This window comes from Macaca mulatta, chromosome 1 (genome assembly GCF_049350105.2).
Source record: "Macaca mulatta isolate MMU2019108-1 chromosome 1, T2T-MMU8v2.0, whole genome shotgun sequence".
In the NCBI taxonomy this organism is placed as follows: Eukaryota; Metazoa; Chordata; class Mammalia; order Primates; family Cercopithecidae; genus Macaca; species Macaca mulatta.
The window spans coordinates 127,805,384-128,093,741 of NC_133406.1; the positions used below are offsets into that span (position 1 = coordinate 127,805,384).

General features: G+C 42.4%; 1 protein-coding gene, 1 long non-coding RNA gene, 2 other non-coding genes and 1 pseudogene across 7 annotated transcripts; 1 reads left to right on the forward strand and 4 right to left on the reverse strand.

Annotated features, from left to right (window-relative positions):
* Positions 1-3,272: 3,272 nt before the first annotated feature.
* Positions 3,273-120,537, reverse strand: CTTNBP2NL (CTTNBP2 N-terminal like). 3 transcript variants are annotated; one of them, XM_077968925.1, is made up of 7 exons: positions 120,527-120,537; positions 69,018-69,054; positions 53,335-53,460; positions 49,438-49,545; positions 15,309-15,539; positions 9,860-9,967; positions 3,273-8,494 (listed from the first exon to the last, which is right to left on the reverse strand). In XM_077968925.1, the coding sequence occupies exons 4-7, from the start codon at positions 49,534-49,536 to the stop codon at positions 7,013-7,015; spliced, it is 1,920 nt and encodes a 639-aa protein (XP_077825051.1). In that variant the 5' UTR covers positions 49,537-49,545; positions 53,335-53,460; positions 69,018-69,054; positions 120,527-120,537; the 3' UTR covers positions 3,273-7,012.
* LOC114675320 (small nucleolar RNA U13) lies at positions 95,284-95,387 on the reverse strand. The gene has a single exon (XR_003726376.1). It is a non-coding gene; the product is annotated as a small nucleolar RNA U13 (small nucleolar RNA).
* Positions 96,625-126,587, forward strand: LOC114671274 (uncharacterized). 2 transcript variants are annotated; one of them, XR_013399756.1, is made up of 4 exons: positions 96,627-96,775; positions 101,700-101,722; positions 106,190-106,482; positions 126,359-126,587. It is a non-coding gene; the product is annotated as an uncharacterized LOC114671274 (long non-coding RNA). The 2 variants fall into 2 exon arrangements; XR_003721144.2 differs by lacking the exon at positions 101,700-101,722 and having other exon boundaries at positions 96,625-96,775.
* On the reverse strand, positions 102,795-103,561 carry LOC107000188 (thioredoxin pseudogene; annotated as a pseudogene).
* A 117,657-nt stretch (positions 126,588-244,244) lies between the features above and the next one.
* Positions 244,245-244,349, reverse strand: LOC114675446 (small nucleolar RNA U13). The gene has a single exon (XR_003726457.2). It is a non-coding gene; the product is annotated as a small nucleolar RNA U13 (small nucleolar RNA).
* Positions 244,350-288,358: the final 44,009 nt, after the last annotated feature.

The window sequence follows — 288,358 nt, forward strand, 5'->3', positions numbered from 1 at the left end:
ATTGGGCCTGTCCCCTGGCCTTTCTAGGGCTCATTTTCCTCATCTAGATTATGAGGGAGCTAGAATTAAGGGTCTCTAAGATTACCTCTAGCTCTAACATCTCATGACTCCATGTGTGTAGGGAAATCATCCTTTTCCTTTCTCTGCACCAAAACCCAGTTCCTTCAGTATCTTGTTTCTAGCTGAAGGTCTCAAAGAAAGCTAGCTGATCAGTGTGCTTATACTTGGGTATTTGACTGACAAAAAGCTAATATTCAAAACTCCCCAAATGTATCATTACTGTTTTGATACTATAGTGTGGCCAGCAGAAAGAGAGTGGACTTGAAAGCCAAATAGGGTTTCAACGATTGGAATCCCAGCTAACACTGAATCTCAGCTCTGCTTTGCTGTAGGACCTTGGGCAATTTACTGTGTCTCAGTAGGGGTTAATGATCACACCTGTGAAATAGGGATTATCTGCCTCTTTTAGTAGTTGTTGATTAAATGAAGTAACGTGTAAAATATCTGATTGAGAGCTTGGCACTATATAAATACTCAGAAAATGTGTCCTCCCTTCTTTAGAGGACTTCATCATGACCAAAGGAACAGAGTAGACTGAGATGGAGATTATGATGGAGGCGGCTTACTTGGGAATGCCCTCGGGATCCACACCTAGGGAATGGAAGCAGCATTGGGCAGAGGGAGAAGATAATCTGCAATATAGTCTCAATAAAGGTCTTACGCAACTCTTCAGGTGGTTTTGAAGCTGAGATGAACCTTCAGAGTTCTCCTAATTTGGGACAAGAGGGTCAGTATAAACTTTACATCAATTAGTCTTTGAATTTGTTTTTTGGTTCGTTTTTTGAGACAGAGTTTTGCTGTCGCCCAGGCTGAAGTGCAGTGGCACAATCTTGGCTCACTGCAACCTCTACCTCCTGGGTTCAGGCGATTCCCCTGCTTCAGCCTCCCAAGTAGCTGGGATTGTAAGTGTGTGCCATGACACCTGGCTTTTTTTTTTTTTTTTTGTATTTTTAATAGAAATAGAGATGGGGTTTCACCATGTTGACCAGGCTGGTCTCGAACTCTTGACCTCAAGCAATCCGCCTGCCTGAGTCTCCCAAAGTGCTGGGATTACAGGTGTGAGCCACCATGCCCAGTCTTTGTATTAATATATGAGCTGTCCAAGCTGATTTTCTTTCAGTGAAGGCAATTCCTATAAGGGGTTATATCTGAGGGCCACTTACTGTCAGCATTCCCTGCACCTAGGGAATTAAATTTCACTCCTGAAGGGGAACCCATGTGGCACATCCTAGCGTCTCACACATTGAGTTAATGAGTAGGATTCTTGTCAGGTTAAACAGGTGACTCCCCAGAAATAAGGCCAATCTTGTTTTAACACTTCCCCCAGTAATTTCTCAGAACCAACAATCTCACAGTGGTGTGGACAGAGCCACATGTTGCATGCTCCTTGTGCTCCAGTCTAACAGTGAAACAAACATTACCACTATTGGGAGAAGCTGCTGCCACATCCTTCGGAAGAAATAAGTCCTCTGCAAGTGTCCCAGAAGGACTCATCTGATTCTGTTCAAAGCTTAGTTTGCATTCCCCTCATTTGCTTATAGAGATTTAGAGGGTGTGAAGAAGGGAAATGGGTAGGAGAGGACATTGATGGGTAATATGCTATTTTGGCAACCAGGTCCTTTTTCAAACTGCCTTTTGCGTGTTCCTAGATCTTCCCTACACGTTACTGGACAATGTATTGCAGAATGCTGTGACCTGGGAGCTCTTTCTTAGGTCAGCCCCAACCCTTGCAGAAAGCACTCACTGGTGTCTGTCAGTCTCCCTGAAACAGAACTCAGCTCTTGGGGACGTCCTGTGCCTCTGACCTTATCCTAGAATCAAGACAAGCCAATGAAAACAAAAAACAAACACAGGGACATGTTACAGAACTCCAGGTAAATAATGCCCTGGAGAGAGGAGAAAAGACATTCATTCCCTTTCTAGTTAACGTTTTCCTGCCCATAAAGAGCTGTGTTACCTCTGAGCTACCAGAGTGCTTTCACCAGAACCACCTTCAATAACTCTGTATGGTTTTATTTTTTTAGATGGAGCCTTGCTCAACCATCGCCCAGGCTGGAGTGCAGTGGTGTGATCTTGGCTCACTGCAAGCTCCGTCTCCCGGGTTCACGCCATTCTCCTGCCTCAGCCTCCTGAGTAGCTGGGACTACAGGCGCCCGCCACCATGCCCGGCTAATGTTTTGTATTTTTTAGTAGAGATGCGGTTTCACCGTGTTAGCAAAGACGGTCTCGTTCTCCTGACCTCGTGATCCGCCTGCCTCGGCCTCCCAAAGTGCTGGGATTACAGGCGTGAGCCACCTTGCCTGGCCTTCCCTATGGTTTTTAAAAGCTCGCCTGCATTATTCTATCAAACTGTTGCCTCTGGACTCATTATGTATCATTTTGTTAATGTTTTGCTTCCCCAACTAGATTGTGAGTACCCTAAGGGCAGGGAACAGGATTAAACTTGTATCTTTCTTAGTAACTACCTTGCTTTCTGGTTCATCTTAGATACTTAAAAAACATGTTGTTTGAGGGGAATTAATGATGTTTTGTTTTTGTTCCATTTATCTGACCTGATGCAGGTCTTCTGGCATTGGGTAGGTCCGATGATCCATTTCTGGGGGGGCTGTGGAGCAGTATGGTGTCCTGCAGGATATTCTAAACTTGCTCTATCTGAAGAATCACCAAGGTATTTATCTAGAGCTCCACCTTCGCCTGCTGAAATCAGAATCGCCAGGGGAGGAGCCTGGGAATCTGAATGTTTAACAAGAGCTCCAGGAGACTCTCATTTGGGAAATACCGGTAGTGAAAGAACAAAGCACTAGGATTTAAATCCTGGCTGTCATATGCTGAGGGTGCTTGTACAAATCTCTACCCTCAACTACCTCTCATCACTACACTAGAGATAATAACACCACACAGCACCCGTGTGAGGATTAATAAGGTAATATGTATGTGAAATCATTAGCATGGTGCTTGGTACTCATATGTAGGCACCCTTGACTCTGAATATCACTGACATTCTGCCAAACCAGTTTCAGGAGCTTAAGACATTTCCTTGGGTCAGAGGCAAATAGCAAGTTGTTGTGAAAGAACAGGTAAGGGCTACGAAGGACTGTTGCTCAAAACAGACTAGCTGCATCAGCTAGTCAGAGGATCCAATCTCCAGAAATCTTTATTTTACCTGGCTTCCCAGGTTATAGTAACACACAGTAAAGTTTGAGAACCACTACTCCAGTCTCCTTTCTCCTCCTTTATTTTTACTAATGAATTGGCCATTGATATACAAATAGTGGGTAGACAGGCTCTCATTTCTCAACTAGTTTGATAGAAATTAAATTAAAAATTATTCCTGTGGAACAATGCTCACTGCCTACTTCTGATTCATTAGGAAAACACATCCTATTTTGAAGCCAGCGTTTCGAAAGACATTTGAAGTTCCATTTCAAGGACTACGCATCAGAAGCACTCCTTATGAATTCACACATACAGACACACACACACGCACACAAACTGACAAGGCAGCACTGCTGACAGGCTATTAAGGGAAACTGGCTATAGCTAGTATTTGTTGAAATGATCATTAATTGGCTTAAATGCTGGCAACATCAGATATGTAAACATCCACACTGTTTGAACATTTTTTGTACATCAAAGGATTTTCAAGTGCTTCTGTCTGGCTTGCATTTGCTAACATTGCAGCAGCAACAGCACTGGAGTAGTTGAAAAGGGTTGCATTAATCATTTGTAAAATGAGAGGGCAGAACAAGACTATGCTTTCTTAAGCAGGAATACATGAGCCATGGATGGCTTCAGGGTCTCTGGATCCTATGAAGCCATCAAACAAATTTTGCATATAGGCATATTCATTTTTCTAGGGATAAACTTTACATCTTTTCTAAGATTCTCAAAAAGGTCCAGAACCACCAAATGGTTTAAAAAATCACAGACTGGATTATTGTAAAGGCTTTTTCCAGCTCTAAGACTCTAAAGAAAATCAATGTTTTAGTTCCTTAGGGAGTCTAACCTGGATGGGTCATTGACTTCATTTGGTTTGTCAAAGCCACAGTCAAGTGCTCCCTCTATACCACCCCCTCTTCCCAACAAAATATGCCCAAATTGTGCCATTTTTCACTTTGTACAAACAAGACTATTTTCCCCCCAAACAGCATGATTTAACTTGTTTTAATGTAGTCTGTTATAAAAATGAAGACTTCTGCATGGTGTATTTGGCTTTACAAACGTTAATGCCTAGTTAATGCTTGTGTTATATGGTACACATCATTACAATCTGTTGGCCAGTAACAGCTTTTGCAACATGGGTTAATACTAAAATTGTGAATCATGGAACTTTTACTTAGCACACACACACAATCTACAGCAAACTTAAATACTAATCTATAATACCTAACTGGGTTATTGGATCCATTGCAAGATTGTGCTTATTTATCTCAGAAGATAGGCAACTAGCAAAAATACACATTTCTTTTGCATATCCCCACCCCCATATTACACTGTAAAAGAAATGCATTATTCAGTGCACTTCCTAAGAAATAAACTTCCTTATAGTATCTCTCTCTATATATATCTATCCCCAAACAAAGGAAGAGCACAATGCAACTTTTAAGATTACCATTTAAAGCAAAAGAGACAATAACTCTCTGGCACTGTAGCCTCCTCTCCAGTTTAGAAAGTTTAACTATTTTATCAACACTATTGGCTCTGCATAGGAATAAAGTTCAATGCATGATTGTTTTGGACAGTTTAAGATACCCCCTACATCATTTTGATAGACACCTTGGGGCATTAGTAGCATTTTCATTTTTCACGTATTTGCCTTTATCAAACTATAAGCTGTGGAGTCGCCAATATACTCCATTGTGATTTATACACTGATTTCCATCACCTGCCTTTTTACTATCAACTCTTATTAGACTAAAAGGAAATAGACTTAAATTATAGCAGGAGGTCAGGGCTGCTGGATAGATGTTGGCTAGGAGAATATATGTGAGGACACCAAGGCCTCCCCTGTATGGACACAAAATCCATATAACCACTGTGTCTGAGCTGGGTTGTGGATAGTCTTATTTGGCAGAGGGGGATAGTCATTATATTCTATGAACCTTGCCAGCTGTACTGGCCTACACAGTTGGAAAGTTTGGAGGCTTTTGTCCACATAGATTTGCTATGATGAAAATGACAGAAGTTTCTAGAATGAAAGAGGTTGCAACTTGGCAGCTTGCAATCTAAATCCAGCTGCAGAAGTGTTTGTTTAACCAGCACTATTTAAACATTTTAAAATCAGTTCTTGATATTTAAAAATGAGAATGTTTCTCATGAAAATCTGGATTTCAAAAAATGTGAAGAACTGGTTATCCTGGTTTAGCATTCTTGCATGGCAGCAAGCAGATGGAGCTGAACAGATGCCTTTTTTAAATGGGGCTTGGGCACTTCAGTTTGCCACAGCTCCCACTACTCCCAGCTGTTTTACACCGCTTGAGAGGCCTGTTTCACTCATTTATATGACCAGTTGAGTTTTGTGACACTGGGGCTAGTTTAGTTCTGCCTATTTATTTTTTTTAATAGAGATGGGGTCTCGCTATGTTGATGAGGCTGGTCTTGAACACCTGGTCTCAAGCGATCCTCCCATCTCAGCCTCCCAAAGTGATAGGATTACAGGCATGAGCCACTGTGCCTGGCCAGCTCTGCCTTTTTATGATACTGAAGATCTGGGCTTCATTTGGAATTTCCCCACCATCCTGTGGACAAAACTCCTCCTTTGATTGCGTCCCAGCCACATCTAGTTGCTTTGGTAGGTAATCTTAACGTGCAGTTCTACTTGTCCTTTATGCTATATTGCAAACTCCAAAGATATAATCACACTAATATTTATGTGTTTAAGTGTGTGTATGTTAAACATGTAAAGGGGTAATGTTTCTGTACAGATCTATGTATACTTCCCATTTAAGCAAAAGTTAATTTGGTTTTAGAGATACAGATACCAGGTTGTGGCAGCTTGGAGAATAAGTGTAACAATTTGGTAAAACTTGTATAATTCTGACTTATAATATTACAAAGAGTGAATTTCAAGTTATTGCTTTTTGATTACAGAATAAAAATTTCATTCTGTTGCAAAACTTTTATACAGAATGAGTAACCATTTCCTATTCAAGTAACAGCAATCAGAATCAGAAGTTCCTTACACAACAGTAGATGTCTGAGACATTTTTTGAATGGAGATGTGATTTCATTCTGTTCAAGAACTTATGCAGGAAACTGGGGGTGACTCAATTTTTCAAAAGTACAAGAAAATCAGCACCCCAACTGATTTTCTCAGGAGGGTTTCTCAAGGGCTCTATAAAGCTCAGCTTGTGGTGAGTTCACACCCACCTTTAGAAGGATTCCCATTCTACGTATGCAGCCTTGTTTCAGAACACAAAGCTTGTATTAAAACATTAAAAGAGAATCAAAAGCAGTGTTGGTTTTTAACATTCAAAATTCGCAGAGGATGTCATTTTCTGCAATTAAATGATCCATTTTGTGTTTTTTGCTGCAGAATCACATTCATATGGCAGTCATATTTCAGGCACTTTTAAAACATGTTCATCTGGAATAAAAATCTGCATGAACCACTTCTGCATAATTCAAAATGAGTGTTGAGTGATTTTAGTTCCCAAATAGATACCAAATCACCACCTGGTGATTTGCTTTCTTCATCACAACATGACGGTGACTGCTGAGCTTGAGACATCTTTGAGGTGCCTTTCTGGCTTCAGTAAAAAGATGTGAGCCATAAAAATCCAAACTACTCAGTTTCTACTTAAAAAATACAAAATGGTGAAATACACTAAATGTATTATACAGATGGTTTCAGTTACTATCAAAATAAATAACGTAATCTGACTCAAAAGTCTGACTGAGCTCTTGGACGAAATCTGATGGAATGTCAAACGTGGAGACTCCCTCTTAGGGACTAGCTGCTGGTAGGCAAAAGTAACTCAACATCCTTACCATTTGCTACAACAGTATTGGAAGAGCAGCTGCTGGCAAGGTCTTCTGTGGTGGTCAAAGAGGCTGCCTGGGAATGAGTTTTGGTCAGTGGAGTGGTAGCAGATGGAGAAGGGGTGAGGCCAGGTTTTTTGGGTGGGATGGGTGGAGGGTTTCCTCTCTCAGCTCTGGGGATGGTTGGGGACTTGATTCCTGGAGACAGGGGGCTCAGGGGACTGGACACTTTCCCTGGAGTAGGTGAATGGCTTGTGTCACCTCTTGCATTGGCAGTATTGGCCAGATTTCGATAGTCTGTGCCAAAGGGAGAGCTGTTGGGAGAGACTGGCTTGATTGGCCCTTGTTGGCTAGTGAATCTGGAGAGCACCTGAGTGACTGTGTTTCGGGCCAGCTGCTTGGCGGCAGAGTTGTCTATGAGGGTGGGGGATAAATCCCTGGACGGAGGGCTTTGTAGGCCACTGGCTTGTTGCTCCTGATCTGCTTGGGACTGAAATTTGTGCCGAGCTGCATGGAACCGTTGGTTGATCCCTACTTGGTAGGATGATTGGTAGCCAGGGCTGCTAGCTGATGACCCCAATAAACGCTTAGTGAGTACCGGCGAAGAGCAAGGAGAGGATGTTAGAGAGGAGGAGGCAGTGCTGCTGGGAGACAGTGAGCTCCCACTGGAAGGGAGTGGACTGGGTATTGGGACTGGAGTCTCAATCCCCACAGGACACCCACCATTCTCCACTGGTTTCTCTTGGGCCAGTGCCACAGATTTTTCCCGTGGAGGCACTTGGTTTTCTACATTGTTGCCTGTAGTCAGCTCCCTGGTAGTTTGTATCTCTGGGTCACAATGGCCATTGGTTTTTGCATATGAGTAAGCAGGAGTGGCAGGACCAGGCAGCCCAGTGTTTGTCATCTTGGCTATGTTGCTCCCATGGGTTCTTTCTGCTGGAAAACTCTCTGTTTGGCAAAACACAGACATTAGCATGAGAGGCTCAGTTGCTGTGCCTTTGGACACGGTTACTGGTTTCTTCAATTGCTCATTAGGGCTACTGTGCTGGTGGGAAGCCTCTAGGTCCTTCACTATCTTCTTTAAGCTTTCCATTTCTTCTTTCAGAGTTTTGGTCCGGTTCTCTTCTCGGTTCAGTTTTGCTCTCAGTTGTTCCCTTTCGATGTCAAACTCTGACAACTGCTTCTCTACCTGGGCCTCAGTCTGTAAGCCTCTCTTTCTCTCAGCTGCCAACTCTTCTTCCAGCTTACTCACCCGGCTCTTCTCCTTCTCCAATTTCAGGCTCAGCTCTCCTGCCTTCTGTCCTTCCTCGGCTGCCTTGTTGGTGGCTTTCTTGCACTCAAGCACAAGCATGGATGAGAGCTGCTTGTGGCGGGAGCGCTCCTCTTCCAGCTGACTAGAGAGCTTCTTCTGTTCTTTTTCAAACTTTTTCACTTGGGATTTTTCAAATTCCAACTAGAAAAAAAGAAAAGAGAGATATACTGAAAAACTATGATCAAGGAGAGTGTCTTTGTTAGCTGTTCTCTGGTATACAGGATTAACATGCATATCACAGTGCTTAGATCAAGTATTTCTGAAGTTTTAGAACACCTAACAAAAAATGCACACACTATGATTTAATCTTTCTTTGATGATTTGGGAGGCACTTCTAGTTCCTGTACTGTCTTGGAGTGATTAGTGGGAATATGATGTATCTTTGCGTTTCATGTATGTGCAGAGCATCAGAACCAATCAAAACAAGATAACAGAAAGCTGTATCAACCACATTTTGTGATGAATGTTGCTGAAAACAAACCTTTTAAAGTTTCAGCAATAATTTTCTTGGGTCTTAGAAACAAACAAACACAAACAGTTGCATTTGAATCATACTTTTTTTTTGAGACTGAGTTTTGCTCTTGTCTCCCAGGCTGGAGTGCAATGGCGCAATATTGGCTCACTGCAACCTCCGCCCGTGGGTTCAAGCGATTCTCCTGCCTCAGCCTCCCAAGTAGCTGGGATCAGTCACGCGCCACCACACCCGGCTAATTTGGTATCTTTAGTAGAGATGGGGTTTTTCCATGTTGGTCAGGCTGGTCTCAAACTCCTGACCTCAGGTGATCCGCCCTCCTCGGCCTCCAAAAGTGCTGGGATTACAGGCGTGAACCACTGTGCCCAGCCTGAATCATATTTTTTACACAAATATAGTCTGTTTTAATTGTCTTCCCAACCCTATTTGAGGCAGAGATTCTCTGTGAGAAGGTAAGGGTTGAAGAAACTCAGTGTTTTTCAAACTCTGAGATCCATTAACAGATGGGGAAACAAATTGAGCCATGACTAGAATTTTAAAAAAATATATAAATAGAAAACATCAATGTGTACTGAAGCAGTAGGGGTTATATATCATTTCATGAGATTTTTGTTTCACGCATAACTGTGTGTGTCTATATATACTGGGTTGTGAATAAAATATCATTTCTTACTGGGGGTTTTAAGTCAAAAGATTGAGAGCTACAAGCCGTAAGTTACCATTCCCCAAAGAGTGTTCTATGGAACAATAGTCCCACAGTGAGGGATCTATGCCAATAAAAGATTTTCTAAAACCATGGATTTTCTAAACACAGAATACCCTATCTTGTTCTTCAAGACTCACAATGTGCTTCTGCATACTAAAGATCCTAACTAAGTTAGAAACCTGTTTAACTTTGGTTAATCCAGTAGTTCCTAAACTTATTTGACCACAAAGCCCCTTTTTTGAACAATACCAATTGGCATCCTGCAAAATAATCTTTGGGAAATGCGATTCCAGGCAAATGCTACTGTGAATCCCTCTACCTTAATTACCTGTTGAGTCAGCCTCTCTCTTTCCTTCTCTAGCATGTAGGTGACATCATCTCCTTCAGCTGTATCCTGTGCATGCCGCTGCCTTTCTTCCTCAAGGTCTAGGATCACCTTTAAAGAATTTTAAAAATTTCATTTCCAAATATCAAGGAGTCACATTTATTAATACAACCAATACTAAGTGCCAAATCAGGCACCTAAGATAGTTCCAGAGATCAAACAAATGAATAAATGAAACCCAGCAAGGGCTATCAAGGAGCACACTGACTTACAGTGAAAGACATGAAAGCTCTGCGTTTAACAGTAAGATATTTACTTTACTTGAAGTATGCAGAGAATGATATGCAAACAGAGAGAAGAGAGCAACTAATTAGCTAGAGGGGTTGAGGAGGTTTCGAGAAATAACGGCAATTCCAAGAAACTGCAGGCAGTTTGGTGTTACTGGGGGCCAGGTGCAGGTGATGGAGCAAGACAGGATCACAGAAACCTGAAAGCTGAGATTTTCCTCTCAATGCTCAAATCACCGGAGGCACCAAAGAAGGAGCCTGAAATTCAACATTTCAAATAGGTGACATTCTAAGTGTGCCTTGTTTAACTAATAATATACCTTTTTATATAGTTAGGTAAGAGGTGAAAAGACTCTCTTGACTTCCTACTGCATGAAAAAAGGCTCAATTATACAGATCTTAAATGGAGATTTTTCATAAGGCCTTTTATTTAACCTGCCTACCCCTATTCCACTTATCCTGGTGCCAAAGGATTAAGCCCAATTTTAAGGAGAAGACAAATATATTTATTTTTCGAGACAGGGTTTTTGCTCTGTCACCCAGGCTGGACTGCAGTCGTGCAATCACGGCTCACTGCTGCCTCAGCCTCCTAAGCTCAAGCAATTCTCTCACCTCTCAGCCTCCCGAGTAGCTGGGACTACAGGTGTGCACCACCACGCCCAGCTAATTTTAGTATTTTTTGTAGAGATGGGGTTTTCCCATCTTGCCCAGGCTGGTCTTGAACTCCCGGGCTCAAGTGATCCACCCGCCTCAGCCTCCCAAAATGCTGGGATTACAGGTGTGAGCCATCACACATGGCCGAGAATATCAATTTAAGGCGACATTTTTCACATAATCCCATCTACAACTGCAAATACTCTGATTGCTTAGTAGCTTCTGCTCATGCTTCAGAAGTGCCTTGGCCCAGACCTCCAGGGTAGAGCACTCTTGTCCCAAAGGCCATTTCTTAGTCTTCTCACTAAAAATTTTTATGAGTGAAGAGAGAAAATTTTCTGGGACATGAAACCGCCCTATAAAAATACAAATGAGCTCATGCCTGTAATCCCAGTACTTTTGGGAGGCAGAGGTAGGAGGATCGCTTGAGCCCAGGAGTTGAAGACCAGCCATTTCTTTCTCCCCTTTCCCCTTTCTCTCTCCTTCCTTCTCTTCTCTTCTCTTTTCTTTTTGGGGAGACAGGGTCTTACTCTCACCGAAGCTGGAATGCATTGGCGTCATGTCGGCTCACTGCAATCTTTGCCTCCTAGGCTCAAGTGATCCTCCCACCTCAGCCTCCCGAGCAGCTGGGACTACAGGCATACACCACTATGGCCTGCTGATTTTTTGTAGATAGGGTGTCGCCATGTTGCCCAGGCTGGTCTCAAACACCTGGACTCAAGTGCTTCTTCTGCCTCAGCTTCCCAAAGTGATGGGATTACAGATGTGACCCACTGTGCCCAACCCAAAACCCTATTTCTACAAAAAAATAAAAAATTAGTTAGGCATGGTGAGGTGTGCATGTAGTCCCAGTTACTCAGGAGGCTGAGGTGGGAGGATCACCTCAGCCCAGGGAGGTCGAGGTTAGTAAGTTATGATTATGCCGTTGCACTCCAGCCCAGGCAACAGGGCAACAGAGTGAGACTTTGTCTCAAAAAAAAAAAAAAAAAAAAAAAAAAAAAAGGCTGGGCACAGTGGCTCATGCCTGTAATCCCAGCACTTTGGGAGGCCAAAGCGGGTGGATCACCTGAGGTTGGGAGTTTGGGACCAGCCTGACTAACATGGATAAACCCCATCTCTACTAAAAATATAAAATTAGCCAGGCGTGGTGGCACATGCCTGTAATCCCAGCTACTCAGGAGGCTGAGGCAGGAGAATCGCTTGAACCCAGTAGGCCGAGGTTGCGGTGAGCCAAGATTGTGCCATTGCACTCTAGCCTGGATAACAAGAGTGAAACTCTATCTCAAAAAAAAAAAAAAAAGAGTGACTGGTGCTGTGGTATGTGCTTGTAGTCCCAGATACTTGGGACCTGAGGTGGATCACTTGAGCCCAAGAGTTCCAGGATATAGGGTGCTATGATTGCACCTGTTAATAGCCACTGTACTCCAGCCCAAGCAAGATAGCAAGACCCTGTCTCTCAAAATAAAAGAAAGAAAAAAAATTTGGCACATTTCCTTTTTTAATCTAATTTTTCAATTTAATAGAAAGACATGCTTTTGGCCAAAAGGGGTAAGTCATATCTTCTCCCGTTTGAGAGTCCTCTAAAATTACAGAAATGGAATAAAAACACTAAAACCCCACAAAGACAAAGGAGAGAGCCTCTAGCAGAGAAGGAATTTTAATAATATTTTGAAGAAGAAAAGAGGCTGGAGGAGTGGTAACTACTTTAATTTGAAGGAGGGAAGCTGTTTTGCCTTGCAGAGCCCCAACGAGATGGAACCTGGAGGTGGCAGGTACTACAGAGGAGAAGTGAAATGTAGAACAGAAAACAGGAGAACTGGCTCAAAGCCTGTTTTTGTTTTGTTTTGTTTTTTGTTTTTGTTTTTGAGACAGAGTCTCGCTCTGTCACCCAAGCTGGATTACAGTGGTGTGATCTCAGCTCATTACAACCTCCACCTCCCGGGCTCAAGCTAATCTCCTGCCTCAGCCTCCCGAGTAGCTGGGATTACAGGCCCGCCACCATGCCTGGCTAATTTTTGTATTTTTAGCAGAGATAGGGTTTCACATGTTGGCTGGCCTGGCCTTGAACTCCTGACCTCAAGTGATCTGCCTGTCTTGGCCTCCCAAAGTGCTGGGATTACAGGCATGAGTCACCATGTCTGGCCTTTAAAGCCTGTATTTTCAGAATTATTTGTCCCTTCACACTGATTCCTGCACACAGACCATCAGCATCTGGCATCTGTCACATTTAGTATTCCCAAATCCTGAGCCTGTCACACTCAAGAAATAGTGTGACAGAGAATGGTGGTGGGAAAAGAGGATTAAATTTGTTCTGGGCAAGGGTTAAGGAAAGGGAGGTAGGGTGTTAAGATAACTAAATATGCACCTATACAAAAGAAAGTAATATAAAAGTCTAAAATTGATAAAGCAAGAGAGAACAGTGCAGTATTTAGAAATATGGAGGTTAGCTACCAAAGTGAATGGCTAAAAGAAAAAAGTGGTTGCCTGTGAATACTAGGGAGGATGGGGAATAAGAGGTGGAATAGGAAACACTGTTTTTCATTGTAAGCACAATGACCATGTAATTTATTATTCAAATCAGAACATTTCTGACAGTCAAAGGGAATATGGTTAATAACTAAGCCAAGGTGACAGGCATAAGCTGAGACTATGAGCACTCTAATTATAAGCCTCTAGGTACTCTTTGATTTCTAACAAAGTCAGCATTCTACTTTGATAAACCACTTAAACTTGAACTGGGAGGCAGAGGTTGCAGGGAGCCGAGACTGCACCACTGCATTCCAGCCTAGGTGACAGAGTAAGACTTCATCTCAAAAAAAGAAAAAAAAAACGTTGGTACTTCGTTTCAAAAATTTAGTACTTAAAACATTTAGCACTGCAATATAGTATTAAGAAATTTTGAATTATTTTTAACTTCTTCCTCTCTCCAATCACCTAGAGCCACAAACTGTCCATAGTACACCTTCCATGGGCATGAAAGCTAGCCCAACTAGCTTCAACACAACTCAGTCACCTCATGGATGAAGTGGAAATAAAGCCTGCCTATTAAACAAGAATGTTGTGAAGATTTTTTAGAGGATTATGTAAAAGCCGCCCCCCGCCCCAAATTTAGGCAACTAACTCCCACCCATTGATAACCTTTTAAATTGGAGTGTAAATGTTTTCAGATTACTTCATTCTAATCAGAGGTTAAAACTTTTTTGGGTCTTGGGTAACTGGTAACTTGGAGAATCTAATTAAAGCTATGGAAAAAATACATTTCCTACAAAAATACATAAACTCTGAACATTCTATTTTCTGGGGGATTGTGGAACATCTGAGGCCTATCCACATGGTTAAGAAGTTCCACTCTGGCCTTTCATTTGGCGTCTGTGAAGGGAAAGAAAAGATCACGTGCGAGACCCAGAGCCTAGAAAATTTATCAGATGCAATTTAAGCAGATGGCTCTAATACTGGTAACCAGAAAAGTAAGGTCCACCAAATTTTGCAGCTGCTAACCCAGTTTTTCAGATGAAAATGTTTCCTACCAAATGCACTGATAACTGCCTTGTTGGCATAAATCTAAACTGATAGTGTTTTAAAAATGAAGATTGTAGCCAAGCATCTTTTACAGGCCAAATTTGAGCAGTAAATGACAAGATGACAAGTTGGTGAATAAATTCACAAGCACTAGAATTCCAGTAAGATGAAGCAGAGGAAAGCACTGGTTTGCCTTCTTAGGGCTTGTTAGAAATGGAAACACACACACACACTCTTTACTGATAGGGTAGAACAGCTTTAAGGTAAGTAATGTAAATAACTGTAAGGTTTGTCTTCCTAATGTAGGGCTTGTTAAATATGGAAACACACACACTCTTTTCTAATAGGGTAGAACAGCTTTAAGGTAAATAAGGTAAATAACTGTAAGGTTTGTCTTCCTAATTTAGGGCTCGTTAAATATGGAAACACACACACAACACTTCACTAATAGAGTAGAACACCTTTAAGGTAAATAAACCTAGGGACTATTTATGGTTTCATGAGCAACAAAATGCAATGAAACTCAAAACTAGGAATAACAGGAATAAATGAAAATAATCTATTGGCTTCTGTGTTTATCCTCAGGTAAATTCTTTCTCTCCCTTGGATATAGCATGCCTCAAATACCTGTTAATCTTTTTATTTATCTCTTAAGTAAGCAAATAGAGAACACTCCCTTCAGCTACAAGCTTGGCCAAACCCCAAAGTTTGAATGATCAAGAACTGAAAAAACATACAAAGTGTTTTGGAGTGATATATCAAGAAGGAATGCCGTCTTAAATAATGTGTCTGGCACATTCTCTAAACTTAACACTTGGAATAAGCTGTGTTTTCTTTTCTATCTCCTGACTCTTACATAAACTAAGCGGTTTTTTGATACCCGCGAGATGCCCAATTGAATTACTGTGAAAAACTGGCAGCTGACAAGAAAGTATCAGGCATAATTTATCAAGACTTCACAAAGATTTACACATCAACTGAGGGGAACCTACCTTTCGGTGCCTGCTCTCAGCGGCAGCCAGCTGGGACAGCATGCGCTCCTGCATGTTCTTGCACTGCTTCATCACCACCTTAAGAATAGAGAGTGGGTTTGTGCAGACTGGCTGCTTTTCGCCATCATTTTTCTCCTTCAGTGTTTCAAAATCTCTCTGTAGAGCCATTAAAGGATCACTGATGTTATATTTTCCATAGCGTTCTTCAATGAAAGTATCTCTGTGTTGGGCCTGGGAAAGAGGAAAAAAAAATAAGCATCTTGTTTTTTAAAACTACTGAGAAGGGGGTATTTGCTATCCAGTGGTTATACATTAAAGGTTGTGGTATTAGTATAAATGTAACCTGCTAATTACAAGTCAGATTGAGCCATCTAAAGAAACAGCATTAGAAAGGTGGCATGGTATATTAACAAGAACAAATACTTATAAAGCACTGGGTATTAGATATTGTTCTAAATATTTATAGTCATATTAACTCATTTAAAATGTACAACCCTGTAAGGTAGTGCTATCATCTCGATTTTGCTGATGAGAAAACTATTCCTGGTTACTCATCTAGCAAGTTGTCTGAATTGGCATTTAAACCCAGGCAGCCCGGCTCCAAAATCTGTGTCCTTAACCTCTGTGCTTACTGCCTCTGCTTGTATCTGCTTATGAATGCTTATATTACCAGCAGATACATGTTATTTTTTTCCCATGTTATGGCACTAGCATTCCTAAAATATGTTAAGCACGACAATTTTATGAGTTTATATATTTAGAGACCTAACAAAATGCCAGCAGATATATAAAGTGTGCAAAATATAAGTAGGATCACATGACAATCTAGGATGACTTGTGATCTGTACATATGAACCATTACTCAGTTGTTGATGGGTCAAGGAGGATGGAGGCACCTCACAACCAGAAATGCACACAAAATCTCTTCCACCTGCTGCCAAATTCCACCCCCTCTTCTTGTCTCTGTTTGGTTGTTACTTTCCATTCTCTTTTCTGTCTCTTTCAAGGCTTGATGAGCCTTGGGGATGTGCATGTAAGAAGGGGATGCAAGGTGGTGCTTGGAGTCTGGTCAAGGGCTTTAGCCCTGGGTACCCAGTTGGAAGTATAAGGATCAGGAGGTGGGTGGAAAGATATTCCTAGGCTTCCTTCCCTCTTTCCTTATCTCTGTAGCAAGACCTTGAAGAACTTCATATGAGCATCACATATTACACGCACATTACTTTTTACTTATTACACAGATATTTAAAAGTTTCTTGAGATATTTTGCAATGAAAAATGAAGTGTTAACAGGGTTGAAGAAACTAAAAAATTACAGCAAAGTACTATGTAATTTAAGCTTTCAAATTAAATCTATTCATGAAAACTACTATTATTTATCCATTTTTAAAAACTGTTTAATCAGTAGTTATGTTAGCACCGCCATCCACAAATAGGAGCCTGTTTAAAAAGAAACGGAAGGTTGCAATTCAATGGCTATGCTTTAATTTAAAAGAATCTTTAAGAAAATAATGCAAACATGGGGTTTCTTTAACACAGAAGTATTTCAGTGCTGAAAATCTGAAGACTTCTTCATTGACTGTTCAATTTAGGCCCCAGGAATCACTTAGCCTTATGGTAAAATTTTATGTTGTTATTAGCTGGCAAATATTCAAAGCAGTTAGAAGTTCGGGGTTTTACTTCTGGCTCGACTACAGCCATCTTACTTTATGACATTACTGGAGTATTTGGATGGTATTTGTATACTGGAAACATGAATAGAGAAATCCATTTCTTTAAGTTACTAATAACCATCTTTCTAGCCTTATTGTGTGTATATGTGTGTGTGTGTGAATTAAAGTGGGGGAGGTATAAAAAACAGAGTCTAAGACGAAACCTGACTTTTTTCAGCTCCAAGTTAAAAAGGAAATTCACAGTAAAATTTCAAAATAACCTCTAGTCCATTTAGGATGCAGAAAGAAAAGATCAACTCCTGAACCAGTCATTCTTTTTCTTATTTTAAAACATGGCGAATGGCCAGGTGCAGTGGCTCACATCTGTAATCCCAGCACTTTGGGAGGCAGAGGCAGGAGAATCACTTGAGCCCAGGAGTTTAAGACCAAACTTGGAATAGGGAGACCTTGTCTCTACAAAAAACAAAAAATTAGCTGGGCATGATGGTATGTGCCTATAGCCCCAGCTACTTGGGAGGCTGAGGCAGGAGGATTGGTTGAGCCCAGGATCTAGGCTGCTATGAGCTCTGATTATACCACTGCATTCCAGCCTGGTTAACAGAAGGAGAACCTGTTTCAATCAATCAATCAATAAAACATAGTGAAAATAAAACGAAAAAGCTAGTTATATTTTAAAAGCAACAGTGCCAAACAACATGGGACTCATCAATGTTTCCCTTTTACCATGTTTCTTTTAATGTCTTTAAATTCAGATAAAAAACCTGAAATTGATTACCTATAACTCACTGAAAGCAAATTTTTTTTTTTTTTTTTTTTTTTTTTTTTTAAGACAGGGTCTGGCTCTGTCAACCAGGCTGCAGTGTAGTGGTGCAAGCTCACTGCAGCCTTGACCTCCTGGGCTCAAGTGATCCTCCCAACTCAGCCTCTTGAGTAGCTGGGACTAAAGGCACATACCACCTCACCCAGCTATGTTTTTTTTTTTTCCCCCCCACTTTTTTATGCCATGTTTAGAAAAATAGAAAAGTTTAGAAAAAGAAGCAAAAGAAAAAATAATCTCTTTATGCAGCTGAAATACTACTTTTCTGTCACATTTCTTACTCATGATAGCCATTTCAGTATGGTTAGTGATGGTAAAGGAATAATTATTGGCATTGTTGGTTTAGTAGGGCAAAAAGGAAATAGAAAAAGCACACCCAAATATTTTTAATAACCTTTTCCTTTTCAGAGCACCATGAAGAAAGTGGGATGGAAGAGTAGGAGCTAGACTACAATTCATGACCTTGACATCAGATCTGCTGAGAAGCTGTCTCTCTGGTCTGAGTAGTATATAGTTAACTAATCCCCAAAATACGACTTTTAAAACCCACACTGTGATTACCCTGTATAATTAATAAGCACCACAGAGTTATGAGTAATAGACAAAGAGCTTCTTTGGTGAGGTCTCAGCCTGAGAACAGTTGTTTGGCTGTCTGCTTTCTCTTGCAGTACTTCATAGTAATTCCATAATCACTTACATAGTAATTACAAGTTGTATAATACAGACAGCTTTGCCTGTAAAGGAAAAGGATCTGTGGAATAACCTAAAAAAGACTCCTTGTCAGAGAGCGATTCTCTTAAGTACATTCTAATATGGGATCAAATATAGGAAAGGTGAATTCAAAGTCTATATTTATTATATCAAAACATGGAAGACAGAACATGGTATTTTTCAATCAACTTAATGATTCAATCAGGTGAACTATATGGATTACAGGTTTAATAGTATAAATAATAATAAAACCTCAAAACAGACATTAAGATTTGAAGAATGAAGAAATTTAATGGGGGTGTGTAATGATCTATTCCTGCATACCAATCACCCCCAAAGTAGGCAGCCTAAATAATAAACATAAAAAAAAAATCTCACAGTTTTGGAGGGTCAGGAATTTGGGAGGGGCTTAGCTGGGTGGTTCTGGTTCAGGATCTCATGAGGTTGCAATCAAACTGTTGGTCAGGGCTGTAGTCATCTGAAACCATGACTGTGACTGGTGGACCCACTTCCATGCTTACTTACTCACATGACTGTTGGCATAGGCCTTGGCTCCTTACAAGTGCCAGCTTCCCACAGAGCAAGTGACCCCCAGACCCCTAAAAGAGACAGAGACCAAGATGCAAGTCCCAATGTCTTTTATAATCTAATCTTGGAAGTGACACACCATCATTTCTGATGTATTCTATCAGTCACACAGACCAACTCTGGTAAATTTGGGGGCAGACTACCCAAGGGTGTGAATATCAGGAGGTAGAGATCATTGGGAGCCATCTTGGAGGCTGGCTACAAGGTCAATGACTAGATGTGCTACTACTGTCATTTATATCTCATGTCAAAATTTGAAGACCAAACACCTATATTCAAAACTATCAAAGCTGGGTTTTAATATATTAATGATATTTCAGTTATTTTATAAGAAATTTTAAATGATCTTAGATTTATGTTTTGGGGGGGTTTAGTAATAAAGTAAATTCAATTTTATTATTTTTAATCCAGTAACAACATACACTTTAACTGAACAGAAATTCCTACATTGTCAGAAAACATGATGGTCTTTAATTGCAGACAACAGAAAAATAAATGGCTGGTTAGACAGATTCAATAACAGAGGGTATTATCACAGCAGCCAGAGCACACTAGTCATCTATTACTCATTCATTTTTACTGTCACAGGCTGAATGAAACACACCACTACTGAAAGCTTAAAATCAAATCACATAATATTCTTAGAGTCGGCCATACTTGCTCTCCAGAAGTTTCAGTTGTGTTATTACTAACTTCAAAACGAAATATGAAGTAGTCATCTCCACCCCACTTCCCAGGATAGTGTGTGTGTATATTCCAATCTTAAAGTAGGAAATCAATTTCTTTTTATTCTTTGGCACCAACATGAAAAATGGTTCAAAATTCAATAGTGAAGAATTAAGGCCCATTTAATTGGAAGTTTATATTCGACTATAAGGTTTTATTTTCAAGACTAAGGCTGGTACCATAACTGGATTAGGATGCATTTTTGCCACTAATGAGACAATTCTGAAGTGATATTTTAAAAAGTAATCAGCAATATGAACATCATAGGTCTTCAAAGAAATCTGAATACTTCATGTCAGGGACCAAAACAAAAATATGATTCCAAGCATTTGGTTAATGCTACCAAAAGCACGTTAAAAGGAATCATTTTCACATGCACATTGAACCTATTTATTGTCAAGTAATTCACACTATAGATAAGCTATAAATAGTTTATAGCAACCTGAGCAACTGGAAATAAAGCAAACATTCTGGATAAAGATGATAACAATATTGTAAGAAAATCTGGTTCTGGAAATTCCTTTACAATTGCTGAACAAGAACTAGATTTTAATGTTTGATACCTATAAGAGAGCTGATTTAGCCTCATTTAAATTAAACTTTAATTTTTGGAAAATAGTATAAAAATTTAACATGACAGTAAAGGGAGAAAATTTTCATGATTTAAAAATATTTCAGGTCAGGTTCAGTGGCTCACACCTATAATACCAGCACTTTGGGAGGCCAAGGCAGGCAGATCACTTGAGGTCAGGAGTTCAAGAACAGCCTGGCCAATGTGGGGAAACCCCGTTGCTACTGAAAATACAAAAAATAGCCAGGTGTAGTGATTCACACCTGTAATCCCAGCACTTTGGGAGGCCAAGGTGGGCAGATCACTTGAGGTGAGGAGTTCAAGACCAGTCTGGCCAACATGGTGAAACCCCGTTTCTACTAAAAATACAAAAATTAGCTGGGCATGGTGGCGCATGCCTGTAATCCCAGCTACTTAGGAGGCTGAGGCATGAGAATCGCTTGAACCTGGGAGGGGAAGGTTGCAGTGAGCCAAGATCGCACCACTGCACTCCAGCCTGGGTGACAGAGTGAGACTCTGTCTCAAAAATATTTTAACTAACTGTGAAATAGAATGAACTTCAAATATTCCCTTTGGAGTCAACCTGCAACCATAAATATTTATAAGAGCAATTATTTACATAAGGACTGATGACCATTTATTATTATTTGACTGAAGTGTACTAAATTCAAGACTAAAAATAGTTTTGTATAAATAGGTACAAGTGTGGCACTTCTAGCCCCTAGGCTGCTTGTTGACAGCATGAGAATATGAGTAAACAGGCTGGGCACGATGGCTCACGCCTGTCTGTAATCCTAGCACTTTGGGAGGCCGAGGCAGGTGATCACCTGAGGTAAGAAGTTCGAGAGCAGCCTGGCCAACATGGCGAAACCCCGTCTCTACTAAAAATACAAAAATTAGCTGGGCGTCATGGCGGGTGCCTGTAATCCCAGCTACTTAGGAGGCTGAGGCAGGAGAATTGCTTGAACCTGGGAGGCGGAGGTTGCAGTGAGCTGAGACTGCTCCACTGCACTCCGACCTGGGTGACAGAGCGAGACTCTGTCTCTTAAAAAAAAAAGAAAAAAAAAAAAAAAAGGAATATGAGTAAACAGCATAATGTAGCTGCTTCAACATTCAATTTCCAGAGTCCTGTGAAATGTTCTAATGAAACTGAAATCAAACGTGTTGAGATTTTTTTTTTCTTTTTTGTCTTACTTGTTCAGTGTAGGTAGGTGGTTGAAAGAAATTATATGTACATTCTGAACTGAGTCCATAATAATAAACTTTTGAGGTGGGGAAGAAAATGAGTTTAGGAATTCAACAAGTACCGAACAGATTAATGAACTAATAAAGGGAGAATGCTCTGAATATAAATTAAGAATTTTGAAGTATAATTTAAAAATAATGTATTTTTCGCCGAGGTGGGCAGATCACCGGAAGTTAAGAGTTTGAGATCAGTCTGGCCAACATGGTGAAACTCTGTCTCTACTAAAAATATAAAAATTAGTATGGCAGCACATGCCTGTAGTCCCCACTCAGGAGGCTGAGGCAGGAGAACTGCTTGAACCTGGGAGGCAGAGGCTGCAGTGAGCTAAGATCACACCACTATACTCCAGCCTGGGCTACAGAGTGAGACACTATCTCAAAACAAAACAAAACAAAACAAAACAAAAACCAAACAACTTTATTTTTTAGAGCACTTTTGGGTTCACCGCACAATGCAGTAGAAGATACAGAGATCTCCCATATATCCCCTGCCCCACACAGGCACAGCCGCCCCCATTATCAGTATCATCACCAAAGTGGTACATTTGTTCCAACTGAAAAAAGTATTATTTCAAATGATACATTAGATCCTAATGTCTTTTTTCAGGAGACTGTACATTTCTGAAAATACAATGAGAAGATGCATACCTTACACCGTATACAAAAATAGAAATGCATCACATACCTAAAGAGAAAATTGCAATAGGCAAAAGCATATGAAAAAGTGCCCAAGTCATTAGGGATCAGGGAGGTATAAGTTAAAAAATAAGAAGATACCACTATGCAGCCACTAGAATGGCTAATATTACAGACTGACAACATCAAATGTTGGAAAGAATATAGAGTAACTAGAACACTCACACATTGCTAGTGAGAGTATAAAATAGTACAGTTACTTTGGAAACTGATCTGGAAATGTCTCATAAAGTTAGACAAATCCTACCTGTAATTCTACTTCTAAGTATTAAATATTAATCCAAAAGATATAAAAAGACATATCTACAAAAGAGTTTTATACAATTACCTATAGCAGCTCTATTCATAACAGCCCCAAACTAGAAATAATCAGATATCAATCAACAGGAGAATAAACAGAATGTGGTGCATTCATAAAATGGAATACTAGACAGCAATAAAAAGGAACAAAGTGCCAGGCGCAGTGGCTCAAGCCTGTAATCCCAGCACTTTGGGAGGCTGAGACGGGCGGATCACGAGGTCAGGAGATTTAGACCATCCTGGCTAACACGGTAAAAACCCCGTCTCTACTAAAAAATACAAAAAACTAGCCAGGCGTGGTGGCAGGTGCCTGTAGTCCCAGCTACTTGGGAGGCTGAGGCAGGAGAATGGCGTAAACCCGGGAGGCAGAGCTTGCAGTGAGCTGAGATCCGACCACTGAACTCCAGCCTGGGTGACAGAGCGAGACTCCATTTCAAAAAAAAAAAAAGGGAACAAAGTGCTGATACATACAGTGACACTGATGAACCTGAACATCATACTGAACAAAAAAAAAGAGGCCAGGCATAAAAGAGTATGTTCCACGTGACTCCGTTTAGATGAAGTTGTGGAATAAACAAAACTGAACTATGGTGAACAAAAAATCAGAACACTGGTTTCCTCTGGGGACAGGGGGATGACTGACTGGGAACGGGCACAAGCTCCTGGTGTGATAAGAATGTTCTGAGTGTTGATAGGAGTGTGGGTTATGTGGATGTGTGCATCTGTAAAAACACACTGAATTGAAATGTTTAAGATCTGTGCATTTCACTATATCCAAATTATACGTCCACCTAAACAATGTAAAATGTAAATATATGTAATAAAAGTTAAAAGGAAACAAGTTATATGTAGTATATGTTTTACATACAGTATTTCCAAAACAGATAGGAAGGTCAAATCAAAGTAATTTTAACAATAATGACACCAAAAACAACAGAGACGTTAACACTTGAGCGTTTATTGTGAGTGCTGAGTATTTTACATATCTAATCTATTCCTAACAACATTCCTTATGAAGTTAACATCACTATTATCTTCATTTTGTAGAAAAACTGAACATTAAACATGTGACTTTCCCAAGGTCACAAAACTAATTAAGTAGTGAAGAACAATAAGTGGTATATATAGTTAAGTGCTGACTATGTTAGCTGATTGAGTAATACAGAAACACATCCCCAGGACTTTGAAGGAATGAATTTCAACTTAGTAGGTCTTGATCAGTCACTTAAAAATGAAACAAAACAGAATAAAAAACACTGCAGAGCACTGAATGTTACAAGATGCATTTTGAGGAACTTTTCTTCTAGCATAAGAATACAGATGTGTGCCCTGTATTCTTATGCTAGAAGTACCCTGCAAAGTCTACTTTTTAATGTGTTACTGTCCAAAAACTTTGAGAAACACTAGAATGGAATGAAGAATGCAAGAAATCTGAATCCTGAATCTATCATTTTAAACAATTTAAGCTATGATAAACGTGGAAATTCTAACAGAAATGATAAGTAATCAGTATTATTGTTTTATTTTAAACTAACAAATGTTATAAAGTCTATAAACCAGGAGAGGTTTGGTCTAACATCAAATATACACAATGTAACAAAAAACAAACAACACAACACATTTCTGTGTTATCAGGGTTAAACAACCAAAATATTATTGGAGAAATCTGGGAAAGTTTTCTGGACTTGTGTGTGATTTGCAGAGCCTAGGCTTTGAATGGTTTGATTGAATACTTAATGTTTGCTGAGTACTGTGTATTATAAGTGACATGAGTAATGACATGGGAATAGAGAGGTGACTATGTAAGATGTAGTCCACTGCCCTCAAGGAGCTTAAAATTTGCTAGACAAGTATAAGGCCTAACATCAGCAATGAACAAATAGCCTCTCTGTTTAAATGTTTTCTAAACGGTATCATTAATGTTTAGAAGAACACCAAGTACAATTTATTTGAGATCGGAATTTTCTAAGACTTCGACTTTACATTCACAAGGAATAGGAAGGAAAAGGCCAACCCTGGAAGTGGGTGGGTTCTGGCAGATAAATGGAGCAATCGGCAATTTAATGAATTACAGGAAACACCATGAGGTTGGCGGGGTTCGGGTAGGGGGCCCACACAACCCAAAACTCTCTCTGAAGTATTACACAATGAGGCCCAGCCTACAGACTATAGCTGTGTGTGACACTTTAAATTAACCCTATGAACTTGAAAAACCTTTGTTGGAGATGTGCTGGGCTCTTTCATTCACTATTAACAGAGAGTGAAGAAAACTTCAAGGTTAATATATTTTAAAAGAGCTCAGTAAACAAGATGTTAAAGGATATCTTCATTTCCTCTCGTTACAAGTACTCTATGGGAGAGAGATCTGAAGCTGCATAACTGTGAGATGGGTCTTAACTCTAAAAATTTATTTGAAGCAAGTTTCTTAAATTATGAACAGACTGATATCACACAGAAACATGCCAAGAAACAAGCTGCTCAAAAATAAGGTCTGGGAAGAGGGCCTTATCGTGGTTAAGAAGTAGAAACTATTCATATTTAGAAGTAATCAAGTAACAGGAATAAGAAATTTGTGGGGGAAGTGGAGGTGGAGGTGTGAAAAGAGACAGGGCAGAATGAAAAAGGGGAGAGTAATACTTTAAGATCCCCAGCATGGTGAGAGCAGGATGCCAGGGCAGGCAAACAGAAGCAAGGACAGTGTATTCATACATCCTAATGACAGAAGACGGAATAGAGTATCTAAGTAACATATTAAGAGAAAGAACAAGCCCTATGTCACAAGTCAGCAGATGGAAAGGGAGCAATTTCGGCTGTCACTGTAGCCTTACATAGAGAGAAGTAGCTAGCTAGCTATTTGGTTTCAACCAGCAGTCAAATAGATAGATTGGGACTCAAATTAAGGAAGGATCATTCTTCTTTAGAGAACAAAATGGGGAAAGAGTAAAAAGGTCAAAACTAAAAAGTAAAAGGTGGGCTATCATTGCATTGCAGGGTGTTTAGTGATAATTTTGAATATGACCTGGCAATGGTCATCACTGCAATAAGGCACAAACATATGGTGAAATCGTGCATGCTAAAGTTGACCACTGCAACTATTAAGTTCAAGTAATCCCAACCTAAGACTGCCTTTATCTTCTGTTCATAACAGAAGTATACAACAAACCCACAACCAACATCATACTGAATATGCAAAAGTGGGAAGCATTCCCCTTGAAAGCTGGCAAAAGACAAGGATGCCCTCTCTCACCACTCCTATTGGAAGTCCTGGCCAGGGCAATCAGGCATGATAAATAAATAAAGGGCATCCAAATAAGAAGAGAGGAAGTCAAACTATTCCTGTTTGCAGATGACATGATTCTATATCTAGAATAGACACAGAAATATAGACTACAGAAAATCCCATAGTCTCAGTCCAAAAACTCCTTCAGCTGATAAACAACTTTAGCAAAGTCTAGGATACAAAATCAACATACAAAAATCACCAGCATTCCTACACACCAACAACAGCCAGGCTGAGAGCCAAATCAGGAACGTAATCCCATTCACAGTTGCCACACTCAGAATAAAATAGCTAGGAATACAACTAATCAGGGAGGTGAAAGAGCTCTACGATGAGAATTACAAAACAATGCTCAAAAAAATCAGAGATGACACAAACAAATGGAAAAACACTCCATGCTCATGAACTATAGAATCAATATCATTAAAATGGCCATAATGACCAAAGCAATTTACAGGTAAAATGTATTCCCATCAAACCACCAATGACATTCTTCACAGAACTAGAATAAACTATTTAAAAATTCATACAGAACCAAAAAAGAGCCTGAACAGCCAAGGCAATCCTAAGCAAAAGAACAAAGCTGGAGGTATCATGCTACCCAACTTTGGACTATACTACAGGGCTACAGTAACCAAAACAGCATGGTACTGGTACAAAACCAAACACATAGACCAATGCAACAGAATAGAGAGCCCAGAAATAAGGCAACACACCTACAACCAATTGCTCTTCAACAAAGCTGACAAAAACAATGGGGGAAAGGACTCCTTATTCAATAAGTGTTGCTGGGATAACTGGCTAACCATATGCAGAAAATTAAAACTGGACCCTTTCCTTACACCATATACAAAAATTAACTCAAGATGGATTACAGACTTAAATGTAAACCCAAAACTACAAAAACCCTGGAAGACAACCTAGACAATACCATTCTGGACATGGGAACTGGCAAAGATTTCACGACAAAGACAACAAATCCAATTGCAACGGAAGCAAAAATTGATAAATGGGATCTAATTACTTAAGTGCTTCTGCACAGCCAAAGAAACTATCAACAGAGTAAACAGACAACCTACAGAATGGGAGAAAATGTTTGCAAACTATGCATCTGACAAACGTCTAATATCCAGCATCTATAAGGAAGGAACTTGGCCAGGTGCGGTGGCTCACGCCTGTAATCCCAGTACTTTGGGAGGCTGAGGCAGGTGGATCACGAGCTCAGGAGATCGAGACCATCCTGGCTAACACGGTGAAACCCCGTCTCTACTAAAAATACAAAAAATTAGCTGTGTGTGGTGGCGCATGCCTGTAGTCCCAGCTACTTGGGAGGCTGGGGCAGGAGAATCGCTTGAACCCAGGCGGTGGAGGTTGCAGTGAGCCAAGATCACGCCACTGCACTCCAGCCTGGGCAACAGAGTGAGACTCGGTCTCACAACAAAAACAAACAAAGAAACCCTGAAGGAACTCAAACAACTTTACAAGAAAAAAAACCAAGCAATTCTATTAAAAAGTGGGCAAAGGACATGAATAGACACTGTTCAAAAGAAAACATACATGTGGCCAACAAGCATGTTTTAAAATGCTCAATATCACCGATCATTAGAGAAATGCAAATCAAAACCACAATGAGATACCATCTCATACCAGTCAGAATGGCTATTATTAAAAAGTCAAAAAATAACAAATGGTGAGGTTGCTATTAGTGGGAGTGTAAACTGGTTCAACCATTGTGGAAAGTAGTATGGCAATTCCTCAAAGACCTAAAAACAGAACTACCAGCACTCCCATTACTCAATATACACCCAAAGGAATATAAGTCATTCTACCACAAAGACATGCACATGAATGTTCACTGCAGACTATTCACAATAGCAAAGACACAGAATCAACCTAAGTGCCTATAGTGGTAGAATGAATAAAGAAAATGTGGTACATATACACCACGGAATACCACACAGCCATAAAAAAAAATGAGATCATGTCCTTTGCAGAAACATGGATGGAGCTAGAAGCCATCATCCTTACCAAACGCAGGAACCAAATACCACATGTTCTCACTTATAAGTGGGAGCTAAACGATGAGAACACATGGACATAAAGAGAGGAACAACAGACACTGGGGCCTACTTGACAGTGGAGGGTAGGATGAGGGAGAAGACCAGAAAAAATAACTACTGGGTACTAGGGGTGATAAAATAATCTGTACAACAACCTCCCATGACATTAGTTTACCTATATAATAAACCTGCATATGTACCCCTGAACTTAAAATAAAAGTTAAAAAAAAAAGTATACTAAAGGGAGCTAGGCACAGTGGCTCATGCCTATAATTCCAGCTACTTGGCAGGTTGAAGGAGGAAGATCACTTGAGGCCAGACATGTAAGACCAGCCTGGGCAACATAGTGAGATCTATCTCTAAGAAAAAAAAGAAGTGTGCTAAAGAGGATTGGGATACAGATGGATAAGAAGAACAGGAGTGACCTTTGGTGGCATGAGCTCTTCTTTTCATTCTGAAGGGTGGCAACACCATATGGAAACTTCAAATGTCACCAGATAAGAATAGAATAACCAAGACCCCCTTTTCCATTTTAATCCTATAATAGGAAAACTGGCTCTAGTCTAGGCCTCTTAGACTCCGTTTTGGCACCTTCTTCCTTTAATAATTTCTAGGTCTGTTGTGAAGATGTCAGTCATTTGTCCTATGACAGATATTCATAGAAAAGGATGGACAAGAGCCTGAAAAAGACATTTTAAAGGTTAAAGAACTAAAAGTTATCAATTTGGAAAGCAAACAGACAAAGGGGGATGATAAAGATTTTGTGAAAGCCAAAGAAACAAACAAACAACAACAGTAAAACGGGACAAAAAATAAATAAAAAAGCAAATCTCAAAAAAAAAAAAAAAATCACAGCGAAATGGAGGATCAGTCGATACATTCTGAAAGATAGAGAACCTGCATAATTTAGACAGATGACCACAAAGGCCCTTAGCTAAAAAGTCTGGGAAATAATATTTTTGTATGTATCCAGATGAAGAAAGACAAGCAACACCGTACTCTTTTTTTTCATACTGAACTATTTTATCTGATAAAATAACCAGTCAGGGAATGCAGATGATCACATCGCAGTTTGATAGGAAAGGATACCAAGATTAAATGTCAGTTGAAAATTAACAAATAATAGGAAATAATTTCCAAACGATTTCTTCTTTAGATGAATACAGAATAGTGAGCAAAAGTACATATTCCAATTATGTGGTATCCTTCACTACCAATAAAGAAACAAACACAACGCAATGATTTCCTGTCTGAAGAACAAATTGTTCCTTCTTAGTACAGGGTAAGATGTAAATAATGTCACTAAATGGAAATTATCAACAACAGTAAAAGTTATAAAACTGTATTACTAAAGTAAGCTTCTTTTCTGAGAAATATGAATTAATAATTAGCAATCTATTTTGAGCCTTGAATACATTCAAAGTAGACTTACAGGGCCTGAACTCATTCTCTTGTATGACAAATACTTATGAAGTACTTACTTGGGTCGAGATACCTGGGATATAGTGGCAAATAAGATTAAGGACCTGCCCCCCCTCCCCGAGGAGCTTACATTTAGTGAAAAAAAAAAAAGTAAACATAAAGTAGACAAATCCCTATAATCTGTGATGCTTATCAGCACAAATATATAAATTTTCCTAATATCACTAATTCAGTGTAGACAACAGAAAAAGAGAAACCATGTTACGTATGATTCAATTTTATGAACATTTATTGGGTACACTTTTTTTTTTTTTTGAGACAGAGTCTTCCTCTGTTGCCCAGGCTGGAGTGCAATGGCATGCATCTCGGTTCACTGCAACCTCTGCCTCCCGGGTTCAAGTGATTCTCGTGCCTCAGCCTCCCGAGTAGCTGGGATTACAGGTGTGTGCCACCACGCGCGGCTAATTTTTATATTTTTAGTAGAGATGGGGTTTCACCATGTTGGCCAGGCTAGTCTTGAACTCCTGACCTCAGATGATCCACCTGCCTTAGCCTCCCAAAGTGCTGGGATTACCAGCGTGAGCCACCACACCCAGCTGGATACACTTTTTATATGAAAAGTTCTAGGTGTGAAGAAGAAGGAAAGGAAAATGGTATTCCAAGCAAGGGAACAGTTCAAGCAAGGTTATGGAAGAATGAAAATGCATAATTTGGCTACAGAGGTCAGATTTATAGCTAGTAGACTGGCAGGAAATGAGACTAGGTTCCAGCCAGTCTGTAAATATCTTGAATGTAATGTCTTTAAAGCTTAATTTTCTAGGCAGCAAGGAGTCACGAGAAGTTTTCAAAGAGAAAAATGACAAGATCAACTTGATACTAACGATGGTTAGGCTACAAATCTAGGATATAAGATGAGTAGCCAAGTGTCACATAGGAGGCTGGATCCAGACACCATTTGGATCTAAAGTCAAAATATAAGAGGGAAAGAGATACCACATTTAAGGGGTATTCTGGAGGAAGAGCCTACAGGTTTTGGCACCTGGTTATACATGAAAAGGGAAGACACACAGATACTTTGAAGTATTTAGGTTGGGTGAGTGGATGGTTGGTGATACCCTTAACCAAAACAGAGAACAAAGGCAGAACACACAGGCTTTTAGGGAAGGATGCAGAGACTGTGATATGGGATATTTAGGTTCATATGTCAAAAAGGCACTTGGATATATAGGTCTAGGTATAAGAAAATAACAAATCTGGGTGTTAACAACCCATAGAAACCAATAAAACAGATGAAATCATCCACTGAGGAAAGGAGTAAATAGGTTACGATGTGACAGGGCTAAGAACAAAGTATCAGGAAATATCTGTTTATGTATTATTCATTCAGCTAACATATTCTACATACCACTGTGCTATGCTAGGTGTAGACCTGAAGTCACACAGGAGGCCAGGTATGGTGGCTCATGCCTGCAACACCAGCATTTTGGGGGGCCAAGACGGAAGGATTGCCTGAGCTCAGGAGTTCAGGACTAGCCTGGGCAACATGACAAGACCCTGTCTCTTTAAAAAAAAAAAAAAAAGCCACATAGGAGACTCAGTAAAATAAGTGTATACTATGGAGTATGACACAGCAGATAGAAGCAACAGATCGTGTGAAGACATGGCAACATGATGGACTGCAAAGGCACAGTAATTATAAAAAGTAAGAAACAGAATGAGCTAGATAACACAATACCATTTATGCAAATTGATACACACAAGGCAATACATTTCACAAGAATATATACAAATAAAAAATGTATAAGAATAGTTGCTTATGGAGACCAAGAAGGGCATGGGAATAGAAACTGAGGATACAGGGAATTTTATTATTATTATGTTTTTCTTTTTTGAGATGGAGTCTTGCTCTGTTGCCCGGGCTGCAGTGCAGGGGCACAAATCTTGCCTCACTGCAACCTCTGCCTCCCGGGTTTAAGCCATTCTCCCGCCTCAGCCTCCTGAGTAGTGGGATTACAGGCATGCACCACTGTGCCTGGCTAATTTTTGTATTTTAGTAGAGACAGGGTTTTGCCATTTTGGCCAGGCTGGTTTCGAACTCCTGACCTCAAGTGATCCACCCGCCTTGGCCTCCCCAAGTGCTGGGATTACAGGTGTGAGCCACTGCACCCAGCCATGGGGAATTTTAAAACAAAACAAACACACACTCAACCACAGAAAAATGAGTAACATTTCGGCTTCTACCCTTTAGGATCTTAAAAGTCTATAGGGCAAGAGACAATGCTATTTCAATATAGTTATGAAAAGTGCTATAGTAGATTTTGAACAGTATGCGATGAGAACTACAGGAAAGGACATTTTATCTAGTCACAGAAGATATCAAATTTAAGAGGAATATGGAAGAAAAAAACACAAAGGAGTCTGAGAAGGACCAAGACAAGAATATCACAGAAGCCAAGGAAAGAAGTTTAACAAGGAGAATGGTCAATGCCGTTGAATGCTGAGTTAGGTAACTGTAATCTAATTAAAAGAGGCCATCAGAGGTTACTTTTAACTTCAAAATGTAAAATTCATTAGAGTAGTAGAAACAAAAGGCAAATGAGTAATGAGGAATGAGAAACTAGAAGCAGGAGTACAAATTACATTTAAATATTTCAGTGTAAAGAGAGAAAGAGAAATAGGGTGATAACTCAGAAGGACGGCAAGATTGAGAAGGTGTCTTCTTTTTTTTTTTTTTTTAATATAGAATGGAAAGTTTCAAACAGGCTTTAGCCAAAGATAAGTAGTAGTATTAAAAGAAGAAACTGGGTCACTAAGCGAGAAGGCAAGGTGTAACTGATGGAGTAAGGTCATGAAGAAACAGGGTAAAGATAAGATCAAGAGGACAGGTGGCATTACTCTTAGAATAGGGTGGTGTAAGAAAAGAAGAATGTATTATTAAATGGATGAAAAAAATCTCTAGACATTTCCAATCAGTAAGAACAGAGACTTAAAAATAATACAATCATATACTCATTTCTACCAATGAATCCAGTCTCCTTGACATCCCATTGTGCATACTGTATTTCTTAAAAATTTTTATTTTAGGCCGGGCGCGGTGGCTCAAGCCTGTAATCCCAGCACTTTGGGAGGCTGAGGCGGGCGGATCACGAGGTCAGGAGATCGAGACCATCCTGGCTAACACGGTGAAACCCCATCTCTACAAAAAAATACAAAAAACCTAGCCGGGCGAGGTGGACGGCGCCTGTAGTCCCAGCTACTCAGGAGGCTGAGGCAGGAGAATGGCGTGAACCCGGGAGGCGGAGCTTGCAGTGAGCCGAGATCCGGCCACTGCACTCCAGCCTGGGTGACAGAGCCAGACTCTGTCTCACAAAAAAAAAAAAAAAATTTTATTGTAATTCCATCATCAGTAAATATTTTCTCATAAAAATTCAAACTATAGGCCAGGTGCGGTGGCTCACACCTGTAATCCCAGCACTTTGGGAGGCCAAGGTGGGCGGATCACGAGGTCAGGAGATCGAGACCATCCTGGCTAACATGGTGAAACCCCGTCTCTACTAAAAATACAAAACATTAGCCGGGCGTGGTGGCGGGCGCCTGTAGTCCCAGCTACTCGGGAGGCTGAGGCAGGAGAATGGTGTGAACCCGGGAGGCGGAGCTTGCAGTGAGCTGAGATTGTACCACTGCACTCCAGCCTGGGTGACAGAGCGAGACTCTGTCTCAAAAAAAAAAAAAAAAAATCAAACTATATAGATAAAGCTGAAGCTGTTCCTGACCATAACCCCCTTTCACTTTCCTCCCTAAAAGTTCTTAGTATGTTAGGTATCCTCCCAGACCATTTCTTTTTCTAATTTAAGTTTTTTAATTTAATTATTTGTAGAGACAGGGTCTTGCTTTGTTTCCCAGGCTGGTCTCAAACTTCTGGCTTCAAGTGATCCTCTGTGCCCAGCCTCCATTTCCAAGAATATATATACATTCACATGTGTGTGGTGTCTGTGTGTATAAAACCTAATTACATAGATATTATTGTGTAAAACCGTTCTGCAATTTGTTTTCACTGTCTGAAAGAGATCTTTTTAAGTCAGTACGTAGCTTTTTTCTCATTAAAAAAGTTATATAATATTCCATACTAAGGATGCACCAGTTTTTGCAGCCATTGATGGAACTTAGTGATGAACATTTATGTTGTTTACAGTTTCCAATACTGTATTAAACAATGCTGCAATAAGCAAACTTGTGCATATGTGAGAGGACTGTTTTGTAGAAGAGTTATATTACTATGCTTTTCTAACAAAACAATTTTACATAATAAAACTCCCAGTTCATTCTATAAATGCCTCCTTTCCATAAAGATTTTCAGCAAACATACAAGATGGTTTTCTCCTATCTTCCAAATTATTCTTACAACTGGCTAACTGGAATACTAAATGATACACCATGGGTTTTAGTTTTAGAAGCAACCTCTTTGTCTTCCTTTGCTTCTCTTCTCTTTATGGGGACAACTAGAAATAACCCCTGATTAATCTCAAATCACAAGGCTAACACATGCAAGGAAGATACAATAAGAGGAAGTCAAAATAGGAATAAGCTATTTCCCTTTTTTATTTGTTTTAGTTACAGGCTGAATAAATGCAATGAAATTCCTCATTGCTGTAATCTTTCCTGAGCTCCTCCATAACTGCTGGAAAACTATATGTTCTCTAAATAGGTACTGTTTTATGAACTGAATTTCCCCTTTCTTCAAAAACATTAAAACAGCAACAACAACAACAAAACGAAACACAGAACCCACAGGAAGACATCAGTTAAACGAGAAATATGTTTACTCTTCTGGCATCTTCATTCTTGAACCCCTAAATGCCACAATTTGTAATATGAATGATGACATGATAAAAAGTTATACAGCGAACAGCTGATGCCAGACAATAATTTTTAAGAGCTAGATGGTCAGGCACACTGGCTCATGCCTGTAATCCCAGCACTTTGGGAGGCAGAGGCAGGCAGATCATAAGGTCAAGTTATGGAGACCATCCTGGCCAACATGGTGAAACATGTATTTTAGTCTCTACAAACATGTATTCTAGTCTCTACTAACATGTATTTCAGTCTCTACTAAAAATACAAAAAAATTAGTTGGACGTGGTGGCGTGCACCTGTAGTTCCTGCTATTTGGAAGGCTGAGGCAGGAGAACCACTTGAACCTGGGAAGCAGGGGTTGCAGTGAGCTGAGATCATGCCACTGCACTCCAGCCTGGGCAACAGAGTGAGACTCTGTCTCAAAAAAAAAAAAAAAAAGAGCTAGCTATGGCCTGGTGTGTTGGCTCCCGCCTGTAATCCCAGCACTCTGGAAGGCCGAGGTGGGTGGATCACTTGAGGTCAGGAGTTGGAGATCAGCCTGGGCAAAATGGAGAAACCCCATCTCTACAAAAAAGTACAACAACAACAACAAATTAGCCAGGTGGGTGTGGTGGTGCATGCCTATAGTCCCAGCTACTTAAGAGGCTGAGGTGGGAGGATCACTTGAGCCCAGAAGGCGGAGGTTGTAGTGAGCTGAGATCACGCCACTGCACTCCAGCATGGGTGACAGAGTGAGACCCTGTCTCAAAAAAGGAAGAAAAGAAAAGAAAAGAGAAGAGAAGAGAAGAGAGGAGAAAAGAGAGAGAGAGAGAGAAAGAAAGAAGGAAAGAAAGAAAGAAGGAAAGAAAGAAAGAGAAAGAAAGAAAGAAAGAAAGAAAGAGAGAAAGAAAGAAAGAAAAGAGCTAGCTGTTATACATGGGGTTTGATGTTTTTCTGAATGGAGCAAAGACATTTACTCGCTTAAGAATGCAGTCCTTTTTTTAATAAATAGCCAATTTATGAACAACCAACACATATGAATAGCCTGTCCTGTACCTTTTGGCTCTTTTCTGCTAGAGTACTCTACCATTGAATCTGGCACTTCCCTCTTACTAATTTCATGCTCTTCCTAGAACAGATCATTAGAGGAGTTCTTACCATTCTCAAGAGAACCAAGCTAAAAGGAAGGAAGGAAGGAAGAGGCTTTGTGAGATGTATTTCTGGCTTTACCAGTGGCAACTTAATACTGTCTTTTTTTAAGAATTTAGTACACAGCTCTGTGACTTTCTTTATTATATATAAAGATCTTTCATTTTAACAGTTTCACAGTATTTTATTCTACAATCATACCATAATTTACTGACCAGAACCCTAATAAGAGACACTAAATTGTTTCTAGCATTTTGTTTCTACGAATTATGCTGCAATGAGTATCTTTACACATATACTTTATTGTGTAAAGATGAGGTCTAAGAACATCTGTACTGTAAAGGCTTAAGAACATCTGTAGCAGAAATTCCTAGAAATGAAATTTCTTCTAGAGACATGCATTTTTTTAAGAAAGAGGTAGGGTCTTGCTATGTTGCCCAGGCTGAAGTACAACAGCTATTCACAGGCAAAATCATTTTACACTATAGCCTGGAACTTCTGGCCTCAAATGATCCTCCCACCTCAGCCTCCCAAGTAGCTGGGACTATAGGCGAGTACCACCATGCCTGGCTCTGCATTTTTAAATTTGATAGATATTTCCAAACTCTCCTCAACCAGTTGAGGACAACAATATAGGAGAGTGCCAGTTGCTCCTCACCTTTACAGGTACAGTTTGTAATGAAATATATTTTATCTCTTATGGTCAGATTCTATAGTTCATTTAGCTAAGCACAGTTAATCTGAAAATAATATGTTAAATTACAAGAGATGAGCTCCAGGATCTGCATCTAGAATATCAACTTCACATGGGCATAGAGATGTCAGCAACATATCACACATAGAAACACTATGAAAACTATAGAGGACTATATACAATGCTAGTTCTTGTTAAAGGAATTAACTTTGGGAATAGCTTATGATTCCATAGCTTAGCAAAATTCTTTTAGAATTTTATAAGAAACATACCTAAATAAATCTTATTTCCAGTCTCAGGACCTGGCAAGATGAAACAAAGTACAATTTTGCCACTATAAAACAAATTAAGACATTACAAGAAGTGCTTTAGACTAATGTTTTTCAAACTTTGGATCACAGCTCATTAGTGGATCATAAAACTAGTCTAGTGGGGTCATAATCAGCATTTAAAGAAAAATGAAGTATAACAGAAAATATTACAGTACAGTATGGTATAGTGCAAATATTATAGTATAGTAAAACACAAAGTAAATTCTAGTGAAATTTTGGTTTTAGTTAATATAAGTATATGGGTGTGTATATATGTCCTGGATTATGGTGAAATGTGAAATGTATTTCAAAAATGTTTAAAAGACAACTCTTTAGACTGTGGTACAATAAAAGGTATCTTTATTCCAGTCTTCTTTTTTCTTCCCCCAAACTCTGCAATCTTTTTACTGGATAGTTTGGAAATTTAGGTTGGTTTTTTAGGCAGAGACAGGCGAGTTATTTCAGGTGGGTTGGAAAGAAATAACATTAACTTAATATCAGGAACAACAAAAAAAGAAAAATTTAACGGTAGGTCTGATTAGCTCTAACGTATTTTCCTACAAAGTGAATAATAGAAGGCTAAAGTATCTTCTTTGGGCAAGAATGTTAATAAACTGAGAGTTGAGAAAAAAAATGTGTTGTACAAGACTATTGTTACTTAACAAAATCAACATTTCTGAAATAAAAGTAATTAAGATATAAAGCAGAAGTTCTGAAGAAAAAATTGAAATATGCATGTGATTCTACTACCTAGGGCCAACCACTATTAACACTCAAACTACAAATTCCAATGTATTTGCTTGAGTCTTTTATGTGTGTGTATATGTGTGTTTGTGTGTGTGTATATATATGTTATATATATATAAAATACTTATAAGTGAGATTAAAGGATATATTTAATTTTGTCCTAGGAACACTACTATGTCATTAAAAATTCTTCATATGCATCTTATCATAAAATGGCTTCATAATGTTCTATCATGTGGATATACCACCCAATTCATGTAGCTATTAATAAAGGATTTACTTTTTTTTTTTTTTTTTGAGACAGAGTCTTGCTGTGTTGCCCAGGCTGGGGTGCAGTGGTGTGATCTTGGCTCACTGCAACTTCCGCCTCCTGGGTTCAAGTGATTCTCCTGCCTCAGCCTCCCAACTAGCTGGGACTACAGGCGTGTGCCACCACGTCCAGCGAATTTTTTGGTAGTTTTAGTAGAGATGGGGTTTCACCATGTCAGCCAGGATGGTCTCGATCTCCTGACCTCGTGATCCGCCTGCCTCGGCCTCCCAAAGTGCTGGGATTACAGGCGTGAGCCACTGCACCCAGCAGGATTTACTTTTTCTGAAGACTTAATTGCCAGATCAATATAACTATGTTATCATGGGTTGTTTGAGGGGTAATTGGAAGTAACTTATACAAAATGTTGTTTCGTAAATGGATTTTTAAGTAAAATCATGTAGACTACAGCAACTCTCCTCAATAGGTGTCTTAAGATTAGTAAATTCAGTAAAAGAAACCAACCCTGAATTTTTTTACCCAAAAGTAAAACAGAGAAGCAATACTATGTTTACTTATTCTGCAACTACTGACTTTGGAGCAGCATTCGGATATAGAGGATGTCATCTATGAACACAATCCCCTTTAAAATGCATGTTCTTGTCCTCCCAGATTAACGATGACAAAAAATGCCTTCGGAAAAATACTAAAGGAATGGTACATTTTGATGTCTATTTCCTGACTGACCCACTAAAAATCAATTTAAATGGTTTACCATAAAAGGAGCCTTTAAGATTGTTTCAAATAGATTATTTCTGTTATTCTTGGGAAAGGGGTAATAATATTCTATCAGGTATAAAAATTCACACTTTGTATTTTTGTCTTTGGAAAAATGATCATAAACAGCCAATAAAATATTAAAACTAATAAAAGACAAAGGAAAGTTGCTTTAAAGGAGAGGAGTTCACAAAAGCAGTAGAGTTATTCTTTGTTTCTTCTGTTGAAATGTTTATGATTTTTAAATTATTAAGTTTTGCCATTGGGATGCCAGGTGTGGTGGCTCACTCTTGTAATCCCAGAACGCTGGGAGGTTGAGGTGGGCAGATCACTTGAGGTCAGGAGATTGAGACCAGTCTGGCCAATATGGTGAAACCTCGTCTCTCCTAAAAATACAAAATTAGCTGGATGTGGTGGTGGGCAACTGTAATCCCAGTTACTCAGGAGGCTGAGGCAGGAGAATTGTTTGAATCCAGGAGGCAGAGGCAGCAGTGAGCCAAGATCATGCCACTGCACTCCAACCTCAGTGAAGGGCAAGACTCTGTCTCAAAAACAAAACAAAACAAAAAAGTTTTGTGATAGGGAAAATGATTTAATTACTGGACTCTACTCAGCAAAATTTTACTTTCTTTTCTTTTTTCTTTTCTTTAGAGATGGGGTCTTGCTATATTGCCCAGGCTAGTCTTCAAGTCCTGGCTTCAAGTGATCCTCCTGCCTTGACCTCCTAAAGTTCTGGGATTACAGGTGTGAGCCAGTGTGCCCAGCACAGTAACATTTTAAAAATTAAATTACAGAATTTAGTTTCTAAAAAGCAGCAGAATAAATCTGAAAAAGCTACCCCACATCACTCTACTTGATCTCAGAGAAGGTCAATAAAAAAGGGGATGAAGCTCTCCTTCACACAATACTTCAGACACACAACAAGGACATAAAAATTTTTATGCTTTTAATAGGTACAGAAAAAGCAGGACAAAAATCCAGCATCCATTCCTGATAAAAATTCCCTGCAAATTAAAAATAGAAATTTCCTCCATCTGATAAAGAGCATTTGCGAAAAACCTACAGCTAACAACTTGACAGACTGAATGCTTTCTGGGAAGAAGACACAGATATCCCCATCATTTCTACCTGACATTGTACTAGAGGTTCTAGTCAATGTAGTAAGACAGACACACACACACACACACACACACACACACACACACACACACACACACACAGAGCATCCAGATTAGAAAGAAATAAGTAAAACTGTCCTTATTTGCAGACATAATTGTCTGTAGAAAATCCAGTGAAAATGACTGACTGATTATTGATTCAGCCCGGGTCTTATGCTATCTCCCAAGCTGGAGTGCAGTGGTGCAATTATATATAACTCATTGCAGTCTCAATCTCACTGATTCAATCAAGTCTCCTACCTCAGCCTCCCTAGTAGCTGGGGCTACAGATGCAGGCTACCACCCCTAGCTGATTTTTTTTTTTTTTTTTTTTTTTTTTTGACAAGGGGTTTCACCATGTTGCCCATTCTGGTCTTGAACTCCTGGACTCGAATGATCCACTTACCTAGGCCCCAAAATACTGGGATTATAGGCATGAGCTACTGTGGCAGGCCCCCATGGAATTTATTTTAAAAGCTACTAGAATTAATAAGTGAGTTTATTGGCATGGTTGCAGGATATAAAATCAATGTATACAAAAATCAATTTTGTTTCTTTTTTGGAGGGGATGGAGTCTTGCTCTTCCATCCAGGCTGGAGTGTGGTGGCATGATCTCAGCTCACTGCAAGCTTTGCCTCCCAGGTTCAAATGATTCTCCTATCTCAGCCTCCTGAGTGGCTGGGACTACAGGCATGTGCCACCTCGCCCGGCTAGTTTTTGTGCTTTTAGTAGAGATGGGGTTTCATCATGTTAACCAGGCTAGTCTTGAACTCCTGACCTCAGGTGATCTGCCTGCCTCAGCCTCCCAAAGTGCCGGGATTACAGGTGTAAGCCACCCCACCTGGCAAATTTTATTTCTGTAAAACAGCAATAAACAATCAGAAATGAACATTTAACAAACAATAGTGGCTGGGTGCAGTGGCTCATGCTTGTAATCCCAGCACTTTGGGAGGCTGAGATGGGAAGATCACTTGGGTCCAGGAGTTCGAGACCAACTTGGGCAACATAGTGGGATCCTATCTCTCTAAAAAAAAAAAAATTTACCTGGGCATGGTGGTGTGTGTCTGTAGTCCCAGCTACTTGGGAGGCTAAGGCAGGAGGATCACTTGAGCCTGGGGACTTGAGGCTGCAGTGAGCCATGATCATGCCACTGCACTCAGCCTGGGTGACAGTGAGACCCTGTCTCAAGAAAACAAACCAGGCCGGGTGCGGTGGCTCAAGCCTGTAATCCCAGCACTTTGGGAGGCCGAGACAGGTGGATCACGAGGTCAGGAGATCAAGACCATCCTGGTGAACACAGTGAAACCCCGTCTCTACTAAAACTACAAAAAACTAGCCGGGCGAGGTGGCGGGCGCCTGTAGTCCCAGCTACTCGGGAGGCTGAGGCAGGAGAATGGTGTGAACCCGGGAGGCGGAGCTTGCAGTGAGCTGAGATCCGGCCACTGCACTCCAGCCTGGGCGACAGAGCGAGACTCTGTCTCAAAAAAAAAAAAAAAAAAAAAAAAAAAGAAACCAAACCAAACCAAAACAACAAAAACAAAACCCAATACCATTTACAGTATCATCAAAAGCATGAAACACTTAAGGGTAAATCCGACAAAAAAATGTGAAAAAGTTATACACTAAAAGCTACAAAGCACTGCTGAGAGAAATTAAAGACAACCTAAATAAATGATGAGATATAGCATATTCATGGATCGAAAAACACAATGTTGTTGATATGAATTCTCTCCAAATTGATCTCTAGATTAAATACAATCCCAATCAAAATCCCAACAAGATTTTTAGAGAAATTGGCAAGCTGATTCTATTCATATGGAAATGCAAAGGACCATAAATAAGAAAAACAAGTTTCAAAAAGAATGTAAGTTGGAGGACTAACACTAACTGATTTTAAGTTACCACAAGGCCATGATAATCAAAACAGTGTGATACTGGCATCAAGGCAGACAAATAGATCAAAAGAACAGAACAGAGGGTCTAGAAATAAACACATGAATATAGGGATAACTGACTGACGAAGATGCAAAGACCATTCTAAAGAGGAAGGATAATCTCAGCAATTGGTGCTAGAATAACTGGAGAGCTATATGCAAAAAAACCCAAAAACCAAAAAACAAAAAACAACAAAAGGGTCCACGCATTGTACTACATAACATTAACTGAAGATATATCATAGACCTAAGTGTAAAACTTAAAACTATGAGACTTATAAGAAAAACAACAAAAACCAAAAAAAAACAGGAGAAAACAGGAGACAAACAGGCAAAGATTTCCTAGATATAATATTAAAAACAAAATCCATAAAAGAAAAATTGATAGGCCGGGCGCAGGGGCTCACGCCTGTAATCCCAGCACTTTGGGAGGCTGAGGTGGGTGGATGACCTGAGGTCAGGAGTCCAAGACCAGCCTGACCAACATGGTGAAACCCTGTCTCTACTAGACACAAAAAATTAGCCGGGTATGATGGCATGTGCCTGTAATCCCAGCTAGTTGGGAGGCTGAGGCAGGAGAATCACTTGAACCCAGGAGCCAAAGGTTGCAGTGAGCCAAGATTGCGTCATTGCACTACAGCCTTGGCGATACAGCGAGACTCCATCTCAAAAAACAAAACAAAACAAAAAACTGATAAATTGGACTTCATGGAAATGAAAAACTTTTGCTCTTCAAAAGATATAGTTGAGAATGAAATGAGACAAGGTTAAGTATCTTTTCTTAAGATACAGTTAAGAGAATGAAATGAGACACAGTTAGGTATCTTTTCTTTTTTCCTGTCTACAAAAGATGCACTTTTTTTTTCCTGGTCTAGATTATGGTTGGGTTTTTATTTATTTAAAATTTATTTTTTAATTGATAAAAAATTGTAAATATTTATAGTGCATCACATGATGTTTTGAAATATGTATACACTGTGGAACAGCAAAATGGAGCTAATTAACATGTATTATCTTACATACTTATCATTTTTGTGTAGTGAGAACATTTAAATATACTCAGTGATTTTTCAAGTATACAATACATTGTTATTGACTATAACAGTTAAGTATCTTAACTGTAAAAAAAACAGAGTTAAGAGAATGAAATAAGTCACAGACTGGGAGAAAATATTTGCAAGACATATATTTGATAAAGGACTTGCATCCAGATATATAAGAAACTCTCAAAACTAAATAACGAGAAAATAAATAACTTAAAAAAAATGGGCAAAAGATTTTAACAGACACTGTGCCAAAGAAAACAACACAGGCTGGGCTGGTGACTATCCCTACAAGCCCAACACTTTGGGAAGCCAAGGTGGGAAGATCACTTAGGGTGAGGAGTTTGAGACCAGCCTGAGCAACATAGGGAGACCTCATTTCTACTAAAAATTTTAAAACTTAGCCAGGCATGGTGGTGTGTGCCTGTAGTTCCAGCTACTGGGGAGGCTGAGGTTGGAGGATTGCTGGAGTCCAGGAGGTTGAGGCTGCAGTGAGCCATGACTGCACCACTGCACTCCAGCTTGGGCAACAAAGTGACATCCCATCTCTAAAACAAACAAACAAACAAACAAATAAAAAAAAAAAAACAAAAAAACCCCCCCACAATACAGAGAACAAATTAGTAGGTACATGAAACGATACTCAACAACAGCCAACAATATGGAAATTATAACTATAATGAGATATCACACACCTATAAGCATGGCTAAAATGAAAAAGACTGGCTATACCAAGTTTTGGTGAGGATATGCAGCAACTGGATATATCTGTGGAATGTAAAATGGTACAATCGCTTTGAAAAACACTTGGGCAGATTCTTAAAATTAAATATACGTCTATCATATGATATAGCCATTCAATTTCTAGCTATTTATTCAAAAGAAATGAAAGCATATATCCACACAAAGTCTTGTACATGAATGTTCACAGCAACTTTAAAGTCCCAAATTAGAAACAATACAAATATTTATCGACAGATAAGTGGATAAAACCAACTGTGGTATATATATATAATGCCAACACTATTAAGTAACAAAGAAGAAATGAGCTATCAGTATACACAACAACATGAATAAATCTCAAAGTAATTATGCTGAGTGAAAGAAGCCAGGCAAAAATGGGGTATGTTCTGTATGATTCCACTTATATAAAATTTCCGAAAAAGTAAACTAATTTCTAATAACAGAAAGCAGATCAGTGGTTTGGGGTAAGGGGCAGGGAGTAGTGGGGAAAGTTGGGCAGGAGAGGTCACAAAGGGGCATAAAAATTTGGGGGAGCAATTTTGGATATGTTTGTTATCTTGATTGTGATAATGGTTTCATGGGGAAATACATATCAAAACATCAATTTGCACATATCAAAAAATACAGTTTATCATATGTCAATTATACTTCAATAAAGCTGTTTCAAAAAAACAAAATAAGCTGAATCAAACAATGGAAGAATAAACAAATCAACGAAAAAAAAGATCTGCTACAAAGCCTTCTGCATTATCCCTGTATTTCCTGTTTTCATCATAAAGAGAAGGAACTATAACATCTGCTCCATGCCCCAGAGTACGCCCTTAACCTTTGCTGTCTCAAAATACACGCTTTTCAGTGTGTGGATGGGAATGCGTCAACTCAAAACTGTCAAATACAATAAGAAAAACAAGATAATGGCCAAGCACCACTAATAACAACAAAGATTTAATTGAGAAGAACTGTCATTCTCCTTACGAAGGACAGCATATTATCAGTATTTCTTTCTTCTTCTTCTTCTCTCTCTCTCTGTTTGTTTGTTTTGTAGAAAAGGGGGTCTCGGCCGGGCGCGGTGGCTCAAGCCTGTAATCCCAGCACTTTGGGAGGCCGAGGCGGGCGGATCATGAGGTCAGGAGATCGAGACCATCCTGGCTAACACGGTGAAACCCCGTCTCTACTAAAAATACAAAAAGAAATTAGCCGGGCGTGGTGGCGGGCGCCTGTAGTCCCAGCTACTCCGGAGGCTGAGGCAGGAGAATGGCGTGAACCCAGGAGGCGGAGCTTGCAGTGAGCCGAGATCGCGCCACTGCACTCCAGTCTGGGCGACAGAGCGAGACTCCGTCTCAAAAAAAAAAAAAAAAAAAAGAAAAGGGGGTCTCATTATGTTGCCAAGGCTAGACTCAGACTCTCAGCACTTCAGGCTAGGAGTCTGAGTCTAGCCTTGCCAACATAATGCCTCCTGCCTCGGCCTCCTAAAGTGCTGGGATTATAGGCATAAGCAACAGTGCCTGGCCTTATTAGTATTTCTTGCTTTATGGAATGTATCTTTGTCCCTAAATGGATGGCTGGACTTTGAACCTATGTTCTAATAATAATAACTAACAGTAAATGAGCACTGAGCACTTCAATTAGCATTTGCTATCTCATCTGGTCCTCATAATAACCATAACATTTTACAGATAAAACTTACAAGGTAAAATAATTTGTCTAAGATCACACTACAATTGAGTGGCAGAGCTCAAACCCTAAGTCCATCTCACTTGAAAGCTCACGTTCCTAACAGCTAAACTTAATTGAATATTCTGGTTGATAGTTTTGAAGAGTGCCTAGTAATTATCTTTATGTTTCTTTTTTGAAAAGCCAGGAATCCATGTATAACCTTTACTCAGACAGAGCAGGAACTGGCTGGCACGGTGGCTCATGCCTGTAATCCTAGCACTTTGGGAGGCTGGGACAGTAGAATTGCTTGAGGAGGAGTTTGAGACCAGCCTGGGTAACATGGCAAAACCCTATCTCTACAAAAAATACAAAACTTAGCCAGGTTTAGTGGCAAGCCCCTGTAGTCCCAGTTACTCAGGAGGCTGAGGTGGGAGGATTACTGAAGCCCAGCAGGTTGAGGCTGCACTGAGCTGTGCACTCCAGCCACTGTACTCTAGCCTAGATGACAGAGTAAGACTCTGTCTCCAGAAGAAGAGAGAGAGAGAGCATAGGAATAAAAATAGCCACTCCAGGCCGGGTGTGGTGGCTCACGCATGTAATCCCAGCACTTTGGGAGGCTGAGGCGGGTGGATCAGGAGTCAGGAGTTCAAGACCAGCCGGGCCAACACGGTGAAACCCCATCTCTACAAAAATATTTAAAAATTAGCTGGGCATGGTGGCGCATGCCTGTAATCCCAGCTACTCGGAGGCTGAGATAGGAGAATTGCTTGAACTCAGGAAGCGGAGACTGCAGTGAACTGAAATCATGCCATTGTACTCCAGCCTGGGCAACAGAGCGAGACTTCATCTCAAAAAAAAAAAAAGAAGCCACTCCAACTCTAAAAAACACATTAAAACACGGCCACAAATGGTCACTGATTAATTCATTAACATGTTTTATAATAAAGGTCATGAATGTAAATATAAAAACCTTATAACTCAGTAACCTAAATAAAGTTCTGTTTTCACCCTATATCCCAGTTGGGAACTAGACAGAAATTGGACTTCTGTCAGTTATAGCCTATGTTCATGTGTTCAGGTGATCTTTCTCAATGATTGAAACCACCCATCCCAATCTTAAAAGCTCTTCCTAAAAACCATCTATTAAAATGGGATTATTTTTGGCCAAAGTATTGTTAGGTCCAGGCTTATGGGTGCCAAAGAATGTTTCAACTTGAGTCCATTTAAGACTTTCAAAGATCTGTTATCAAGCAAGCTAATATCTGATTTTTTAAAAAAATGCAAACTACCTTCATAGGCTTATTAGTATAGGACAATGTATGGTGATTGCTAAGTTCAATTTTACCTTTTTCCATTTCAGACCAGTCTTTATAATAATCTGCTTCCATAATAAGTACAAGGCCATGACCAAAAGCAGATGTTAGACTATGGACTTACAGTGAACTTGAGATGTTATCTTTTTTTAATTTTTGGTGCCACAATTTGGATCCAAACTGAGGTTGCTGCAGGCACAACACAGAGTACTAACCACTATATGATCATAGCTGTGATGTTCTTAAGCCACAGCACCTTCCATGGTAACTTTTATTTTGTTTTCTGTATCTGGCACTGTCATTAGATCCTTATGATTATTTTTTCAAGAATATTTTCAGTGAAAGTAAATTATTTCTTTCAACACAGACATAAAATTTAGATTTTTTCATTTTAACCTTTGTGGCTGAAAAAACTCACAGTTAAACCTATAGAATGATGTATTACATAATCTCGTACTCTAAATATACTTCTAACTTTGTCATGTCTGCAACATTTTTGCCTGTAAATCTTCTTGCTTTGGGAATTTTGCAACAGCCTTTGGCCAAACACAACAAAGTTCTATCCTCAGTTTTAAAAGAGTTATACCTGTTTTATGATTGAGGCATCAGTGAAAAGGAATTCAAGACTCCTTAATTCCACATGAAAGCTGTAATATTTCACCATTTATCAATTGTATAGATGATTTAAAGAATGCTTTAAAATAAAGTGATACCAATAAATGCAAGGTGGATTCTATTTAGTCACAGAAGCCATTTAGTGCAGCTTTGCATCAGATCTAAGATGTGCAGATGTAATATACCTGATGTGGAATATTCAGAAATAAACTATTTAATCTAAATTTTATTAGCAGTCAAATCTATTTTTCAGGTTTTTAAAAATGATCACTGATTAACCTTCCTTTATTCTCCTCTGGAGCAATCACAGACTATGGTAGGAAGCCATTTACTAGATTTGCTTGGAATTAATGAACTGAGGCTTTCCTGCTGAACTGTGTGGTTCCACTCTCTGCTTCCCCCAGACAGTTCATGAGCAATGTAATTTTCTTTCTTTGTAGAGGGTATTCCTTTAGTGTTCTTATTCATGAAATTAAAGTAATAAAAGGGAAAGATGTTCATAAAGAAGGTTTTTTTTTTTCTGACATGATTCCTTTTAAATCAGAAAACCACTTTAAATAAAATTTAATTAGGACGAAATATAGTATAGGTCCCCTCTGTAACAATTAGATTTGAAATACACAAGACACTGAATAATTTGTTAAATTATTTTCTATTGGCTTTCCCTGGTTCTATGCCAAACATGTCTTGGCTGCAACAGAGAGTGAGTGAGGAGGCTTCTGGGAAGAAAAAGAACATAATTATGGGGGCTCTAGAAGAGCATAGCTGCAATCTGGCACTTTGCAGAAATTTTGGAATAGGAATATAGCTCTTTTACAATTCTAACTCTACAGGTAAGGTCAACTTATAGCCTATGGGAGCTTTACAACATATCCCGAAAGAAACTCAAGCCTTGCCAGAGAAGTGACAGTAAGCCATATGGTTTTGTTTAGAGATATAAGGTTAAAGAATAGATTTTATGTACAGACAAAAATCTATTTTGAAGCTAGGGAGAAAATAAAAAGATTTTTTTTTTTTTTTTTTTTTACTGGAAGCAAAACAAAAGAAAAACAAATCATAGCTATTTAGAACAAAGACCAAAACCTTTTCAACCCACTAAGCATCATTTAGGAACCAATATTAAAAGGAAGAAAATTAGTAAGTTGCCATATTAGTTCATAAAGTCCAACAAGTGTTTATTGTTAAGCAAAAGCTATACAAATAATGCAGTAAAATCATGATATATTGGAGAACCAAAACAAATAACAATAAAAAAATCCCCAAAACTCCATAGATAAAATGACATTCAGTTTAAAGAATGCTATGGCAGTTACTTTTCTCAAAGGATTGAAACAATTTTAATCCCAGCTGCCCCCTATTTTATCTAACAATAGATTGTTTAAATATGTGTCACTTCTGGTGAAGCTATTCATTTCACCTAAACTGCACAGAGTTAAGCCTCAGAATAATTTTATCACCTACAGACCATACACAGACTAAATACAACACTTGTGCCTGATTCTGAATGGTATCTTATATCAAAATGCTCCCTTAATTTTAGCTCTTGCTTCTCAGGCTTCTCTTTCAACTTATCAGAACTGCCTATAGTAACCAAAATTGGATTCATGCAGAAAAAAATATATTTTAGGAAAACATGTGCAAAAAGCATCTAAGCATCTGTTAACATTAAAACCAGAAGGCAGTGTATGCTGCAGAGCACATAAGAAGAGGCTTTAAAATTTAGTAATTCACAACATCCACTTAGAAGTATTATGGTAGTCTTTTAAAGTAACACACCACAATGGTGCAATCATTTCATTTGTTCAACAAACATTTACTGAGCATCTACATGCCTGGCACTAAGCTGGGTACTGAGGATACAGTGATTAGTAAACAGAGATATAAACCACTACAGGTTTGTACAGTTTCTAAGGCTGAAAAGCAGAGACATTATCTTGGTAAAACTATAAAAGAGAAAACAAGGTCATCCTCTGATTTTTCCATTAGAGGCAGCTGTCACCCCCACTCCTATCCTAATTATGAAGGGATTGAGACAGACGATAAATGGGGGAAAGAAGTGAGAATAACAATAGGCAATTAGTGGTGAGAATTAGAAATGGGCTAAAACTACCAAAAGTAAGAATTCTTAATCTGGGGTCCAAGGAATCCGTGGATGTTTTCATGGGATCCCTGATCTCTCAGATAACTATATTTCAAATTCTGATATATGGATGTATATACATTTATTAGGAAGTTGGTCTTACCAAATCTAAAAGGGGTAGCATTCAAAAACAGCTAAGGGCCACTAAACTAAAAGAATGAAGTTCTACCGGGCGCGGTGGCTCACGCCTGTAATCTCAGCACTTTGGGAGGCCGAGGGTGGGGGTGGATCACCAGGTCAAGATATCGAGACCATCCTAGCCAACATGGTGAAACCCTGTCTCTACTAAAAATACAAAAATTAGCTGGGCGTGGTGGTGTGTGCCGGTAGTCCCAGCCACTCGGGAGGCTGGCGCAGGCACTTGAACGCAGGAGGCAGAAGTTGCAGTAAGCCAAGACAGCACCACTGTACCTCAGCCTGGTGACAGAGTGACATTCGGTCTCAAAAAGAATGAAGTTCAAGGTCTAGACATTGGATCGAGAAACTAAGGCAACTATTTTGAAAACACAAAGGTTTCACCAGTGTCCCTAATATCACACCATGTAGGTGGCTACCTATCCAAGTATCTGTCCTCCATTCAACTTCAATGGAAACTACAGAAATACCTTATAAATAAATTACAACCAATGAATGACTTTCAAAATGTATGATGACCTCTCTTTTTTTTTTTTTTTTTAACATACCTTTAAGGCTTCTATAACAAGGTCCCTTGCTTCAAGCTCTCCTTCAAGAATACTAAATAGTGTCAGGAGTTCAGGCTTGCTGAGTTTTTCCAGATTCATCTTGAAAGCCTAAAACAAAGGTAACAATCAGACAATCTCCAAAGACATCGTTAATTTGATACAATTAAAGAAAAAATAAAGTGAGAGATAAGGGCAATTATAGTATCAAATGCCTTAATAAAGGAAATAGTTGCAATTAAATAGAAATATAAGTTTTCTGATGTTAATCACAAACTGAGCAGCAACAGAAAATAAAATTCACTTTAATTATTGATTTCACTACCACTCACAAAGATCAATTTTTCGTATTTCCTCCAGACATGTTTACAAACAAACATCCTAGAAAAATCTCAGAAAGAATTAGCCACTAGGGCTGGTCGCGGTGGCGCACGCCTGTAATCCTAGCACTTTGGGAGGCTGAGGTGGGCGGATCACAAAGTCAGGAGATGGAGACCATCCTGGCCAACATGGTGAAACCCTGTCTCTACTGAAATACAAAACATTAGCTGGGCATGGTGGTGAGCGCCTGTAGCCCCAGTTACTCAGGAGGCTGAGGCAGGGGAATCACTTGAACCCAGGAGGCGAAGATTGGAGTGAGCCAAGACCACGCCACTGTACTCCAGCCTGGGCAACAGAGTGAGACTCTGTCTCAAAAAAAAAAAAAAAAAATTAGCCACTAATTTTTCAGGTAAAATTGTGTTATAATGAATACCATTTCTCTGAAAAATGGTTAGACCATCAAAAGATTTCCCAGTTTTAGATAATCAATTTCCAAAACTGTATATAAAACATTCTGATATCCCTATTCAATTGGTTAAAATAAAATTTGGGCAAAGAGATAATGTTGCTGGGAGTACGGGAGAAATTTTTCTTTTAAATTGTCTACCTTCACAGACAATAGCTATCACAATATTTATATTTTATATAGTAAAATAGACTTAATTCAACTATATGCAAACTTACTTTCAAATGAATTCTCAAAGTATAATGTTTAAACATTTTTTTTTTTTAAGACAGGGTCTTGCTCTGTCACCCAGGCTGGAGTGTAGTGGTGCAAACATGGCTCACTGTAGCCTCAACCTCCTGGGCTCAAGCGATTCTCCTGCCTCAGCTTCCCAAGCAGCTAGGATCACTGATACATGCCACCATGCCTGGTTAATTTATTTTTTATTGTTTGTAGAAATGGGGTCTTCCTGTGTTGCCCAGACTGGACTCAAACTCCTGGGCTCAAGCGGTCCTCCCACCTTATCCTCCCAAAGTGCAGGAATGACAGGCATAAGCCACTGTGTCAGGCCTATTTAAACATCTTAATTGGCTAGGCTACTACAAACTGAATTTATCTGACTTAATAAGTTCACATTTCTCTGAGAATCTGCATGTTCCAAAGTATGTTAAATGGCAAATTGCATGGCACAAGCTCAATCCTTTCTACAAGACTAATTCTCATAAAACACATAAAGATAGAAGTTAGACTGCTGTACAATCTTGGAAGGGCCTTCTGACCAGTGTGTACGGTTAAGATATACTTTATAATTTCCAAAGTAGAACAAATATTTCTCTCTCCACTTTTTATTTCCAAATTGCCACTCTTAAGGAAAATGAATCACAATATGACCAGTTCACACATCCTCCAGTAATTTATCACTCTTACTAAATTTTAGGGGCCACACAAAAAAAGAAGTGATTCCTTCCAGAGCTACTGCTTTTAAGTGAACATGTATAAAATGCATACTTCACTTTGTTGTTAGATTGTGTTCCAAGACACGCTGCACAAGCCTTTTAAAGCGCAGTAAAACATCTTCAATGTAACCTCAGCTCTAATTGCTAATTTTCTTTTTTTGAAATGGAGTCTTAGTTGCCCAGGCTGGAATGCAGTGGGGTGATTTCGGCTCACTGCAACCACCGTCTCCCACGTTAAAGTAATTCTCCAGTCTCAGCCTCTGAGTAGCTGGGATTACAGGTACCTGCCATCATACATGGCTAATTTTTGTATTTTAGTAGAGACGGGGTTTCACCATGTTGGCAAGGCTCGTCTTGAACTCCTGATCTCAGGTGACCCATCCACCTCAGTCTCCCAAAGTGCTAGGATTACAGGCGTGAGCCACTACACCTGGGCTATTTATTTATTTATTTATTTATTTTGAGACAGAGTTTCGCTTTTGTTGCCCAGGCTGGAGAGCAATGGTGCAGTTTCGGCTCACTGCAACCTCTGCCTCCCGGGTTCAAGCGATTCTCCTGCCTCAGCCTCCGAAGTAGCTGGGATTACAGGCACATGCCACCATGCCCAGCTAATTTTTGTATTTTTAGTAGAGATGGGGTTTCACCATGTTGGCCAAGCTGGTCTCCAACTCCTGACCGCAGATGATCTGCCCACCTTGGCCTCCCAAAGCACTGAGATTAAAGGTGTGAGCCACCGTGCCGACCTCTATTTTCTAACAAGTGAATTTTAGCAACTAGTAAATGATGTTCATTTTAGTATCAGGGATATATCTCATAACATTTATTTTAAAACTAAAAACTAAAAACTAAACAAAAAAATTCTAACAAACCTAATAAAGCTACACTTTATAAGAGGTTATATTGGAAAGAACATGTAGCTTGGTAGTCAGATGCCACATCTGCATCTTCCTAGTTGTGTGACTGGGCAAGTTATCTGACTCTGTTTTCTAATCTGTGAAAGGGGGATGATAATATTAACTCACAGGGCTGCTATGAAGATTGAGTTAATAAATGTAGAACATCTTACCACATTGCTGATACCTGGTTTCATTATTAATGGTTTCATTATTAGTAACTATTACCCTGTCTCATTTTTCAAAAGAATTTAAGAAAGGCACTATCAAAAATTGCAGACAGCCAAGATCGATGACCTCAGAAATAACTTCAGCTCTCCTTTTGCAATTGGGAAGTCCTTCTTGGTTCCATTTTAAGCTTCTAAGTAAAAATCAAGTATTATTTGTTAGAGTCTAATTAAATAAAAATAAGAGGTACATATACAAAGAACTAAATTACATTGTACCTAAAGTCTTTGACATGTAAAATGAAAAAAGTCTTTAATCTGTTATGATAAATATACATCCTTGTAAAAGAGTAAAATTAAAACAATCTTCAGAGTCACTTTAATTACAAAACAGTTCAGCCCAGGCAAGAAAAAGTTCTATTCCTCGTCAATGACAAAGAATTCTTTTATTATCTCTGTGTTTACAAATCACTTCTGCACACAAATGTTAATAACTGGAACATTTCACTAATATGTCCCAACTCAGGTGGGCATGGTTACTCGTGCCTGTAATCCCATCCCAGCACTTTGGGAGGTGGAGGCAGGCAGATTACTTGAGGTCAGGAGTTTAAGATCAGCCTGGCCAACATGGTGAAACCCTGTCTCTACTTAAAATACAAAAAATTAGCTGGATGTGGTGGTGTACACCTGTAGTCCCAGCTACTCGAGAGGCTGAGGCAGGAGAATAGCTTGAACCTGGGAGGTGGAGATGGCAGTGAGCCGAAATCACGCTACTGCATTCTAGCCTGGTCAACAGAGTGAGACTCTGTCTCAAAAAAAAAAAAAAATACCAACTCAGCTTAGTGTCTACATGAATACAATACAAATATTACACAGAAGGAAAGAAAGGCCACTGCTGTGTAATGTAAGAACCAACAGATCTGTTTTTGCATATTCCAATAACCATTATTTATAAGTATTAAAATTTAACAATTCCTTCTGTTCTATGCATTTGAATGTAATCTCAATATATAGGACAATGCAATAAATTTTTGCCTGAAATATAAAAGAATGGATAGTAAAACTGCATTAGATTTTAGGAGAGCAGTGATATTCTTGGAGGTGGGGGTGATACTGACCTGACAATCAGCAGAATCACACTTCAGTCCTCAAGTATAAACTCTTCAAGTTTTCTTCAGTAAAAAATTGGGAAAATTGCCAAATACATTTAAAATGCCATTAGCATGGTGGAAATGTGTCCAATGCTGCAAAATAAGGAGAAATCTATTGTTCATGTGATTATACTATAAACAATTTGGTAAATCCCATTAATGTCAACTGTTATCACTGATGAGGTCTGACAGCTGTAGGTTGATAATGACAAGAAAGAAGAAAATAGCCAGTTCTTCAAGTTGAAGTTGAATAATATATGAAAAATACCAGGAATCTGACTTCCCTGTGGTAACTAAAATAAGGAAAGGTAGAGGCTTTTGAGATCTTTCCTACTTTAAGATGTCCACTGCCATTTTAACTTCTGACTTTTCTCTTTCTGAAATGACAAAAACCTATTTGCTTGAATCACCATGACTTAAGCACAATGCACTTAGATTTAGCCGGGCGTAATGGCGGGTGCCTGTGGTCCCAGCTACTCCTGAGGCTAAGGCAGGAGAATGGCGTGAACCTGGAAGGCAGAGCTTGCAGTGAGCTGAGATCATGCCACTGCACTCCAGCCTGGGCGACAGAGTGAGACTCCGTCTCAAAAAAAAAAAAAAAAAAAAAGAAAAGAAAAAAAAAAAGAAAAAAATAATAATTACAACGGAAATTTTTAAACTGCCAAATTCATATAAGGAAAATTCTCATCTCCTCACCTCCCAACAATCCATAAACAAACAAATCAGCCTCTTAGCATCTCGACTTTGTCTATAAGGTTGATTACGCATCCTCAGCTTCTACTCTTTCACATTTATGATCAGATGTTAAATGTTAAATTATACGTAATTTTTTTGTTTATGATTTCCTAACAGTGTATTAGGCCCAAAAAATTTTATTAAAAATGATAGGCCTTCACTTTTATTTGATAAAATGTAATCTTTGTTTTGTATTTTAAGGCACTAAGTCTGAAAGCCCATTTGAGTTGCTGAAACCTAACAGTCAAATGGGGACAGTGTCAAAGGAAGAAATAATGCTGCAATAAGTCCTTGGTTGCTTCATTAAAACAAGAATCAGTAATTAAACTAATTACAAATCTCTCAAGTTAGGACAGGAAGTATGAGTTTGTTAAACAGTCAAGAATATAGATAGACCCAACAACATATACACAAACCACTGAATAAGCTATTCCAGCAATTTCTGCCCAATATATGGGCAGAATTATGTGGCCAAGGATATTCAGAAAAAGCGTATTTCTAGCCCTATATTCATTATCAGAAATATGATTGACGGATATTTGGTATGCCACATTGTGTCTATAGACTCATTCCCTACTCGTGTTCTAAGTAAGCTGTCACTTGTCATTTTCATCATCAGTGACTGAGGGATAAGATCAGTTCAACTAGATGCTCAGCTCATTCCTTCCAAGACCCAAATTACCTTAGAGTTTAGACACAGATATTTCTATGAGTCTATGGACTCATTTCCTACTTATTTTCTAAGTAAGCTGTCACTTGTCATTTTCATCATCAGTGACTCTGAAGGACAAGATCATTTCAACTAAATGCTCAGCTCATTCCTTCCAAGACCCAACTTTCCTCAGAGTTTAGACAGATATTTCTAAGGAATGCTACAGTCTATAAATCTGAAATAAAAACCACCTGTAGACAAATTGTCTGGATACATTACCATACACTGTGGTATAGCCAGCTATAGCTATATTAAGCTTTATAGTTTTCTCAATAAAAAATACACATATAAATATATACAATAAAAAAGATAAAGATATTTATCTTTAAAAAAGATACTTTAATAGTCTGGAAAAATAAACCCATTTAAGGGCTAAGTATAACACTTTTTTTTTTTGAGATGGAGTTTCGCTCTCGTTGCCCAGGCTGGAGTGCAATGGCACGATCTTGATCACCACAACCTCCGCCTCCCAGGTTCAAGTGATTCTCCTACCTCAGCCTTCTGAGTTGCTGAGATTATAGGCATGCGCCACCACGCCCAGCTAACTTTGCATTTTTAGTAGAGATGGGGTTTCTCCATGTTGGTCAGGCTGGTCTCAAACTCCTGACCTCAGGTGATCCACCTGCCTCGGCCGCCCAAAGTGCTCGGATTACAGGTGTGAGCCACTGTGCCCGGCCTACACTTATTTTTATGTTATCAATAAGTGATTTCAAATGAGCCTGCCCAGCATACCATTTGGTCTATTCACAGGTTTCATCCCACGATGAAACCTTAGGCCAATAGCCAGGAGAGCATGAGTCTTTTCTAGATGAACTTTATTGTGCCAATAGTCAGAAGTTATGGGTATTAAAAACTGCATCCCCCCGACTACCCCACTGTGCCTCCTTAATTGTAGTACTGATTTTGCCTAGAAGTATGTTGATAGGGCTTGGGCTCTGTTCATTTTATTCTGATATTTTCCCCTTTCTGGATATTATCCAAGCTCCACTCATTCTGGTTTCGGTTATGCTTTTTTTTTTTTTCCTTGAAGAAGTCCCAGTTTCTGCTCTGGAATTCTGACTTAATTCCATAAGATAACAAGCATTGCTGCCATTTTATCATATAGAGACTGAGTGGCAGAAAAAGAAACACCCCAAACAGCTTCTATAGCTATGTAAACAGTAGGACAGGGCAGGACAGGGCAGGGCAGGGTGGAGTACAAGCAAGATGTTTGTCTCTCTATTATCTGGGTGTGAGCATATCTACATAGAACTGAGGCTTTCTTTCTTTCCAGGTGGTAGGTTTTTCCACGTAAGGTAGGAAAACAACATTTTTAGATGAGGCTTTAGATAGTTCCTGACATAGAAATGCCTCAAAAAAATCTATATAGATCTATTTAAATAAATCAACTGGACTAATTTTTTTAATCAGTAATTTAACCTAGGAGATCATTCTTGCCACACTGGATAAAAATCACTTTTTAATTATATACTCAGATATCAAACTTAAGAAATTTATACTCAGCTATCAAATTTAAGAAATTTATATTTGGACTACAAATAACTCAGATTAAGGTAATTCAGTGAGTTTTTAGTATTGGTGAGCAAAGTGATTAGTGATCAGTGAGCAAAGATATAAAGGAGATTGACTCCAATTATGTAAAGATTCTTTTCTTTTCTTTTCTTTTGAGATACAGCCTCACTCGGTTGCCCAGGCTGGAGTGCAGTGGCGCAATCTTGGCTCACTGCAACCTCTGCCTCTGCAGTTTAAGTGATTCTCCTGCCTCAGCCTCCTAAGTAGCTGGGACTACAGGGCAATGCTATCATGCCTGGCTAACTTTTGTATTTTTAGTAGAGACGGTGTCTCAACATGTGGCCAGGCTGGTCTTGAACTCCTGACCTCAAGTGATTCGCCCGCCTCAGCCTCCCAAAGTGCTGGGATTATAGGTGTGACCACCACGCCCAGCCCGTAAAGACTCTTTCAATACATATAAGCCAAGCCAAAATACAGGGGGCCAGTAAATTCTTAAAACTCAAAGAGCCAAGATGGACAGGTGAAATGGGTGTTTTTGATAGTTTCCCACTAGATCATGCACTTTCTTAAAACCCAGTATACATGAAAGAATAATAAAAAAGAAACTTGCCACATTTACAAACACTAAATCTGACTATGAACAGAAATGCACTGCTATTTTAAAAAATGCATTCAAAGCTTCAGTTAATCGGGTTGCTCCTTAACAAAAAATTAAAATGTATTCAAAACAACCTCATATCGGGGGTAGAAGGTGTTGACACACTACCTTGACTATCTCAAAATATTTAAGATTCTAATTTTTCAGAAGGATTATTTATTCATTTGGAATAAAAGAGTGACAACATTCTAAATGGTCCCTTTCATTCCTCTTTGGCATTTAAAGGTTAGGCTAGGAAGCAAAACATATCAACGTGCTACTAGAAAATAATTTTCTGGCTGGGTGTGGTGGCTTATGCCTATAATCTCAGCATTTTGGGAGGCCAAAGCAGGAGGATCAATTGAGGCCAGGAGTTCAAGGCCAGCCTGGGCAATAGCAAGGCCTTGTCTCTACAAAAAATAATAAAAAAATAAATAAATAAAAAAAGAATTTTCTGGTTAAGAAAAGCAGATCTTTTGTACATTTGTTAAAGAAAGCTGTTTTTGAAGGCCGTGGCTCACGCCTGTAATCCCAGCACTTTGGGAGGCTGAGGCTGGCAGATAACCTGAGCTCAGAAGTTTGAGACCAGCCTGGACAACATGGCAAAATCCCGTCCCTACAAAAAATACAAAAATTAGCCAGGCATGGTGGCGTGTTCCTGTAGTCCCAGCTACTTGGTAGGCTGAGGCAGGAGAATTGCGGCGAGCCCAGGTGGTGGAGGTTGCAGTGAAGCAAGATTACGCCACTGCACTCCAGCCTGGGCAGTACAACGAGACCCTGTCTCAAAAAAAAAAAAAAAAAAAAAAAGAAAAAAGAAAAAAGAAAAGAAAGCCGTTTTGTTACTATTTACAAAAGTTCTAAAATTAAGGTATGATAACTAATCTCATTTTATTCAATTCCAATATTAAACAGTATAAGATTTATTATATCTCAAATCAAGCTTCTCTCAGTTGAAGGTGAAAGATATTACTGGAATATTTGGATTACTACAATACATGTGTTAAATATACATAACACAGGCTGAATTGTACCTCCCAAAATTCGTATGTTGAAGTTCTAAGCCCAAGTACCTCAAAATGTGACTGAATTTGGAAACAGGATCTCTAAAGAGATAATTAAGTTAAAATGAGGTCATTAGGGTGGGCTCTAATCCAATATGACTGGTGTCTTATAAGAAGAGGAAACAGAGATATATGGGTCAGAGTGAAGACAATGTGAACACAGACATCTTTATAAGCCAAGAAGAGATGCCTCAGAAGAAACCAATCTTGCCCACACATTGATCTCAGACTTCTAGGCTCCAGAATTGTGAAAAAATAAATTTCTATTTTTTAAGCCACCCCATCTGTGGTACTTTGTTATGGCAGCCCTAGCAAACTCACGCAACATGTTAACCACTAACTACTTTGACAGACTGTTAGAACAACTAGATCTGATCTAATCTAATTGTAAGTAAGGGGGATCTAAGCCTTCCTCTTATCATGACAGCACTACAACATAGTATTTCTCAGAATGCCTTATTTTGCCTTATCAGTCTGTTTTTTCCCAGCCACACTATAGATAGCATTATATAAAACAGAACGGTTTGGGAACATTTTTAGAGAAAATCAATTTCGGGATCCCACGAGGAAGGATGTTTTGAGCTATCCTGAAATATAATATGAATAGTGCACTTACAAAGAAATTACAATGGTGCCAAGGGATCAAGATGCTTATTTATACAATACTGCCAACATAGACTTTGAAGTAGGCCTCAAGAGATCAGCTCTATAATTAAGCTAGTAATTTTTAGGGTCAACATTTATAACACTGTAGTACTCTATTCAAATACATAGTGCTCTATTTATATTAAAGCAAATTCCAGGTTACCAGATTATCTGGATCTATGCTTAATAGAGAAATTAATTATGATACACCATCAGCAATAATCATCACCACTTCAGAGTTCTATAGCATAGTTTTCTAAGAAGAATTTAAACAATAATAGTAATAATGAAAAAAAGATAAACATTTATTGAGCTAAACATTAATGTATGCCAGACAGTGTTCTAAGTACTTGACATGTACAGGTATTAACTAATTCAGTCTTCACAACAACCTTAGGTGATATGCTACAACCATCCCCAACAAATTCATCATTATCATCATCCTCCTCATTTAACAGATGAGAAACCTGAGGCACAGAGGCTAAAAAACTTGCTCAAAGCCTCACAGCTAGTATGTGGTAGAAATGGGATGTGAACCCAGGTAAACTGACTCCAGAGACTCCCTTGGTAACCACTGCTTACATCTGATCCTCTCATTTTATCAGCCTTAGGAATTGTATGGTGGAAAAACCTCAGCTAAAGAATGATCCACAAAGCTGGAAGGAGCCTCAGCAATAATCTAATTCAGCACTCTCATTTTACAGAGGCCAGAGTTGCTAATGTGAATACAGTTAAATAAAACTAGGTCTAACACACATGTCTTTTTAAGATCCAGTCTAATTTGCTTTCTGCGACAACATAATAGGTATCAGGTTTTTATTTTGCTTAGTTCTAAGACTCATGCAACTGTGCTGTATCTCTCTGTGAGTGTGAATGTGTAAGTGTGTGTGTGTACACATCTGTCTCTTTCTCTGTCTCTCATATATGGTATCAGCAAGATTTATATGTATACTGAAGAAAAGAAGGAAGTAGCCTTATGCCCATAAACAAACATTCAAATATCTTTTCCCTCAAATGAGAACATTAGCGCAAAGTTATTAAAAACAGGTCTGGGCTGGGTGCAGTGGCTCACGCATGTAATCCCAGCACTTTGGAAGGCCGAGGCAGGCAGATCACCTGAGGTCAAGAGTTCAAGACCAGCCTGGCCAACATGGTGAAACCCCATCTCTACTAAAAATACAAAAATTAGCTGGGCGTGGTGGCACACACCTGTGATCCCAGATTCTCAGGTGGCTGAGGAAAGAGAATTGTTTGAACCCAGGAGGTGGAGATTGCAGTGAGCTGAGATTGCACCACTGCACCCCAGCCTGGGAGACACAGCAAGCCTCCATCTTAAAACAAAAACAAAAACAAAAGGTCTGTCTACTTGGGTATCTGTTTACACCACCTCAAGTATTCTCATCTGAGACAAGGCCAAACTAGAACTACATTAGTTAAGCTACTGGAATGGATGTTAATGAAAACGAATAACAAGTTTTATATTAATAAATATTTTATTATTGAACATTTTAAAAAAGAATGTCTTTTAACATCAGAATATTATTACCAGGAGACTGGTAATAATAATAAAATTTTTGTTTTTTTTGAGATGGAGTTTTGCTCTTGTTGCCCAGCCTGGAGTGCAATGGCACAATCTTGTCTCACCTCAACCTCCGCCTCCAGGGTTCAAGAGATTCTCCTGCCTCAGCCTCCCAAGTAGCTGGGATTACAGGCATGTGCCACCATGCCTGGCTAATTTTGTATTTTTAGTAGAGATGGGGTTTCTCCATTTTGGTCAGGCTGGTCTGGAACTCCTGACCTCAGGCGATCCGCCTGCCTCGGCCTCCCAAAGTGCTGGGATTACAGGCATGAGCCACTGCACCCGGCCGAATCATTTCTACATAATTTGTTAGATGGCTTTATTTCGTTTAAATGAAATTGTAACATGATTTCAATCAAATATGTATCTGACCGTCTCTACTGTCTGTCCATCAGTCCCCCAAATTTTTGCTTTTCTGAAATAATGTCACCATAACTTGTAAAATACCACAACAAGGGAACAATTACACGTAGATTGATTATTTTCAGTAAGATGATTCATGGGCCACAATTCTAGAGGCAGCCTGGATCGCAAACCCTTCAAATGCTAATGTAGGATGATGACGTCACTGATTCCACTAAGATTCCACACTGGGAAGAAACTCCACAGAGTATGGTATGAAGGATTAACCACCAAATAGTTAAGGAATCTGTGTTTTAGCTATGCCCAGAACCTGACTTTATCTGAATTGCAAAAAAAAAAACTACAAATAATCCTCTAACAGAAATATAACTGGTAATGTTGTTTTGTCTTCTAATCTTCTAAGTCAGATAACTGACTTAAAAAACTTTAACAATTTAGTATCAGTTGAATACTACCAACAACAAGCCTGTCAATTTTTGTTCTATGGTTCTTCAGGGACAGTAATTCTGCCGGGAGACAATGTGTTATAGTGGAAAGCACATGGATTTTGGAATCTGACAGAGCTGAGTTTGCATCCTGGCTCTGCCACTTGCTCTTTGATCAATTTAACCTTTGAACTTCAGTTCTTTATCTATAAAATGGACATAACAATACATACTGTAACAGGAGGCTGCATGGCTTAAATGAGTTAGTGACTGGTCAGTTTCTCATTTCTCATCCTTAAAGAGCATACTTTTGGTTTCATCTGCAAGGATAATGACCCTTTTCCAATGGGTCATCATTGTCTATCATTCATATGTCTAATTTACAAACCAAAACAAGTTTACTTCTGACTTCTGGCAGGTTGATCTGCTCCAAAAAGAAAGAGATGGCCTGGCCAGTTCCTGGCAAAGTCAGTTTAGGGACATGTTCAAACCAACTTTATCTGCACAATACTTGGGCAAAGAAAAGGCCATTCTTCTTAGTTTTTTGTGCCTTTAGCATACAGGTAAATGCATGCCTTTGTTTCTACTGAATTTTAACAGGTTTTAATCAAGTCACAACTTTAACTTGTGATGACTGAGAAATGGGTTTCCTAAAAATATCACAGCTCTTTTTTACATTTAATTAAATGCATAATGGACATGTATCTACATTCGTAATTCAAGAGCAGTTACCACATTCTATTACATCAATTCATCTGTTTACATATCTGTCTTCTGTCTCACAAGACTCTGAACTCATCTGAACAACTACTCTGTCTGTTCAACTTGATCACACTTAGCACTAGGAGTCTCTGGTTCAAAGAGATACTAAAAAAATGCTGGTTGGAAAGAAATGTACAGCACTTTCAATCTCAGCCAACACAACTGGACTTTACCTTTTAGAAAATGAGAAGCCACTCAACATTTTTAACCTGGTGAAAATCATAACAAAAGCATAGTTTCAGGAAGGTTAATGCTTACAGTATAGAGCTGACTTGACTGAAAGAAAAGGGAAACAGAAAGAGTAGTCGGGAGAAAAATTTAACAGCATAGGTATGAGGCAAAAATGTATGAACTAGGATGGTAGCAATAAGAATGGAAGAGACTGACAAAAGAGACATTAAAAAGAATTTACTTCGTTATTTAAGAATTTACTTACTGTAAATGACTGATTTTCATTTAGGGAGGTAAGAGGGGAAATAATCCCAGATCAGTTGAAGTTTTGAGACTGGGTGACTAGAACGATGATACCAATAGCAAAAACAGGGATGTCAGAAACGGAACTGCGTTTACTGGGGAAATGATGACTGTGATATGAGACAGGCCGAATGAGAAGTAATTCAACCCCTAAGAGGAACGTGTTAAGAGTCTGTTAGTGTGGTGACAGCTAAGGGTTTAGAAGTGAAGAAGTCTTTGGGGATAGAGCCTTTTAAGGAAATTTATTCTGTGGCCTCAATTTAAGGACAAGAGGCAACAAGATGAAACTGATATATAAGGCTAGACCAGATCATTGTTATACCCTCAAACATTAAGTCAGTTAAGAACCAGATTGGTTCTGTTGTTAATTCTGTAGCACCTGCTACAACAGAAAGGACTATTTAGCAGAAACTAAGTAATGAGGGCCTCCCCCAAGCCCCCATTCTCCAACAAAAAAACCAGTTTGTGCTTCTTTCTTTTTCCTATAACCTACCTGTCAGTTATCCTTCATCCTTCTCTCCATTATCACTTACAATTCTTATCTCGTGTTAAAACAATTTATCCCCGCTTCTCCTTTCTGTTCTCCTTCCCTGGCTCTCACCTTTCTTTTTTTTTGAGACGGAGTTTCCCTCTTGTTGCCTAGCCTGGAGTGCAATGGCGCAATCTCAGCTCACTGCAACCTCCGCCTTCTGGATTCAAACGATTCTCCTGTCTCAGCCTCCTGAGTAGCTGGGATTACAGGCATGTGCTACCATGCCTCGCTAATTTTGTATTTTTAGTAGAGATGGGGTTTCTCCATATTGGTCAGGCTGGTATTGAACTCCCAGCCTCAGGTGATCCACCTGTCTCAGCCTCCCAGTGCTGGGATTACAGGCGTGAGCCACCACGCCTGGCCTGGCTCTCACCTTTCTATGGTGGGTAGACCCAGAGTACACTTCAGCTTCAGCCTAGTCTTTCCCAGCAGTTTTGCACATAGAATCTATGCAGATGCTCCCAAAGCTCAGGGTCAGGAATCTTTGTCTGTAGACACCATCATCCTGTGCTTTCCTATTGTCCTTTCTTGTTTCTATTAAACTCAGTAACAATTAAGGGTTGCATTCTTTAAATTCAGTAACAATTGAGAACTATATTCTTCGTGGCTCCAGAAGTTGGAAAGGATTCATTAAACAGCAAATGACACATTTAGATTGGAAGTTCTGGCTCTGTACCTGAAATGTAGAGTTTGGAAATAATTGGCAAAGATGAGCCATATTACAGCATATTGCATTATGTAGTTCGATGCCTCCTTGTAGTCTTGTTTTCTCTAACCCACAAACTCCCACCCTTCACGTTCCCCCACCTCTTCTCAACTCCCCTATCCATGTTTTCTTCTCACTCCAGTTTTGGTTGTTCCTATCGTCGCTCCTTACTTTGGGGACAGTCGGGGAGGTTGTCTTCAAAAGTAAGGTAAAAACCACTTTTAATCAAAATTACCATTAAAAGTTCCTTAAATTTCACAGAAGGTATAACTCTGCACAGTAATCACAGTATCCACGAAACCATTTATATGACATTCAGGATGGTGCTACTTAAAGAGTAGAGCTTGGAGTGGAGCAACTGACAATTCAGAGAGAAGACATCAGCTAGCTGAATCCCTTGCTTTTCTTTTTTCCTTGGACCAAAAAACTCAAGAAAGATAATTTGCATAACAAAATTATTAAATACACACACTCCAAGACAGATATACACTCTCCTAAAACTCCTTGGCTCAGATGCTTGAGATCATGACATATGCAAGCAAGCTTTCTTTCCCTCTCTTTAGGACTGTCATATGTTGAAAAATTTAAAACAAAACCAATCAATAACTAAAATCCAACATTAAGTCTTCACCTTTGCTAAAATGCTGAAGGAGTAAAATAATGTTTAATATTAAATTCCTTAACTCACATGCCAAGTGCTAATAATAATACCTGTCAATTACTAAGTGCTTCTTATATCCTGGGTACCTTGCTTTGTGATATGTGTGCGTGTGTATGTATATTCATGTAATCCTTTTTTTTTTTTTCTCTTGGAGAGAGTATTGCTGTCACTCAGGCCGTAGTGCAGCGACGCAATCTCAGCTCACTACAACCTCCGCCTCCTGGGTTCAAGCAATTCTCATGCCTCAGCTTCCTGAGTAGCTAGGACTACAGGCATGTGCCACCATACCTGCTTAATTTTTGTATTTTTTTTTTTTCTTTGAGACGGAGTTTGGCTCTTGTTGCCCAGGCTGGAGTGCAATGGCGCGATCTTGGCTCACTGCAACCTCCGTCTCGGGGTTCAAGCCATTCTCCTGCCTCAGCCTCCGGAGTAGCTGGGATTACAGGCATGCGCCGGTTAATTTTGTATGTTAGTAGAGACAGGGTTTCTCCATGGTGGTCAGGCTGTCTCGAATGCCTGACCTCAGGTGATCTGCCCACCTTGGCCTCCCAAAGTGCTGGGATTACAGGCGTGAGTCACCGCGCCTGGCAATTCTTGTATTTTTAGTAGAGATGGGGTTTTGCCATGTTGGCCAGGCTGGTCTTGAGTTCCTGGCCTCAAGTGATCCACCTGCTTTGGCCTCCAAAACTGCTGCGATTACAGGTGTGATCCTCTGCACCTGGCCTATTTGTGTAATCCTTAAAGACACCTCTCCAAGTTATTTCTATCTCACAGCTGAGGAAACTGAGACTGAGCTATGGTGAAGACAGAAAATTTTTCTCTTGCCCTGGATCACACAGTGAACAGTAGCAGAGTTGGGATTTGAACCTAGGTTTGCCTTTAAAGTCTGTGTTGTAAATAACTACATTCTTGAGGCTCATAATAAATAAGCCATTTTCTCACTAAAATGCTTTAAATTGAACTTTGGAAGATTTAATTTTTAGTTAATAGCAGCAAATATTCAGAAATTTTAATTTTGTTAATTTTTTATTTTTTGAGATGAAGGTTCTCTCTTGTCGCCCAGGTTGGCGTGCAATGTTGTGATCTCGGCTCACTGCAACCTCCGCCTCCCAGATTTAAGCCATTCTCCTGCTTCAGCCTCCCTAGTAGCTGGGATTACAAGTGCCCACCATCACACCTGGCTAATTTTTGTATTTTTAGTACAGAAAGGGTTTCACCATGTTGGCCAGGCTGGTCTCGAACTCCTGACCTCAGGTGATCTGCCTGCCTGGACATCCCCACGTGCTGGAATTATACGTGTGAACCACCATGCTCAGCCAAATATTCAAAAATTTTAAAATGGCCTTTAGAAAACAGGCTAACAAGCCACTCCTGGGGCCAACCACCACAGACTGAACAAATTTCCTCTAGAAGCATATCTCTGCTTCCTGCTTCATGACGCCAAACACCAATTACATGGAAACCCCCAAGAAACACCATTCTACTCCACTCAGAAAAACCAAGAATTCAAATTCTGTTCTGCAAACTAACTGGTAGCACTGCAAATGTGATTTTGCCAAGATACAAATCCAGAGAAGACCGATTGTATTATGCCCACCATAATCAATAATCAGCCTGTATAATTACACTTAGGGACCCAACGCTGTTCTGTGCCCCGTTCCTATTTTTAATGTTACTTTAAAAACACAAAATCAACTAAAAATCCATTTTAAAAGTCCCAAAGTAGATCAGTAACTTGTTAAAACCAGACACTCAGGAACTATTCTCTTTTTTTTTGAGACAGAGTCTCACTTTGTTTCCCAGGCTGGAGTGCAGTGATGCAATCTTAGCTCACTGCAAACTCTGTCTCCCGGGTTCAAGCAATTCTCCTGCCTCAGCCTCCCGAGTAGCTAGGATTGCAGGTACATGTCACCACACCCAGCTAATTTTTTACATTTTTGGTAGAGATGTGGTTTCATCATGTTGGCCAGGCTGGTCTCGAACTCCTGACCTCGTGATCCACCCGCCTCGGCTTCCCAAAGTGCTGGGATTACAGGTGTGAGCCACGGAGCCTGGCCTCAGAAACTATTCTTGAGCAAAAATCAGTAAACAATCAGTCCCTAGTGAGCTCTTCTAAATTCACTTCATTCCTATCGGGTCAGATATTTAAAACAATAAAATCCTGAAATGATTAGCACTCATTATGTTCTTAAGTCTGGTGCAAATTTCATGACAGTAAAAATAGTATTTTCTAACCAGTAGATTTTATATATATATATATATATATATATATATATATATATATATATATATATTTTTTTTTTTTTTTTAACTGTTTTTTTTTTTTAAGAGACAGGGTCTCTTTCTGCTGCCCAGGCTGGAGAGTGCAGTGGCATGATCATAGCTCACTGTAACCTCAAACACCCGGGCTCAAGCAATCCTCCTGCCTCAGCCTCCCAAGTAGCTAGGATTACAGGGATGAGCCACCACATCCTGCCTCACAGATATTTCTTTATAAGAAATTCAAAATTTTAGTCACTTAAGACACTGGAATTTCATAAGACAGCAGATGGGGAAAATCAAGTTAAATGAAGACAACAAGTAGACGGTTTATACTAACAAGTTGTGCCACATCTAATCAGTGCATTGCCTTTCAGTCTACCCTAAGGTGACAGCTTCAAACTAAGTTAAACAAACACTCATTAAGTCATACTATATACCAGGAACTGTGAAAGAGACAAAGACGAAAAACAAAAAATACTACTATCTGCCCTCAAAGAATTTATAATTCAAGGAGAGAGATCAGACATATATCCCCTGCATAGTACGCTTTTCTTCATCTGGCATGACCAAACAGGTGTTGAAAAGGTTAAAGGAAAGATTTTCAAGACCCAAAAGTGTAACAAACAGATCTTGCTTACTGTGCTAAATAATAAAAGAACATTATTTGCTTTTTCCTATTAAAGCTCAGCAATCACCACAACTTTGGTTTGCTTAGTCTCTTACCTTAGTTTATTTTCTGTTCTCTGCTGATGTAATACAACTTATCTTTTTGGGATTTTCTGTTCTACTTTTAGCTTTTTCTGCTGTTATTGCAGGGAGCCCATGTTTTACCCTTCTATTGCAGCACACATTGTGTTTGCTAGAGACACCCTCCAGTTTCTTCTTTGTGCTTTCTTATTGGAGATTTGGAAACGCTCACTAAGAAGATCTGTGAGCACTCTGAAACCTTCAATTCTAACTATTCAAAAATAATTACCCTCAGGAAGTCTAATCAAGAAGGTAAAAGACAACAGTCATTACAATCACCCTCTGTGATTCCAACTCCTTGAACTTCATTGCCATCAGCTTTGGCTATAGTTGACAGCGGGGAGGTGGACTTGAGATTGAAAGCAAAAAAAAAACTATGCTAAAAATATGGTAAATTTTAATATATAAAAGTGCTAGCGATAGATGATTACTGGGGATTCAACGACATTAACTTGAGGTCAAAATCAACACTTTGCACCTGCTGAAATGAAGGCCACTTGACAAAACCTTTAGGAGCACACTAGAGGCACTTTTTGGTAAACATGAATAGCTAGAACACCTTGCCTTTATTTACTTTGATCTCTGAGATTAAAAAATTACTTTTCATCGTCTAAATTTTGATAGATGATCGTAAAACCAATCAAAATATACATGAATGTTTCCTGGGGGCGGGGGAGACACTATAAAAAAGGGGTTAGAGAGTAACCAAAGGACACAGGACTAGATTAATCATAAGCCTAGATGACTGACCCTGAATTTTCTTCAAACACTTCCTGCCTTTTGTTTCAAACTGCAGTATACCTTCAAGGTTAACTGCAGTCTCCCTGAGCAATGGACCAGCCCATCCTAGACTGGGATATACTCATTCCTAATCCACTGCTATTTATTTACTTATGTATACTGTTTCATTTGAAAACATGGTGTTATTCATTGACTGTCAAGCAACATACACTGCATTCCTGCCCACACAAAGCCAACTCTGCAGATATCCAACACACCCACCTCACTGTGAAATATAACATGGCTTTTCATCAAGTTCTCAGAGAAGAAATAGGGTGGAAAAGGAAAAATGAAACGCAATTCAAACCTAAGAAACCCTTAGAGGCTGGGTTCTCCCAGAAGGAACAGAAAGTAGAAGAAAGGTACAAAGGGCGAGGGAGAGGAGGTCCTAGTTCTCCCTCTTTCAGAGTCCAAAGAAGTCCCAAAACAGGAGAGCTCTCGACTCCTCACAAGAGGCCAGAGGATGTGAGGGGCGGCGGGAGGAAGACTGAGCATCAGAGAATGGGGGATGGGAAGAACTTAAGTGGGAGAAGCCGTTTCCTCGGTAAAGCTGGCTGTCTAGGTCGGTCTTTGATTTTTGCTTCGCCCCATCCCTCTTTTTTGGGAAACACTAATTTTATCTTACGGAGGAAAGCAGCTCCAGTCCCACCCTGGAGAGCAGAGACAGGTGTAGGGAGGGATGTCTGGCCTTCCGGGGGTGCAAAACGGGGTTGGGGGCGGCAGCCTAGAGAATCGGTACGGTACCTGTGAGTCCTCTCCTCCAAGGCTGAGGTGCGGGGTGGGAAGAGCCTTTGAATGAGGGGTATCAGAGGGAAGCCCCTTCTGAGGAGCTGGGAATCGACGAGGGACAAAAAGTAGCTGTGAGGACCCTCAAAGGATGAGGAGCCGCCTCCTCGGGGAATACCGGGAGGTGGAGGAGATGGCCCCGCCCCCTCAGGGGATGGGCCCAGAGGCCGTTAGGACAGCGGCGGGAAGCTACCGGTGCCCCTATACTTGCTTTGCTCTTGAGAACCCGGCCTCTCAGCCATCATCAAGCCCCAGGGAGTGTGGTTCCTACCTTTCCACGACGCACCGGGCTCCGCTCCCCTCCGCCTCTACTCCCCATCCACAGCGGCAGAGGCCCCGCCCCCTCAGCCGCCCGGCGGGGGCATTGGCATTCACCAGCGCCAATCGCCTCCTTGCTTCTCCAGCATTGTCCCCAATCCGCGCCGGCTGGAGGCGGAGCTTCTCCAATGTCATTCAGGCTCCTCCCGGGGCCCCAAGATCCCTTTTGTTTGGGAAGAGCAAGGCTGGGATTGAGCTCGCGTCACTTCCGGGAGGAAGCGCCGTCCTCGGTCCCGGGCTTCAGGATGGGCTCGTGCCCCTCCCGGCCCTTGGTCTGCAACTTTCCACCTCTGCGTGGTTTCTGGGCAGGACCGTGGCTAGTGCTTAGTGCTTTTCCCTGACTGTACGGGGAGTTTAGGAAAGGAGGGCTCTGGTGGCCTGATCGATTGGGATTTTTTCCAGAATGTTAATAAATGAAGTGGGCTTTGATGTCTGCATTAGAATGAATTAGTTGTTGAAAACCTGGCTTCCTTGCTCCCCCCTTTTTTTCTTTTTTCTGGACGCGACTGTGGGCGTGGTGCTGCAAGCAAGGGTGCAAAGATGAAACACCTGGAGATCACCCTTCTCTCAACCACAGTTTGTACAGAAGAGAATACTAATTTTGGGGGACATAAATCCAGCCGACCTGCTTTCCAGGCAGAAGTCGAATAATTGCAAATTTGTGTGGCAGGTTTTTCCACACTATGCTTGCCAGCTGAGGCGACTTTTTTCTGTCCTTGGCCTCATTATATTGCGGGGAATGGTGTTTGCCGTGAAGTTAAACAATGGAGAGTACAGAGGATGCAAGGAATGTCTGCCTTGTGAACACAGGAATGCAGATCTTGGTGGCAGCAAGTCTTAGGCAGGACCGAGTAACTCAGAAAGGGGAGTGGATGTATAACTAGTTGTATCCCTACCTGAAGTCAAAGTTTCTGAATTCCATTTCCACAGAATGGCTGTCAGCTCACAGATTGATTCAGCTGGTTACATTTACGATAACCACATTATTTTAAATACAATATAGTAAATATTTGAGACGAATATTTATAATGCACAAATAATGTAGTACACTTAATACATTATCCCTAAACTTAGCAATTATAATTCGCAAGACAGCATTAGGGACCTAGTACTTGCCTAGGCAAACAGTCCTCAAGGCAGATGCCGCCTGCCCCATGCAGTTTACAGTCTGACCGAGGGATGTGATCAGTCTGTGCGATTATAGTCTGAAAGAAGTAAACGAGTATTTATCATGTTATCACTGTGCCATGTACTTTCATTTAAATGGTATTTGATGTCATCTTCAGTACTGTATGAGAAATCTGTCCTACAGTGTAGGATAGACACCATTGTGTCCAATTTACAGATGAGAAGATAGAGATTCAGAGAAGTCAAATAAAGTCATAGAGCTAGTAAATAGTAAATAATTTCCAGTAAGGATGTATGACTCCAAACTTATGCCATATTCTGCTCACTTCACACTGGCTCTCACATGGTGGACTAAAAATGGGTGTGGATGATTGTAAAGCAAACATTAGAGCCAGAAGGAAAGCTCCATGCCTCCCCCTGTTGATTTTAGGCTTGGGAGGGTCATCTCTATACATGAAGGACAGCAAGACTATGTGTGGAGGTGCTCAATAGCAGCATAAGTGAATCTGGTGTAATGATGTAGGATATACCGAACTTCAGAAAGGCATCATGCCTTGTGTTCTGAACACTGACAATCTGAAAGGTAAGATGAAGGGCCCGGCACAGAGTAGGTACTCAATAAATACTGACTGGAAATAAAATGTCTGAAATGATTACAAATATGGAGTGTTAGGTGCTGGAACAGGCAAAGGAACTTGAAAAATCCCATTTCCTCCTCCTCCCCTTTGCTCTGCCTATGGGTATGCAATGAGGAAGTGCCTCATCGCCTGACAATGAAGCAGATGTGGGAGAACAGGCTATTTTCTGCTAGCTTCTGAGTCACTCTAAGAGTTGTTCTAGTGAATCAGCTCCTCCCTTGTTTTTTGTTTTTTGTTTTTTTTTCGAGACAGAGTCTCGCTTCTTTTCGCAGACTGGAGTGCAATGGCGCAATCTCTCACTACAACCTCCGCCTCCTGCCTCCCGAGAAGCTGGGATTACAGGCACCTGTCACTGTGCCCCGCTAATTTTTGTATTTTTAGTAGAGATGGGGTTTTGCCATGTTGGCCAGGCTGATCTCGAACTCCTGACCTCAGGTGATCCACCCGCTTTGGCCTCCCAAAATGGCTGGGATTACAGGCATGAGCCACCATGCCCGGCAGGTCCTCCCTAGTTTCCCTCATTCCCTTTGTAACTGTTAACCCACCACCACCCATTCTTTTCCCTGGCTGAGTGGGTGGGAGCAGTGCCCTGTGACCTACTTCCTTTAGAGCAATGGGCAGCTCCCCTGATTTCCTAGCTTCCCTTCTGCGTGTTCCTAAATGAGTGTAGATGGACTCAGCAAAAATGAAAACAACCCTTGTAGGATTCAGAGTCCTAAGGCTGTTCAGATTGCTTTCCTTTTAATTGTTCACCCCTAGAAGTAGGGAACAGGCAGGACTTGTGAACCTCGTGTATCTTTGAGACGGTAGCAGTGAGAGAGTTATGGAGCCTTGGGATTCTTCAATATACAAACCTTGTAAATAAATTTAGAGTCTGGTGCATAGGTGTATGCAGAGGTAAAAAATGGTTCATAACAATATCTTAGATTTGTATAACAAAATATAACATTTTAATGTCTATCATTTTATCAACTGGACAGTAAAATATTTATTAAATACCTATTGTGTGTCAGGCAACAACTTAAAGTGCTTAAAAATTACAGATTGTGTCGATTTTTTCCAAATAAGTAAACTTTCTAAGAAGGTATTCCATAAATGTTTGTTGCTGGCTTGGGGAGGCAGCAATGAAGTAAAAGAGGCCTAGACTAGAGGTTAAAAAATCTGGAGTCTAGTTCTCATTCTGTCATCAACTATAGTAGTTTTCAACTGGGTGGCTTAAAACAACAGAAATGTGTTCTGTCTCAGTTCTTGAGGCTAGAAGTACAAAATCAGGGTGTTGGCCAGGTGCAGTGGCTCAGCCCTGTAGTGCCAGCACTTTGGGAGGCTGCGGTGGGCGGATCACCTGAGGTCAGGAGTTCCAGACCAGCCTGGCCAACATAGTGAAACCCCGTCTCTACTAAAAATACAAAAATTAGCTGGGCGTGGTGGCAGGAGCCTGTAATCCCAGTTACTTGGAAGGCTGAGGCAGGAAAATTGCTTGAACCCAGGAGGTGGAGGTTGCAGTGAGCCAAGATCGTACCACTGCACTCCAGCCTGGGCAACAAAGAGCGAAGCTCCGTCTCAAAAAAAAAAAAAAAAAAAAAAAATAACAGGGTGTTGACAAGGTTGGTTCCTTCTGGGGGCTCTGAGAGATGCTCCATCCCATGTCTCTCTCACCTGGCTTCTGGTGGTTCCCGGTGATCACTGGCTTGTAACTACATCATCCCAATCTCTGCCTCTGTCTTCACATGGCCTTCTTCTCTCTATGTCTCAGCGTTTCTGTATGTCCTCTCCTCTTCTTATAAAGGACCCACTCACGTCGTACTTAGAGCCCACTCTAATCCACCATGATGTCATCTGAACTCATGACATCTGTGAAGACCCTATTTCCAAATAAATTCACAGTGTGAGATGGGTGCACATGAATTTTGGGGGGACACCATTCGACCTGATACACAAACTTACTTGGCAAAGTAGCCTTCTCACTTAACTCCATTTAAGTTCATTGATAAAAGGCATGAAAGTAGTGGACTAATTCCTAAAGATCATTTCAGCCTATGATTTAATATAATGATATATGCTAGATACATTAATCAAGCTATTCAATTATGTGCTAAGCATTATGCAATTTTTTATATGACATCTCATTTCATCCTTAAAAGAATTCCACGAGATAGATGTTAACAGTCCCCTTTTGCAGGTGAGGAAATTGAGGCACACAGAGGTCAAAGGTCATGGAATTCGTAAGTGATGAACACAGAATATTTACTTAGATCTGATTCCAAAGTGCACCCTCAAAATTACTATGCTCTATCATCTCTCCATCATGCTAAGTGGGTTAGGAAGATGGGGAATGCAACAAATATTTTCAAATTTGATATAGAATATTTGGAGCTGAGTAGCAATTTCCTGGAATTATGTGTATAGTTTGGACTTTATTTATTTATTTATTTATTTATTTATTTATTTATTTATTGAGACAGAGTCTCACTCTGTTGCCCAGACTGGAGCGCAGTGGCCCAGTCTCTGCATACCGTAAGCTATTCTCCGGCCTCAGCCTCCCAAATAGCTGGGATTACAGGCGCGCGCCTTACCGCCGTCTAATTTTTGTATTTTTAGTAGAGACAAGGTTTCACTATGTTGGCCAGGCTGGTCTCGAACTCCTGACCTCAAATGACACACCTGCCTCGGCCTCCCAAAGTGTTGAGATTACAGGTATGAGCCACCGCGTCCGGCCTGGACTGATTTTAAAACAAGGGAAAGCAAGAGAAGTGGGGATAGTGGGTGGCAATAAAGGCTTGATAGCTTGGAGGAGAGCTATGGGCACTTACCTGAACTTGTTTCCTTATTTGTTAAATGAGGTAATAGCCTCTGTCTACATGACCAGGTGGTTGTCAGTATCCAAGCGACCTGATGTACATGAAAGTATAAACTACCTGGGAGATCTTGCTCAATCCTCTTCTCTGAGTTCCAGCCTCCAACTAAACATCTGCGGCTCCATAAGGCTCTTTCTAGCTGTGGCCCACTGGACTGGGACTTATTAAGATGCTGAGTGCTGAGTGAGCTAGACGTAGAAGTTGAAATGAGGCCGGGCGCCGTGGCTCAAGCCTGTAATCCCAGCACTTTGGGAGGCCGAGACGGGCGGATCACGAGGTCAGGAGATCGAGACCATCCTGGGTAACACAGTGAAACCCCGTCTCTACTAAAAATACAAAAACAGCCGGGCGAGGTGGCAGGCGCCTGTAGTCCCAGCTACTCGGGAGGCTGAGGCAGGAGAATGGCGTGAACCCGGGAGGCGGAGCTTGCAGTGAGCTGAGATCCGGCCACTGCACTCCAGCCTGGGTGACAGAGCGAGACTCCGTCTCAAAAAAAAAAAAAGAAGTTGAAATGAGTGGGAAAAGTGATGAAAAGAAATGCTTGCTTGCTTCTGGCTTGTCTTCATTATCTCCTTTTCCTCACACTTCCCGGCCCCGCCCCTTCTCCCCGGGGTTGATGAGGAGGTCAAAATCTGAAAGCCAGACAGGGCTCTCCAGCCCGGGACCAGGCTGAAGCCGAAGGGAAGGTGTGCCCTCCACTGCCCCCTGCATTTCTGCATTTTCTCCCATCATTTGTTCCCACAAAGGCTTTTCTGGGCAGTTCTTAAACGTTCTCTTCTTGCTTGGATTTGCCCTATCTGGGGAGACTCGGGCACCGGGAAACGAGATTGCTGGGTGTGGCCCTAAAGTGTTCCTGAGCTTATTGTGCCCCCTAGTGTCGAGTAGTGAATCCTGCAGCCGTCGGCTTCCTTTCTGACCGTCCCTCTGATGCCTCCCGCCAACACAGTTTTTCCTTTTATGGTTGTGAGCTCACAGCACAGCAGGTGGGGACTCCAAGGACTGGCAGCTCAAAAATCCACCTCAGGGACAGACAGATTCTTTGGTTTTTGGCAAAATGTAGGAGCCAGCTTGGCCATGATGGAAGCTTTAAACTCTCTATCTCTCTCTCCTTTTTTTTTTTTTTTTTTGAGACGGAATCTCGCTCTGTTGCCCAGGCTGGAGTGGAGTGGTGTCAGTCTCGGCTCACTGCAACCTCCGCCTCCCGGGTTCAAGCGATTCTCCTGCCCCAGCCTCCCGAGTAGCTGGGATTACAGGCGCCTACCACCAAGCCCCGCCAATTGTTTATTATTATTATTATTATTATTATTATTTTGTATTTTTAGTAGAGACAAGTTTTCACTATGTTGGCCAGGCTGGTCTCCAGCTCCTGATCAGAAGTGATCTGCCCACCTAGTCCTCCCAAAGCACTGGGATTGCCGGCGTGAGCCACTGTGCCCAGTCGGAAGCTTTAAACTCTTTTTTTTTTTTTTTTTTTTTTGAGACGGAGTCTCGCTCTGTCGCCCAGGCTGGAGTGCAGTGGCCGGATCTCAGCTCACTGCAAGCTCCGCCTCCCGGGTTCACGCCATTCTCCTGCCTCAGCCTCCGGAGTAGCTGGGACTACAGGCGCCCGCCACATCGCCCGGCTAGTTTTTTTGTATTTTTTTTTAGTAGAGACGGGGTTTCACCGTGTTCGCCAGGATGGTCTCGATCTCCTGACCTCGTCTCTTATGCTAGGTTGCATTAGGGGAAGTCCAGAAGTGAGAGGCATAGAAATCTAACTTGGGTGCTTACCAGGTACATATGTGACATAAATAATCCTTGTAACCTTTACATATATAATTATTGCTACAATCCTGAAAGGTAGTTTTTATTACTTCTAGGTTTTCAGAAGAGATCCCAAGTTCAGAGAGGTTAAGTGTCTTCCCCAAGGTCACATAATAGCAATAACAATATGAGAGCAACATTAGCCAATTATTTAGTGCCTACTCCACACCAGGCATATGATTTCTTTTACTCCCCACAGCAACACTTTAAAGTGGTGATCATAATCTTCATTTTAATGATGAGGTAACTGAGATTTGGACAGTGTAAGAAAGGAATAACTGAGAAGCTGCCTGAGGTCACACAGTGAGGTCCTCGTGTTTCCAGTCCCACACTGTTTCCATTCCGCCATGGCCTCATGGAGCTGGTGGGTGGTAGAGGTGGGACTTGAGCCCAGGCCTGTGTGACTCAGTGTTCTTTCCATTACTGCTGCTGCTTGGCAGTTCTTCCTGAGGACCAGGAAACCAGGAAACCAGGGTCATGTGGTCTTTTGGAGTTCTCCACCTGAGATGATGGCAATGAAAACACCAAGGCAGAAGTCCAAAGGATCCTGGGGAAAATTTGCTCAGGGAAGCACGTGACCAGAGCAGCACTATGGGAACTGCACAACGATATTGCTGTCAGAGGCCCCGGGGAGGGTGTCAGAGGAGCTGAGTCCTGTCTCCCTTCAGTAATTGTGTTTCCCTCACATGTTTCCCTGAAGCTGGTGGGCCAGGATGGGGAATGCAAAGCTCAAAGGGACCTAAAAGGAAAGGTAGATGGAATATTCCTGGCAGTAGATGAGAGAGAAAATTCCAGATAGAAAATTACCAGAAATAAGCAGGGCACAGTGGTGTGTGCTTGTAGTCCCAGCTACCTGAGAGGCTGGGACAGGAGGATTGTTTGAGTCCAGGGATCTAAGACCAGTCTGGGCACCATAGTGAGACTCCTTCTCAAAAAAAGAAAAATTTACTGTAAATATATAAGCTATACCACAGAGTTCCCAAATCATCCAGCAAAGTTCCCCTCACACCCAAAATATAGATTAGTCATAAGTGCCTGAAATAATGCTTTATATCCCTTTGGGTGAGTCACAAATTTTCTTTTTCACTTTTCTTTTTTAAATTATTAAACAATTATTAAATTGTCACCATCACATATGCCAGGTGGTAAGTTCGCAAACTGGTTGACGTTATGTTTGTTATTTCGAGGTGTAAATTTCATATAAATAGTCTGGTGGGAAAAGATATCAGCTGAGAACTATTTTTTAAAAGCTAATTTGTAAGTCACCTTATTTCATTAAGGAGTAACTCTTTTCCTTTCTCCCCACCCCTCCCCTTACTGCCTCTCCTCTCTTCCTCTGTCCCAGGTCCCTTCCTCTCCAAAAGTGTGGAGCCAGATTCCTTTTCTGTCCTTGTTGGCTGCTAAGACAAAGCTCTGAGCAGCCTTGCCGGAAGGGCTGAAGCTGACCCAAAGGCTGGTCCTCTTTCTTTTTCTCCTCTATTCCCCCTTCTTTCCCACACATAACCTCACATTAAGCAGAAAATAATTTCTGTGCTAAGGCCAGAGACAGAGCTTCAGCTTGGCTAGGCTGCCTTACAGTTTCAATTTGATGAAAGCCAATTACACATTTCCTCTGGTCTGTTATTTCAGCTGAAGCCCCACACAGTTGGCTGAATGGGTCCTTGTTGCACACAAAAGGGAGAAATATTTGTAGGGAAACTAATGACCCGGTTATGGCTGCACCGTCATTTCTAGGCAATTTCCTGGTAAATGGCTCTTTGGAACAGTCTGGTGCTGGAGGCTTCTGTGCCCTCATTTCCTGCTTCATGGTTCCTGCTGGGCTCCTGCAGGGTCAGTCTGCCCTGAACAAAGTGACCAGGTGACCCGCTTTCTTGGGAGGAGTTTATACATTTCCCATCCCCTTTTCTTTCTGCCACTTGCCTTTTTCTTGTCCTCCTTTTATTCCTAAAAATAACCATTAATGCCTGTTAACATTGCAGTGATAACTAACACAGGATTTGGACCTCAGGGCACTCAGTCTTGAATGGAGGTAGACTTGCGTAACTCCTTTCTGCAGCCGTACTTTCCAAATAAAATAACTCAAATCCCTATCTTACATCATCGTTGAGACTCCAGATGTAAGGGACAGAAATTGTTATCCAAAATGGAAAAAGGATTTTTATTGGAGCACACAATAAGAAAGTCCAGGAGTAGTCTGACCTGAGATGAGGCTTGATCAGTTTTCTCAAAAATGTTACCAAGACCACCAGGTTTCTTTTCTTTCTTTCTTTCTTTCTTTCTTTCTTTCTTTCTTTCTTTCTTTCTTTCTTTCTTTCTTTCTTTCTTTCTTTCTTTCTTTCTTTCTTTCTTTCTTTCTCTTTCTTTCTTTCTTTCTCTTTCTTTCTTTCTTTCTCTCTTTCTCTCTTTCTCTCTTTCTTCCTTCCTTCCTTCTCTTTCTTTCTTTCTTTCTTTCTCTTCCTTCCTTTCTTTCTCTCTCTTTCTTTCTCTTTCTTCTTTCCTTCTTCCCTTTCTTTCCCTTCCTTTCCCTTCCTCCCTCCTTCCCTCCTTCCCTCCCTCCCTCCCTCCCTCCCTCCCTCCCTCCCTCCCTCCCTCCCTCCCTCCCTCCCTTCCTTCCTTCCTTCCTTCCTTCCTTCCTTCCTTCCTTCCTTCCTTCCTTCCTTCCTTCCTCTCTCTTTCTCTCTTTCTGGTTTTGCTCTGTCACTCAGACTGGAGTGACAGAGCAAGTGGTGTGATCATAGCTCACTGCAGCCTTCAACTCCTGGGCTCAAGCAATCCTCCTGCCTCAGCCTCCCAGGTAGTGAGCCACCAGGCCTGGCTGATTTTTGAATTTTTTATAGAGATGGGGTTTTACTATGCTGCCCAGTTGGTCTTGAACTCCTGGCCTGAAGTGCTTCTTCCACCTCTACTTCCCAAAGTGCTGGGATAACAGGGGCAAGCCACTGTGTCCAGCCAGGACCAGGTTTCTGTCCCTGTGTCTCTCAACTTTGCTTCTTCTGTGTTGGTTCTGTTTTAGACATGCATTCTTCCTCAATTGGCAAAAGCGCAGTAGCTCAGGCTTCATATTTTATCATATTCAATAGGAAGGAGCACCTGCTCTTTTCCAGAAGTGGGAGACATATCCCACTGTCTCCTTGGCTCTGCTTGGACCATGTGTTCATCCCTGAACCAGTCATTGTGGCCAGGGATAGGCTGCTTTTATTGGCTAGATCTAGGTCATGTGCCTGCAGACATGGATGAAGAGTAGGGGAAAGTTATAGCCAAATGTTATATCTATCTATCTATCTATCTGTCTATCTATCTATCTATCTATCTATCTATCTATCTATCTATCTATCCATCCATCCATCTATCTATCTCTATCTATTACCAGAAAAAGTGGGGATGGATGTTTGGGAAGAAAATAGTATCTGCTACATACTTGAGAGCTTGTTTCACATTTGCTCTCATTCACAGGTCAGCTCGAGCTGTCATCTCTCCAGCTCTGGCTAAGCCTGGGGCTTTTATGGGCCTCAAAGGGGACGAAGTGCATGTCAGTTGGTCCATGGGCAGCCCAGAAAAGGCACCACAAGTTCTCACTCGGGTCAGAGGGACTAGCAACCTGGCCTCCAGGCTTCAGGCCCTCCCTGGCCTGAAGGTGGGGCCTCATCAGAGACCTGCCCCCTTCTACCCAGAAGCCTGTCTGCCTCCTATTGCCATCCATGGTGCCCAGGCTGCTCCCACCAAGGGGTACCTGCAGGCCAGCTCCAACCTGCCCTCTGCCCCACCTCAGCTCCCCCAACCCCATTGCCCCTGCAATCTGCCCCAGTCCTGCTCTGAGACCAGAGCGGGCACCAGGAGTGGGGAGAGGCCAGGCAGTGGGAGCAGACACCCTTGAGCCTGTGGAGGCAGCAGGGACTTTCCTGGGCCCCTGAGGGTGCAGAGTACAGAGATGCCCAGGTCCTGTGCCTGGGAGGGTGGGGCTCTCACCCAGTCCCTGGATCATGCATGCAGCTCCGGTGGCATCTCCTTGCAGTCTGGAGTTGGGGGCTCCAGGTCCTCACTGGGCCCCTCTCTGCCCACCCCTGCATGCCCAACCACCCTCCTCCCCTGCTAGTGGGTGGCTCGGCTGGCCTCACTGTGGCAGGCCCCACACAGTGGGCTCTGGGGGGTTCCCACTTGTCCTTGGCTCCTGCTGGCTCCCTTGGAGCACAGCAGTGTCCCAGGCGCAGCTATCTCTCCTCCCCGTACCCTCCCTGCAGGGGCACCATGCAAGAGCTGTGATGCGGTGCCAGGGTCCAGAGTGGTAGAGGCTCCGGGCCTGGGAGTGGGTCCCACTTGGCCATGCAAGGGTGGGGGCGGTGCAGTCAGCTGTCTCCAGACATGGGGCACAGGGGACGCACCACCATTGCTGCTCACACAGCTACTTCTGCCACCACCACTTTCACCTCCCTGCTGCAGCTGGCGCAGTGGCAGCGGCTGCTCCGGATGGCCCACCACTGCCACCAATATCACCCATAAGAAAGAATTTGCCTTTAATGTGTATCAGACAACTGTATAAACATTTGACTAGAAATTTACATGATTTATGTAATGCAAAGTTCTATTTCAGTCCAGTTTTATAACAATTTTTCTTTTAAAACAGAAAATTTAAAATTTAGTATCAGTTAATACTGTTTCTAGAAGCCATGGACCATCCCATTTCAAGGAATTCCATTTGACTTCATCAGTCCTGTTTCTTTCTTTTTCTTTTTCTTTTCTTTTCTTTTCTTCTTCTTCTTCTTCTTCTTCTTTTTTTTTTTTTTTTTTTTGAGATGGAGTCTCACTCTGTCACCCAGGCTGGAGTGCAGTGGCGTGATCTCGGCTCACTGCAACCTCTGCCTCCCGGGTTCAAGCAATTCTCCTGCCTCAGCCTCTCAAGTAGCTGGGACTACAGGCGCGGGCCACCATACCCAGCCAATTTTTGTATTTTTAGTAGAGACGGAGCTTTCACCATGTTGGCCAGTCTGGTCTGGATCTCTTGACCTCAGGATCTGCCTTCCTTGGCCTCCCAAAGTGCTGGGATTACAGGCGTGACCCACCGTGCCCAGTCACTCCTGTTTCTTCATTAATTTCCGTCCCTGCTTCTCTCCAGACCCTGCCTCCCATCTTCTCTTCCAGAGATAATCCCCTTCTTAAAGCAAATTCATTCAACAAAAATATGTTGAGTACCTGTGTGCTAGGCACTAGGGTTACAGTGACGAGCATGACGGCTGTAGTTGTCCATTTTGCATTGCCATAAAGGAATACCTGTGACTGGGTAATCTGCACTGTAAAGAGGTTTATTTGACTCATGGTTCTGCAAGCTGTACAAGCATGGCAGCAGCATCTGCTCAGCTTCTGGTGAGGCTTCAGGAAGCTTTTACTAACGGTGGAAGGCAAAGGGGGAGCAGACATGTCACATCGCAAGAGAGGGAGCAGGAGAGAAGTGCAGGAGGTCCAGGCTCTTTTTAGCAATCAGATCTCATGGTAACTAATAGAATGAAACTTCAGTCATGACTGTGGGGAGGGCACCAAGCCATTCATGAGGCATCCATCCTTATAGCTCGAATACCTCCCATTAGGCCCCACTTCCAACATTGGAGATCATGTTCCAGCCTGAGATTTGGAGGGGACAAACATCCAAACTATATTAATGGCTATGGTTCCTTCTTCAAAATTCCTGTAACTTTGTCATGCAGAGCAAGTTAACTTCTTTGCCCTAACCTTTCTTATCTCAGCTGTCTTCAGGGGCCTTCACTTTTTATAGCCAGATAAGCCCAAGAAGTCACTTTCTTCAGCAAAGGAATTGATTTGTACTGTCCTTGGAGATCAGCTGGCTTAAGCTGTGGCCGGCTTCTGTGATAATATTCTTATTTATTTTCCTGTTTTATAGGCAAACAGATAATGAGAATATTGTAGGTGAAGTACCATGCTATTAGTAGAAGTATTGACTAGGTATAGCCTTCAGTGGTGCAAGAGGAAAGAGAGCATTCTTCAAGGAAGAACTGCTTGACTGCTGTATAACATAGTGGAGGGGGGCATCACTTTATAGCCAGACCTACCAGCTGTGTGATCCGGTCATGTCGCTCAAGTACATTGAGTTTCAAATCCCTTATCCATAACATGGAGGAAATAATAACGTGTTTCACAGGGTTGTAGTAAAGATTAAATGAGATACCAAGCCATTTATTAATACCTTTTTCTCCCTACCACCACTCTATCACCGAGTCCTGTCAGTGTCACCTTTTACATTTGTCAAATCCCTCTATGTCTGTTTCTACCACCACCATCACCTTGTTCTGCCCGTTTTCTTGTCTCTATCCATGACGATAGTACTGGCAATCTAACTAGTCTTCCAGCATTTCCTTCTTGCCCCCTCCAGCCCATTCTCCACACAGCAATCTGAGTAGATTTTGAGAAAACACAATCTGATGATGTCATATAACTTCCCTCCCAATTACAACTTCTCAGTGCTCTTAGGATAACTAGATGTGCAAAGCCTTGACTGCTGCTTGTCCCTCCAGGATAAGCCAGAGCAGATCTGCCTCCTCTCTCTCTGTGCCCCAGCCAACTGGTGACAAGGACTCTCTCCTTGACCAAACTTTAGACAGGCTGCTAAGTGAAATAAGCCAGTTATGGAAAGATAAATACTGCATGATTCCACCTGTATGAGGCACCTAAAATAGTCAAACTCTCCCAGGCTGTTGGAATGAAATAAAATAAAATAGTCAAACTCACAGAAGCAAAGAGTGGAATGCCAGGGGCTGAGAGGGGAGGCGGAGATGGGGAGTTACTAATCAATGTGCATGCATACAGTTTTGGTCCAGCAAGATGAATACGCTCTAGATATCTGCTGTATGATATCATACCTATAGTCAACAGTAATGTATCGTATACTTAAACATTTATTTAGAGGGTAGATCTCATTTTAAGTGTTCTTGCCACACATACACAAAAGCAGGGTGCTGGATGCCTCTGTTCTGGGACATGACTTCTACTTCGACCTCCCCCACAGTTCTCCCTGAGACACTGCCTGCTCCCCATTCCCACCTTGCAGTTTCTCTTCTTCCCTTTGCAGTCTCACTCCTGCCTGCAAGTGAAACTGCACCATTAAGATTTGCAAACACCATCTTGTTGATAAACTGTGTGGATATGCCTGGGCCCAAACTTGTGTCCCTTGAAGCCTTAGACACTGGTTTCCTTTTCCTTTTCTCTTGGCGGCCATGACGACATCAAGCTTTCTTGCTCGGTCTCCCTCATCTCTCCTCCTTCCAACTCTTTGTGGCCAGTTTTCTTCTTTTTTCTTTTCTCTGTCTTTTTTTTTTGAAACGGAGTCTTGCTGCTGCCCACGCTGGAGTGCAATGGCACAATCTCGGCTCACTGCAACCTCTGCCTTCTGGGTTCAAGCAATTCTCCTGCCTCAGCCTCCCGAGAGGCTGGGATTACAGGCATGCACCACCACTCCTGGCTAATTTTATATATATATATTTTTTTATTTATTTATTTTTTCAGTAGAGATGGGGTTTCTCCATGTTGGTCAGGCTGGTCTTGAACTCCCAGCCTCAGGTGATGGACCCTCCTCGGCCTCCCAAAGTGCTGGGATTACAGGCATGAGCCACCCCAACTGGAGCATGGCCAGATTTTTTCTTTGTATTTTCTTGTTAGGAGAGACACTAACATTGGATGATGTGGCCAGTTCTTTTTTTCTTTTCTTTTCTTTTTTCTATTTTTTTGCTTTGAGGCACGGTCTTGCTCTGTCACTCAGGCTGGAATGTAATGGTGGAATCATAGCTCACTGCAGCCTTGACCTTCTGGGCTCAAGTGATCTTCCCACTTCAGCCTCCTAGTAGTTGGGACCACAGACGTGTGCGACCTTGCCCAGGTAATTTTTTTTTTTTTGAGACGGAATTTTGCTCTTGCTGCCCAGGCTAGAGTGCAATGGCGTGATCTCAGCTCACCGCAACATCTGCCTCCTGGGTTCAAGCAATTCTCCTGCCTCAGCCTCCTGAGTAGCTGGGATTACAGCCATGTGCCACCACACCCAGCTAATTTTGTATTTTTAGTAGAGATGGGGTTTCTCTATGTTGGTCAGGCTGGTCTTGAACTCCCGACCTCAGGTGATCTGCCTGCCTTCATTTCCCAAAGTTCTGTCATTACAGGCATGAGCCACTGCATCTGGCCCAGGCCATCTAATTAAAAATATTTTTTTCTACAGATGGGATCTCCCTACATCGCCCAAGCTGGTCTCAAACTCAGATCTTCCCACCTTGGCCACCCAAAGTGCTGGGATTACAGGCATGAGCCACCGTGCCTGGTCTTGCAAATTCTTTCACTTCACACTCTACACACTCTCCTGGATAAGCCGCCTAACCAGCTGGCTTAGTTACCATCTGTATGTGGGTGATTCCCAAATGTGTGTCTCTTGCCCAGGTCTCTCTCCTGAGCTCCAGACTCAGATAGGACATCTCTCTGGCATCTGTAACCCTTCTTTCCCCTCACCCACCACATCTTCCCCATCACCAAATCCTGCCAGTTCTACCTCCTTGATCCACCAAGTCTTTCTGCATCTCTAGTCACCACCTTAGTTCAAGCCTGTTTCCTCCCTCTAATGGATCCTGGCAACAGCCTTCTGTCTGAGTTTCCTGTGTTTGCTCTGGCTCTTGCCTCTTCAAACCATTTCTGCACGGCAGCACTAATGATTTTTGTAAAGTGAAAATTTGATCAGGTCACTTATCTGCTTAATTTCCTAGTAAGCCATGTGCTTCCCATTAACTTCAGGACAAAGTGCAAATGTGAGCATGTCAGTCACATCTCCTCTTGATCTGGCCTTTGTGTATATTTCTAGCTCCAACTTTTGCTCCTTCCCTGACCCCAGGCAACACTAACCCTCCTGAACTATGTGGATTCATTGTGATTTCTTTGGCTTTAGGACCATCTGATTTGTTGTTCTGCCTGAACCACATTTTCCTGGTCTTTCCAGTCTAGATAAAATGCTCTTTCTTCAGCACTCTCCTCAGATGTCACTTCCTCCAGGAAACTTTCCAACATCTCTTAATGCCTGATTAGATGCCACCCCCACCTCTATCCCGATTGTTCTCCATGCACCCTGTGCCTGTACCCCTTGTCCTTTTAGTTGTATCTGTGTTTCCCTCAGACTGAAAGTTTCCTCAGGGCACATCCTCGGCCTGTTTCATGACTATATTCCTAGTTAGTAGCATGGTGCCTGGCATATAGTAAGCATTAATTATACTTATTAAATGAAAGAACACATGATTTCCTAAAGCTTTGTCATAGCTTACCACAATGGTTAAGGACAAGGACATTGAAGCCAGTTGCCTCTGTTGGCAAATCCTGGCTCAGATGCTGACTATATGTGTACTCTTGGGCAAGCTACTCAACCTCTCCATACTTCGGTTTGATTACTTTGAAAATGTTTCTTATCTCATGAGATTGCTTTGAGGATCAAATAGGTTAATGTTTATATGCCCAGCATAAAGTAAGTGCCATACAAATAGGATAACTTATTCTACTTTATGACCAAACATGATACTTTTGAGAGTGAAACAGATGCAATTAGTAATTATGCCAGGAAAATAGATGTTAATCGGGACCGTCTTGGGCTAACAGAGACATTTGGTTACCCTGTATATAAGAGCTCTTAGGTAAATAAACGTTTTCGTCTTTGTTGCTTTTGTTTTCCGTGTCTATTTTCCTCTAGTGATTAGCAGTTAATTCTTCCAACCATAAAAGCTTGTGTGTTTGTCTTTAGAGACAACAGAGAAAAGGACTTGGGGGACAGCGTTCCAAGGTTCAGAGTTGGTAGGGTACCATTAAAGAAACAGAAATGAAGTTGAATTTTTAGGCTCTGAGTATAGAAAAAAAGGGGAACTTTACATCCCACTGAAGCTGAGTAGGCTGTATGGGTTTGACAATAGGAGGCCACGTGGTTTCCTGATGGTAGTATGATTTCAAGGGGTCCAGCCTTTCCTGGAGCCTCATCTGGGGAAGATTTGTGAGTGAAGCAAACTGTGCCAATCTGCTTGACATGTTTTTGCTGTCTGGTCATTGAGTGTGATGTTTTCTTTCAAACTGTTTCAGAAACATGTAGTTCCATTTGCTTCCCCAACAGGGAGTTCTTTTCATTACTTCAAAACAGTTGTTTTTATGAACTGGGATAAACACCTAGTGCGCAGAAGTTTTGCTGCACGGTCATTCCAATTTGAATTCTATTATTTCTCCTGCTTACCTGGGGAGGAGAAAAATATACCTTCTAAACACAGTTTTCCTTTTTCTGGTTTTCCAGACAGATGCACTATCAGATAACACACCTTGCAGCTGGCTACATCTGCCCAGAATACCAATTGCAGGCAGTTCTGGTGGTGACCACGATGTTGGAAGGGGGAAAGAAGGGGAAGAGGAGAGCAGCTTTTCTTATCTTGAAATACTGAAGCCTGTCAATCTGAGGAGGTGCCATTCAGAGATGTGTACCAACTCCATTCTCACCCTCTCTCCATCTGGGGTGGGAGTGCAGGTAGTGGTGGGGAGGAGAAAGGAACAAGAGAATGAACTAACATTTGTGGAAATAATTTCCACAAAGCATGTTGGTCATGAGTTTAATAATATAGGCACTCACCAGAGAATTGAAGACATATTTGACTGTTAGTTATTTCACATTTCATTCATTCAATGAATAATATATAAAATGTTTACTATGTGTCAGCCACAGCGCATCAATGCATATGAAGAATATTGTATAGGGCCAGGCGTGATGGCTAATGCCTGTAATCCCAGCACTTTGGGAGGATGAGGCAGGTGGATCACTTGAGGCCAGGAGTTTGAGACCAGCCTAGTCAATATGGCAAAACCCTGTCTCTACTAAAAATGCAAAAATTAGCCAGGGATGGTGGTGCATGCCTGTAATCCCAGCTACTTGGGAGGCTGAGGCACAAGTGTCACTTGAACCTGGGAGGTGGAGGTTGCAGTGAGCCAAGGCTGCACCACTGCACTCTAGCCTGGGCAACAGAGCATGACTCTGTCTCAAAAGAAAAATAGAAAAGAAAAGAAAAATAAAGAATATTGTATAAAAGGTAGGCTTAAAGTTATGTGTGCTAATTTTTTTTTTTAGAGATAGATAGACTCTTGCTCTGTAACCCAGGCTGGAGTAGAGTGGCACAGTCATAGCTCACTGCAGCCTCGAACTCCTGGGCTCAACTAATCCTCCCACCTCAGCCTCCTGAGTAACTAAGACTACAGGCACATGCCACCATGCCTGGCTAATTAATTTTTTTTTGTAGAGATGGGGTCTTGCTATGTTTCCCAGGCTGGTCTTGAACTCCTGGGCTCAGGTTTTTCTCTTGCCTTGGCCTCCCAAAGTGTTGGGATGACAGGCGTGAGCCACTGCTTCTGGCCTATATATGGTAATTGTCTTAGTTTTGGATATGTTAGCTTGAGATACAGATTTTCCATTAAGCATTTGGATATAGTTCTCTGGGACTAGTCTGTGCAAGGGAAAAGTCTGTGCAAGAAATATAGATTTGAAAGGATCCCCAAATAGGTGGTAGTTATAACACAAATACTGAGTGAAATAATTATGGTTATATGAGGGAGAAGAGCATCCAGAATGGAACATCAAGTAACCCCTGAGTTTCAAAGGGAAAAATGAAGAATTTATAAAGAAGATTAAGGAGGACTCTCCAGAGATGTTGGTGGAGAATCAGGAGAGAGGGATTAATTTAATTAGATTTTTTCTATTTTTTTTAAATCAACTTTATTGAGATGTAATTTACATATAACCAATGCACCTATTTTTGAATGTACAGTTCCCAGAGAGATGCCACCATCAGATGCTACTGCCTGAGCAGCTGACAGGCAGTTCTGGTGCAGTTTTGACAAGTATATACACTCATGTTGCCCTTGCTCAAGATGTAGAACATTTCCATTGTATTAAAAGCTCCCTCCAAAGTAACACCAATTATTTTCAGACTATTCCAAAAGGACAAATGGGGAGAATTGCTTCTAACTCATTTCATAAGATAAGCATTACTCCAATACCAAAACCAGATAAGGATACAACAACAACAAAAATAAAACTACAGGCCAATATTCCTGATGAATATGGACGCAAAAATTCTCAACAAAATACTAACAAACATAATCCAATAATGCATTAAAAAGATAACACACCAGAATCAAGTGGGATTTATTCCAGGGATGCAAGGATGGTTCAACATACACAAATCAATAAATGTGATATACCGCATTGTACAAAAGAATAAAGAACAAAACTATATGATCATCTCAATAGATGCGGGAAACAGCATTTGATAAAATTCAACATCTCTTTATAATAAAAACTTACAACAAACTAGGTATAGAAGAAACACACTTCAAAACAATAAAGGCCATATATGACAAACTCAAAGTTAACATCATGCTGAATTAAAAGCCGTTCCTCTAAGATCTGAAACAAGACAAAGATGCCCACTTTCACCACTTTTATTCAACACAGCATTGGAATTCTTAGCCAGAACAATTAGGCGGGAGAAAGAAATAAGGGGAACTCAAACTGGAAAGGAAGAAGTAAAATTGTCCCTGTTTACAGATGACATGATCTTATATTTAGAAAAGCCTAAAGACTCCACAAAAACCTGATAGAATACATGAATTCAGTAAAGTTGCAGGATACAAAATCAACACACAAAAATCAGCAGCATTTCTATATGCCAACAGCAAACAATCTAAAAAAGGATACATCAAGAAAGCAATCTCATTTACAATAGCTAAAAAATTAATAATAAAATCCCTAGGAATAAATTTAACCAAAGAAGTGAAAGATCTCTACAATTAAAACTATAAAACACTGATGATAGACATTGAAGAGGAAACACACACAATGGAAAGATAGCCCATGTTCATGGATTGGAAGAATTAGTATTGTTAAAATGCCCATACTACTCAAAGCAACCTATAGATTATATGCAGTTCCTACCAAAATGCCAATGACATTCTTTACAGAAATAGAAAAACAATCCTAAAATTTGGATGGACTCACAAAAGACATTGAATAGCCAAAGCAATCCTGAACAAAAATATCAAAGCTGGAGGCATCACATAACCTGACTTCAAATTACACCGTAAAGCAATAGTAACCAAAACAGCATGGTACTGGCATAAAAACAGATACATACACCAGTGGAACAGAGTAGAGAACCCAGAAATAAATCCATACATTTACAGCCAACTCATTTTTGACAAAGACACCAGGAACATACACTGGGGAAAGGACAATCTCTTCAATGAATAATGCTGGGGACCAGGTGTAGTGGCTCAAACCCGTAATCCCAGCACTTTGGGAGGCCAAGGCAGGAGGAATGCCTGAGCCCAGGAGTTTGAGACCAGCCTTGGCAAGAAAGACTCTACAAAATAAAAAAAATTATCTACATGTGGTGGTGCATTCCCATGGTCCTACCTACCCAGAAGGCTGAGATGGGAAGATCACTTGAGCCTGGGAGGTTGAGGCTGCTGTGAGCTGTGGTTGCACCACTGCATTCCAGCCTGGGTGACAAAGAGAGACCTCTCTGTCAGAAAACTAAAAAAAAAAAAAAAAAAAAAAAAGGTGCTGGGAAAACTGAAGATCCATATGCAGAAGAGTGAAATTAGATCCAGGTAAAAACTGAGCAAATGTTCTGAATAGACACTTCCCAAAAGAAGAAATACAAATGGCCAATAGGTATATGAAAAAATGCTTGACATTACTAATGATCAGGGAAATACAAGTCAAAACCACAATGAGATATTATCTCACCCCAATTAAAATGGTATTATCAAAAAGATAAAAAATAACAAGCTGGTAAAGAGGAGAAAGGGGGACGCTTGCACACAATTGGTGAGAATGTAAATTAGTACAGCCATTACAAAAAACAGTATGGAAATTCTTCAAAAAACTAAAACTAAAAATACAACTACTATATGACTCAGCGATCCCACTGCTGGGTATGAGAAAGGAAATTAGTATATCAAAGAGATATCTGCATTGCCATGTTTATTACAGCACTGTTTACAATAACCAAGATAAGGATTCAACTATTTTATACTGTCTTCAGTAATATATGAGATTTCTAGATGCGCTATTTTCTCACCAAACTTGGTATCATTACAATTTTTAATTTGTAGTCATTCTGGTAGGTGTGTGGTAGTACTTCATTGTGATTTTAATTTCTGTTTACCTGATGACTAATGATTAAACATCTTAGCATGTGCCTATTGGCCATGCATCAGGTCTATTTCTGGTCTATTTAGTTGTATTTGTGTATTTGTCTTTCCTTACCCTAATATTACATCGTATTATTTAGGGTCTTCTATAATAAGCCTTGAAGTGACATTATACAAGTCCTACAACTTTGTTACTCTTTATTTCAAAACTGTGTTGGGTATTCTAGGTCATTTGAACTTCCATATAAATTTTAAAATCAGTTTGTCAATTTATGTGAAATAAAGTCTGTAGGGTTTTTCACTGGAATTATATTGAATCTATCAATCATTTTGGTAAGAGTGGACAACAATATTGTGTCTTCCAATCAATGGACAAAATATATCTGTCAATTTATTTAGGTATTCTTTAATTTCTCTCAGCAATGTTTTCTAGTTTTTCACGTATGGATTTTGCACATATTTTGTTAAATTTATTCCTAAGCATATTATGTTTTTGGTGCAATTTTATGATGTGCTTTGGTTTTTCATGTTTCTTGTGCCTGGGGTTTACTAAGTTTCTTAGGTTTCTGGACATCTAATTTTCATGACAATTGGAAAATTTCAGTTATTATTTCTTAGTATCTTTTTTCTGACCTCCCTTCTCACTCCCTCTGTCTCTTTCTTTTTCCCCCTTTGGAGTCTGATTGCCTCGTAGCTCACTAATGCTCTGGCCATTTTTTTTTCAGTCTTTATTCTTTCCATGTTTCATTTTGGATAGTTTCTATTGCTCTGTCTTAGACTTCACTAATTTTTTTCAATGTCTAATGTGTTGTTATTAATCTGAAATATTTTAATTTTTATCTTTACAAGTTCAATTTGGGCTTCTTATTTTTATTTATTTATTTTTGAGACAGGGTCTAACTTTGTCACCCAGGCTGGAGTGCAGTAGCCCAGTCTTGGCTCACTGCAGCCTTGACTTCCCAGGCTCAAGCGATTCTCCCACCTCATCCCCAAATAGCTGAGACTATGGGTGCATACCACCATGCCCAACTAATTTCTTATTTATTTATTTTTTTATTATACTTTATGTTCTAGCATACATGTGCACAATGTGCAGGTTTGTTACATATGTATACATGTGCCATGTTGGTGTGCTGCACCCATTAACTCGTCATTTACATTAGGTATATCTCCTAATGCTATCCCTCCTCCCTTCTTCCTGCCCTCAACAGGCCCCAGTGTGTGAGGTTCCCCTTCCTGTGTCCAAGTGATCTCATTGTTCAGTTCCCATCTATGAGTGAGAACATGTGGTGTTTGGTTTTCTGTTCTTGTGATAGTTTGCTGAGAATGATGGTTTCCAGCTGCATCCATATCCCTACAAAGGACACGAACTCATCCTTTTTAATGGCTGCATGGTATTCCATGGTGTATATGTGCCACATTTTCTGTAAAAAATTCTTTTTGTACAGATGGGATCTTTTCTTATGGGATTTTTTCTGAAAAAATTTTTTTGTACAGATGGGATCTTCCGATGTTCCCCAGGCTGGTCTCGAACTCCTAGACTCAAGTGATCTACCCACCTCAGCCTCCCAAAGTGCTGGGATTAGAAGCATGAGCCACGACAGTCAGTCCATTTGGTAATTTAAAAATATCTTTGATGTTTTTACTTAACATGCTCAATCTTTCCTTTACCTTCTTCAACATATGAATATAGCTTTAATAACCACTTAAATGTCTTTGTCTACTAATTCTATCATCCATGTCATTTCTAGATTAGTTCTCATTGATTTTTCTCTTCATTATGAATTGTATTTTCTTGCTTATTTGTGTGTCTTATAATGTTTTATTGAATTCCAAATACTATGTATTTTACCTTGTTGGGTGCTGAATACTTCTGTATTCTTATTAATATTCTTGAGTGTTGTTCTGTGATGTAGTTAAGTTACTTGAAAACTGTTTGGTCCCTCTGAGGCTTGCTTTGTTCGGCATGACCAGAATTCTTTGGTGTATGGTTAATATTGCCCACTACTACAGCAACGTCTTTCTGAATATTCTACCTGATGACCTGTTAATGATGAGGTTTTCTACTGTGGCTAGTAGGTGAACGCTGAAGATTTTTCCCTGTACTTTTTTCAGGTGTAATTTTTCTTAGCCTTTGGTAGTTTCCTCACGTGAATGTGCAGATCAGCCTTCAGCTGCAGACCTTCCGCAGATCCCTGGAGCTCTTTCTCTGTGCTGCTCTCTCAGCTCAGTTGCTCTCCCGGGTGAACTCTAGCTGACTTGGCCTCCTCAGATTCCCAGCATGATCTCCGGAACTGAGGGAGACTTTTGGGCTCTGCCTGCGTTCCTCCTTCCTGTGGCGAAGCCTGGAAACCCTTTCCTATCACAGACTGCGAAAATCATAGAACACACCTTGCTTGTTTCCTGAGTTCACTGCCTGTGCTGTCTGATGCCTGATGTCTGAAAGCTGTTGTTTCTTATGTTGTGTCTGGAGTTTTAATTGATCCCTGTTACTCCATGTTGATCAGAATTAGAAGTCCTGATGCTATTTTATTTAATTTTTTATTTTTATATATTTAGGGGGTAGAAGTACAGCTTTATTACATGCATATATTACATAAGTAAAAAAATCTGGGCTTTTAGTGTACCTATCACATTGTACCTAATAAAGAATTTTTCAGACCTCACCCTCTGATCTGGTTTGGCTCTGTGTCCCCACCCAAATCTCATCTTGAACTGTAATCCCCATGTATTCAGGGAGGAACCTGGTGGCAGGTGATTGGATCATGGGGGCAGTTTCCCCCATGCTGTTCTCATAGTAGTGAGTGAGTCCTCATGAGATCTGATAGTTTTATAAGTGTTTGGCAGGTTCCTTCTTCACTCACACGCTCTCCCTCTCACCTGCCACCACGTAAGTCATGCCTACTTCCCCTTCCGTCATGATTGTAAGTATCCTGAGGCCTCCTCAGTCATGTGGAACTGTAAGTCAGTTAAATCTCTTTCCTTTATAAATTACTCAGTCTCAGGAAGTTCTTTATAGAAGTGTGAAAATGAACTAATACACCCACCTCCCACCCTCCCACCTTTTGTAGTCTCCAATGTCTGCCCTTCTACTCTGTATGTCCATGTGTACTCATTGTTTAGGTCCCACTTACAAGTGAGAACATGTGGTATTTGACTTCTTGTTTCTGAGTTATTTCGCTTAGGATAATGACCTCTAATTCCATCCATGTCGCTGCAAAAGACATGATTTCCTTCTTTTTTTATGGTTGAGTAGTATTCCATGGTGCGTGTGTGTGTGTGTGTGTATGTGTGTATAACATTTTCCTTACTTGATGCTATTTTAAATGGTATTAAAGTTTTTTAAAAATTCCAATTATTTATTCATAGTCTATGGAGAAATATTTTATTTTTGATATTTGACCTTGTATTTGGTAACCTGGTTACATTCACATATTAGTTTTTACTTAAATTTTTTCTTTTGGGACAGGGTCTCACTCTGTTTCCTGGGCTGGAGTACAGTAACACAGCTTTGGCTCACTGCAGCCTCTGACCTCCAGGCTCAGATGATCCTCCCACCTTGGGCTCCCAAGTAACTGGGACAACAGGTGTGTGTCCCCATGCCCAGCTAATTTTTTTGTGTTCTTTTGTAAAGACAGGGTTTCACCATGTTGTCCAGACTGGTCTTGAATTCATGGGCTCAGGCAATCTGCCTGCCTTGACTTCCCAAAGTGCTGGAGTTACAGGTGTGGGCCACTGTGCCCGACCAAAAATATTCATTTTCTAAATTTATATTTAATTTTCTTTTTTTTTTCGAGATGGCGTCTTGCTGTGTCACCCAGGCTGGAGTGCAGTGGCATGATCATGGTTCACTGCAGCCTTAACTTCCTGGGCTCAAACAATCACCCTACCTCAGTCTCTCAAGTAGCTAGGAATACAGATGTGCACTACCATGACCAACTAATTTTTTATTTTTTATTTTTATTATTTTATTTTATTTTTTATTATTATTATTTTATTTTTATTATTATTATTTTTTAAGACAGAGTCTCACTCTGTCACCCAGGCTGGAGTGCAGTGGTGCAATCTCGGCTCACTGCAAGCTCTGCCTCCTGGGTTCACGCCATTCTCCTGCCTCAGCCTCCCGAGTAGCTGGGAGTGCCCACCACCGTGCCTGGCTAATTTTTTGTATTTTTGGTAGAGATGGGGTTTTGCCATGTTAGCCAGGATGGTCTCGATCTCCTGACCTCATGATCCACCCGCCTCGGCCTCCCAAAGTGCTGGGATTACAGGCGTGAGCCACCGTGCCCGGACTATTTTTTTATTTTTTGTAGAGACAGGGTCTCACTATGTTGCTCAGGCCAGTCTTGAACTTTTGGGCTAAAGTGATCCTCCCACCTCAGCCTCCTAACGTGCTGGGATTACAGGTGTGAGCCACCACGCCTGGCATTTTCACAATTTTTTGTGGTAGATTCCTTAGGAGTGTCCATGGGCACAATCACGCTATCTGTGACTACAGAACATTTTGCTTCTTCTTTTACAACTTGTATTATCTCCTTTACTCTCTTCTGTGCTGGAAATGCTATACATTGTTGAATAGAAGCTGAAAGAGCAGCTATCTTTTTGCCTTCTTGATCTTGGGAGGGAAAACATTCATTCTTTCACCATGAAGTATGATGTAAGCACTAAGTTGCTTTTTTTACCTTTTTCTGAGACAGAGCCTTGCTCTGTTACCCAGGCTGGAGCGCAGTGGCGTGAATGTGGCTCACTGCAGCCTCAACTTTCTGGGCTCAAGGGATCCTCTTATCTCAGCTTCCTGAGAAGCTGGGCCTATAGGAGTGCATCACCAGGCCCAGCTAATTTTTTATTTTTTGTAGGGCTGGGGTGTCATTATGTTGCCCAGGCAAAGCACTGTAGATGTGATTTATTTATTTATTTATGTATTTATTTTTATAGAGACGGAGTCTCGCTACGTTGCCCAGGCTGGTCTCGAACTCCTAGGCTCAAGTGGCCTCCCGAAGTGCAGGGATTACAGGCTTGAGCCACTGTGCCCAGCCTGTAGATGTCTTTATTGGGTTCAAGAAGACTATGTGGTGGGTAATGCAAGTATATTTTTGAAAGAAGGGGATAAGTTGAGAGTTCTTGGACTTAATTTTCTCAGTGAAGCAGGAGGCCAGGCTATCTGATGAGGGGATGGGGAGAATGAGGTGGATTTCTAATAGTCCTTCATGAACCTCTGAAAACACAAATCTATGGCAGAGTGTACAGTTTTCTGTACCAGGACTCGGAGCTCCAGGTTTAGGACCAGGGTGGGCAGCTGTAGAACTGGGTTCTGTAGGGTTTTCCAGGACTTATGAGTGGAGGGAAAAGGGAGCATCGGTATTGAGGGAGCTGGCGGGAAATAATTCAAGTTGTTGGCCAGAGGTCTAGCTTGGGTTTTAAAAGACTGAAGTCTGGGGATTGAGGGGAAGGGAAAGATAAACTGTGAGGCCACAAGGGGTTAAAGGGCTGGAACTCAGTGAGGCCAAGGAGTGGTGAAGTGGGAGGAACAGAATAGAGTTGGGAGGATTGTGGTTCAAGTGGGATGTTGAAGTTTCATGCTTTTCCACATCACAAGGGTAATGTGCCAATGTTGTAACAAGGTTTGAGGGAGGCACATCTTACGCATGAAAGTGAAAATCCAGTCATCACACTTATGAACTACGAAAGGATCCAAAGTTTTTTTTTGAGAGGCAGTGGAGCTATGGTAGTAATGGTCTAATTGTGGCCTTGAAAAGTATAAGTAGAGCAGAAGGTTATTTGAAATGATTAGGAAAGTTAGGGGAAGGTTAGGGTGTGGGATGGATTGGGTTCGGCAGTTTGTCTCAGGATGATGGTGGAGGTTAATGTGTAAGGTAAATGGGGGAGTCCTCAGCTGCTGTGAGCCAGGGTCAGTGACAGCCAGAAGAAGTACAGGGCAATGAACCATTTGGTATGAGGGGGACTTTGACAAAGGTAGAAAAGTCATCATGTAGAACTGGCAGGGGAAGCTGGGAGACTGCTGACCCCAAGTGCCCCCTTCTTGGCTGGAAAATAGAACTCGCGGGAGGAAGAGCAGCTTTCCCTTAAGAGGGCTGCAAGGGAACCAGTGTTCTTGGGGCAAGGCCAGGCTTCCGTTACGGTAAGGAGGAGGAAGGTATAGTGAAAGTTCTTGCAGATTGTTATGGATATAGAAGAATTTGTTTTTAGTGGAATGAAGTTACCAAGAACACAGAAGGAAAACTGACAGGAAGATGGCTAGGAGAAAGGTGATGTCCGAGTGAAAGTGAAAGTCCCAGTGAAAAGACTTAAAGTGTGGAGACTGTTTCATCCATGTATCACAGTATCAGCCACATAGTAGGTGCTCATTTAATACAGCCAAGTGGAGGGCTGAATACAGTCCGTTTCTTGTGGCTTCTTACTTTGATTCTCTGAGACTTCATTTTTCCATGTTTCCTGGGGAATGCTGCTGCTTTTATCCCCCTAGTTCTGAAATTTATAGCAGTTTTCTCTCCAAAGTCCCAATTCTTTCCATCTGGCAGAGTCGATGCCTTATTATTCTATGGTGTAACACCCTAGGAGGGCCTGGAAGGCCAGAGGTGAAATCTCTCTCTGGTTACAACTTGGGAGAAGCTGAAGTTCAGAAAAAGCAAAGAGTTCGTTCAACAGAATAGATTAAGATTTACCATAGACTGTGAAAGAAATAAAGATGCTTCCCTCAGTCAAAGTTTGAGGCTACCAGCCTGTACTGTGGCCCCCAAACCAGCCCCAGCGGGGCGGCGTGTGGGACTCAGGGAGAGCAATAGTCCAGGGCGGGCTGTGGACAGTTAGGCTGTGTGCAAGGCAGCCTCCAGCAGGTGGGGCTGTGGAGTCGCAGAAGGCTGGCCGCCTTGAGCGGAATGCGGCGCTGCTGCCACCGTCTGATTTGGATGGAATCATCCTTGCGGTATGTGGAGTCAAGCTCGGGAGATTGCTACCTTCTCACGGAGAGCCAAGCTTGGGAGATTGACTTTGCTACTTCCTCATTCTCCACCATTACTGCAGAGCCCTATTGCCTCGGGGGAGGAGAAGGTCTTGATGGGGTATGTCATCTAATGGAACGTTCACAGGGTTTATGAGTTTTAAGTCCCAGAGCACTCACATTCTAGCTGTGGGCACACAGGCCACTTGCTGGACCTCTGAGACTGAGTGATAATGGAAATATATGTGAAAGCCTTGATAGAGTGAAGACTAAAAATATAAGGATTTATTATTAATGCTTAATGGGTAGTTAAGAGCAAAAATATGTTCCTTGATCTATTCTAGGGAAGATGAACTCTGGGGAAGCTATGGGCTGAAGATTTTCCTATTCGCAGAAGAATCGGTCCTTCTGACTATATGTTTTCACTTCTGTAAGGTCACATAGTGGGGTGAGGGGTAAGAATGCCAATTTGCCACAGAACATTCTAGGGAGGTTGTAAGCCCTCAGAAAACAGAATTCATAACACTAATAGTAATAAACTACCATCTATATGACTACTATATACCAGGCACATTACCTATGTTATTCAATTTAATCATCATAACAGTACAATAGGATAGATGTATTTATCTATTGTAACTAGAAATTGAACATCAGCATCTGAGAGATATGAATAGCAGAGGGTTACAGAGATAATAAGCAGTGATGGCAGGATGTGAACCCAGGCCTTTTTGGCTGTAATGGCTTATGTCTTTCCCACCATAACGTGTGAACTCATCCTTTATTAAATCTCTAAGCCATTTCCAAGGACCTGTCTTAAGCTGATTGCTTAAAAATCGCTCAAGGAACTTGTTAAAATGCATATTCTTGAACCCCACCCTGGGGGAGCCTCATGAATGATTTAGATTTTTCCTTTTCTCTCTCTCTTTTCATGCCATATTCCCTTCCATTACTTTAGTTGTTGAACAGTCACAGTAATCAGGACTTCCGTTTTTTGAACGCCTTGTGCCTTACGCCTTTCCTTGAAAACAATGGCAAATGCAAACTCATTTTGTCAAGCCAAGGATCCCTGAGTTTCCCCACCAGAGGATTATACAATCAGCAACTCCTTTTTGTTTCAATAACACATTTTTATCTCCCTTATTTTGCTGGGGGTGCAGGAGTTATGTTTGGACACAGATAGTTCACTACTAGGGAGAAGCTTCTACTTGGGGAGGACTTAGCCCTGGAAGGGAGATAGGAGCAGAAACCAAGTGGATTCCTGGGGTTTTATTCACCTAGATCAATCAACAAGTATTTATTGAATACTCTGTGCCAGACACTAGGCCAGGTATTGGTGCTGGAGCAATGCATACAATAAAGTCCCTACAGTCATGGAGTTTTAGGTAGGTAGAGTGGGTATTTGTTCAGAGATTCAAATGAAGTGGCAAAGCAAACCATGAACTTCTGGGGAGAAGCATACCTGGCAGAGGGAATAGCAAGTGCAAAGACTCCAAGCAGGAGTCTCCTGGGAGTGTCTGAGGAACAGCAAGAAGGCTAAGGTCCAGCAGAAAGGCAAGAGTGGAGCGTGCAAGGAGCAGCAAGGTAGGAGGTGGGAGGGGAGAGGCGCCACTGGTTGTATCAAGACCTTCCAGGCCACTGGGAGGATTTTGGGTTTTGTTCCAAGTGAGACAAGGAGCCACTGGAGGGTTTTCTATAGGAAAGTGACATGATCCAATTTACATTTTAAAAGGATGACACCAGGTGCTGGGTTGAACATAGACTTCAGGGGGCAAGGGTGCATGCTACCTGAATACCAAGGCAGCTCTATCTTCTGCATCTCTTGAACAGTTTTGGCAGATTCTATTCCTCATCTCTCCACCATGGTCAACAGGCATTAGTCCATTTTGCATTGCTATAAAGGAATACCTGAGACTAGGTAATTTATAAAGAAAACAGGTTTATGTGGCTCGTGATTCTGCAGGCTGTACAAGCATGGTGCTGGCATCTGCTTGGCTTCTGGTGAGGCCTCAGGAAGCTTTTACTTGCGGCAGAAGGCATGTCACATGGTGAGAGAGGGAGCAAGAGAGAGACGCCATGCTCTTTTTAAACAACCAGCTCTCATGTGAACTAATAAAGTGAGAACTCACTTATTACCATGAGGACAGCATTAAGCCATTGGCCAGGGATCCACCCCCATGACCCAGACATCTCCACCATGCACCACCTCCAACATCGGGGACCACATTTCTACATGAGATTTGGAGGGGACACACATCCAAACCATGTCAGAGGACAAGCGTTGCCCGTCCATCAGTCCTCTCTGCTCCTTTTATTCACTCTCAATCATAGCACCATGTTTCTCAAAAGTTGCAAATTGGTTGCAGTAGTGGATTTGATAATTGTGAGAATGTTGACCAGAATTAGTTATGTCTGAATACCAGACCAGCCAAGCCAAAATGCCGCCATTATACTAGAATAAAGCAATTTCTACTTTACGGACAAAGTGGCAGAGCCATAACTCATTTACTCACTGACTCCTTCACTCTCTTTCAGCTCTCATTGAGCATGTACCATATGCACAAGGCACTGCATTAAGCCACTGGAGAACTAGATATTTTTGAAAAGCTCCCTAAGACATAAACTCTGCCCTTGAGCAAACTCTTAAACTAGTTACTAGCATTTATCAATCACTTTTGACGGGTCAGACACTGGTTTAAGTGCTTTTTATGTATTGCCATTTTTAATCCTCAAAATTAATGTGATTAGTTAGGTACTATTTTAGTATTTTTTTTTTTTGAGACGGAGTCTTGCTCTGTTGCCCAGGCTGGAGTGCAGTGGTGCGATCTTGTCTCACTGCAAGCTCTGCCTCCCAGGTTCACACCATTCTCCTACCTCAGCCTCCCGAGTAGCTGGGACTACAGGCACCTGCCACCACGCCCAGCTAAGTTTTTGTATTTTTAGTAGAGATGGGGTTTCATTGTGTTAGCCAGGATGGTCTCGATCTCCTGACCTCATGATCCGCCTGCCTTGGCCTCCCAAAGTGCTGAGATTACAGGCGTGAGCCACTGTGCCTGGCCTATGTTACTATTTTAAAGATGAGGAAATCAAGGCACCCAGAGGTTAAGCAACCTGTTCAAGTTGGTTATTAAGTGAACTGAGATCTGAGCCCAGATGATGTAGCTCTCGGATGTAGATGACTGCTTCTTAGGCTGGAGGGATAGCTAAACACATGATTATAATGCAACGTGATGAGTACCCACTAGAGCTACTGGGAAATTTTAACATTATTGAGGGGCAAGGCCCAAAGCCTTTTCAAATTTCCAATCCTGTTAATTCCACTGTAGTATAGTATATAACTTCTCCCCATAAAATGCTGTGAAGTACAACTAAGATTTTTAAGTGATCCTTCCAGATTCTTAATAAAAGATTAAAGTAATTTATAAAGCTATTTTCTGGCTAAGGACCATTCCATTTTTGGACTGTTTCACTCACTCATCATTTCCATCACCAGATGATAGTTTTTTTGTTGTTGTTGGCGGAGAGGTGGGGGTGGGGGGGGGCAGTCCATTCTTCATAAAAGAGAAAATAAAATTTGTTTTTGTTAAGTAGATGCCAACCAAGTTGGTTTGGGTTATGAAGTCTTGGGGGTGGGTTGGGGCTTGTCTTACTCACTATTTCATCTTCTCCTTCTCTGTAGGGACTTCATAGCTGGCTGGAATCAAATTTATGCCTCAGTAAAATGACAAATCAGTACAAGTTGGGGGACGTTTATGGTCTTTTGGGAACAGCTGAAACCACAAATCTTACATCCTAGAATATCAAGGGGGATATATTACTGGATTCCCAGTTGCTGAGAGAGCACAGACTGAGCCACAAACTAACTCTGCCTGGAGAAGACAAGGAAAGCTTCAGGGAATAGTTTAGATTTGAGTTGGGCTTGAAAGATACATTGGTATTCAACAGCAATAAGGTGAGAGAAAGGTGTTCTAATAAAGGAAAAGTTTGTGTAAAAGATCTGGGGAAGCGTCAGCCAACTGGGCTTTCTGGGATTATTCAATCCTAAAACCCCAAGTCCTTTGGGTGGGACAGGATCTGAGCTGCAGTCTCTGTCACATTGTTTCCATTTTGTAGGATGTTATCATGATTTTTTTTTTTTTTTTGAGATGGCGTTTCGCTCTTTAGCCCAGGCTGAAGTGCAATGTCTCAATCTCGGCTCACTACAGCCTCCACCTCCCAGGATTCAAGCAATTCTCCTGTCTCAGCCTCTCGAGTAGCTGGAATTACAGGCACCTGCCATCATGCCCTGCTAATTTTTTTTTTGGTATGTTAGTAGAGATGGGGTTTCACCATGTTGGCCACGATGGTCTTGAACTCCTGACCTCAGGTAATCTGCCCACCTCGGCTTCCCAAAGTGCTGGGATTACAGGTGTGAACCACTGTGCCCGGCCTAATGATACATTGTACATTTACTCATGAATTCTCTCTCTCTGTCTCTTTCTTTTTTTTTTTTTTTCTGTCTTTTTTTTTTTTTGCCTCTCTAGCTTTATTGAGGTATAACTGACATGCAATAAACTACATATAAAGTTTACAATTTCATGAGTTTTAAACACATCCACAGAATCGTCTCCAAAATCAAGACAGTGAACATACCCATCATCCTCTGGAGTTTCTTTGTATCCCTTTGCCGTCTGTCTTTCTCACCCACTTTTGCCCCTTTCCCCCAGCCTTGGGCAACCACTGATATGCTTTCAGTCACTATACATTTGTTTGCATTTCTAAAAATTTTATGTAAATGGAATCATATAATACGTACTTCTTTTTTCAAGAGTCTTTCACTTAGCATAATTATTTTGAGACTCATTCACATTGTCCTGCATAACAATAGTTCATGTTTTTTTAAATTGCTGAATAATACTCCATTGTATGGATACACCACAATTTGTTTCTCCATTTTACCCTGAATGGGCAAATGGGTTGTTTCTATTTTTTGGCTATTACAAATGAAGTTGCTATGATGAATCTTGTACAAGTCTTTTCTGAAATTATGCTATCTTTTCTTTCAGGTAACGATCTTGGGATATGTTTGGTATGTATTTAACTTTTTTTGTTTGTTTGTTTTTGTTTTTTTTTTGTTTTTTTTTTTTTTTGAGACAGAGTCTCGCTCTGTCGCCCAGGCTGGAGTGCAGTGGCCGGATCTCAGCTCACTGCAAGCTCCGCCTCTCGGGTTCATGCCATTCTCCTGCCTCAGCCTCCCGAGTAGCTGGGACAACAGGCGCCCGCCACCGCGCCCGGCTAGTTTTTTGTATTTTTTAGTAGAGACGGGGTTTCACTGTGTTCGCCACGATGGTCTCGATCTCCTGACCTCGTGATCCGCCCGTCTCGGCCTCCCAAAGTGCTGGGATTACAGGCTTGAGCCACCGTGCCCGGCCGGTATGTATTTAACTTTTAAAGAAACTACCAAACTGTCTTCCAAAGTGGTTGTATCATGAAAGTTCCACCGGTTCCACATTTTTGCCAATACTTGTATGGCCATTTAAAAAATTTTAGCCATTCCAATAGGTGTGTAGGGTGCCTCATTATGGTTTGAATTTGCATTTTCTTAATGACTGATTATATTGAGCATCTTTTCATGTTCTTACTTGCCATCTATCTTCTTTGTTGAAGTGTTGGTTCAAATCTTTAGCTCATTTGAAAAATCGGTTGCTTTCTTTTGTTGGATTTTTAGAGTTGTATTTTTCTGGACATAAGACTTTTATCAGAAATGTCTTGTGCAGAGTCTCTTGAAATGTGTGGCTTGTCTTTTCATTCTCTTAGCAGTGTCTTTCAATGGGTAAAATGTTTAGTTTTGATGAAGTCCAATTTTTTTTTTTCTTTTATGGATTGTATTTTTGGTGCCATAGCTGAGAAATTTTTACCTGAGACTCAAGTTAACACAAATTTTTCTTCTATTTTTTAAGAAGTTTTATAGTTTTAGGTTTTACATTTAGATATATGATCTATTTTGAATTAATTTTTGTGTGTAGTAAAATGTGTGGATTGAAGTTTATTTTTATTTATTTTAAATTTAATTTAATCTTTTTATCTTTGGGCAGCCTCTCCAGCCAGAGCATGCTCAGAGAGACTCCTTATTTTTATTTTTGATATGATATCCAATAACTTCAGCACCATTTGTTGAAAAGTTATTGTTTCTCCACTGAGTTGCCTTTGCACTTTTGTCAAAAATCAGTTGTCCATATATGTGTGGGTCATTAGTTCTTTTTTTTTTTTTAAAAGAAGACATGACCATTTCATAAACTTAATGAGCCATATCAGTTGTTCATTATGAAGACGTAATGCTTCATAGCCTTGGATCCTTTCTTGAGGTTTGTGGTTGAATCTAGTTTCACAACTTGGTCTAGGCACTGGCCTCAGATTAGGACAGAATTATTCCTATAAGGCCAGATAACTTTTTTTTTGTTTGTTTTAAAGGGTAGAATTAATATTTGTTTGTCATTTATAATCAGATGGCAGTTGGGTATATAGTCTCCATACTTCATTATTTTTGGTAAATAAAAAACTACAAGTTTTAAATAGTTAATGGCTCATTATGTTTTCAGAAAACATGATTAGACTAATTTATTAATGGTGGCTTCAAGTTTTCCCTTATTAGCTCCAAAAACTGGAGCCCACCCACCTTTCATTCCTTTTAAAAAAACTGGAAGATGGCATGCATTTCTTCATACTCTGAAGCGAACATCCCATCCTGACAGTTATCCACATCTGCTTTGAGGAACACCACGCTGGAATACTTTTCAGCAAGGGAATGAAAGAAGGGCTTGATCATTTTGCAAGGCCCACATCATGTGGCTGAGAAGTCAACTACAAGTTTATCCCCTGCAGCATCTGAGCCTTCCTGAAAAGCAAACTTGCTCTTCTGCTTCACCATTAAGACTGTTGGGGTCTGATGACTGACTGTAAGAACCGATGGAAATGGATTCAAAGTGCTGGACTGAGCTTTGGCCAGCGGACCTTTGTCTTTTGGATTGTCCTCTAAACCCTGATGTTGAACTCATTTTCTAACAGGAAGGACAGACTAGTATTTCTGTTTTCTGGTTGACTGATCAGTTTTCCTGATTGCCCCTAATGCCACATCTGGGTTTTCACCGGGTCCCAGCTAGCTCTCTTCTTTTCTCCCCTAAATGAAAACTTTAATGACTTTACTTAATCTAGTCTCTGCCCTTAAGTATCTGAAATATGAGCCTCTTAGACCAAAGATAGGCAGTTTAATTTTATCAAAGACCATGAGCCTGGGGGGAGGAAATCAGTCAAAGGTCACTTAATAAGCCAGCTTAATTGAAGTGGTTTGGTCTCCTTAGGGAAATGTAAAATATTCAACTCAGCAGCTTAAAAATGTTTTTATTGAGATATAACTCACATATCATAAAATTTACCCTTTAAAGTTGCACATTTCAGTGGTTTTTATTATATTCACAAAGTTGTGAACCATCATCACTATCTAACTCTACCCGAAAATAAACCTTATACCCATTAAGCAGTCACTTTTCATTTTTCCCTCCTCCCAGCCCCAGGCAACCACTAATCTACTTTCTGTCTCTATGAATTTGCCTATTCTGGATGTTTAACATAAGTGGCATCATACAATGTATGGGCTTTAATATCTGACTTCTTTATATAGCATAATGTTTTCAAGGTTCATCCATGTTGTGGCATGTATCAGTACTTCATTCTTTGTGGCTGAATAATATTTCATTGTGTGGATATACTTCATTTGGTTTATCCATTCATCAACTGATGGACATTTGGGTTCTTTCTACTTTTTGGAAATTACGAATGATGCTTCTATGAACATTTGAGTATGAGTTTTTATGTGGACACATGTTTTCAATTCTCTTGGATATATATCTAGGAGTTGAATTGTTGGGTCATATGGTAACTCTTTATTTAACTTTTTGAGGAATTGCCAAACTGTCTCCCAAGGCAGCCATACTATTTTACAGTTTTACCAACAATGCATGCGAGTTCCAATTTCTGCACATTCTTTTCAACAACTGTTATTATCCATTTTAAAAATTATAGCCATACTCGTGGATATGAAGTGATATGTCATTCTGGTTTTGATTTGCATTACCCCAATGACTAATGATGTTGAACATCTTTTCATGTGCATGTTGGCTATTTGTATATTTTATCTGAAAAAATGTTTATTCAAATTCTTTGCCCATTTTTAATTGGGTTGTCTTTTTACTTTCTTTGTTATTATTATTAATTTAGAGATGGGGTCTTCTGTGTTGCCCAGGCTGGCCTTGAGCTCCTGGGCTCAAGTGATCCTTCTCCCTCAGCCTCCTGAGTAGCTGGGATTATGGGTGCTGGCTTATTTTTGTACTTTCTTAATAGTGTGCTTTGAAGCACAAAATTTTTAGTTTTGATGAAGTCCAATTTATTTATTTTTTCTTTTGTTGCTATGACCATCTGTTTTTTAAATTAAACTCAGAAATCCTAAAGCTTTTCCATTAAGCACAACAAATAATAAAACTCCATATCTTAAATCCATGTTGTAGCAACTTAAGGGGGTGGAATTGATATCAGGGAAAGGGAGAAGATGGGGGTAGATTCTTTACTTGGACTTTAGACCTCAAAGTATGAATGTTAGCAACTGCTTTTGAGCATTGAGCACATAATCATCAAGGATAATTAACTCTTTGGGAACTGCCCTAATCATTAAACCTTTAGTAGCTTTCTTCTGGAAGGGGAGAAGCCCCTGCTACCAAGACGGAGCTCACTCTCTGCACTGCAGCAATGTTACCTAAGGACAAGTGAAAATGAAGATAAAGTGTCAGAAAAAGGGAGAGCTTTGCAGTTGGGCTGTTGGGAGTCTCCATTGGGTTCTCTGGAACTAGATGCTGCAACAGAGGTAGAAGTGCAACGGGGAGGACATCTGTGAATGGAAAAGGGAGGAAGCAGTTTGGCCAGGAAGAGCTCTTGGCCTCTCATGCAGACTTGACAAAGCCTCTGCCAGTCTAATGGGGTACTCCGAGCAAAAATCGCTTGTTAGAGGAGTTCCACATTGGTAGAAGAGGGATGGGCCATTGTGCTACCACCTTGCTCAGTCATTGGCTGGGAGCTGCCTTAAGAAGAGAGTGACTGTGGCTTAAAAACTGAGGTGGTCCTTGAAGGAACTAATTGCTGGGGGCAAATAAAACCAACATTATTGGTAGCAGGGGAGTGAGTCCTTTATTGAAGGGGCAATGTAAGCATGGAATCTCCATGTCTGCCATACAGACAAACATGAAGTTCAAATTCCAACAACATGTGACCTTAGGCAACCCCTCTTCTTCAGTTTTTCCATCTGTAAAATGGAGAAAATGCTTTCCTTACAGGGTTGTGAGAGGATTAAATAAGGCAAGAATGAACATAGTGTCTGATTCAGCACAGGCATTCGATAAGTATTAGTTCTTCCCTTTCCCCTAGATGAAAATAAGCCAAGGGAACATTCTGTTCTGCAAACCAGTTCCCACCCTGCTCTTTCTAAGCTTCATTTTCTTTCAATTTCCAGGAGGGGACCAAGTCTCTGTGGCAGTTTCCTGATCTTCTGGATATGCTGCCATGCTGTCCCAAGGCTGGTGGTGTCCCCTGACTTGTTCCTCTCCTGACTTTCTCAGCCTGGAGACTGAAAGCTCTCTTTGACTGTTGGCCCTCCCAGGCAGAGTCCACCGGCTGTTAGGGTGAAATGGGGCTGATGCTTCCTGGAATCCACCAGAAGTATGCAAATTGCACCATCTCTTTCAGCTGCCTGCGCCTGCATTCCATCGAAGATTCCTGTAAGAAGAAACCATCCTGTTCCTCTTTGTAAGTGCCTCATTAAAGCTGGAGGACAAATTCCTCCTGCTTCACTTGCCCTGGGAGGTGAGATAGCACCTGAATGGGAAGAGGAGGATGTGCTCCGCATGATGTCATCCTTCTTGGGGTATTCTGACCACAGGGACGCTGGTGTCCAAGGCCTGGGTACTTCCTGTGTGCCTGATTCACTGGGGAGTCTCACCTCGTTGGGGTATAAACATGAAATGATTTTATTTCTTCCAGTAACTGCCCTGGCTGTGCTGTGCCAGATCTCTCTTTCCTGCTGAGGAGCCCCTCCCTTAACGATGTCTTGGTCTGGTTCCATAACTTTTCAGCCACTTTCGGTTACTATAACAGTGTCATTCCAGTAATTAAGACTCAGCCTCTTATATTTTTAAAACTTTCATCGCAAACTCGATTCAGAGCTCTTCTCTCCCATTCCCTCCACCACAAGTGAGAGTTGGGTCCTGGCTGTTTGGAGCAGTGGAGGGGAAGTAGGGCCTGGCTTGAAGGTGCCTCACCTCCTCCCTCCTCGGGCCTCAGCGTCTGTATTTGAGCAGAGGGGAGGGGTGGAGAGTAAGAGACCTCGTTACAGGAGTGTCCTTTACCCTTTCCTGTTCTGTGTGGCTCTGTTAGATGCTGAAGATCTCACACCACCCTCCTCCATCACTGAAAACCACCCTTTCCCCCTCTTTCCCTTACACAGATGCACCTCCCTTTACCCTCAACAACAGTACAGGCGCCCAATGACCCTTTGTTGACTTGGCCATGGGTACCTGGGCAAACCCTCAGCTCCTGCCCTTCTACTGACTTTCGTGCATCTCCAAGTAGAGCTGCCGGGCCTGTAGGGATCCTCTCCCATAATCCTTCAAGGGCCCCACAACCCTGGGAAGGGAGAGCTGCCCCCATCTTCTTCCCAGTCATGCTGCCCCAGGATCCTTCGAGCCCTGCTAGAGAGGCTACTGTAGTGGGCCTCTTGCTTTCAGAATCTCCCGGACTCAGATGGGTACCGGTCTCTACATTCAAGTGCAGTCCCAGCCCTCAAAGTAAGTTCATCAGGCATCCCGCTTTTCCTTCTCACAGCTGGGGAGGGGAACAACAAGGGCACTGGGCTGCAGTTCTAGGCTCCCAGGATGACAAGGACTCTGATAGCGGTCTGTGCCTCTGAGGCATCAGGGAGAGTCTGGATTCCCTCTCCCTTCACACTGGGGCAGGAAAACACCCCTATCATCTCCACAGGGGCGAGGAGGGTGACTCTCCCTTGTTCTCTCTCAGTTCTGCTCTTTTTTTTTTTTTTTTTTTTGAGACGGAGTCTTGCTCTGTCACCCAGGCTGGAGTGCAGTGGCCGGATCTCAGCTCACTGCAAGCTCCGCCTCCCGGGTTCACGCCCTTCTCCTGCCTCAGCCTCCCGAGTAGCTGGGACTACAGGCGCCCGCCACCTCGCCCGGCTATTTTTTTGTGTTTTTTAGTAGAGACGGGGTTTCACCGTGTTAGCCGGGATCGTCTCTCGATCTCCTGACCTCGTGATCCGCCCGTCTCGGCCTCCCAAAGTGCTGGGATTACAGGCTTGAGCCACCGCGCCCGGCCTCAGTTCTGCTCTTGACTGGAGATGGGCTGGGTGCCGGTCCATTTAGAGGTTGCTGCTGCCTTGAGCAGCGGTGTGTGGAGGTGGCTGGCTCCATCTGCTGGTGACTTGCTGGTAATTCTGTGGGGTTACTTGGCTCCTCTCGGCTGCGGGTCTAGCATAATGGGGAAACACGATAGGACATGTCCAGCTGCAGGCAGTGCTATCCTGTCTCTTCTCTTTTAACCTGTGTTGAAGTTGTCTTTCCTCCTGGAAGGATTTCTTGATTAATTCCTACCATTTGACATGCTCCTTCACTGCTCACCCTCAGCACTCAGACTCTCAATTGGTAGTAAGTTCATGTGCCCACAAATGAAACGTCTCTTGAGTAGTTTTCATGTGTTTTGAGGATAGCTAGTGTTTATTGAGCGCTTCCATGTGCCATCTACTGTCCCAAGCATGTCACATACTTCATCTCATCTCCTCACACCACAATCCAATGAGCCAGGTACTGTCACTGTCCCCATTTTACAAATGAGAAAACTGAGATAGAAATGTTAAATAGCATCCCTTAGGTTTACAGTCAGAAAGTGATGTAAAGAGGCACGCTGAACTCGGAGCTTCTACTGTCTACCGATATTCTGTTCTGCCTACTTGGTTTCATACTGTGATCCCTCTGCCTCCTCACCTCTCCTCATCCCTTACCCTGAAACCCTTAAATAAGTATATGTGGATCACAGTGAAGTACTCCCCATAATATTTTTTTTGTTTACACTAATGGAATCTTCCCAGTTGGGGCTTGTGCAAGAGCTGAACTAGCCCTGGTGAGACTGTGGTCAACAAATAAATGGGCCAAACTGTGTGGTCATGTTGAAATCATTAGCACAGAGCCTTTGGACACAAGGACAAATCCTGCTCTAATATCTTAGATTAATTTTTTCCCAGGGAGGCCTAGAATCCTGACTATATACTCCTGAGAAATACTTTTCATTTGAAAAATGAGAATCTCTATTGTTTGCATGGTGCATGTACCTTCATCGTCTCCTAGATATATTTGCAACCGCTCTGAGCAGAAGGTGTTAATATCGCTCTTGTTTCTTGGGTGAGGAAATGGAGGCATGGAGGTTAGCAACTTGTCTGAGGTTACACAGCTTGTGTGTGCTGAAACTGGGATCCAGAGCCAAATATTCTGCCTCCACCCTGTCATGCCAAAGGGGTTATCCTTACTGCCATTTGCCAAGAGCCCCAGGCTCCTGACTCCTTTCTATGGTCTCTGTTTCTCCGTGGGCATTTCCTTCACTTCTAGCCATGCCCATGGCCCTTGATCCTGTCTCTTCTAGCCTCCCCACACTGGTTTGACCCACATCCTCTTCATCTTTCTCAAGGGCTGGTAGTACCCCTTGGAGTAGGGGGACCCGATCTTGAAGCCTTCTCACCACGGCCCCCAAGGCCCTGAAGGGGCTGTTCATTGCCTTTATCGGCTCTAGTCATGGCGGATGTTATTTATTGTCAGATAAATGTATTTCCAAATAAAACAGAAAACGAACAAATAAACACAGTGACAGAGCTGTAAAAAACCCTGCCGGCTCGCTCACTTGTAGAAAAGCCTGCACAACTAATTAACCCGAGTAGACCTCCGTGGTGTTTGGAAACAAGCTTGGAATTAATATTGCCATTCTCAGCTGCTGGAACCAGCCTCTAAATCTTTATTGGGTAGTAGCAAGAGAGAGACAGAGAGAGTTATAGAGACAGTAAGAGGCCAAGATGGAAGCAGATAGAGTGACAGAGGAAGATAAACGCAGCTAGCCATCTGCCTCCGTACCCATCCGTATCACCTTAGCTACACTCTGAATCCTAGACAGACAGACAGAGAGACAGACTGTGTTTCCTAAGAGCGAGAGATAGGAGAAAATAGAGGCTTTGTGAAGTTCAGAGTACATTTTGCTTCCATATCATTGAAGTCAGAGAATCAGAGGCTCCTGGACTGGAAGGGGCTTGTGAGAGGTCATCTAATTCAGTGGTTTAAGAATTATTTTTAGCAGCAAAACCTTTTCCTGAAATGAAATCATACACAGAAGGGCCATGTATAAAGCAGATGAAAGTGCACCTGCCCCATTTGGAGCTTGCTGCTCCTCCAAGCCCCTCCCCTCTTCCGCTACAGGGCAGGCCCTGTGTCTTCTGGGTCTTCAGGGCTCAGGAGAGCACAGCTGGAAAATGAAAGCTGCTTGGCCTGTGGGTGGCAAGCCTTTGGGAGTGTTCCTGGTTCTTCTCTGGATTTAGGCTTAGCCCAATTTGAGAGTCCCCCAGAAAGGGGGTGTGGTAGAGTGGATACGCCAGTTGGTAAAAGAGGTGGGTTACCCAAGGGAACGCCTGCTCTCTTGCTCTGAACATGTTTGGTCCTTGAACTTTGATATTCACTTTCCCTGGAGATCTTTGTTGGCAGGAACTGAGGAACTGATTTGTTGACCTTGAGGTAAGGATGGCATCTCAGCTGGTAAGCTTCAAGAGCCAACCACCTGACCCAGACTTTGCCTGGAGGAGGCCTGTCATAGCTCCACATCAAGTTCAGGAGGGGAGGCCAGGAGTACAGGAAGAACATATCCCTGCTCTTTAAATGTGGAAGGTGGCCAGGGGGGACTTCCCTATAGACCATTCAGCTATGCTCTACAGGGATGACTGGTGAGCTACCGGGAAATTGTACTTTGTACCTTTTTTCTTGCAGAGGAAGGATGGGCAGTGGCCTGAGGCTGGGAAATCCCCCGGCTGAGTGGCACTGTGGGGATTAGTCTGGCCTCTGCTTCTGGAAGCCCTGTTCTCAGCCTCCAGAGTAGAGCCCTGAGGCTGGGTAGAAAGGCCTGTCTCTCGGAGTCAGCGGTGGATGGGGAAGGACAGGGGAGGAAGACCAGGCACTGTGTTAGGAGCCTTCCTGTCTCCTATTAACCCCGAGTGTCCTTGGCTCAGGCCTAGGCAACAAAGGGGGCACGGCAAGAGGAGAAACACAAATCAAGAAGTGATGCTTTTTTTGAAGGAGAAATTATAAATTGCAATTTAATCACATAATCACTTTGACACTCTCAAGCAAGCTAATTTCTTCCCTTGCCTCATTTCATCCACTCGGTGAGATGAATCTTAATGAATAATGTCCTATGAATATTTAATTTTTGATCAATTTGAATTTTCTCTGGCATACCTGCTGGAGACATAAATCAGCTCCTTTCTGCCCAACAGAGTGAATTTGGACAGCAGCCTGAGTAGATCTCTGCCCATGGCCACAGAAGATGCCAGCCTGAAGTTTTTGATGTCCTTGTTTGCCACCATCTCAACATTGTGACTTGGACCTCTGTCAGTACCATCCCTAAGCTGTGTTTTCTAATACTGCTCTATGAGCAGAAGTCTGAAGCCGTGGTTGTCTGGGCAGATAAGATGCATCTGAAACTGACTTTCCACAGGTGGCCCCTTTTCCTTCATCCTTTTTCTTCAATGACTTAAGCCTCCCTTCTGACACTAACTTTATCTTTCCTGGACTCTGGAGACAACTGTTGTGGTTCAAAAGATGAAAAGAACCATTCTCAGTTGCTTGAGAAGGCTTCTTTCATGAGATAATACTTGATATTTGTACAGTGTGTTACAGTTTGCAAAGTGACTTCACATACATGTTTTCTTTCCATGTTTTAAAACATCATTGTGTTTGATCTTCCTTTCCTGACTGTGAGGTGAAGAAATAGGGCTGGGTAAGTTCTTTCTTACTCTGAGTCAAGAAAGGTTAGTACTGGAACTCACACGCTTGAAGAATGGCTAAGTTCAAAGCCAGGACAATGGGTCCAAACTGAGCTGTGTATAAAGAGGGATTTAGTAGCTGGGACTAGGGTCTGGAGGAAGAGGGAGGGTATCCTTAATAGGCAAGTTGGAGTTGACCTCAATGAAGAATTGATGACAATAATGGTACTTTTGGAGAAAATACTCCAATTGCTTAAGGCAATAGACAGAGATAGCATGTTTAAAATGTATTTTGGGTGTGTATCCATATCCTGTACATTTTGTTTTCCTGGGGTTCTCCACCTATGAAAGCAATAGGTTTTAGTGCTTTAGGAAGGGCAGGAACCACCTCAACACAAGGTTATGTTCAGTTTAAATCTCAGAGCCAAGTTCTTGTTTTTGAGTCCATCAAGACAAAACAGTCTTGAAAGTAAGATTTTGTGTAGAAAGCAAATAAATTTCTAAATTCAGCAACCTCCCAATAATATGATCATAGAATTTCCCTGTAAACAATAGGGTAGAGATAATTCAGATTATGGTATGACGGAAGTCACTTGGGAAGCTCAACCCTTCTCACCTGAGGGGCATGGAGAAAGAAGGGAGAGGTGGAGGAAGGACAATGGAGTCAGAGTGCTGGGTCCTCATTTTTATTCCTGTAGGCCAAATCACTGAACACAGCGGAAACTTTCAGATAGAGGCCAGGCCCAGTGGCTCACACCCGTAATCCCAGAACTTTGGGAGGCTGAGGCGGGCAGATCACCTGAGGTCAGGAGTTCGAGACCAGCCTGACCAACATGGAGAAATTCCATCTCTACTAAAAATACAAAATTAGCCAGGCGTGGTGGTGCATGCCTGTAATCCCAGCTACTCAGGAGGCTGAGGCAGGAGAATCGCTTGAATCCAGGAGGCAGAGGTTGCGGTGAGCCGAGATCATGCCATCACACTCCAGTGTGGGCAACAAGAGTGAAACTTCGTCTCAAAAAAAAAAAAAAAAAAAAAAAAAAAAAGAAACATTCAGCTAGATATGAAGGAAGCTAAGAACATGGGGTTGCTGTCTCCAGCCTTACATTCCCCTCAACATGGTACAGGAGCTAAAGTGAAAGGACATGGGTAATTAGATGAGACTGAGGCAATGCTCCTGTTCTCCATGGCCTGGAAATGTTGTACACTGGAACTTAGGAGTCCTAATGTGCTCTGGTTGAGGTGCTGAGAGAGCTTGTAGTCCAGCAGAGGCTTGGGGATGGAACACAGTGTTCACTGAACAGGGGACTTCGCAACTGGAGAGAAAGGACCGAAACTGTGGCTTTTAGTGGTGGGAGCTCATGCATCATTCTGACAAGTCATGATTGGTTATGAAAGAGTCTAGGAAACAAACTAAACAAATAACCCAGGCAGAGGTCAGCTTAGACCAGAGGTTAGTTGTCTCCCATTACCACAAGGTGAAGTAGGATCCATGATGTGCCTGCTACCAATAAGGAAGAGTCAGGGTAGTGGTGGAGTGTCTAGGGAGGAAATTTAGAAGTCTGAACATTTACCCTGGAGAAACTGAACCATCTGAAAATATGTTTATGTCAGTGCTAGTAATTTTCAAGTTTAGCTTATTGTCTTAAACCAGGTTTTAAGAACACAGAATTTGAGATAAAGATTATATGCTAAAGTTTTACTGAATGGTGCAGGCCTAGGGCAGCAAAAATAAGGGAAAAAACAAAAGCCAGGCAGGGAAGGAGAGAAGTAAGCCATAGTCTCACAAAAAGCTCATTTGGTTTCAGACATATGTGACTTCATCCAGATGAGCAATGAGGACCATCATACCTCAGAATAGTCTGTGTGGGGAGGGGTGATTTGAATATATCTGTTGCATTCTCTTCTTTCTTGTCTTTCAATGACCACCATTTGCCCCATGGTATATTAACTCTACTACGCTATGAGGTTATATTACCTGTTCCCTATGGTAGGATGCTGAAGAAGTTAGAGTTCCAAGGCTCAAGCCATAGTCCTTTACGATAGTTTTAAAATATGTCCACAAATGCTTTCATAATTCTCTCTTTAAGAGGTGGAGCTTAATTCCCCTCTACTTGAGTGTGGGCTGGTCTTCGGGACTTGCTTATAACAAATAGAATAAAGTGAATGTGACATTGTGTGATTGCAGAGATTAGGTCATAAAAGGCGCTGTGTCTTCTTCCTTACTCTTAAACAACAGCTGACCCTTGAACAACATGGGGGTTAGGGGTGCCAACCCCTGCGTAGTCAAAAATGCATGTATAATTTTGATTCCCTCCAAAACTTGACTACTAATAGCCTATTATTAATCAGAAGCCTTATAGCTAATATAAACAGTTACCACATATTTTATATGTTATATATAAGAAAATTGTAAGAAAGAGAAAATATATTTACTATTGATTAAGTGGAAGTATATCATCATAAAGGTCTTCATCCTTGTAGTTTTCACCTTGAGTGGGCTGAGGAGGAGGAGGAAGAGGAGGGGTTGGTCTTGCTGTCTGAGGGGTGGCAGACATAGAAGAAAGTCCACATGTAAGTTTATCCTCTTGGTTCAAACCCATGCTGTTTAAAGGTAAACTGTCCTTGCTTTGGGAGAAGCCAGCTTCCATTGTGACGATACTAAAGCAGCCCATAGAGAGGCCTGCATGGTGAGGACCTAAAGCCTCCTGCCAACAGCCATGAGAGTCAGGCGTTTTGGCAGTAGATCTTTCAGGCTCTGTCAAACCTTCAGATGATTGCAGTTCTTGTCAACATCCTGACAGTCATTTCATGAGAGACCCTCAGCCAGAACCATCCTGTTAAGCCACTCCCAGATTCTTGACCCACTCAATCTGTGAGATAATGTTTATTGCTTAAGCCACAGGTTTTGAAGTAATTTGTTAAAAAGCAATAGGTAATAACATACCCTTTTTCTGAGTCTGGGAGTGGTGAGAGGAACTTGAACCTTCATAAGTCACGTTGAGTCAGACCTGAGCAATAGAGCCTTGTCTTCTGCCATGGGAGACACGAGAGTACCTGCTGAAGCCCTCACCACGGAGAAGGCTGAGATAGATATGATGTCAGTAGATGCGGCTGTGGTGGTAGTTGCTGGGACTATCCATTGAATATATGGTTGAGGGGAGAGGCAAGTGGAGCAAATCTGGTGAGACCCATACACTGTGTCTGGTACAGTAGACTCCTATTCCACAGTCCTGTACTTTTCACTAGGGTGGAGACTCCAGAAGCACAAGTAAGCACGTTACAGAGAAACAAGCCATAAATGTTTTGTATATTTGCATAAAACATGAGTAGAATTGAGACAACGGGATTTGTTAAAATAATAAATTCCCATTACAAAAAAGTAAAACAATATGGAAAAATACAAAGACAAAGCAAGCATCACCTAACCCATAATACAAAGAGAACACTGTTGTATTACTTGATTTTTTTACATTCGCTCCTTATATTGACATCTTCCCTTGCCAATAAATATAATTAAATGTATCTTTCCATGAAATATAGTAGACTAGATGTTCTATGAAACTCCTCCAGGGACAGTATGCCTCCAAATGATGGTATGTTTGTGTACACATACATGTATGTATATATAGAAAGACTAATACACGTGCACATACACACACACATATATATGTTCCTGCCCCACCTTTAAAAATACATGAATGCATGGTTGAGTTGGCACAAAATTTTATTTATTTATTTATTTTAGAGACAGGATCTTGCTCTGTCACCCAGGCTTATTTATTTTTTTTTAGAGACAGGGTCTAGCTCTGTCACCCAAGCTGGAGTGCGATCATAGCTCACTGCAGCCTCAAACTCCTGGATTCAAGTGAGCCTCCCACCTCAGCCTCCTGAGTAGCTAGGACTACAGGTGCATAACAAAGAGCAGCATACTCTCATGCCTGGCTGATGTTATTATTTTTGTAGAGTTGAGTTCTTGCAGTGTTTCCTGGGCTGATCTTGAACTCCTGGGCTCAAGCGTTCCTTCTTCCTGGTGTTGGGATTACAGGTGTGAGTCACCGCACCCAGCCAAAGGGAATAAGAAACAACAAAAAAACATTAAATGAAAAGAATAAGTGAGTTGTTGAGCTAGTCTTTGTCTTGGGGTCTAACTGGGTGTCAGTAGGTAATGTGGGTCATATACATGAGAGATGAGAGATATAGTCCAGGGATCAAGCAGATTGAATCTATATACAAAGCTGGGATCCCTGAGGGGTGAAATTCTCAGTAGATGAACTAGAAAAAACACACCCAGAGGGAGAAAGAGAGTTGGTGAAGATATTTGGTTGTCATCCTTGACTCTTGGTGGAATAGAAGAAAAAAACAAAGAAAAATCTTTCTTGGAGAATTTCTAATCTTAAACTTAGATATCTCTCAAAAATTTGAAGTTTTCTAGATTGGTACTATCCCTAGGGCTCAAATAACAGTAGCAACACATTTTTCCGGATAGAACATTATTTAAGCACTGGTCTCAGAGAATTCTCACAGATGAAGTTCCAGAGGACATGGACTTCACAATCAAAATTCAACAAACACATAAGAAAATAAATTACCCTGAGTGAGAACAGCATGTTTCTAGAAAATTGTAATGACCTTGATTTACTTATTTAATATCAAATACAAAAGAAATATATTTAATTTGTTTAGGAAATAAAAGAGAGTACTGGAAGTATAATGAGGAAACAAAAGACTGAGAGTAACCTAGTTAGATATAATAAAGAAATAAATAGAGCTTTTAGGAAAAAAATCATTGAAATTAGCAACTAAATAAATATGATGATAACTTAGGCACGGCTGAAAAGAGAATTGGCGATCTGGAAGCTGTTCTGAAGAATGACCTAGAATACAACAGAAAGACAAAGATATGAAAGATTTAGGAGATATAAAAGACAGAGTGGGGAGATACGATATACATATAATTGGAATTTCAAAGAATGACAGTGAGAGTGGGAGAGAAGTGTTTGAAAAGATAATGACTGGAAAATGTCCAGTCCTAATGAAAGAACAGTTCTCAGCTCTAACAAGCTCAGTGAATCCTAAGTGGGATAAAGGAAAAGAAACCCACATTTTATAGAAAAGCTGAAAACATGGATTATAAATCATTCTACTATAAAGACACATGCACATGTATGTTTATTGCAGCACTATTCCCAATAGCAAAGACTTGGAACCAACACAAATGCCCATCAATAATAGACTGGATAAAGAAAATGTGGCACATATACACCATGGAATACTAGGCAGCCATAAAAAAGAATGAGTTCATGTCCTTTGCAGGGACATGGATGAAGCTGGAAATCATCATTCTCGGTAAACTAACACAGAAACAGGAAACCAAACACTGCATGTTCTCACTCATAAGTGGGAGTTGAACAATGAAAACATATGGGCACAGGGAGGGGAACATCACACACTGGGGCCTGTTGTGGGGTGGGGGGCAAGGGGAGGGATAGCATTAGGAGAAGTACCTAATGTAGATGATGGGTTGATGGGTGCAGCAAACCACCATGACAAGTGTATACCTATGTGACAAACTTGCACGTTCTGCACATGTATCCCAGAACTTAAAGTATAATTAAAGAAAAAGATAAACTGAAAACACTAAAGATAAAGAGAGGGTCCTAAAAGGAGTCAGAGAGAAAAGATAGATTATCTACAAAGCTGTAAAAATTCAATCCACTGCTTATTTCTCAACAGCAGCAATGGAAGCCAGAAGACTATGGAATGGTAGCTTTGAAATGTTAAGTGAAAATACCTATTACGTTGGAATTCTACTCCCACCAAAATTATCTCTCAAACATGAGGGCAAAATAAGGACAGTTTAAAAATGTTTTTACAAACACAATTGGTACAATATACACTAAGAGACACTTACTAAAGAAATGTATAAGGATACACACCAGGTAGAAGAAACGTGCTCCCAGAAGGAGGTTTGAAATGCAAGAAGAAATGGTGAAGAAAATAGTAAATGTTTATGTGTATAAATAAATATTGATTATGTAAAATAATAAAACCTAATTTATCATTATTAAACTGAAATTATAAAAGTAAAAATCAAGTTAGAACTAAAATCATGCACAAAAGTACACAAATTGACCATATTTGAATAGAGATCAAAACAGGAAAAATGAAACTTCTTTTTTAGATATATATAGATGTGTGATTAAACTATAGAGGAAAGAAAGGGAATGATTAGTATAAAATTCGGGGTAGTGGGCCAAGCGTGGTGGCTCATGCCTGTAATCCCAGCACTTTGGGAGGCCGAGGAAGGCGGATCACAAGGTCAGGAGATCAAGACCATCCTGGCCAACATGGTGAAACCCTGCCTCTACTAAAGTACAAAGAATTAGCCGGGTGTGGTGGTGCGTGCCTGTAGTCCCAGCTACTCAGGAGGCTGAGGGAGGGGAGTTTCTTGAACCCAGGAGGTGGAGGTGGCAGTGAGCTGAGATAGCGCCACTGCACTGCAGCCTGGCGACAGGGCAAGACGCCTTCTCAAAATAAATAAATAAGTAAGTAAGTAAATAAATAAATAAATAAATTTGGGGTAGTGGGTGACTAGGTTGGGAAGGGAGGAGGAGGGAATAGGATGGGGCATGCAGAGGGCTTAGCTTTGAGGTATCTTAAACATTCTGTTTCTTAAGGTGGGTGCTAGGTACTGGCTGCTTATTTTTTTCATTATGGGTATTCTTTTTTTTTTTTGAGATGGAGTTTTGCTCTTGTTGCTCAGGCTGGAGTGCAATGGCACGGTCTTGGCTCACTGCTACCTCTTCCTCCTGGGTTCAAGAGATTCTCCTGCCTTAGCCTCGCAAATAGCTGGGATTACATGCATCCACCACCATGCCCAGCTAATTTTTGTATTTTTCGTAGAGATGGGTTTCACCATGTTGGCCAGGCTGGTCTCGAACTCCTGACTTCAGGTGATCTATCCGCTTCCGCCTCCCAAAGTGGTGGGATTATAGGTGTGAGCCAATGCGCCCAACCCATTAAGGCTATTTTTTTTTTTTTTTTTTTTTGAGATGGAATCTTGCTTTGTCACCCAGGCTGGAGTGCAGTGCAGTGATCTCGACTCACTGCAGCCTCTGCCTCCCGGGTTCAAGCGATTCTCCTTTCTCAGCCTCCCGAGTAGCTGGGATTACAGGCACACCACTACCCCCAGCTACTTTTTGTATTTTTAGTAGAGATGGGGTTTCATTATGTTGGTCAGGCTGGTCTTGAACTCCTGACCTCGTGATCTGCCCGCCTCTGCCAAAGTGTTGGGATTACAGGCGTGAGCCACCACGCCCGGCCTATGGCTATTCTTTAAAATGTAAATATTGATTACATGTACTTTTTCTATGGTATAATAAAAACAGACAAATTACAAATGGTGTTGTGATGACCATTGTTGCAGCACGTATTATTTCACAGACAAAGTAAATTCCTAGAAAGATTTTGAGGAAAAGGGTGAGTACAGTAAGTTTACTTTGAAACTTTGTCACCTATCTTCCCAAAGGGTGCACCAACTTATACTTCCACTGACAATGCCTAACAAGGCCCATTTACCTACACCCTTTCTGTGCATGTTTTCTAAAATGTCCTCCAGTCATGTATGCCAGCATGGTGAGCTAGGCTTGTTTGAAGAGACTGGAATGGGATGAACAATTTATGAAACAGGAGTTATAATTAATCCCACTTTACCTATAAGGAAACTGAAAATCACTGAGATTGAGTGACTTGTCCAGGCTCACACTGTGGTCCAGGCTCACATTGTGGTCCAGGCTCTTGCCTCTATGTTCAGTGCATGGTGTTTTTGCTATATCCCACTGCTGGCCAAACTCCATTGAACCTGTGTGTTGCCACAGTCTGCTGCTGCACATAAAAATCTTTCCTAGTCTAGCCATGTCAGAAAAGAAGGCAAGAAGAATGTGCACACTGTGGGTTGCTGGAGGTGGTAGAGTGGGCTGGGGAAGAAAGGTTTTCAACATTTATATCCTCAAATCTGAGGACCGTTCCCTTCCTTGGCCTTTGTTGCTTAAGCCCCTGATTATACACTTTGGAGACAGAATGTTGGAGGCCTATTTAATCAGCCTGGTGTCTGGCACGTGGCAAGTACTAAATATTTGCTGGCTGTTGAGTAAACTCTGGTTGATATTTTTGTCACCAAATATGGAGGGAAAACTGTCCCTTTGGCTCGGCCAGGCTTCTTTCGCTGCATGAAGTGAGTCCAGTCCAGGGCAGAAGAAGAGATGAATTGACCTTCCAAGGTCTCTTCCTGCTGAAAAGACAAGGATTTGTCAGCAGGCACTGCTGTGGAGAGCAGGCCCCCATTCCTGACTTCCTCAGAGGTACATTGGCTTTCTTTTCACCAAGTGATTAGCAGGGAGATTGGCAGGCAGTAGTGGCAATGGAAGTTTAATGTTCTGGAAACCCAGTCTTTTTCCCTTTTCTCCGAGGTTTTCCCTGGTGAGCCAGGGAAAGGTCTTGCAGCTTAACAGGCAGACAGGGATGGGGCCCTGGAGTTTTACCATCAGAGACTGAAATTTATCACTGTGACACCTACCCCAGGCATGACAGCATTTGTAGGGGAGAAGTGGCAGGTTAGGGGGAGGAAACTGCTGTCCTGCCCTGGGGATGCTGTCCCTGGCAGGGCACTGAGACCCTGTGGTGACCCTGAGATTTGACTGACCCATCCCTCCCTTGGGCCCGTTGTGCCCAAGGCAGGCCAGAATACTGTTGATTCATAGCCCCCCACACCCCCCACCCCGCCGCAGCTACATAAATCAATGGATCCTAAAGTTCCGAGCTGGTACCCAACACTTGGTGGATCCTGAGTTCTTATGCCTGTCTAACAGAGGACTCGATGTAGTGGGAAGAGCTGATAGCCCTGTCGGCCTCCCTGCCTCTTTCGTCTGCTGGAGGCTGCAATACACAATGTCTTCCCTTTTCTACACTTGACCTTAATATATTTGAAGAAAGCTGTCATGTCCCTTTTTAGTTTTGTCATCTTCCAGCTAAATAGCCTCAACTGTTTGTTAAATCATATGACATTGTTTCCAGGCATCTCAACATGTTGGCCTCTCTTTTGCGTACGAACCGTTGGTTAATATCTCCCTGATGTGTTGCATTCTGTATCTCAGGCTCAGTGCTTGGGATGTTATGAATCTCTTTTGGCGGTGTACTGCCATGATTTAAGAGCACAGGTTTTGCAGTTGGGCTGACCTGGGTTTAAATCCTGGCCCTGCCCAATTTAATAGCTGTGTGATTGTGGCAGACTGCATTTTCCAAAGATGGCTAGCACAATACATCCTATCCTGCATATTCTTCTTAAAGTGTGGCAACACGCATCCCATCAAGTGGTGGAGTCTATGTCCCTTCCACTTGAACCTGGGCTGACATTTGTGACTACATGGCCAGTAATTGATGGCAGAAGTGCTGCTGTGAGGCTAGGTCACAGAAGTGCCATGCACTTCCACCTCGTCCTCTTTGGTTGTGTACTCTTGGCACTCAGTCACCATGCTGCGAGGAAGCCCAAGCTGACCCAGGTGGAAAGAACCAATGGAGAGCCACATGTGGGTGTTTTGGCTAATAGCCGAGCTGAATTCCTCATCTATAGCTAGTGTCAAGCACCGGACGTGTTGTGAGGAAGTCACTGAGATGGTTCCAGCCCTAGCTGCCATCTGACTGCAACATCATGAGTGAGCTCAGGTGAGAATCACCCAGCTAAGCCCAGTTAGCCCCAGAATAAAATAATCATTTTAAGTCATTAAGTTTAGGAGTGATTTATTATGTAGCAATAGATCATCAGAACAGTGATCTTAGGCTTTGCTGGAGCTCCCGAGCCTCAGTTTTCTTACCTGTGAAATGAGGACTATGAAGTCTACCTTAGAGGATTACTGTGAAAATTAAAAGACAATGCATAAAAAGTACTTAGCATGTGCTTGCCACACAATAATTAGGCAATAAATTATTAACTATGATTAATGACATCACGAGTGAGATAGGAGGGGTGATCTGGATTGAGACCTCAGGTCTAGGTAGTGACAGAAGGATGGGGAACTGAACTTGCAGTGGGACAGCCTCTGGGGAAATAAGCTGAGAGTCAAGCCACAGGTGCCAACTGTGCAGTGAGCTGCGACAAGATTCAGGCAGCATCCAGTGTGAGGAAGACCAGTCCAATCTGGGGAATCTTCTACTTCTTCGTCTGCATGAAGCATGCAGACTGTCGGTGTTAAAATGAGATGAAAGGCAAAACCTGGTAAATCCTGGAGGTGGCTGCTGGGAGAGTGTGGGCAGCACACAGGAAACCTATTGCTGAAAGATTAAGCAGTGTTGGGGACTTGGCCACTGGAGTGCGCCACAGAAAACTCTGGAGGTGAGAGGGGTTGTGTGAATATCCCAGGAATCTGAGGTCACAGCTGGCAGAGTTAACAAAGCAACAAGGTGGGGAACCAGGGAGGACGCCTGATTACATTCTTCTGCATGACGTTTTCTTGTGGTTTGGTTCCCTGCTTCAGAGGGTCTCAGGATGTGAAAGGTGTAGTTTGCTGAAGTAGGTGTCTGCACAATTCAGGCAGCCATGAGCCGTTAAATCTTACAAACCAAAACTAACCACATCTTCTGCAAGGAAATCTATCATCACAGAACCCTATATTCTACCTCCACAAACAATACATATGCTCATTTTAGAAAGATTAAATACTATAAGAAGGAAAAAGAGAAAAATAAAAATCTCCCAGATTCCTACAGCCCAGAGATATCCTGTTAATATTTTGGTATATATATATATAGCCTTCCAAAATGTATACAAAAACAGAACCGTACTGTTTTGTAACCTGCTTTTATTGCTTAATGATATGCCTTGGACATCTTTCCATGTTATGAAATATGCATCTGTAGTTCTGAGCTTTTCAAATGGGGACATGGAGCAGTGTGCTAGGGTTTCTATCAGCTGCAGGAAAATTGCGGTTCATCACACTACAGCATCAATTTTATTCAGTGCTAAGTTGCTTAAAATATTATCTTAATATTTAAACCAACCCAGCTATGGTATGGAGCAGGGTACAAAATTTACATGAATTTTTAGGAGACAATATGAGACTTCAGAGAAATATCCTTTGACTCATTCTTTTGTATCATCATTTTTAGGGCATGTAGCCATTAACTTATGGGGATCATTTGAATAGATTGTGTGTAAGGGGAGGTGGGAAGAGTTAAGTGACAATTTAGAGACAATAAGGGCGCCCAGAGTCCTTCCTTGAGGCACAGAGTCCCTTGCAGCGAGATGATATGGAGAGCAATGTGGGCATCTTGAAGTCTTGGCTTGGCCTTTAGAACATGGGCCTGGGTGGGTGGCTTATTTACAAGCAGTGCCATCCCTAACATCCTCCTTAGCCTGTTGGCATAGAACAGTTGAAGGCAGGGGTGACACCAGGGTAGGGAAAGTATGGCTGTACCTGGCATGGTACTTAGAACTAACCCAGTAGCTCCACGTGAACGATGCACAGAGTGAAGTTATTCAGTCCTAGCTCTGCTATTCACGAACTCTGTGAATATAGGCAATTCACTTCTCTTTGCTTCAGTTTGGCACCTATAAACTGGTGATAAAAGCAGCATCTCATAGGATTGTTGGAGGTATTAAATGAGTCAAGTACAGTACTTAGAGTATCATTTGGGACATAGTATGTGTTCAACATATGTTAATTATTATTATGATGTAATATACGTTGCATAGCTTCTCATGGTAAATGTGTCCCATTCTTGTTCAAACTGAGCTTATGACTGATTGAAACTCTTGGGTCTTTTTCATTGGAATTGTTATCAAGCTTGCATTCTCGGTGCTATTACTAGTTTTTAACTGCATGGCTTATTAATGTTCATTGCTTTGATTCTGATCTAGTATTCTAGCCTGTGGTAGTTATCCAACAACTAAGTCTTCCTTTTGAGAGTCAGTTGGGTTTCAGGTTCTAACAACATTTGTAATTTTGTTGCCCCCATTCTGCAGATGACAAAACTGAGGGAAGGAAACTATGACCTCTTGAGTGAGTCTTTTGTGCCAGATTTTGCTGAGGGCCTCTTGGTTAATCCTCAGAGCAAGCTAAGGAAGCAAGATTTATTATTTCCATTTTACATATGCAGAAACTGCAGCTCAGAGTGGTTCGGCAAATCACCCAAGGTTGCTTAGATGGCTCAGCACTTTCCCCCTACATTACACTACCTCCTAGTTTTGGGTTTTCCGTAAATCTAACTGTCATGGTTGAATTTAAGCTGCTGAAGTAGGTATTTCACAGGACAAAGCCAAGCACAGAGACAAACCACTGGAGAACCCCTTCTAGGTAGATCTATGGCTCTTATGTCTATCCCTAAATCAATGCTTTTGTAGGGGATCATTCAACCGCTGGAATTGGAATCAGATACTGCTATTGGAAATTGAGGTCTAGAGTGTGTTAAGAAGTTACAGAGAAATCTGCTTCCTTCATTTCTTTAAGAGAAGCACCTCCTTGCCCCAGCTCTTTCCTTCTCCCCTCTCAGCAGGACTCTGGATGCTTATAGAGTCACATGTCCTTAATCAATCCCAGAAAATGTTCCTTTTCAAGCTGTGTGTGAGAAGCTTTACAGAGTATCCTGGGAACAGGCAGCATCTGCCTGTATTTACTCTTGTTGTTGATTAAAGCTGACAGCTGGAGCACCAGGAGCCGAGGCTGTAGGCACACGACTGCTGACAAGAGGGGAAAGAGTCAATGGCAGTGGCTAGACCAAAGGAAACCCAGTCCCTTCTTTCCCATGATTACAACCCTAGACTTGACAGATGAGGAGTCAGGTCAAGGGAAGAGGAGGACGGTCATCTAAGGCAACTTTCTCCCAGGATGGAAACTTTCTCTGCCCCATTTTGAATGGAAAGAAGCAGTGGCATAGATTTCCATGGAGGCTGGTGCCAGTGGGCTCCACAGCTGTGGCCAGAGGCTGGTGGGAAGCAGCATGAATGGCATTTTCCCTAGAGGATGATGAAATAGTGGTGCCTGGAGCTTTGGATACTCTGATTAACTCTCTGACTCCCGCTGATTCAAGGATACCTCAAGCAGAATGAGAGAAGGGCAAGTTGAGAGAGAGTGCCCCGATCACTGCTTATGGAATGATGTACCTATTCGAGTTGGAAATCCTCAGTTCCCATCTCTGTGCTACATGATGGCAGGTGTAATGCAGTGGGATGCTTGGACGTGGAATAAGCTTGCACTTCCAACTCCTCCATATGGCCCTTCTGGAGGGGGATGATTAAAGTAGCAACCCTGTGTCTTCTGTTGCTGTCCTTCACAGAGCTGCTCAAACTCTTCCAGGCTCCCCATCCCACTGAGAATGAAATCCAAAGTGCTCACCATGGCCCATGTGACCCTGTGTGCTCCGGCCTCTGCCTCCCTCTCCAGCCTCCCCTCCTACCACATGCCCCACAGTAGCCTCCATGCTGTGCTTTGAATGTGCCACGCATGTTCCTGCCTCAGAGTCTTCACAATTTCTGTTCCCTCTCTCCAACGGTTGCCAGATTTAGCAAATAAAAACACAGAATGCCCAGTCAAAATAGAATTTCAGAGAAACAATGAAGAATTCTTAATATAAGTATGCTCCATGCAATATTTGTTCACCTGAATTTTGTATGTAACTTGGCATCCCGTGCTTTGCCTGGCGACCTTGAGGGCTCTCTGGAATGCTGCTCCCTTGGGTACGCGTGTGGCTTGTTCCCTCTCCCCCTCCAAGTCTCTGCTCACCTCACCAGAGGACTCGCATTCCATCCCATCTACAATAGCAATCGACTCTCTTATCCTGCTTTTTCTCCTTTAGAGTTCTTACCACTACCTGATGTAATATGGTTTATTTATTCATTTATTTATTGACTTTATGTCTCATTGGCAATTGTGAACTCTACCAGCATGGGATTTATCTTCACTGTGGTATCTTCAGTCTCTGGACTTGTTGGTGCTCAATAAATGTTTGCAGAGTGACCGAATGACCTTATCCGGGCTCTCCTTTTGTGATGTGGAGCCCTTGATCTCTCTGATCTCATCTCAGGCCACTCCCCTTCCCATAGGGCATGAGCTATGCTGGCCATCCAGCTGACTCTCAGATGTGCCATGCCCATTCCTGCTTCTAGGACTCGGGACTTGCTGCCTGGCACAAACCTCCCCCTGTGTTTGAATGGCTGCTCCTTCTCTTCTCCTGGGTCTCAGAGAGGGCTTTTCCAGCCTCTCTGCTGACATGAGCCCTCTGACCCTGGACCTTTCATTCACATGACAGTTTTATTTCCCTTAAATACCTTATTGCTGACCTGGCACAGTGGGTCACGCCTGTAATCCCCGCACTTTGGGAGGCCAAGGTGGGCGGATCACTTGAAGTCAAGAGTTGGAGACTAGCTTGGCCAACACAGTGAAACCCCATCTCTACCAAAAATACTAAAATTAGCTGGGTGTGGTAGCACACGCCTGTAATTCCAGCTACTTGGGAGGCTGAGGCATGAGAATCGCTTGAACTCGGGAGGGTTAAAAGAAATCTTATTGCTCTTGGAAATTATTTGTTTAATGACTTTTTTTTCTTTTCAAGACAGGATCTTGCTGTCGCCCAGGCTGCAGTGCAGTGGCTCGAATGAATGAGCCCCTCCGCATTCCCTTTCCCCTTCTGTGGCTTGCTGCAGATGATGACAAGGCCCAAAGGGCTGGTGATAGCCACAGTGACCTTGGAGGCTGCTGTGGAGGATTGTGGAGGATTTAACCGTTCTCCCCAGGCTGTCACATGAAAAATAAACCAACTTCTTGTGTTTTTGGTCCCCAAACTTTTGGTGTTTGTTACCAAAGTTAAGCCTGCACTAATTAATACATGGTTGTATTCACTGTGTCTGATATATAGAAAGTGCTCTATAAATGCTTTGTTGAGTTCCCTGGTGAGGAAGATCTGTCTATTCCTGCAAATGGAACAGAATTGTATTAAATAACTAAAGGGAACCAGCTGCTTTCCCTTATTTGCCCAGATAGCACTCATGTCCTCCTTAACTCCCTAAGGTCATCAAACTCACTGTGTGTGAGTCCCTCTTCTGGGTTTATCAGGGGTTGAACTTTCAAGACACAAGCAAAGAAGACTCTGTGAGAGATCCCTATGGTCAGCAAAAGGCAGCCATGATGGTCTTCCACTTGATCTGTGTTGCCCCTAAGACACCCTGGAGATAGATGCTACAGCACAATTGGTAAAAGATTCCTGTGATGAATTTCTAGGGGCTCTTTTGATGGAAATTCATCTTAGCAGGTTGATGGCAGATACTCCTGGCCCAACTGTTTCATGCTCTCCTTTTTTTTTTCTTTTTTGACGTATCTCCACTCTCAGACTGGTTTTCTGGCTCCTCAGTGTTGAATGACCCTTAAATTTTCTATAGCCTGGGGCTTAGTCGCACACTCCTTATTCTGTTTCTATTAAGAATTTTTGCATGAGACTTAACAGTTTTTTTCTTGTGGAGTCTTCATCTATCCTTAAAAGGAATCTTGATCTCACTTTCACTACGCGTAGGCACTGTACGTAGGTAGGCATGGACAAAATCCCTCTGTGATGCAACCAAGCCTCAGCTTCCCAAAGTGCTGGGTTTACAGATGTCAGCCACTCTGCTGTGCCTGGTCTGGATTTTTTAAAAAAGAAATTTTACTTCGAAGTCAAGGAAACAAAACAAATTGAAAAGTTGAGATCTGAAAGAGTTTAGAGAGCATTAGTTCCTGGTTGGCATAGCTTACAGTCTACCAGTTCATACATGAATTGCTTAACAAGTGTTTACTGGGTTCCTTGTGAGGCACTGCACTAGGCACAGGGGATTCAAAGATGAACACAGTGACGACTTTGGCTTCAGAGCACTCCTAGTGTATACAAAAAACAAGTAGGAAAAGTTTTACAATGTAGTATGATAAATACAATCAGGGAGGCATGTAATGGTGGGATTTTTTTCAACACAGTTAAGAAGGTTCTAGATTCCTTCATCTCCTAGGTGCTATCTGAGGACCCCTGCTCCAAAATCTCCTTATTCAGTTTTGAACACCACATTTCTCCTGTTTCTTTCTTTGTGAACCATTGCAGGGAAGAAAAGATTACAGAAAGGATTATGTTCTTTAGTACCCCTGGCAGCACTAAACACTGGATTTGGGGGGGAGTCCTACATCTATGTATAGCATTATTCTTTTGAGTAAGTGTGATTCAATTAACAGATAACTTCGTGTGTTTTAATTTGTGTACCTTTATAGGAATTTGCATATAAACAAATATAAGTGAGAAAAAAATTCCCTTGAGTAGACTATATCCCTCTTTTTTGATTTGGAACATCTGGCTGCTCCTATATGTGAGCAAAGACAGAAAGTAGCCTCAGGTGGGCGTGGTGGCTCACGCCTGTAATCTCAGCATTTTGGGAGTCTGAGGCAGGTGGATCACCTGAGGTCAGGAGTTCGAGACCAGCCTGACCAACATGGTGAAACCCTGTCTCTACTAAAAACACAAAAATTAGCTGGACGTGGTGGTGCACGCCTGTAATCCCAGCTACTCGGGAGGCTGAGGCAGGATAATCGCTTGAACTTGGGAGGTGGAAGTTGCAGTGAGCCGAGATTGCACCACTGCACTCCAGCCTGGGCGACAGAGCGAGACTCTGTCTCAAAAAAAAAAAAAGAAAAAAAAGAAAGTAGCCTCTACCATGGAACATTTGCTTACTCCTGGGAGAATCTGTGCCTCTAGCTGTATCCAGCAGTCCCCACCGCGCTCAGTCCTCAGGTTCTGTGGGAGGAGCACCAGGTTCTCGTGGCCACCAGTGTTTCCCCCGAGCTGCTGTTCTCTGGCAGAGGAAGACAGGAGCCCTGATCAACTTCAGAAGGGATACCTCCCTTCGGGTCACCTTCCAGAGAGGTTGGACAACCTCATCAAAAACAGCATCATCAGTCTTTACTCTCTTGATCCAATTCTGATTTGAAAGAAAATAAAGAACAGCAGGATTAGGAGAAAGAAAAATGGAGGGGTCCTCGGCACTGGGGTGGCAGAAGGTGGGGTTGACACTGCAGAGAAAGTTGTTTCTGCTCAGGTGCTTTTCTGTGGCGGTCACGAGGGGGCCTGTGGGGTTCACAGAGCATGGGGAAGATGACGCTGTCTTCTGTGTTGGGTTCTGCTTCTGTCCTTGTTCTTCTGTCTTCTGGTGGCTTTCTGGAAGGATGATCAGGATAAGGTAGAGGAACTGTAGATGACCTGGGAATGGGAAAGCTAGGGCTCTCCAGGATCAGAGGAGATCCGTTCATTCTTTAGGTTGGGGACATAGACGAGGAAATCTCTCTAGGAGCAGATTCTCAGGATCAGCTCTCAACTCTATGTGTGAGGAAGGAAGGAAAAAGAATTGAAATAAGCTATCCATTTTAGGAAGGACCCTGATGGGGACCCTGAAAAGTCCCCTGTGGTTTCCCTCATTATACTACCCCTTCCTGTCCTAGGGACAAAAGTCCCAGTGGAAAATACCTGAGTTTTAGAGTCCAGGATCTGGGGTTGAGTTCTAGTCCTGTGGCCTGCTAGCCAAGTAACTTAACTTCTCTAAGATTTGCTTTCCTTATCTGCAAAAAAGGAATGAAATGAGATAATGTATAAAAGTGCCTCTAAATATTAGTGTTGTGTAAGTGACAGGCTAACTTTACTGCAGGTGTTGGGCCCCACGTGGAGATACCATCCTTTGTTTTTGTATCATAATACCTTGGGACTCTGTCCAGACTATGACCTTCTTCAAAGTCTCTCATCTTCCCAGGCTTCCAGAAGAACCAGGAGGTAAGAAGGGGGCCTTCTGGAGCCTTCTGGGATTCTCCTTGTCAAGGACTTGCCTGAGCATCTCCTTTCCCCTGTTTGTTTCTGTGCAAATGTTCTTCCCTGGGCTGTGGTGCCTCACCTGTCTTGTCGGTTAGGCTATTCCTGACTCATGGCCCAGGACAAACATTACCTGTTCTCTGTAACTTCCTCTGACTCTCTAAGAAAATCAATTTCTTGCTCATCGTGTTTCTGTACAACATTGTAGAGGCCTCTGTTATTGTCTAATCAAGGCTAGTTACAGCTTTTCTAACATTTCTGTCTATCTCATTAGACTGTGAGCTCTTCTAAGCCAAGGCCTCTGCTATTGTCTAATCAAGACTAGTTATAGCTTTTCTGACATTTCTGTCTATCTCATTAGACTGTGAGCTCTTCTAAGGCAAGGATGAGTGCAGGATCAAAGATGTAGATGTGCTCAAGCATCTTTATTTTCATGGCTATGCCAGTAGGAGAGGGCTGGATCCCACTCCTATAATGCAGGAGGAGGAAGGGTTGCTTGTGAGTGAGTGGAAGGGAGGTATTTAGTGATGTTTCTCTTTGGCTATTCAAATGCCTGGAGGTAAAGAGAAAAGGAGATGACATGGGCAGGGCCTAGTCATTCTTAAGACTCCATAACTTGCTCAGCAACATGTACCCACAGGAGGAAGAAATTCTGCATGAATTAAAGAATGGACTGGAGCTAGAAGATTTGGGTTCAAGACTTGGTTTCAAGCCCATTTACTAACAGTGGCGTCTTGGGTGTGTCAAACCATAGTTTCCTTCTCTGTGGAAAAATACTTGTCTAATGGTTTTATAGCAGAGACAGTGCAGTACTATCTGTTTACCAAATGTGGTCTCCTTTGTTCCAAGCACCCAGTCTCCCTTACGATTAGGTAAGCGTGTGACTAAGTTCTGGCAAATGAATGTGGGTGGAATTGATGTTCCCCATTTCCAGGCCTGGCTCATAGAAACATCCCCCAGGATCTTCTGCTCTCTCCTTCCTGGTCTGTGCACTGTGAAAAAAAGACTTAGAGGCTCTGACTTTAAGGAAGACTTAGTGGGATGGCAATGCCGCAGATGAAGGAGACTGGGTCCCTGATGTCTATGAGGGACAGAGTTTCCTCTCCTTTCTACCTCCCTATATTGAATTGTGATGAGAACCAGAAGTACTTTCACTATGTTAAGCCACTGAAATCTGGAGGTCATTCTTTGTGGCAGTTGGCCTACTCTGACAGAGTTTAAATGGATAAAATGTTTCAAATTTCAAAATGCTACTGGTTATTCAATATGATACTGGTTGTTATTATGACTGTTTTTTGTTTTTTGTTTTTTTGAGATGGGGTCTTTCTCTGTTGCCCAGCTTGAAATACAGTGGTGTAATTATAGCTCACTGCAGCCTCAAACACCTAAGCTCAAGTGATCTTCTTGCCTCAGCTTCCCGAGTAGCTGGGACTACAGGCATGTACTATCATGCCCAGCTAATTTTTATTTTATTTTATTTTTATTTATTTTTAAATTTTGAGACAGGGTCTCACTCTGTCACCCAGACTGGAGTACTGTGGCATGATCATGGCTCATTGCAACCTCTTCCTCTCAGGCTCAAGCGTTCCTCCTGCCTCAGCCTCTCAAGTAGCTGGGTCTACAGGTGTGTGCCACCATGACTGGCCCAATTTCCCTATTTTTTGTAGCGATGGGGTTTTACCATGTTGCCCAGGCTGGTCTCGAACTCCTGGGCTCAACTAATCCACCGGCCTTGGCCTCCCAAAGAGCTGGGATTGCAGGCGTGAAGCACCAAGCCTAGCCTAATGTGTTTTTTTTTTTTTTTTTTTTTTTTTTTTTTTTTTAAATAGAAATGGAGTCTCACTATGTTGCTCAGGCTGGTCTCAAACTCCTGGGCACAAATGATCCTCCCACCGTGGCCTCCCAACGGGTTGGGATTACAGCCATAAATGGCCACTGCACCATTTATGGCTTTCATTCTAGAAAACTTTTTGTGTGCACAGCTAGGGAGTGTTTTTGGGAGTGCTCCATATACTCCCTGCATTTTCTCAAGGATGGAGAGGAGAGGCCACTGGAAAATATGCAGTGGTCTGACTGCACAGAGGTGTGTGTGAGTCGGTGTCGGGGTAAGACTCCTGCCAGGAAGAAGAGCCCATTTGTGGAGGAGTAGGCCTATCTCAAAACAGACACTGGGTGGCGATATCCAGCACCTGGGTCCATCAGAAGAGCCCGGGGCTGGCTGTCTTAAAAGTGACTGCTTGAGGGCTGAGCTACACCAGGACTAAAAAAGGGAGGTGAAATTGGATCAATTGTTAACAGAACCTGAGAAGCCTTGTTGATCCTGTAAGCCACCCAGAGCTCTGTTCTCATCATAAGCGGCTGCTCCCAGTGTTTGATCACACTTGACTTTTAACCATAACCTTCTGGCCTGGCCTAACAGAAGCCTGGTAGAAGACACAGAACAGCCTGGAGATATTGACTTGTCCTGTGATGTGGGCGAGGAGTGGGGTGTGATATGGATGGATCCAAACACCAGTCTTCTGGGACATTTCTCCAAGGAAGTCATGAGTAATTAGGGGACCACACTTTTGAATCACAGAAAGAAGAGGGAAGGGAAAGGGCTGGGCTCACTTTATTGATCACCAGTCACGGGCCATAACACTTAATCTACATTAACTCTTTTAATCCTTATAACAACTCTGAGATAGGTATTATTCTCACTCTTACGGATAAAGAAACTGAGGCCAGGGAGGTAGCGTCACTTGCCCAGGACCACATAGTTTGTAAATATTAGAGCCAGGATTCAAGCCTCAGTATCTCTGTCTTAAAAGCCCGTGTCCTGACACCGTATCTTGCAGCCTTCCCAACAAGGTAGAGGTATAAAGAAGAGGTCAAGCTTGAGAAAGCGACCCCCTGATTCCGTCCTGGGCTTCCTCATGGTGTTGGCTGTTTTCGCTAGTAAGTCTGTCTACTGAGAAACACCTTTTTCTCCTGAGTTTGGGAGAAACTCCTGTCTGTGAGCATTTGAAGCCTCAGGTGAACAGGCAGAGGTCACCAGACAATGGGAATAGAGAGGGGGTCAGGGGGGTATTTAGGAGAAGGAAAGTGGAAGGAGTGAAGAGAAGAGGAAGAAAAGGAGAGAGAGGCAGCAGCTGAGATGGTGCAAAACACAGAAAGAAAGGGAAAAGCAAGGGGAGGGAGGAAGACACTTCCCCCCTTGAGGTTTTTATCTTGAGTTGGCTGTTTTCTCTGTGGGAAGGGAGGTGGTGGGCTGCCCCTGGGATGCTTGGGTGTCTTTTAGCGCCTGAGAATAGATGAGGATTTGATGCCTCTCTGGAACATAGCTGCTTCCCACTTTAGCCTCACCCAGAAACTGAGAACAGTTTCATCTGTTTTCACCTGAGCAATTGATTATTCAAAACCTAGCCCCGCTCTGAGTCTTTTCTTGGGCCATGCAAGCCACACCTTCAGCATGTCCCTGCTTTTTCTTGGAATGTGTGCAGGACGTATTCGGAAGAAGTCATTCATTCTAGTCTGGACACGCCCGGCCTGGGAGGCCACTGATGGATGCCACCACATGGTTTTCTGGTACACCTGCTATGGCCATCTAGCCAGCTCCCCCGAGAGATGCCTGGAATAATAACGTTACATTTGTCTTTCTCCAGCTGTCATTCCATTAATATTTGTGTCTAACCCATAAAGCTTTCAGCAATAACCATCACCACTTCTCTGATCCTGTTTGAGGGGAGAAATATATTAAAAAGCAAATTACTTCTCCAGTCCCAGGTCTCTGGCTCAGGGAGGCTCCGGGCTAGGTCAGAGAACAGCAGGAGTCCTCCCAGGAGCCTCCCCATGCTCCAGCCTCCCTGCCAGTTTTCCCAGAGTCTTCTGTGGTGATGAGCTCCAGGGAAGGTAATGAGGATTCTGGCTCGTGGCTTGTGGAAAAGATGCACTTTGTGTATTTTTCTCAGAATTGGAATGAAGTAGGAAGAATGAGCAGCAGCTGGGCCTCTAGAAATACACCCTGGTGACCTAAAGATGTGCCGATGTGTTGGTGCTAGAAAGGGAAAATTCTTTAGGCAGAGTCTCATTAAACCTCCTTACATGAGAATTCCCCTGTCGTGGAAAATCGAGATTCTACATGGTGTTTTAAAGTTAATCTGTTGGAAACACTTGTTTATTTTACTTTCAAACTAACCCATTTTTAGGGAAGGAATGCCTTTAGTCATGCTCCTAATTTTAAGAGGCTCTACCGAGTTGTTTTCACTGGTTGAATTATAACAAGACCAGGGAGGTCGTATTCAGTGGATTAATGATGGCAAGGCTGGTGAGAAAATTCAACCTGTTTTGATAAACATAACTTAGCTACCTTAAGTGAACAATTTTCTACAGCAAATATTTTAACACACATTGTCTCCTACAGCAAACTTCAGTGGTCTACTAGTTAACAAGCCAACAGTTCTTAGAGCTCTTAAACCATTCAATACTGTAGAAAATTGTTTGCATTTTTAAAGAAGTAGACCTAGATGGAAACTCAACAATGACAAGATACAGAAAAAGTATGGATTTAACCTAAATTTTGTATCAGATATGTAAATACGTTCTCACCTTTTTCATCTAAGCAAAGTCCCATGCTAGCCTGAGGTTTGACATCTTCAAAGCACTTATGTCAACAGCTTCTTTACTTCATGTTTGTTCTGAATGTTTTTTTCATTAGCTGCCATTTAATCATGGTTGAATAAAATAATCTGGGGCTTATTGTATACTATATATTTGGAATATATATGTGGAAAAATATATATGGAAATATATATTTCCATATCTATTTGTAATATTTGCTGAGAGAGCTGCTCTGCAAACTAATGGGGTAGGTTTGGAAAGAGCTGGAAGCTTGCCTTGGAAGCGAGAAAAGTAGTGGGGCAGCTTTATTCAAATTTGATCTTCTCCTGCGTACCACCTGTGACCTAAATTTGGAGGCCTTCCTCGCAAATGCGCAAACCCTGGGAGAACATCAAAGCATAGCATCGAGAATTAGGAGGAACAGTATGGTGTTTTTTGTCTAATCCTTGTCCAGTGTGTGATTGTGTCTGAGCCATATCCGTAGCATGACTCCCTATGAGCACAGCACTCACTCTAGGCATGGCCCACAGTGAATACTTATTGAATGTTGAATGATAAGGTAGATCAATCAGCAACCCACTGGGTAGAGGCAGAGCTCACTATCTCCCAAGCTGCCTGCAGTGCCTGGGTCCCAGAGAATGTATTGATTCCCTCTTTTAGGTGGATCCTCTGACTGTAGCTATGGCTCTTGCCAGCCAGTGCCTGGTGTTTATCCCCTGGGCTTAGGCACTGAGTGATAGTGGGAACAGTTAGGAGTAGGCTGCTCCCAGCACATCCTGGCTGGCCATCCTGGGGGATGAATAGGCTGGGCATACTCTGCCTGTGCTTCACTGGGACTCCTTAGCCCAATGAGCTTGAAGTGTTGTCTCTATCATCACCTCACGTGTCCCCCTGATGTCCCAGGGAAGGGCAAGATGATTCTATTCCACTAGATCAGGAGTTGCAAAGTTTTTCTACAAAAGGCCATGTTGCAAATATTTTAAGATTTGTGGACCATACAGTTTTTGTCATAACCACTGAATTCTGCCATTGTGGTATGAAAGCAGACATAGATAATAGGTAAACAAACGAGCGTGGCTGTGTTCCAATAAAACTTTCTTTATAAAAACAGGCAGTGGACTCGATTTGGACCACAGGGCATACTTTGCACTAGTATGCCTTCTTTGCACTAGTACGCTTCTCTGGGGCTCCATGTCAAGTGATAACAAGGTCCCTGCTCTCTTTCCCATGTGAGAGCTGGACTGCCCTCACTTTCAAAGGTCACCAGAGGTGGTCTGGGAGCTGGTGAAATGCCAGAGAGTTTTGCTTTGAGGTGGCTGTGGTTGGTACAAACCAACTCTACGAGGTCCATGAAACAGGGATTGTGTCTGTTTTTGTCTGAGAGGGAGTATACAATAGTGGTAAAGAGCAGGGTCTGAGATCAGACAACTTGGGTCCAAACCCTGTTCCACTACTTTCTAGCTGGGTGGCTATGGGCATCTTGCTTAATTTCTCTGTGCCTCAGGGTCCTCATCTGTAAAGTGTCTACCTCCTAGGGTTATTGTGAGAATTAAGTGAGATAGCATAAGCAAAGTGCTTAGAACACGTGGAACTTTTATGCCCATACATAAAAAGCATGTAGCTGTTATTAGCTTGATCTCCAATACCTAGCACAGTTCCTGTCACAATGAGGATGCTCATTAAATATTTATGTCATGAACCAGAGGTCCAGGAAGGCAAGATGTGCCATTAGATGTCTCCAAGTGAGAAGTGGCAGAGAATCATGAAGTCACATGGCTGACTTCGGGACTCCTGTCCTGTGTTCCTCAAGTCTTCCATGGCACAACAAGTCCTTGTTAGGAAGACTTTAAATTATTTATAGTCTCATCATTTTAGGACAACTTTTGTGTAGGTTCATTGCCTTCACTCTCCCATCCCTGAAAATTCTGAAAATCCTAAAAACCGCCTTCCCTAAGGGATGGGGTTTAGGAAAAAGCCCTTCAAGTTCCAGGTTACTTGTGTGTGTGTGTGTGTGTGTGTGTGTGTGTGTCGGGGGGCACATGTGTGCTCCCCCACCTCCTCCAGTGGTCTCAGCATCAGTCTTTTCCAAGGCCTGACATAACAGCAGTGACAGGGGAGTGGGATGAAGTTTGTGTAATGGGGCGAAGGTGAGGAGAACAAACAGGTGCGTGGTAGAGGAAGGGGAGTCTCCCTCTACGTGAGGATTTGCCGGCCTCACCTGTTCTGCCTCCTTGGCCATCTGGGCTGGGGCCCCCCAGCAAGTGAAGACTCCCACTTCTGAAAGACGTGGAAGGATGAATTTCACACCCCATTTAACTTTCCAGGGCTCACCAGCTTCACACCTGAGTAGCTGTTGATGATCCCTTCCCCTGCCATTCTCAGTTCCTGTCTGTTCTACAACACTTCCCTCCCCTATCCTCAGCCACCGCAGCCACAGGGTTGGGGCAGAAGGCGGGTGGGTGGGCTCTGCCCCTCCTCTGGTGGGCTGGTATTTCCTGGGCATGGGGAGACTGGAGAAGCCTCAGGCAGCTGACAGATGGGGAGAGGGGAGGGGAGGGAGGGAGCCCAGAGCTGAAGATTGTGGGGCAGTGGAGTCTATTTCTAGAGGGAAAGGGGTGGTGTGGATGCCCAGGAGCCATGGGAAGGGTGAGCTCGTGGAGGCTGCATGTGAATGGCGCTGAAGAGAAAGAGGACTGTGTGCGAAGACCAGGCCCCAGCGTCCACACTCAGACCTCCTGGAGGTGGTCCCTTCATCTCACCACAGGGAAGGAGCCACTCCAGCAAGCGTGACTGCCACCACCCCAGGAGGGGGATGGAGAAAGACCCTCTCCTCAGGGCTCCCAGCCACGCTTCTCTGGGGCTCCGTGTCAAGTGATAACAAGGTCCCTGCTCTCTTTCCCATGTGACAGCTGGACTGCCCTCATTTCAAAAGTCACCAGAGGTGGTTTGGGAGCTGGTGAAATGCCAGAGAGCTTTGCTTTGAAGTGGCTGTGGTTGGTACAAACCAACTCTATCTTGGTTGGGCCAAAGTTTTCTACCCTCCTGGCAGCTGACTGTTTCCATAAATGGTGAAGGCTACTGGCCAAATGTCTCTTAGATGGACTTCTCTGCAGAGCCCAGAGAGTGAGTGTCCCCTTACATTTTGCACTGTGGTTTTTTACTCACCTTGCCCTAGCCCTAACCTGCCTCCTGTGTGAACCACGAAGGCCCCAGGCAGCAAACCCACTGATGGCCCACTAGGGGGCCTTGAGGGGCAGAGGTGGGGGGTGGCGCTGCTGCGGTGGGAGGAGGACTGCATTTCTTTATTTCCTCCCCAGATCCCAAAAGAGCAAGGCGCTGACAAGAGAGTGGTCTCAGGGGCTTTGAAGATAGGAAATTGTGAATTTGAGTTTTTCTTTGAAAAGAAAATGCCTTTAACTTTGCTCCTTGGTGCCCTGCCTGATTGCCTGTTAGCAGCTCTGTTCTCTCTTTTATTCTTCTCCAGCAGGGCTCCTTAATTTGGTGGCACCAAATGTTGGATGGGCTTCTGGAAGCCTGTGAACACCCTGAGAGGGCATGTAAGAGTGTGGGCTTATGTGTCTATGCGCATTTTAATGGGGATGCGCCTGTAGCTTTGATTAGATTCTCAGAGAGGCCAGTGGGCCCAAAGGTGTTGAGAAATGCTAATCATTTGTCTATTGGAACAAAAAACTGTTCTGAGGAAGTTTGCCTGGGGAGTTCCTTATTTAAGGATGGAGCTTTTAATCAAAGGGTGGATGAATGGAAATGAAGGACAGGAGCTGGGGGACTTGTGAAAGCCATCTGTGCTCTGTCCCTAGATCTCAGGAGAACTTCCACTGTGAGGCCTTTTAGAGTGCTTATAACATTCACTTCTACTAAATAGTTCTTATTTTTACCCTTTGTCTCTTTGCTACTAAAACAAAACAGAAGAGAACAAAACAAAACATTAGAAATCAATGAACCTTAAGATAATGAGAAAGCAAGTCATAGACTGAGAAATACTTGCAAAAGATATTTCTGATAAAGGACAGTGATCCAAAATATACAAAGAACTCAAATATACAAAGTTCAACAATCAGAAAGCAAATATGGGCAAAAGACCCACACAGGCACCTCAGCAAGGAAGATGTACAAATGGCAAGTAAGCATATGACAAGATGCTCAACAGCATATGTCATTAGGGAACTGCAAATTAAAATGATGAGCTGCACTACTGCGTATACCTAGTAGAATAGCCAAAATCCAGAACACTGACCACAGCATATATTGGTGAGGATGTGGAGCAACAGGAACTCTCATTCATTGCTAGTGGGAATGCAAAATGGTTCAGCCATTTTGGAAGACAGTTTGGTGACTTCTTAGAAAACTAAACATACTCTTAACCATATGATTCAGCAATTGTACTCCTTGGTATTTACCCAAATGAGTTCAAAATTTGTGTCCACTCAAAAGCATGCACACGAATGTTTATAGCAGTTTTATTCATAATTGCCAAAACTTAGAAGCAACCAAAATGTTCTTCATTAGGTGAATGAATACATGGGTACACTCAGACAATGGAATATATTCAGCGCTAAAAAGAAATGAGCTAGCAAGCCATAAAAAGATGTAAAGGAATCTAAATGTATATTACTAACTGAACAAAGCCATCTGAAAAAGTTACATACTGTGTGATTCCAACTGAATGACAGTCTGTAAAAGGCCAAACTACAGAGAGAGTAAAAGAATGGGTGGTTGCCAGGGTTTGGGGTAATAGAAGGATGAACAGGCAGAGCATGAGATTTTTAGGGTAGTGAAACTACTCTCTATGGTACTTTAATGGTGGATGCATGCCATTCTACATTTGTCAAAACCCACAGAATCTGCAACCCCAAGAAAGGACCCTAATATAAACTATGGACTCTGGGTGATAATGATGTGTCAATGTAGGTTTATTGATTAAAACAACAGTGAGGAAGACTGTGCTTGTGTGGAGACAAGGGAAAACATGAGAACTCTGTACTTTCTGCTTAATTTTGCAGTGAACCTAAAACTGCTCTAAAAAACAATCTATTAAAAAAACAACCAGGCTGGGCATGATGGCTCACACCTGTGATCTCAGTACTTTGGCAAGCCAAGGCAGATGGATTGCTTGAGCCCAGCAGTTCAAGACCAGCCTGGGCAACATGGTGAAACCCTATCTCTAAAAAAAAAATTAGCTGGGTGTGGTGGTGCGCACTTGTAGTTCCAGCTACCTAGGAGGCTGAGGTGGGAGCATCACCTGAGCCCGGAAGATGGAAATGGAGGCTGCAGGGAGCCATGACTGTGCCACTGTACTCCAGCCTAGGCAACAGAGTGAGACCCTATCTCAAAAAAAAAAAAAAAAAAAAAAAAAAAAAAAAAAATCAAAACCAAAAAACATTAACTTTTTGAGGTTGCATGTTTTCTTTTGGAATGCATGGTATAGGACGGGTGGGGTGGAACACAGAGGTGCTGTGATGTTCCTAGGTGGGTGAGGCCAAGGAGGCTCTGGTGACCACTGGAAGCCGGCAAGCAGGCTGGCTCTCTGCCGCAGAGGAAAGGAAGACAAGAAATGGGAAATTGGCCCAGGGCAGAACTGTGCACCCAGAGGTTGCAAAGAAAGTAAAGGACCCCCAAAATAACATCAAGGTATCTTCCACCAGTCCAGTGCTTTCTTTATGCCAGGTGTTCTGTTATGCACCCTACAGGCATTATTTATTTAATGCCCACAACAACCCCATAGGGTAGGCAGGCCTGATATGGTATAATAATGGGCACTGACCAAGCAGAATGGAGGCAGCTGGAGCAGGGTCCTGGAGGTTGCTCTCGTGCCAGGCGCTGACCTTTTTAGTTGCTAGATTGTCAGGAGGTCAGGGTAATTCTAGGGAGAGGCCAAGGTGGAGAAATGGGGAGACCACTGGGATGGGGGTGGGGGAGGCTTGACCAGGTGTTCTCAAACTTTAGTGTGCATTGGAATCACCTGAAACATAGATTGTGGATGATGAGGAGGCTTGAGTCCACTCTCCCTGACTCTGAAGACCCAGCTGTTTCCCTGTTTCCAGTCTGCTGGCACCCTCAGGGTGCGTAGAGGTCTGGGCCAGGGCTGGAGGTGAAGCTAGCAGCACGTTGCAAGCTCTGCCCACTCCTGCTGGGGCTCACCTTCTCTCTGCTGGCCTAGGGAATGCTCCTGAGATTCCTGAGTGGCTTGGCGCTGGCTTCCTTGGCCCCCTCCCTCCCAAGTAGCAGCTGTGAAGTTGATGAATTACGCTAAACTGTGATGCCTCCTCGGGAGCCTGTTCCAGGACGTGCTGTGATGGCTTCCCAAGAAGGCGACAGGCACGTGGTCTGCAAACGAGCCCGCTTGCTCCTTCGTTCAGCACAGCAGCTGCTCAGAGGCAGCGTGGGCTCTGAAAGGCCCGCCAGGGGAGCCTATTAAGAGCCACAACACTGTGAAAAGAACTGCAGAAACGCTCCATTAAACCTGTTGGGGGCCTGCTTAACAATGGGACCTGCCCCAGGAGTCATCGCTCCATTCAACCCTGCCTCAGTCTCCAGCCTGGCTCTCCTCTCTCTGCCCCTGCAGTCTCTTCCCAAAAGGGCTTCGGGCTTGAGAAACTCGAGTTCCTGGCTGGAGCTGGTAAAACTGTGGCTAAAAGGGTGTAGCAAGGGCCCAAGCAGGCAGCGAATCCAATGGTAATGTTCTCTACACTGCCTGGGATGGGAATGAGCATGCTATTGGGTGTAGGGCATGATGTTGATGAGGATGCTGACAGCAAGGATCTGGGCACAGGGACTTCTGCTCTGGATCTGCCTGCTCTGACCCCCTTCCAGCCATAGTCCTCCCCAAAGGGCACTAAATCCTTAAGGCCTGGAGGATACACCCACCCAAGGACAGTGACCCTCTTTCTACACCATACTTCAGGTACCTGAGAACCTGCAATTCCCTGCCAAATGGCTCCACACCTGCTGCTGAGTCTGTGTAAGCTTCTTCCCAGTACTTCCTTTAAAGAATGGATTGTCCCACTGGGGTTGTGGACAGAGCTTGGACATGCGGGCTGGGTGTCCGCATGTGTGTGAGGTCTCTCAAGGGCAAGACAGAGCCCAGTGTGGGAAGAGGTGGGGGCAGCCTGGGGGCGGGAAGTCATCTTTCCCCATAGCTCCATTTGCCAGTGTGAGCTCCCAGGAGCCGGGAAACTCTAAATTTAAACTTTCCAGGCTTATGAAGGTATATTTGTCAAGGTAGGAGGGTAGAGTATATTTTTGTTTAACAGTTTGTTAACTTGATTTATAATTTTAGCCATCGTGCTCCTGGGTAAGTGTTTGGGGTGGGCCCAAGTGCAGGTGGTGGCGAGAGCAGGCTCTATTTATCATCTAAGTGTCTCAAGGAGGCCAGGCCAAGGGCCATGCTTTCAGACTGGCAAGCCAAGGGCTCAGTGAGGAGGCGAACACTGCATGATTCTCCAGGCCCTGCAGAAAAGGCTCATTTGTCTTCTGGAATCTTCTGCTCTGGGAAGAGAATGATAAAGATGAGGGTGCTGGTGAGCTGGCAGGAGCCCTGTAAAGATGCACTTGGGTAAGCTGTGGTCTTGTGAGGAAAGGGCCCTCTTCCAGGTACATCCTCCTTGACCTTCGACCATGACCTCACCAGCCTGTGGGAGGAGAGACAGACTTGCTACTCTTGCCTTCGTATGCTGGTGCTCTTGAGATCGCATCTCTTCTTCTTCCTACTGCTTATCTCTATGTGTCCCTTACTCCCATCCCATCACAGATACATCATGAAGTAGTGCAATAACTCTTAGGAGGGAACAGACCACCAGGGGAGGAAGCCCCTTCCTTGAGGGTCCCCTACCCTGATAAAAACCTCTCTGTTGGACGTGGCAGTGTTTGCCCATGAGCAGTGCTACTGGAGGGCTTGTTTGGGAAGGGACTTGGAAAGGAGAGTCGCCTTTGTGATTTCCAAGTGGCCTGGCTGCTACTGGCAGGAATGGGAGGAGAGGAAGAGAGTAGAAGACCCTTCTTACATTTATCAGAAACCAAAAATTTATTTGAAAGACTTTGCAGGATGTCCTTCATCTACGGGTCTGTCACCTACCTATCAGTCAGTCAACCTATCTATCTAATCTCTCACCCTTCCTCCATCTGTCTATCATCTATGTTTGTTGGTTTCTTTTTTCCAAACTTGAGTTTCTAACATACTGACCACGGGCCTCTATTTTCTAGGGTTACCTCATTTAATCTTTATGAGAACCCTGTGAAGGATTATCCTTATTCCATAAACGGGGAAACTGAGACTTTCAGAGGGGAAACAACCAGCCTGAGGCCACATAGGTCAGAAATGGCAGAGTTGGGACCTAAGTCCACGTCATCTGACATTGAGTTTTTTGCTGCTTGCACTGAGGGAAGATTATCTCTAGGCGAATTCTTTTTCTTTCTTTCTTTCTTTTTAATCTGGAAGAGAAATGCTGCCTTGAGTGTTTATCTCTCTCCGGCCAGTTCCCAGGGTCTTGGTTTCGGCTCTAGCCCTGAGGGGCCTGATGGGCATCAGCACTGACCTTTCTGTGTGGCTGCAGGCTTGGCCCATCTGCTCACCAGAGCGCCTTGCCACTAGCAGGCCGTCTGGGTGTGCCTGACAGTCAGACTCTGCAGGCTGGCTTTGACAAAGTGACAGAAGCTGTAAAAACAGCTGTTTGATATTCCCTGCTGCTTTTTAAAACAAAACAACCACAAAGAGGTTGAATGAAATGCAGAAAATACCCTTGTTTCATGCGTATAAGGATATTTTTACTTATAGAACATTTATTTTCTCCTTTGCTTTCTCTATTCCCTGTTAATCTACCCAATTATTTGCTTCCCTTCCTCCTTGCCTCCTTTCTACGTCATCCTCCTTCCTTCCTTCCTTCTTTCTTTCCAATTAAAAAAATCTTCCTGCCTCTGTTTCTGTCTTTTTTTCATCTAAATTTTCTTCTCTTGAAATAACTATTAGCTATGTCTCCTTGTTGCCCATTTTCTCATCATCCATGCCTTCGTATATTAATTTGGGTCTAGCTTTGGGTCCATACCATCCCAAATGTGTAGTATGATGAACTCCAGTATTAGTTATATGACAGCCCGGTGTCTTCAATTAAACCAAGGTGTGGACAGGAAACTCCAAAACAAAATGAAATAATCCCTCCCTGCCAAACCATCATTTAATTTAGATAACTAAAAGTATGCATAAAAGAACAGGACATCTGGCAGTAACTGGCAGCCCTAATGGCCACCTCCATCACCTCCAGCTACAGGAACTTGGAGAGTTATTGTCATTTTTAGCTTTAACTTTGAAATTGTGACTGAGCTCTGCACTGTGGTTTCATCCAGGTTCAAAAGCATGCTTCTGTTCAACCAGCTGTTCCTTGCACAAACTCCCTCCTTACAGTGAGAGGAGCTCCAGGTTTCAAGGTATACACAGATAGAAATAGGTATATGCATTCAACTTAGTCATTCATTAGATGCAGTTTGACCAAGCTTAACGTAGATGAACTTTTACATCCTGCAGTCATTCTTGGCCCTTAAGATCACCAGATTCTGGGCCTTTACTCCTATGCACGTTATCTGCACTTTCCAGAGCCCTTTTAGGTTCTCTTGAACCTGAAAATCCTTTGCTTCATGGCCTACTTAAATTCCATTAATGCTTTGTCCCCTATCTTCTCTCTCCCTTTCAATCCCCTTTTCCTCTACTGTATCCAGACAAAGCTATTTCTTTCAACTGCCCTCAAATGCCCTTTACAGTTTGTTCCCCGTAGTTCCTCATCCCTTGTTCTAGTTATTTTCCCTCCTAAACGGATAAGACGTTTCCTGTCTCCTCCCCCTTCTCACTTCCTACTGTCTTATTCTCCATCAAGACCCTCATGGCTTATCTCAGACCTGGCATTGTGGAGCTGCTGGTCCATTTCCACACGCAGAAGATGACGTTGGGTCTGCAGCTGGAGACAGCTATGATTGCTGTCAGATCTGTGGCCAAATACAGGGTTTCTACTTCATCCTCCCTGAATTGGATCTACAAATATATCATTCACAGAATAGAAAACCTTTGAGCCTCCCTCTAATCCCCACATGGACCTAATCCTCACACGGAGGAGAAAAGGTGATGGCTACAGGCAGGTAGAGCCTATAAGAGAGCTCAGGAAGGGCTGAATTACGCATTTACAAACATTTCTCCAACCTCACCAATCAGATAGGTCACTTCTTCTCCTTTGGGGAGAACCAGAGGCAGTGGAGAGAGAATGGAGTTTTACTGTTCTTTCCCAGGGAATGAAGTGGCATGTCCTTTTCGCCATGAAAACATAATATGTAGGGTATGGCCCCCTAATATTTGACTTTTGGACACAAAATAGAAAGGGGCTGTCACAAATCCCAACGGGTTGGGATTTTTGGTGACCTCCTTAATATTTTTACTACGGTCCAGGGAAGGGTAGAAATTGAGGCCCCTCAAGCCCATCTCCTAGCTCTTTCCTTGCTGACTTCAACTCTCACCCATCCATCCTTTAAGGCCTTTACCCACTTGTCCAAGCTCTGTTTGTACAAGTGGGTATGAGGGGTGCACACATTTGTGGCACTGACCACCCTTGGGAATATGGACCTGCAGAAGTGGCTTGTGAAGGGCAGGGAATTCCAGTGTCCCAAGTACCCAGAGTGTCATCTACAAGGGAGGTCATAGGCTCCTGGAGGGCATGTCTCTTCACCTGTGGACTCGTCACCCTTGAGAAGGGGATAAGAGGGAAGAGGGGTGGACCACAGAGGCCTCTAAACTGTGGAACCAAGGGCAGAGGCCCTGGTTACCCAGGTCCAGGGTGGTACTGTATATACACCCTATAGATTTACCCTATACCCATTAATGGGTTTTGTTGACTTCCTGTTCCTGGAGATGTTCCTATTAGAAGATGCCAAGGGCAAAAGTGCAAGCCCAAGTGGAACTGCAGACCTGGGACCTTCTCTTTAGTTTTCACACCTTTCTGATTCCAGCCAAGAATGTGTCGTGATTCCAAAACACACTCAACAATGATGTGTTAGGTCTATTCTGGCTTCTGCATTGATTCACAATGAATAAAAATTAAGTTGATACTAAATTTTATGGACTCATTTTTTAAAAATTCCTCCTTTTTGAGCATTAACTAGATAGTGCCTGTGGAAGCTGAAGGCAGTTTTAATTAGCATATTATCACAGCAAAGAGGAACCCTGATAATTGCTCGGCAACCTCAAGCTGCAGCCTTCTCTCACCTGGCAACACACCTCCAAGTACTTGTCTCTGTACACACTACCCATCCTTTAGAACTCCCAAAACTCATTTTTATTACAAAGTCATCTCCAGTCACAGTACCCCTATCTTTTGCTTGTCTAAACTTCTAGATAGGTGCCAACAGGACACTCCCACCCTTACCTCATCCCAGGTTGCTTATATTAGGAATGACCTTCCGTGCCTATGCTTTGTCTTCCTACTAGGTTCTCCTGGTAAGTAACTGGGAGGTAGGGATAACATCTCAAGGAGGTTCTTCCTAATAACCAGGTGACTTTCCTTATATTCTAAGGAGTTCCTAAGTAGAAATGAAAGAGCGAAGTGAGAGAATAAAAGCACTAAGTAGCAATTACTCACGTAGCTCACGTGCTGTAGAGGAAGAGAGAGCTGTTTTGTAGAGTGATGGGTTTCAAGCGTTACTGGTCCTCAGACTCAACTGAGAAGTGTGTACAAAATGCAGATACCTGGCCCTCCTGCCTCAGAGACTCCCAGTAATTCTGATGCAGGTAAAGATTTGAAAACAACTTCCCAGGGGCATGACTTGCAAAACCAACCCTACTGACAGGAAACATCACATGCATTTTTAAAATACTGTTTTTTTTTTTTTTAAAAGAATAAGAAGTTTCCTAATGAATATTGAAAAAGTACAAATAGAATAAGTTCTCTTTGCACACACACATATAAAACTGATACTAACAAATACACATGTCAAATGCAAAATTGGCTACTTCATTTGCGCTGGTAGGCTTAATTCACTTATAATTAATCCTAGGTTTATTTTCAGCTCTGACCAGTTTGCATTTGACCTTCTTACCTGTCCTCATGCTCTCTGTTGTTTCTGTAGTTTTACCCATTAACTGTTGGATTTGATAGCCCTAAGGCGGACTCCCAGGTCAGGCTTGCTCACTGACTTGCCTAGCACACAGTCCTGCCTTCCGCCCACTGCCTGAGTGCTTGTCTTGACATGGAAGAACATTCTTTCACTCCATTGCTTTCATCAGGGTTTAAGACACAGAAGAAATGTTTTAAATTGTCATATTCTTTCCGCTTATTTAAAATCCAAAGTATAAAGTAAACAAATAAATGTATAGTTCATTTCATCTCTCAAACGACTCAAAATATCCTCAGACTTCAGACACACAGTTAGAAAACCATCCTTTGAAGTTGAAAAATGAGAACGAGGTTAGAATACACATAGCTAACCCACTGTGAGTTTGTAAATGTATTTTCAGTGAGTTTAGATTAATTTGCAAATCTCCTTAAGAAACAAAGACGTCTCCCACGTCTTTCCAAATTAAAATGTGATGTGAAGAAAAGTGGTATAATTAATTGTAACATGTTTGAGGTGATGTTGTCAAACAGAAGGTTGGGTACTGTCTTGAGTCCAGATAAAAAGGAACACCAATAAACATTTGCCAGCACACGCACCTGCGATTTCCATCTAGTTCGTCGGTATATTCTTAGAACAGAGAACGGGTATGTTCAAACAGAACATATGTTCCAGAACAAGACAACATTTCTAATAGGAATACTCTCAAAGTTTCAGTTCTATATTTGGCTTCTTAACCTGGCCTGATGGGCTTTCATTCACTTACATTTTGTCTCAGATTTCTTGTTTCTTACTTTTTTTTTTTTTTGGTGGCACTTTTGTGATTATTCTGATGAACTGTTGCTTTAAACTTCTCTTCTAAGACTGGCTATTGAAACCAGTTTCACTTTCCACTAAGACCTTCAACTCCTTTTGCCCTGGTTCCACACTTGCCACTAGGGAGCTGCTGGCCTAGCCACGAAGTGGGGGCTCCTGGCAGTCTTTCAGGAAGAAGGCAGTGTGGGCAGTTTTACCTTCAGTTCCAGAAACGCAGACCTCTTGAGAGCTGAATGTGTTCTTGCATCCTCAAAGCCATGCCAGGAGAAGAGCCATATTCGGAGGCAGGTGTTGGGCATACCCAGCCTGGGCAGCCACTTTCTGAGCCTCTCTCCAGTCACCAGGCAGTAAGTGGTTTACAGACACTGAGGGACTGCTATGTCTAATTAGAAGACAAGAAGCTAAGGGTACACTGCCAGCCAGACAGTGTAGCAAGCATTTTGATAATGATAACTAACAATGACTTTTTGTTAATTATGTTAATGATTCATTATTTAAGAATATCTAGGCATTATTTTATGCATTTTTACATCTAGAATTTTATTTCTCAAAATAACCCTATGAGGTAGGCATAATATTATCATCATTATAGAGATAAGGAAACTGAAGCAGAGAGTAGTTAAGCAACCTTTCCAAGGCCACACAGCTAGTAAGCAGCAGAACTTGGATTCCAACCCTGTCTGGTTCCACGGTGCAGATGTTCTGACCAGTGTGTTATACTACCTTGTGTGTATTACAGGGTAGGGAACACTGACATTCAGAGTCGTAACAAGGTCTGGGATTAATGAACCTGGACTCTGGGCTTAGAGTATTATGACCCATGCTAGGCCCCAACAAGCGCTGGGCTTGTGTTGCTGAAACGCTTCTTGCCCTGGTTAGGATGAGTCCTGGAACCAACTAGGCCCCAGGCCACAGAAAGAGGATGGATCTGGGAAAGACATCAGCCGACAGCCTCTTCATTCCCTCACTTCATTTCTACTTTGTACAAAACAGCTGCTCTTTATAGACGTGTTGTTTAACTGACTGATTGAAACTAGAATTCAAAATCACCCAAGGACAGTGCCAACATTTCTCCAAAGGAGGGGCTTACAGATGACAATTGGTTGAAAAAAGGGGAGGCAGGCTAGGGGACTGGTCTTATAGCTACTTTGTACAGTCCACTATGGTTTTGTTTTAAACAGTATGTTTATTTGGGGTAGCTTGGGAGCTGATGGAGATTTGGGAGGAATAAAGAACCTTCTCTGAGACATTTCCTGGTCCTGCCACTGGCGAGTGCTGAATGTGGATGTTACTAACGTGTTTGTAAGTTCAGTGGCATCCATGTACATGTGGTATAATGGCGTACTAGCACCCTCGGAAATAGAGAATAGCTGGGCACTTAGAGCTCCAAGTGGTTTTGAAAGGCAGGGGCACGGCTCATGTGTCTGAAACCTACCTAACTGAGAGCCGAACAGGAACAGCTCAGGAATCTGCACTATGGGATAGGAGTGTGCTTAGTTTAGTGATCAAGAGTGGATAAAATTCCATTAGAGGTAAATGTTGTCAGACAGCAGGCTGGAAAGATATATTTTAAGCTGAGAAATTACTTAATAAATTCAGACCAACACTCTGTGACATTTCCCACAAGACTTTAATGCTGTTTACAAATTCCAGAGAACACCCTGAGTCGTTTCTGGCATGGGCTTATGATTTATTTCAAAGGAAAATGGGACAGAGTGTGTGGGTTTGTGTTTAATGTGAAAAGGGATTTGGAGATGAAAAGTCAACTGGCATGAAAGATTGCAGGGCAAATGCAAAGCAGCGGAGCATGTGGGTGGCCTTGGAGCATATAATAGGGTGTTGAGAAGGGAAGGGGCCTCTCACCACTCCAGCACTAATCAAATAGTTGCATTTGCACAGGCCAGTAATGCATTCAAGAGGGTGAGTTGGAGGCAATGCTAGATCCAGGGTTTCTGAAGCACTTGAATCCTAAGACTTTCACATGAAGAATAGGCAGAGCTTCCACCCTAAGGAGGGAGGCCAGTTATATTTCATTCTCCACAAAAGTCAACATTTAGAGGGCACGACCTTCATCTGCAATGAGATGGACTTCAGTTAGACCAAAGGAAGTTATACAGAAAGAAAATAAGGCCTTGGGCTAAGAACATGAAGGAAGATCTGTAGGCAAGTTTTTCGTGTCTGATACCCTGTGTTTCTTGGAAACAGGATGGATTAGGTGACCTTGTGACTTAATCTCCTTATGGACAGAGGGCATTCAGGGGTCAGGGAAGGGGATGTAATCCCTGGATGGCAGCTGGAGTAGTCCAGGGGACAGTGGGTTCAAATACTGGGTGATGAGGAAAGCAGCAATGTGAGGACAGGCTGGCAGGGGGAGGAAAAAGTGAAAAAGAATTTTTTTCCTCCCTTTCTGTCTCTGCCCTCTTCCCCGGAAACTCCAAGTCCCATTCATCTTATTTGCCATCGAATATGCGGTTTGAATGGGAAACAAGGACAGTGACATCCCCCATCTCTCTTGGGGGAAAAAAATGACATTCCATTTGGTTTTGGAAAATACACAATATTCCACTTATAAAATATTCAATCACTGTCATTAATCCTCCCGCCTGGGCTAGCCCTGCCCCACTTAGGCATGAGCTATGGACTTGGGCTGTGGCCACAGGCTCAGGAACCGCGCAGGCTTCTTTCTGCGGACAGTGTAATTAGAGCTCAAGGAGCCTCTGTTCTTAGACTTGAGTTCTCCAGGGTAGAAATCTGGGTCTGCTCAATGCTTCCAAAGTAATCACTAGGCTTAGAGTCGAAGGGCTCTAATCAATATGGGGCCTCTTGCAACTGGGGCTGAGGCTTTACAGAGAAATTTTAGGCCTTGAAAGATTAATTCCTCTTAGTGCAACCAAGGGCACTATCCCCCTCTCCAAAACTCATCTGCCTTAAAAAGTGACCAATTCTCCCCACTCCTCTGCTATCTTACTGTTTTTTTCCCCTCAAACTTTTCTTTCTTACCTTCCTCTTTTTGTCTTTTCTCTCTGTTTTTTTCTTATTATTTTAAATTTTATTAAGGTACAATTGACAAGTGAAAATGGTATATATTTATTGGGTACAATGCGATGTTTTGACATATGTATATATGATGAAACGGTTAAATCAAGCAAGTTAACATGTATGTCACCTCACATACCACTTTTTTGTGATGAGAACATTTAAGATAGAATCTTTCAGCAATTTTCAAGTATATAATACATGATTATTAACTTTAGTCACTATGCTGTAAAACAGACCCCTAGAATTTGTTCATTCTGCCTAACTGAAACTTTGTACCATTTAACTAACATCGCTGCATTCTCCCCAGCCCCCCACCACTTCCAACCCCTGGCAACCACCATTCTACTCTCTGCTTCTGTGAGTTTGACTTTTTTAGAGGCAAGTATGTGAAGAAAAGGTAATTCTTGTACATTGTTGGTGGAAATGTAAATTAGTACAGTTATTATGGAAAGCAGTATAGAGGTTCCTCGAAAAATTAAAAAGTAGAAAAAATTAAAAAATATGTGATCCAGCAATCCCACTACCGGGTAGATATCCAAAGGAAATGAAATTAGTTTGTTGAAGAGATATCTGTACTCCCATGTTCACTGCAGTCTTATTCACAGTAGCCAAGGCATGGAATCAACCTAAGTGTCCATCAACAGATGAATGGATAAAAAAAATGTGATCTGTGTATGCAATGGAATATTATTTAGCCCTAAAAAGAAGGAGAAAATCTTGTCATTTGTGACAACATGGATGAATCCGGATGACATTGTGCTAAGTGAAACAAGCCTGATGCCAAAAGACAAATTACTGCATAATCTCATTTATTTATTTATAATAATCATAGACTCTCAAAATGTCAGAGCTGGAAGGAACTTTAGGAACTCTCAAATCCAACTCCTTTATTTGACAGTGGCGGAAACTCAGGCCCAGAAACAGGAAGAGACTCTCGGATCCCTCAATAGATGTTTTCCTCCAAACCTGAAAGCAACAGCTCCCTCTTCTTCTCTCCACTGCGCTCCCTCCAGAGGAGTAGGTTATTTGTCAGCATTCTGTGCACCTTGGCTGGAAATAACTCTGTGATGTGTGGCTCAGCCTCCTGGGAATTCTCTTGGCCTGCTGTACTCTCAGAGGATGAACCGAGGGCCTAATGTGGGGCAAGCTGGCAGACGGCTATTCAGTTGTAGCTCCCAGGGCACAGTTTTCTGTGCATTGCTCTGCTTCCTGCTAAAAGAATCTTCTTGTTGCAAGCCTTATATTTCTGCCCAGATGCTCCCTCACTCTGGACATCAGACTCTTGTGCCTCCTGAGCCACCTTGGCTTCCCATCTTGGGCCATCCTAGGATGCAAGACTCACCCCTGGGCCATGCTCTTTGCCCTTGGCCAGGCGCACTGTGCTCTTGCTCTCCCAGCCCCTGGAATGCTCAGCCCTCTCTCTGCATTCACTTTGCCTACCAGAGACTCCACTGAACATCACCAGAGCTCCAAATTGACTTGGATTTGGCATTTGGTGAACATTCCTCAGGACCTTTTTGTTTTTTTTTTTTGAGATAGAGTCTTGCTCTGTTGCCCAGGCTGTTGTGCAGTGGCACGATCTTGGCTTATTGCAAGCTCTGCCTCCCGGGTTCATGCCATTCTCCTGCCTCAGCCTCCCAAGTAGCTGGGACTACAGGCACCCGCCACCACACCTGACTAATTTTGTTGTTGTTGTTGTATTTTTAGTAGAGACGGGGTTTCACCGTGTTAGCCAGGATGGTTTTGATCTCTCCTCAGGGCTTTTTAGGAGGGAGCCTCCAGCCTAAAAAAGTAGGGAGAGTGGGGAGGGTAGCTTTTCCTTCTGAGAGGTAAACCAGTTACCATGCAAGAATGGCACTTTGGTGCATCAGACTCTCCTCCAGCCTGACCCCAGAGCCTGAGGGGAGGTTGTTGATGTTCTTGCTGCTGGAATAGTTCATTTCCTGCCGGAAACTCACTCCAGCTTGTGAGGCATCTGTGGGTAATTGTCCTTAGCATCCAGCTGTTGGCACGAGGCTCCTGCTAAGGGTGAGGACATGGGCCTCAGGGCAGGCCAGACAGATACCTCTGCTGCTCCCCCTTTCCCCACGCCTTCAGGTCCCACCAGTCTCCACCCAGGCCCAGGAGCCTTAGGGCCCAGGGCAGAGGGCCACCCAGAATCACAGAGTGGAGGAGTTCTTAGGAGACATCATTCTTTTGTTTAGGAGGAGGAAACACAAGGGCAGGAAGATAAAGTTTCCCCAAGTCCCATAGTTTGTTAGTGACAGAGCCGGAGCATGAGCCGTCGCCCTTGCTTTCTGCGATGTGAGGTGCCATCACCAACATGGCCACTGTGAGCTCCCCAACAGCTCTGCCAGGTCAGCCAGACAGGGAAAGCACCAATCACCCTATTTTCCCAGAGGTAGAAAGAGTCCTGCCCAGTGCTCTGATATCAGGCTTCTTGGTCCTCCTTGGGTTTGCAGTATTCCTTAGAGGGGTACTGAGGGACCTGGCAGACACCAACCTGTGCTGGAGACCAGCACTGCCAAGACCTTTCTGGGGATAGCCTGTCTGTTCTGGACTTCAGTGTCTCAGCTACTCCAAGGGTACACATAAGAAGTGGGTGGCTAGTTCGTGGTGGCTGGGAATTACAAAGTCCTTCCAGGTGTGCAGAGGAACGAAAGTTGCATTTGTATTCTAAACAGTTATAGACATGCTTGGGGATGCAGTAGGAGAGGGGTGGTTTGGGTCTGGAAAAGGACCTACCCCAGATGCTCACAGTGCTAGCTCTTGTTCTGTTTTTCCCCTGTTCCTTTCAGCACTGCAATTTCGTGATTCTAAATGAAACATTCTGCTTTCTGCTGATAGCCTTTCTAATGAAGGGATTGAGTTAGTGGCTCCAAGGAAAAAAATACATCCTAGGAGCTGTATGACTCTGAATCTGCACCTTCGTCACCTGAGGTTGGGGCTGGGAAAAGTGGCTGAGCTCCACAATCCACTTGGGTTTGATTCACTGAAGCAGCCCACCCGCCGGTCGCTCAGCCAGCCCCTGGAGAGTCACAGGTGGTCTTAAAAAATTCCAACAAGAACAAAGCTAAAGCTAAATAAGCTGCGGCAGCCAGAGCAGAGCTCTCTCTTATCACAGAAAGATAAATGCTGGAGCTGGCTCCGTCCTAATGTAGTCGGCAGCCTCCTCTCACAACATCCTCCACCACCAGGATGTTCTTTAATAATGAAAGGAACAATTCATGTAATCCTGCTAACAAGGGCTTAGGGATTGATGGGTGAGGGCAGAGCTGGACCTTCCACGGTAAACATTTTCCTTCTGGAAGCAACTCCTGTCCGAATACCGGCTCTGGGCTTCCTGTGATGCCCGTTCATAAATGATTCAGGTCCCACTTTTTGACAGCATTAAAGCTCTCTTTCTCTTTCTTTCACCCGGGAGCACAAACAGCAGTCTGATGCTGGAATTTAATTCCTAGTAAAGCTTTCAGGTTCAAGAATAAAAAGGCAGCACTGTAAACAGCATACAAATCTCACATCCAACCAGCAACAGCTGCCAGTGTGGCCGGGGCTGAGGGGAGGTAGGGGAGAGGGAACAGAGTGCTATTATGTCCCCATCTGGGGAGCTGTGCTGCATCATGCCCTTTGCAGGAGCTGCAGCATGGAGTGGCTCTGTGAGGCTCCCAGGATCCAGATTCCTTGCTTCTCCAAGAGCCTAGGGTCCAGCTGGTTTGATCCCTTCTCAGGAAGCTCAATCACCCTCCCCAGGGCTAGTGTTCCCAAGCCGAGGCCACCAGGAAGAATGTGCCACAGGTTCCATTGCCCACAGTTTGAGGGGAAAGCAGTACAAGTTCTTCCAGTCCTAGACAAATGTTCCCCTGCCCACGGGGAGGCTGGAGTCCTGCGTCCCTGGCTCCTTTTCATCCAAGGCACCATCTCTTCTCAGTGCCCCTATGATTCTTAGCAATGATTCACCATGCATTCCTTCATAAAGTGATTCCAGTACTCCAGCCCAGTTTCCTGAAGTCTAGTCGTAGTAAATTTCCATAACCAATAATGATGATGATGATGATATAGTGAGGATAATAATGAGAATAGCTAATATTTAGTAAGTGCATACTTTGTGCCAACCTCTCTTTTAAGTGCTCTTTTGTCTTATGCAGTCTATTCTCACAATAGCCTTGTGAGGTAAATAATAGCGTTTTCCTAATTTTGCTGGCAAGGAATGGAGGCACTGTTCTCTTTTGGTTGTGTGTGTGTGTGTGTGTCTTAGTTCTCTTCCCCTACGCTGGGCTCTCAGAGGGAAGGGGGTGTGTTATACAACGTAGAGAGTGAGTGTTGAAGCCCACTAGGCAGGATCTGATGAATCCTTGCAGCAGCAGTGTGAGGTAGTCAGTATTCTACCCAATTTTCAAATGAGATTCAGAGATGTAGAATGTGGGTGTCTCACATCTTCCATAATCTGGTTGTCGAATGCACAGTCTTATTACCACTTACTAGGTGTATGGCCTTGGGCTTCACCTCTCTGCACTTTAGTTTCATTATCTGAAAAATGGTAGGAAGAATACCTACCTCTAAAGTTGTGGAAGGGATGGAATGAGATAAATAAATGCATGTCAGGAGCTTAGAACAGGGTCCCTGGCACACAGTAAGCAGATAATAAATACTGGTCAACATTATCATGGCTTAACGGAGGACAACAATCATTTAATGAGTGCCTGTGATGTGACTCAGGAGCAGAGACTGTACTGGGTGCTTCCCTGTTTTTATTTCTCTTCTGCACTCTCCACAATGCCTTGAAAAGCATTAAGTGCATAGTAGCTGATCAATAAATGCTTTGTGATTGATTTCTGCAACAGTGCTTGGGGGTGGGTTCCAAAATAGCCCTTCTGATTATTATTGTGAATGTCTTTCTGTCAGTCTTTATCTTTCTTTTCCTCTCTGCCATCCCTAATTTGGAAGAACTGGTAGCTGTGTGATGGTACAAAAGCCTGGTTCTGGGAGCCAGAACCTGGAGGTCTGCTTTAGGTTTTACACTAACTTTGACTTGGTTAAAGTCTTTGGGCCTCAGGAGCTTGGCTTAGGCGATATCTCAGGTCCCTTGTACACTTCAATTCTTAGAGAAAGTGAGCGTCAAGAAAGGGGAGACCTTGCAATGCTCCCCAACTTCTAACACTTGGATCCCAAATTTAGAACTTGGCAGCTATTTTAAATTGTTTTCAGCCAAAAAGTATAGACTAAATGATGTAAGAAACCCTCAGTTGCAAGGGCCAGTCTATATCTCTACTCCTAACCATGGCTGTGCCCCTGCTGGCCACACTCAGCATGCCTCCTTTCCTTTGCTAACTCCCGCCAAGTCAAGGAAGGATTCTGTGAATATGCGTGTGCACACTTGTTTGTGCATGTGTGCGAGGCAGCTACTTTGGGAAAAGTCCAGTTTGTTAAATCGCCATTGGCACTTTTGACTGCAACTGTTGGGAGGGAAGAGGCTACCATTTGTAAATATTCAGAGCTTCTTGTTTAAACTTTCTGAAGTTGGTTGAATTTGACCAACCTGTTGGACTGCCTTCTAGGGACCTTGGTACGTTAGTGTGTGGGGTGTGGTGGAGGGAGTGGTCAAACCATGTGCTTCATCTGAGAAAATGGAGAAATGAAGTCTGGCTCAGTTCTGGAAGTTGAGTGGAAAAATTAGGGCAGAGAGGGACATTGCTGGTGTCCTCTCCATCCTAGACAACTGGGGTTTGCCCACCAAGTACATACCCACAGAGGGAAGAAGCAGAGTCAAGGCAAAACTCTTCAGGAATTGTTGTGAGACCCCACAGGTGCAATGCTTACCTGGGAAACAGGAGTTGAAATCACCAGACTGGAAGAGGGAGAGCATGAAGTCATTCTGGAAATTCATGATAAATTATCTGACCTCCTAACTTCTTTTTCAGCTCACTTGGGAGTTACTAATTTTCAGTTCCCTCTGGAATACTTTTTACAGAGAAAAGATTTGCTCCTACTCTTTGAATTAGCTGCTACCAAATTCTTGGTAAATGAAGTGGATGCACCTGGCCAATAATGAGAGAAGAATGTGAGGGAAGAAGGCTGCGGAGGAGCCCACCTTCTACTTCTCTCTGAGGGCAGAAGCATCCCAGGGGCAGCTGGGCCCTCTTGTCTACCCAGGCTGGATTTGTACTTTATTCTTAGACTCTATATATCAAGGAGTGCATTGAAAAAGAACGCCTCTAAAAGTTGCCTGTTACCTGCCAAAAACGTGGTACTGAGTTGGCAGGCCAAAGTTCTGTTGTAGAAATCTGTGTTGAGGAGGGCTCTAATTAAGATTGCCATGTTCTCTTGTAAAGTGCCTTGAGTACACCTTGTGCTAGCAGGTAGGGCCTGGGGTGTGAGCAAATCACAGGGTCGCAAAAGGAAATAGGTGGGAAGACAGCCAAAGTACAATTAAGAAGCAGCTGCCCGAAGTAGCTGCCCCACACAAGTGCACACCTGTGTGTGCCCACACACATCCACAGATTCCTTCCATGCATTTGTGAACTGGCTGAGGAGCTTCGGCTAGAACATATGGGGACAGCAGATCAGGGGCAACTTCTGAATCAACTCCGTCTGACAAAGTCAGCCAACACAAAGAGGCCCCAGCACACTCCTTCTCTGGAAACCTTCCAGAAAGCCTCAGTCTTGGCCCACCCTTTCACTCACTGTACATCCCCTCATCTCAGCCCTTACTATATTGGAAGAAAATCGCATGTTGACACTTTGTCCCTCTAGATAGACTGAGAGACCCTTGAGGGACTGTGTCTTCCTGGTTCTGCACTTCTGTGCCTGGCCAATAACAGGGGGACAATACACATTGGTTAGTCCATCAATAATCAACAATAGTAGGCACAATATAAATGCCTAACTTCCCTCCCTTCTGAGTATTGTCACATTAACTTTTGCCTTTGAGAATGAAGATTGCTTACTTTGCAGAAGCAAAACTTTCTGGCCCCTGTTGGCTTTCTAGCTGTCCATCTTTCTTTCCTCCCACTTCCCTTAGTCACATGGCCTAGCCTCTGGGAATAGAGGCTTTTATGTTAGGCCACGTATTAAGGTTAGGCTTAACTGAGCTCAGCATGCCTATGCTCCACGTAATAAATCCCAGGGAGAGGGAGAGAGGCGATCTGGGGATCATCCACTTTGGACGCTGACCCCACAGCTGTTCCCTCATTAGTATGCACTGCTGAGAGCTGGCTGTGGAGTCCCACTCCTGGGCCCTGCTTCCCCTCCCCTTATGAACCCCAGCTCAGATGGAGCAAGGCAGAACCACTCAGCTAGGAAATTATCTCTGCTTCCTGCCAAGGAAGGAAAGCAGGAACAGGAGCCTCTTCCTTGGGGGCGAATTATTTAATCACTTGTCTTTCCCCTTGAATCAATGCAACTAATGAACAACTTTTGCCTCTTCCTCCTTTCCCCTCTGCCCTCCCCCTCTGCCATCAGCCTCTTATTATTCAAATTTCCTCTTCCTGCTTGTGCTGTGTGTCATTAAGGGCTTTACCTAGGGAAGGCTCTTCTTTGCAACCCAGCTCTTCTCTTCCTATTCTCTTCATCTGTCTTCCATCCCAGCCTCTCTTCCCCTCTGGGTCACAATCAGTCTGTTCTGGAATGAGACCATCTCTGGGGGATTGTAAATGGCAGACCCTGCCAGTGCCACATAAAGGAAAGTCCCTTGAGCTACCTCTGAGAGGGAGACTTCAGAACAAGGTGGTGTGGGTGAGAGGAGGGAGACAGGAGCAGCAGTCATTTGTCATGGCTAAATGGAAATTTATTGCTAGAATCCTAGGGCTATAGAAAGGCTTCAGCTAGGCTAGCAAAGGGAACAGAAACTCCAGCAATTGCTAGAAAAAACAAGTTACGTCCCTAAATCAATCTGGTGGCTGGTGGTTCTTATCTCAATCTGATGGCTGGTGGTTCTTATCTCCAAGGTGTGGTGGCATCAGGGCTCCTGGCAACTCTGGGTCATGGGTAGCCTGAGGTCAGATGGCATGAAGAACTGGAATGCTCTTTTCTTTACAGCCTGGAAGATGTTAGCTCTGGACAGTTGCTGGTTAAGTTGAAGTGTGAGTTCATCTGTCTGCCCTTTCCCTTTCCATGTTATATTGGGACAGATACTCTCTAGACAGCCTGCTTACACTTCAGTAGAACTCAATTAACAAACCCAGATAATACTTACTAAGTGCCTATCATTCCCCTAGGCACCATGGAGGATGTAAAAGAGTATGGTGTTTCTCTGTCCCTTAAACTCTTTGTAATCTAGTTGAGGAGGGAAAACCAACACTCTGATTCAAGTGGAGAAAACATAAGTGCTTGATGTTGAGTATGCATGCACAGGATTGTGGAAAAGAGAGAGCTCCAGTGAGCCAGGTGTGAATTAATCTCTCATTCCTTAAATTTGTGCCACAGTTGACAAAGTGCTTTCATACAGAAGTGTATCTTATTTTGGAGTTTTGAGTCTTATGCCAATATTTCTATTGTGGGCAGTTATTATTTCACCATTTTAAAGATGGAAAAATTGAGGTTGAGAAAATTTAAGCTATACATGGACTTGAACACAAGTGTCTGACTTTGGGTTCTTTGTTTCATTAGAAAATGTCAAGGATTTAAAGAAGAGGAGATAAGACTCATGGTAAGCAGGATTTCCATTAGTGAAAAGTAAAGAGAATGTAATTTCGGGTAGAAGAAATAGCATGAACAGGATGCCTGCTTGGCACACGGTAGAGGTTCAGAGTGTTGGTTGAATGAATACATATACAAATGGAGTCAAGAATGCCCCATGTCCAGGGACAGTGGGAGATGGATCAACTTGTATGCAGGCCCCGTACTGCAGAATGGCGGAGAAGAAGGGTGAATGAGCGAGGTGTGGCTAGATTATGGGGGCCTGGGGATCCAGCAGAGGAGTTTGGGTTGATGTGATGGGCATGGAGAGAGCCACTGAAGTTCTGGAACAGGGGATTCTCTCCTGTACATGTCAAGATGGCCTACCCCAAGGGCACAGATACAAGAAGGGCAGAGCACTGTACTAACAGTCAGAAGAGGACAGTCCTGAGCCCAGATCTGAAGCTTCTAGACCCTGGATAAGTCTTCTCCATTGCTTCAGAGCTCAGCTGAAACTTTATTGCCCTGTTATTCTGATTAAATCAGGTTTTCTGTCATACTTCTGTAAGGCACCCACTACTTTCTTGTGGCACTTGTCACAGTTGTAATTAGTTGTATAGTATCTATCTTTGCTGTGGGTCTGTAAGTTCCACAAAGGAAAGTTCTATATCCATCATGTTCAGTGTCCAATTCCTGACACAGAGCATGGGACTGGGAAGTGTTCTCAAGACGTATTTTTTTTTTTTTCTAAATGAATGAATGGATTTTCAAATGGGTATAATGTTAGCTCACAGAGCAGTTTATAGGATCAGGGTCACTTTGTAAGTTCTTTGTAAAACAGTAGGTAAGTGGGAGAGATTATTGTTATTGGTAATGGGATAAAGACCATTTAGAGAGTACAGAGGCAGGGCCAAGCTCAGCATCCATCATCCAGAGTGATGTGAGGGTGGAGAATGTCAGAGATGTTTGGAAGAATGACAAAGCACAGTGCCTAGCTGTCCATATATAGAATGGAGGAGAGAAAAAAAACTCTTAAAAGATTTTGAGCCAGAAAGATGAAGAGAATGGAAATGTCTCCAAGGGCGATGATAAGGTCTGCCAGGAGAGCACCCCGTTTCTCAAAGGTTCTGCTGGTCTCCCATTCTGCCTCTCCAAAACTTAGACGAATGTTCCTCTGTCTTTTCCTTCTGTGCACTCTCTGTCCCATGTACGTCTCAGCCCTGCTTTCTTTGCTTCTATCTCTGACCCTCTATAATTCAGTTTTTGTTTTTCTTTGTCCCTCTTTACATTTTTTAGTCCTTGGCCTTCCCTGCCTCTGATCCCACCCTGCACCCTCTGTTCTTGTCTCATTTTTCTTCTTCAGCCTCTTTCCTTTATCTTTAGGTCACTTTTCATTTCCAGTCTCTACTTTTCTCCTTTGCGTGTTTATCTACTCCAGCCTTTCTTTCCTACCAGCTGTCTGCTGACTCCATTGCTTGCATCTCAGATGCTTATTGAGATCTGCCAGGGGGATCAATACCAACATTGAAGGTTTCTTTTGGTCCTTCTTCTCTCAGCATTTCCAGCCCTGCTGCCTGCTTCTGTCTCCCCTCAATTCTTCCTGGATTCAGAGACCAAATAGGTGCTCCTGATGGGTAAAGATGACCCCTGTAACTAACTTAGTCCTGCAGCCTCTTTTATGTTCCTTTCTATATATTTCCTTGTCCAAATTGAGCAAGCCTGAAGCTTTCTCTTACCTGGGATTCAGCCCCTCACCCTCAACTTAGAATACCCCTAGCTGTTTCCTTATCAGTTGTTTCCTTGTCCTTACCTAGCTCTTGAAAATGAGGCGAATGTCTCACTGTCTCTTTGTGTCTTAATTTAATGCCCTGTACATTTGTCTTAACATCAACGCACCCATCTAGAAAGCGGTCAGGGGACGTGGACCTCACTGGTGTCACTGTTTCTGTGTCTAGCCGAGTGTTACACAAAAGCACACTCTTCGTAAACACTTTTGGATGCTAATGTTTATGATGTTGCTGATGAAGATGATAAGTGAGATAAATCACTGGCAATGTTTCTGGAACTGTACCTGGCACAAAATAGGCATCCAATAACCATTAGTAGACTTCTAATCAGAATGATAATGTTAATTGCTTTTCAAGACTCCTTTTTTGATTGCAAATAATAGAAACAGACTCAGAGGAACTTAAAGGAAGAAGGAAACTCTATGGGGTGGAGATGAGCCTAGACCTAAGGGCAGGATATAGGCTCAACTTCATTAGAGTCAAGAGCCAGGAGTTCGAAAGTTATCAGCAACTGGGACAGCTACTGTCCAAGCTACGTGGTCTCATCTCTTTTCCCCTGTGCACCTGCTTCATTTTCCTCTTTCTTGGCAGACAAGTTTTGTCTGCTCTTTTGTATATATGGCAGAATAGGTCAGCCTTTCCCTGGCATTAATCCGCTCTCTAAGCTCCAGTGGCACCAACCCATATTCCAGTTCTTCATGTCCACATTTATAGAAGACAAGCGTAATTGGCACAGCTGAGGTTAAGTGTTCACTCTGGTCCATCAGCTGCCGACAGGGGACAGGGTCACACTCCATAAACACAGGCACATGAGTGCTCCTCTTTGAGTGACAGGGTTGATCCTTAAATGGGTGGCCTGTGGTGGTGGAGGAGTGGTGGGGGCAAGGCAAGTTCAACAGGAAGTGCTTCCTACACTAAATACAGAATGAAGAAGGAAGTCTGGCACATTTGATATCCCCATGTCATTTCACCTGAGCTCTTCATCTCATTACTTTGGACTTGTACATCCCAGTTGGGGATCACAGCGTCATGGGATTCATGAAGTCTGGCCCTCAAATTGGAGCTGAACTTAGCTTGTCCAGTGTGAGGAAGGCAGCACCAGAACACCCCTAGATTCTCCACCATGACAGGATCCTGTGGGCCCCAGCCCTTGCTGGGCCCCCCTAGCCAAGCCTGAGTGTCAGCTCCTTCACAGAAGCTGATTACAAAGGCAAAAGCTCTTCAGCTCTGGCGAAGATAAAGAAAAGCATCTTCCCACACTGGCTGCAGCGATGGATGGGTTTGCCCTTCTGCAAGTGATTACTTTGGCTCAGATAAGGCATCCAAGTGGCTGGTGAACCAGCAGATTTTCTATAATCTCCTAAGATTTGAGCTCAAGCAACCTCAGTCACCCTCCCCATCAGCCCCAACCCCTTGTAGTATCTACTTTGTTAACTTTTCTGAGAAAAATCAAATGTGTGGGCCTCTTGGAAGGGCTTGGAGGCTCTGGATGCTGGGGAAAAGCAAAGTTCCCTTACTAATGAAAGATAGGGGTTAAGAACTCAGGCCTGGAATAGACAGAACTGAATTTGTATCCTGGTACATGACTCGATAGTTAATGAAGTATTTAAAAACATTTTATTTAAAACAATCATGGGGAAAACAAGAACTTTGCGGATTTCTTTACATTCACTTTATGATCTAGTTTGGTTTGTCTTTTGCATTATATTTGGGGGAAATTGCAGTGCCTTGGAGTTTCCCAATTCTAGACCGTTCATTTATTAATCATGTGATCTAGGTCAAATTCTTAACCTCTTTGAATTTTAGGGTTTTTCTAAGTAAAATGGGGCTAGTTACATACCAAATCTCATTGGCTTATTCTGAGGATAAAATGGGATAATTGTGTGAGTGCTCGGCCTGGCTTCTGGCATTTAGTGAGCACCCTCTGAATTGTAGCTATTTTCGCTGCTTTCTAAAGTGGCCATCAGCTCTAAGAAGAGAAGCAATTTTACAAATATGGTCCCAGAGCTGGAGAACAGACACATCCTGATGACAATGGTCCCACAGGTATAACCAGTGTGGACTTTGCTTCAGGGTAGGTCCTGTAGAATTGTCACTTGATGAGAAACTCCTGACATTTGGGATGGGGTTGGGGTGGGGGAGCAGGAGAATGATGGGGGTGGGCCACCCTGATTTTTCTAATACTTCAGCATCTGGTTAAGTATGTTAGAAAATCAAGTGCTAACATCTTATATTCCACTTAGATCGACGCTTTGCTGTTAAATTTCTCTCATTGTTTTAGGATTCAGATGGCAGATGCCATTCTATTCATCTCTCTCCCTCTAGGAAAGGTGATCCTCTGGGCCTGGCCTGACATTTAGGAGCCACTTTCTTAGAGCTGGCATATCCTCCTTCGTTCTTCATTCAGCTATTTCTTATTTTACACAGTCAAGAAGTTCTTTTTTTAAGTCTCCCCTAAGGACTGGGGTTCTCTCAGAATCTCCTAAGATATGGGATATTGGGAAACATTCCAGATTCTTTGTTACCTTTTGGCAAGGTAATTATTTTGTTGATTTATTCATTATACCAGCTATCCTTCTTGAACATTGACAAAGGGCAGGGCTCTATGTTGGGCAATGGGCTTCCAGACCTTTATGAGACACTTCGTCTGCCATGACCCATGAGTTGCTCTGGAAGGAGGTCTCACACTAAAGTCTTTCCTCTCCAGATTGCAAGAGGGGACTCTACACCTCACATTCATTCCTACTACTAATCCCACTGGCTGATTCTATAATTGAATAGTTTGCACACAGAGTAAGTTTCCTCCATATCCTCATTGCCTGCCTGGCTTTTTGGGCAGGGCATAATATCTCTTTGCATGCTAATCGGCTTTCCAGGATCATCTACATTCTCCAGCTTCTCAAATGTAACTCAACCTGGAACCTCTTCAACAAATAGAGTCCTGGCATTTGCATAAGTGAATATATCTGGCTTTTTCAGTTTGGCCAGGGTGCTTCTCAGCTTGCTCAGTCCCTCCATCCTCAGGGAAGTGTCATTGCAGGCGTGATGAAGAGCAAGGGCCTTTGCCCCCAAGTCCGTAGGGGGAAATAGGCATAGGGTTAGTTAGAGGTTAGTTAGGTTAAGAGCTCTGGCTTTAAAGCTCAGTCCCAGCTCTGTCATTATTATCTGTAAAGCCTTGGGTAAGTTCCTAAATTCTTTGTGCTTCAGTTATTTCATCCGCAAAATACGGCTAATAGTTGTTCGGTATTGTAAGAATTAAGTAAGCCAATACAGGTAAAGCACTAAACATGGTGTCTGAGCCAGAGTAAGCACTCGATAAATAATAATAACTGCAGCCGCCCAGTGTGGTGGCTCATGCCTGTAATCCCAGCACTTTGAGAGGCTGAGGTGGGTGGATCACTTCAGGTTGGGAGTTCGAGACCAGCCTGGCCAACATGGTGAAACCCTATCTCCACTAAAAATGCAAAAAATTAGCTGGGCATGGGGTGCGTGCCTGTAATCTCAGCTACTCTGGAGGCTGAAGTGGGAGAATCGCTGGAACCTGGGAGGCAGAGGTTGCAGTGAGCCGAGATTTGTGCCACTGCACACCAGCCTGGGAGACAGAGCGAGACTCCGTCTCAAAAAAACACAACGAAACAAAACACTGCAGCAATAGTTATTATTATTAATTCCGGGTTGTGGCGGCGTGGCACAACAAGAGCCTGGAAACTTTGTCTAGCTTTCTGGGATTTGTCAGCAGGCTCCAGAAAGGTGACTATCTCAGTGCTATAGTGGTAAGAAGGAAAAAGGGGGAAAACTGCATTTATTAAGACAGACATGTTGCTAGTGCAGAATATAAATGTCCTCCTGGGGTGGGCATTATGGTCCTCCTTTACCAGAGAAGTAAACTGCCAAAGACTGTAGTAAGTTGCCCCAGGATCACACAGCCAGAAGTGGCAAGGAGTATTTGAAACCATGTCTGTTTGACCCCCAGATGCATACTCCTATCTGGAGTCATAATGACCTCATTCCCTATTTACCCCATGCAAGGAAGATTCTTAAATGCTAGCAGAGGAAAAGAGAAGAGTAGACATGCTGACTGGCTACTTGGGTCGGGCCCTGTACACACATCATCTGCCTTAATTACCCAAGTTGTTACTATTATCCAGTTTTGCAGATCCAAACAGTAACGCTTAGAGCTTTACTGCTCAGAGAAGAAAATGGCCTCGGGGCAGAGCAGGGATGGGTCCTGGGTCCATCTGCCTGCTAGTCTGGCATTACCTCCCAGGTGGCTGGAATCATCCTGCTCTGTCATGAGCTGTCATTGTGACCTTGGGCAGGTGACTTAACTCATCTACCCTCCTACTTCCTTACCTATAAAACAGAAGAAAAGAACATTCGCTCTGCCTGCCTCTTAGAGCTTCACAGAGACTCAAATGAGGTAATGGATATGAGAGGACTTTATAAACTGGAAAGCTCTGTATAAATGGAGGGGTTATTACCATCACTCCATAAAATCTCCCACACGCACCACATCTTCCATTTTCCCCTGACACTGTCGCCCGGCTTTAGTGCTTTTAGAGTCTGCCAGATCGTCTTTCTGTCTGCTGGCACCAGAGAGAAAGGTCCTCAGACCTTTGCAGCCCCATGCCTCACTGCACCTCTGAGTGGAATGAATTGTGGTGCTTTGACCTGGACCCTGGGCTCTTCATGGCTGACCATGGGGGTCAGTGGGGCAGCAAACACTGTCCCAGGGCAGGGGTCTGCTGGGACCTCATAAAATGCCACATGAACTCCAAGAAGACCCTGGCTTTTCCCACCCAAGGCACTCAGACTTTCTGTTTCAAGTTGCTTTCAGTGAAGGGCTCAGAAGAAATAACCTCATACACTCTAAAGACTCCTTTTAAGATAGTTTCCTTCAACCCTCTCTTTCTCCTCTTCTTCCATGCCCTCCTTAACCTGCAGCCACAGCTGAGGCCCATCCAACAGCTTGGGAGCTGATCTAAGCCTTCTCCTTGGGCTGCTTCCCTTTGAGAGTTCACCTGAAGTCAGAGCCGTAAGAGATCTTAAATATCGTCTGGTCTGACTTTGTCATTTTACGCGTAAGGAAACTGAGACCAGAGAAAGTAATCTTTATTCAAGTACACTCAGCCTGTTAGCTTCCTTTATCCTTACAGGAGGATTTTGGTGGGTTATGTTGGAAAAGGGTACAGGAATGGTGGGGCAGAAGGGTTTTTAGAGTCTTCTCATTTGAGAGGGTCAGATTCAATTGTCCTAGCTGCCTAGCACCACTCCCTACCCACTCCAAATATCAAGAAGAAATGGGCTGAAAACCAGCAGTAGTTTGGGTGGAGTGGGGACTGATGCTAAAGAGAGAATTCACTGAGTGCAAGCTGTGTTCCAAAATGACCAGCAGGAGAAATGTAAGACTTGGCCACACCCCTTCTTTTCTGGAATATTTATGCATACTCTTATCTAAAGGCATAAGTCCTGAGTAAAATGAACTTGATAAGTTTGCCTTTCACTGAAACAGTTTCACGCCTGTCTGCTGAATTCAGTTTCTAAGCTAGGGAGAGGTTCGTCAATGCCTAGCAGCTTTTTGGCACTCAGGAAAAGTTAAATAACCATTACCATCAGTTGCAGCAGAAAGGGATAACCTGCATGAAATTCCATTTTCCTACCTGCTCCCATGATCAAAGAGACAGAGCAAATGAGATTATCTTCTCCCTGTCCAGAGACAATCTCATTGCCTCTGCTCCATCAGCCACATAACCATGAGCAGCGGTTATTGCCATCACTTATAACAGATGTGAAACAAACCTTAGGAGATGAGTGCAGAGTTGCTGTTCAAACTCAGTTGCAAACTCTGAGGTGAAATGAATCACAGAATCAAAGCCTTCTTTCTCTCTGCCTCCAGGCTGAAAGCTCTTTCTCCAACCCAGTGTGGGGAAGACAAAGGAAAAGTTTCCCTCAGCTTTTCAAAAAGACGCTCAGATCTCTACTATTCCAGGCCGTAAAGTAGGTAAATGGGACAAAAAACAGAAGGAGGGCCCCACCTGCACTAGGACTCTATGGACACAGCCTGCTATAAGCAGGGTCAGATTTAGATAGGGGACCCAGGCAGAATCATGATTTGGTTCCCTTCCAGTTGGCTTAATTATTTATAGGCAAGACTGAGAGCTTTGAGGGGAAGGATGGAGCAGGAACTTCTGGTGGCTAGTCCTGCCTCTCTTCTCTTATCCCCAGCAATTCAGTGCTGGCCCCAAACTTGCATATGTTATCTAGTGAAATAAAAGCCCCACAGGAAAGGGGGGATGGTCTAGTAAGCATCTACATCAGGGCATTCTCTGCTTTTGCCTCTTTGGAGTTCTCTTCTTATTCTCCAACAACCCCCAGCCCCCATCCCAGTCTCAGTGAGGCATAGCAAAGTACCCCACCAACTCCTACAGTCCTCTTCTTGAGAGGAATCCTGGCAAGCACTTTCCAGCTTCCTGCATTTCCAGGGATATTTTGATTCTCTTTATAGATGACATTTGAGGTGGTGGCCTGGCTGCTCCATCCTTGGTTCTGTTCAGACTACAGGTCTTGCACCTTGCTGGGTTTGCTCAGGAATTCTAACTTCCATTTTGTCTCCTGAGACTGATGGCAACCTGCTTTTAGCCCTTATCTGCCCAATTCCTTCTTTTCCTCTCTCCGTTTGGCTCTTCTGCCCATCCTCTTGGCACTGGCCTCCCAAGGGCCCAGGGTGGTTCAAATATTTGTGCTCCTGTTCAGATTGCTCTTCCTCCTGCCACTAAATACCCCTTTTAACCACAGCTCATCTCTGGCCAAATGGAGTAACTAGGCTGCTGGCTTCTCAAGGGTTGGTGCTCTGCTGCCCCCTGGGGGTGCACATTCTATAGGCTAATTTGGGAGATTCCATACCTAGTGTAAACCAAAGGAAAGCTTTGAATTTAACATTCTTCCATTACACACTTTCCCTTCTTTCCTCCACACCCCCTTTCTCCTCTCACAGCTGCTCCTAAGCCCACAGATGTTTTTCACATCTGCAAAGCCTCTTGTGGTGGCCAGGTGAGAATGCCATGGTTTTCCTTCCAGGATGGGGGAATCTCCATCCCCCTTTTCCCTGGGGATGAGGGTCTGTGGAGAGAAGGCTGTTTCCTAACTGACTGTCATTCTTTTTTTTTTTTTTTCTAGGGAGAAAGGAATCATTGTAGATTTGCTCCAACGCGGGCTCTGCTAGAACAAACACACATGTGCACATAACACCCACATGCCAAAAATTCGATTTCAGCAAATAACCAGACCCTTCTAATTAAAGTGTCTAATCCATTTAGATGAATGCAACAATTAATTTAGCCAGACAATAATTGTGCAATTTGAATACTTTTCCTTTTCATTCTCATCTAGTTGGATGGAAGACTCATTTCCTGGGTGGGGGCCACACCTTGTGATCTTTGAAATGGATTTCATTGCTCAGCTTCCCTCCAATGGAAGACCTCCAACCTCACTTGTCACCGATGAGACTGGCCCCTGCTTTCAGGAAACCTTGGTATATTGGATTGTTTCTCGTTCAAGCCATGCTGATGGAGAAACACATAGCATCAGTCAGATTTATCCCCTTCCTGAAATGCTGCCCAACTTCAGGTTCCTTCCCTGAATTCTCTGCCTGGGATGGGAAGATTTGGGGCTATGATTGTCTCCCGTGTTCTGGTCCTGCTCCTTTCAAAGATTGCCATATTAGCCCTATTAGCATCAGGGACAGAAAGAGGAGAGAAAGATAGTGCTACAATTTAAGTTTGTTCCCACCTAAACTCATGTTGAAATTTGATCCAATGTTTTGGGAGGTGGGGCTTAGTGGGAAGTGTTTGGGTCACAGACAGGAATCCCTTATGAATGGCCTGGTATTCTCTAGATAGTGAATGAATTCTTGCTCTCACCAGACTGGGATAGTTCTCACAGCAATATTCCCTTGAGAGTGGGTTGTTATAAAAGCAGGATACCCCCAGAGCTTGCTGTTCTTCTTCACACATAGCCACTTCTTTGACTTCCTTCACTTTGTTATGATGCAGAATGAAAATCTTCATCAGAAGCCAAGGCCATGCCCTTGAACTTCCCAGCCTGCAGAACCATGAGCTAAAATAAAACTCTTTTATTTAAATTACCCAGCCTCAGGTATTCTGTTGTAGCAACATGAAACAGTCTAAAATGAATAGAAAGTAGAGAGACAAAAAGAGACTAAGGAATTGAGATAGAAGGAAAGAGAGAAGGAAAACTTTTACCCATGCAATTTGAGTATACAAAGATAAACATCAGAGACATATTGTGCCATGACTAGGGTGCAGGCCCAGGAGTGAAGGGCTGCCTCATGCCCCTCCACTTGGTCTACTCTTTGTCTTCTAGCTCCACGAGGCCTTTCATTTATTATGTGCAATGCCATGTAAGGCCCTGAGGTGGTTGCTGGAAAGAAATAAAACAGGAACGTGAATAAGTATAATGTAAGTAGACAGTGATGAGTGCTGTGAGAGGGGTATGAGAAGCTGCAGCTGTGGCCTAAGACGCTCACACAAAATGGCATCGGTGAGTCATAACTGGACAGAAAGAGGGGCAAGGGCACTCGAAGTGGTGTTTGCATAGCAAGAGTACTGTTCTTACTGAAATTCAAAGCAGATCCAGTTTTTTTTTGGGGTGACCTGATGCTTATTAATTGGAAGGGAGGTTACTTAAGAAAAAAAAACAAAATTGTTAAGACAGGATTTGATGTAAAATTGAATATTTATTTTAAATAATAAAATATATCATTGTAAATTATGCATTCTAAAAGCTGACAATACCACAAACATCACAAAATCCAGAATAATAATGGCATTTAAATGCTAGCTAGCTGACTGACATATTTCTATAGCACTTTCTTCCTACATTTTTTAGTTGCATACTCTTTAATGCTTCTTCATATGACAATAATTTTGACATATTATTTTCTAAAGAGAGAATAGGAAGATAGTTCTGTATTCTTTCTAGCACAGTTGATCAAAATTTGTTTTTGTATTATTGATAGTTAGGATTCATAAATCATGAGACCCCACATACAGATGTACATGCTTTTGTGATTATGCTATGGGTTTGTGCCCAGCCACTTAGGAATTCTGGTAAACTCCAGCATGAGGAATTTATCAGAACATGGAATGTTTCCATAGGCATGGAACATGCCCATATAGCATGCGCGTGTTCACAGTGCAATACAACCTCTGGCCTTGTACCTTTATGTCATGATGCCAAGTAAGTTGGTACAGTTGGTGTTAAGTGTACTCCCAGAGTCATTTATACATTGAGACAGCTAGCAATAACTTAACTATACTCCAAACGAAATATAACAAGCCCAATTAACAGCTTTCCCAATTCAGCTTCCTATTAGCTAGATCCCTATTAGCTAAACATCCATGGACACTTGGGCACCGCTGACGTGAAGGGAAGCATGATGAGGGGAGGCTGAGATGGAAACAGACTACTTGCTTTAACAAACTCTGGTTAAAATATATTACTTTAGAAAGTTTTACAAAAACATCGTAAGAGCCTTTGAATACATTGCCAGGTGCCTCTCCTGGAACCTTAGAAGGGGTCTCTGAAATGAGGGTCCTTGACATTTAAAGCTTTATTGGCATCAAAATAAATTGATCGCTGCTTAGATTATAAATTTATTTGGGATGATGATGGAAACTACAGGTAATCCACCCTACTTACCCCTTAGAGCTTAAGAGAGCATGCTGCATAGTAATTAAGGGCATAAATTGTGAAGCCAGTAGCTCTGGGTTCAAGTTCTGGCTATGCAATTTAGGAGTTCTGTGGTTTTGGGCAAACCATCTAAATCTCAGCCTTTTTATCTATAGAATGAAGATAATAATAGTGTTGACATGATGTGCATAGAGTGTAAAGCACATAAAAGGCACTCAACATATGCTGGTTGTCTTTTATTCTTTGGAGGGGAGAAGAGTTAGCTTCCAGCTTCTGGAGTGGCAGAGTGAAGGTAAAAGGAAGAATGTCATGAAGGAAAGGATATTTGGTCTGGATCTTAAAGTTCCGATATGATCTAAATATTTGAAATGGGGGTGCATGTTACAGCAGAGATGTGTCCAGTTTGGCAGGAGTACAGGATGCTAGAAAGTTTGACATGCATTTGACAAGATAATTTGGGGCCAAGGACGGTGATGAATACTAGACTTTATTTTCCATGATTTAACATAATTAGATCTATGATTTTGAAACATGAATTTTTTTTATTATACTTTAAGTTCTAGGGTACATGTGCACAACGTGCCAGTTTGCTACATATGTATATATGTGCCATATTGGTTTGCTGCACCCATTACCTCGTCATTTACATTAGGTATTTCTCCTAATGCTATGCTTCCCCCAGGCCCCACCCCATGACAGGCCCCGGTGTATGATGTTCTCTGCCCTGTGTCCAAGTGTTCTCATTGTTCAATTCCCACCTATGAGTGAGAACATGCAGTGTTTGGTTTTCTGTCCTTGAGATAGTTTGCTCAGAATGATGGTGAAATATGAATTTTAAGACATGGGAGAGGACTGCTAAGGAGTGAGAGCATGGAGTCAGGAATGGAGTCAGAAGACCCATTAGGAGGTTATCAAGACAGTCTAGGCAGGAGGTGATGAAGACTGGAACTAGACAGTGTAAGAGACTCACACACACACACACACACACACACACACACACACACCACTCCACATGCATGCAAACACACATCTAGAACAACAGACTGCACATTTATGGCATGGTTACCCTGTATCTCTCTGAATTGTTTGCCCTGATCTCTGCTGGGACTTGACAAACAGGAGATCAGCCTGGCAGAGTTGTCATCAGTGCCAGGCTGAAGCTGTGCCCTTTTAGACATGCTGGGTTCTTGCGTGACAGAATCATGCTCCCTGGGTTACTTTCAGTGCTGGCTGCAGCTGGCTGACTTGTCTTCACATCTGAGTAGGCTCTTTCTGGGGGCCTGTGGGAGCTGCCAGCAAGTGCTGGCCTCCATCAGGCTGATGGGCAGTGCAATTTATTTTATGCTGAAATGACACCAGGGTGACAATGCCTCTTGCAGGAGACAATTTGGTTTCTGTAATTGCTAGCCTGGGGGCAGGGGAAGAGGTCCCTCTCTCAATTCAACATCTGCCAGATTAGCAGGGATGACAGGGACAGGCTCCTTTGAAAACAGAGGTTCAGAGACTCCTCCCCTGTCCACCTGTCCTGTAGTCTTTCAGCCCACAATCTTGTACATTGGCTCTTCTGAGCCTGGCAGGAGCCAGAAATGAAGTGATTTGGGGCCCAAAGCATTAACCAGTCTGGATGCAGAATTTTGCTCAAAGGTTTTTACCTCGTTTGAACCTAGCACTGTTCTGGAAATTTCTGTCCATTGATTCACGAGCCTGTTGCAAACCCAATAAATCATTAATGGTAATTCCTACACATCCAGTTTTAAGATACAGAACATGGAGGCATAGATTGCTTCAGAACAGGCAAAATGGAACTTAGAGTTCCTAGTTACAGATTATATTAGATTTTCATGAGACAAACTTCTCCTCCCCTATTTGTCTATATTTGCAACTTTATAGCAGTTGTATAGTGCCTAATACAGTTTTTGGCACATCAATTAGTACTAATTTGTTGAGTGACTGATTGTATTCTGAGATGAATAATAATTTGAACCAGGTAATTAATTTCTATTATCTTACTGTGAGAAGGAGGGAGATCAGTATATGTCTTCAGTTATTCGTTTATTCATTTCACAAATATTTACTGAGTGTTTACCAAGTCCTAGGCACTATACTTGTGCTGAAAATAGAACATCAGATAGGCTACAGCTCCTGACTCAAGTTACAGCCTTGTGGGAGATAGATAACTACGTAACACATTACCACAGGGAAGTGCCTGGTGCAATGGAAACACATTCCAGGGGCACTTAACCCAGGCAAGAAATGCAGGAGGTGGTGGTCAAGGAAGGCTCCTGCTGTCTCACCAGGGACCTGAGGGAAGAGTGAGAGTCAGCCACGTGAAGAGTGGGTGGGAGGTGAAGGCAAGACCAATCCATGGTCAGGACACCAAAGAGCTTCTGGTCTAGGGAAAGAGTTGGACAAAGAGAAAGTAATGACTTCAATAATGTGTATGTACTGAGTGGGAGAAGGAATAGGGGCTTAGAGTTTTTACCAATTAAGTTTCTTTAGAGGCAAACAATTGAACTGATTCCAGCTAGGTCAAGATGAAGGACATCATGTTTATTCACAGTTTCAATGGGAAACCTGAATAACCAGGCAGCGCCAGGGTCACCACTATTGGTAAGTCCTCTTGGATTTTGTCTCTAAGACAATGAATGCTGTGAGCTCCGACTGCCTAGTCTCTGTGTGACTGCACTCATATCTTCTTCTTCCTAGGATGAAGAACCAGATTGGCCCAGATTGAGTCAGGTGTCTCTATCCTTTCACCAACCAGGCATGGGCAAGGAATAGGAGGGTGGTGGATACGGCCAATGAGAAATCTCCGTGAATCCTATAATCAGCCTCCATTTCTCCCTTCCTTTTTCTTTTCTTTCCTTTTTTTCAAGAGTGCAACTAGGAAGGGAGGACACTTCACCAAGAGTAGGTGCAGCTGGCAGGTAGGAAGTCAGAGAAGGTTTCCTAATGTCTGCACTGAATCTTCCTAGGTGTAGAGCAGTCTGGCCTTTATTTGGAAGGCCCGTGGGTTTCTTTTTTTCCATGCCAACCATGCCTATGAATGAATCTCACACAACCAGCTCTAGCACTGCTGGACTTCAGTGAATCCTCCAATGTCTCTGACAAACTCTGGAGATGGCAGAGGTCTGAGAATTTTCTAGGCTTGTAACTTGAAGGGGTTGAAGGGAGAAGGAGGAAGGTGTGTGTGGAAGGGTGGGGCAGTGGAGAAACTCTCCAGACATCAGGAGGACAAAGAGAAATGTGCTATTACTTTCTGTAGTCTAATTTGGGTTTACCCAGATGAATAATTTCCTCAGGCAGCCAGGAGGAGCCTTACGCCCCCTGAGACCAAGACCACTCGGAATTTAGCCTGTTGTTCTGACAGCTTTAAATAGGAATCAAACTCAGCTTTGGGACCTGTGGGGTCCTTCACTGCTTCACTCTGCCTCCAGGCCCAGGGAAGAATCCCCAGGGTCTGAGGGCATGCTCTGCCATGTCTTTGCAGGTACATGAAAATGGCAGATGAGTCTGCAGCCACTTACCCCTCTTCACTTCCTCACTAGGCAAATGGCTTAATACTCCCTGGCCTGGAGAGTGAGAAATCGGACCTTGAATCAACATCTTCACCCACTCCACCTGGGCAGGGCATCCTGCAGCCTTTTTTTTTTTTTTTTTTTGAGACAGAGTTTCGCTCTTTTTGCCCATGCTGGAGTGCAATGGCGTGATCTTGGCTCACTGCAACCTCTGCCTCCTGGGTTCAAATGATTCTCCTGCCTCAGCCTCCCAAGTAGCTGGGATTACAGACGTGTGCCACCACAACCAGATAATTTTGTATTTTTAGTAGAGATGGGGTTTCACCATGTTGGCCAGGCTGCTCCCGAACTCCTGACCTCAGGTGATCCACACGCCTTACCTCCCAGAGTGCTGGGATTACAGGTGTGAGCCACCGTGTCCTACCCCTTCAGCCTCTAATTTATCCCCCTGGGTGCTCTTGGCCAGTTGGGTGGGCAATTGCTCTCATCCTCTTAGAATCCTAGACTAATAGCCAACCAAATCTAGAAGGCATCTCAGATACCTTTTAAACTATCCTTTAATTTTACAGAAAAGGAAGACGCCCCCAGAGAGAGGATGAGGCTTTCCCAAGGTTAATCAGCTAATTGGTGACAGGACTGACACTAGAACCAAGAGCTCTTGAAGCCCAGTTGAGCCGTCAGTTACGTGGCCTCTCACACCTCTACTTTCTGTTGGGAGTACTGAGTATGCTGGGATCCAGAGACAGCTTTCTCTCTTGCTGTCATCCCCTCTAAAGTTCAGAGTTGGTTTCAAGACAACCCCAGGGAGAAGGAACAACCTTTGCACCTCCCTTCCTTCTAAGAAGCATTTTTCCTTGGATAAGGAGCTCTTGGTCTAGGAATCAGACCCAGTCTTTGCTGAGCAAAGGGAGCCACCTGATTCTAAGGAAGAGCTCCTTAGGCTTCTGTCACCAATTTAAGGATCTCCTGGCCCCAGGCCCTGACTGACCCTGAGGACAAGTTTGCTCTTAGCTGAAGGCCCTTCATCATGTCTGAATACAGAAGAGAAAAGAAGTGAACTAGTGGGGTTAGCCCAGGGGTCTCCAATCCCTGGGCCACGGACCAGTGCCAGTCCATGGCCTGTTAGGAGCTGGAACCAGCTAGAAGCCTGTTAGGAACCAGCAGGAGGTGAGCGGTGGGCAAGCGAGCATCACTCTCTGAGCTCCACCTCCTGTCAGATCAGCTGTGGCTTTAGATTCTCATAGGAGCAGGAACCCTACCGTGAACTGCACATGTGAGGGATCTAGGCTGTGCTCCTTGTGAGAATCGAATGCCTAATGTTCTAAGGTGAAAGAGTTTTATCCTGAACCATCCCCCATCTGGCCCCCGCTGTTTGTGGAAACATTGCCTTCCACAAAACCAGTCCCTTGGTGCCAAAAAGGTTGGCGACTGCTGGGTTAGCCCATTTGTCAGCTTGGGGGCTTGTTCTCTGGTCAATTTTGTAGGAACAGGGTGGTAATAGTAGTGGTCCAAGATGACCTGGAGATCCTGGTCATGCAGGGATGATGTGACCTGTTCCAGGTCAGCTCCTTTGCTTGCCAACAGGCCTTCAGATGAGAGAGGAGCTGAACCTATCGAGCTCTTCTTTTCTTTTAAGGGAGGGTTTCTTCAGAGCTTGAAATGCCAACCTCACAACTCCAAGGGCAATGGTTGTGTCTCCTTTTTAGAGAGTGTTCTTCAGAGAGAGATGATTTTTTTTTTTTTTTTTTAAGTAGTGGACAAGGTGGAGTGATCAAAGGAAATATTTACAGTCTCACATAGAAGTAATTTGGAAACCTTTAAAAACTACTAGAAATTCTTATTTAATACAAACTCTTGAGTATTGGGCTCCCCAGTTATTTCTAATGTACAGCCAAGGTTGAAAAACCACTGGCCTTAACTAAGACCACACTGGAATGTTATTTTTATGAGAGTAGGGACTTGGTCTCTTTTGTTCACTGCTATGTTCACAGTACTAATAAAGGTACCTGGCATATAGGAAGTCTTACTCAAAAAGCCTTTGTTGATGAGTGAATGAATGAATCCTTTGTATATTACTGGGTGTATGCTCATCATTTCGTCAACTCTTCCTGAGAAAGTGACGTCGGAAGGGCATAGAGAGACCATCTCTGCCTTGGACAGGGAAGGATGGAGTGAGTTGTGTCTGGGCTCTGACCAACATGCAGTTAAAATGATTTAAATAGGACAGAACAAAGCCTGTTGGCACATGGGAAGAACTCTTGGTCCACAGTGCCTGTGTAGGAGGCCGGGTTGAGAACGTGATGACAACTTTTGTGTTTAATTAATTAACATGGCTACAGAGGGATCAGGAACATAATTTAATGGAGGCTAAGATTACCCACTGGCTGGGGAAAGCTCAGCTCAAATGAAGCATCTGGAGGCACTATTTATGTAATACAACATGGAATAAAGCCTTGTTGAGAAGTAGGCAGAAGATCGCCTTTCACTGCCCAAAGTTTTTGTGAGGCATTTGAGACAGCTGAAGTCTGAGAGGCATGGGGATGGTCTATTGTGCAGGCTGCAGCTGGACCTAAGAGTCCGAAGGCTCTTCCTGCATCCAGGGCACTGTCTCCATGGAGACCTGAGGAGCTCATCCTCTCCCTCCTCTTCTGTCTTCCATTCTGTGTTGGGTGGGGAGCTATACAGCAGGTTCCAAGGAGGAAGAATTAACACAGAACCCGTATAGAGGGAATGAAAGAAGGACACTGCATATGAGAGGACAGAGCATAAGCCGAGAGTGTGAAGGTGATGGGGATACAGGGCACACGTGTCATGGGGGCAGAATCTGTTCAGGGACAGCTTTCCAAGGGCAGGCAGGGTGGAAATGCTACAAAAAATGGAAGAGACATGAATGGATAGAAAGATTTGAATGTGTGTTTGAAGTAGACAGCATGGGAAGTTCAGAGGTTTTGCTCCAGTAACAGGGAGAGGGAACAAATAAATACCTGCTAGTGACCTGCTCTGTGATAGGCAATATGCATATGTTTTCTCAGTTCATCCTCACAATTCCCCTATGAGGTAAGGAGTGTCAACTCATCTTACAGATGAGTGTGCTGAGGCTCAGAGGGATGGAGTGGCTTGCTTAAGGTTATCAAGTCAAGTAAATGGAGAGTTGGATTACACCTAAATTTGCCTATCTCCAAAGCATGAGTTCAGAGAGGAGAAGCGTAGATGCTCAAACTTTGTCTCAGTGTTTCAAGAGGCTAACTCCATGTTGATATAAGTAATGCAGGTGGGAGTGTCTTCCTTCCAATTGCCCAGTCTATAGACTTTCTGTATAGAGGAGAAAACAGACTACCTGGAGGATATGAATGACTTGCCGGGGGAAATACATCACCAGTCCAACTTGACTTTCCAAGGTTTTGCCTTCCAGGTTCTCTTATGATGGGACACTCCCCTAAATAGAGGAGGGCAAATCCTTTCAATGCCAAGCAGTTGGGGCAGAATTTCCAGGATATGAAGAAAACTAACTCCCCACATCCATTTTTTTTTTTTTTTCTTTTCATCTGGAAACGTGAAGCAGTTGATGATAACCACTGGAGTGGAAAGAGACCAGGCCCAGGAGACATGACATCTGAATTCTAGGCTTGCCTCTGACACTGTCTCTCCAGCACCCCTTTCTCCTTCTTTGGGTAAACAGAATCCCTCTTTCCTGTGGGGAACTCCTTCCATGAGGTTTTGATGAAGCTAGTCCACGGTCATTGTCAGTAAGGGCCCTGTCATCCAGGTCAGAGCTGCTGGTCACTGTCTGGTCAAGTGTGGAGATAAAGAGAGAGACAATTCTGACAATGTTGGAGCACTCGGATCCTGCTATTGTGGATTCTGTGTGTTTCAGTTATGTGATTCCACAAGTAACAGATTGTTTGCAAAGATGACCCCAGTATTTTCTCCCATCTCTGTCTGCATGCTCTTTTGCAATGAGATTTTTGTCTCCTCCTATGGACAAATAGAGTCAATTTTCCCTCCTTTTGAATCTGGGATGGCTCTGTGACTTGATTTGACCAATAAAATGTGGTGGAACTCGCACAGCTGGCTTCTAAGCTTTCATTTCAAAAGGCCCTGAAGCATCAGGTCTCATCCACTGGGCACCCTGAGACCATGATGCTGTAAAGAAGCCTGATCTAGTCCCCTCGAGGATGGAAGAACACATGGAGAGAGGGACCCAGCCAACCCATCAGGTTAATGAAGCCACAGTGAACTCAGGCAAGACTGGAAGAACCCTCTATCTAACCCACAGAATAATGAGGGACAATAAATTGTTAATGTTTTTAAGTCACTAGTTTCGGGGTGGTTCATTATGCAGCAATAGATAATCGATTCATGAGAGCACAGTCACTAACTTACCCTGTGACCTTGTGTATCAATCACAGTTCTGGATGTTAAGCAAAACAAGATCAGCTTTTGCTAATTGGATCTGTATAGTAATTTATCTAAAGGATATTGAATCATCAGAAAGGCTGAAATGCCATGATCAGAGCTACTCAGACGGAAACATGTTCCTAAATTTGCCGCCATCAGTATCCCTCCATAGTTATGCCACAAGTTCAATTGTGTTCAGTTGTGATGCCAGAGTGACAGAGAATCCCTTACTATCCTTGCTTCTTTGCATTACTAGCTTCTGATTCAAAGCATCCAGGGTGGTGCTTCTGACTGGACAACTCTAGGTCAAGTGTCTGCATCCTAGCTACAAGGGAATCTAGGAAAGTATCTGTCATTTCAAGCTGTTATAATGGGAGGCAAACTTGTAAGACGGTGATTTTTCCAAATGTACAAAGCAAGCCAAAAAAGAATGACCAATGTTCTCTATAGTCCACCCGTTTTCCAAATCAATATCAATGCACCCCATTCTTTCCGTATTCATATTTCTGAAAGAAAATTTTCTTGCTAATAGATTCAGTTATCTCCTACTTAATCAAAACCAGCACATCTTTTCTCTAGATTCTCATCAGATACTGCATCTAGCTTCAAGTTTAGGATCTGTGGTTGGTATCTATTTATCCTCTAGCTCTGGCATGTTATTTACATTTATATTCTGTAATTAATAGAATAAATTGTGAACCTAATCACAATGAACATATCCTACATGAAAAAATGAGGCAAAGGGAAAAGATGGAGCATAACATTTGTTGAAATACATAAACATTTATATAATAAAACATAGAAAATAATTCACATACATCCTCCTGTCCTTGTTTTCACTTAGTTGAAATACAGATATATTTTTGCTACAGTTGGTATTTAAGATTTCCTTCTTGATTAACTTGTCCATGTTTCCTTCATTTTCACTCAGTACTCAGTTCAATTTTTATAATTGGTGGGTTGATGCAACATTCATTTTTGAGGGATTTGATCTCTTAGTAGTTTTATCTATGTGGGGCTGCAATGGTTTTCCATCAGTCTATTACCACTGGAAGTGGAGACAGGTCACCCTGTACCTGAATGAACTGAGGCACAGGGATTGAATGAAGAGTTTAATCCGTACTCTTTTGTGGCCCCAGTGTGTTGCAGCAATCCTGTTTCCCCTTGATGATTTACAGCAATTGCTCCAGTAATCCTTTTCTGGGGGGAGGGCCTATTCATTCAGTGGGAATAGATGCCATAAATGGTTAGGGTGGAGTCTCAGCTTGCAATTCAATGAACTAACTGTTGTGTTTCCTAGTAGAAGCCTTCTTCCTTGGATGCTAAGATTTCTAAGCCTGTAATATAAGGATTGGAAACCAAAGCTTTACTAATGCATCATTTAGTGTAATAGTTAGATGTATCATCCCACTTTCACCCTTTGGGTTCTGGAGTCATGATTTCTGGCTAGGTAAAAAACAGCATTATTATTGTTTTTAATTTTTAATTTTTGTAGGTACCTATGTGTATATATTTATTGGGCACATGAGATACTTTGTTACAGGAATGCAATACATAATAATCACATCGTGGTAAATGGAGTATCCATCCCCTCAAGCATTTATCCTTAGTGTTAGAAACAATCCAATTATATACATTCTTTTAGCGATTTTTGAATGTACAATTAAATTATTATTGACAATATTCACCCTGTTGTGCTACCAAATACTAGGTTTTATTCATTCTTTGTATTTTTTTGTATCTGTTAAGCATTCCCCACTTTCCCTCCACCCCCTGCCACTACCCTTCCCAGCCTCTCATAACCATCCTCCTACTCTCTACCTCCATGAGTTCAATAGAAACAGCATTATTGATGATTCAAAGAATATACTTCATTCTTCAAGACGGTGCCTCAGCCATGGAAATGGGTTGAGTGAGGAGTAGCAACACATTTGGAACAGGCATATGGGAATATAAGCTCATGAAATTCACTTGTACTATTAGGACTTACTTGAGCCTGGTCCTGCTTGTATCATTTCCACAGATAATGATGTGCTGCTAAGCCTGCCTGATTTTATAAGTAGGTGGATCAATAATATCCTGTTCAGGATGAGTAGTCCAGGATGCATGATTATCTAGTGTCTGATGATCACTCATTCACTCTCAACCAGGGCCTAGTAGCAAGCTAACAGCTATTTCTTTTGAAATCATTATTTTTAAATTGACATACAATAATTGTATGTATTTATGGGGGACAATTTTGATACATGTATACAATAGTAACTTGCTGAAGAAGACCTGGCTTTCTCCAAAACCTTAGGAGGCGTATTCTATGATTTTCCTATTCAACCTTGCTTCATACTCCATATAGTACCCTGAGCTGCCACAGGCACTCGAAATATCATTGGATCTTTTGGATCAGTAGGGCCAAGTGAAGAGGTATTTATATGACAGCCTGAACCAGTTGGAGAGCCCTCTCTAGCTCTGAACTTTGCTCAAAGTTGTTAACCTTGCTGGTCTCAGGGAAAAGGAATTGGATCAGTAAACAAAATATGGTGTACATTATCTCCAAAGCCCAAGAAGATCCTTGCAGTGTTATGCCATTTCTCTTCATTGTAAGAGGTACAGAAAGTTGTCTTACTTTAGAGAGAATGACCTCCACCATTGGACCTCACCCGCTGATTGGGCTTGTGGTCCAACTGTGCCTACCATGAGGTGGACTTAGGTAAAACCTCATTTATTGCTTGTCTCTCATTAGTACCCACTCACACCACAGTAGTGTTCTGGGTCTTCAGATTTTGCTATTTTCTTATAGCCAGTGTTTGACATTTTCAGAAAGACACTGGGTATTTACTTTCCCCCAGGACACAGATAGGACTCTTTGGGGGACTTCTGGGAGAAAGATTAAAGGTATAGCTGCCATTACCCAAAGGTAATTGCAGGGTTCTTACTGAAGGGTACTCACCTTCCTCTTCCTTCATGGAGAACTGAATCTGAACGAACTGAGGTACAGGGATTGAATGAAGAGCCAAGTATCAGTAGGACATTTTAAGCTTCAATAACAGAAAATCTTGACTCAACTGGCTTGAAAATTAAAGAAAATGTATATTGCATAAAGAAATGCGTGCAGACTAAGAAGTACAAGGGCTGGTTAATCCAAAAGCTCAAAAATATCACTGAGGACCTGGCTCCTTGTATTTCTTTGCTCTGCCCTTCCCAGTGTCTTGGTTTGCTTCCCTCTGTGGTTGCAAGTGGGCTTCCACCCTAGCTGTGGGGACCACATGCAGTTAGATTATGTCCAACATATGAGAGACTATTCCTTCCTTAGAGTCTGTGTTTTGGAGGACTTCCCTCCTGGGAGTCTCAACTGGACTTCTGTTAGAAAGGAGGAAGAAGTATTGGTGAGCAGTTTATTGGATGATAAGTGAACAAGGTCTGCTATCAACTGCAACTCTCAGTCATGATGACACAAGTCAGGACTCTATTCATCAGGCCTGTTAAATCAAAATAAAGACTTTACTCATATGTCCATCTCTTTTTTCTTTTTCTTTTTTTTTTTTTTTTGAGATGGAGTCTTGCTCTGTTGCCCGGGTTGGAGTGCAGTGGCCGGATCTCAGCTCACTGCAAGATCCTCCTCCAGGATTTACGCTATTCTCCTGCCTCAGCCTCCCGAGTAGCTGGGACTACAGGTGCCCGCCACCACACCCGGCTAGTATTTTGCATTTTTTAGTAGAGATGGGGTTTCACCGTGTTAGCCAGGATGGTCTCGATCTCCTGACCTCGTGATCCGCCTGTCTTGGCCTCCCAAAGTGCTGGGATTATAGGCTTGAGCCACCGCGCCCGCCTTGTCCATCTGTTTTACCCTTGGGACCCCATGAGCTGCCATGCCAAAGATCTGTATGGGCTTGTATTAGTCAGTGTTCTCTGAAGAGGCAGAACCAATAGGATATATCTATAGATATATGAGAAGGGATTTTATTAGAGAAATTAACTCACATGATTATGGAGACTGAGAAGTCCTATGACAGCCCATCTGCAAACTGAAGACTCTGGGATTCTAGTAGCATTGCTCAGCCCAGATCTGAAGGCCTCAGAACCAGGAAGCCAATGGTGTAACTCTCACCATTCTCAGTATGAAACCAAAGGCCTGAGAACCCAGGAGGTCGCTGATGTAAGTCCTGGAGTCCAATGGCCAGGGAGCCTTGAGTTGTTGTCCAGGTCCAGGAGAGGAAGAGTATATCCTGGCTTCAGTAGATAGATTGACATATTCACCTTTTTTCCCATCTGTTTTTGTTCTGTGTCCCCAGCAGATTGGCTGGTGCCTGCACAAATTGAGTGCAGATCTTCCCCACCTAGTCCACTTAGACTCACGTGCTAACTTCCTCTGGAAATACTCTCACCGACACACCCCAAAATAATGTCTTACCAGATTTCTAGGTATTCCTTAGTCAACTTGATGTCTAAAATTAACCACAAAGTGAGCCCATTCTGATTATCAGGCTGGTCAGCTGCCTCTTCTGGTCGCCAAGCTCTGGTAATTATTGCTCTTCCCAGGCCTGTGATTTTCCCAAACCAATTTAAATCATGCATCTCATTTCCAGCTACATCTTCTGTCTACTAGCATCCTTGGCTTACAGAGAATAGCCATGCTTTTTATGAAGATGTTGGCACTCCTGTCACTAATGTATTTACCATTGCCTTAATGAAGGTAGTGTGTTTTGGGTCCTCTTGGGGGATATAGGAGGTGGGGAAGCACTTGTAATAAATCCATTCTAACATTGCTATCTCCCTAGGTCTTTAAATTTACTTTGTCTAAATTATGGCTTGTAATTTCTGGCATCTCAGCTGCATTGAGCACTAACATACTGTACTATGGAGCACTAATGAGTCCAGGTTTCTGTCAACTCACCCAGCAAACAATTAAAACAACTAGATGCTCAAGCTAGTGCATCAAATACAGAATTACTGCACATATCAGCATATCAATAAACTCAACCTGATCTAAAATTATGTTTTTCCCTTGTTGGTCTAATACCCTCAGAATCTACTCCCTCACGTGTTTCTCATGTCTCTACTAATACAATGATCAGAGTCATAAACTTTTGTCTGTAAGCTTTTCCCTTAAGATATTGTACATGGATGAGCTTCATCCTATACCCTACTCTGCCCCAGGAACATGTTGAGATCTAACCCTAGTTATAGGAGGCAATGAGGAGTAGAGCAGGTGGAACACGAAGAGAATGAACTTCCCCTTGCAAGGTAATACCCTCAGGTTAGATCATTGCAAGATTTTTAGGCAAGATGGGAATACATGCACAGGAAGGGAAGAGGAGTTGATTTGGCTAACAAGAGAGATAGGAATCAATAAAGTTTAGAAATTCAATGCTCTGAGTCATCTGAATCCTCCCATAAATCTCTGTTCCAATTCTTAGGTCTACCTCTTTCCCATTCTATGCTCTAATTTTCACCTAAGCAAAAATTTGCAAGGCTCCATATTAAACTAATCTTCTAGGCTAGGTGTGGTGGCTCATACCTATAATTTCAGCACTTTGGGGTGGGCAGATCACTGGCGGTCAGGAACGTGAGACCAACTTGGCCAGCATGATGAAACCACATCTCTACTAAAATTACAAAAATTAGCCAGGTGCGGTGGTGTGTGCCTATAATCCCAGCTACTCAGGAGGCTAAGGCAAGAGAATTACTTGAACCCAGGAGGTGGAGGTTGCAGTGAGCCAAGATTGCACCACTGTACTCCAGCCTGGGCAACAGAGGAGACTCTATCTCAAAAAACAAAAACAAAAACAAAACTAATCTTCTAATTCAGCAACCTGCAGGATCAAATTTTCTGTCTGATTTTTGTCTATTTCAGGATTGTGGCTATAAGACATAAGAGATTCTTCAAGCAACAGGTAGAAAATATTTGGTTTTTAGTTTGTGTCTTGACTTGAGAACTTAAGAATTTGTGTGTTTTCATTCTTTGTTTTAAAAAATCCACCTAGCACTATTGGAAGCAAGCAGTTTATCCCATAGTCCTTGATTTTTTCATGCTTTTAATATTGTTCTATGGTGGCTACTGTTTCATACCCTACACCCTGACTTTAATAGGTATTTCATTCCAGGTGACTACAGGTAGAAACCTAATGGTTTGCCACTATTTACCATGTTTTGGCAGAGTCTCATATTTTACTCCAAGCTGAATTTTTACTGTATGTAGCCCTAAGCATGTGAAACAAACCATCTCAGATTCCTGTTAATTTCTGGAGGGTCTATTTCTACCCAACTCTTGGTAATATTTTGGCATTAGCCATGGTTTTTATTTGCAAGCAACATAAATAGACCATGGAGAAAAACAAAAGATTGACTAAAAGGATACTGGGTAGCTTACCGAACCAGGAAGGAACAGCATCCAAAATTAAGACCCTTGAGATAAAATCTTCCTGTACTCACTTTTCATTGGGTTATCATCTACCAGTCACAACATGGGACAGGAGTGTCTGGATGGCAAGAGTTTAGGTCCAGTGAGTTTGCCCTGGAGAAAAAAAATAGCATGGAAAGTGAATACCTGGCATTTCTGGCTTTCATAGTTGGAGATGGGTTTCCCACCAAGACTCCTAAGGTGCAGAATTGCTCAAAGGAAGGAGCTGAATTGCTGAACAGTCAAAGCAAATGGTAGATGCCCACTAACCCTCGAGCAAGTTATTGCCTTCTCTGTTCCTCAGTTTCCTCCTCTGTAGAAAGAAGGGTTTGAACTAGATGGTCACTCAAGTTGCTCCCAGGTCTGTTCTTCTGAGTCTCTGCCGCTCCCCTTTGGCTTCGGCGAAGTAGACAGTTCTAGCTCACATTGTTCCAACTAAGAGGCAATGTGCCCTTGGACCGCTTCTAGTCATAGAGCACCAGGGGGTGGGGGACAGAGGGGGTGCTCAAGGTGACAGCCTGAGGGGGTGAAGGCTGCTCTTCCTGGCTCCTGGCAGTTGTTGAGTTGAGCTCTTGTGCAGCTGTTTTTGCAGCAGGTTTCACACTGATGCAGAAAATAGAAGCAGTGTCAGGCCAGCACCATGAGTGATCCAGAGAACAAAGTCATTTTTCAAGACACTGCCCTGTTTAAACACTGGGTGTCGAGGTGACAGATTTTGTAGACACTTTATGGGAAAAAAATCCACCACCTTGAGTGATTTTGAAGCCTTTAGAAATATTTGGCAAGTGTGAACAGTTGGTTCCCCACACTTTCTCTTTAATCAATTGCTTCTTTAAGAAGTGGCTGTGCTGAAGGGAGAGAGCTGTATAGTTCCTCCCCCACCTCTGGCTCCCTTTCCAGCGCATTGGGTTTTCAATATGAAGAAGCAAAATTTTCTCCACAATCCCCAAAATGGTGCCTGCATATTAAAAATACACCAGCTTTCTTTGCTGTTTGCCTGTGGATTTGTTTCATTTCATACCTCACTGAAGCCTCCTCTCTGTTCAGAACACACTGTACCCAGTTGTAAGGAGAGAAGAGGGGAGGGGAGAGACTTGAGAAAGCATCACTTGTTTTCTTAGCAAGCTGAAAAATGTTAAAATTGAAGCTTGAACTTTGAATGAACAGAAACCTGAGGACTTTAGGAGGAGTTTTCATTCACTGGCTTGCCTGGAGCTTTGACCTCGGTCTTTCCTTCACCTGAAGGTGGCATCTACAAGTCCAATCAAAAGGTGGACTACCTTTCAGCCCTTGTCCAGCCAGAATCCAGAAACAGATCCATATTTCCTCAATGGGTGAGGAAAACATTTGTGTAATTGAATATGACATGCCTCATGAGAAGCCAAGCCATTTCTTCTACATCTACTTGCCACCTGCAGTAGTTAAATGTGTCCCTCCAAAATTCATATCCACCTAGAACCTCTAGCTGTGACCTTATTTGGAAAAGGATCTTTGCAGATGTAATTAGTTCAGGATCTTAAGATGAAATCATCCTGGATTTAGGGCGGGACTAATCAGAACAGACAACTTTCTAAGAAGAGGAGGGGACACAGAGAGACACACAGAGAAGGTGATGAGAATGATGAGAAGACGGAGGCGGAGATTGGAGTGATGATGCATCTACAAGCCAGGGAACATCAAGGACTGCCAACAACCACCAGAAGCCAGGAGAGAGGCATGAGACAGTTCTTCCTCCTATCCTTCAGAAGAAATCAACTCTACTGACACCATGATTTTGGATTCTGGCCTTCTAAAATGTGAGAGAATAAATTTCTGTTGTCTTAAGCCATGCAGCTTGACATAATTTGTTACAGCAGCCCCAGGAAACCAACATACCATTTTGAATGCCCCTTTGCTCCCCAGTTCTCAGCCCATAATATCCTGTAAAACTTTCTTTTCTCTAAAGTTTCAGCTCAAATGCTACCTCATGGTGAAGTTATTTGAAACTTCATTAAAAGTTCATCATTTCTTTACTCCTTGTTCTCACAGCCTTTGGCACTGACTTTGTTTTATTATTTAGTTAGTGGTTTACAGTGGTGCTCCTCCTTCCTTGATCATGGCTTTCTGAGGGTAAGGACAGATCTTCTCATCTCCGTCATTCCAATGCTCAGTAAAGCACTTGGCATATAGCAGACAGTAGTGAATGTGTGTAGAGGATGGATGGAATGAAACCATAACATCCTCCAAAGGTGACACATCAGGTGCTGCCAAACTTCTGAAAAGGGACAGCTTGTCCCTCGTGATCTTTCACACCCCTTACCTGTATGCATTTCTTTTCTTCTGATGTCGTCTCTGTCCTCTGTGCTTAGCTGCTGACTGTTAACACATTTCTGCTTAAGTGTTAACTGATAATCTTGGTGTTGGCTGGTCCCTGTTAAAGGTAAGGCTTTTTCCAGGATCATCCATAGTCACAACATAGAAAAATTTCACACCTCAGGAACACTTGGTTGGGGCATGGGAGGTGACCTACTGGTTTTACTGGGGAGATGGAAGATGTGAAGGAGCACAGGCTTCCTATGCTGCTTCTGAAACACTGCAGATCTCTTCCTGGAAGATATGGTCCAGGTGGCTCTCTCTCACTCTGCATTGTGGCCACTGCTGCTCGTCTGCCCCATTTCAGTCCACTCCCTCCCATCCTCCCCCGATTCCTTGCCAACCACCAAATGATCTGGATCACTTGGATATAAGAAATACTGTCTTTTGTCCTCATTGGGCTTTTTGTTGTTGTTACCGCAAGGCAAACCTCAGGAATTTGACAGAATTAAACTGTTTTATTTTATTTTGTAAATCTTTAAATGAAAGAAAGGAAAGGAAAAGTGGTAATCAGACAACTTTCTGGGCCTACAGCCAGGTGAGTGGTAAGAGTTGCAGGGTGCTCCGTGGACTGCATGGACTCTCTGTGCCCTGGGGATGTTGTGTACCTTCCCATGCAGCATAGATCCAAGGGCTTGGGTGGGGGCCCACGAGGAGCTCTGCCAGTGTGGTTGGGCAGAGGTGATGCGGAGAACTGCCTCCTGAGCAAGTCAGCTCAGCTCATGTGATGGGGCCTGGGAGAAGGTGGCTAGGAAGAGCCAGTGCCCCTCCCTGCTAATGGCCACTACTACCTCTGTGTCCTCACAGACTTCTGCTAGTATGTTGGAGGTTACTCTCACAGTGCTCAGTTGCTTGGTAAAGCGTCTGAGAATAGCAGAGATCCGTGGAGACCATGGCAGACTCCAGTTCGGAGGCCACATACTCTGAAGCTGAAGTTGATTTATGAGGAAGGCTTGGATTCTCTTGCTTCAGCTCCCTCTGGAACTCTCTCGAAGGTTCTGATCATTTTATTTTCTTTCTAAATTACCATATTGTCATTCACCCTTAGCAAATGGTCCTGGTACTTAAAGGGAGCTGCTTTGGTGGAGTCATTAATCACAAAGCCTGGAGGGATCTTGGGAAGCGCTCTCTTCTCTCCTTCCCTGCTCCACTTAGATTGCAGGATTCTCTGTCTTTTAAGTATCCTGCTCCACGACTTGGACTTCACTCTGAGAGTGGGCCAGGACTTTCATGGGGAAGGCTTTCAGGAGGAGAGAGTGAGAGAAAATGTCTTAGTTTGTTCCTGCTGCTTTAACAAATTACCACAAATTGGGTAATTCATAAATAAAGGAAATTTACTTCTCTCTTCTTAAAGTCTGGGAATATATTTGGTGAAAAGAAAAGAAATCTATTTCTCACAGTTCTGGAGGCTGTAAAGTCCAAGATCAAGATCAAGGCGCCAGCAGATTTAGTGTCTGGTGAGGACGTATGTTTTCTTGTTGCATCCTCTCACATGGCAGAAGGGGCAGAAAGGGAGTAGGGTGCTCCCTTCAACATCTTCTATAAGGGCATCAATCTAATTTCTGAGGATTCCCCTTCATGACTTAATCACCTTTTAAACACCCAACCTATTAATACTATCTATCGGGTATTAGGTTCCAAAATATGGATTTTGGAGGGACACATACATTCAAACCATGGCAGAAAGATTGGTTCGTTCATCTCATCCACGTATATTGAATACGCAGTTTATGCCAGGCTCTATCTTAGGCACTGGATATAACCATGAACAAAACACAAAAAAAACGGACCCTCAATGAGCTTACGTTTTAGTTGTAGAATGACTTAAACAGTACGTGTATTGTGTTTTCTTTTCCAGAAGGCAGAAACAAGGCAGGAGATCCAAAGACTTTATTGCTGACCTGAGGTGGAGAGTGCATCAGAGAGCAAGCCAAGTGTCTGTCTTATCATCAAATACCCCTGTATCTCTGCCGGGTTGTGTGAGGCTTGGGCGATGATGCCAAACAGACATCATTTAACCAACAAGCTTGCCCTCTCTGTACTCAAAGCCTGCTGGGGGAGGACGGGACTGGGTGGCAATATGGCCAATTACTCCAGTTTGTACAAGCACATCAAAAATTACTCCAGTTTCTGCAAGCATGTCACAGGCATCCTCTGCCGAGTCAGTTCTTGGACTGAATTGTCAAGATAAGGGCTGCTGAGTTTGCATTATCCCTCAGGGAGAGCCAACAAGCAGTATCACCCAGTCTCTAGAGTGCTTTCAAAATGGGGAGAAGAAAGATCAGAAAGGTGGAAGAGGGGAGGGGAATCCATATGTCCTGGGGCATGAGTCCAGTGAAGACATAGACGGTGTCAGGGACTCAAACCTATTAGAAAGGAGAACATTTCTGAGTGATCTTGGCTTTCCTTTCTCTGCCTTTTCAGGAAAACTGGTATGTCCAGTGTTTTTGTTTGTTTGTTTGTTTTTTGAGACAGAGTTTTGCTCTTGTTGCCCAGGCTGGAGTGCAGTGGCGCGATCTCGGCTCACCACAACCTCCACCTCCCAGCTTCAAGCGATTCTCCTGCCTCAGCCTTCCCAAGTAGCTGGGATTATGGGCATGCACCACCAAGCCCAGCTAATTTTGTACTTTTAGTAGCGATGGGGTTTCTCTGTGTGGGTCAGGCTGGTCTTGAACTCCTGACCTCAGGTGATTCGCCCACCTCAGCCTCCCAAAGTGCTGGAATTACAGGCGTGAGCCACCGCGACCAGACTGTCCAGTGTCTTATATTCCATCACCAGCCAGACTCAGGTTTTGTCAGGGGTACAGGGGAGTGTCTCTGGCAGAATGGGCAGAACAGTAGGGCTGTCAGGCCTCAGGGCTGGGGGGACTTCCCTAGAGCATCAACAGGAGGAAGAGGACAGCAGGAGGCCAGCCACCAGGCTGAAGGGTCATTGGTCTCCAGGGAGAGAGAGCTCATGGTCTGGGCCCCAGAGACTTTGTTTGGCTATCTGACAGCCCTGGCATCTGCTGGGGCCACTGCACAGCCAGCATTAACTCTGGCAGGAGGCTGACTCATAACAAGCTCCTAGGTTTCCTCATCTCCCAAAATAGGGCCTGAATTTGATCTGTCACTTATAGCATTTAAAATAATTTTTTAAAAAACAAGAGAACTACCTTTTAAACAAGAATTTACGAGAAACTCTGGTTTTAAAACCAGTCAAAAAAGGCTGTATTGGTTGAAGCAGGACAGCAGCCAGAGTCCTGCCTGCTCAGCCTCTCTCCTCCCCTTACCATGGCCCTTGAAGGGCTCTTGGAAGCCCAGGTTCCCCAGAGCTAAGTGTGAGAACTATTGGACAGACATGGTGTAAGGCCCCTCAAACTGACATTCATGGCTGTGTGCTGTCGGTCTTCCCAGGCACAGAGAGGCAAGTGAAGGGCCAATGGAGCCAAGGATGTGAACTGCTGGCACTTTCTAATGAGGTCTAGTTATAAAGTGGTCTTCTTCATAGCTTCAGACATTTTTAGTTGCTTTGTTCTCTTTCTTTTGGTCTCTATTTTCTAATTCTTACATGAGCTCTTGTTCAATGTCTCATAATGTTGGAAAAGCACTTGGAATGCCAGAGTTTGGCCTCTCTATTCTGGTAGAGTGAACCTGCCACAGTGGCACCTAGGAGCCCCCGGGTTCACCCTCTGCAGAGAGTAAACTTGCAGTCTCTTGCCAGCATGGGGGATGGGCACTGCCCGGTGCTGGAATGGAGGAGGTTTGAGAGCTGCTGCTCCTGAAACAGCTTTCTACCTGTTCTCCTTATTTTGACAACTTCTCTTCACCTCTACTTCCAGAAATATTTTGTGCTGCCAATGCCAGGGCATTTTGAGGATTCTGTGGTATACATCAGGTTGACTTTTAGCTTTCCTCACTTAGATTTCTCAAATCTGTCAAGTTCATTATCCTTTGCCCATCCACTTTGCAGCTTCCACAATTTTATTGCTATTTTCTCCTTTCCCATTTTGCCTTGTCCTTGTGGGTTTACACCTTTGTAAACAATCCCTTTGCTGTAATTTTAGTGAGGCTTGGGGAGGGAGTGAAATTAGATGTGTGTCTTCAGTTCACTACCTTTAACAGGAAGTCTGGCCATGAATTTTATCGCTTAAAAAAAGACCCTTCCCAGTTTCCCACTAAGCAAGGTCCCAGATACCTAGCACAGGCTTTATGCATTATCAGGAAAGCTGCTATTCTCCCTGTGTGATGGCCCATTGGTCACTGTCTAGGCCCAGAATCTTCTCCCAGTCCTGATGATACCCTGTCAATCACATTCCCTCCACCCGTCATGCTTCATAACCTTCCCTATTCCTGTACATCATTCTCTCCACTTAGATGCCCTTGGGCCCTTGTCAAGACACTTTCAATCCATCAAGTGTTGAAGCATCTAGGAGCATCTAACTGAGCATCTAGGAAGGTCTGTGAATATGGGAATCAGATTTTCTGAGTCCCAAATTGGGATTTTTGTTCTGGTATTAGGTTAAAAAAGATTGTTTTGCAGATGTAGTTTAAACATTAACTTTTTTTAAATTTAGGGAGCACCAGGACAGAATATTTGAAATCTAGTCTGCCCAGAAAACTTGAGATGTCATCATTGCGTCTGTGGGGAAAAGCAAGAAAAATCTCTTTTCTCAAGGAGCATATAATCTAGCTGGGATTGGAAGTTGGAAACACTCAAAAAGACAGTATCAGGCATGTTGGCAAGTGCCAAATAAGTAATATAGAGTGTCCCAGGAGCTTTGAGGACAGGAGGTCCTGGAGGTGCTGGGCTGGACAAAAAGAGGTTTGCTGGAGACAGGCTTTAAAGATGGGCCTTGTAAACTGCTCACAAATGTCTGAGACTGGTAGTGAAGAAACTAGGAGATTACACTGCCCTTGTTGCCAGCCCTTTCCCTGTTTCTTGTAATGTGTGGTCTATTAGCCACAGACACCAGTCACCTTTCACCATCTGACTGGGCTTCTTGGTAATTCCTCCTCAACCTTAGAATGTCCTTTGAATCATTTAAGATTACATTGTGCTTTAAGTAACAGACACCCCAAATAACTGTGGCTTAAACAAGAAAGGTTATCGCTTTCTCAGGAAAAGTCCAGAGGGATCTAGTTTGGAACTGGAAGGGAGGTTCTGTTCTGTGACGTCTTCCCAGATGCAGGAGCTTTCCAACTCCTTGTAGTTCTCATCCTAATAGACCAAGAGGGAGGCTAGTGCCCCAGCCATCACATCCACATTCCAGGCAGCAAGATGGAGAAAGGACTAAAGAAGAAAGGGGAACAAAGGATGAGCATGAGCTATTTTATAAGACAGGGTCCTAGAAGCTGCTATGAATCACTTTTGTTTGTGTCTGTTAGGCCAGTACTTAGTCAAGTACAGTAAATTAAGTCGGGATATATAGCCTTTACTCTGGGTAGACAACTGTTATTGTGGGAGAGGGGAAGAGCAGCTAGTGAGACAACTACACATCATGGCCACACTGTTGCCATCAATTTCTCTCAGACCTCATTTGGCCACCCATAAATCTGTCCCTCTCTCATTGGCACATTTCTCCATTCGTTGATCTTGTTCTTTGTGGACCCTGTCGCTTACAGTTGATAAATGTCAGAGCTGCAAAGAAACTAAGTCATCCAGTCAGATATTTCCTCAAACAGCTGAAGAAATGGAGGTGCAAGGAAGGGACCCGACTTGTCTAAGGTCAGTCACATCACTGCATAGTTGCAGAATTGTATTAGATCACCAGGATAAAGGTTTGTCCAAACTGAGCACCTAAGTGGTAAGGGAGCAAGAGAGAAATAAAGTGCTCAAAGCCAGGGCAGTTAACCAGGAAAGTCTGGACGAAGTGAGGGTTAGAATGAGTTTGGGGAAAGATAAAGTCATTTGGAAGGGAAGACAATGTTTCTAGAAGGGAAATGCCCTACAGAAAGCCACAGAGTCGGGTTAGAGCATTTTGCTAGGGCCTATGAGTCTGAACAAAGTGGAGGGTATGTTGTCAGCTCTGATGAAAAATTAAACCATGAATTGAGGTAGGCGATAGGGAGCATTGGTTGAATGGGGTTTGAACTGCACCCAAGAGCTTGGGATCAATAAAGAAATATGTCCATCTCAGGCTTTTTAAGTTTAACAGGCTCTGGTTCAGTACCATCTCTATCCATCTGTTCCTGTCTCTCTCCCCTTTCATTTCTGTCTCTGACCCTGTCTCAGTTCCCAGCTCCCTGTTTCTGTGTTTTGTTTGTTTCCTCTCTCTAGCCTCTGGCAACAGCTTTTATGCTTACAAAATGTTTCCTGTAATCCCCTTAATAACTGTTGATGGGTTTCCAAGTCTGAACCGGTGCAGATCTCCAATCTCCAAACCACTGAGGTCAGTATTCCCTTACTCTCCCTCTTGTACTTTATGTAAACAAAATCCAGGCTGTTTTTCTCTCTGGCCTGGACTCTCAGAACAGTGACAGACACTGAAAAGGCTGGATAGTTGTCCTCCTCCTCTGTGATGGGGATTGGGAGACATGCTCCCTCCACAGTGCCTGTGGATGAAGAGCCTCTCCTGCTCCCTTGAAATCTACCAGCTCTGAAATTTATGATGAATTCCCTGTCCCTACTCCCAGAGGTGGCTGCCAAGGAGACAGGTTAAAAGCCTATATTTATGGCAAGTGACACTTTCTGAACAAGATGTTGATTAGGAAGCATGTTGGGTTCTGCTGTTGCACACACTCCAGGGGCTGAACGGCAAGTGCGTAGGGCATCCCACCACCTGTCTAAGCCCGGAGGCCTTCAGGGACAGTGCGGGGCATGGATATCTGGTAGTGCTGTGCTGAAGTTGACTCTCACTGGCGGATTGTTAAATGTTCAGGAATGTTAAAAGCTGGCTGTTAAACTGTTGATTCCTTGAAATTGGCTGTAGTGGGCGTATTTACATCATGGAAATGGGCAAATACTGTAACTCAGCGTTTGTGTTTCCTGCCCACTTGGAGAACTGGTTTACCAGTAGGTTACTGAGCTATCCTCATTTTTGGGCACTTTGTAGGGAGAGTGGCAGCTGCCTGAGATCCTTATGGCTTTGTCCAGGGACCTGGCCTGGTTGAGGAGAATTGCTTCACCTGAGGGTGGGAAGGTTGACATTAAGAGAGTAGTAGAAAAGTGAATGAGAATAAACCTTCATTCTGCCAAGTGAGGCAGACCTGTGGCCAAGCTTCTTATCTGGTCCATGGACCCAGGACAGACAGTGGGAAAATGTATCATAGTGACTACGTTTGTTTACAGTGAAAAAATTAGCTCAGTTATACTTGCTAGTCAACACATTCCTCTCTTGGTTATATTATCTACTTCATCCTTGCTTCCTTAATGCCCACTTCCTTTTACTAAGGGAAGGGGTGCCTTTGCAATCAGAAACCTCAATATAAGAATGTCTAAAACGTTATGACTAACATGTAAGAGCAGGCTAATAGCTGACAATATGCACAGTGCTGCAAAGAGCTGACTCGTGTCCAGTTGTAAATGTGAACCGTGGGACAAAAAATGCCTAATTCGTGAAGCAAATACTCAAATGCATCTAGTCAACCAGGGCTTTTTGTACACTGGTGCCCCTCCTTGTGAGCATGACGTGAAAGTTGCTTCTGTACTCTAAAGTGAATGTTTTGGCCTTAATTGAACATTAAGCTGCAGGGGGCCTCTTGGGTTAATACTGGACGTTAGCCTGTTGATGAACATCAAGCCCTCCAGACTATTTCCTCTATATAACTGTTGCGGCACACACTCAAACACACAGAGAACATAGATCCTCACAGACACATAGAGGAAGCCTTGGAGAGTCAGTATAGGAGAGATTCACCCAGAACTACGAATCTAACTGCTGAAAACAGACCCAAGGAAAGTAATGCAATTGCCATTAACCAGAGTGAATGGCGTAGCTGATGGATGCCGGCAACGTGCGGAGGCTTGATAATCACCTGCTCATCCCAGGATGAATGTGACGCTTTCGTTCCCCTGCAAAGTATTTATTTGTGCGAGATTAGATTTGACTGGGGAATGCTTCTTCCTTTTCTAAATTATTAATGTCTAATAAAAGGTTATAGCCAAATTCCCTGACAACCTCACATGTGGAAATAAAACCATCATTTTTTACGCAGCTGCCATGCATTTTCCCTTCAATGATGAAGGAATACAAGAAAAAAGGAAAAAGAATTGGGGTTACGTTCCGTTCACTGGGGGGTGTTTCTCTTGCTATTGGTCTCCCTCCTTCGAGGTGTTTTTGGTGGAGAGTCTCCTAGTTTTTGGCCCTTCTCCGTTTACAAATACAGCATTGTGGCTCTGTCCAATTACTTTAGCCTCAGAGTCCTTGCCTACTTTCAGGCAGAGCTGCCATTGTGGGTTGATGATGAAGGAGGGGTTCTCTGATGGTGATGGTTTATGGTTTGGAGGCAGTGTGTCAATCAGCCTATCTGTCAGTCAGTCAACAAGTCTTTATTTATCTCAGTGGGTGGAGAGCAGCCCATTAGATGGTTGGGACACGTGGTCTGCCTGCCTGCAGTCTCTGCCTTTGGCACCATCCTACACACAGCTGTCACATTAACTCTTTCTCGGACACAATTCTGATCCTGTTGAACTCTTGCCCAAACACTTTTAGCAGCTCCCCATTCCCTCTAGGGAGGAAAAAATCTATGTAGCTTAGCCGAAAATTCTGGGGTTGCCTCACTGTAACCCATCTTCAAAATGTTACTTCTTGTCTCCCATAAGCCTCTTCATGACCCCAGATGGAACTACTTGCTGTTTTTTTTATATATATCCTGCAGCTTCCCACCTCTATGCCTTTGCTTACTCTATTCCTCTTCCATCTTATCTCTCTGTGCACAATTTCTTCCATCACTTCAGCCAGAAAGCTCTCTGATACCATATAATTTGTATTATTTTTCTGGCACACTAGGTTTTCCCTTGCTGCCCAGTAATTCTTGTGGCAAAAGGGTACTGTGGTAAAGAGCACAGATTCTGGAACCAGACCCAGAATTTGAATCCCAGCCCTGCTACTTATTAGCTATGTGACCTCTCTGAGTCTGGGTTTTTCATCTCTAGAATGGAGACCATTATAGTACCTATTTTGTGAGGGTAATTGCAAGGATTAAATGGTTTTATCTTTGTAAAGTGCTTAGAATATAGTCTGGTGGATAGTAAGCACCATAGAACTATTAGCCGTCATTATTCGTAAAAGAAAAAATCAGAGCACTATTAACTTACAATGGCTGGAATTCAGTATAACTTACCTGCAAACTGAGCAAGACTGATTCCAACACTAAAAGTCTATACTAATATTGCTGACATATAGAAGTTAGCATTTACAAAGCATTTGCTCATCATTGCGAGTGCTCTAAAGGCCAGGCACAGTGTCTCACTTGAACTCTTGATGTAAGTATTATTTTCTCCATCTTAAAACATAGAACACTAAAATTCAGCAAAACTCAGAGACTTCCTCAGAGAGACCTAACTTAGATGGACAAAAACCAGGGTCTTCTGACCTCCAGCCACACCAGGTTTTTACTGCTGCCTCTGTCTATGATCCAAGTTGCTATTCTGAGGCATTTGAATCCTCAGAGGAAGGAGTATAGAGCCATGTAGATCAGGAAGGGCCTGCTGTGTCCTGAGAAGCTGAACTGCATTTCACAACCTGTGATCTCAGGTCTTACAGAGTGAAAATGTTTTCAGGCCTACGTAAAAGTGGGCAGTGGACTATGGTGGGCTATGTACCGGTAATCTGCTCTTTAGCCCACTTTCAGGAGTACTAGAGGCCAAATTCCCTTGTTTCTACCTCCCAGGTGACAGTGGTGTGTGTGAACTTCAAGAATATTAACTCTCTTCACTATTAGTCTAATAAAAATTAATTAGGTAGGCATATCTGCAGCAGAAATCCCCAAACAAATCAATGACATATTGTCTAATTATACATGTCTAGGCCAAATAGAAATGTTTCAGGATCATTTGCAATTTTGAATGATCTGACCAATTGCTCTCATCTACCCAGTTTGGAAACAGAACATCTGCTTTTCTAGATATTCAGTCCTCGACTCTCAATGCATTTACCCTCACTCCACACAACGACCTCTCAACCCATCACTGTCTACCCAGGCAGTAGTTTGGGATGTCTCCGTCCCATGCATGTACTATACGTAGTAGTTTATCTCAGCGTGCTTGACTCAGCATGAAGGTTCCTGGATGGCAGGGTTTTTCTTCTTATAATTCTCTCTGTAAGTGGCCCAGCACAGTGCCAAGTAAAATAAGTAGAACTTTGATGGTGATGACAATTAGCATGTCTGAGTCTGGAGCAAATTAAATTTTCTAAATTATTGAGGCCTGGACTCCTAGGGTTTTTGATGATTTGGGTTCTAGTCCAGGTCCCAGCACTCATTAGTTGTGTGTCGCAGTCAGAGACCTCGCAGGAAACAATGAGCACATTCAAAAGAAACAATGAAGAGGGTTTAAAGAAGGGATATGCATCGGGAGGAAGGGAAATCAACCAGGAATGGTGATGCTCTCTGGGACCAGCAATATCAGGGACACTGCTACCATCTCTAGGCCTGCAGGAACAAAGGGAGGGACCGATGGTCAGAACCTGGAGAGGCCCCTGGCTATCACTGAGAGAGGGCTGCCTGACAGCCCCTGAGGCTGTAGACAGAGGAGAGTGGTCACTGCCGGACTACGACCCCACAAGGAGGTGTGAGGGGAGGAAAAATCCCAATTTCTCTCTTCTCCCACCCTCTGTTTTCTTGCTATTGCCTCCCACTGGCCTAATCCAACTCTAAATCAGAGGGTAGGGGACCTATGGATGCACTCCCTAGAAGTCAGCCTCCTAGGGCACAGGGCAGGGTGGAGAGGGGCGGAGAGTGGGTCTGGGGTGGGGTAGTGGGGGACAAACTGACGGTATCCAGCCCACCATGTGACCTTAGACAAATTCCTTAAAAATTATTTGATTATTAGCTTTTAATTTATTTAATGGGGCTAATTATCTTATCGTGCCATAAAGTTGTTAAATGTGAGAACTATACAACATTATATAAATGTATGAGGTAGTGATAACTTTTTTTTAAAGCACTTAATTGGCTTTCATTTGTTTGGCTCAGTTTGACCAAAGACAGGTCATGGCAGATGCAAACCTAGAGCAAAGAGAAAACTCTTGTAGGCACCTAGCAGGCCAGGGGTCATGAAGGACCCAAGCCATTCATTGCTGCTATGTCCACAGAGTAGCACAAAACTTTTGAATTTGCTTTTTGATTCATATTGAAGTAATCTTTTTCTCTTTGCTGCAATTTATTCAGGTTTATGGAGCACATAAAGACCTGCAAAGGTGGCCTTTTGATGTAGTTACGCAGCCATAAACTTATACAACTGTAATAATTGCATTTTAATGATTTCTTTATATTGCCATAATTGGAAGAGTTAATGATCACATCAACTGGACAATGAAAACAATGCTCCTGGCAGCCAGTGCTCTTCTTACCCTTTCAGGCTCTCTGGAGAGTATGGAAGATAGATGTTTCCTGAATCCCCCTTATCTACAGCTAATGGACCCCCAACTAGTAATCACTAAACCTCCCAAAGTTCTCCTTGGAAAGGCTTTCATTTGATACATACATTTTATTTGCCCTTGTTTCGGGAGCAAACTTCTCACCTCGCTCTCCAGAAGGAGCCGGGCTGGCATGTTGATTATTCCTCTTCCTCTTGCAGCTACAGTTTCTTTGCACAGTAGTTTTCCATTTCAGGCTTCGTTACTGAAGAAAGATCTGGGAAATAAAAGGGTTTTGGGCTGGTATGTGCACGCGTGCCTGTTATTTAATCATGTCCTAAGTGCTGAGAAAAAAGTCCCTCTGAGATCAGAGCTGGATGAAAGATCTTGATTTTAGCTGGAGGGGAAAGGGGGAGCTAAAAATCAGCTTGTCTGAAAATTCTCATAAAATTTGCAAAATCCTGAAACTGAAAGTTCTGCAGTGCAGAGGCATTTCCATGCAATGTAAACAAGGTCAGTTAGAGCCTCTTGGAACTATGCTGAGATGGGGGCCACTGTCAGTCAAGTTAATGTTGGGCTTGGGATGAGGATGGAGGGAACTGACCCTCAAAATAGAGATGGCTTTGGGCAAGATTAGAAAATAAGCAATCCCTTTCCTCCCACCTTTCCCATCTGCTTCTGGCGAAGGGAGAAAAAGGAAGCCAGTTAACCCCCACCCTCACCCCCACTTAGTTTGACATGCAGTGCTGAAATTCTGGGCAGCTCCTGGAGGGGTGTCAAATTGATTATTAGTGATAGTGATAATGGTGGTGGTGGGGTCAGTAAGGGGAGGGTCTCAAAAAGGGCTGTGAAGGGGAAGTGAGGAGTGCATATTCTGAGCAGAGAATAGCTGGCTGATGCTCAATAAGTAACTACTGATTGACTTGATCATTTAAATTGGCTCTGCAATACATGGTATGAGTCAGTGCCAACAGACATCCTTATTTCCTTATGCCTTGTTGTAGCTAATCCGAAAAGTAGTTTTATGCGTTGAACAATCACTAACCCATGGTGCAGAGAGGAAGCAAGGGCACAGCCAATATGGCAGGGGAGGCCAGCCTGGCATGAACTCAGAGAAGTTTTATAAAATGGTTCGTCCTCATGAGAATGCCTGGGAGTTGACTACAAACTGGTCTTGGATAGGGAGGAAATTGCTCCCCTTCCAAGAGCTGTCAACACAAAGAACCTACATCTGTATCCCCTTAGATATGAGGGGGTAAAAATCCTCTGGAGAAATTTACTTCTGACTTACAACTTTGAATTGGGCTGGGAGAAAGAAGAGTAGAAGGAAGGAAAGATTCTCCTCAGTACCACTTGGGCTTACTTTGAGTCTGAATCATTTGTTCCTAGAAGTGTAACTGGGGCTTTCTTAAAGGCCTTCTCTTCCACCTTCCACTCTCCAAATATCTCCTCTGCTCTGTCTGAAACATTATCTGAAGACATTGGGACTAATGGTTAGCCTTTAGAAGGTTAGGGCTCCACACATGAGAGGAGTACAGGGGTACCACTGCATTGTACTATATCTTAGTGTGACTTGACCTGACTGGCAACTTTTTTTTTTTTTTTTTTTTTTGAGATGGAGCCTTGCTCTGTCACCCAGGCTGGAGTGCAATGGCGTGATCTTGGCTCACTGCAACCTCTGCCTCCCGGGTTCAAGCATTTCTCCTGCTTCAGCCTCCTGAGTAGCTAGGATTATAGGTGCCTGCCACTATGCCCGGCTGTTTTTTTTTTTTTTTTTGTATTTTTAGTAGAGACTGGGTTTCATCACGTTGGCCAGGCTGGTCTCGAACTCGCCATCTCAGGTGATCCAGCCCGCCTCAACCTCCCAAAGTGCTGGGATTACAGGTGTGAGACCATACCCGGCCCCAATTAGCACTTTTGAATTATGACAATGAGAGGAGATCAGCAGCACTGGAAGAGGACCAGGCTGATGCAGGGAAATGAGAAGAACGAACAGCATTTGGTAGACTCAGAGCAGTGGTCTTTGGAGGGAACCTTAGATGAGGAATTTTTCTTGGGGTAAGGAGGAGAGTACCAGGAGGTGAGGAAGCCAAGGCACACTCCACTGATTTCGGTAATTTTTTATCAGTACAAATCTGATTGGTGGGAGTCCCTTTTATTAAGTAAACTTTTGTTTCTTTCTTACTCTTAATATGACCTATTGTTTTCTGATTTGTCAGTAGGAAGATCCATTCTAGATGACAGGACAAGATGACCTGGGATTACAGTTCAACTAGAGGCTTTTATTAATAGGTTAGATCTGTGTAGGCAACTGATTGACCATAAAACAGATGACATCATGGTATTGAGTTTTATGGTTTTCAACTGTCTTTCACAATCATCTCATCTGGTATTCATAAACATTTGGTGAAGCAGAGGGCAAAGATTCTTAAGCTCATGGAAAGGTGCTGACTTTGCTGTGGTACTCAGCAGATAAGTGGCAGATCCAGGAACTTGGATGCTCAATGCTCTCATATGCCAGTGTCAGTGGCTAAGATAGAAACATCTTTTATTGAATATCTTTCAGTACAACCCTGCTAATGAGGAGAATGAACAAAGTGGCTTTGGAAGGGCTTGGTCTCTATGTTGTTAATTATTCAAGGCAATATACTCAGAAAAAGGATGCAGGGTTCTGAGAATGTAATTGTTAAAAGTCCCTAAGAACCCTACAGACTATAGTTGTCTGGCCAATCAGGTTCTTTCCAGCCCAGGACTGTAGCCATTTGGCATCTTCTTCAAGTGTACATGACTACGAATCAATGGTGATGAGGTTCTTTCCATTAAATCTCCTTCATTTTGCAGAGGCTTAGGCATAATAAATGGGATGGAAACGTCTGCCAGATGAAAATTAGGACTATTTGCCATAAACACACCTTCCCCCTGCCACCCTCTGCCATTATAGAAAGAGATCCAGAAAAAGAATGAAGAAATGAGTGACTCAATTCAGATGCAACAAGAAATAAATTTCACAAAGTCTCCTTCTCTTCTTGTGCTTTTCCAGCAGCTGGATTCTTTTTGGGCTTGACTTGTGGCAGCACAGCTGTTCTAAATTTCTGGCCATTTTTGTATGTCTCGGAATCACTTTCTGCATAGTTCTTTTAGAATTCACTCCTTTGGCCGGGTGCGGTGGCTCAAGCCTGTAATCCCAGCACTTTGGGAGGCCGAGACGGGCGAATCACGAGGTCAGGAGATCGAGACCATCCTGGCTAACACGGTGAAACCCCGTCTCTACTAAAATATACAAAAACTAGCCGGGCGAGGTGGCGGGCGCCTGTAGTCCCAGCTACTCGGGAGGCTGAGGCAGGAGAATGGCGTAAACCCGGGAGGCGGAGCTTGCAGTGAGCTGAGATCCGGCCACTGTACTCCAGCCTGGACGACAGAGCCAGACTCCGTCTCAAAAAAAAAAAAAAAAAAAAATTCACTCCTTTATTTTTATGAAATTAAAACATCCTCATTAAATTATGAACATCCATTCAACTCTCATCCATCCAGTCATACCACTGCTCATCAATTTAATTAACCGTCTGTTTATCCACCTGTCCATCCATCCATCCATCCATCCATCATCCATCCACCCACCCACCCATCCATTCATCTAACAAATTAGCACATAAAATCACTGTATTAGGTGCTGTGGAAGACCCAAGACCACTAAAATGCAGTTTCTGTGTTAGTCAGGGTAAAAATCAGAAGACAGAGATCACTTTAAGTATTTATAACAGAGAGAATTTAATATAAGAAACTGGTAATAGAAGATTTGGGAAGCCAAACAGGAAATGGTATGGGAATGCAGAAATCGGCAACCATTGGAAGATGCTACCACCTTAGGTTGGGGAGACAAAGGGAGAGAGAGATGTTACCAGAGCCCAGAGGTTGAGGTCATTAGGTGGAAACTGGAACCATGGCGGAAGTGTTCAGTGTGAACTTGAACCAGGGTCGATGTGCCTAGTGGGACATGGAGGAGTCACAGCTGCTGAAGAGGCGCTAGTTGAAACAAAGAGGGAGAGGAAGAAATACCCTGACTTCTGCTTTCGTCCTCACCTCTAGCCCTCTGAAAGTACCTCCCACTGGCTGAATCCAGCCAGAAATCTGGGAGATGTAACCTGCATGGCCCAGTTTCCCCTGTCCTCACCATAACACAGAATAGAGCAAAGGAAGGGTGAGGAATGTATCTGAGGGTAAACAGGTCCAGTACCAGCACAGCCTCAGTTCAGGGATTGGGGGAGGAGAGTCCAGGATCTTTTTTGCTCAAATGCTAGTAAAATCTCTCTGATTTTAGAATAGCTTCAGGAAGGAGGTGGAAACTTTGGTAAAATATCCCAATGATCCTTTTAGGAATCCAGTAAAACACTGGGTACTCTTTCCAACATGACTACCCTCTGGAGGGGCTGTGATTAGGGACATTTTGTTTGTCCCTAGGGACAGAGCATAATGGTCCTTCTGCCCCATGCCCAGTGCCCAATAAATGTTTTTTCATGATGCTTTCTCATCACCCACCACACCAGGCCCTATGTATTCCACATTCCCATCAAACCAAATCACTCATACTTGTTTATATCATTTTGCATTGGCTGCAGCTGTTCTCTCTGCTAGAAGATTCTCATACTTCTTGTCTCCTTGGAGAATTCTTACTTATCCTTTGATAACCAGATCAAATGTCATATCTTCTGTGAAGACTCCTTGGATCCTGCCTGTATGTTCCTCTAGCACTTTCTTCATCTCTCCGTGACTGCACTCAGCATCATGTGCACTTGTGGCTAGTTGTTAGTGTGTCTGTTTCTTCAACTAGTCAAGAATTCCTGGGGAACAGGGACCACATATTAATCACCTCTCACCCACACAGAAGTATAGAACAATGTCTGGTACAAAGTAATTAATAAATATTAGTTGAAGGATTGGATGTATCATCATTGTATGTGTGCAAAAACATATAGCTGGCTAATTAAAACCTCTCTTCTCTGAGGCTCTCAATCCTTCCTACCTCCCTCAGGGGTGATGATAATTAGTTATTGAGGTAACTATGGTGGTTGACCAAGTGAATCTCCAACCCTGGCTTTCCCATGCCTGAGACCCTAGAAATACCCCCTAGAAAGAAATTCCTAGAGAAGGTGGGTCTGAGGGCTGTAAGCAGTTACTGGTATGTTCCTTTTGATGTTTTAGAAATGTGTCTTCTTAGCCCAGCCCAGCCCAACACGGCTAGGCAGAGTTTTTGTCTGTTTTGAACAGCTCACACAGCTTTTTAAGCTTGATCATTTCGGTGCATTTTTAGATATAGGAAACAAGATCCTTTCTCCCTTCCTCCTCCATATTTTATTCTTTTTATTTTTCTACCAAATGACAGACCCCCTCTGCCTGCACTTGGCTTTGGACGGACCTTTGGCGTCTTGACCTGCTCTGGTGGAAAAAAGCACTATCGGGTTGTGCTCTTTCAGGGCACCTGACCCATTTCTGAGTCCTACAACTTTTGAGCTCATTGATTGATTCTCATTCTTCCCCATGGCACTCCCACAGCTGAGGGGGCAGGGGATCTGGATAGGAATCTCCTATTGTTCAGGTAAAATGTTAATATCAACAACAACTAACATCATTCTTCTTAAGAGAGTCAATCTTTTCTTTTTAATCTTTGATGCTTTCTCAGGTAGTTCTGTAGAACAGAAGGAAAAGCTGGTAACTGTCAGCCACTTTATGGTGGATAAAATGAGGCCAGGAGAAGAAAAAAAAATCACGGTAAGAGGCAGCGAGAAGAACCAGATGTTGAGGTGGGTTCCTGAGTCTCAGCCCAGGGGGCCATCTGTGCTGTGGAAAAGTTAAAAATGCACCTGGAATTGATCTCAGGTGCTGTCAGGTGAGGAGCCTGGACCCAGACACAGTACTGGGGAGGAGCCCTTACCTCAGCTGGTGATGGAGTCAGGGGACGGAGTCCTTTCGAGGTTTCTGCACAGCTCCTCCTCCACACCTACCTTCTCTCGCCTGCTGGTGAGAGGTGGGAGACGAGTAGTGAAGCTAAGATTGTCACTGGGACCAGACAATGACAATCTTAGCTTCAGATTTCTCTAATCTTGGTCTTATTTGTGTTTGTGGCCATGGGCAAATTACATCACTATCTAAGTTGGATTTTGCACTTGTAAATGGAGAAAATTCCTACCTAAAGGCTGTTTGAAGGTTAAATGGGATAGGGAGTTTAGCCATGTACCTAGCACATAGTAAATACCAAAGAGGGAGTATTTTTAATGATGATGATATTTGTCATATCAGCTCACTCCCTCTCACTTGTCCCTGGCCCTTTCCTCAGCTTTGGGGCTGGGCTTCATTTGCAGCAGCTGCTGGGCTGTCTTCTTTGTCATTTCAGGCCAGTCATAGAAAGTCTGCAGCTCCTGAGCTCAAACTCATGGGTTTCCTCCACAGTCTTTTGTTTCCTAGTCTCTTTCCCGGTAGTTTCCAGTTCCCAGTTACAGGAAGACCTCCTGGGAAGAAGGTTAGGAGGAAGAGGTCTCAGGAGTGAAGGGGGAAGGCTGGGCTCTGTGGACAGCGGCAAGATAGGGAAAAAGATCAGCTTATTCAAAAGGAAGGAGAGGCCCAGAGTCACTGTTTTGAAATGAATGTGTGTGTGTATGCGATAGAGAGAGGGTATGGTAAAGATGGTAAGCACTGTTGCTCAGTTACTTGGAAATAAGAAAAAGCTATCAGAATCTGCAGCTAAGCATTGAAACAGAAAAGGATCATAGAGAACGGAGTGATGAGAGAACAGCCAGACCCAATCTCTGGACAGTGCAAAGCAACTGGGCCCGATTCCAAGGTCTCTTCTTCCCATACCCTTTCCTTTTGGGGGTGCCTCTGCCAGCCCCCACCACCTTCCAGTAAGTTCTGCTCCTAATATTGTAAATTGCTCTGACTTCTGTCTTGCTAGGAATTGACCTCGCTTTCATATTTTCCAAGGGTACTCGTCCTGCAGAGTGTCTGGCTCCAAGCACCAGGCCTTCATCATTATCTCCCACAGCGGGGCTTCAAGGTGGCCCTGGCTGTGCTCTCTTTATGTGATTTCCTGAAAATCTCTTTATGTGATTTCCCTCTTGGGCGTAGGCTCAGAGGCTCACTTCTCTCTGCCACATCCTTGTGCCATGTGCTATTTCCCTTCTTCACTTTTATACCTGGGGTGATTGGAGCTGGGCTTTGCTGCTGAGCAGGCCTGGCCTTCACTGCTCTCTGGGGAAGGTCAGATCTGGCTGCCTGTGGACATTTCTGGGCCATTTGACAAATGGGTCCATGTAAATGGGGGTGGCAAGTGGCCGGCAGGGAGGGCGGGGATGAGATAAGAAGGTGGCTCTCCCTTACCCTCACTGAAAGGTTTGGAAATTCCGCAGTCATGGATTCTCCTTCCTTTTCCACCTCAGTCCTCAGCTTGCTTTCTTCGTTGTCATTTCCTCTCTGTTCCTCCACTTCCAGCAATGACTTGGTGGCTCTCAAAAGAACAAATGTCTTCAGGGATGCCTACAGCTGGAGGAGTTTGGCATCTTACGATCTCTAGAATATGCCCTTGCAGGGACTCCAGATGTTGGTGAGTCAGGATACCCCCTGATGTGTGCTTTGACTTGGATCCCAGCCAGGGTCAGGGGAAGAGGCAGGGGTGCCCTGTGCAGGGCTGGGGTGGAGCAACATATTTGCAAGATGGTGAATCAAGCTCCTGGAAGCTGGCTTACCAGTCCTTTGGGAATATCTGAAGACAGAGGGTTCTTGTTTGGCACTGTGTCTACATTGGCTATGGAAATGGGTGGAGGAGGTCACAGCCTGGCCCATTTATATGGCAGTGTCCACACTTCTCCCCGGATTGTGCTGCTTAGATATGCAAACATCCTCAGGGCTGTCCGCACTATCTTTGTTTTTTTTTTGTTTTTGTTTTTTTTTTAATGAAACAGCATGTTTCACTGACATGGATACTCAGGAACTAGATTTGAACTCACCCATTGATCTGCACTATTCTATAAAGATCTGAGTTTGTAAATTTATTTCTAAAAACATTAGGCTTCTTCCCCAATATGTCCTCAAGAGTTGTGCCAATCTAACCAGATCCACAACCCCTGGGAAGCTCCCAGATTTGAAACACCACTAAAATCCATCCAAGGATCAAAAATCTGAGTCTGCGAACAAGAACCTCCAAATGAACTGGCATCTTGTTTGGTAATACAGAACCTCTGGGCCTGTGAAGGAAGGCAGAGTGCAATGGGGCAAGACAGTAGATTTGCCTGGGTCCAGGTCTGAGCTACTCTCAATGGTTCAGGGCTTGAGCCACATCTTGGGACATAGTGCGACCCTGTAGTCTTGGGCAGACACTGAACTAGACCCATTTGTGGGGAGGGGCACATCTGGAGGAAACAGCTGCCGTGAGTAAGTACCGGAGGCAGGAAGCCGTGGCTTCATCCGGAAGTCCGCATAGGTGAGGGTGTAGGGCAAGGGAGGGGACAGCTCCAGTGAGAGGCCTCCTGAGAGGTGGGTTTCACGCAAGGACAAGGAATCCAGCTCATGTGATTCTTGGAGGCCAGACAAGCATGTGGTTGTCATCAAGTATATTTCCCTAAGTTGTTTCTTACAGCATTTATTTATTTATAACACTCTGTCATCTCAAAAGCAATCTCATGTGGCTTTATTGTATAGATGTTATTAAAATTGTTCTTGAGCTTTAAATCATTAATGTGAAATGCCCAATATAGACTGGAATTGCAAAAACAACTATAAATAGATCCATAAATTGAACCACAACTCTATTTTTTAAGGCTTTTAATTTTCATATTTCATACTTACAGAAAAGTTACAAGAATGCCACAAAGAACTCCTGTTTAGCCTGTACCTAGATTTACCAGTTGTTTTCATTTTGACCCATTTGTTTCATGATGTTATTAGGTACTCTTGAAAGCCAAGGGCAACACTCTAACTCTCAGGCCCAGGCTCAGGAAACGGGTGGAAGAGGTCACAGGCTGGCCCATTTATACGGCAGTGTCCACACTTCTCCCCAAATTGTGCATCCTCAAGGCTGTCCACACTATCTCTCTCTTTTCATGAAACAGCATTTTTCACTGACATGGATACTCAGCAACTAGATTTGAACTCACCCATTGGTCTACACTATTTTATAAAGGAGGGAGGTGTTTGGGGGGTGGAAGGGTCATGTGATCGTCCTGGTCAAGGTCGTCCTGGAGAGACAGGGGACAGGGCAGGTCAGCAGAGTAGCAGAAAATGTGCTGAACTGGCCACTGAGGCAATTTTCCAGAGGGACGGGATCACTGAAAGATCAACATGCCCAATTCCAGCTCTGTGATCTTGAATAAAGTGCTAAACCTCTCTGAGCCATTATTTCTCACTGGTAAGCAAACAGATTAACATCTACTTCATTGGGCTTTATGGAACAAGCTGGTGTATGTAAAGTATCTTACGGTGCCCGGCTCACAGTGTGTGCTCAATCATGGTATTTTTTAATAATGATGAAGATGGTGATGGTTAGAATAATAAAAAGAATACCTCCTGAGGTTGAGATGGGAGCCAGAGGCTGGGACCAGCTTGATGCAGCTGGTGGGTCGCCGGGTTTGCCTGCAGACCAGGAAGGAGCACACAGACCTGGATCCCAGATGAGATTCATGGTTCCCTGGGCATGATGGGGAGGCTGCTGGTGTGGGGAGGACCACGTGAGGAATTCTTCAGCATGAGAGAGCCAAGTTCCTCTGGCCAGGCTCTAGAGGGTGGAGATCTTGGGTAAGAAAAAATTAAAACTGACAGCCGTAGAATGCCCCTCCTTTGGCCCCAGGAAGGATGAATTGAATATTTGAGATGCTGGAAGCCCTCCTACATGGCAAGTTCAAAGAACTGAAAGTGTCTCGCTTTTCTGAGGATTCCAAACAGACTTTTGCTAAAATGTAATTAAGTTCCAAGTCCCTGGAAATCAATCATGCTCCCAGGAACTAATACCTTGGCTTGTTGATTAGAAGTGAGGGGGAGCCAGGGGCAATTACTCTCTGAGAAGCAAATTCTTGGCTCAGAGATCCAAATGCTCAGACAGCCAAGGCCAGAGAGCTGAGGGTGGGGGCGGGGGGTGGGAGTGGGGGTAGGGGTGGAAGTGGAGGTAGGAGAGGGGGTGATGAAGCAGTCTCTGGGAACTGTGGCTAATTACATATGACCTGTTTCTTTGGGCTAAAGTTCTTCACTGGCTACAAAGCCCATCTCCTGATCTATACTTGAGTCTCACGAGCTTTTCTTTATATTGGGGAGAGACTGAGTAGAAGCGATCGCTGGATCGCAGGGCTCAATGAGGCCAGCAGTCATTGTTTAATCCATTTCCCTCCTGCCAAGCCAGAGGGAGAGCAAGTGGAGAGACAAGACAGCCTGCCCGTTAGCCCCTTGTTGAGAGGCTTCTGAGTGCCCAGCCCTGCCCTGGGCACTGGGCTTGGTACTTGCTCTCAGAACTTGACAAGCATCCCTTGATAGGAATGCAAGAATCCTGGGTCCAGCCAGAGTTTTGCCTCAAACCAACCACATGACGTTGGTCCAGCTGGCCTTCTGGCCTCAGTTCCTCACCTATAAAATGAAAGGTTTGCACCACACAGTCTGTAAGGTCCCTTCCAGCACAGACACCCTTCTCTCCAATTCTTTGCCACATGGGAGGGGATGGAGGACAGCCTGGTGGTTGACAGCCAGGGTAAATGCAGAGAGAAATCGGAGACAGAGAGTACAAAGAGATGGGCTAGATGTGGTAGAGATGATGGATTGAGGATTGAGGACTGTGTACAGACTCAGAAAAAACAGTCTGCTGAGCGCGTGACGCTGGCTCTGCAGCTGAGGCTCTTGGAGGGCTGAGAGGACAGCAGGGGAAGGGAAGGGAGTCCCATTGTGACCTGAGTGCTGATCAGCCCGGTGCTAGATCTCTCAAACTAGAAGAGGAGGCCCAGCTTCATTCAGACCCAGGCAGAACTGTCTGAGCTGTTCCTCTCCAGCTCATGCTCCTGGATCTGGATGTGCTGTGGGGAGTGAGGGTAGAGAAAAGGACAGGAGGAGAGTCAGAAACCCTTTCAGAAGCAGTACCTCAGTGTCCTTCTTCTTTTGGGGTCTAGGGCAGCTTCAAGTGGGCTCCAGACATAAAGCCTACTGATTGTCCATGAGTGGCCTGTGGCAGGGCAGCCTGAGGCAGACAGAGACTAGGTTCAGAGGCAGAGGCCGAGCAGAGGCTGCGGGATGGGCTTGAGCCTAGTGTCAGTGGTGCACCTGACCCAAGGCATCTGTGGACACTTGGCTTTCTATGATCCAACGCCTGGTCTGGAGGGGCCTCAAAGGGTGTGTGTGAAAACACTGGGAGACACTTCACAGCCCTTACTATAAACTATGTGAAAAGAAAATCACCATTGTTAACCTTCAAGCCTGGACTCCTGAGCCCTTCTCTCTCCCTCCAGCATGTTGGCCCCATGCCCTTAGGCCGAATGCAGAAGGCAGCAGCTCCTATCTCTGACAGTTTTCATTCTGGGATTTCCTTCAAAATTTTGGGCTGGATATCCCTTTACAGATGAAGCAACTGAGCTTGTCCCACTGAAATGAGTATCTCAGGGGATTGGTTAAAAGCAGGGACTTGGGAGTCACAAGGACTTTGGTTTGAATCCCAGATCACACACTTATTAGCTGGGTGACTTAAGGCGATTTTTTTTATAATTGGAGACTCATCCTCTCATCTGAAAAATGAGGACAAAACTAATATCCTCATAAAGCTGTTGTGAGGATTAAATGGATCATCTATGTAAAGAGCTTAGCACAGTATCCAATTCTATAATAAGAGGCTGTTAATACTACTGCTACTACTACTATTATTATTATTAAGTTCCTAGCAGAGCCAGACCTAGAATTCAGGCCACCTTACTCCAGGTAAGTGCTATTCTGTAAATTCACCTTGGCATGAGCTCTTTTGGGTTCCTTAGAGGAAGGGCGAGGATTGAGACGAACTCTGGACCTTTGAGCTTCAGAGCAGCAGTTCTCCTGGTGTCTGCACTCAACTCTACTTGGGTAGTTCTATACCCCCTACTTCCACTTCCCCATCTCTCAGAGCCATATCTGAGTGGGCTGAAGGTCTTCTGACCTCCACTTTCACACATGGCAGCTGCCTCGGGCTGGGCTCACTTGAGTCTTTCTCCTGACCTGCTGTTTGTGCTATGCCATTGAGGGCTGTCTGCTTTCCTAAGCCAAGCTGCCAATAGCCAATTTTCCATGAATCATAATCGCCTTACCCCATTAGGCAGGATAATTAAGATAGGATGGTGGGCCGTTTGCTCAGCACACACAGGAATCAACAGCTGTGCTGGCTCTCCAGAGAACCCCGGTATCTGTCCACAGCTGCAGCTGCTTCTCTCCCCATGAAACCTGGCATCATTCCCCCATCCTGCGGGATTGGGGGAGGGGTGGCAAACTGTCCACAGTCCCTGGGGTCCTTCAGTGAATTCCACAAGACGTTACTGAGCGCAATTGCAGGAGATGAGCTGCCCAGTTTGCTGAGAGCTGGTTGTAACTAACATTTACTGGTGTTAATTTACATCCATTGAATACTTCTTGTGTGCCAGGCCCCATGCTAAACATATTACATAGATGATCTCATTTAATCCTCACAATAGCCTTCTAACATTGCTATTGTTATTAACCCCAGTTTACAGATGAGAAAACCGAGGCCGCCAGAGGTTAAATAAAGTACTCAAAGATAGAGCTGGGATTTGAATTTGGGCAGTCTGACTCCAGAGTCTATGCTCTTAATTGCCTCTTCTTTGTCTATGTGTAGAAAGTACAAATGTTGAATAGTTTTTCTTCTTTTTCACCATTTTCCTAAATAGTATTTTTATCTACAAATTCCATCTAGGCAACTCCCGCTTTGGAGGGCATGGTGCTGAAACCTCGGTTATTTTATAATTAACAGAAGGTTATAGATCCCCTATCTCCTTGGTTATATCCTGAAGACAGTTAAATGAAGAAAGCTAAAAATGTTGAAGGAAAAATAATCCTGTGTTATGAAACCAAAGAGAAATCACTTTGAGATATGTGTTGTTTTTGGATTATCCATCAATGTGGATAATCAAGAGCTGACTATATTTTTATGCACAACTTAATCTGCACCTTCTAAACAACTTCTGCAGTACAATTTTAGACAACAAATTGTTTTAGATGAGAGACTCTTGCTCCTCCTTGAAAACCATTCTTCATTTAGAATTATCCTCGCTGCCAGCCATCAGGGCTGACAAGAAAGCAGAGACTTAAGCTGTTGATACAAATCCTGGCCCTCGGCTGTCCCTCATTTGCTCATCACAGATTCTCTTTGTATCTCCTCCTTCAGGAGATGTCCTGAGCAGGGAGGAGGAGCTGGTCCAGCATTATTGCAGGCTTCAAAGCTTTGCATGAGCCTTCCTTTCATTCTCCTAGAGGCATTTGTTTATTTGAGGAGCCCTCAGCCAATTCTGGAAATGGGGTCAGCTCAGGGGGGCCTCTGAGCAGCTGGGATCGAACCAGCAGCCTATCCTTCAGGCAGAGCTCCCTGGCGTGAGACCACATCAGGAGGGCCTGGCCACCTGCTGTCGTTTCCTTGAGCCCAGGCAGCCTGTGGGTAATAGGGCCATTTCTCCAGGAAAAAGAAAGTGGAAAGTGCGATGGGCACCTATGCCAAAGCAGACTTGGTATTTGGCATCCTGTAGACCTTGATTTACTTAATTGATCTTTTTACAGCTCCTGGAAGAGGCAGCGATGTCTCCAAACTATGGGTGAAGAAACTGAAGCTTGGGGAGGTTGCCATTTTCCCAAGGTCACACAGCTTGTCAGCGGTCTATTTGGGATTTGAACTCCAATGCAACGCCAGAATCCTTGTTCTTTATTTCTACAGGGCACCACTTCTCTGCACCTGCCATTTGGTCTTCATTTGGGAGGCAAGGGCTCCCTTTAGATCCAACTCCAGGCAACACTGTGATTCCTCTTTTCTTGGATTGGACTGGCAGGTGCCCCTCAACTTCATAGAAGTGAAGAAAATTGTATCAGAAACATTATAAAACCATCTTCAAAAGAAGATGAAATTAGCTGTGCAACTTTGAAGCATAAGGTGTGGTTATGCTTCAAAGTTGCATGGTACAAGAAAAGTCAAAAAACTTTTGTCATGTAGAAAATACAAAAAGTAAAAAGTGCTTTGGTGTCACTTGGCTGATAATTTTCCATACTATCATGTCTACACAGCTTGTAGTCTGCCCTTGTGCCCATGCAGCTTTGTTCTTTTGTAATAGCAAATACTAATAGCAAACACATATATAGCACTTGTTATGTGCCTGTGGCTGACTGTTCTAAGAGCACTTGCTTTATAACTTACTAGCTTCATAACTAACTTAGTCTCCACCAAACTCATGAGATAGATACTACCGTCATTCTCAATTTACAGAATTTACAGGTGGGGAAAGTGAAGCACAGAGCAGTTAAGTAACTTCAAGGTCATGCAGCAAGTAAGCGGCAGAAGTGGGATTTGAACTTGGGCAGTGTGATTCCAGAGTCTGTGTTCTTAATCATGCTTATATAAAGTCTTCTGCAGCTTTGTATCACTCAGTGCACAAATTTCTTGCTCTTCTTTGGTGGTGTATTCTGTTGGGTGTGACCCTTCAGCTGGGGTCCCTTGCTTGGCTGTTTTACTCTGCACTTAGCATTTCCGTCTGAAGGCAGCTGTTGGATTGAAGACGGAGCCGTGCAGGACCAGGGGCCTTGGCTTTTCCTTCTCCCTGTGTGCAGCCCAGTGCTGCACCTTGCAGGGGCCTTGCATGCTTGCCCCTCTACTCAGGAGGAGCATTTGCTTCTTTGATAAATGCATTTTGGCTGCACACCCTGTGCTGGCCCTGGCCTAAGCGTTAAGAGGCATGGAAGCAACACAAAGCCCACTGGGGACCTCTCCTCTCTCCTGTACCCTCAGCCCAACTCCATCCTTTTCCAGAAGTCAAGGAAAATCAAAGATCCAGGGCAACCTTGAAGGGAAAAGTGATCACACAGCAGCAGCCTGAGGCGGGTGTGGGCAGGGAGACAGCAGCCCCAGCCTTCGGTTGCAGTGAGGGGCTGGGTGTGCTAAGGAGTCCCCATGCAGCTGGGGACCCTAAGTCTCTGCAGCCTCAGCGCTGGCTAGACAATGTGCTCCCGGACAGTGGCCCCCAAATCGGAATCATTTCTGGGCCTTTCACTGTGTCTGGCCCAGAGCAGACCTTTAGCAACCATGTCCTGGATGAGCGAATTTGCCCCTTCGTCACTGTTTGGTGCTCAGGATTTCTCAGGGAGGCTTGGGGCCTGCGTTAGCCACAGTCTCCAAAAGAAAATGGGTTCATCCCAGTTGGTTCATCTCAGATGGTTGAAATGAACAGGACTTAACGAAGGGATGATTTACAGAAGTGCGGGCAGCATGGAGGGAAAACAGGAAATGGTGGGACACCCAGAGACAAGCTGCACTATCCCTAAGGCTGGAGAGATGGGACTGAAGTGGGATAGAGAATGGCGCCCTGGAGCAACTGTGAAAAGGAGGCCACCCTGCAGAAGCTACAGCCATGCAGGGGTAGAGCCAGAGATGTGGCCCTGAAACAGGCAGGGCATGGGGAAGAAATGCCCTGACTTTTCTCTCCTCCCATATTCTGAACTCTGGCAGCTGTTCCTGCTTCGCCGCCCCCCCCCCGGCTTCCCCACAAACCCTACTGGATGCACAGCAAGGGAGCCTGGTGACACAGTCTTCTGGTGTCAGCCTCTTGGGGCCTGAAGGGTGGAGAAAGGATGGGGAGAGGGGTTAGGATATGGTCCTTTCTGTCTCTCCTGTTCACACCCACTGACCACTGGCAGGAGGCCTTTCACTTCTCCTCTGCTGGAGGACGATTCTAGGAGCAGCCAGAGCCTGGGGGCTTGGCCTGGTTTGGAGGAATCAATCTCTCCCTCTCTCCCCTCCTTTCTCCCTCCTTCCTTCTTGCTCTTCTTTTCTCTTGCCCTCCATTTAGACTCCAAATTTTACAGGCCTCACTTGTCCCTCTGACTCTGGGCACCCAGGCACTGCTTCTCTCATCTCCTCCTTCTCAGCCTTCCTTTCCCTTCTTCTGACCCACTGAAAGAACCTTGGCTGTTAGGCCAGCCCTGGACCAGCCCAGAGCCAGGGGTAGCTTCTGAGCCCGGGGTGGGAAGTTGCCACAAGCCAGAGTGTGTGGCAGCCTGAGTGGTCAGGCTCTCTGCTCAGCTTCCCACTCCCCCAAACCAAAGCCACAGGCCTCCGGGTAGCAAGTAACCACCTGTGTTGCTCAGCACCACAGCTCTGGGCCCTTCTCCTCCACTATGGAGCAGGAAAGCAAGTGGTTCTATATGTCTACAGATTTTGCTCAAAGAGAATTTTGCCGGGGAGTGGGCAGGGGAGGGGTCAGCATAGGGCCATAGCATATATCTCTTTATAGCCTAGGAAGAAGTTGAGTGAAAGAAACTCTTTTCCAGTGGCTAGCCCGGTGGGGGTTTCCATCGCTTTGTTCATTCATTTGTAAATGTTTCTGGAGCACCTACTATGTGTCTACCACTGTGCCAGACCCTGAGGATTCAGAGACGGCTGTTGCTTCTGATGGGTGGTGGCCCTGTTTAGTGCCTGTGGGTGTATTTTGCCAACTTGAGCTCATTCTAATGTGTACCATGCAGGCTCTTACTGGTATCAGGTGATGGGACTCAGCCTGCAGTCAGCCAGATTTTGTGCATGTGGGTAAAGAGAGGCAGGAGAGAAATTTCCTATTTCCTAGAAATTGTGTGACTCTGGACAAGCCACCTAGCTTCTATCTGTGGCTTCTCTATCTGTGTGAAAGGTATACCCTTCCTTTGAGGAATTACAGCTTTCCCATCCCATGGGGCTGTCAATCATGAGGCTTTGCCTGCTACATTGGAGGGCACTTGACACAGACTGGCCAACCAGAGTACCCCATTCATCCATCTTGTGCAGTGATTCCTCTCAATGTAGGCACAGAACCCTACCGGTGTCAGTGGGTTTTCCTCTACTGTTTCCCCACCTCCCAAACCGGCCTTTCGTGGTAGTCTTTATCTGAGTTGATGATAATTCTCGCATTCCTATTGCTCAGGCTCGAAATCTTGTAATCATTCTGGACACTTTTCTTTCTATCAATTCACATCCCAGTCATTATTAAATCATTTTGGCTCTATTTCAAAACATGCTCCAAATCTTACCACTGTTTCACTCTGGTGGAAGCCACCGTTATCTCTGCCTGGGTTACTACAATAGTCTCCTAGCATCAGTCACGCCCCCTACAGTCAAGTCAGTTCCAGCAGCCAGCGTGAGGTTTTTTTTGAGACTAAGTCTCGCTCTGTCGCCCAGGCTGGAGTGCAGTGGCGCCATCTCGGCTCACTGCAACCTCCGCCCCCCAGGTTCAAGCGATTCTCCTGCCTCAGCCTCCCGAATAGATGAGATCACAGGCACATGCCGCCACGCCCAGCTAATTTTTTGTATTTTCAGTAGAGACGGGGTTTCACCGTGTTAGCCAGGATGGTCTCGATCTCCTGACCTCGTGATCCGCCTGCCTCAGCCTCCCAAAGTGCTGGGATTACAGGTGTGATCCACCATGCCCGGCCTATGGTGAGCTTTTTAAAATGTGTGTCAGCTCATGTCATTTCTGTGGCCCAAACTCTTCAGTGACAACCCATTTCCCTTTCTATATGGCCAAAGGTAAAATGTGCCTCCCAGCCACACCCATTATTTCTCTGATCCTGTTATCTCTAGTTCCTTCTCTCTCACTCTGCCTAGTCACACTGGTCCTTTCTTTGTGCCTCCGTCATGCCAGGCATGCTTCCACCTCCAGCTCTCTGCATAGGCTGTTCCCTTTGCCTGAAATGCTCTTCCTCTATACACCTGCGTCGCACCCTCCTTTGCCTCCTTCAGCTCTGTGCTCGAAAGCTGCTTTCTCAGTGAGTTCTTCTCTACCCTCTACCTCCAGTTTAGTAACATACCTCCTGGTACTCTTATCTCCCTTCCTTGTTTTATTTTCCTTGTGATTATCACTATGTTGCACACTTTATATTTTACTCACTCATTTTGCTTTTTATTTGTTCTCCACCCTTCTTCCAATAGAACATATTTTATTGTAAATGTAAAATGGGATTTACATTTGTTTTGTTTATGGCTGTATCCCTGGTGCCTGACCACGATAGGGGCTGCCTACATCCTGTTGAATGAGTAAATAGACCGGACATATCGGCTCTGGGAGAGGGAGTCTCTGCTCCCTGCTCAGAATGAGGGCTTGGGGCTGTTCTCTCTCCCGCTGTTCCCACTCCCCCAAACCAAAGCCACAGGCCTCTGGGTAGCAAGTAACCACCTGTGTTGCTCAGCACCACAGCTCTGGGCCCTTCTCCTCCACTGTGGAGCAGGAAAGCAAGTGGTTCTGTATGTGAGAGCACCTCCCTGAGTGTGTGTCCCACAGGCACAAGGAGAGCAGATGGAGACATCAAGTCCTCAAGACAGTGTTGGAGTCCTTGGACACAGCATGTCTCTCCTGGACCTGGCCAGCTCCATCCTGGCTTCCCAGTCCCTCCAGAAACCTCTTCTTTGGCATAGCTGGTTGGAGTTTGGGTTGATCACTTTCAACTGAATGAACCCTGGCCAAAAAATTCTTGGCCCTTGGGAATTGTGAGGATTTAGCCAAGTGACAGGGTCAAGACACTTGCAACAGGTGCCCAACCATAGAGGCAAGGGTTGGTACACATTCTGTGGAGTTCTTTCACCCCAGACAGGCGGGGTAGAGTATTCTGGCTATGAAAGAACACTTCTGAGAGCAGAAGCTGAACTTCGGCTCTGCCCTTTGCGCATCTACTAAAGACAGACCTTCTCTGCCTGTGACTCAGGGCCATATAGGAAAGAAAATGCAGGCTGGGAGTTCTTACCTGATTCCAGCCCCTTAAGCCTTCCAAGACCACTGCAAGTGACACAGCGAGGAGGTGCCCTAGGTACATGAAAAACCTTGACCATGATTCTGAAATCTTAAGACAGGATCTTGGCTCTGCTATCTCAGCTGCATGGCCTTGGGCAAGTCTCTGCATCTCCTTGGCCTCAATTTTCTCATCTGTAAGGTGAGGGGATGAAATAAATTACTCCCAAAGTTCTTTTCCACACAACTTTCAATGGAAGCAGTAGAGCATTATGGTTAAATATGCAGGCTCTGGGGCCAGGCTGCCTGAGTTCAGTTCTACTGCTTATTGCATGATTAACTTCTGAGCCTCAGTTTCCTCATATTAAAATGGAATACAAAATGATATCTACCTCATGGGGTGGTTATAAGAATTAAATGAGTAGAAGACATAGAGGGCACAGAAGTAAGCTAGGCATATACTATGTTCCCCAAAATATTAGCCACTATTATTTACCATTACTGAAAGAATTTGCCCTGGATACTGGAATGATTTCTGCTTCATCTCTAAGGGTGACCCCTTCCAAAGGCAGAGCCCTTTTCCCAGGGGTTGTAACTCCCCCATCTTTGCATGAGCACTGACCATTCTCTCCCTCTCCCGGCAGTGTCTGGAGGGAACAGAGTGCCCTGAGGGCCAGGAGTCAGCTTCCTCACCTCCAGGCTGAAGGCTGGGGCTGGCTTCACTCACTTAATTTGGAGAATTTCCATAGCCCTTTTAGCATATTTTGCTTGGGCTAGCTTATTTACGCCAACCATACATCTTATCACTGTCATAAATTTTTATTCCTATGGACATGTCTAAACTTATGGGTTGAAATAACGTAATTTACATGCTGTTTAGTATGCAGATTGGGTTAATCTGCTTCTGCAGATTCACCACCAGGCCTGTGTAGCCGCTCTCTCCCTCCAGGACCTCAGCCTGATTTGAATATTGCATTCTGTTTTGTGTGGGGTGGTGAAAGATGTGTGGATCACAAGCCTCCCCTAGACAGCTGCAGCACCCCACTCCCTGTGCCTGCGGCCAGCCCTGCACACAGCTCCCCCAGGCAGAGGCGTCTTTCCCACTGCATGTCACCCCCACAGACTCCCCATCTCAAGGCTAAAAAGCCACCGGCAATCAGGTGAGCTCCCTTCTATCTTAGACTGCGTTCTGAGATGAGGATTTCAATGTGAATGAATCCAGCGGGTGGTGAACCCAGGAAGCACTGGCAGGTACAGAAGGGAAGAAAGCCAAAACAACATGTCCTGGAGCAGGTTACCCTTGTGGGCATGTGGGCTCAGTCCCACTGGGGACTCTGGGAGATGGTTTTGAACATGACTCAGAGTTGTCCCATCGAAAGGGTGAAGAAGCCAGGGTCCTTATTCTCTAACTCCTCGCCATCATTGGCTGCATCCATGGTCCTGATTGTCTAACTGCTTGCCGTCATTTGCTGAGGGCTGTTGGCTGAGGGGTATTAATCCTCACCCACTGCCCCCGTGCATCTGACCTGCCCCATGTGTAGACTGAGGAAAGCCTTCAGGAAGGAGCGATAGGTGTTCGCAGAAGGACGTCATTGGCACTTACCTGAATAAAGAAGGACAAAGAGATATGAGTGGGGCACGCTGTTCAAGCCTCTCTTTCCCATTTTCATCCTGATTCTCCCTCATTTCACCTTTGTATCCAATTCATTTCCTCAAGGAGGCCTTTCCTAACTCCCCTATTCGAGACAACACCTTCTCATGCTCTATTCTCCTCTTCTACTTGTTTTTCTCTCTGTGTATTTTTTTGTCTGAGTCATTTTAGTGTGGAAAAAGACAGTAAGCTGACAAATATTTAATATATCAGGCAGTCAAGGGCATGACAGAGAAAATTAAAGCAGGAGAAGACGACTTAGGAATGTCATATGGGGATGGGTTGCTATTTTATATGGGACAGAGGGTGTGTCAAGGTTGTCCTCTCCAATAAGACATCAGTGAGCTGGAAGAAACCTTTAGGAAGTGAAGGAGTGAGCTGTGCACAAGAGTTTTCCAGGCAGAAGGAACAGCAGGTGCAAAAGTCCCAAGGTGGACACATGTTTGACTCATTTGAGGCCAACATTGTGGGAGCACAGCATTTGAAGGGGAGAGGAAGGAAATGAGGAGGAAGATGGAGAGGAGAAGAAGAGGTAATAAAGAGGTCTGATTATATAAGACCCTGGAGTTCTTGGTAAAGACTTTGGATCTGTGTGTTAGTCAGGGTTCTGCAGAGAAACAGAATCAACAGGGTGTATATATAAACAGACTTACTATAAGGAATTAGTTCATGCAGTTATGCAGGCTGACAAGTCCCAAGATCTGCTGTTGGCACCCTAGAGACCCAGGAGACTCAATGGTGTAGTTCTAGTCTGCATACTGGCAGGCCAGAGACCTAGAAAGAACCAATATTTTAGTTCAAACCTGAGGGGTGGGGAAAAAAATACCAGTGCTTCAGCTCAAAGGCAGTCAGGAAGGAGGAGTCCCCCCTTACTTGTGGAAGAATCAGCAATTTTGTGCTAGTCAGCTTTCAACTGACTGGATGAGGCCCACCCACACTGAGAAGGGCAAGTTGCTTTACTATCGACAGATCCCAATGTTAATGTCACTGAGAAACACCTTGACTGAGACACCCAGAATAATGTTTGACCAAACATCTGGGATCTCCATGGCTCAAACTGGCACATCATACTCTGAGTGAGATTGGAAGATACTGGAAGTTTTAGAGACAAGTGGTATAATTTGACTTATGGTTTAAAAAATTACTCTGGCTGCTATGTGAAGAAAAGTCTGCAAGGGGCAAGGGTTAATCAGGGAGAATTTTTCAGAAGCTATTGCAATAATTCAGGCAAGTAATGGTGGTGGCTTGAGGCAGGATGACAGTGGATGGAGGTGGTGAGAAGCGGTTAGATTCTAGATGTATTTTGAAGGGAAAACCTGAAGGACTCATTGATGGGTTGGAATGTAAAATGTGACAGAAGGAGAGGCATCAAGGATGATACTAACGTTTGGGGCCTGAGTAATCAGAAGGTAGGAGGTTCCATTAATTGAGATGTGGAAGACTGTTGAACCAGCTGGTTTGATCAGGATAAATCAGGTGTTAGATTTTAAACATGTCAAGTTCAAGATATCTGTTTATATTTAAGCAGGAATGTAGAGCAGGCCATGGGATATGTTTGACTGGAATTCAAAACTGTGATGTAGTTTTGTTCAGTTTGGCACTCAGTAAGTACTTCTTGGCCAGGCGCATTGCCTCATACCTGTAATCCCAGCACTTTGGGAGGACAAGGTGGGAGAATCGCTTGAGCCCAGGAGTTCAAGACCAGCCTGGGTGACATCGTGAGACCCAGTCTCTACAAAAGACATTTCAAACTTAGCTGTGTATGGTGGCACATGCTTGTAGTCTCAGCTACTCAAGAGGCTGAGGCAGGAGGATCGCTTGGGCCTGAGAGGTCAAGGCTGCAGGCAGCTGTGCCACTGCACTCTGGCCTAGGCAACAGAGAGAGACCCTGTCTAAAAAAACAAAAACTTACTTCTTGAATGAGTAATTAAGAGACTGGTCAGATTTGTCCCATGAGTCTCCAATGACCTTCTGCATATCACTAATCCTTGTAGTCCAGAGAGGCCACCTCCAGCAGGTGACATCAAAGTCTCTGCTCTAGAACAAGGACTCATCAAACTGTTTGCCATGATGCTCTTGCTAATTATCTGACCTGGTAGAGACGAGTAGAATCTAGACTAGTGGTTCTCACTGGCATTGTAACCACCTGGAAATCTTTTAAAACATTCTATTGCTCCATTCCCAAATTCTGATTCAGTTGATCTGGGGTGAAGCTTGTACATTGGTAGTTTCAAAAGATCCTCAAATAATCCTCTGGATCCTAAAGCCTGTCCAGAGACTGAGAACTATTATTCTAGGGTTCTGCCTTAACTGACCTTCTGTACTTCATTGTTTGTTTGTTGTGACTTAAAAGAAAAAGTCAGCTCTTGGCTGTTCGCGGTGGCTCACGCCTGTAATCCCAGAACTTTGGGAGGCCGAGGTGGGTAGATCACCTGAGGTCAGGAGCTCAAGACCAGCCTCGCCAACATGGCGAAACCCTGTCTCTACTAAAAGTACAAAAAATTTAGCTGGGCATGGTGGCAAGTGCCTGTAATCCCAGCTACTCGGGAGGCTGAGGCTGGATAATCACTTGAACCCAGGAGGCACAGGTTGTAGTGAGCCGAGATTGCACCATTGCACTCCAGCCTAGGTGACTAGAGCGAAACTCCATCTCAAAAAAAAAAAAAAAAAAAAAAAAAAAAAAAAAAAAAAGTCAGCTCTTTTGTCAAGGCTCCAGAAAAATTATAAAGTCTTAGAAAGAAATGTTTGAAAAAAATCCCACCAATTAGAAGAAGAAAAGTTCTGTGCGAAAAGATATTTGATATAGCATTATTTTTAATAGTGGTAACTTAAAATCATCAAATGGAATATTATGCAGCCAGAATCGTTTTGTAGACAGTATAGTAACTTGCAAATATGTTATGAGAGAAGGTTAAGTAAAAAAGTAATATGCTAAAATGTGTCTACATTATGAGTGCAACCGTGCAAACTTATCCATGCATATAAGTAGAAGACTTTAGGGGAACAAAGAAAAATGAAAGCAGTTGATGTGTTAGCATAATAGTATAGTGAATGATGCTTCTTTCCCTTTTAAATGACTGCTTTACTGTTGTTAAGGTGTTTGCATCGTAAGCAGCAGAAATAAAGAAATGGCAGTGTTGCTCCAAGCACACAGCCATATTCCCTGCCTATCCAGGAAAGGTCCTTAGATTTTTTCTCACTGTCTCTGAAACACTGGGATCAACCTCTGGACTCACTGGGGAATCTATTCTTTGTCAATTAGTTGCCTAATGTGCCAGCACTGTGCTAGCTACTGAGTTGGAACTGGGTTTGGGAATGTATAAATCAGTCGTTGTTCTAGAGGAGCTCACTGTAGAGATGGAGAAATTAATGTATTGTAAGCAAACTATTATAATAATTGTAAGATAATGCTATGAGTATGATCATAATGGCATGAACAAAGTTCTGTGTAAACTCAGTAAAATCTGCTCCATGAGCCCAGGGAGGTAGAAAAGAGGAGATGATATTTGATCTTAGTCTTGAAGTTAGAAAAGGGATGGGGGTAAGGGGGGTAGGGAGTAACAGATATTCCAAACAGAGTGTGTAAGGACAAAGAGCCATAAAAGGCATGGAGTGTTTAGAAAATGGCAAATAGGTTTGGATGGAATATTTATTATTTATTAATTTAATCAACAAGTAATTGTTGAGTATTTGTTGTGTGCCAGGTGTTGAGTTAGGTATTGGGAAGACCAAGAATTATGAACCTTGTCTATGCCTTGAATACTGATCATAATAATAGCAAATATTTATTGAGAGCTTACTCAATGCTTTATATGTATTAACCCATGTATTCTTTCCAATAACTGCCGGAGAGGGTACCATTCTTATTCTCATTTACAAATGATGAAATTGAAATTTAGGGTAAAAGATTTGTCCACAGTCACACATTTGTCATGCAGTGGCACCCCTAGAGATCACAGTCTAGTGGAGGAAACAGATAAGGAAGCATGAAAGCAGAGTGACAAGTCTGAGATGGAGGTAAGGGAGCTCTGAGTAAGAGCCCAGATGCTGTCAAAGTAGACTTCTTGGAGAAGATGACTTAAGCTGAGTCCCGGAGGATGAGTGAGCATTAGACATGGAAAGTGGGAGTGTGAGAAGGAAAGAGAAGAGCTTTACAGTCATGATGGGTGATGAAGCTGGCGAGGTTGATTGGGGCCAGTTTAGGAAAGCCTTGAACATCCCATTAGGGAGTTGAGCCTTTCCTCTATAAGTAATGATGAACTAACAAGCTTTTTTGATCTGTTTTTAATCAGGAGGCTGAGTCACTTGGGCAATGATTCAGCCATACCAACTGTGAACTCTCAATGACTTGGGCTAATGAGAAGAATGACATGGATAATCTAAAAATAATGGACAACTGGAAAAAACATCAGCCTGCTTGTGGAGTGCACCAGGTCATGATTTTCTCCAGTGCAGGAGCAGCTGATTTGCTTCATTCATTCTAGAACCTCTATTCTAGCTGATGTTAAATCTTCTTGTTTTTGAGAGCACCCGTGGCCATCATGCCCATCTCTGTAACACAGGGGTCTGGGAAAAGAAACTTTCTTCTGGCCAAGGATGGAAGAATAAAAACATAACTGAGTTCCAGATATGCTAATGTTTTCCACTACTGCATCTCTAAGATATCAACAGGACCTGGAAAGGTGGCAATGACCTCATGGTTCCCAGGTGCTGGGGTTGCTGCAATGGCTGGAGCTGAGGAAAACTTGAAGGTTTTAGAGAAGTTCTGCTTCCAGATGAAGAGTGCAGAATAATTAATGCTACAAGCTACATGGAGTGGCCAGTTGAAGAAGCTATAAAAGTTGGAGCAGTGCAGGAAGCAACATGCCTGGGAAAGGGGATTTTTTTGCACTTTTTGTTGCAATAATGCAGAAATATTCTGTGAATGGAATCCAGGGGAGCTATCAAGTCCATGTTCGGGTGGCTGATTTTGATCCTCTTCTGAGACAGCTGTCTTCAGGCTCAGGCAGAGATCACATTATTTTATTAGAGCCTTCAATAGTTAAGAGAAAGTTATTGGTTGACTTGGGAAGGGGACCTAAAAATAACTGTAAAATGTTGAGCTAGCTCTGCCCCTTTCTGTACTAGATACAGCCCTGGATGCAGAGAACCAGAGACTTGAGGTTAAGACCTAGCTCTGGCACCAACTTCAACAAATCACGTCATCTATCTCCACCTATCTCCTTCACTGTGAAATGAGAGGATTGGACTAAATGATATCTAAATCTCCCCTGGCCTCCATTGTTTCTGCTTCGTGGATCCATTTTATGGATTGAGAAATCAAAGGCTATTGACGAAAACGTTTGCAATGTGCAGATTCACTTGGAACACAGAAAGACTCAGAGAGCTGGTCAGTACCAAGGGAGGTTGGAGTGCTTTGCCTTGAATGCAAGAAATAAGGATGTGCAATGTCTATGTAGAATGTTAAAACAATAACAGATGCAAGAAAAAGTCGGTCTGCTTTTTATTATCGTCTTGCACTGACAGTTCTAAGCAACGTCAGTGATAAAATATTCCTCACCTTGATGGACAACTCTCCCCATCCTCCATCCTTGGTATACCACTGTTTATCTGTACAATTCTCTTTTTATTCAGTGCTCTTTCAATTCCTCTCACTACAAAGGGAGAAAATCTCTTCAAGGAGCTCTTTTTTTTAAAAAAAAAATTGTTCTTTTCTTTTCTTTTCTTGCTTTTCTTTCTTTCTTTTCCTTCTTTCTTTCTTTCTTTCCTTCTTCTTTCTTTCTTTCTTTCTTTCTTTCTTTCTTTCTTTCTTTCTTTCTTTCTTTCTTTCTTTCTCTCGCTCTCTCTCTCTTTTTTTTTTTTTTTACCACTTCTTAGCATTGATTTGTCTCTAGTAAAGAAACATGATGAATTACTTTGAGTTACTTCTTTAGTAAGAAAGGTATGCTATAGTAGAGAACTGGAAAGGGACCAAGGAAGCAGGGACAATAAACATGGAGAGACCAGAATACGGAATGAGGTATGGAATGGGTACACAAGGCTGGGTGGCTTGTGGGTCAAATCCTGAACATGTGGCTTGTGGACAGGGTGTGGACAGCTCCCTGAAGGCCCAGGTTAGGTTGGGCACGTGGTGCATGAAAACAGACCCTGCCTGCCTCTCACCTCAGATTTCTCAGATCTCCAGCGCCTCAGCCATTTCCTGGGGCTTCCCCTTGCCTCCCCTCAGGTGGATTTCCTAGGAGTGATCCTTCTGTACTACACCTGCAGTCACACCACTCGCCATGCTTCTCTGGGTTGGATTTCCTCTCCACCCTGCCCTGGTGTCTAGAATATGAAGAGGCTTTGCCCCCTGGGGACTTGCATATCCTGCATTGGTGCCTCCCTTTTGCAGGCTTGGCCCCCTTGGTGTTTAACCTTCTGCGAGCTGGCACCTGCTACAGGGTGCATTTGCATGCTCCAAGGAGCCATTCCTGATAGCAACAAAATAATCTATGCACATTCTTTGGGGGCTGAATGGGCTGCTCTGGAGAAAAACAGAGGGGTCTCCCAGAAAAATACGAGTGTGGTGGAGGAAAAAGCTGAAGGCAGGATGTTGACCCTAAAGATAGAGACCCTTGTCCTCTCAAATTAAATAAGAAGCTTCAGGTTTTTGTTTGTTTATTTGCAAAGTGAGAACCCAGTTAGCAGCAATTAAATTGACAAAAAACCCAATCCAAACCAGTCCACACTGAAGCCATGAGGGCCAAGTTCTAGTTTCTTACAGATTTACAATTTGCTAAATTTTGTCTTTGACACACACACCAGACACATATTCCCTCTTGCACATTTAGTTTCTAATTGCTATCCTAAGATGATTTATTTATTCTTACAGGAAGAGAAAAGAAAGGGGCAGCTTTCACTGAAGTTTGTCTTATTTCTTTCACCCTTTCTTTTCTGATTATAAAAGCCACACATGTTTACCACAGGAAGTTTAGCAGATGAATGTTCTAAACAGAAATAAATACTTCCTATGAACCCCATCACTCAGAGATGACCACTCTCCATTTGCAGCCATGGTTGAAATGGAATCGCTGGGTGAGTTCTACTGGCAAGAACTTGCTCTATTCGGTTCAGCTTTTCCTTAAGAAGACCCCTGAGGTACCAGCCCTCTCGGGGCCTAGGGGAGGGGGACTTTCTGTGCATGTTGAGGCTCCTTCCCAGCCTGACAGAAGCTTCTAGCTCTTCCTCAGTCGGTTCCCTGCAGGTCTGGGAACCTTGTGCTAGTTCTGTTCTGTGGCCTCTGTGCTGTCGCCTCTGAAGCTGGGTCCTTTGATTTTGTCTTGCAATCCTCTTGTTGCTCACAGCTGGCAACCTTCATAGTCATTCACACTCACACACATACAGCATTTCTTCATTTATTCACATTAAGTCATTTCACACTCATTTTAATAGTTACTATTCACAATACTGTTAGTTTATAGCACCACACAACATTATAATGTTGTAATGAACAGTCATCATTTCTTTGTGCTGCTCAGCCAGCTTTGCACCATTCTGGGTTTGGGACCTCCCCACCCACCCCCTGCTGGGTGTGCAGGCTACTCTTCTCTCACAGTGGAAACCAAAGGGGAGAGTTCTTCTCTCCCAGCCTCCCAAAGGCCATGTGGGAGCTCGCCTGTGATCTTGGTTCAGCCAAACAGGCACTACCATATCACACTTTGACTTTAAGAGAACTTTGCTAAGAATCTGGAACAGGTCAGACTTTCTTTATGGTGGCGGCAGAGCATTTGAGATTTGGCAGTCAGCCCTGTTGGTTTTGAGCACCCCTAGGATGCGGTGGCCTAGACCAGCACAGACACTGCCCTACCCAGATGGGTCCTGAGGCCCCGGCTAGTCCCCACTGGCCATCCTGGGTTTCCATCGTGTTTCTGGGCCTTGTTCTCCAGCTTTCTGTTGATTTTGTGAGTTATCTGATATTCTTCAAAAATATTCCTTTTCATTTAACGCTAGCCAGAACGGCTTAAATAAAGAACCCTATACTGTTTGACTTTTGTCTTAAAGTTTGAAACGCTACTTAGTAAGTCATAACATATTAATTTGAACTCCATTTGTAACATAACTTATCTTTCCGTAGGCCACATAAGTCAGGGAGATGGAGAGAGAAACAGAGGGGACAAAAATACAGTCACAACAGTACTCACCTGGCTCCACACTTAGCTGCAATCATCCAGAACTCAGGTCCTGCCTCCTAAGATCCTCCACAATAGCATTTCTGTGCTTCTCACTGCCTGGTAGCCCTGTAGACTTCTCCTTGTCTATCTCAGAGATTTCTGGTGGTGCTGCTTTCTTCTTCCATGGTCTGTTTGTCTGTGGGCTATTTGGCTTGCTTGAGTCATATCCACTAATCAACTTTTAAGGCCAATTCTTCTCTTTGGAAGACCCAGAGATTTCAGCTATGATTCTGGGCTAGACTTTGAGCCTCAGAAATGACCACATGTTTAGTGGTGACCTCACGGGCAAATGCCGCAATACTTTTCTGGTGCCTGTCTACCTAAGTCTTTTCTTCTCTGTCACTCCAGTTCTGCCTGTCCCCAGGGATATGATTTTCAAGTTTCATGACTTTATGTCAGGTCACATCCAATGTGATCTGACTGGTTGGGGAGCAGGGCGGGGTTAGATGATCTGGAATGACTACCTCCTGTGCTGGAGTAAGCGATAAGCAGACAGGCTCCTCTGCAAGTGCTGGGAGGAACGCCAGTGCTGCAGGTAGAACACAGCATGAAACGGGTATGTGGAGGACGACAGGCCTGAAAAACCCTGCCTCAGGCCAGAGTGGAAGGCCAGAATGTGGACTTTTCCAAGCAAACAGGTTTTGCAACATCTCTAGGAACCCAGGAGCCAGCAGTGAACAGGAGTCTAGGTAGGCAGATGGGAAGCAGCGTCCGTCCTAGACACTCAGCTAGGGTTTGGGACCAAGAATGCAGAAATGAATAACTCTGGGTTGGGGGTGGGAGGTGTGGCACAGAACTAGGACACATCTGTAGAAAAGTATTTTTCTCAAACCATATCTGTATTTTAGGTATTCCAAGTCTAAATATTCCATGGTTAAAAAAGTTTGGAAATTACGGAATTTTAAATTCTTCTCTTGGAGATTCATGATGCACAAGACTATACAAGACGTTGAATCCTATGTTTACAAATAAAATCAAACCTGTTTAGTAGGTAAACAGGGCTATGTAGGCAGAAGACATTTTCTTTTTTTAAATTACTTTTTTCAAATTCATGAGCATTTGAAGTGGCAGCCAGCTGAGTCACAAAATCACTTTTTAAAAATCATGATTATTTTGTAATTATAAAACTGCGTATATAAGACATATAAGTGGTTTCAAAAATATTAGAGAAACAATACCTTAAGAAATAGATTATTACCATCCCTACGAAGTTCCCTTGTGTGCCCCTCCTCATTCAAATTTCTCTCCTCTCTCTAAAGGTAACTCCACCCTGAATTTTACCACTTTTCTATGTATCCCCAAACAATATTGTTTAGCTTCACCTTTTTCAAATATTATACCACTTGAAATCATTGTTTGCAACCTTCTGTGAATTGCATTTTTTCATTAAACATTATATTGATAAAATTAATCTATGTTGACATGTTCTATAATTATTTCATCTTTATGGCTGTTCAATATTCCATTGTATAAATACATCCCAAGCTAGTTGTCTATTACCTATCAAACGTTTGGGGTACTTTCATATTTCTCCTGTAGTTATTACAAACTATGCCATGTGAACATTCTTGGACTTTTCTCCTGCACGTATGAATAAGCCCTTCTCTACAATCTATTCTTCCAAGTAGATGTTGCTGGGTTACAGGAGTTGTGCACATCATCCACTTTACTAGAAACTGTTTTCTAAAGTAGTTGCACCATTTTATACTCCAACCACTGTTTACATGCTAACCAACACTTGGCATTTTCAGAATTTTCATATTTTTTTACAATTAGGTGGGTGTGAAATAATATCTTATTCTGGTTTTAATCTGCATTTCCCTAATTTGCTATCTCCACCACTATTCTCCCAGTATTCTCCAGTGAGAAACAGAGATGATCACTGAAACTAAAGTTAATAGGATGTGGGCTACTAAACAGCCTTTGTAGCTGAAAGATAAAAATACAAACTGCATAATTCATGGTTTATTGTTATATGTAACTCCGGTTGACTTCAATGGAAAAGGAATTTTGAATGAAATATCATGGAAAAGACAATACCTATAGCAAGGCTGGAGGACTAGGCTCAGGGAAAGGTCCAGAAGCAAGGAAGACCAGCAGGAACCATGGTAGGATTCACTCCATAGGGCCGTTCTGGTTTTGAATCACTACTGTTTACATAGGCCGCTGCTGCAAGGGAGCCACTTAAAGGCAATACTAGTGTTTCTGCGGGGAGACCGGGGGTGGGAGGAGTCAGGTGCAGATAAAATTTTACTTCAAACTCAACAATTCCACATCAAGAAACAGCTACCAGCATTCCTGGAACCATTATGCCATTATTTGCTGTAGCTTGCTTGTCCTGTAGCCTACTTTGGCATCTGGCATCCCTATTTGTTGACATTGTCTTTCTTTTTGAATTATTTATCATCTTCATCATTTTTAAGTGTACAGTTAGGTGGTAATAACTACATTTATATTCTCTTTTTCCCCTTCATCTCCCTTCCCCTCTACCCTTCCCTGGTAACCACCAATCTGTTCTCTATCTTCATGGATCCACTTTTTTAGTTCCCACATGTAAATGAGAACGTGTAATATTTATTTTTCTGTGCTTGACTTATTTCACTTAACACAGTGGCCTCTAGTTGCATCCATGTTCCTGCAAATGGCAAGGTTTCATTCTTTTTTATGGCTGAATAATATTTCACTTCATATACATACCACATTTTCTTTATTCATTCATCCATTGATGGGCACGTATGTTGAGTCCATATTTTGGTTATTGTGAATTGTGCTGCAATAAGCATGGGAGTGCAGATATATCTTTAATATATTGAATTCCTTTCTTTCTTTTGATTATATACCTAGTAGTGGAATTGCTGGATCATATAGCATATCATATAGTAGTTCTATTTTTTACTTTTTGATTTTTAGAGATGGTTTTTCGCTATGTTGCCCAGGTTGGAGTCGAACTCCAAGCTCAAATGATCTGCCGTCTTGGTCTCCCAAAGTGCTTGGATTATAGGCATGAGGCACTGTGCCTGGCCCTATTTTTAGTTTTTTGAGGAACCTCCATACTGTTTTCCATAGTGATTGTACTAATATACATTCCCATAAATAGTGTATGAGGGTTCCCCTTTCTCCATATCTTCGCCAGCATTGCCTTTTTGATACAAGCCATTTTAACTGGGGTGAGATATTTCATTGTAGTTTTAATTTGCATTTCTCTGATGATTAGTAATGTTGAGTATTTTTCTATACCTGTTGGCTATTTGTATATCTTCTTTTGAGAAACATTTTTTTCAGATATTTGCTCATTTTAAGATTGGGGTTTTTTTTTTTTTTTCGCTATTAAGTTGCTTGAGCCCCTTACATATATATATATTCTGGTTATTAATCCCTTGTTAGATGGACAGTTTGCAAATATTCTTCCCCATTCTGTGGGTCACCTCTTCACTTTGTTTCCTTTGTTGTGTGGAAGACTTTTAGCCTGATGTTATCCTGTTTGTCTATTTTTGCTTTGGTTACCCATGCTATAGCTGCCTGACATAAAAAAATCTTTGTCCAGACCAAAGTCCTGGAGTGCTTCCCCAGTGTTTTCTTCCAGCAGTTTCATAGTTTTAGGCCTTAGATTTAAGTCTTTAATTCACTTTGATTTGATTTTTGTGTGTGGTGAGAGATAGGGGTCTAGTTTCATTCTTCTGCATATGGATATCCAGTTTTTCTGACACCGTTTTTTGAAAAGACTGTCCTTTCCTCATTGTATGTTCTTGGCACCTTTGTTGAAGATGGGTAGGCTGTAGACGCATGGATTTATATCTGTGTTTTCTATTCTGTTCCATTGGTCTATGTGCCTGTTTTCAGGCCAGTACCATTATATGATGTTTTGATTACTGTAGTTTTGTCATAAATTTTGGAGTCGGGCAGTGTGATGCCTCCAGCTTTCTTCTTTTTGTTCAGGATTGCTTTGGCTCTTCAAGGTATTTTGTGGTTCCATATAAATTTTAGAATGTTTTTTCTGTTTCTGTGAAGAATGTCATCGGTATTTTGACAGAGATTGCATCAAATTTGTAATTTGCTTTACAAATTGCTTTATAATTTGTAAATTGTAATATTTGTCATTTTAGCAATATTAATTATTTTAATCCCTGAACATGGAAAATCTTTTGATTTTTTAATCTCCTCTTCAGTTTCTTTCATCAGAGTTTTATAGTTTTCCTTCTATAGATCTTTCACTTCTTTCGTTAGATTGATTTCTAGATTTGTTTTTTTGCAGTTATTGCAAATGTGATGGTTTTCTTGATATCTTTTTCAAATTGCTCGCTATTGGTGTATATAAATGCTACCAATTTATTTATGTGACTTTATATCCTGCAACTTTACTGAATTTATTTTATCAGTTTTAACAGTTTTTTGGTGGAGTCTTTAGGTTTATCTAGGAATAAGATTGTGTCATATGTGGACAAGGCTAATTTGACTTCTTCCTTTCCAATTTGGATGCTCTTTATTTCTTTCTCTTGCATAAGTGCTCTGGCCAGGACTTTGTGTGTTAAGCTGAATAAAAGTGGTGAAATGGATATCCTTGTAAAGGGAATACTGTTGATTGCTGCTGCCCCCAGAGTTCCAACTTAATTCTCTCTCTCTGTTTTATGCCAGGGAATTTTGGCATCTCAATTTCACTTATTGTAGACCAGTGCTGAGTGTTGAGTCCAAATTTTAGTCAATCAAACAAACTGTTGAGTACTAAAGACAATGCATTAAATACAGATTTCCAGATATTGATTAATATATTCCCTATATTGATCAATTCCGCCTTATCCAAGGCTATTTCTATCCTCCTTGGAATCTACTTCTACACAAATACATATTTTCTGGGTTTCTAATAATAAAAATGAGCAGAAATATGCAATTCTTTGGGTGTGTATAGCCTATGTCCTCTTGCATGAGACTTTCCTGGGATTGGTTATAGTTATGAATCTAGAAGCAATAGGTGTACATTGGCATGAACTTGAGGAGCATAGGAATCCTTTGAAAGACAACTGCCTCAGGTGAGGTTATTATAGCAAAGATTGGCTAGTTTCCTTGGAAGGAGAAGAAGTAACTATTCCTGTTGGTAAGGGAAGCTTGGGGGATTTGGGGGATTTTATTTCTTAGATTATTTCTAGTGTACAAAATATCTCCATTCAAAATTGCAGGTTCCTAATCCTCCCATGTCCTAATTTTCACATAGGAGAATTGATGAAGCTATAAATTAAACTTATAATGTAATTCTGCAACATGTAAAATCACATTTGGAATCTTATTTTCAGCCATATCTGCTTTATGGCTACAAAAATTAAGAGATAATTTTAGTGCTTCAACGTACTCTCTAGTTCTCTGACCGTGCCTTATGCTGAAAGTTTAAGTCTTTGAATCTGTCATTTTCTTTGTGTAAGCTCTCCAGTTTCATCAGAAATAGGTAGCTTATCTCAGTCTCTACTGTCATTGTCACTGTCATGACAGTCAAGTGCCCTAGTCACTTGGCCTTCCAAAGCCTGGCCTTTAATAGGCACTACATTCCAAACATTCACGAGTGATAATTTGAGAAATTGTAATGGCACCACAAGGCATGAATTTACAATATCTTATTTCCAACATGTAATGAGATGATCACTGCCCTCTTACTCAAACGGGTCAGCAACCCAACCCCAGGATTCCATTTATGAGGTTCTCTTTCTGGAAGCACTCCTGACACCAAGTACTGATATCAGTCAGGCTTTACTCAGGATTGCAGAAACCACTGTAGGTATTTTGAATAAAGGGAACTTAATAAAGGGAATTGGATATATTTCTTTTGGAAGCGCTGCAGAAGCAAAAAGGAGAAGGAAAGGTGCTGGAGGAGTCAAGAGTAAAAAAGGGTAACACCTAAAGATTAGAAGCTGCTAATGCCCTGGATTGGAACCTATTAGCAACACCTGCCATTGTGCTGTTGGAGGAACTATCTCAGTCAGTTCTGGACCCATCAAATGTTGACCTGGGTTGGAACCACAGACAAAAGGTTGCCTTAGGCCAAACTTCTGGAGTTCAGAATCTCTATCTTCACTGTTACTACAACAACAACCAGCAACTGCCACACTGTTGGAGCCAAAAGCAGAAAACTTCCCTCTTTATCCACTTCTGATCTTTCAACAGTGACTTTAAATTCCCATTAGCAGAATCTAAAAGAAAGTCCGCTGGCAATGGAAACTGAGGAACGTATTTCGCAGTTTCCAGCCTTGGCAGTATAGAACACAGTATTAAAGGGTAGGTCTGAGCTGCCAAGGGTGGGTAATGGGGTAAATAACTGGCACACATAGCCTTGAGGGAGATTGGCCTGTAATGTTCATTCCCATTCTAAATTCATTAGTTTCTTTTAATCATTTATTACTGAAAATTTAAAATACACAAAACGGAATAATTTAATGAACCTCCATGCTTATCAGCCAGTCAGCAATGATCACTTCATAGGCAATCTTGTTTCACTTATATGCCCCTCTCTAGAACCTTCCCTTTATTTTGAAGCAATTCCCATACATCATATAACTTAATAATTCCTCAATAGCATCAATATTCAGTAAACACTTGAATATCTTTCTCTTAATGTCTTCTCGCCCTTTCAACAGTTTGTATGGATCAGGATCCAAATGGAATCCATACATTGCTACTAACTGAAATGTCTCTCTCTCTCTCTCTCTATATATATATATATATATATCTATATATATATCTATCTATATATATCTATATATATATATCTATATATATATCTATATATCTATCTATCTATATATATCTATATATATATATCTATATATATATCTATATAGAGAAAGAGAGAAAGGAGTTCAAGGAGTGCCATTTCTCCTTTCCTCGCCTCTAAATTTTATACATTTATATGTTTAAGAAGCTGAGTTGTTTGTCCTACAGAGTTTAGCACAGTCTGAGCTTTGATCATTGCATCCTCGTAGTGTAATTTGACATATTTCTTTGCTCTTGTATTTCTGGGGAATTGGTAGACAGGTAGAGAGGCTTGATCATATTTAGGTTTGAAAATTTATTTAGAGATTTAAAAACTTGTCTCTTTGCATTGATTTATAACTTAATTGTTTTGTGCCTAGAGAATACTTTTTTTACGTACCAATTTTCTGAAAGTTTTGAGGCTTGCTTTATGGTCATGCACATGATACATTTCTATCAGTGTTTCATGAATATATTAAAAGAATGCATATAGTCCAATATTGAGTCAATTATTCTGTAGTTATTTATTAGATTAAGCTTGTAAGTTATGTTGCTTGCTGATTTTTTGACTGTTTATTAATTATTGAAAAACAGGCGTTAAAATCTTTCATTATGGTGGTGACTTAGAACATTTCTTCTTAAGAGTTCTTTTGATGTTTGTTTTACTTATTTTGAGCTATGTTTTCAGTGTGTATGAGGTTAGATTTTTTACACATTCCTGGTGAATGAGACCTTTTATTATTATATAGTAACTTTCCTTGCCCCATTATTCTATGTTCATATGTTCTAGTTATTTGTTTATTCAAAGTAATATGACTTCATTCAACAACTTTTAAAATTTTTGTGGTATGTAGTAGGTGTATATATTTATAGGGTATGTGGGGTATTTTGGCACAAGCGTACAATGTATAATGATCACATCAGGGTAAATGTGGTATCCCCACCTCAAACATTTAGCTTTTTTGTTAGAAACAATCCAATTATACTCTTTTAGTTATTTTTAAATGTAAAATTACATTATTACTGACTATAGTCATTCTATTGTGCTTTCAAATACTAGGTCTTATTCATTAGTTCTATGTTTTTGTACTCATTAACCATCCCCACTCCCTACCTCACCCCCATACTACTCTTCTCAGCCTTTGGTAACAATCATTCTACTTTCTATCTCCATGAATTCAATTGTTTTAATTTTTAGCTCCCACAAGTAAATGAGAACAGGTGAAGTTTGTCTTAAGGGGCATTTTAAAAAACATTGGGTCTCATAATTTTTGTTTATTCCATTTACATTTAGTTTGATGAATTATACATTTGGATTTATTTTTACTATGGATTTGGTGCTTCCTACTTGTTTAACTTTTCTTTATTCTTTATCAAATTATGGAAATTCTTTTCCATCCTTAGTTTGCTATGAGTTTTTATCTTAAATTGGAGTTACAATTTTTCAAAGACTTTTCTGAAATCTCTGAGATGATCCCATTTTTAAAAATTATTTTGTTACTCTAGTGAATTAATCGATTGATTTTCTAATGTTAAATTAGTCTTGCATTCCCAAAACACATAAACTTGGTCATGACTGTTAAAAATATATATGTATATAAACAGTTCTCACTTTGTATGGTGGTACACAATGGTAAAGTAATTATGCAAGCTGAAACCGTGCAAAGAAATCTTAATCCATAGAAAAATTATAATTTTTCTGTGATCTTTGAAATTTTTTTCAAAACATTAAAAACTGTTATAAACATATAGATACATGAAAAAATAGTAAAAGTGGTGCTTATTGAGTACACTATAAAACACAGAAACATTGAGAACTAAAATGTTTTATTTCTTTGCAAAAAAGCTGATCAAACAGTAGTTTGAATAGTGCTTGCCGTCTTACGATTACATAATTTTTGAAGCAAGCATCTTTTACATGCCTTGGAGAATTGTCATATGCCTTTCTAGGTTTGGGCTAACTTCCAACATTTTGTTTCTTTTGCTTTCAATGCTATGAAATATCTCTGAGAGCTTTTTTAATGTGAAATTTGTTATTAGTGTCACTTTCTCTGGGACCTCTTCATCCTTTTCATCACAACCACCTTCCTTGTTTATGTCAATAAGTTTGTCTTCGCCAAGTTTCTCTGGTTGTCTACGTATAGTTTCTTGAAGGAGGCAGTGTCAACATTCCCATGACCATCTATTTCTTTTACAACTTTATTTGCATTCTCTTTGAATTTCACTTTCAGTATTATCACTTTTCATTTCTTTGCTGTCATTTCATCTTTGTTGGCCTTTTCCCTTTTAAAACTATCCATTTTTTTGTCATATGAGCTTATCACTGAGAGACAAAGAGGAAACATGCTTTGCTGTCTGCGTATGACCTGAATAACAAATGTGTAGTGACCAATCATCAACAGATTTTGAAGGCATTATATGATTAGTCACCAATCATATTGCAATCTATTATTTACATAGTGATTTGTGGACTGAAGATCTACAGTGATTTTTGTATTTATGTAATTATTAGCAGTTACTATATTTGAGGACTGGTATTACTTAAAAAGTAGTAACTGAAATGTCTGCACTTCTGAACTGTGCAAAGCGAGAACTGCCCATGTATTGTTGGATTCAGTTTACCAATATTTGTTTAGGAGTTTTGCATCTATGTTCATACTGAGATTGGCTTATGATTTTTAAAAATAATAGTTGCCTTTTCAGGTTTGGTATGAATATCAAGGTACCTCATACAATGGGTTGGGGACTATGTCCTTTCTTTTTATTCTCTAAAACATACACGTGTTAAGATAAAATTTTTTCTTCCTTGAATATTTTGTTGAATTTACCAGTGAAATTATTTGAAACTGGAGTTTTCTTCGGGAAGATTGAAGACTACAAATTCAGTTTACTTAATGGTTATAGGACTATTTGTATATTCTATTTCTTTTCAAGTTCAGGTTGGTAAATTTTGTTATTCTAGAAATTTATCCATTATATCTAAAGTTCCAAATTTACTGGAATAAGGTTATTTATAATACCTTTTTGATATCTGTAAGTTTTGCAATAAAGTCTCCATTTTCACTTTTAACACTTATTTGTGCCTTTTTTCTATCTCTCTCTTTTCTTGTTTAGAGGTTTATCAACTTTTTTATTTTTTCAAATAAGCAACTTTTGACTTTGACTATTCTCTTTTATGTTTGTATTCTATTTTACTGATTCCTGCTCTTACTTTTATTATTATTTTTCTTTTCCACTCTTTGGGTTAATGCTTTTATAAAAGGCTTTTATAAAACTTCTCATGATAGATATTTAGTTCATAATTTTCAGCCTTTCTTGTTTTCTAAACTTTTTACAAATATTGCTTAGCTACATCTCATAAATTTTGATATATGGTGTTTTTACTATCATGAAGACTACCACATTTTCTAACTTTTCATTATAATTTTTTAATCTTCAGGCTATTTAGAAGTATATTGCTTAATTTCTAAATATGGTAAATTTTTTTTTATGTTGCAAATATCTGTTCCCAGTTTATCTTTTTACTTTGTACATAGATCTTTCTTCTTGCTGTTTATTTTTTATTCATATATATATATTTATTATACTTTAAGTTCTAGGTTACATGTGCACAACATGCAGATTTGTTACATATGTATAAATGTGCCATGTTAGTGTGCTGCACCCATTAACTCATCATTTACATTAGGTATATCTCCTAATGCTATCCCTCCCCCTCCCCCCACCCCACGACAGGCCCCGGTGTGTATGGTAAATACTTTTAATGTTTGTTGGTTACATTTAGCTTAATTGCATTGTAATCGGAAAACACAGTCTGTATGATTTCCATCCTTTGAAATTGTTGAAACCTGATTAACAGCCAAGTATATGTTCTTATATTTTTATAATTCTTCCATGTGTGCTTGAAAAGAATCTTTATTCTATAGTTTTAGAATACAGTGTTCTACATATGACTGTTAAGTCAAGTTTGTTAATCAAATTATTAAAATATTTTATAGCTTCACTGGATTTGTTTATTTGTTCTATCAATTATGGAAAGAGAAACATTAAGATTTTCTATAATGATTTGTCTTCTGTAGTTCCGTCAAAATTTGCTTTCTGTATTTTGAGGTCGTGTTACTATATACACACAAATTTAACGTTATATGTTTCTGGCAAATTGAAATGATTATTATTAAGTGTGCCTCTTTAATTTTTGTTTTATATATTAAAATTTATTGATGGATATTAATATAGCTGCACAAGTTTTTCTAAAAACAGATTTCTTGAGGCATAACTGGCATGCAATAAACTGTACATATTTAAAGTATATAATTTGATAGATTTTGATATTATGTATACATCCATGAAATCATCACCACAATCAAGATATTTTAAAATTCTCTTTGATTTTTTTTTTTTTTTTTGAGGCAGAGTATCTGTCACCCTGACTGGAGCGAGGTGGTACGAACTTGGCTCACTGCAACTTTCGCTTCCCAGGTTCAAGTAATTCTCCTGCCTCAGCCTCCCGAGTAGCTGGGATTACAGGTGCCTGCCACCGCTCCTGGCTAATTTTTGTATTTTTAGTAGAGACAGGGTTTCATCATGTTGGCCAGGCTGGTCTCAAACTCCTGACCTCAAGTGATCTGGCCACCGTCAGCCTCCCAAATTGCCGGGACATCAGCCACTACGCCCAGCCTGTCTTTGATTTTTTTGCATACTGCTTTTCTTTTTTGATAGTTTCTATTGTTAGGTCTTCAAGTTCACTATTTTATCCAGAATATTTTCATCTCACATGTTGCAGTTTTCATCTCTAGAAGTTCAGTTGGAATCTTTTAACATCTTTTATGTCTCTACTTAACTTTTTGAACATATGAAACCAGTGACAATAGCTATTTTAACATTATTATTTGCTAATTCTAACATCTGTATCAGTTTTGGATCAGCTTTGGCTTATCGATTTTTCTCCTCAGTATGGGTCATATTTTCCTGCTTCTTTGTATGACTGGTAATTTTTAATTGGTTGCCATACATTGTATACTTTACCTTATTTGATGCTGGTTATTTTTGAATTATTTGCAGTATTCTCGAGCTTTGTTCTAAGATGCATTTAAATCACTTGGAAACTGATCCTTTCAGGACTTTGCTTGTATGATCTGTCAGGTGGGAGCAGAGTGGTGCCCAGTGTAGGGCTAATTAGTCCCCATTATTAAGGCACGACTTTTCTGTGCAATATGCTCAATACCCTGTGAGTCTTGAGGCTTTCCAGTCTGACTGGTGGGAAGAGTCACTATTCTTAGCTGTGTGTCATTGCTGGGCACTGTCACTTCTGGTCCTTTCAGGTGATTCTTTTTCTGGCTTTGGGTTGTGTCCTCACATGCATTATGATGATCAGTACTCTTGAATGCTAGAGGGACACCTGCAGATTTCTAGAGTTCTTTCTCTGTGCAGTTTTCTCTTCTCTGGCACTCTAGCCTACTAGATATTTTTTGATCTATCTGGATTCTTAGCTTTATCTTCTCACCTTAAGTCCTTTGGGTTCCGCCTCGGTGTCCTCTCCCCATGCCATGCCCTGGCATCTCTCTCAATGCAGTAAGATCTTGGGCAGGTGTAAGTTTCATCTTATTTGTTTTCTATTTCTCAGGGATCATTGTCCTTTGATACCTGATGTGCAGTGTTTTGGCTTTTTTTTTTTTTTTTCTCTTATAGTTTGTTGGTTTTTTGGTTCTTTCTGGCATGAGGGTAAATCCAGTCCCTGTTACTCCATCTTGGTTGGAAGCAGAAATCTACCAACTTTACTATGGTTGGTATTAGCAAAGTGTACCTTTTTCACCACTTTTCCTTCTTTCTTTCTCTCTCTCCTTCCTTCCTCCCTCCCTCCCTCCCTCTCTCTCTTTTTCTCTTTCTTTCTTTCTTTCTTTCTTTCTTTCTTTCTTTCTTTCTTTCTTTCTTTCTTTCCTTCCTTCCTTCCTTCCTTCCTTCCTTCCTTCCTTCCTTCCTTCCTTCCTTCCTTCCTTCCTTCCTTCCTTCCTTCCTTTCTTCCTTCTTCTCTTTCTTCTCTTTCTTTCTTTGTTTGAGACAGAGCTTCGCTCTTGTTGCCCAGTCTGGAGTGCAATGGCACTATCTTGGCTCACTGCAACCTCCGCCTCCCAGGTTCAAGCAATTCTCCTGCCTCAACCTCCTGAGTAGCTGGTATTACAGGCATGTGCCACCACACCCAGCTAATTTTGTATTTTCAGTAGAGATGGATTTCTCCATGTTGGTCAGGCTGGTCTTGAACTCCCAACCTCAGGTAATCCGCCCATCTCAGCCTCCCAAAGTGCTGGGATTACAGGCGTGAGCTAGACCTTTTCCTTCCATCCTTCAGTGTCCTTATATTTAGTTAGATTTTGTTTCTTCATCTAGTCTGTCTTTATATTTCTCTTTTAACTAAACAATATAGTTTATTTATGGTTAATGTTATTACCAATATATTTCTTTCCAAATTTACCACTTGTTTTGTGCTTCCTATTCCCTCCAATACTCTGTTTTTCCTTTTATCTTCTTTTTTATTTTCTTTTGGAATGAGTTTTTAAAATCTTTGCATTTTTATCCTCCACTAGTTTAGATGTTGCACATTCTATTTCTATTATTTGAGTGGTTAGCTTTAAAATTATAACATGTGATCTTAATTTGTCAAAATCTAATGTTGGTAAGTTTTTTATTCTTGATCTACCTGCCTCAGCCTCCCAAAGTGTTGGGATTACAGGCGTGAGCCACCGTGCCCAGCCTTTCACTGAGCTTTTAAGGGTCTCCGATTTATGCAGGGGCCTTAGATTAACTTCTTACCTTTTATAAGCCCCGGGCCTTTGTTTTTTTCTTTTCCTTTTCTCCAGGAAAATGCTCATTGAAAAAGGAAACTTCAGTTTGCCAGTGATGAGCAGGTGTCCTCACAACAACTGGCTGCTCAGCACTCACACCTCTTTGGGTTGGTGTTTTATGTCTTTTTGATTTTTGAGGACTTTCCTTATTGTCATGTCACCTCTGCTATGCATTATTCATTTAAAAACATATTTGAGGCAGGGCACGGTGGCTTACACCTGTAATCTCAGCACTTTGAGAGGACAAGTGGGAAGATTGCTTGAGTTCAGGAGTTGGAGACAGTGAGACCTCATTTCTAAAAAAAAAATTAAAATAGGCTGAGCATGGTAACATACATATAGTCCCAGCTACTCAGGAGGCTGAGATGGGAGGATAGCATGAGCCCAGGAGTTTGGTTACAGTGAGCTATGATGGCACCCTAGGCAACAGAGTGAGAGCTCGTCTCCAAGAAAACAAAACAAAACAAAACAAAGCAAAACAAACAAACAAACAAACAACATATCTGAAAATATTTCACACTACCTTCGTGGGTTCTTTGTACCTTGGTGGTTTTTCAAGATTTCTGGTCTGAAATATGGTCAGGAATTGAAATCAAGGGCTTCCTTTATTTTCTACTCAACTGCTAACATCTTCCAGAATACTTTTCTATTAACAGCTCTTTGGAAGATTCTGTGCCATGGCAAGCCAGATTTCAGTTTGGTTTAAGAGAGAGCTTTCTGTTAGAATGTCTGGAAGATGGAATGTGCTGAGGAGGTGGTGAGTTCCTGGAGGTTTTAGAGTGCAGACAAGATGATCTTTTTTTGGTAATTTTGGAGAGCAATGTATGCACCATGGATAGAATAATGGAGAGATAAGAAACATGGATGTTTCTTAAAGCTCACAATTCTTTGTTATTGGTGGTTGTCCTAAGGAAGAGTATGGTGGTAGAAATGCACTAACATTTGCCGAGTACCTATTATATATGTGGCACACATTATACTGGAAACTTACACAAACTTTATAATCTATTCCTTATAACAATCTTATTGTGGTAGGTATTGTTATCCCTAATTTATAGATGATATAAACAAGGTTATGAGAAAATAAATTTCTTAAGGTCACATATTAAGTGACTGAGCCAGAGTTGAAATTCGTCAGTTGGCTTCAAAGCTGAGGTGCTTTCTTTCACACTATACTGCTGATAGTCCCTGTAATAGGACAGCAGAGACAGATGAGGCTCTCATAACCATCTCCCAGGGGTAGCTGAACAGATTCTTTCCTGCCCTTGCTTTAAGCTCCTCCCTTTTTCTCTGCTTAATTTCCCACTGTTCAGATTTTAAATTGCTGTTTGAAAGACAGAAGTATATACAACCTCAAATCAATTTTGGCTAAAAAAGGAGAGCTTCCAAGTACATGCCACTGGAGGATCACTTAATGGCATCACTTTGATTTTTACTGCAAATGCTTAGGGATAAATGCGGTAGTAAATATACTATCTTGTTTAGCAATTTAAATATTCCCTGCAAGCTCATTAGGTTCTGTCACCTTATGGCTGTTCCTTGTGTGGGAGTGATACTCCCACCCCCACAGCCTGCTGTTCCCAAGACAGGTGTTTCTGGAGTGAGCGCTTGGGGGGATGCTCCTCACACGGAGGGTAGAGAGTCGGGAGGCAGCTCTTTAAAGGAATTACTGATGGTGTTGGTGTAATAAAGAATCAGACTCCATTTGTGGTGTTTGACTGCTGACAGCTTCCTAGCCCCACTAATCCCTTTTCTCTTTCTGCCTCCTTATCTGGGGAGGGTTATAAGAGAGCCAGGGTGCTTTTTGCTTTTGTATCAGTGGGAAGTTCAAACCATGCAAGCCCAGGCCATCACCCCAGCCCCACTCCATAATCACCATGAAACTCCAACTCAGTTGTCCCTTGCTACTCTCTCTAAAAACCATTTTTGACCCTGCTTGGAAGTCTATCCTGCTTTTCCCAGAGAATCTCATTATATGAAGAACAAACATTTTTACCCTCTTGGCATGTGGGTGTATGGCAACATCAGTCTTGACATCTGGAAGCAAATTCCGGGTGAGGAGGGATGGCTCATTCTGCCTCTGTGGGGTAATCACAATACAGTCATGCACCACTTAACGATGGAAATCTGTTCTGGGAAATGCATTGTTAGGCAATTTCATCACTGTGTGAACATTACGGAGTGCACTTGCACAAACCTAGATGGTAGAGCCTACTAGACACCTAGCCTATATGGCAGAGCCTTTTGCTCCTAGACTACAAACCTCTACCACAAGTTATTGTAGTGAATATTGTAGGCAATTGTAACACAGTGATAAGTATATGTGCATCTAAACATAGAAAAGGCATGGTAAAATATGACATAAAATATAAAAAATGATATACTTGTATAGGGCATTTAGCATGAATGGAGCTTGAGGACTGGAAATTGATCTGGGTGAGTCAGTGAGTGAGTGGTGTGTGAACATGAAGGCCTAGGACGGCACTGTACTCTACTCTACTGTAGACATTATAAACACTATCCACTTAGGCTACACCAAATTTATGAAAAAAATAAAGTAATCATGCTACAACATTATCATGGTGATGACATCACTAGGAGATAGAAATTTTTCAGCTCCATTTTTATGGGACCATGTCACATGGTCTGTCATTGGGACCATGTCACATGGGACCATGTCACATGGTCTGTCATTGACCAAAACGTTGTTATATGGCATATGACAGTGCTGGTAATGGAAAGATTGAGCAAGATGTGACAGGAACCTGGGTTTCTGAGTCCTTGGCTGTCTGTTCCAGACATTGACAACTCTGAAGTGTTCCTGAAAGCAGTGTGTGCAGAGGGCAAGGTCAGGCAAATGCTCCAGTGTTATCACCGTGAGGCTGTAGCACCGCACCTCACAGGCTCTTCTTGTATGCCGTATGGATGATTCCTTTTGCCTGGTGGAAGGTAGCTCAGAACCAAGAATAGAGAGAGGTTGAGTCCCTAAGCCTCATCCTACCTAAGTCTGTACCCAAATATCATGGCTAATGAAATTGGAGAAAGGCAATTTTAAAATAGTTCTATTTCTTCTTTTCCAGTCTGGGTGCTATTTATTTCTTTAGCCAAATTGCACATGGCTAGTATGTCCAGCACTCTGTTGACTAGGAATAGGGCAAGAAAACATCTTTTCTTTGTTTTTGATCTTAGGAGAAAAAACTTAGCTTTTCATCATTTACTATTACGCAAGCTGTAGGTTTCCCATGCATGACCTTTACCAGGTTGAGAAAGTTCCCTTCTAAGTTGACTGAGAGTTTTTATCACGAATGTGTGTTTTGAATTTTGGCAAATGATTTTTGTGTAACTATTGAGATGACCATATGATTTTCCTTTTAGAATGTTAATATGGCTACTACACTGATTTTTTTTCATTTTGTTTTTTTCCCGCATGTCAAATGGGTAAAGTGCCAGTGTAACAAAGTTCAAGAGAGGCATATCTCACACATGAGTGTGAAAACCTAATCATCATGCTTTGATACATTGTTTTAAATGTTAAACTGATTTTGCATTCTGGCGATAAACTCCACTTGGTCACGATGTATTAGCTTTTTTATATATTTCTGGATTCAATTTGCTTAAATTTTGTTAAGGAGTTTTGCTTCTATGTTCATGGTGGAAATTAGTTTGTAGGTTATTTTTCTTAGAATAACCACCTGGTTTTGGGGATCAAGATAATGCTTAAGTAATAGAATGAATTCAGGGTGCTCCCTCAAATTTTATTCTGTGGAAGAGTTTATGTAGAATAAATATTACATATTTCTTAATTTTGGTAGAATTCTTCAGTAAAGTTGTTTGGACCTAGAGTTTTCTTTATGGGAAAATTTTAAACTACAAACCCAATTTCTTTAATAGATACAGGGCTATTCAAGCTATTTCTTCTTTAGTAAGTTTTGACAGTTTGTGTCTTTAAAGGAATTTAAACCATTCACATTTAAAGTGATTATTGGTGTAGTTGAATAAATATCTACCAAATTTGTAACTGTTTTCTATTCTTGCACTCTTTTTAAATCTTCCATTAATCTTCCGCCTTCTCCAATTTTAATTTTATATGATTTCATTTTCCCATTTTCTATCTTAAGTTATATTTATTGACATAAAATTTTTATATTTGTTTGGTCTCCTTTTAATGTTGGCAAGATCTATAGTTATGGCCCTTCTCTCATTCAGGATGATATTGGTAATTTGTTATGTTTCTCTCCTGATCAGCCTGTCTAGAAGGTTATCATTTTTATTGTTATTTTTGAAGAAAGAGGTTTGATTTCGTTGGTTTTCTCCATTATTTTTGTTTTCTATTTCATTGATTTTCACTCTTATCTTTACTATTTACTTCATTTCACATTAAGTTTGGTTTTATTTCTCTGGTTTCTTAAAGAGGAAGTTTAGTCATCGATTTTAAATTTTTCTATTTTTCTAATATAAGATTTGAATGCTACAAATTATCCTGTAAGTCCTGCTTTAGCTTTTTTTTAAAAGGGAAATTTTAATATGTTGTGTTTTCTTTTTTTCAGTCAAAATATTTTCTGATTTTCCTTGCAATTTATTCTTTGGCTCATGGGTTACTTAAAAGGAGGTTTCTTAGTTTCTAAATATTTGGATCTTTTTCACGTATTTTTGTATTGATATCGACTTAAATTCCATTGTGGTTAGATAATATGCTCTGGATTATTTTAATCCTTTTAAATTTATTGAGACTCGTTTCATGATCTAGAATATGGTAAATATTGGCGAACATTTAGTGTATACACTTGAAAGGAATGTATTTTCTTCTGTTGGATAGGATATTCTATAAATGTCAGCACAAGTTGGTTGATAGTGTTGTTCATGTCTTCTATATCTTTATTTTCTGTTTATGGTGTTTATCAATTATTTAGATAACAGTATGAAATCACTGACAATAACTGTGGATTTGTCAATTTCTGCACTTTTATTTCTGCTTCATGCATTTTAGAGCTCTGTTATTAGGCACATAAATATTTATTATTGTTATGTCTTCTTGATTAATTGACTTCTTTATCAGGGCTAATTTTTCTAGTTCTGAAGCCTGCTTTATCTGAAATTAATATAGCTACTCCTGCTTTCTTTTAATTAATGTTAGTATGTTACAGATTTCTCCATTCTTTTACTTTTTTATTGTAGCAAAAAACACATAACATTAAATTTACCACTGTAGCCAGTTTTAAGTGTACAGTTTGGTAGTGTTAAGCATATTTACATTGTTGTGCGATTAATCTCTAGAATTTTTTCATCTTGCAAGCTTGAAACTCTATACCCATTAAACACTAATTCTTTCCTCCCCCTGCCCTGCCTCCATTCCTTTTCTTTTAATCTATAAGCATCTTTATATTCGAAAGATTTCTTATAGACAACTTATAGATGGGTGTTTTTATTTAAAAAAAATTGACTCTGATGTTTCTGTTTTTAATTACTGTATTTAAACCATTTCCGTTTGAAGTCACTATCGATGTAGCTGGATAAATATCTACCAAATTTGTAACTGTTTTCTATTATTGGACTCTTTTTCAATCTTCCTTTCTTTTTCTGCCTTCTCCGATCTTAATTGAACATTTTACATGATTTCATTTTCTCTCCTCTCTTAGCTTATCAGTTATACTTCTTTTCAAAAAATTATTTTAGTAATTGTCCTAGTGTTTGCAATACACATTTACAACTACTCTGAGTCTACTTTCAAGTAACACTATACTTCTTCACAAATAGTGTCAGCATAGTAAGGTATTTCTAATATCTCCCTTCTATTCCTTGTATCATTGCTGTTATTCATTTTACTTATCCTTAAGGTATGATAACCTAAAGAATTGTTGCCATCATTATTTTGAGCTACCAGTTATTTATTAGATCAGATAAGAATAAGAAAACTAAATATTTTATTTTCTTATGGCTTCATTTATTCTTTCTGCAGTGCTCTTTCTTTATGTAGATTTAAGTTTCTGATATATATGCTTTTCCTTTCTCTGAAGAACGTTTACTATTTCTTGCAGACCATGTCTACTGGTGAAAAATTTTCTCAGTTTTTGTTTGCAGGACACAGAATTCTAGGTTTGTTAGCTTTGTTCTCTTAACCTTAAATATTTTAATGCAGTCTTATAATCCTGCCTTTTAATTCACGTGTTTACACTATTTACATTTAACGTGATGATCAATATAGTTGGGCTTAAGTTTGCCACCATAATGTTTCTTTTTTATTTGACTCACGTGTTCTTGTTCCCCCTCCTTTAGTTTTACTTTTATTGACTTTAAAAAATTGATTTTATATCTTTTATGATCATTTTTTCTTCTTTATTGACTTACTTGTTTTGCTTTTGCTTTTGTTTTTCAGTGGTTGTTCTAGGGTTTGTAGTATATACTTTTAGTTTAACACAGTCTACCTTCAAATAATTTTAACCATTACACATATTATATTACAACTGTATAATAGTAAATGGTTCCATTTTTATTTTTCCCTCCTGGCCTGTATGTTTTTGTTGTTACACATTTTACTTTTACATATGTTCAAAAAAACCCCCAATGTGTTGTTAATATTTCTACTTTAAACAGTCTATTATGTTTTAAAGAGATTTAGAAATAAGAAAACACATCTTTTATATTTACTCTCATATTTACCATTTTTGGTGCACTCCATTCCATTGTGTAGATCCTAATTTGCATCTTGCATTGTTTTCCTTCCTGTAAGAAATCTGAACATTTCTTACAGCGCTACTCCTCTGGTGATAAATTATCTCAGTTTTTGTATACCTTAAAAACTCTTTATTTTGCCCTCTTTTGTAAAAAGACATTTTAACTCTGTACAGAACTCTATACTGACAGGTTTTTTTCCTTTCTGTTGTTTAAAGATGTGACTCCACCATCTTCTGACTTGCACTGTTTCAGATGGGGAATCTGTTGTAACTCTAAGTTTTGTTCCTCTCTATGTAATATAGCTCCTCCCACCCCCACCCTCCTTTGGTTTATTTTAAGATTTTATCTCTATTACTAGTTTCCAACAATGTGATGATTTTTGATGTTCTTTGGTGTGGTTTTCTTTATGTTTCTTTTGCTCAGGACTTACAGAGCTTCTTGGATCTGTGGATCTGTAGTTTGGCTTTTTAAATTTTAGGATAAATAAGAGGTGGTTTTCATAGGTCAGGTTCCCTGGAAACACATCTTTAGATGTAGATGTTCATGCAGGAGGTTTACTGGGGTACACACTCAGGAACAACAACTGAGAGGAGCAGCATTGGGCAGAGTGAAAATGCTGAGAGTTGTCTCAAATTCAGACAAGGGAGCTAAGCCCTACACTGACTGATCATCGAGTGTGGGCTGCCCTTAGGAAGGTGGCATAACCATAGGCAAGGAAGCTTTCTTTGGCCAAAAGAAAATTCTGGAGAAGGATTTAGCTGTAAATTATCTGCAGTCCACACTCCTGGCAGTTGGGGTATTAAGTATCTCACTCCTGAAGGTGAAATATAGGCAGTACACACAGCATCCTTTATAGAAGTGGTTCCTAGTAATATGTAATGAACTTGAAATCATCAGTGCTAGCGGTGAAATAGACTCACTACAGTATACCTTACTCCTGCAATGATTTTTGGCACTTCCATCAATAATGATCTTAGATTTTTACTCAACAATTTCATGTATGTAAGTCCTCAATGAAACTGTAAGCTTCTAGAAAACATTTTACCAATGTGTAGCCCCCTAAGTGACTTTCAGAGTATTGTGCTCATTTACTAGTGAAGTAATTAACTCCCAAAAGAAGCTTTTGGATTACCTCATCCAGATTCCACATTTTACAGCTGAGTAAACTAAGACTGAGATAAGTCATACAGCCAACAAGTACCGTACTTGAGACTAGAATCCAGATCTCTTAACCTATAACTCAATAAGTACTGCTTTCACTTTGCCTGGCTATATCACAAGGGCTCATCAGTAATTAGTACATAAATATAAATAAGTATTTACTACTTTACCTCTGGTGAATAAATAGCTCCAAGAAGACTTTAAGTAAACATGAGTGGTATTGCATAGATGTTTTAAGGTAATGTAGCATTCGAAGAAGACTCAAAGTTTTACTAATACAATAAATTACAAGTAATATATTTTATATTGGTAAACAAATATAGATTTTAAGTGTTTAAATAAAAAGAAAGAGACTATAAAGATATACAGTCAGCTCTCCATATCTGTGGGTTCTGCATCTGTGAATTCAACCAATTATAGATTGAAAATATTCAGAAAAAAGGATGGCTATATCCGTATTGAACAGGTGCAGATTTTTTGTCATCATTGTTCTTAAACAATACAGTAAAACAACTATTTACATAACATTTATATTATATTAAGTATTACAGGTAATCTAGAAATGATTTAAATTATATAGGTGGATGTGCACAGGTTATATGCAAATACTACACCATTTGATATAAGGGACTTGAGCATCTGTGAATTTTGGTATCCTTGGGTGTTCTGCAACCAACTTACCATGGATTCTGAGAGATGACTGTACCTTACAACAACACGTTAGCACTCATGATCTCTGAGTTGTGAAATTAAGAGCATTTGTTTTCACTAGCCATTAAAAATTTTTAAACAATAAACATAGATTAATTGTGTAATTTTAAATGAAGCTAAATCAAATATCTTGTCCAATGAGCCATTTCAGAATTGTATTGTTATTCAGCATCCTTGTGACAAGTTGCTTATCACCTCTGTAGCTAGTCTAATCCATTTTTAGACATTACTGCTTCTTAGAATACCCTTATGTTGAACTGGAATCTATTTCCCTAGAGTTTTTGCCTTTGATCCTTTTTTTTCCCTTGTGGTCATTCATTGGAAGTTTTATTTTAATTCTACATGAAAAACCTTCAGACACACAAAGACAGCCTATTCTTCCTCTACCCAAACGTCTCCTCCTTTTCATCTTCCCAACTTCAGGATATTTGGGCATGTCCTTAGTCATTGGGGACCATCCCAAACCACACCTCAACAGGTCTCTGGGAGCATCAAGCCAGACTCTTAGATGGATCCAGAGTGGCCACTGCTGGTTTATTTACTCACTAAACTAATCAAATACTCAACATGTGTCATGCTGGGGCTGATGGTACAAGAATAAGTGTCCAGATGCTTCCCCTGGGATTCACAGCCTGGAAAAGGCAGATTTGTGACAGATGTTGACCATGTATTAATAGGTTAATGAAGATGTGAAAAGAGATCAATGGAAGCACAGAGTTGTGACAGCTCTCCCTGGGGGAGTGCAGGAAGCAGTGCAAAGGAGATGGCATTAGAGCTATATCTGAAAGGGAGAGAATGAGTTTGCCTTGGTCCAATTCAGAGAAAGACAAGCTGAGGCCACCAGCTTTTCCCAAGGAAGTTATGCTTCTCCAAATACAGTGACAAGTTCTTAGTGGTTCCCATCCAGTCACAGTGTGTTGGCTAGTTCACATCTTGGGCAGGGTAAGGTATGGAAATGAAAGCATGGCATAAAGCAATAGGGAGTTGTTGTAATCTACTAGGCAGATCTTTAGGCATTTCCCTCCTTTTGCTCCCAATCTGAACAGAGTTTCCCTAAACGAAGATAAGAAAACAGAGTCCACTTTTCCCATAGTGCTTGGTAAATCAGGTTCAGCCCAGTGTGGCCTTCAGCCAGATCCTCTGAACTAAGTGTGTCAATCATTTCTTCCTCATGCCACCTCATTCTTAGAAAACCTTCCCATTCACAGCCTGAAAGGGGTGGCTTTAGTTACCATGTGTCTCTACATCAGTAATATCTGATTACATAGTGTAGACAGCTGGTCCTAGCTGAGCCAATAGATGGCTCTTGTAGGGAATTTAGAATGGGAGTGCAGAGATTGAGTCATTAATTTGTGGGAGCATTCCTGCAAGATTCCATTAACTAGGGACTGAGGTCACCATTTCAGGGCATTCATGACAGACTGTGTGAAAGTGGGATCATGAGTACAGAAACTGGTTTAGGAACAGAGAAAGATTATCATGAAGATAACATGGAAGACGTGAAAGACATGTAGTTTGAGGTGGAAGAAGATAGAGGGAGGAAGAGAGAGAACGGAAGCACATCAACTCCCCATTTCTTCTAAGGCTCATTATAATTTTTTTTCTGACAATTTTGTTTTAGGAGATCTCTCTCTTTTTTTTTAATAAATTCTATTTTATTCAAATTAGCTTCAGTGAATATCGGTTCCTTGCAACCAAAATATCTCTAAGACATCTCATTTACTCAGTTTACCTCTTTAATTCTTTTTTTTTTTTTTTTTTTGAGACAGAGTCTCGCTCTGTCGCCCAGGCTGGAGTGCAGTGGCCGGGTCTCAGCTCACTGCAAGCTCCGCCTCCCGGTTCACGCCATTCTCCTGCCTCAGCCTCCCGAGTAGCTGGGACTACAGGCGCCCGCCACCTCGCCCGGCTAGTTTTTTTGTATTTTTTTAGTAGAGACGGGGTTTCACCGGGTTAGCCAGGATGGTCTCGATCTCCTGACGTCGTGATCCGCCCGTCTCGGCCTCCCAAAGTGCTGGGATTATAGGCTTGAGCCACCGCGCCCGGCCTACCTCTTTAATTCTTATACAATGCTAGTATAATTAGATTGAACTACTAGCCCCTTCTCCAGACCTCCTGTCATCCTGACCCAAAAGCAAGAATCCTTTTTAAGAGAAGGACCAGCCTCTGTTGGGACTGCATTTCACAAGCAATAATTCGTGATGCCAATTTATAAATGTGATCTTGGCTATTCCCGACTACTTTTTGCTCTCCTCAAATCTGTTTGGTCTCACAATATGTAGGAATCAAAGGCAGCTGGCATGAGAAACTCATGGTGGCTTTGAGACTTCAACAATATGCCTGTTCCCCTGGTTGTGGCCTGAGAAAGCTGTTAATTTCCTCAGAGGGTGAGGTCTGAGTCTCATATTGCAGTGCCTGAGAAATCAGAAAGTAGTTGCCTACCTTGTAGGACAGAGATAAAGACATGCTCAGTGTCCCTTGAGACATTTAACTTCATTTCTCCTCAGTCCAGGTGGGTTCAATTGATTTGCAAGTATTTATTGAGCATCTACTGTGTATCAATTATCTCGTCTTTCTTTTCCCTATTGCCCCTCCTCTAACTCCTATCCCTCAATTTACATTCTGAGAACATTTTCTTCTCCAGTACTCTCTTGGGTTACTGATGCACATCTCTATTTTATTGCTGAATTTCTTAAAGAACCATCCTCAGTTGTTATCTCTACTTCCTAAACTTTCTTTCACTGACTTCTTATTTCTGTGCCATCTATCTTCTGCTTTCCTCATGATACAATTTGGTTCTCTGAATTTTATTGTATCTCTAAATAAATGTCTCTCTTCTTAAGTTAGTTGAAGTGATTTTCCATTCCTTGTAAGTAAACAGCTTTTGAGACATTCTTATTTCCTCGATTCACCTCTCCAACCCTACACAAGACTAGCATACTCCGACTCAGAGTGCTTTTCCCTCACGCATCTAAAGGAATGGGGATTTCTCTGTTAAAGACCAGGTGGATCTAGGAATAGCCAAATCTTGCCTTGACTTAGCCACAAATTCTCCCTTAATGTGCCTGAGATGGCTGTATACATACATGGCAAATGGGAAACCAGGAAGCACTCTGTTATTGGTTGAGCTAGGGCTTGATACCTCAGCTGTTTTGGGTAAAGTCAATTAGAACATGCATCTTGAGCTTAAACCCAAGGAGGATCTCTCTGCAGTTGGTCTTCAGGCTTGAGTGGGCAGGCTCAGTTATTGTTCCTGAGAGAGGAGGCAGAAGAGAGGGCCAATCAATAGCCTGAAATCAGAGCAGTGAGATCAGAATTTGACTCATTCCTCCATGGGGCCTAGGAGAGGGAGGGATAGGGATGGTCGTGGAGACCTCACTTGCCAGAGAGAGACCAGAGGGAATTTATTATGAAAATTATCTTTCTCTAGGGTGTGGAGATAAATATGTAGGTAAAGTGCAGGAACAAAATTTGATACCACCTGTTGACTACAGACCATTTTTGGTATAGACGCTGATATATTTAACCATCTATTTGCACTTCAATTACTCTTATCCCAATCAAATAATTGTTCTCAAAGTATATAAATTGTTGTATCATTTATTCATGGAATTGTTATATCAATTTATTCTTTCACTCAGCAAATGTTTTTTGAGCTAGGTAGCAGAGAATAAAAGTGAATCTGTAAGGCAAGATCCCTAGTCTTAAAAGCTCATAGTCTATGGGTAGGGTTGGGAGTGGGAACGACAGGTTTATAAATGGGTAGGTGCCACAGGGTGTCGTAAGAGAAGCCTGAAGAATGTATAAGGAGAAAACAAAGGAGGGAGGCTCTGGGCAGCCAGATGAATACAGGAGGCTCCACTTCCAGCCAGCTGGTATCACAGCAAGCCCAGAAGAGAGGAGTAACCAAATCCTACATTGTTTATATTAGGGGATGCTGAGGAATCTTCTAGTTCAACTCCTTCAGCTATAGGATAAGAAAACAGATCACCCTTCACCCTCCCAAGGGAAGAACATAGATTGGACTAAAGTCTCAGAGCTGGTCAAGGGCAGGGCCTGGATCCCTGTTCTCCCAGCCCAGAGATCTCTTCTCTAACGTGTCTGCCCCAGGCATCCTTTTACCCAGGTTGGGAGCCCCCAGCCTCTCTCTGGAAGATGTAGTCCAGGGTCTCCAGCCCAAGCTTGGCCATTCACAGGCCGCAGCCTAACTTGTGCTCCCCGTTCTTCCATTTCCAGAATCCTCTCTGGTCTTCACTGGGTGTGAAGCCCCTTGGTCAGCTCCTGGAGCTGTTCATTCATTTCCTCCTTTTTCCAATTTGTTCTTGATAGCTTCCTGCTTCTCTCAGCTGTAACTAGTTCATCCTTAGTCTGATCTAGTTTTTCTAGTCAGCTTCTCTCTCCCCTTGGCTGTTTCTCCTCGAACAGCTCCTGCTTTCCTAGAAGCTCCCTCCTCCCCAGACCCAGCCTCCAGCTCCTCCTAGAGGCTCTTAACCTATCCTGAGACACAGACCCTCCAGCTGCCTGGCAAAGCCTGTGCACCCTTTCTCACAGTAATGATTTTAAATATATTAAGTAAACTCTAGAGGACAAAAAAGGAAACATGTTATTTTGAAAAACAGTTACAAAAACATAAAAAACCAAATTTGTAATATAATAATAGATACACTTTTAAATCAATGTGTTAAATAACAAGACATATTGGTGAGTCTAATGACTTCTATCACATTGAAGTAGTGATGAGCACAAATGATCTTGCAAGGTATCTGTGATGGTTGTAACATGTATGAAAATATCTGTAAATTCTATTGTTCACAAAAGTCACAGGTACTGCATATACTGCTGTAGGTTGCTGCCTACAGTCAGTCATAACTGAAAAAAAAATGCTAAATTTCAGGTGGAAGTTAGTAAAAATGAAGATATAATATTTTTTCCATTCAGGTTTATGAAATCCTTTATGCACAGATCCTTGGACATTCTATCCTTCAAGTCAAGGAATCCTGTATTAGATGTTACCATGATTTGAGATGCTGTATCTGTGTAGCTATTACCAAAATTAGAATCTTCAGACCAGTAACTATTTGGATATCTCACAGGTGTCTAGAAAACTTAACAGGTCAAAAAATAAGTTTCGATCTTATCCTCCAAAATAGCTTCTCCTCATTTTTCTCATTTCAATAAATATCACCTTCAATCCTGGAATTCACTCTCTACACCTTCTTCTCTTTTATTTTTACCTCAAATTTATAAATCATTCCATCATAATTTCATTTGACAAATATTACCCAATACCCACTGTATGCAAGCACTGTTGTAGGTGCTGGGACTCAGCAGTGTATAAGACAAGTCCTTGTCCTCATGGAGCTTACGTTCTAATTGTGAAACATTGACAATAAGTAAGAAAACGCATACAAGAAAGTTAGGTAGCAATAAGTGTATCTCAAATATTATATCTCCCAAAATATTTCTCCAATATTGTCACTTCTGTCCATATCCACTGCCACTCCTTTAGTCTAAATTCTTCCCTGCCACAGTCTCCTAACTTAATTCTGTAGCCAGTCTAATCTTTATCCATGCAGCAGTCAAAGTGAAGGGTGGATTATGTTCCTTCTCTGCTGAAATCCTTCAGTGACTTCCTACTGTGCTTAGAAAAAGCCCAGACTTCTCACCTGGAGGGCCCCACACTATCAAGTACTCATCTACCCTCCATCTTCCTCTCCTACCAATCCCTCTGCCTCTACACTTGGGTCCTCTTGGCTTTGCAGTTTCTTGCAGGCACCAGTTTCCTATATTGGGGCCTTGTATATCTCTAAGGCTGCCTGACTCTTACTGGCCCTTCAGGTCTCAACCTAGTTAACCTTTGTATAAAATTCCCTGTCTTTGAGGAGCACTTTGCTGACCCTTCAATCTAAATTATGTGTCTTTCTCATTCTCCTTCAGAGTAATGTCTTCTTTTTCTTTATATAACAAGCTACTTGTTATAATTATTATTTAACATAATATTCATGTATATACCTAATATCTGTTTCTCTCACTACACTGCAAGTCCCGAGAAGGCAAGCTTTGTTTTGCTCACCAGCAGCATAACAGTTCCTGGGATATGGTTAGTGCTTAACACACATGTAGCTGTTGAATGAGTTATGAGTTACTGCACCTTTCATCTCTGACATCTGCCCCCAAGCTCTTCACATATTCCAAGTTCATACTTCCTCTTTTATGCACAGGCATATTAAAATCTCTATCTGTACTTAAGTTGTTCCTCACCTAATCAGGTACAGTTATACTCAAATTCATTTATCCATCCATTCATTTAACCATTATTTATTGTGTACCTTCTAATTACAAGGCACCATGCCAGGCACTATATAGGATTAAAACATGAATAAGACATGGTTCTTGTTCTCAAGACATTTACAGTCTAGAAGGAGATTTAAGACACTGTCAGATAGCGATAGCAGAAAAACGGGTGCTATGTGCCACCATCAGCAGAGTCAGTGGCAATGAAAGTGCAGAAGAGGTAATAATAATATTTCCAACTTGAGGTTTCAGGGAAGCTTTTATGGAGAAGATGGCATCTGAGTTTGGCCTTGATAGGCGGGAGGAATTTAGACACCCATAGATGGTAGGTAGAGTCCCAGATGAAAAAGCAGAAAAACACAGAGCTTGTAGAAGAATAAGTGGTTCATTGCCTAGGTTACGTGTAGGGGAGCTGTAAAGGCAAGGATGGGGCATGTGAAATTTTGATCTTTATTTGATATTGCTTGAGAGTCAACAAATATTGTTGGACAGAGGAATAAAATAAGAGTTAAGAGGGAGCACTGAAAAGATATAACTGCCTGCCTATATGATTTTAAGTTATTATCCTTGTAAAATTAAGAGATAATCAAACAAAACACGAGGGCAGGAAGAGTCCAGGGAGGAAAGATGTTTCTGTGAGCTGGAGCAGATGAAGAAGTCCTGTGGAGGAACTAGACATTCCTTTGCCTTCAAACTGGAACGCTGACTTATGGACATTAAAGGAGTCAAATTCAAAGTTATGATGGCCACTCTCATCTTTGGACCAAGAGGCCACTGGTTCCACAGCTGGGACATATTAGTTCAGAATGCCCTAACAAAATACCAAAGACTAGGTGGCTTAAATAACAGAAATGTATTCTCACAGTTCTGGAGACTGAGAAGTCCCACATCAAGGTGCTAGCTCCTTTGATTCCCAGTGGGGGCTCTCTTTCCGGCTTGCAGATGGCTTTTTTCTTGCTGTGTCCTACAATGGCCTTAACTCGGTGCATGCACGTGGTGAAAGAGATATTGCTCTTTCTTCCTCTTCCTATAAGGTCACCAATTCTGTTGGATTAGGAGCCTCCCCACCATGATGTCATTTAACCATTACCTCCTAAAAATCGTATCTCCAAATACAGTAGCATCAGGAATTAAGGCTTCAACATATGAATTGCAGAGGGCTGGTGGGAGAGACACAATTCAATCCATAGCATGGGGCAAATCAACCTCTGAATCCTTTATAATCAAAGACTATGAGAGTTTCTAACTCAGTGGTTTCCAAGCAGTGTTTCTAGGAGCATTGGGCATCCCAAGGAGCACTTTCTGAGGACAAAGTACAAGTGGGCTCTACTTTACCTGTTTACTGTATTAGACCTCCATATAAATTTTCTCTGAAGACAGGGTTTTACAGATAAAATCATATTAGAAAATCTCTGGTCTGGTTTGATGACTTCATTTTATGAAAAAAAGATAGGATATTGAGATCTAGAAAGGAAAAGAGACTTTCCTACAGTCACACAGCAGGTAGGGACAAATTCTAGTAGCCAATGAGTAGATCTACCATCCTGTGTGTAGATTTCTAGTCCAGTGTTTTGTCCATTGTTCTTCTTAGGTCCCTCCAGGTTCAAGAGGGGGAAGCCCCAGATGTCCTTATTGTGAGCACAATGAATGGGGAACCCTCCTGGCATATCAAAGAGTGGTTGCTTACTGAAGGTTTTGTGCAGAGCAGAATTAGTGCCCTGGGGCTCCAGCAGGGCACTGATCTTTTATTTATTCTTCCTTCCCCATCTGGTTCACATGCCCAGACTTTATAATGAGTTGGCAGGAGTTATGGACTATTAAATAATTAAGTTATTTTTCCTAAATAAATGTGCCCAGAAAATTATGCCATAAATGCCTAAGTGTTGCTCTAATGGGCTGCTGTCAGACACTCAGAGGAATCAGAAGAGGTAAATGGTTTCCTCTCTGGAGATGGGAGAGACAAATCCATGCCACGTAGGGAGAGATCACTATGCTGAGGTTCTTCAGATCAGTTCAAATCCTTCAAGAAGTCAAAGACATGCAATGAAGATATAGAACAAAGCTGTTGGAACAAAGAAGAAACCAGTCTGGTCTTCCTTCTGAGGCCCGAATACCCAGACTTGGAGTGCAAAAGTTACATCTGTAGACAAAGAATTTATTTTAAAAAATTTGATTTCCCTTGTAGCTAAAAGGGTGTGTGAAAAAGTGGCAAAGAGCTCCCTGTATGATTCCTGGAGTGAGGGACCTCACTTTCCCTCATCCATGGATACAGGCCATCCAGGGGGCCAGACTCTTTCCCTTGGGTCATCTCCCTTTAACTTTTCACTCATCAGCCTTCAGGTTGCAGCCCAAATGTTTTATCTTCTCTTCAGAGAGGCATTTCCTGACCACCTTGTTGCCCCATTGTTATTCTCAACAAGATAATTTCCCTTTTCTTCAGAGCAGTTAAGCCAAGGTATAATTACATATTTATATGTTTGACGTTTGCCTCTCCCAGACTGTAAGCTCCACTCAAGTGCTATGCTAAATGCCAGGGTATTATGGGTGCCTGATACTACCTGGCACAGCATAGGTGCCCAGTATTTACTGAATGAAAGAGTGGTTCATTTCCACTAATGTGGAAGTTTTGTTGTTTTCTCTTGTTTTGTTGAGGATCAACCATCTGTATCTTCCTGTTACATTCAATAATTTCTATAGCTATGGATTTGCAGCCTAGAGTCAAAAACAAGAAGGAATGTGAGAAAGAAGGGATTTTAGTCTGTAATTGGCCAATGAAAGATCAAATCCTGGAATGGAACTTCCTTTGATAAATTCACTCATTTAGTTTTTCAAAAAATGTTTACTGATCAAGTGCTATATTACTTGCACCGTAAAGTACAAGGGATACATCATGAACAAGATATAAATAGTCTCTGTCTTCATGGAGTAGAGAGAAAACAAAAGGAATTAAGCAAAGTTGTTGCGAGAATCAGCAGGATGATGAGATGGAGTGTAAGTAGGGCAGACTATGCTGATAGGGGGTCACAGAAGGCTGCCTTATACTGAGACCTGGAGGATGAGAAGCCACTGGTTGTATAAAACATAGACAGAGGGAACAACAATGCAAGAGCCTTAAGGTGGGAATGAACTTAGCATGTTGAAATGACAGAAAGGAGATGAGACTGGCCAGAGGACAGTAAGCAAGAGGCAAGAAGTGTAGGCTGAGATGAGTGGCCATGAAGAGCTCTAAAACTGTGCTAATGAATCTGGATTTTGTTGTAAGAGCAATGAAAGATTTTAAACAGAAGAGTGACAAGATTTGGTCTATATTTTAGAAATGTTGCTGAGTAGAGAGTGGTTTACAGAAAGGTAAAATAGAGTCAAAGAGACAAGTGAATCTAATGGTAATAGTCAAACAAGAGGAATAGGGGCTTGACCTTGGGTTGTGACAGTGGGAATGAAGAGAAGTGGACGTCTGAGATTTATTTGGAGGTAGAACTGACAGGGCTTAGTGATGGATTGAGTGTAGAGGGTGAGGGAGAGGGACAAATTGAGGATGACTCTAGTATGACAAACAGCCTTTTCTTTGAAGTAATGCATCTTTTCAATTTTCTACTGACTTGATCTACCCTGCTTTCCATTGTTATAAACCATTAAGGCTTTCAATATTCTCTCCTTGGCATCACTTAGTCTCCATATTTAGCATCTTAATTCAATAATGTACAATCTGTATGGCTCATATCTTGATCTTCACAGCTCATTGAACCCCTTTAAATGGCCTGCAACACACATGAATTAAACATGGTGGGCAAAGTGAGAGAGGCTCTAAGTGGCAGATATCCTGGCTCTTTCAGCCAAATATTCTGAATAGAATCCAGGTGGGGATTATGACTACAAAGTAATGCTCATGGCCACTGTCTCCCCAGGTATTTTCAGGAAAGATGGAGAAATTAAATTGTATCAAGGAGAAAAGGATTTGGGGAAATGAAGGAGGGAGAGAGAGAGAGACAAAATCTGAAATACCAGGGACTGCCTAATCAAGAATCTTGATGAATTTGAGACACTAAAATGGATAAGGTAATCAGTGTTTTGTTAAGCCAGGCTATGCATGTGTGTAGACACACACAGTCAAAGGGAAAAATAGAGGGAGCTGGGTGTGGGGAAATGAGACAAGTAACAGGAATAATGTGGCCACCATTTGTTGAATTTGTCATGCATTATGCTAAATCCTTCAGGCAACACATGCCATGTGGTCCTCACAAATCACCTATGAGGATTATCTCCATTTCACAGATAAGAAAACTGAGACTCATAAGGTTTCAGTGACTTGTTTGTAGAAAAGCGGCTAGTAACTGGTATAGCAAGGATTTAACTCCAGATTAGCACGACTGCAAATCCTGTTCAATCAGTTATACTACACTGCCTTCTTAAAACTGGTAAGGAAGCAATGGAAGGCAGAGGTGGCATGTAAAGAGAGGGAGAGAAAGCCTAAGAGGACAAATGTACTTGATATTGAAAAAAAAAAAAAAAAAAAGAGTAGTTGACTAAAATGAAGGGGAATCTAACCTGAAGAAAAAAAAGTAAATTAGTGTATGACATGAGAGTGAATCAAATCTTATGAAATTTCTAGAGATGAATATGGTGTGTTAGCAGCTTCCCATTCTATTTCCCTGCTGGCTGTAGACTCATAATTTCTATCTTTATTGCTGTTTCTGCTCCCAGCCATGAAACTGTCTGTCTTGAGATGAGCCAACAGCACCTTACTCCTCTGACCCAGACCAAAGCTCACTCTGGGAATGAAGGGACTGGGGAAGATTGCAGTAGGAACCTTGATTCCCAAGTGAAGGCAATTCATGCCAGATGAAGGACCCCCAAAGGAGCAGCACTGAGCTGTAATTAGCTGAGATTTGTAACTTGGCACAAAAACTGCTCATGTTAGATATTCAATTTCCCTGTTCTTGTTCCAGGTTTTCAAAGAAATTCCCCTAGCATCCTTGTCACTCCTGCATTCCAGGGGACATTCCAGGAAAAGGCTGTTTTACCACTTGAGAAAGAGGACTAGAATAAGTGAAGGGTGTCTCATGCATCTGTGTCCTGAGTTCACCAATCTCCGTGTATGGGTAAATATTTATTGAGACCCAACTAGATGGCAATTAATTGACTCATCGATATTATGTCATTACTACAGTCAATGTGGATGTACCACATCCCATACTAGACAGTGGAGCTACACAAGGAGAAACATGACAGATACAAGCCCTGTCCTCATGATGCATGCAGAGCTGGATAGATATGGAATAAGAAATTACAATTGCCAAGGTGCACTTACAGTGGAGGAGAAATAATAAGCATTTTGGTGTCAGAAGACCTCAGTTTATGCCTTTAGTGGTTCTTTGACCATGGCTAAGTACTTTGTAATCACAGTGAGTCTCATTTTCCTCATCTACAAAATGGAGATCATTCATTCATTCAACAGATGTTTATTGATTAGTGCTAGGATTACTGTAGCTTGAGTCACACGAGAAAGCCTCTTTGGAGATGGCATTTGAACTGAGATCTGATTGATGTGAAGGCATCAACACGTAAAGGGTGGGAGTACAGGAGAAATATACCAGATGAAGGGAACAATCTTGCAAAGTCTGTAAAGTAGGAATGAGTGCAACCCTGTCTACCAAAGCCCATGGGCAGAACAGTATGAACTGCTAATCCAAGACTGATTTATTATTGTTTTTGTCCTCAATATTTTCACATGTCATTATTATCCTAATAGAATATACCCTACCCTTAAAGAGCTTCCTTTATACTTGGGGAGGTAACATCTGGAATATTTAGAGAGGAATATAAGATGACGGGTAGCAAAGTGCCAACTGGTGAGAATTCGAATATGCTGTGAAAGGTGGGGGCAAGGGGAGGTTAGTCTGGAAAGGATTAGGTGTATGCTCTTTGTCATGGGAGATACACCAGTGACTGTGGGTGAGCCAGAGATGCTCCAAGCAGTGGAAACCACAGATGCTGCCCTGCAACTGGTATCTTCACTTTTTTTCTTTTGCTAAACCTGCTCCAAGAGTGGAGGGGCCTCATTGTAGTTATGGTTTTGATGCCCTCTGGAGACATTAGCCTTGAGGAGAGCCCTTGTGGGGCATGAGGTGGCAGAGGATGAATCCAGAAAGAAGTAGGGGGGAGAATGAGAAAAATCAAGCGGGCCAATGAACCAACCCCAATAATTAGGCATTGGCTCATTTGGTTGATCCTTGGTGGCCATCAGAACTTAAGTTCTCTCCTGCCTTCTGCTCCTCTCTAGAGTGCTCAGGACTGTAGATGGCATGGCTCATGGGACTGGCTGTTTAATTCTGGCTTCATTTCAATTCCCAAGATTATTTTTCTTGCTGTAACCTGTGTTGAAGACCATATGGGCATTTCAGACATCCCACGCGCACAAACCAATAAATACAAATGAAAACAAATCAGCTCAAAATATGTTCTCTCTGTATCTTGCAGGCTCGACTCCCAGTGGCAACAGCTGGAGAGGAGGCAAGGAACCCTGGAACTGCCACCTGATAGGCTGTCTTCCTAGCTCCTCTCGCACTGGCAATCCTTTCATCACACAGGCCTTGTTTTGAAAGGACCTATCCCACCCACAGTGGTTTCTCACCTCTAGGAGGCCAAAAAGCTGTAGTCAATTGCTGTGGCATCAGGAACTCCAGTTCTTCTCAGAGGTGTTGCGAAGAGCTTCCCTTCCAACAGTACATGGCCTAAATACCAGGGAGGAAGTATCTGACTCTTCCCATCTTCAGTGAAACAGAACAACTGTTGTGGATGCAGTGGCTTTGCAAGGAGAGTGGCATTGTCTCTTGGTGAATGTAGTTGTTCAGGGCATGGGGAGGAGACAGGTTTAGTTTTGATGCATATATTTTCACTATTAGTTCTCAATAGTGAAAATCTTAATTCACAGATGAGCCAAGATAGGAGGGCATCTTCCCAACATAAATGAGACACAGTTTAGGTAAAAAGTGAAATCAGCTTTATTGTGAAACTATAATCAAAGAAGAACTGGCTATTGGTGCTACCACCTGGATTCAAGAAGGTGGACAAAATGACCTCAAAATCAACCCACAAGTACTTACCGAGCATCCACAGTTTGTCAGGTACTCTCTATTGTAAGTCTGTTTCCTCTAGAGCTGTGCTGTTACTCTAGAGCAGGGGTCAGCAAACTATGGCCCTTGGGCCAAATCTAGCCACCTGCTTTAGTCAATAAAGTTTTATTAGAATGTAGCCATGCCCATTCATTTACCTATTGTCTGTGCCTGCCTTCATACTACACTGGCAAAGGTCAGTAGAGTCATGAATCACGATGGGGATAAAGTTTGAGAAATGTTAGGCAATTTCCTCATTGTGTGAACATCAGAAAGTGTGCTTACACAAACCTAGATATATAGCCTACTGTACACCTAGGCTGTATGGTATAGCCTATTGCTCCTACACAGCATGTTACTGTTCTGAACACTCTAGAAAGCTATAACACAAAGGTGAGTATTTGTGTACTTAAACATAGAAAAGGCACACAAAAAGTATATAATATAAATATAAGGCATATAAAAAGTATTATAATCTTATAGGACTGCCATCCTATGCGTGACCTGATGTTTACTGAAGTGTGTCATTAGACAGCACATGACTGTAATTGTAACAGAGACTATATGGCCCACATAGCTAAAAATACTTACTATTTTGCCCTTTTTAGAAAATTTGTTGACCCTTACTGTCAAACCTTGCATCTTGACAAAAAACTCCACAGTGAGGTGGTAGTTGTGGGGAGAGATGAGTAGAAAGGGAGAAGGGAAGTAATATGTATTTTGAATAGGTCCAGTAGTTAGGAACACAAGCCGTGGAGTAAAAAAGAACTGGGTTCAAATCCCAGCTCTCTCACTTACTAGTTGTGGGTTTGGGGCAAATTACTTTGCTCTCTAAATCTGAGTTTCCACACCTGTGAAATGGCTCTGACAATTATCTCGCAGGGTGGTCATGAGGATTGGAGTGATTAATGTAAGCACTGCCTAATGTATAATAAGTGCTCAGGAGGGGGAAGCTGTTATTTTTACCACTAATGCTGTATACCAGGCAGTAAGTTAAACACCTCATGTATTTAATCTCAGTTAATCCCTATGAGGTAGGTATTATTATTTCCATGTTAAGGAAGGGATCTATGGCATAGAACATTGCTTTAGGTCACAGGACTTGTAGGTGGCAAAGTGGTCTATGTGAACATACATCCTGTGGATCCCTAAGGAGGGAAAATGATATAACAGTCCCAAAGAGTCACAGTGGGGGCTGGGTAGGGTCCAAGGAGAATCAAACCACCTCTTTTGGAGCTCATGTCAGTGCCAGTCCCAGCCCCAGGAAGAAACTGAGTAGGCAAAGGGGCATGGGACTTATTGGAGGGTGAAGGGCAGAGTTCACTCTCCAGACTAAGGAGCAAATAGGCCTCAAATAGTTTTATTGTGAAAGATGGAGCAGAAGTGGCCAGAGCCCTGAGAATCTTTGAATCAGGTAGTTGATGAGGTCTGCTTTGGAACATGGGAAGGAATTGCATGGTTTCCTCCATTTCCTTTCACTGTCACCTTTAATTTCTACCCACGGCCTCCTCACATTATCCTGGGACTGCACAAGAAGTACCTGGGTTGGGAAGGGAAGGCTAGGGCTGAGATGAGGATGATGTTTAATAGTCACAGTGGATTGAGAACAGGGGAAGGGAGGGTGGCAAAGCTACCAGGTGGTGTCTTGACTCTATATCATGCATATTTAAAGGCAAACTCCAGAAGTTTTATTCAGTTACTTGGGTCTATTGATGTCACTTGGACTGGATCAATATATCTTCCTGGAGAATTCAGAGGAGAAAAATCTATGTGGGACCTACTCTGTAGGGAGAGCACGTTGGTGCCAGAGTGACAACTCTGTGAGGAGAGTGTTAAGCACTCACACACTGAGGTCCTCGCCGTCTCCCTGGCTGGAGCTCTAACTTACCATCCAGATGGAATGAACAATGGGAAGGGGAGTGAATGCGTGGGAAGCTGTCATACATTTACACACAAAAGGATCCAGCATCAACTGAGCTCCTGTGATATGCCAAGCTGTATGCTCGACACTGGAGTCACAAGACTAATGAGGCACCATGACTGCTCCTGTGGGACAAATTCTGGTTTGTTTTGCCCCTGGGACAGGCTCCTAGGGAGATCCAGATGTCAGGGGACCCAGTAGGGAAGGGGTGTGGAGCTGTCTCCTTTGCCAGCTGCTGCAGCAATACAGTAAAAGGGATAGTTTGTTTTTTCAAAGCCAGCCTCCTTCATTTCCAGGGTACAACACAACCTCCAGCACTGAGTCATCAGGGCTGTTCAGTCTCACATTTTTTCCCATCTCCTTTTTTTTTTTTTTTTTCCTGCACCACAAGTGGGAGGGCTTCATTAAGCTAATTAAAAAGGCACCAGGGAGAAAGCATGACAGAAAACCACTTGGGCTTTTTTATGTGGCATAGGTGGGAGCATGGGCTCTGATTTCCTTTTCTTCAGTTTGGGCTGCTTCTGGTCCTGTGGCTGTGGGGTGGGGGTAAGGGCAGAAGCAGCAGCAAAAGAATGGAATGGGAGAAGACAGAGACCTTTCTCAAGCAGCTGAGCCAAAGCCCAGGCTTCCAGGCCCCGAGACAGTCTCCATACCCCTTCCTCTCCCACTTGCACAATTTTCTAACATACTGCAAGAAGTATAGTCTGAAAATTGCTGATGGGCTTTGGAAGGAGCATGCCCATGTAGAGCTGTTGCTTGAGAGCCTTTATAAAATAAGATGTCACAGATTCCTCAGCCAATATGTGGAGCACCCACATGTTGGGACAGGCCTTTCTTATATTTAATCCAAATTTTTTTGTTGTTGCCCAAAATCACATGTTTCTTGGAGGGAAAGAATGGAACAGATTTGGCATCGTGATCATTGTTCTTGCTTGGCAACAACTCAGGAGGGCTTTTCCAGCCTGACGACTTGCTCCATTCTGGATGTGGCATAGGCTTTGTCCTGCAGTGGTTCACAGTTTGTAATGCAACCTCATCCAGATGGAGACTCCTTTCCTGGACCTGCAGGGCGGACAATGGAAAGAGGTGCAATCCTTGCTGTGGCACAGCTGGAGGCAGGGAGGCGGTAGGCTTCAGGTTGCCTCTTGGTGGCTGAGGACAGTCGTGTTTACTTTCTCTCTATCGTAGGGATCCTCTAACGGCTCGGCTCGCTGGCTTCCAATCTTTCCCAACCACCTCCCCTTAGCGCACTTCCTATCTAGCTTTTGGTCCCCGGGAGAAGGCAGTTGTTGGAGTGCCCCTCCATCCCTGAATGAGCCACACACCCACTCCAGGATTCTGCTAGCCAAGCTGCTGAAGCAGAGGGGGAAGGGGGTGAGGGAAGAGAGAGAGAGAGAACGCACAGATCTGAACTGTAAATTTCTGTGCTCTTTAAAGCCAGGTACTCAGACACTACATTGTCATTTTTCAACGTTTTATTATGGAAATTTAAAGGCTTACACAAAGTTGAAAGAATTTTACAATGAAGAATTTTACAATGAAGATCTATATACCCACTTTTCAGGTTCTGCCATTAGCAATTTAGTATATTTGTATTATTACATAATAATCTCTTCATCCTTTTTTTTTTTTTTTTTGAAACAGAGTTTTGCTCTTGTCACCCAGGCTGGAGTGCAATGGCTCGATCTCGGCTTACTGCAACCTCCACCTGCCAGGTTCAAGTGATTCTCCTGCCTCAGCCTCCTGAATAGCTGGGATTACAGGCACCCACCACCATGCCTGGCTAATTTTTTTTGTATTTTTTTAAGTAGAGATGGGGTTTCACCATGTTGGCCTGGCTGGTCTTGAACTCCTTCTAATCATCTACCAAACCACCTCAGTCCTACTCCAGACCCCAGAACAACTGAATCAGAAACTCTACAGTGGGAAAATGATATGTGGTTTAACAAACCCTCCAGGTGAGTGTTCAAACTAGAGAAACACTTAAATGTCTTGGTGCACTTCAAGATAAATTGAAGATATTGCTATACTTTCTCCTAAATACTTTATTCAATAATTATTTATTTATTGGTCACTTACCAGGTGCAAGGCACTATTCTTAATGATAGAGACAGCCTTTCACAGCCTGATAGACTTAAAATAGCTGTCATTAATAGAGAAGAGAGAGCAGACAGGGAGGGAAGGGGAAATAGGAGGAGAAAGGCATATGGGCAGGAAAGCAAGCAAGTAAAGCAAAGCTGAAAAATTTTATGTGGTTATTGGCACATGCAAGTAACTAGAAGTAAATAGATCAGAAGCCCATTAAGTTTTAAGGGACTTGTAATATCAAGGGACTTTACAATGCTTGCCTAATGGGATTTATAAATTTGTCACAGATCAGGGAATGCTGTGTGCCATTTATTCTTCCTCGTTTTCACTGGGAATGATGACTACAGTTCCATTGCCCTTGTTCCATCTCTGAGTGCAGCTCAGAGGCCACTCTCCGAGGTGCTGAAACCAGCGCCCATTAGTCTCTGCCAAGAACTGACCCAGCACGAAGCAACCTTAACTATTGGGTAGATGTTTAGGGCTCCCAGGCAAATTTTCAGAAATGACCTTCTTGGGATTTTTAAAAAACAAACTGCTCTCCAGGTTCCATCAAAGCACAGAGGGGAGGGAAAGAGAGAGGGACTGGGAGAGTGAGGACTTGAAATTGAGTTTCACTGTACTTCATTGTTTCACACTGAGTCAGGCAAATAATTAAGCCTAAATAAGTAGAACTGTCTGATAGCCAGTGAGGGGTATTTCTTATAAGTAGAAAGGTTTAGGTGAATTGGTTTTGATAGGTAAGTAAAAGGCTTTGTGACACTTTAGAGCAGTGAATTTTAAACTATAGTCCCTGGGTCAGCAGCATGAGCATCATCTGGGAACCAGTTGTGAATGCAAATTCTCGGCTCCCACTCCAGATCAACTGAATCAGAAACTATGGAACCAGGCCCTAAAATCTGTGTTTTAACAAACCCTCCAGGTAATTTTGGTGCTTGCTAAAGTTTGAGAACCTCTACATCTAGAGTGATGGTTGTCAACACTGGTTGCACTTTAGAATCACCTGGAGGCTTGTAAAAATATTGAGGCCAGGTACCAGCAGCATGCCTCAAAAACAGAATCAGAATATGTAAGAATATTTTTCAGGTTTTAGTGTGTTTTAAAAGTTTCATGAGTGATTCTAGTGTGCAGCTATGTTGAATCACTGCCTTAAATTTTTATTGAAAATACATAGAAACATCCACTGAATCAACAAGGGGCCACAACTCCCAGCACTGTGACTTCTGGCCACCAGCCTTGGCCTTCTGGGCCCTGAAGGCTTTCTGGGGTTTCTTGGAGACTGACTAGACCCATCATTGCTGCACAAGGACATCACACTGATATGAAGTAGGAGTGTACTGAGGACATTTGCGTAGAATTGACATAAATAAGTGGGGTTTTGCCACCAGAGATTATAAACACTAATTTGTGGCATTGTTTGGATTGACATCATCGTATTACAGCTCTCTGATGAGGTCACCAGATTCTGATTCATCTCTGATTTTCCCATTCTGTCTCCCTTGATTCTTTGATTCTAAATGGAATGAGAGACACAGCCATGTGGAGTAGAAGTCATGAAACCAAAAGAATGTAGAAACTCTTCTAAGACATCTTGGGGAATGAGGATGGGGAGCTCTCAACATGTCACCTCTGGTTTTTGTTATTCAAGAAATGTGAACTCACACTTCTTGCAGCATGTGGTTGGATCTCCAGTGTGACAGGCTAAAGGGAAAGAAGATATGTGTAACTGTGCTTTGTAAACTATACAGAATTATATAAATGTAAAGCACTATTATAACTTTTTTCTTTTTATACTAGTTATGTAGTTAGAAGCCTGATCTGGTTCTAGAAGAATCTGAAAGCTGCACATTGAATGAAGGATCTTAGCAGCATTTTCATTATATTAGAGTTCTTAGGAGCTGTGGACTCTGTTGAAAGTTTAGTATTTCAGACCAGCCACAGTTTATCTCCCAGTCACTTCTCTGGGTTTTCTGTTTTCTTTTCTCCCTTTCCTTTCCCTTCCTTCCTTCCTTCCTTCCTTCCTTCCTTCCTTCCTTCCTTCCTTCCTTCCTTTTCCTTTCTTTCTTTCTTTCTCTCTTTCTTTCTCTCTCTTTCTTTCTTTCTTTCTTTCTTTCTTTCTTTCTTTCTTTCTTTCTTTCTTTCTTTCTCTCTCTCTCTCTCTCTCTTTCCTTCCTTCCTTCCTTCCTTCCTTCCTTCCTTCCTTCCTTCCTTCCTTCCTTCCTTCCTTCCTTCAGACATGGTCTTGCTCTGTCACCCACCATGCCATCGTGTTGGAAGTATACTGAGATACTGTCAAGAATACATGTGCATTAAAAGAGACTTTCTGGAAAGGCAATATTTAACCCAAAGAAAGGTCTGTTTCAATGTTGGTGAGCTCTCCTTGGTCTTTACTAATGCATTTCTTGTTTGTATCAACTACTAGGCACCTCAATGAAATCATGGGCTCCCTCAGAGAAACTTCTGAATATTCTCCTTGGTTCCCATTTTGTTTTGTATCAGATAGAAACAAATTAATATGCTGATTAACTGAGAGCCTACAGACAAAAGTTCAGATATCACTGAGGGGTATATTTTGGGAATGAAGTCCTTCTTGAGCTAAAGTGTGCATACAAATAGCCATCACACAGCATAGAAAATGGAAGCTATAGGAGAGGCATCCTTCCTGTGGTAGGAAGATGAGATCATCCCTGTATTGAGGAATCGGAATATTTTGTGCTTCAAATGGGAGTTTGAGCTCAGTCTTACAGAATGAGTAGAATGTGGACCTGCAGAGGTGAGGGCATGGGCATTCCAGGCAAGCGCAATAGCATAAATAGAGGCATGGAGACCAGAAAGCTGAGGTATATAATGTGGAATAACCAGAGGTTCCATGTGACCAAAGGGAAGAATTCATGGAGATAGTGGAAAATAAAGTTGGAATGAAATGTTGGAGTCAAATTATGAAGGACCCTGAATATCATCCTAAGATCTATGGACTTTACGGATAGAGAGTGATATGACCAGGTTGAGTATATTCAATTTGAAGAATATGAGAAAGGTCCCATTCACTTGTAACATGTCTTCCTTTAGCCCATTAGAGTTTAATTTGAGTTTCCATTAGAAGTTAGTGCGTTTGGAGTAACAGGTCCTGTGGAGTTGATAGCTCCTGAATATAAATGTTTATTCACACATTAGCTTAAACTAGTAAAATGACCACTTTGTTTTCTAATAACAGATGAAAATTAGGCAACTGGGCTACATTTATGAAAAGAGGAGCTGTCCACTGAGGGCAGGCTTTAACAGGGCTCTCCAGTATGGTACTTGGGGCAACAGACTAGGAACAAGAAAATGACTGCAACACAGGAGGTAGCTGTGGGATAATATTTACCAATGTTGTTAACTAATTTACAATTGACAGATCAGTTTTACCTCCAATATTTCATTTTGTCCTCACAATAACTTTAGGAGGGAGATGAGACAGTGATTATTTTACGAATAGGACATTGAATATCACAGAGGTCAGCTTTCCTGCCCAAAGGTGAGCTGACAGTATTTGGATTTGAGCACAAGTCTCTGGAATGTAATTGCACTTTTCACCATTTTGCAATGCTCACGTATTTCATACTCTTGCCAAAGGTCAGTCCATCAGGGAGTTAAACCTTTGGTTCTTCCATTAAATGCTATCATGTAACTGAGACTGTAATCCTCAAAGCCATGGACATTGACACATCTCTGAGAGACAAAATCAAGGAGGCTCAGACAGCCCTAGCTCTTGGCCTCCTTCCATCTTTGAACTTCTGTTTATTTTCTACTTGTCAGTGGATTTTCAGAATAAATGGAGTATAAAGAAAGGATATGAGTGATTACAGAGAGCAAAAAAGGTATTATTATTTTAATAAAACACTGAATATTTAATATTATAATTATTGCTTAGGCATGTCACTGGCATTTGTAGGGAGAGGACTCTGAGCCAAACCATTGCTAGAGTCCTTATTGTGCAGTTATTAATGCTGCATGGCTCATGTGCTCATTACTCCCAAACCCCACGCAACTCATTGCTGGTTGGGTCTCTACTTTACACTTCTCCCCATGGAGAGTCTTGCTTCCTGAGACTGAAGTCTGGAGCCGGGAACAGATGCTTGGGGCCCTCGTGACAGCTCCAAGGGATACTTCAGAAAGCTTGGAGCTGGTGTGTCAAGGAAGAAAACCCTTTGTTAAGCTCATCCTGGCACTTAAGGAGGCAGAAAAGAAGGGATTTGCCAAAACAGAGAAAAGTAATGACTCATACAATAATAGTTTATAGAGTGTTTACACCAAGGTTATCTCATCAGGTCTTCACAACAACCTGAGGAGGCAGGCAGGGCGGATAGAACCTTGAGGAAACTGAGGCTCAGAGAGGCTAAGTGCCTTTCCCAAGCCATTTGACTGGAGGACATTGAGGCTGGTATATGAACTTGGGGGGCCTGAGCCTGGGTCTGTGTGCTTTCTGCTACATCATCCTGCATCTCTAGAAAGTGGAAATTGTCCAGACTCAGAAAGCATTCTTGTCCAATTTCAATGGCCTATGGTGATTTCATTTTGAAACATTGGCAGGGTGCACCCTTAGTTCTAAGCTTAAAGGTTCAGCTGTGGTGTGTACCATCTCTAAGAAGCTCTCCTTCCTAACCCTTGCCTCTTGGCGTGGGTTTAGTTGTCCCTCCGCTGTGCTACCACCCTAATCTTTGCCTCAATTGTAGAACTTATTACTTTTGTTTACTTACCACTTGTTTATTTACTTGGTAGCAGCTAATCTGTGAGTTGCTCTGGATCTGGGTCATATTCCCTGTTTCTCTCTGGTGCTCAGAACAATGCCTAGGATGTGGTTGGTGGACAATACAATGGAAATTGAATGAAATTAAGCCAAACAGTAGAAGATAACTCCAACTGCCCTTGTCCAAATCCTTTGTTCCCGCATGGAGTTAGACCCTCTCTCTCTGCTCAATTTTCATGTCTCCTACTACCCACTCAGAAAGGATCCATTGCTCCCACTCATCCTGAGGCATGAGTGACTGAGAAGGCTGAATGCTGGGTCCCTGCTTGTGGTGTTTGCCAGTGTAGAATTTCCAGCACTGGAAGCCCCAATTTTTGGTGGTGATGGTTGTAGAGGGTGTTGGAGAAGGAAGGCTGATGTTTCCCTGATGTACCATTGCGATGCAAAGTGGCCAGGTGAAGGGCGGCATCTCTTACCTGTGAGAGCTTTTGGGTGCTTCTGTCAGAGCATGCTGTGAATGCATGTGTAAGTGTGGATGCTGTCATGAATCCTTGAGCTCCTAGAGTGAGAGAAAAAAAGTGTGAAGATGAACCACACATGGTCTACTTCTCCAGAGGCAACACCATTAAAGGAAGGGCCCCAGAGGGAAGACACCTGATCAGTTGGAGCCAGTCACCTTCCTCGTGCCTCCCTCTCCTCAGCCCTCTCAGTCCTCTCTTCTTTCTGACACAATGGGGAAGGCCCTGGCCAGAGATTGTATCAGTCTTGAATTTGGGAAATGATCTAATCAGATCAATATCGAGCTCCCAAATGAGTCCAATAAACTTCTACAGTGCAGAGGGCAACATGGGCACAGAGCAGGCTGGAAGAAAGGACTTAATAGATAACCTGGGACAGAGAGCTTGGCGCACCATTCATTTGTTTCCCATGGCACCATCAAATTTGAATGCCCGCAATGTCTGCTCAGGTCACTCATTCTTCTGTCCTAGGCACGCATACTCTCCTGCTCACAGGCACATTTGTTCACTATTGGTTCACACCATTTGGTGCATACTCTCTCTGTGTCAGGCACTGTGAGGAGTGCTGCATGGGGTAAAATGTGCTGCGCTGTCCCAGGACACCATCTGCACATCTGCTCCTGCCACTATTCTCATCTTTGCTTAGGTTTTAAGCTCCTGAGGGCAGGATGTAAGTTCTAACAATCTCTGTCTTTCTCTAAATACCTCATGCAATACTTTACCCTTAGATCTTACATATATATTTCCTGAATGCGTAAATAAATAAGTTAATAGATAAAGTGACATGGCCTCTATCTCTAAGTAGTTCATAGTCTGTCAGGGAAGAAAATATCTAATTCAATGAGTTCCAGATCCCACCCGATTTTATGATTCTGTTTTTATGAAATATCTACAATACAATGCAGAATGCAATCCATTCCATACAAGTATATGTATCTTCACAGGAGAGAAGAAACTCAGTTTTCATTCAACCAATTATTGAGTATTTGTGGTATTCCAGGCACTCCTGAATTATTGCTTCCTTTCATCATCTTTTATTCAGGGTGCAGTATAGTTTAATAACAGTAGATACTGTTCATCAAGTCTTGCTATGTGCTAGGCAATAGGCTGAACTCAGTGTGAATGATCTCCCTTAATCCCCATAACAAGCCTTTGAAATAGGTAGCATTATTTCCCTACGTTAGAGATGAGGCAAGTGAGGCTGAGGGAGAGTAAATAACTTGTCCAAGAGAGATGGTGTCAGTTACTGCCCTCATAGGAGTTTAAAGTCCTGTTTGACATCAGTCCCTGGGTGTTGAATCACTCTTTCTGGGATGTGTATGGGCTCTGGGACATGTCCTACATCTGATTCCTGGCCCCTTACTTTTTTTTTTTTTTTGAGATGGAGTCTTGCTCTGTCGCCCAGGCTGGAGTGCAGTGGCTGATCTCGGCTCACTGCAACCTCTGCCTTCTGGGTTCAAGCGATTCTCCCGCCTCATCCTCCTGAGTAGCTGGGACTACAGGCGCATGCCACCACACCGGCAAATTTTTGTATTTTTAGTAGAGACGGGGTTTCACCATGCTGGCCAGGCTGGTCTCGAACTCCTGACTTTGTGATCCGCATGCCTTGGCCTCCCAAAGTGCTGGCATTACAGGCGTGTGCCACCGCCTGGCCTTGCCCCTTAGCTATGTAATCTTGAGAACCTCATCCTCTCTGAACTTCAATTCCCTGACTTGCAAACCAGGGATAAGAACCACTACTATGAAAGATTGCTGTGAGGATTAAATGAGATAATCTGTGTATATGCTTGTCACATAGTAGGTGTCAATACATGTTGGTTCTTTAAAAAAAAAAAATAGGGTAACTTTCAAAAAATGAACCAGCAGATAACAACTTGTCCTTCAAACCTGCCCTGTTGGATAACCCTTCTCTGCCCCTGGACAGATTCTAAAGCTTTTCCAGTCACTTTCAGATATTAGAAGTTTTATTTACAGGTATTAAAAAGGCCAGGTGGATCTAAATCAATACTTTCATTTCACATCCAATTTAAGCTTTTCTCTTTCCTCCCAACTCAGGGCCTACTCATGCTCAGCCGCCTGCGGTGGGGTGGAGGGTGGCTATTTATTTCTTACGCTCCCTATTCCATCTCATCCCCCCTACTGGCCACTGCCTGGGGCTCTTGCAGGGCCGGGTGAGAGGAGAAAGCAGAGAGAGGGACACATCTAACTAGACTGGTGCTGCTGCAGTTTGGTAGCAGGGACCTGTGCGAGCTCTTTGGGTGTCCAAATGCTGGCTCTTTCCTTCATGGGGTGCTTTCATGGGTCTTTTAAAGGTTTCCCTCGCTGTTCTCTAACATGAGGACTTCTGGATGACCTCCGATGACTTCTCCTAAGCTCCTTCTGCAGGGTCACGCCCCCTACCCCAGCCCCTCTGCTGGGGTCACTTCATCCCAGCAAGCCGTCCTTTAGGGCAGGTTCTTCTTAAGATAACTCTAGTCTGGCTCTTATTGTGACATCTGCTTGTCCCAGGGAAAGCCCCACTAGACTCGGGCCCCCAGGTAGCTCTGACAGGCAGCTCCAGCCAGGCCTGACCTTCTGCTGCCAGGTGAGGATCAGATGCCAGTCCCTAGTCTCTGTGCCCCTCAAACTCCGCAGATGTAGTTTAGGTTCTCCAGAAGCTCTTTCCCTGCTTTGCTTCACCCTTATGGAGTGAAGGTTTCCTTCTGCTCATTGCAGACAGCCTGCACTTTCTAAACATGATTCTCTGCAAGACTGAGGTGGGGGACAGGACTCCTTACTAAGGTAACAAGTCGCAGGAAATCTACTCTCTGAACCGTCCTTGATTTACCTGCTCTTATTTATGGGACTGAAGCAGGTGATGGGGTGAGGGTCACAGATGGAATTTTCCTGCCTAAACCCTGAAGATGAGATGTGTCTAAGCACTCTCTTAGAATGTGTGGGCATTTCACCATCACTTTTCTCAGCTTTGGAGCCTCAGCTCAAATTCCAAGACAATAAAAAAAAATTCCATTTAACATACTGCTATAATTCTCATACCCAGCCTGCCCACCCCCCACTTCTAATCAGAGTAACAATGTACATAGTTTTAAAAGTCAAACGGAATTCACAAGATTAATAACAGAAGAAAGCAGTTGCTTCCCCTATTCCTCCTAACGCTGTGTCCCATTTCCCAAAGGCAAACACATCCAACTTTTTCTATTTCTCTTGATAATTACATTTTTATTTCTAAATAATGTACACGTGTAACCAATTCTGGATTTAAAACTTTTTACTTATTATTTATTGCCTTCCCAACACAGAAGAGGAGAATTACATCTTCCACTACCCTCTCTCCCTCCATCCACCCTACCATAAATATTTCCTTCCCCCAATCTTTCTAATATATTTAATAATTTTGATTAAATAGTGTATCTGTTATTGTTGCTATGCAAATTTTAACAGTCAAGCTGTAATGATTACATTTCTGTTCTTGAATAATTTTTTGTTTTCACTGGGATCAATCTTTACTCATTTTGGTTGTTTGCTTAATATGTAATATATAAATAATTCATCTTCAGACTCCTTAACAAAATTATCAAGCTCCCCTCAGTAAAGTTGAGCACATGAGGTAGTCTTTGTGTCCTAACGAGTTCTTCCTAGGACTAATATCCGCCAGGAGCCTTCAGCCAGCCTTGTCCCTGGGCTGCTCACCCTCCAAGGTTCACTATACTGCTATGACCTTGGCATTTCCCTTCACGGTCATCCCAAGAAATCATGCCTTTGAACTGTTTAGATCTTCTGTTTCCTGGACTTGTTATCTTTTTCTTTTGACGTATTTGTGGCTTTTTTTTTTTTTTTTTTTTGAGAGAGAATCTCACTCTGTCCCCCAGGCTGGAGTACAGTGGCACGATCTCAGTTCACTGCAACCTCTGTCTCCCAGGTTCGAGTGATTCTTCCACCTCAGCCTCCCGAGTAGCTGGGATTACAGGCACGTGCCACCACACCTAGCTAATTTTTTTGTATTTTAGTGGAGACAGGGTTTCACCATGTTGCCCAGGCTGGTCTTGAACTCCTGACCTCAAGTGATCCACCCACCTCGGCTTCCCAAAGTGCTGGAATTACAGGTGTGAGCCACCATACCCTGCCTGTTTTTCATTTTGATGGCGCTTCCTGAGAAAGATTCATGGTAGATCATCCTTTTTCTAGACCTTGCTGGACATGTAAGACAGAGTAAGAGAAAGTTTGCTTGGCTATTGAATTCCAGGTTAGATGCAATTTGTTTTTTCTCTTGGAATGTTAAAGATAATGGTTTATTATCTCCTAGCTTCTAATATTTTTTGTAGATGTATCAAATGCCATATTGTTATCTGATTTTTTAAATGTACTCTGAAGTTTTTCTCTTTATCTTTGTTCTAAAATTTCATGAGCATGTGTCTTGTGTGGTTCTTTTAAAACTCATTATATTAGGCACATTCTCTATCCTCTCATTCTTTCTCCGGAAGTTCCAGTAGCTGGATATTGGACCTCTAGATTGATTCCCCACTTCTAAAAAAGAAAACTTTCCATCTGTTTGTCTTCTTGTTTCACTATCAAAACAATTCCTCACTTCGTCCTCAATCTATTAAAACTTTTATTTATGCTACTATATTTTTAATTTCCAAAAATTCTCCTGCGCTTTCAATTTTTTGTAGTACTCTGCTCTTGTTTCACGGATGCAATATCTTATTTTTTGGGAAATTGTTTTAAAATAGTTCTTTTCTGTTGTATACATTGTCTCTGTTTCCTTCAAGTTTATTGTCTTTATTTGTTTCTTTGGACTCTGTTTTCTAATACGTAGATGCTCAGTCTCCATGTTTTCAGTAAGATTACTCAGCCCTGCCCTCAGTGGTGTCTGGTATCCTCAAGTTCAAAGTCTTATTGAAACTTTTCCAGGCCAAGAGTTTCAATAAGAGTTTGAATTTGAGGATACCGACTTGGGAGGCTGAAGTGGGAGTATCGCTTGAAGCCAGGAGTTTGGGACCAGCTTGGACAACATAGCAAGACCCTATCTCTAGAAAACAATTTAAAAATTAGCTGGGTGTCATGGTACACATGTGTAGTCCTAGCTGCTTAGGAGGCTGAGGCAGGAGGATTGTTTGTGCCCAGATGTTTGAGGTTACAGTGAGCTATGATCTCGCCACTGCACTCTGGCCTGGGTGACAGAGTGAGTCCCTGTCTCTGAAAAAGAAAATAGATAAATAAGCTTCTCCAATGCACAAACTTTACTCAAGGCTTACGCAGGGTGGTAGAGGTGCAGTTGCCTGGCATCTTGGACTGGAAGGAGATCTGAGAGTGTAAACTTCTTATATAGATTTTAAAAGACCCTCCTGTTTTTAGCCCCATCCCTCACACTTGCCTTCAGAGATCTCTGGAGGCTATCTAGGCTTGATTCTTTTTCTGGTTTTCTGGTGGTATCTCAGCATGATTAGGAAAACATAGCCTTTATGTACTGCATTATATTAGGCAGCTCAATCCCAGGGACAAAGGAGTAAGGGAAAATGGGAGTAAGACAGGGGTAAAGGAGAGCAAACACAAAATGTGTTCCTGTGCTGGCCATCACTCAGTTAAAGAGCCACTGACTGCTGCAGTGGAGTCGGTGGCTTTTAAATATGACTGCACCTTGGTATAATCTATGTGAGGGAAGGAAGAGGGATGAATTTACTTACTAGTCCCATGATCACACTGGTCAAAAGTTCACCTAAAGGGAGTTAACTTCTCTAAAGTTCCGGGTTATGCAGGACGGGCACTGAGCGAGTCCGACAGTGTCAACAGGGAAGCTGCAGGGCAGCACAAACATGAGGTGAAGTACTGGTGGCTGGTGCCTGCATGAATCTGTTTAGATCCCATGCACAGCTGGTTATGACATAATACATGGTAAGGAGTAAGTGGCAAAAGGCAAGACCAGGAGGTTGTGAAGTGATGCGTAGGAGGCATTTGATGTGAGTGGGGATCAACTTGCCTCTCATTGCTTTCTCACCATGGAACTTAGGTTTCACTGTCCTGGGAAATCAGTGTTTTCCCATCTGCTTTCCAGGTTCAAAGATTATGTGACTTTTCTCATTTACTATGGTCTCTACTTCCACGATCTTTGTCTTTGTGAATTTATATTTTAAAAATAATTTGTAGTCATTTCAGAAATTTGGCATTTTGAGAAGAAATAGATATAAACATGTGCATTTATTCTGTCATGAGTCAATGTTCACAGCAACCTAGGTAAACTGATGTTTATGAGCACCTCAGTCTCCTATGCCCACCCTGCCGTTGATCTTGATACCCAAAGTTCCATGATTGTTTCTTCTTGTTGTCCCTGATATGAAAACAGTCCCTTTTGTCTATGTGTGGTGGGGTCCAATATTGAACTTTCTTGGTCACCTGATCCAATAGATAAGGGAAAATCTCCTTCGCATGTCGGGTAGGGGATTTTAGAAGGCATCCTGAGAGAGTGGAATCTTAGCAAGGACTCAAAGTGTGCCCGTGATCCCCAAAGGGGAAAACATGATGTGGTGGCAGGTAGGACTTTCCTGGCATATGGAAGAGCAGGGAGTAATGATAGAGAAGGGGAAAGAACACAGTATTTGCAAAGACTGGCAATGAGCTTTGATTGACCCAGTATTTGTGTACTGTGGGATAGGAAGTTGGAAGCATTGTTTGTGGAGGGTCTTGAAGCCAGGTTAAGGGGTTGGAACTTTGTTCTGTATGCAATGGGAATGTTTGAGCAGTGAGGGAACTAATTGTATCAATGCTTTGGGAGGATTAACCCAGTGGTCACGGACTGGACTGATGGAGGAGGAAGATCTGGAGATTATGAAAGCAACTTGAGTCATGTGATAAAAATGTGGAAGAGAAATTAGGGGACAGACTTGGGGGATCTCAAAAGAGGGCTTAAAGATTTGCAGAGCAGTGGAAAGCCTGAGGGTCCTTGCACATGTTCCCTTCACATGGCCAACTCTCTCCCCTGCTTCAGGGGTCAGTTTGAGGTCAGGGGCCCTCCTCTGCACTGCTATCATCCACAGGCTTGGATCTACCATAATACTCTTTATCTTAAACTCTAAATATTGAACTTGTTAGAAAGTTCCTTGTGCACAGGGCCTTTGTTTTATTCAACGCTGTTTGCCCAGAGTCAGGAAAGAGTCTCGTCAATAATAAATGCTCAATAGGTATTTGTCGAGCGAATAGGTGAATAACTCTAGAAGTTCTCCAATAAAATGTATTTGCTGACTTTCTCTGGCCTGTGGGCAGGGGTGGAGGAGGCAGTCAATGGAGCTGGGCTAAGATCAGGGACTGGCATGATGGCTCTGAGAGGATCAAGGCATTGGGGGTCCAGCATTTCAGAGAAGGCAGCATCAAACCAGACCCCACTGAACTCAGGCTGGATCAGGAAGAACCCCTCAAGGACACAGGTGGTGGTTGTACTTATCAGTAGCACGTATTGATCACAGACTGTATTTAAGTGCCTGTGACACAAACCCCTGAAGGGACTGTATTATTATATTCATTTTACAAGTGAGGCCGTTGAGGCTCAGGTTGCACAGGGATGCTAAATATCAGAGGCAGAACTCAAACCCATACATTCATCTCCTTGTTCCACATGGATTCAGTTTTGTCACACACACACCCATGCTGACACATGCATGCATGCTCAGGTGCACAGGTGAGCACAGACAAGCCTGCAGTCACAGAAATGCACATGGACACACACCCTAAAACTCAAAGCTTTTACAATTTATTTCACTGTGGGTCTTCCAAAGACCCATGTCTCAGGCTGACAGACTGCATAAGCTGCTGGAGAAGGAGGGGGAAAAAAAAAATCAAAGAGTCTCCTTGGCAGCTCCCATTAAGTGAAATATGAGGTGAAACGGAAGGAAATAAAATGGAGAATGAGATGACAGGGTTTTTCTATCTGACGGAAATACTTGCAAGCCCTTGACCTGATAGCAGCCCATTCATCAGCACTGAGGCAGGTGCAGACCCCTCTACAGGTCCCTTCCTCACACTTGCCACGGAGACAATCTTTCTTTGAAAAGGAATATCCCTGCCAAATCAGTTCAGGAAAGCAGTTTGTGTCGTGGATAACCTTGAGGCCTCCTACATTCACTAGCTTTCCAACTCCTTGCACTAAGCTCCGTTCCAGTACAGCCCTGTTCCCAGAACATCTCTTTCTGGTTCCTATTTCCCATAGTCTCCACTTTCCTAGAGCAGCCCTACATGCCCAGATCTCATTCTCCCCTTCCCAGCAAGTCCCCCTATTCGAGGACACTCCAGAATCAACAGTGACCCCTTCCTTGCATCACCCTTCCTTGCCAGATCACCCCATATTCCAAGCTCATTTCTCCCACTCTTAACTCAGACTCCCATTTTCAGGGCAGGCCCTCATTCTCAGAATCTAGTACCTGATCCAAGGAGCATTAGCATAGGTGTCCCGGATCACTCTCCCTGTCCCTTCTGCATCTTGAGCCCACCCCTGGTTTGTGGGGACGTTGGTAGCTTTCCTGATCACCTTAGTCTCCCTCTCAACACACCTAGGGTGTGAGGAGCTGTAAGGTCACTGAGACCTAAAATAGGTCCAAGTAAATCAGCTCATTCATTACTTGAAGAGGTTCTTTACCTGTCTTTGAAAGCTTTATTTCACTCTGAGCCTATGAAGGGGCTTGATTTGATCCTTCTCTGCTTTCTCCACCCCTGCCCACTGTGGTAGGGTCAGGAGATGCTGCCACTTCCTACTAGGATTAGATATTGGAATAAACTTCCCGATCTCCAGCTTCCCTCTTTAATTCATGCTTATCACAGCAATTCAAGTCATCCTTCCCAGGAGCCATTTTTATTCCATTAATAACTAATTAATATACCTATAGTGGTTCCTAATTATTTCTCCTTACAGACTCTTACAAAACAGTCACTCTTTTCTCTCCTCTGTATAACTACTGTCTTGCACTAGACATCAGAAGGATTAGTTATTAGTCTTATCCTTGAGTACTAGTGTTGTGACCCTGAGAAAGTCCCTAAGCCTTTGTGTTTTCACCTAAATTGGAGGGTAAGAATTCTTGTCTTTTAGGGTTGCAATGAAGTTCAGTTGAGACTGTGCGCAAGTGCCAAGCTCGTGGTGCCCCACAGATCTGTCTTTCTCTCACTCTCTGGACTCTATCTGTGCCTGCCCTGCTCAGGACCATCAGCTTCCTACCTCCAACACAGGCTTGCTCTCTCCTGACTTCATCCTTCACCATCAAGAAAAACAACACTCAAACAAGTCCATGGTGAAAAGTGGGCTCACAGGAAGGACACATAGGTACCTCCTTGACCATGGACCTTAAGGAAGGTGGGGAGCTGGAGGCCCAGCCCCTATCTGTCTGGGCTGTGTGGTGTATGGCCTCTTTTCTCTGCTTCTGCTCTCCCCTTCATTGTTCCCTGCAGACCAGCATTCTAGGCACTGCGTGCACGTGGCAGAAATGCCCCCTCCCTGCCCTGCTACCCATGTTCCTCTAGTGCTGGTGCTCAAAACCAATTAACGTTAATCTCTGGGTCCTAACTCAAACCTGTCAGGGAGAGAATTCAATATGTACTACATGCCTGGTTTTCCTTCCGTCTTGGCACCCCTTCAGTCCTTTGCAGATGTATCCACCTTTACCTCTTTTGTTCTTGTTCTATACTAGCTCTCTTGGTGACCTCATCCATTCCCATGGCTTCAGTGACCACACTGATGATTCCCAAATTTATAAACCATCCTAGACATTCCTTCTGAACTCAAGACCCATACATTCACTGGCCTACTTGATTGCTCCATTATTTTTTTAAATTTCAAAGACACTTCTAATTTTATATATGCAAAACAAAGCTCACACTCTCTCCACCCACCTTCCTCCCCACTCCCACCCCACCCAATTAGGTAGTTTTCTAGTGTTTACACATCCTTATGCATTCAAGAGTGAGCTCTCTGTCATTGTCCTTGACATTTTCCCTTCCATGGGTGGATATCCTTATTGTCATTGTCCTTGACATTTTCTCTTCCTCCATTCCTTACACCTAATCCATCATCAAATTTATATATTTTACTTCCTAAATATCTTTTCTCTCTATCTTCCTTGACACTTCCTTAGTCCAAGCTATTAGATTGCCTAGATTAATATGATAGCTTCTTAATGAGTATCTCCATACCACTTTTACACTCTCTCTAATATGCTGACCATTCTCTATATTGGGCCAGAAGAATTTATTTTTTTAAATGCAAACCTGATCAAGCCTCTTCATTGCATAAATGAAGATAGATTTAAGATTCATCCTGGGATTAGAATAAAATCCTAAATCCTTAACATCCTGCCTTTTCTGGCCCACCTGTCTCTTCAATGTCATCTTTGGCCTACTCTTTATTCTCCCATTTCTGCTACACTGGCTTCTGTTTAGTCAAGGCTGTTGAGGACAGACTCAGTGGAAAAAAGTTTCTGGGCAACCACTCATGAAGGTGTACTGTTAAATCATCTGTGTTTGTAACTCATACTGGCTTTCTCTCTCTCTCCTCACCCGTGGTTGGCCTTTGTTTTCAATTTCTTAAAATTAGAAAGCTCCCTCCAATATTGGGCCTCGTATTAGTCCTTTTTCACATTGCTATAAAGAACTACCTGAGACTGGGTAATTTATAAAGAAAAGAGGCTTAATTGACTCACAGTTCCACATGGCTGGGGAGGCCTCAGGAAACTTACAATCATGGTGGAAGGGGAAGGGGAAGCCAGGCACATCTTACATTGCGGCAGGAGAGAGAGAGAGAGTGCATGAAGGGGGAACTGCCACACACTTTTAAACCATCAAATCTTATGAGAAGTCACTCACTATCACGAGAACAACATGGAGAAAATCATGCCCATGACCCAATCACCTCCCACCAGATCCCTCCCCTGACATGAGGCAATTGCAATTTGAGATGAGATTTGGGTAGGCACACAGAGCCAAACCATATCATTCTGACCCTGCAGTCTCCCAAATCTAATGCTCTTCTCACATTTCAACACCACTCATGCCTTCCAAACAGTCCCTCAAAGTGTTAACTTATTCCAGCATTAACTCAAATGTCCAAGTTCTTTTTTATGGCTGCATAGTATTCCATGGTGTATATGTAACACATTTTCTTAATCCAGTCTGTCACTGATGGACATTTGGGTTGATTCCAAGTCTTTGCTATTGTGAATAGTGCCGCAATAAACATACATGTGCATGTGTCTTTATAGCAGCATGATTTATAATCCTTTGGGTATATACCCAGTAATGGGATGGCTGGGTCATATGGTACACCTAGTTCTAGATCCTTGAGGAATCGCCATACTGTTTTCCATAATGGTTGAACTAGTTTACAATCCCACCAACAGTGTAAAAGTGTTCCTATTTCTCCACATCCTCTCCAGCACCTGTTGTTTCCTGACTTTTTAATGATCGCCATTCTAACTGGTGTGAGATGGTATCTCATTGTGGTTTTGATTTGCATTTCTCTGATGGCCAGTGATGATGAGCATTTTTTCATATGCAGCCATAAAAAAGGATGAGTTTGTGTCCTTTGTAGGGACATGGATGCAGCTGGAAACCATCATTCTTAGCAAACTATCACAAGAACAGAAAACCAAACACCGCATGTTCTCGCTCATAGGTGGGAACTGAACAATGAGATCACTTGGACTGGGGAAGGGGAACATCACACACCGGGGCCTATCATGGGGAGGGGGGATGGGGGAGGGGGGAGGGATTGCATTGGGAGTTATACCTGATGTAAATGACGAGTTGATGGGTGCTGTCGAGTTGATGGGTGCAGCACAGCAACATGGCACAAGTATACATATGTAACAAACCTACACGTTATGCACATGTACCCTAGAACTTAAAGTATAATAATAATAAAAAATAAATTAAAAACAACAACAACAACAACAACAACAACAACAAATGTCCAAGTTCAAAGTCTCACCTGAGACAAGTCCCTTCTGCCTAGGAGCCTGTAAACCAAAAGCAAGCTATTTACTTCCAAGATACAATGGGAGTACAGGCATTGGGTAAATGTTCCCATTCAAAAAGGGAGAAGTTGGCCAAAACCAAGGGGCTACAGGCCCCATGTGAGTCCAAAATCCAAAGGGCAACTATTAAATCCAGAGGGCAACTATTAAATCTTAAAGCTCTGAAATAATCTCCTTTGATTCCATGTCTCACGTCAAGGGCATACTGAGGCAAGGGGTGGGCTCCCAAGGCCTTAGGAAGCTCCACCCCTGTGACTCTGCAGGGTGCAGCCCCCATGGCTGCTTTCACAGCTGGCATTGAGTGCCCATGGCTTTTCTAGGTGCATGGTGCAAGGTAGATCTACCATTCTGGGGTCTGGAGGATGGTAGCCCTCTTCTTATAGCTCCACTAGGCAGTTTCCTAGTGGACTCTGTGTGGGAACTCTAACCCCACATTTCCCCTCTGCTTGACCTAGTAGAGGTCCTCCATGAGGGCTTTACCCCTGCAGCCAACTTCTGCCTGGATATCCAGGTGTTTCCATACATCATCTGAAATCTAGATGGAGCTTCCCAAACCTCAACTCTTGTCTTCTGTGTACTCATAGGCCCAACACATATGGAAGCTATCAATGCTTGGGGCTTGCACCCTCTGAAGTAATGACCCAAGCTGTACCTTGGCCTCTTTTAACCATGGCTGGAGTTGGAGTGGCTGGAACACAGGGTGCCATATTCTGAGGCTACACAGAATAGTGGAGTCCTGGGCCCAGCCCATGAAACCATTTTTCCCTCCTAGTTTTCTGGGCCTGTGATGGGAAGGGCTGCTGTGAAGATCTCTGAAATGCCCTGTAGACATTTTCCCCATTATCGTGGCTATTAACATTTGGTGCCTTGTTGCTTATGCAAATGTCTGCAGCCAGCTTGAATTTCTCCCCAGAAAACTGGTTTTTCTTTTCTACGGCATGGTCAGGCTGCAAATTTTCCAAATTTTTATGTTCTGCTTCCTTTTTGCACATAAGTTTCAATTTCAGATCATCTCTTTGTGAGTGCGTATGAGTATATGCTGTTAGAAACAGCCAGTTAACATCTTGAATGCTTTGCTGGTTAGTTATTTCTTCCTCTAGATACCTTAAATTATCTCTGTCAAGTTCAAAGTTCCACATATCTCTAGGGCAGGGGCAAAATGCTGCCAGTCTCTTTGCTAAAGCATAGCAAGAGTGACCTTTATTCCAGTTCCCAATAAGTTCCTAATCTCCATCTGATACCATCTCAGCCTAAGTTCATTGTCTGTATCACTATCAGGATTGTGGTCAAAACCATTCAATAGTCAGTAGGAATTTCCAAACTTTCCCACATCTTCCTGTTTTCTCCCAAGCCCTCCAAACTCTTCCAACCTCTGCCCGTTACCCAGTTTCAGAGTAGCTTCCACATTTTCAGGTATCTTTATAGCAGTACCCCACTCTTCCAGCATCAATTTTCTGTATTAGTCCATTTTCACACTGCTATAAGGAATTACCTGAGACTGGGTAATTTGTAAAGAGGTTTAATTGACTCACAGTTCCATATGGCTGAGGAGGCCTCAGGAAACTTACAATCTTGGTGGAAGGGGAAGAGGAAGCAAGGCACATCTTACATGGTGGCAGGAGAAGAGAGAGAGAGAGCTTGAAGGGGGATCTGCCACACACTTTTAAACCATCAGATCTCATGGGAAGTTGCTCACTATCACAAGAACAGCATGGAGGAAACTACTCCCATGATTCAATCACCTCCCACCAGGTCCCTCTCCTGTCACCTGGGGATTACAATTGAAGATGAGATTTGAGCGGGGACACAGAGATGAATCATTTTAAGCCTCTCCCCAGAAAACTACACACACTCACTCCACCATCTTTAAATCCTACTTATCCATCTGCTCTGAGCTAAAACGTCACTTCTTCAAGGGAAAACTTTCTTGCTGCCTCAACTTACATTACGTCAACTTTATCAAGCAATCACATCTTGTCCTGTAACTGTCATCCAGGGTACTCAATTAATCACAGCTAAATTTTATAGTTTTATTATGATTTGACTGATGCCATTCTCTGAATGTAGGATATGGTTTAGATGAAAAGAGATCATCTTTTTTGCTCATTTTTGTATCTTTCCTGTTTGGCACTATGGCTTGCATTCCTAGGAGTTCAATAAAAATCTGTTACATGCATTAGTGGCCCAGCTTGAGTTGGATCCATGCCTAGCCCCATCACCTGAAGCCACAGGAATTGGAACTTGAGACCAAATCTACACATTTACCATGAGCAGCAGATACTGACAAGGCTGGGAAGCTACTCTATAAATTGGACACCATGCATGTTGGGAGTCTTACATTTGTAAGAGTCTGGGTATCTGGGTATCTCTCTAGATTTCAATGATGTATAAAACAGCCGATATGAGAATAAAAAGAACACAATGGAAAGTGTGCTATAAGAAAAGGGCTTGCCATTCTTTATCTCCATTGGTGTAATGAGGGCTTAGTTACTCATTCAACAGATATTTATTGAACGCTTACTGTAGCCTGGCAGATAGTAGAAATTTACGGCAAGCAGGATCTACATCAGAGCTATTTGGTATAATCCTGCTCCCACACCAATTCTGGGTCGTCAAGATTTCCCAGTTTGTCAGCCTGACAGTTAAAAATATTCTTCTTCCTGTGGGTATAAACTCATTTTCTTCTTGATTCTGAGGATCACCTATCTTTATCCAGTAGCATTCTCCAATTAATAGAGCCCTGCTGGACCTCTAAGTTCCTGCCATCTGAGCAGCAGAGACAAGGGCAAAGCAGCCACTAACCCAAATCACAAAATAAAAACCCATCCCCATAAGCCTTGCTTAGGGATACTCTAGCAGTCTGGATGGAGGGTGCTTTCCACCAGGGCCCCCACAGTTGCATGTTCTCAGAAGGCAGGCAGGGAAGGAAGGAGAAAGAGAGGGAGGGAAGGAGTGAGAAGGAAGGAAGGAAGGAAGGAAGGAAGGAAGGAAGGAAGGAAGGAAGGAAGGAAGGAAGGAAGGAGGGCAGGCCTGACTCAGACCTCTGCTCACACTCCTAATTGTGATTCCTATGAAGCGAAGATGCTCAGAGCACCTGGCTTTTCTTTCCTACAATGGTGTCTCATTTATCTTCCCTGCCTGAGGTAAACATCTGTTGAACCAAATTGACAACAATAGTGGAGGTGTTATTGACATGGTGCAGGGTGCTTTGTCTATCCAGATGCTTAGTAGCCTAGTCCTGGGGAATTTTCCTGGATGATGGGGAAGAAACAACGAAGGGCGCAGGCTGCGTGATGGGCCATATGGAATTCTTAGTTGCTCAGCCCCTTGGTTCTTGCTGCTCCCCTTTGTGCTTGTCACTTTCCATTTGTTTTCCCTTTGTCTCAAGTCAATTCATATTACTCTTCCTATTGAGGCATGATGTTACCTGGTACCATTCCAATTCTGAAGATGCCTGCATATTAATCTTGACAATGCACCTGTGGTTTCACTCATTCTTACTTTAGCTGCTAATCCAAACAGTCCCGTCTGCGCTATGTATCACCTTGCTTGTATCAGAAGAAGAGTTGGGAGCAGGACATACTGATTCACACTTCCATTGACCATGAGCCAAGGTAAGCAATTTTTCAGGCAATTGATATGCTGGTGAGGGAGGCCACAAAACTGGTGCTCTGGGCCAAAGGAGTTTTACCTTTTGTGGCTACCTGGTTCCTTGGTCCCTTCAAGGGAATGTTTTCCAAGTGTTCACCTTGTGTCAGGGGTCCATTCGCAGCTGACGGGGACCTGGCATCTGCCCCTTTGCACCCTTTTCTTGGAAAGTGTTTCCCAGTGGAAACACGGAATATCTAAGTGGGCACTTCCTGGAATGAGGGTGGAGGGTGGAGGAGGGCTTCCACAGACTCAGTGAATGTGAGTGTCTGGGAGTGGGGTGCAAGTCTCTGATTTAACAATCGCCCTAGGTAATTCTGATGTGATCCAAGTTTGACAACCACTTGCTTCAAGGCACTGATGCAGCATGATGAAGACCAGAGACTTCCCAATCTCAGCACTCTCGACATTTGGGGCTAGCAACTTTTTCTTGTGGCGGGGGTTTGGGGGGCTGTTAATGTAGAATGTTTAGCAGTGTTTCTGGCTCCTATCCACTAGAAGCCAGTATAGCAATCCCTCCCATAGTTATAATAGCCAAAACTATTTCCAGACATTGTCAAGGGTCCCTTGTGGGGCAAACCACCCTTGGTTGAGAGGCACTGATGTAGAGGACAGAGCAGAGAAGTTACAGTCAGACAAAAAGAGATTCAAATCTGGTCTCTCACTGAATCACTGCCAGACTTCAGGCA

Bases quoted from the DNA above. Each gene is read 5' to 3' on its own strand.
- CTTNBP2NL (XM_077968925.1), bottom strand. From the start codon at position 49,536: ATGAATCTGGAAAAACTCAGCAAGCCTGAACTCCTGACACTATTTAGT. The intron at 9,968-15,308 runs GTAGGTTCCCCT...AATTCTTTAAAG, and splicing joins CTGAGAGCAGGCACCGAAAG to GTGATCCTAGACCTTGAGGA. The intron at 8,495-9,859 runs GTAATTAAGGTA...CTTTTTTTCTAG, and splicing joins GAGAGAGGCTGACTCAACAG to TTGGAATTTGAAAAATCCCA.